The sequence below is a fragment of the Dipodomys merriami genome, unplaced genomic scaffold, assembly GCF_024711535.1.
Source record: "Dipodomys merriami isolate MVZ:Mamm:240054 unplaced genomic scaffold, mDipMer1.0.p SCAF_31, whole genome shotgun sequence".
Classification (NCBI taxonomy): Eukaryota; Metazoa; Chordata; class Mammalia; order Rodentia; family Heteromyidae; genus Dipodomys; species Dipodomys merriami.
In genome coordinates this window covers 3,729,943-3,982,680 of record NW_027204604.1, presented here as the reverse complement: position 1 = coordinate 3,982,680, position 252,738 = coordinate 3,729,943, and the positions used below count along the sequence as shown (strand labels likewise).

General features: G+C 41.3%; 2 protein-coding genes across 4 annotated transcripts; one reads left to right on the top strand and one right to left on the bottom strand.

Moving 5' to 3' along the window:
- Positions 1-11,811: 11,811 nt before the first annotated feature.
- On the bottom strand, positions 11,812-160,931 carry Ptpn14 (protein tyrosine phosphatase non-receptor type 14). 2 transcript variants are annotated; one of them, XM_070041504.1, is made up of 19 exons: positions 160,430-160,927; positions 107,620-107,948; positions 95,387-95,556; positions 68,942-69,039; positions 66,369-66,436; positions 57,647-57,717; positions 56,011-56,098; positions 50,943-51,031; positions 43,580-43,667; positions 42,679-42,761; positions 38,167-38,224; positions 34,588-34,666; positions 31,340-32,814; positions 26,861-27,004; positions 25,607-25,825; positions 21,954-22,082; positions 18,378-18,612; positions 16,037-16,200; positions 11,812-12,167 (listed from the first exon to the last, which is right to left on the bottom strand). In XM_070041504.1, the coding sequence occupies exons 2-19, from the start codon at positions 107,791-107,793 to the stop codon at positions 12,039-12,041; spliced, it is 3,561 nt and encodes a 1,186-aa protein (XP_069897605.1). In that variant the 5' UTR covers positions 107,794-107,948; positions 160,430-160,927; the 3' UTR covers positions 11,812-12,038. The 2 variants fall into 2 exon arrangements, with proteins under 2 accessions (XP_069897605.1, XP_069897606.1); XM_070041505.1 differs by lacking the exons at positions 11,812-12,167; positions 16,037-16,200; positions 18,378-18,612; positions 21,954-22,082 and adding an exon at positions 23,230-24,257 and having other exon boundaries at positions 160,430-160,931.
- Positions 160,932-199,025: 38,094 nt separating this feature from the next.
- On the top strand, positions 199,026-248,365 carry Cenpf (centromere protein F). 2 transcript variants are annotated; one of them, XM_070041503.1, is made up of 18 exons: positions 199,026-199,134; positions 201,835-202,033; positions 203,244-203,440; positions 206,866-206,987; positions 207,638-207,729; positions 210,319-210,604; positions 211,772-211,974; positions 215,576-215,701; positions 216,868-216,996; positions 220,483-220,605; positions 228,086-228,221; positions 229,554-232,939; positions 234,490-237,327; positions 239,254-239,406; positions 240,086-240,245; positions 241,373-241,843; positions 243,174-243,352; positions 247,293-248,365. In XM_070041503.1, exons 2-18 carry the CDS (start codon positions 201,872-201,874, stop codon positions 247,494-247,496), a joined length of 8,967 nt encoding a protein of 2,988 aa, XP_069897604.1. In that variant the 5' UTR covers positions 199,026-199,134; positions 201,835-201,871; the 3' UTR covers positions 247,497-248,365. The 2 variants fall into 2 exon arrangements, with proteins under 2 accessions (XP_069897604.1, XP_069897603.1); XM_070041502.1 differs by having other exon boundaries at positions 199,026-199,142.
- The last annotated feature ends 4,373 nt before the right edge of the window (positions 248,366-252,738 follow it).

Genomic DNA, 252,738 nt, shown 5'->3' with positions numbered 1-252,738 from the left:
CTCAGGGCCAGTAGAAATCCAGCTCTCTGCAGCCCCAGAGCTGATAGCAGAACCTGGGGAAGTGTTGCTGGGCGGAGGACCCAGCACTGCTGAGTTCAGGGGTGTGTTTTAATAAAGTGTCTCATACCCCCTTGGATAGTAAGTAAAGCCTGGTGGAGTTTATACTTCGATGGCCATAATCTGGTACAATTTCCTCCCTGGTCACCCCTCCCTGCCTCCTACACATGGTAAAATTTAGGTGGCAGAATGCATTCTCTGGTCTAATATAGTCTTAATTAGCCATTTATTGAGCACTTACTGTATGCAAAACACTATATATACTTCCCCAGTGTACAGGAAAGCCTCAATCCTCGGTCGGGGAAGCGTGTTTTAAGAATGCAGATTGACAGTTCTGTGGCTGAGCCTCAGATGACCTTACGCTACTTACTCATCTCTAGAGGTTTTACAAAAGCAGTAACTCCTTCAGTGTAATCTAAGAATGCACACCTAAATGAAAGTCATCCGTTCTCACCAGCACTTTAGTGGTGAAGCCACTGTGAATAGTTTTGTCAGACGAGATTCTAGTTTTTTCCATACCTGTTCTGCAAAAGCACCATACCCATGGAGGTGGTCTACTGATTGTAATGTAGCAATGTGGACATGTTTTCATGTTCACATTCAGATATTTTCCTTATTCCCTTTTAGGGGCAGAATATTGCATTCGATACGGAGGTCATAGTTTGCTCACATGTCTCTTTATGGCCATGTTTCTACCCAGGTCGGTGTTATTACAATGCCACAGTGTATTTTTAAACACAATGCTGCTATGTGGTGGTGTAAGGGGGTCGAGGGGGAGGTAAGATGTCTAAAAACGCAATTTCAGAACCAAACTGAATTTTAACCATTTTTAAAATAGTCTTATATCCTTTATTTTCTTCATAGCACTGTATCATTAGATCTCTTTCCCATCAATCCATATATGTAAAATAATGTTTCCTGTGCATTTGTTAGCAAGGTTGAGTGCTTTTACTTACATGAATTCACAGCTGAGGTGTTACTGGGGTGAGGGGGTGAGGGTCTCATTGGCCACTACTCCCACTCCTTGGATACCATGTTGTGTCCTATGTTCAACCCACTCCTCACACTACCCAGAGTTGATGTCCAGCAGTGGGTTTGAGGGCTCTGTCCCACAAGACCTCCCTCGCTGCTTCAGCCAGTCGCCATAACAGAACCGTGTTTCTGTCTGACCATTGTTTCCATTGCCCATCTCCCCCTGTGATTCATCAGTTAGTGGCTCTTAAAACTCCAGGAAGTAACTCGATTTAATACTAGCAGTCTAGAGGAAGAGGAGAGGCGTGCAAGAGTCCTGAGCACAAGTGCTCTGGGCCACATAGAGTTGCATGTGTCACCTTCCCACCAGACCTGTTGTTCTCCTAACCCCATTGCTTGGGAATTCCAGAGGTTACTTACATAACGACGGATTCATCACTGGCAATTGGCAATTAAATCCATCTCCAGCTCTAGAAGTTGGGGTGGGGGGATGAAAGTTCTAAGCTCCTAATACAGGCTTGGCCTTTTAGCCATCCTACAGCTCTCTAGGGGTCTTGCCAAGAGTGGCTTCATTAGAACAAAAGACGTAGAGCAGCTGGTAGAGTTCAGTGGTGGTATGCTTGCTTAGAACAACAGGAGCTCCTCTACCACTTCTATGACTCAGGAGGTTCCAAGGGTTTTAAAAGCTGTGTCCAGGGGACCAAAGACCAAGTATCTTTCCAGGCTACTACAATGGCCATTGCCTGTTCCTGTTTTCCAGAATTTATTAGCTCAGCGTAGAGGGAGGGGTACGTGTGAGGTCTTTATTGAAAATGATTTCTACCCTCGTTTTCCTTTTTACAACATGTGCAAAAGGCAGGCCGTTTCTCACCTTTCAATGAACCAAACTTAAAAATAAGATGATCTATCTACAATTGTTAAATAAGGTTATCACGCTGTTCTTTTTGCAACAACTTGTAATCACTTCTTCTTGAGTTCACATCACTTATTGAATGACTCCTTTTTTCCTGCTGACTCAGAATGGCAACATTGGCATTCCCCTAAGACTTGGCTGGTTTTTGTCCTTCTTCATTCCATCCAGCTATATATTCTGGTGTGGTGAAAATGCTCTTGATTATGATTGTACAGCAAATCATTTAGTATCTGCTTAGGGCTCAACCTTCTGTGTTCTGATTTTTTTTGACAAATCCCTCTTGCTCAACTTTTGTTGTTGTTGTTGTGGGGCTTGAACTCAGGACCTGGGCACTGTCCCTGAGCTTTCTTTTGCTCAAGGCTAGCACTCTACCACTTTTAGCTACAGTGCCACTTCTGGTTTTCTGGTGGTAAATTGGAGAGTGAAATAAGGAGATTGGGTCTAACAGGTGCCATCGTGGCCATGTGGTGGATGATAGGATATTGAGTTTAACTGGTGCCATCTTGTCTTCATGGCAAAGGTAGGGAAATTCCACCCCCAGGTGTTGGGCATGCCTGAATTCCTAGAGGCAAGAGTGGGAACTTGGATGATAGGTTACTGAACCTGACAGTTCTGTGCCTTGAACTCTCGAAACTCTTGAGTTTTCTGTGACTCTGCCCCAATTCTGACCCTAATAGGCCCAGACAAGCTCTGGCGCCATTATGCCATGCCTGGTGCCCTTTGTCTTGTGTGTCGTGGCTCTCCTCCGGTCACCACGGTGTCCTAGTTCAGTTCTCCGTTGGAGTTGATCTGGTTTGTTGGTATCTTTTGGTCTTTCTTTCTCCTGATCTCATGGCTGTTTTCTGACAGTGTTAAGTATATTCTAGGGGCTGCAGGTGTTTGTGACAAGAGTCCACCTGTGGCCACTGGCTCTCCAATACAGACTCCCAATTCAACCTCTCAAAATGTGGCTTCTCTTTCTTGTGGCTGAATTCCAGTACAACACATACTCTTGCTCTAGACCGTGGCCCTTGGTCAGCGCTGAAGGGACTTCACTGTTCACCTAAGGCCAACACAATCATCCTCAGTTCTTGGGCTTTATATTTTCAGTAGCTATTACAAATGAGGTGTGTTCTTTCTTTTGTTATTGTTATTTTGGTTTTTGTGGCTGTTTTTGTTCAGTGTACTTCTAGACTGCTAAGTCTGGTAGGGTTCCATCCCACCCTTTATAAAACAAAATGAAAATCACTTTAGTTAAGGCTGCGTCCTTTTGTCGTTTTATTGAAGGTTGGCACATATGTGTTTCTTGTTGCTATTGCTTACATACATCTTTAGTTTTGGAAGGTTCTTATTTTAAAATTTTCTTTCTTAGCTCTAATAGTCTACTTGGAGACAGTCTGTGACCACTTTTATCTCAATTTTATAAGAACTCTAATTTTTTAGTCAATGAAAGTAAGATTGATCTATTTATACTGCCCAAGAAAAACTTTTTCATTCTACCTCACTGCTTTCCATGCCTGCTGTCATCTTTTTTAAACATTATGTAGCTTTTATTTCAAGGACTACCATTGCTGGCAGGTCCTGATGGCTCATGTCAGTAATCTTAGCTACTCAGGAGGAGTAGATCTGAAGATCACTCTTCAAAGCCAGCCTAGGCAGGAAAGTTCCATGAGACTCTTATCTCCAGTAAAACACAAAAAGCCAAAAGTGAAGCTGTGGCTCAAGTACTAGAGCACTTGGCCTTGAGCAGAAACTTGGGGACAGTGCCCAGGTCCTGGCCTGCAGCATTCTCATGATGTAAAAGGAGCAGGAAGAGCCTCTAGCAGGTGCATGAGCCCTTGGATAGCAATGGGGGTTGCACTGGCTGAAGTCGCATTGCCCTATATAAAGCAAGAGCCCACCCTTAGCCCCGTCTGAGATAGGGCAGCGGCTTTTAATCTGTTGAGCTGTTAGGTCAAAGACAAAAAGAAGAATTTGGGTTTCTTGTAGCAGCCTGGGGACCTACCTTCTCCACATTAGCAACCTGGTGTCTGAATGAATGAATGAGTGGAATGCAGGAGGGTTTCTTTAATTATCAGGGCCCGACACTACATTTGTGAAAAGGCCTATTTCCATATCTTTTCCCCTCCATCCAACTCGTGATGGATCCTTTCAGGTTTCCTCTGACAATGACAACTTCGAAAATTTCAAACTAAATCTTCACTCTGGTCAGGTGAAAAGAAGTGCGTTTTTAAGCAGCAGAAAGCCATTTTTCCTATATACATTTGGCTATGAATATGATTTTAAGAGTAAAGGATCTTTTCGGGATCTAGTCAATGAATAGTCCGTTCAGAAAGTTGGAAGAGTTAGACGACTTATTTTTTTCTCTGAAAAAACCAAAGGTTTATTGCATATGGAAATCAATAGATATCTCTTACAAAAAAAAAAGGTTAGAATAAAGATCTCACATTTGAAAAGGCACATATGAAACATTTTACAGTAATGACGGGGCAGTGAGAACATGAACAGGGAACAATATCTAAGTTAAGACTTTATAAAAACAGACAGGAAACAGTGCAAAAAATACTGTCAAGGTCAGTTTTACACACCTTGTAACGGTGTGTACAACTGCCACGCGTAAGCTTATTTACTGATATAAAAATAGCTCATAGAAAATAGCATGCATAGTTTTATTTAAGGCTTTTAACATCATTTGACTGACTGACAGGGAGCCTGTACCAAAGGCCAGCTCACAGGACTGGATAGCATCACTCCCCCACTGAGGGAATGTCCTATGAACTTCAGTCCCTCCCCACCTTACAAGTGGAGTTTGTGGTAGCCCAGGGTTCCATCTTCCAAAGCAGAAAGTGGCCACTTGAGAATGGGTTCTTGGGATTCCATGTCCCAACATGGAATGCATTTATTTCTCACAACAACTGAATGGGTGTGCTGGTTACATTTCCAGGTCAGCCCTTGAAATCCAACCAGATCTGACACAGTTTTGTAAGTCAGTAGGGCCTAGAAGAAGCCTGTAGTCTTCTGTGGGCTGACCAAAGACCCCTGCTAAAATAAACTGGTTTTGAAGTTGGGGACTTATCTGTACATCACTTCAAAACAAAATTGGTTAGGCATCCATTATTTGGAAGCATACCAAAATTCATGATGTTTTACAAAACAGACCAAAGAAAGCCTCAAAATACTGAATTAAGTAGTAACAATAGTCCAGTGAAACAAACTAGGTTAGGCTAGTATCTGAAGTAACACAAATTACAGAAGATTATACACTTAATAGTCATCTGCATATGTAAAACCTTCTTTATCCCACACTTTTAAGTATCCCCAAGAGGGACAAGACAGTCCAACTATTCAAAGAACAAAGGATACTCACAGGACCCTCCATCTCTGGGCAATGGGTGGGGTGGGGAGGGGGGCGGTGGCACAGAAGCATTTTAGGATTCCCAACAGTGGCAAGAAAAAGTTCAAAGCCAAACTGTAATAACATTTTACAATGTTCAAGTTGAAAAAAAAAAGGCTCTGAATGACAACTTTCACTTTCATGTGAAAGGTTACTCATTAGCTCACCCTGCAGCTGAGGGAGATTGGAGGCCCTGAGAAATGCGGAGAATGCCAGGCACCCCTGCCCTGATCACCTGGCTAACCTCAAAGCAGCATTCCTGAGATTGTAGCAAAAGGTTCCACCCCAAGGCACAGAAAGAAAGTTCCCAATCCAAGTCCCCTCAGCCTCTGGTTAGATGAGATAGCATTTGTATTTCCCTGATGGAAGAGGTTGGGGGAAGAAAGGTTAACTCACAGTTTGGGTGAAGAGCTGACCTCTCCCTCCCTAGAACCTAGTGTTGGTGACAATCAACTTTCAGTGTTGCTGGGCAGCCCCCAGGTGCACCTGTCTCACCAGGAGCCAGTCTGCACAGGGGCAATGATGAAGAGCAACCCAGTACAGCAGGAAGAAGTTAGAAACAAGCTAAGCCATCACGCAACGTCACCACAGCAAAATGGTCACCTCAAATAAGTGGAAGTAGATGATCATTATTGGAAACAGAGCTAGTATCAACCTCCTCTTCTTTCATTTCTCCCAATACTGAATGACAGTTGTCACTAACAAGAAGGCAAAGAAGTAGGCAAGAACAGTTTATTTTGGTTGTTTCATTTGACTTTTTATTCCCTTCCCCCACTCCTCACCCCTCACCCCCATAGTGGCGTTTGAACTCACGGCTCTACCACTTGAGCTATACCTTCAGCCCAGTTTTTTGCTGAGTTGGAAATGGAGTTATTGCAATAGACTTTTCTGCCCCAGCTGACTTCAAACAGTCCTTCTCAGGATCTCAGCCTCTTGAGTAGCTACGATTACAATAGTTCACTTGCCAAATCTTATTCCATGAAACCTTGAAGCTTTTCTAAAAGTGAAACTTAAATTTACTAATTCCTTATTCTGCAGAGATATATAACAGCGATTTTCTGTTACTGGATTTAACTCTTTTGTAGCGGTTACCTGCACAAGGTAAGTAAGAACAAGAAGAGGTGTACTGCTGAAAGGTGATCCCTAAAGCAAAATTTTGAAAGCACAAGAGCAACAGACTCCTAAGTCAATGAAGTCCTCTGGGAATGAAGGTGATGACATCATAAAAATGGTACCCCCTATCCCTGGGTGGTGCTCTGCACATAACATCTTGCTTGCTGTGAGGTAGAAAACACCCAGGATCACAGAACAGAGGGAGCAGGATTAGGACTGCTGACTCTGGGGACCATGTGGCTGAATGGAACCCTTTGTTCACAAGGCTGCAAGAGAAGGAGGGGGCTGCCAGTGATGAGAGGGAGGGTGATCCTGAGCAGCACATCCGGGCACCTGAGAGACAGCAGGAGTGACAGCCCTGACAGCAAACAAGCTCCTCCTCAGCTGTGGACACAGTGAAAGGCACCAAGCTCGGGTGAAATGGATCCCAGGACCACCGTGTTCTCCTTGCAGTGCCACTTCGTAGTTTCCAAAACTGACATCACACAAGCTGAAGCGAGGAGGGGGAGACACACCCCAGGGTTCAAAAAACAAAAACAAAAGTGAATCCTAAACACTGTGATAGAAACTCAGGACCTAAATCCTCCTCCTCTCTTCTTCTCTGCATACCTTAGGGCCTGAAGGCAGATAAGGAACTGACTTTCTACAGTCACTTGTCCTAGTCCCGCTGCCCTGGGTCTCCCTCCCTCCTACCTTGTAACTAAATGTCTTTCTTTCTGAAAAAGGGGAGGCTGAACAAGTCTCTCAGATGTGTATCTGAAATGATACACACGGGGCTATGAAATCTACCGGTGTTATCTCAAATGCCTCATCCATGAACCCATTAATACAGAGCTTTCTAGTTTCATCTTGAGAACGAAATGCTATATTATTTAGCTGGAAAAGATTTGATAAGCAGTACACTGGATAAAAATGCTTATCTGCCAGAGATAAGCAAAAGCTGAGAGCAGAGAGCACAGCACCTCATAAATACCACTGTGTTCCAGGAAACACACTGGGTTTGGCAGAATTCGGTCACCTGCACGCACATTTCTCCCAGGCATGTTGTTGTTTTCTACAAATTTGGTAACTACTGTGTTCTGTCCCTGAATGTTTTAGAAGCTAAGAAGACAAGAACCCTTCTATTTCCTTGCACAGAATACTACCTCATGGACCAGCTGAGAACTATTTCCATCCTATTGCATTCTAATTTGTTGCCCACAAGGTTGTAGGCCATTGGAAGATGTGTATAGTTCTCATCAAAGATCCCATTTCTCTTTTTGAAGCTAGCTGAGTTGTTACTCTGTTCATGAAATTGCTAAATAAGAGTATCTTGGATAGCTAATAAAAAAATCGCTGGCAATAAAAGCAGCAGAAGTATCTTCAGTCAAACGAGGAAGCTGAATCCCCACAAAGGGCCACCTTAAGAGCTCACTGGTGATTATTTGGCACTTCCCAACAGGAAAGAGGAATAAACGGGCACTAGCATGGATCAGAGCCAATCATATTCCTTGAATTTATGCTCTTGGCACACATTCTAGAATGCTTTCATCTCAAGTGGTTGACAGCTTCCTCAAATGAAAATCAGTAACTATATTGGCTGTCCCCATCAACCACAGCATTGGAAATGGGACAGATGAGAAGGCTTTTTGATTGAGGGCATCTCTGGGACTCAAATGAAGATACACCAGTAGAGTTTATATATCAAGGAGGGACCACTGCTGGAAATCCCACAGAGTCTTCTGATGGCCAATCCAGCTTATCAGGATGTGTATCTGAACTGATACACATGGGCCTATGAAATCTCAAATGTCTAGCCCATGAACCCCTTAGCACAGAATTTTCTAGTTTCATCTTGAGAAAGATGTGCTATATTAAACTGCAAAGGATTTAATAGGCAGTACAATGGATGAAAATGCTTATCTACCTGAGGCAAGCAAAAGCTGGGAGCAGAGACAATGGTGAAGTGAATTACTAGCTCTGCAAAGAATGGCTTCTGAGACCCAGGATATGGGCCACTCTTTGGACAGAGCAATTGTCACAGCAGGCTCACAGAGAGCTAGGCGCCCACTGCACATACTTGTGTGCCCACTAGCCCTTCCTGAAGAGGAAAGTACGGTACCGCCTCAGGGAAAGACACAAATATCACTTATTAGGTTAATCCCTTTAAAGTTTCTGTATTCACAAGAGAATGTACTCAATTATTGGGAATCCCATGTGGGTAAACCTATACTAAGCCAGAGAAGATGACAGAAGTAGCTGGCTGGATTAAGATGCTGATCTGATGTGTCCATAGGGGTTTGTTTGTAGCTAAAAGCAAAAGCCATGTTAAGGCAGGATGGGGTTAAAAGAATTGGAGCAGGTAGTCTAGTCCCACAGGCTCACCCCAAGCACAGTCTACAAAAACCATCAATCCAGGCTACTGAGAAGGAAACCAGAGACAGCTTTGTAACTCAGGTTAGATTGTAACAGTCTAGTTATAATCAGAAAGCAGTCCCTCCTCCCCCACTCAATCTACAACCACACAACTTCCAATTCTCAGTGAAAGCTACTTGTCCATGGGGACAGCCTTTTCACCTTCCCTGATCTTACGGCTGACCTCTGTGAGTGAGTAAAAGAGCTGAGTAACCTTCACTCATATACATGAATGAAAGAATGAATGACATCCCTCTCTAAACACGGCAAGGCCCTCCTCTACTCTCTATGCAGAGCAAGCGCTGTGTATAGCTATGAAGGTTACCAGTAAATACTATTCAAGACCCTTACTCAAACACAGTAGGTATCTCTTTAGAACCCTACAAAACCACATTCGGCTCAGCAGGATGCCGAATTTCAGCCCCTAGAACCCAGAGCCCATGGTGAGTAAGGATGAAGAGTTTGAATCTATTAATAGACTCAGATGAATGCAAATGGAAATGGAAGAAACAAAATATTTCCACTGGTAACACAGAGGCTGGAAAATGGGTGAAGGCTTTGTTGTGAGATGGGACTTCATATTTCCTCCATTTTTAATTTTCTCCCTTCAAATCCAAACTACAGCAATAGACCCTGACAGCTCTAGCTTCAGACTTGATACATCATCAGGAAATCATTCCAAATGCTCTAACTAGATAACTAATTTAATATACTTTGCTTCAAGGTTTATTCCTTGGCTTGCTTCCCAGATAGAAAGCATCTCTGGGCAATTATTATGCAGATGTCACTTAAAGGACTTCAAATGGCTGCTGATAATTTAACTGGAGATCTGTTGGCATTGGTTAGGGATGTGAAAAAGAATGCAAAATGTGCTAAAGACTCAAACGCATTTTTTTAAAATGAACTATTTGGAATAGTTTTTAAGTGTTTTCCTTTGGGTTGAATGGCTAGGAAATTGGGTATTAAAGCTAGGAAACCGGACATTTCACTTACTTCTTCTCTGTACCTATGGTGTCACTTATGCAACATCACTAAAGCACAAGGTACATCATTAATTCCTGTAATTAATTCTAGTAGCATAAGGTGGGAACCATGGATGAGGTTAAACAAAGGCCCAAGAGCAATAGGTTCAAAAGACATCACATCTACCTGTCCACATGAGACATTTTTTAACAGTGCCCACGTAGGGTGTAGAGATAAAAGACAAATATTGACATCCTTCATCATACAATACACTAGGAACTGAGTTCAACAGTTAGAATATTCCAAGGATGAAAAATCTCCAAGGAAAAGAAATCAATGAACTTCTCTGTTCACTCAAAGTATACATGATACCACTGGTTTTCTTTTTCAGGATGTGTGCTAAAATTTAGAACTGGCAAAGCTCAGGTGAAGTTAATACTACTCCTTATGATACAAGAGACCAGGGAGGACACGAGAAAGAAAACTCTCCTTCTCCAGATACCCTGAGTCTACATGCGCCTAGCAGAAAATGGAATGGTTCATCTTCCAAAGGAGTGAATGGGAAATCTGCTTTCACGACAGTCTTTTGCTATTTAGTGGCAGTGAGTCACAAGGGCATGCTCTTCCTCAAGGATATGATACCATTCTCCACCTGCCTTCAATGTCTTTTCAGCTCAGGAAGAAAAAGAAAAGAAGACACAATGAGAGGAAGATTTAATTACCACAGCTAATACTAAAAAACAAAACCATTATTAAAAAGTTATGAGCCAGGTGCCGGTGGCTCACGCCTGTAATCGTAGCTACACAGGAGGCTGAGATCTGAGGATCGTGATTCAAAGCCAGCCCCGGCAGGAAAAGTCCATGAGACTTTCAACACCAACAAACCATTCAGAAAACTGGAAGTGCCACTGTGGCTCAAGTGTTAGAGCGCTAGCCTTGAGCTGAAGAGCTGAGGGACAACGCCCAGGCCCAGAGTTCAAGCCTCAGGACCAGAGGTAGGGGGAAAATAGTTATGGGCAGGTGCTGGTGGTTTATCCCTATAATCCTAGCTACTCAGGAGTAGCTGAGATCTAAGGACCTTAGTTCAAAACCAGCCTGTGCAGGAAAGTTTATGAGATTCTGATACCCAATAAATCAAAAAAAAAAAAAATGGCTAGAAGTTTGGAAATAGGGTTGTGGCTCAAGTTGTAGAGTACCAGCCTTGAGCATAAAAAGCTCAGGGATAGTGCCCAGGCCCTGAGTTCAAGCCCCAGGACCACTCCCCCCTCCCCTAAACAGAAGCCTGTTTCCTCAAATGCTTCCTTTTATAATCCTTCTAATGATGTAAGACTTGACAGATGAATGAAGCACACCCCAAACCTCAACTTGAAGCCTCCTATCCAGTATGCAAACAAGATTTAAAAAGAGCAGTGTCAGGGCCAGGCAGGGCCCTATTCCTATTCTGGTCTGTAATCTTCTCTCAGTTAGTCAAGAGACCACGCTGCACAGATAGCCCAGCCCAGGGCCTTAATGCTACCAGATTGGGACAAACGAACAGCAACAGTTAGCCAGGGTGCAGTCACCAGCAGGACAGCAGACTCCAGAGCTGAGAACAAGGAATGGTAAAGAAAGAGACAATACAGAGTTTCTTACTCAGCCTGAAAGATGCTACTACTACCCCGTGAAGGAGGAGGGTGATGTCTAGCAGATCCCACCTGTAACTCAAGCTCAAGAGAACACAAGAAGAGTTGGAAGAAGAGAGGAAAGCACATTCCATCAAGCCTCATGATACCTCAAATAAAAGGCAAACATGCTTCCTCCTTCAGGAAAGGCTCCCGGTCCTTTTTTGTTTACATGTCAAGATGAAATTCTTTTTTTTTTCTTGCTGTCTTTGATTCAGACACAAGCACTTAAGCCAATGCATTTCAGGGTGGATTATGAGTCTGGCTGCCACTGAACTAGAGATGTGTCCTTCTTTTGCCCCTGTTCCCCAAATGCTCCACCCTTCCCTACTGACATATTACAATGCAGATCAGTCAAAATGTGGTTCAAACGAAAAGCACTATATTACGGTGAAAACAGTATAATAATTCACAAAAGTTATTCCAAAGGGGGGGAAATAAATTATCTCGTATAAAATAATACATGATATCTGTGGCGGCCTGCCTGCTGCCTGCTATCTGCCCCTCGCCCAGGGGAGCAGATGTTGTCTGGAAGTGACTGTCCACCTGCAGGACAGAGCTGGTCCATCCTCTAGGAGCTGGGTGTGGGAGATTAAATGAGTCTGGAGTTTTGGAGGAACTGGATGAGCACTTGGTAGACGAACTTGTACTGAGCGATGGTCTGGATCATGAACATCCTTTGCTCCCTGAGGAGCCTCAGCATCATGGGCACTTCCACTTCCTGCAAGAGAAGAGAAAAGCGCTCAGTTCCTCCAACAACGAGTATGCCCTGCTCCCTTCCTCACGCCTCCATCCAGGAAGAGTTCCCCCACTACCCCTGCCCAGGTATAAGAGGAAGAAAAGGACTCTGCCCCTTTAGGTCTCATGAATCAATGAGTCTTTATCAGCACTGGGAAAAAATCTGGTTGCCAGATATCCTTGGTATGGTATTTTAAATAGATACCTATGGCTCGATGTGATTGCAATCACCTAAACCACACAGTATTGTTAGTCAGGCATCAGTGGCTCATGCCTGTAGTTCTAGCTACTCAGGAGGTTGAGATCTGAGAAGTGAGGTTCGAAGCCAGCTCAGCCAGGGAAGTCCATGACTCTTCTCTCCCATTAACTACCAAAAAGCTGGAAGTGCAGATGTGGCTCAAGTGCTAGCGTATAACAGCTTTGAGTGGAAAAGCTAAGGGGCAGGACCCAGGTCCTGAGTTCAAGCCCCAATATCAATGGGATTGAAGACAATGTTGGGTCTTAATTTTCCTCATCTGTAGAATAAGGAGCATAAATACTCTCCTCTACCAAGGGATGATCACTCTTTCAGCAATAAATGATAAGCAGCATCTACCTAATAGAATCAAATGATGAAACACATATAAAACATTTGGGGCCATGTTCAGCCCACAATGAGTTCTTAATAAAAAAACAACTCATGTTATCAACAACAAAATATGTTCTATTCTTTTGAAACTGGGGCTTCAATCTGACCAGCCAGGCCTGAGACAGCATCAGAACAGAGTAGAGAATTTATGTTTCTCCTTTAACCATCTACCAATAGCAATTATGGGAAATGGGGCAGATAAGGCTGGCTATATTTATGCTGCGGGAAAGGAAGTAAAAAATATGAGTCATCTTGCTATCTTTGAATATCAATGGGAACAGTTCTTTTGGGACTGACTATGTACCAACAAAAGAATGTTCTGGCATGCAGTTGGGCATTGAGGAAGAGTGCTATGTTTGGACACACCATAGGGAATTTAGCCTGGGCCTCCACCAAGTCCACAGAATGCTCTGCTGGCTTCATCCCTTACTCCACACCATACTGGCTTTGATATATGTTGTTTGTGTCCCATTGGACCAAAACCATCTGGTAAGCAATGAGCTCTCATGTCAGCCCTTGATGGATTTCCACACTGCTCAGACCAGAGCAATCTTTCATGTCAGACAAAATGGACAAACTAGTTTCTTAAGGTTGAAAGGGGAGGGAAAGGGCCAAAACACAGGAACAGTGAAGAAAGGACTCTGAGGAGAGAAGATGATAACAAAGGTCTCCTCCACCCCTGGAACTCATTGGTACCAGCCCCATGAGTTCAGATTCTCTGAGGGTATGCACATGAATTCTCTATCATCTTATTCTATCTCTTAGCACTAGGTAGATTGGTACTTAGGTGGTGAGGTGTTCAGTGTACTACATTCTTCTAGCTACTTCTAATAGAAATAGGATACTGGAAAACAAACCATCAAATCCTTTGTGAAGCAAAGCAGTAAAAATCTAGAGATGATGATGCAGTTTTTGCCAGGTGATTGACTGCAACAGATTCCATGATAAGCATTGTATTTATTGACAAGTTTCAAGTTTCATAGTTTTGTTTTAGCTTTGTTTGTTTGTTTGCTGGTCCTGAGGCTTGAACTCTGGGCCTGGCCACTGTCCCTGAGCTCCTTTTTTACTCAAGGTTAGCACTCTACCACTTGAGCAACAGTGTCACTTCTGGCTTTTTCTGTGCTTTAATAGGAGATTAGAATCTCACAGACTTTCCTGCTTGGGCTGGCTTTGAACTGTGATCCTCAGATCTCAGCCTCCTGAGTAGCTATGATTATAGGCATGAGCCACCAGTGCCCAGCTTGTTTTAGCTTTTTTAAATCTTAGCTACAGTTGGGAGAGTCCCTCTTCTAAATTTTAGCAGAACAACATTACTACACACAGAATGAAAGTTTCTAAAAATTTAACATTTGCTGCCAAGAGTTTAAAATGTTTTTGAACAAGTTTAAACCTAGCAATGATTACTTTTTCCTAGAAGTTTCAAGGTAACAAGTTTCATGAGTTAATATTGAGGATCTTTAGTAAACATACAAATACATATATATTACACACACACACACACACACACACATGCACATACACACACAAAAACCATTACACAGTTTTCCTTATGTTTTCTAAAAAGTATAATAGGGGAAAAAAACAGAACCAAATGGCGCTTGGTAGGGATATGAGTTTACATGGGAAATAATTGTGGACCAGGAGGTAGAAGAGCTTGCTTTTTACCTCTGTACCACTGCTTATGAGCCACAGAGCAAAAGAGAAGTCACATGACTGTTTTTGGGGCTCAGTTTCCTTACCTAGCCTAGCTCTTCTATGTGGTAAAGATGAAGATGAATGGTGGTGGCGGCGGCGGTGGTGGTGGTGGTGTGTTTGTGTGTGTGTATGTGTGTGCGTGTGTGTGTGTGTGTGTGTGTGTGTGCGCGCGCAAAGTCCCTTAAAAGCCAATGGTTCACCCCTGTAGTCCTAGTTACTCAGGAAGCTGAGATCTGAAAACTGTGGTCTTACGCCAGCCTGAGCAGAAAAGTCTATGCCACTCTAGAAGTGGAGATGTGGCTCATGTGATAGAGTGCCAGCCTTGAGTGAAAAAGCTAAGGGGCAGGACCCAGACCTGGATTTCAAGCCCCAATATCAGCTCCAAAAAACAAGCAAAAAAGAAAAGTCAAAAAACAAAAAACTGTATTGCCTGGAGTTGTGGATGCGATCACAGTGGCACAGTGCTAGGTATGTGCAGAGCTAGATCTCCAACATCTTTACAACCTCATGTAAAAAGAAGCAGAATGCTGGGTGCCAATAGCTCCTGCCTATAATCCTAGTTACTTAGGAGGCTGAGTTCTGAGGATCAGGGTTTGAAGCCAGCCCAGGCAGAAACATCTGTGAGTTCTTATCTCCAATTAAGGACCAAGAAAACATAAAGCCAGAAATGGAGCTGTAGCTTATATTAGTCTTGAGCAAGGACAGTGACCACACTCTGAGTACAAATCCCAGAACTAGCACAACAACAACAACCAAAAGAAGAACTATTCTGGAACTTTTGACTACCGTTTAAGTCTGACAGTGAAACTTCCAAAGCTGACTCCAGGAGGGAATGCCACGCCCCAAAGACACAAGGTCAGCAGCCACTCTGCAGGGAGAAGAACTGGAGGGCTCAGTAGACACAAACACCAGGGATGGCTGCATATGCAGAGTTTTACTCTTTTCTGTTACACTTCACACTAGACAAGAGGAATCAAACCTTCACTCTGACATTTTCCACGTTGGACACATTTCTACACAGAACACATCCAAGCAAGGCAAGATACATCTAAATTATGTGCGACAAAATAACACCATGGCTAACTACCCACTGTAAAACCAGACTGTGTGTGTGCTTCTGGAAGTACCAACTACTGGAAGGTTTTCTGAATGCTTCCTTATCTATATTTAATTTCTTCTATATCACTACCCAGAGCCACAGAGAGAAAGAGAAAGAAAGACAGAGAAAGAGAGAGAGAGAGATAGAGAGAGAGACAGAGAGAGAGAGAGACAGAGAGAGAGAGAGACAGAGAGAGAGAGAGAGATGAGACAGAGACAGAGACAGAGAGAGTGTGTGCATGAGAGAGACCAAAGACAAGGAAGGCTGAAAATGTTCCAAGTGGCAAAGTAGAAGGATGGGTCTGGAAATCTCTGATCAGGAGACAGGACATTAACCTAAGAACAGGAAAGGGTACAGGTGAAGGGGCCACGATGGTGCAGGCCTGTCCCCAGGGTGGAGTGTTCAGAGAGAGAAACCCACGACGACTCACTTCGTTATGCTCCAGGCAGTAGATCATCAGCTCAGAGAGAATGACCACACCGGTCCGGCCCACCCCAGCACTGCAGTGGACAACGATGGGAGGGTGCCGGGTTTTGCTTCCTTCCAACATGCTGTTGGTGTGTCTGCGGACTGACTGGATCTCTTCCAAGTAGGCTGCAGGACAAAATGCAAATCTTGTCATCAAAGCACCCCAGGGCTCTGTACACAAGTGGGGGTGGGGAACAACTGAGGGTGAATTTTTGTTGTTGTTATTTCAGTTCTTACAAGACACTAATCATTTGGCTTAGTATCTGGCTGTACTTCCCTGGATGCAGAAAAGACCAGCTGGGAGTCAATTAAGTCCATGGGGGAATTGGTTCTTTAAAATTAAATAGTTCTCTCTCTAAAAAAAAAAATTAAATTCTGTTTTCCCCTCTGCAAATCCCCAAGTCCCCCAAGCAGATGATTCTAGACATTACTTACAGCAATTCCTACTATTAACAGGCTGGGATGCGAACAACAGCTAAGTACCCTTGAAACGCCCGCCTGCCGGAGCCAAGTCCTGGTGAGGAGAGCGCACCGGCTGACCCCTCCTCCTTCCCCTCACTCACGGATGGAGTCGGTGTCAATGCAGCCTGGACTGCGTTTCAGAGTCTAAAACCGACTTTGTGCAGTTGGTTTGACACCATGGGTTCCACGGGGTTATGTGAACAGATGAGCCAACTTCTAGAGGCAATGTGCATGTGGGGTAGACATTCCCAGTCTCCCTCACCACCACCGCCAGCGCTGCCCGGCCCAGAAGGGCTGCACAGGCTCTATCTACAACTCCAAGTGGGCGCAAAAGAAAAATGACAGCAAGACAAGCTTTCATGATTCCCCGCCCCCATAATTACTGATAAAGGAAAAGAATATAAACTTCAGATAGTCTAAAACTAAAAAAAAAAAATAGTAATTTAGATTTGGGAATGGCTCAAGGAAGAAAGAGGCCTAAAGATTCCCTCCTTCCCTGCCTCCCTCCCTTCCATCCTTCCTCCCTTTGCCCTGTGCTTGCTATCTTGAGACATGGCCCCAAACCCTAAAGGTTCTTGGTAGTCAGAGAACCTCATCCTAATAGTAAGACTATATGAGGAAATCCTCCAGTTGTTGAAAATGATTGTACTGAATCATTCCCATCAATTAAAAGCATCTATTGTCATCTAAGTACTGGGGCTTTCTTTTAACCATACCAAGTTACAAACTATTTTTCCAAATAGACAGACTAGTATGATCACTTTTGTGCTGATGACTGGTGGAGTAGTGACTGTAAGCTGCAGTCCATATAGCACTAGTCGTAGTAACAGAAAATAAAATAGAACTAAAAAAAAAAGAGAGACATCCCTGGATGTACAGGGGGCCCAGCTGTGGAGAACCAACATGCGCTGAACAGTATGCACGGCATCATCTTGGCAACTTTTCTGCAAGGGGGAAAAGATAGCTAGCAACTGACTACTCTGACAAAATGTTCACAAACAAGAGACAAAGAAGAAAAATAAAAGGCATGCTGGGTAACACAACATAAAATGTACTTTTAAAAGGACTATTCACTGTCATTAAATATATTTGTAATACTATGCAGCTACCATCATTATTCATTATTCATTATTCCAGGACTTCCCTATTGTCTTAACAGAAACTTTATGCCCATTAAAGAGAAAGTCTACATTTCCCCTTCCCCAGCCACTGGGACCATGTCTCCTACATTTTGTCTATGGATTTACCTATTCTCAGCATTTGTGCTTTTGTATCTGGCTTATTTTATTTAGCATGATGTCTTTAAATTTCAGCTATGTAGTAGCATGTATCATAATAGTTATTGATTAGCGAGATTCTAAAGGATTAAATCAACGGGGACCAGTTTATTTTTCTCTCTTTCTCTCTCTCTCTCTCTCTCTTTTTTTTTTTTTTTGCCAGTCCTGGAGATTGAACTCAGGGCCTAGGAACTATTCCTGAGCCTCTTAGTGCTCAAGGCTATTGCTCTACCATTAGGACCACAGCCCACTTCTGGCTTTTTCTGAGTAGCTCTTGGGAGGTAAGAGTCTATGAACTTTCCTGCCCAGGCTGGCTTCGAACCAGGATCCTCAGATCTCAGCCACAGGCACCCAGTCTTACCTTCTTTTTATAAAAGGTTTTATATATACATATATACACATATATTTATGATTTTATCCATCCATATGTATATATTATATGTCATAATACTTTTGCTACTTAAGAGACAACATCCACATTCTATTTATCTCTAACTAATAAGTCACTAGTGGAGACAGCTAAAACCAGTTTGGGAAAACACAGAGTGAAAGGAAAACACTTACACAAGAACCCTTGGACATCTTCTGGGCAGCCATGATCTGGCCAGTCAGTATATTGCAAATGCCACACCGTCCTCTCCTGCCCGGACAAAAGGTGCTTGACCTTCAAACCTGTGGTTGCATAGCAGCCAGAATCTGTTCGGAACTTGGTAGTGACCTTGAATTTGCCATAGGTGGCTGAGCTGTGCTTCGACCCCAGTTTGGGCCAGTATCTATGACTTTTGGTCCGTCCGCCCTCCTGTAGCATACACAAAAGCAGAATTGGAAATACGTCAGAGGAAACGTTGACATTTTGTCTTTTCTTTGCTTGCCAGTCCTGGGGCTTGAACTCTGGGGGCTAGGGGCTGTCCCTGAGGTTCTTTTTGCTCAAGGCCAGTGATCTACCATTTGAGCCACAGAGCCAATTCCCACTTTTTTTTTTTTAAGCCGTTTATTGGAGATAAGAGTCTCACAGAGTTTCTTGACAGGACTGGCTTCGAACTGTGAGCCTCAGATTTCAACCTCCTGAGTAGCTAAGATTATAGGCATGAGCCACCGGTGCCCAGCTGAAATTCTTAATCTTCAGTTATGAGAACCAAAGAAAACTTGAGCAGTCTGTATAAGGACTGTGCAGTGTCTGTCACAAGGAAGATTCTCTATATTTTGGCTAAGACTAATGTTTGCAGGATGACTAGACTGTGACAAATAAGGGGGAGGTGACAGAGAAAAGGTAATGGGAGTGATAAAGGGGAAGCAACAGAGAGAGAGCAATGGAGGGGGAGATGGAAGGGGCGATAGAGAATGGGCAACGATGGAGAGGGGGCGTAGAGGGGTAATACAGAGGGACAATGGAGAGCAGGTGGAAAGGTCTCATTTTCAAGGGTAGGATGCTTAGATTTTACTCCATGGACAGTGGGAAGCCATCCTAAGTTCTGTGGGGTTTGTCTGTTTTGATTTTATTCTGTGATAGGTTTAGAGCTTGAACTCAAAGCCTGGGAGCAGTCTCTGTGCTTTTTTGCACAAGACTGACATTCTACTACGCGAGCCATAGTTCTACTTCCAGCTTTTTTTTGGGTGGTGGTGGTGGTGGTAAAATGTACATAAGACATACATAAATAAATAAATAAATAAATAAATAAATAAATAAATAAATAAATAAATAAATAAATAAATGACATAAGAAAGCCTAGGCTGCCTTTTAAGCATGATCCTCAGATCTCAGCCTCCTGAGTAGCAGGGATTATAGGCATAAGCCACTGGTGCCTAGTTCACCCAAAGGTTGAACTAGGTAAGGGAGAAACAGACTACTGATAATTCTAGGCCCTACTTTTCATTCTTTCAGCGTAGAGCCCTTTGTGTTATACCACAGTCACTAGTGGTATTGTCTCTATCAAGTACGGTCCATCTCGTATTTCTTTCAACCTGTCTGGTTTGTTTTAGTTCAACCTACGATAAAAACAGAGACCACTGCTGAGAGTACCCTCCCCTCTCCTTATTTATCACCTTTTCTGAGCCTATGTATTGTGAACCATTTAGTTCATCTGTCCTAGCGTATTTGTATGAAAGGCTAACAAGATGTAAGTAACATTTCAGTTTTAAGGGCTGTACACAGCTTTGAAATCAGTGGCACAGGGTGGGAAGCATGGAGGAGCGGATAGTGAAGGAAGAAATCCAGCAGAGGGACTGAGGGCAGACAAGAAGGCACACAGAACCTAGAGCAGCTACAGGCTCTAGAAGCCCCAATGACAGCTCTAAGGACAGTAATAATAAGTGACAGATCATTGACATAGGGCAGTAGAGTACTAATAATCTCATCGGAGTCCATGAGGTGCAATGGTAAAAGTAGATTTACCTGAGATCATGAATTTACGTTTCTGCTGAGATACCTGCTTCACCTCTGGGTTTAAACAGATAAGCCTTGTATGTTTTCATGACTTTGTTTTGACATTCAGGTCTCAGCAGAAATGCTACCCTGAACAAAAAAGGCTACCATTGCCCCATGACTCTCTTTCCTGTTAACTTTGCTCTGTGTGCAGTGGCACTTGCTACTATCTATGCCTATTTTATCTGCTTACCTTGTATGCTCTGTCCTAGGATGCAAGTTCACATGGCCCTGACAGCACATGTAACAGATTATAGTCATTTGAACAAATTCCTAGCCAATGATGCAATGAATCTCATTCAGAAAATTGAAGGGGAGGGGCTGGGAAGGTGGCTCAGTGGTAGAGCGCTTGCCTTGCATGCCTGAGGCCCTGGGTTCAATTCCTCAGCACCACATAAGCAAAAAGAAAAAAGCTGGAAGTGGCGCTGTGGCTCAAGTGGTAGAGTGCTAGCCTTGAGCTGAAGAGCTGAGGGACAGCGCCCAGGCCCAGAGTTCAGGCCCCACGACTGGACCCCCCAAAAAAAAAATTGAAGGGGAGTTCACTCTTAGTTGGGAAGGTCTGACAAAAGACCAATCCAGAATGTACCAGTAGCTTTAAACAGCCTGAGATCCCCCTCACCACTACCTACCTTCTCATAGATGTTACAAAAAGCTACTACTCAGTCAGTTGAAGAAATATAACTTTTGGAGGTACCTAATTCCCTCCATTACTGGCCTCTGAACAGTATTTGAGAAAGGGTTTGGCAATACCATGACCATGCTAAAAATGACTTGAACTTTAAGATGGAATTTCATAAAGAGTCAAAAGAAGTGGTTAAGGCTCCGGTGAGTCATGCCTGCAACCCTAGCTAATCAGGAGACTTAGATTCAGAGGATCATGGTTCAAGGCCAGCCCAGGAACTAAAAAGCCCAAGAGATTCATCTCCAAAATGAGCAGCAGATAACAGGGCTGAAGGCATGGCTCAAATGGTAGAGCACCAATCAAGTGATTGAGCCAAGCAAATGTGAGGCCGTGAGTTCAAACTCAGGTTAAAAAAAAAAATAAAGGTAGTTTAAAACAAAAATAGAGATTGAGACAAAAGCGGAAACACAAGATTCTTCCCCAAAGACAGCAAGCTCCAAGCCCATGAGATCAGGGGCCAGCGCATGGTGGTTTGTATAACACCACACAGAATTCACCAGTTACAATAGGAAAACTGTGTTTGGCTTGGCAAAGGAAAAAGAGAAGATACATTTTTTCCCCTCTCTCTCTAAAGAATAGAGCCCTTTCCAAGAACAACAGCTTCTGGTTTCTTTCCAGCTGATAAGCAGGATGGCATGCAGAACTGGCTGTACCCTAGATTGAGAATGTGTGTCTCCGTACCCACAGCAGCCAGAGCTCAAATGCTACTGGAAAGATGGCTGCTTCCTTTGGCTGGCTGAACTCAAGTTTGGTCATTTTTAGTTTTGTGTGGCTTTTGTGTCTATCGGGAAGGGCAGTGCAAACAAAAGAAGGAAGAGCCAAATGAAAATGAGGACAGAAAGTGCCACAGCAATAAATTATCTCTGGGGGAAAAACATCTACGAGGAAGCAAGAACGGAAGCGCATGCTAAAAGAAAAAGATCTTCAAGGAAATTGAGCTTCAGGAAGGAGGAGAGGGCAGCAAAGTCACTGGCATCAGGCCCATCTTCTCGCCACTCCTTCCTGGAGTAAGGGGGGGATGGGGAGTTCCTCTTACCTCTTCTGCGGTGACCATAGCAATCACGTTCACTCCCTGCTCCCAAACCATCTGCCAGAAGTCATGGCATGTATGTGGCAAGGGCCCCTGAGTCGCAATGTAGTGCCATTCTGCCCCACCAACCACCACCTGCGGGCCAAGGAAAGCATCAACAAATAAATTGCAAGACAACAGCTACCTACCCATCCCTGGTCCATTTGTTGCATTGGTTCATATTTTCAGGACCAAATGAGTAATACCAATGATCAAAAACCATAAATCGCTAGTGACCTGAAAATAACCTTTCTGTCCATGCAAGTCTACCAAAATAGATTTATCTCATCTATTTTTATTACCCAGAACTCATGTGCAAATGAAGAATATGTAAGTATGTATCAATACCTGTTTCTATTAATTGCACAAGATTTACCACACATTTAATTGTGATTATCATGTGCAGTATACTCAGGTATTTGGCATTCTTTCCTCTATTCCAGTGTACTTCATTAAAACACAAACACAGCTGAGTGCTGGTGGCTCATGCCAGTAATCCTAGCTACTCAGGAGACTGAGATCTGAGCACTGTGGTTAAAAAACAACTCAGGCAGGAAAACTATGAGTTTCTTACCTACAATTAACTATGAAGAAGTCAGAAGCAGAGCTGTGACTCAAGTAGCAGAGCTACTTGTCTTGAGCAAAAAAAGCTCAAGGACAGTAAGTACCCAGGCCCTGAGTTTAAATTTCAATCCTGGTGCTCGCGCACGCACATATGTGCGTGCACACATACACACATGTGTGCATGAACATTCTCTCTCTCTCTGTCTCGCTCTCTCGCTCCCTCTCAATAAACAACATACAAAACAGACTATGACTGCTAAATTAGTTTCCTACCTCTGTATCATGACCCATAGTTCGAAAAATAGTTCCCTGTAGCATCCAATTTTTCTTAAAATATACCAAAAATGTCTCCCATGGAAAGACATCCCTTTTGGAGTAATCATTTTCCTGCTAACCTGTTGTGTTGTAGGGTGCCACTGCTGCTCTGTGGCACTATAGCAACAGCCCATTATATTTTATCAATTACCTTTACCTTGTATATCCAACCCAACTACAGTCATGAGACAATCTGAGATAATAAAATTATTACCCCATGAAGTTCAGATACTGTGATAGGGAAATACTACAACTATAAATATGTTACACAAAATCCAAAATAAGAAATTGTTGGCTGGTGGCATGGTTCAGGAGGTACAGCATTTGCCTACAAAGTGCCAACGCTCTGAGTTCAAGCTCTGGTACCACTAAAAAATCCCCCAAAACAGAAGCTGTGCATAAAGAAGTGAAGGTCATTATGGTGCAGTAAAGGGCTTTGGAGGAATTCTTTCTGTCCCTCCTTCCCTTCCAGCCTTGGTTTCAAAAAGATGACCTCCTTATATATTCACGCAATGCATACCACTAACGAGTTCCAGAAGCATTGATTGACATGATCACTGTTTGAAACTTTTCCCCCTCATTTATTTTATGAAACGATATACTAACTTGAAACAAAAACAATGTCAGTTATTGTCTCATTACACAAGACATGTTTAGGTCAAAGCTGGCAAGAAAACCCCATTTACTGGTGGGAGATAACATTCTTCTATCCACTGGCTAGGCATTTGGTTTGTCTGTGGAGTTGTGATTGTAGACATTCACGTCTCTGGCACCCAACCTATAGGAACCATAAATACTTCCAGAGAATGTTGCTGCCTGGGGCTTTTCAGCTCACTCCAAGCATTGACAGGAGAGTATTAAAAACTGCATTAGAAACACAACAACCAGTGCTACCGGGGTGAATTTCACAGATGTGATTCCACTTCTGGAGCAAATAAATCTCTGTATTGTGTTAACGGCTGCTTGGAACCCAAGGGAGAAAACACTGACAAAATACACAACTCTATTCCAAAACCACGAGGACAAGTTCTTGCAAGCTCCATGGCTCTATTAAATGCACTCATGTCTAGCCCAGTCCACGAGATAAAATGTGGGCCTTGGAGAATGCTGAAGGAGGGAGGGCAGCTAGGGTAACAATACCCAATGGGCACCACGTAGGGGGAGTGTCAGCTGCTCCCGGAGCAGTTAGAAAGTGGTGGAGACTTGGCCGGGGGACAGGGACAGGAGAATATTGCTCTGTAAGATTTCCACAGACGCTCTATCAAGAAGCAGCTGTGTCATTTGCATCTTTGAGTAAATTATTCTGTTCATTATTTCATACTCCAAACTACGACCATCATCAGTTTGCTCTCAAGTGTTTCCTGAGGTTTTTATTGTTTTGAGTTCTCATTCCTGAAAGTAAGAACAAAAATACCAATATAGTTTATGATCTTTCCTCTTTTGCATTTTGCCTTACACATTGTTCATTTTGAGACAGACTGGCCTCATACTCACAACCCTCCTGGCTTTCTGATATGCAAAAAATTATATGCAGTATAATGTACCAAATCTGGTTGGAACTGATACCCAAAGCAGACATGAAACTATAGAGACCCAAACATCCTAGAAATTCTGCCACTGCAAGTCCAATGAGGAAAGGACGTAATTCTAGACAAGGCTGGAAACAGGTTTCTAAGGCTACTGATCACTATTAAGGTCAATTTTGTATTACTTAAAAGCATCTTAGAGGCTGGGTGCTGATGGCTCAAACTTGTAATCCTAGAGACTCAGGAGGCTAAGATCTGAGGATCGCGGTTCAAAGCCAGCCCAGGCAGGAGAGTCCATGAGACTCTTATCCTAATTAACCACTCAAAAACCAGAAGTGGAGGTGTGGCTCAAAGTGGTGGAGCACTAGCCTTGAGTGAAAAAGCTTGGAGCCAGAGCCCAGGCCCTGAGTTCCAGTCTTATGACAACAACAACAAAATCCTAAAATGTCCAAGAACAACTGGTTTAACATGAATATATGAATCAGCTCTCCAAATGCTAGGTTCAGAACAAACACTCAGTTATTCAGGCCACAGGGAAAAGCAAGCTATTTAGGAAATATTTAACTATGTGTATACATATATTCATAGTTCTAAATTCTAATGGGGATCTAGTTAAGCTATGAAATACTGAGGTAGGGAGGTTAGAACTATTTAAAATATTAACAAAGATCTAATAGTACTAATTCATAGACATATGTGGCAAATCTTGCCATGCTTCACATTAACCATACTTTGAGGGTTTACATGTAAACTACTCCAGCTCTTCTATCACATCATGCAAAAATGAGTTACAAAGAAGAAGTAGCACAAGGAAGAAATAGTTTCTGTTACTATTGAACAAGTTAAAAATGTCAGCGACAATAATGCCTATGACTTCCAAAGTCTGGATCACCTGCTAGGGACAATTCCCAATTTCCCAGGAGTTTAGGAAGAGTTAAGAGACCACTGTGGGAACAAGCCCAGTCCTCTGTAATAAGCAGCTGATATAATAATCAGCTGATATAAGGTTTTAGCTGAGGTTGCTGGACATCCTCTACTCAGCAGTGACAAACAACCCCCTTCCAGTTGACAAAGACCAGCACAGGCCCCTAAAGGGCCTGGGGACAAGCCACAAGGCCTGACAAGGCCCAGCTAAAGCCTATGTATTTCTTCCTTGTGTGTTTTTAATGTTGACCAGAAATAGGGAATGGACCATCCTACATTCCCACTTCTCACCTTGATATGGGAGGCGTTGATGTAGCCGGTGTTATTTTCTTTGGTTGGTATCAGCTCCACTCGATTCTCCTCATATGGGACAACTTCTCGGATTCGGCTACGCTCAGCATTTTCTGGCAGAGCTGCAGTGCTGAAAATGCCATTTGCCTTTTTCTTTGGAATCTGCTCGTATTCCGTAAACACCATTCCCTCTTCTAGTTTCTTCTTCAAGGTTCTGAACTACAACAGAAATCAATCTTCAGCTTCCTTGAATTGCCTTGTGTCTAAGACCTCCAAGGAAACAGCTGACTTTCAGTACTTAACAAAGTGTTGAACAATTTCAAGATGTGTAACTAAGATGGTACTTGATAATTTGGTCTCATTATTTATTAACCATTCAGCTAGCTTCTCTTGGCTGATAACCAGGTTATTTTGTACTCCCACTATAAACTGAACTAGGAATGAGTGAGAGCTGAAAAATCAACACTTTTGCTATTTAAAATTGAGAAGATTGGTCACGTTAGCAATCAGAACACTACTTCTTCACACAGACAGCTCTTGTTCATCTAAAACAAGAGTTTAAGTGTCGTCTAGCTTTGATGATTAAATTCTTCTCCCTTTTCCCACCACCCCTCTACCAAATTACTAATTACAATAGCATGGTATTACTTAGATGAACTGATCTCTGTAAAAGTCACCTTTGGTCCTACCCACTGAAAACCTGCTCACAGAAATTTAACATCCTAATGTTACTCACACACTATTAAACTTAGATAACCTGTTTCAAAATGTTTTGAAAGCAATTTCAAGAACCACAAGGCGCCTTTCACCTCCTCTGAAACACATGAAGTTTTTGCTCTGCAAACTTAAAAGTCCTCACATTGCATTAGCCTAATAACTATAGGTTCCCTGTATTGTACACCCATATATGGATGGATATATTTAAAACCCTATTAACACTTGGAGAAAACACTTCCTAGGAAATAGTAGTTATTCACACAAGACAGAAACAGAGATCTCTGGAAATTGCTTAGCTTTCTCATCCAAGGTCATAAAACTTTCTGGCCAAGCATCCACATATTAACTTGGTAAAGGAAGAAGCATCAGATAGAGGGAAGAAATGATTTAAGGCAGCACAGTGAGACTAGATCTTCCTAATCTCAAATTGAAGAATTCATGCAACCAGGAGAGCTGGCATGTCTGGGCAAGGAGAGAGCTGTTGACATCTGGAGACCACAGAGAATGAATCACAGGACTGACAAGCCCGGCACTCACCCTCTCATCCATGGGAACTCGGATGGCAGCGTGAGGACCGTCTTCTCGCCTGGAGACCCGCACCACTGAGAGCCCATTCAATGCTGCCAACATCAGGGGCCGCTTCTGTGCCTCCAGGCCTGCCATCTTCTGCTTCTCTAGATTCTTGAGGCAAGAGAAGGCATGTTCTCATTGTTTGCAATAGCATAGGAAGGTTGGAATGTGTTTTAACCTCCCCCAAAGCTGTAAGTCTACAGCCAAGGAATGCAGACAACCACCACTGGTAGGGCAAATTCAAACACAGCCCTCCCATTATTCCCACTTTGCCTGAGGAAGCCAGTGCCTACAAGACCTCAAGGTTTTATTGTTAATTAATTCATCCATCAGATAGGTAAATAAGAGACATCTTAACAAAACACATCTCATCCCAAGGTTCACAAAGGAAAGTTAGAAGGAGGGGAGGGAGGTTAGAGCAGTACACTTCAGAATGATAAAGTCTGAAGGAAAATAAAGTTTCATGAATAACCCGAGTCAATCACAACAACAGGCCTTTTGCAACGGGCTGACTGGATTGAAACATCTGGTATGTTTCTGACTGTTTAAGAGATCCAGACCCAAATGAGAGGGAAATCCTCCTGAGGAGTTCAGATTAAAGATGGGAGCTTCCTATTTGTATCTGGTCAACCCCCCGCCCCTGCCAAATAAGCGCTGATGTCATTTAGCAAAGACACTAACACTGAAGACTGACTGGAGTCATGTAAGATGATTACTAGCCATTGTTCTTCTCACTCCATCCAGGGTCACCAGCATTGGACCACCATGGTCTCCAGCAGCAACGGAGACGTCCTCACTGGACGTCACTAAATGACGGCAGCGCATGGAGCAGCTCGCATAGGAAAGAGTCTTCATGTGTGGCTTTTCCACACCAAACCATTCTCATGTATACCTGTAGTCTAACCTGAAGCGGTCTGAGCCCTGGCTGCTCCTGAGCTTCCTCTTAGGAATAGATGGAGGCACCATAAACCTCTTTACTCACTTCCCACAGCCCACTAAAAGCTTGTCCTAAAGGTCGTTTGTCTTAGAGAATAAGGGAAGGACAGAAGGACTTCATTTAGCAATAGAAACAAGTATGCTAAGTGTGCTGGGCCCTGAAGTCAGAGCCTGTGCGCCCTCAGAGCTGGCACTATCCCTCTTGAGTCACGCTGCTAGCCTGATGTTTTGTTGATTAATTGGAGATGAAGTTTCACAGATTTTTCTGCCCGAGCTGGCTTTAAACCTTGATCTCCCAGATCACAACTCAGCCTCCTAAGTAGGTAAGATCACAGGCATGAGCTACTTAGAAACAAGTTTGGCAGAGTTGAAGATTTGATGGAAACATTGGTGATACCAAATTTGCAAATTCATCTGGCTATCACAGATGAAGGAGTGACTTAATTCCTGATTTCAAGTCCTTGGAGACTTGATTTCTTAGTCTATCATTGGTAAATAGATTCCTCACAGGTGTCTGGATGGTAGATCCCAGAGAGTGGGCTGACTATTCTATCTGGAGATGACAGAGTCAGCAGTACACAGTTAGTGTCTCACTGTCTGCACAACTTCTTCTATACTCAGCATGAAGCCTTCCTGAGTCATGCTGCCCACAGGACACCTGCTCCAGTGCCCACCAAGGGCAGAGGAGAGTGAATGGTAACAAGAGAAAAAGGGAGCCAGATTTCTGCTGAGAGAAACTACTGCTTTGGTTTCTCAATTCCAGGCATCCCCTAGAGCAAGACTTTGGACTTAATGTTTTGTTGGTTTGTTGGTTTGATTGGTAGTGCAATTGAAGATGCAAGAGCTTTGGGAAAATGGTCTAAGATGCCCTGCTTTCTACCCCTTCACTACAATGTGTCTGCAAACTGACCCTTAAGCAGAAAGGAATGCATGTATCTTTCTTAAGAAAGGACCATTACTTGCCTAGGGACAACTGAAGCCTCAGTGCTCATCAGACCATCTCTTAGTCCCTTCTTTATTCTATTAGCTTTCCATCAGAGACAGAAGTCCAACAATGGAAAGATCTGACCTAGCCTTTTCCTCTGACTTCAGTTACTGCTGAAAGCAAAGCATCTTCAAGGCAGCAGGCCTGAGTCATCCATCAAAGAGGCGAGAAACTCCACAAGGCTACTAAGCACCGCCCCCAGGGCAAATTCTCTCCATACTTGTGCTCCACCTTCCGCATGTCCAAGTGCTTAAAGTCTCACTGTCCTCCTAGGATGACCCAGGCAGCCTTCCATCTTCTACCTTCCTAGCAGAGCTGCTCACGGTGAAGAATAGGGGTGAGATTGTGTATTTAAAAAAAAAAAAAAGATGAAGAATCATCATGAGCAGCCACTGGTATGGTTCCCACCCTGCCTTGCCTCCCAGTTCACCAATGATTCCTAACCATTCTTTCTTGTGTGTGCCAGTATGAGGGTTTGGACCTTATCTTTTTGGCTCCAAATTAGCACTCTACCTACCACTTGAGCCACAGCTGAACTTCTGGCTCTTTACAGATTAACTGAGATAAGAATCTTAAGGATTTTGCTGCCTGAGCTAGCTTAGTTAGAACTGTGATTCTTAGATCTCAGCCTCCTGAGTAGCTAGGATGATAGGCATGAATCACTAGTGCCCAGCTTCTAACCCTCCTTCGAAGTCAGAGAACACTGGCAGAGGGTAGTAGTGCTTGAATGCATAACTGACTAAAACTGGTGGGGTGGGGGGAGGGAGGTTATCATCATTGTGGGTAATGAAAAACCCATGAGGCATTATTGTTAATGAACTAGGCGTTAAAGGATGAAATTTGCTAGTTGTTGTTACCTACATGGCTGGAATGGAATATCCTGTGGGAAAGAATAGAAAAAAAAAAAAAAAAAAAAAAAAAACTCTTGCTCCTTTCTGACAATGTGCTGAGGCTCTACTGGGGACCAGTACCATGGTTCTAACTTAAGGCTATTTATTTAATATGGGTAATGAGAAGATGAACACAGCCAAAATGAGGCTACAAAACCATGTGGACACTATTAAGTATCAACTTGGCAGGAAAAACAGCTTTAGCTGCATGCTTAGACTAATAGATTCTTGATGCTAAATGTTTCTCTTAAAAAGTCTAGGGCCAGAAGTGTTGGAAAAAAATCTCTTTATACCAATGAATTACTTCTTTTCTAAGCTAGGAAAGCTCTCTCCCATAGCAACCACCCCTACACATCACTCCATCCCTAGCCAAAGGCTTTCTTTGCCAGAGGCATAGGTACAAACTTCATAATTTCCCTCTTGCTTTGCAAAAAGTGGAAAAAGTTATGTCAGTACCAATGCAGTACTGATGGCCAAGAGCGTGAGGCCAAGTGGCCTTGGGTTTTTCTAAAGTCACAGAGTTGTCACAGATTCAACTTCTCAACCCAGGAACTTGGCTTCCTTAACACGTTGACACCTGATTATCCTGTTCAAGCTGGCTTCTGAGGATAAGTACGGAGGACTTAGAAATAAGAGTCCAATGGACTCCAGCGAAGCACATTTTAAATGGCAACCCATATGGACTTCCTAAAAGAAGACCTGGCTATCTGCTAGTCCAACTGAGGTGAAGTAGAAGTTTTTGGGGTTGACGAGTTACATAATTAAGAGATTTTCTTTTAAGTAAGTGAAAATTTCCAGGAAAAAACAGACGTGGGAAAATTTGTTTTCTAAGTAGCAACTACCATTCAACAATCATATTAGTAAGAGATCTATACATAAGTTCACCTATTACCTGCACTGTCTTGCTTTGACAATAGTCCTGCCCTTCTAGACTGTTTCAATTCTGAGGAAAGGTTGTGCACATTTACTACAGCTTCAACTATAGTAAGTTTGCATACAACATAAATACATAAATACATACTTAATAAACACATGGAATCAATACACAATAATATATACATAGAATAAATTTAATGGATTGAAACTCAGCAGTCCACTTCCAAGTAATACATCCAGTTAATATAATTCTCTTGAATTTGTGTTAAACATCTATTGAAAGAAAACCTGAAAATAAGGCTAAGATGCATTATTGCTTAGGCAGCAGGGCAAGCTATCCTGACATACAGAACTATACAGAAATCAGTGCTCTGCAGAGATATTATCCTTTGAATATTGAGTGACAAAGACTTATTCCACTTAAAGAAATAAAAAACCTTACGAGGTATGGAGGTAGCTCACACAAATTACAAGTCTGAGCTACACTCAATAGCAAAATGGTGATGTATGTACCGACTACAATAAAACAAAAACAAAAACAAAAAAACTCTATACCAAGTACATTTGCTAGAGGTTACATGCATTTCAAGGTGCAAATTTTTCCAGACCCAAATTTTTGGTCTGAGGTCAAATTCTCCTTGTTTAAATACCCAATGACTCTTGAAAACCCAAACACCTCCTTGGCACCCCACACCGGCTTCCATCCGTAACAGGTGCTTCCCCGTGGAAGGTGGCTGGCCTGGCGTGGGAGGCACTTACCCGAATCATCATCTCTCTTTCTATGATGCTATCCTCCAGGGAGAACATCTCCGACACGGGTCTCTCCTTCACCGGCTCTTTCTTGACCCGCTCCTTCACGCTGGTCAGGTCGGGTTCAGAGATGGAGGGACCAAGAGAAGACCCGTTGATGGCCAACTGGTCAGCTCGGGAGACACTGAGGGCCTTGGCTGGCCCATGCCTCAGCACCCTGGCTCTGGCGATGGCGGGAGGGAGGTTCCCCTGGTCATGCCTCAGGGCCCCATTGCTGACACTCTTCCTTGGTCCAGGGTACTCAGGAGGGGGCTTGTTGGGAATCCGGGCGAGGGCGGCCTGCAGCTGGGCACTGTACTCTATCTTCTCCCGCAGCACAGGGATCTGGGCCACGGTCTCGGGAGCCTCTTCCTCCTCTTCGCTCTCACTGCTGTGGATCAGCATCGTGGCATCGGAGAAGGTCTTTTTGTGGTGATACTGTGGGAGCTGGTGCACGTCGTGGGCCCCGGGCCCCTCCTCCGGCGGCCCCTGCTCCCTGAGCGTGTTGCGGCGTGCCATGGGGATGTGCAGTGACTTGAGAGTCATGGCCTCCATGCCCCGGACCATGCTGCTCATCACTTCCAGGCTGTGGCGCTTGTTCACGGCGCCATGGTGCTTGGTGGCCGTGAGGGGCTCGCTCACCTCCTGCAGAGACTGGTGCACCACGGGGGAGCTGTCTTCCTGGAAAGTCTTCACTGACAGCTGTACCTTCCGGGTCACCAGGTCTGGGCTGCTGCCGCTGACATACTTGTGGCGGTGGCTGGCAAGGTCTGGGGTGCTGGTGGCAGGTCGGGGACGGGGGTAGGGGGGCGGTGGCCTGAAGAGATAGTTTTTGAGCATATGGGCTGCGCTGTAGTTAGGGGTGCCTTGCAGCTGCATGTTGGCCAACTCTGGGGTGCTCACCGTGTGGGAGATGGCACTTGCCCCCGCTTTGCTTGGCACCATGTTATTCTTTGGGTTCATGTGGTCAGAGGGACTGATAAGTTTGTGACTGTATCCCCCCTGTGGCCCATATGGGACAGTGTAGGGATGTCTCTCCCGCATCTCTGGCTGGCTGTACACCAGGTCCTCTGGCTGGTTGTAAGCGTGAGTGTTGATGATGTTGAGGTTCCGCAGAGACTGGCTCTGGCTGTCAGCATGCATCACCCCTCTCTTCATCTGCCTCATGACTGTCTCGTAATCAGGGGTCGGCCTATAAGATGGCACGATGATAGCACTGTGCCGGTGGCTGGGGATGTAGTCCGCACGCATGATGTCGCTCCCCGGGATACTGAGGTTGGAGGACATGGGAGAGGCCTGTACGAAACTCTGCGAGCAGCTAAGGGAATTGATGCTATGAATGCTACACACACTGCCATTGGTGACAGTGCCATTCACGTAATTTAAGTCCAGGCTGTTGTGAGAATTACAATACAAGGCTTCTTCGTTCCCATGGAAGATGCTGTCTAGAAAAGTTAAAACAGGCATGTGAACCTTCACGGCATGCTGATTCAATAAAGTTCATCCCAGGTTTGTGAGATGATTTAAATCTTTAAAAAAAAAGTGAACACCCATGGTCTCTACCACATACTCTAGAGAACTGACATCTTAGATGAGTTGTCACTAAATGGAAGGGACCCCTTAGAACCTACTGAATGAGTGAACCTAAGCAAAGAAGCGTAGGCACATAGTATTGGTATTGCTAAGGTAAGCTCCCCATTTTGCTGTGAGCTTTGAAATCAATCTGTGACAAGAGTCTCGTGCTGGATAGGCCTATCGGTGTGAAGGGCTCAGCATTATAATTAATTATAGTTAATTAATTATGGTTTAAATGTGTACCTGGAGAGATACCAAGGTGGATTTCTAAAGTCAGGCCCATTCTGGATACCCAGTATTATGCATGCATGCTCATATGCACACGCATACGTACACACACACACACACACACACACACACACACACACACACACACACACACACACACACACTGTAAATTTAAGCATGAGCAGAGGAGACAAAATGGCCCAATTCTTACACTGTAAATTTAAGCATGAGCAGAGCAGAGGAGACAAATTAGAGGTGAAAAACTAGAAGGTGACTGAAAGCACTTAACTGTATGAAAAGGAGATGCATTAACACAGAGCCAATCAGATGAGACAGGCATGAAGAAAGGAGAACACAGAAGGCAACAAGCACATTTATCCACCTCCAACAGGATTTAGCACCTTCCCACAGTGCTGGGATAGCTTGTCTGCTTGTACAAAGTCCTGCTGTATTAAACTCATAATTCTTTTAGTTTTCACCCTCAAGCTTTCATATTGCAGAGGATTTAAATTAGCTCGAACTGGTAACAGAGAAACTCATGGTCCATTTTGTACAATGCCAACGTCTGAGGGTTTTCCGCCATCTCCTTTTTTATTTTTTGAGATACAATTAATATAATGATTAAAATGTATCAATTTTCATATCCTAATGCCATCATTAACCTTTTTTTTTTTTTAAAAAATAGCAGTACTGGGGTTTGAACTCAGGACCTTATGTTTATCAGGCAAGTGCTCTTGAACCAAGACTGTAGCCCTTCCATGGACCTCTGAATCCCAGTTTCTCTATCTATAAAATGGAAGTGACAATACCTTGGGTTTAATTTGAGGATTAAATGATACAATATATTGCAAGTACTTAGGATCCTGGCACACCATAATGCTCTATAAATGTTCATTGTTATCCCTGTAATTGTTATTACTAATGGAATGGGTTCATTCATGCATAGTGCATGGGAGATGTTTTGGAAGAAAAGAGGAATAAAGCAGATTTTGTTTACTCTGAGAGGCAATAAATAAGTGCACTAAGAAAAGGGCTGGAGGGAAAGATGAGAGGGAAAAAAAAAGCTAATAGGGCTAGGCAAGCGTTGCTTCCATGAACCTGGGAGCCTGCATTCACCAACACTTGAGAAAGTCACCAAGAGCTAAAGGCTTCAACATGGGTGACAAAGGTGACATGTACTGGGGGGACAAGGCATTCGCTTTCCTTTCTAAGCTCATTTAGAAGGGAAGGAAACAGGACTGTGCCCACTGCCTTGGCCCTTCCAGACTTTAAAGCTGTGGTCTACTGTCCCCTCAAGCAATGGCAAAATTAAAGCAAAAGCATCACTGTCATGTTAAAAACCATTTAACTTATTCTTTGCTTTACTGGTACTCGACTTTTTGTCTTAAGAAAGGGCTAAGGCCAGCCACAGTTACCTTGTGAGGTGTGCGTTTCCGAGTAGTGCTCGCCACACTGGACATGCATGGGAGGCAAGATGTATGGCTGCTGCCTCGGCTGAAACAGAACACAGCAGATTTGGGAAGGCCTTCACAGACTCACCAGAGAACCAAGCCCAACAATGCCCCCCATCCTCCTATCATAGGAAACGCATTGCAGCTCCTTCTCCAGCCACCCCTAGGACTCACCTTCTTCCATTCATCTCATTACAAAGTTTGAGACTAGAGAAACAAAGGCAGATGGAGCTATGCATTATCTATGTTCTCATACACTTGTGAAGTTTTCTATGCCTTCTGTGATGGAACAAGAACAAGAACAGCCTCATGATGACCCAAGTAAGAAATAAAAAAGATGGATGCCTGCTCTGTCCTATCCAAACGACCTCCCTCCTGAAGCCAGAAGCTCCTACATGCCAGCAGAGCTCATGAGCCTGGTTCACAGCTCCACAGCAACCTCAAGCAGGGTCACAGAGTTAGTGTTAAGCTGGCTCCCTGGAAAATCCATATACAAATCTAACATGTGTTTTATACCAATGTATGTGAAGCTCTCAAACCCATTTGCTCACTCCTTCACCCATACCGAACCAAATGGGGAAGGGCTGGGCAAGAAATCTATTCTCACCATGCCTCCTACCCAAATCAGCCTTTTTCCTGTGGACCATGACATAGTCTCTCTCTCTCTCTCTCTCTCTCTCTCTCTCTCTCTCTCTCTCTCTCTCTCTCTCTCTCTCTCTCTCTCTCTCTCTCTCTCTCTCTCTCTCTCGCTCTGCCCCCCCAACCCCCTGCTTCCGTGTGTATGTGTACACATGCGCACATGTGTATGTCAGTTATTTAGCTTGAATTCAAGGCCTAGGCACTGTCCCTTAGCTTTTTTTTCTTCTTTCTTTTTTTTTTTTTCTCACAGCTGGCACTTTACCACTTAAGCCACAACTCTACTTCTGGGATTTTTCTGCTAGTTAATTGGAGATGAGAGTCTCATGCACTTTCTTACATGGGCTGGCTTGGAACAGAGATCTTCAGATCTCAACATCTTGAGTAATTTACAGGTGTGACCTACTGAGGCCCAGATTTTCTCACAGATTCTTAAAAATGTCCATCTTGCCTCAGCAGGAACCACTTCCTACTGCACAGGAGAGTAAAACTTTGAAAAAATATAACTCTACAATTCAATGGATTAAAGATCTGGTGAGCCAACAAAGGGAAATACAAACATTCACCATCACTCTTTAGCCTTTTGGCCAATGTCAAGTATAAATAACAGCAGTATCCTTACTATGATGTAAAGTAAATTATTTGGCCTAGCTAGGTAAAGTTTCCCATCAAGCAAATTCAGGTCCTTCCTCTCCCTACCTCAAATACTATCCACTTTAAAGGTGTATTGAGCTTCTAGTAAGAGTTTGTTTGAAGAAAAGGTTTTGATATGGGGGAAAAATCTTTCTGATTATATGCTACTGAACTGAATGGTCTCTCAAATTTCCATTTGCTGTGCAGATTCTTTCAAGAAACCAAGAGCCAGCAGGGGTCACACTCCCATCCAGTTTCTGAAGGTGTATGTGGGGGGAAGGAAGTAGGGAAAAGGCTCACCTGTCATTTTCTCTGCTACAAAGGGTGCTCACTATCATGAAGACAAACAAAGAAGAAAATGGAGGCAAGGCACTCAACAATGCAAAGGAATCAAGAGAGCAGTTCCAGGAATCAAAAGGAAAGGTTGTCAATGCTCTTAAATATTCCCACCCATCCTTGTGGATGATTTCTAAGTTGCAATCCAAAAATGTATTTTAAAAAATAGCAATACAGTTCAAGTCAGATTATGTCATTTGCTTTCAATAGCTAGGAGGGATTTGTTCAAGGGAATAGAAATTCATGGAAGGTAAATATGGCATACTGCTCCATCCTGCTCTCACATCTAAAACATTTCTAGAATTAACGAACTATATGAACTGGCACAAGTGTACAGGCAAAGGACAATCGTAGCTACTCCTTTAACAGCAAACTCAGGGTTATATTATTTATTTCAATCCTTTCTGTTCTCCTTGCTCCTTTTCTGCCAAGAACTCTTGCATGCCAGCTAAACACTCAAGGGCTGAGCTATATTCCCGAACTTTATCACATTTATTTCTCTCTTCCAATAGATGATTCCATTTCATTCCTGGCCTGCTAATAAAGAAATATATGAAATGCCATAGCATGGGCAGCAGGAAAGGAAAAGAAAATCAGCAATTGGCACTCTTGGTTGTCAGAAAGGAGGCCAAAAGACAATACATGTGTCCTCACTCATGTAAAGAACCATTGGTGAATGGTTTAAACCAAAAGGGCAGGAGAAATGGGGAAACTCAATTCCACTTCATATGGATCATCTTCATGCAAGGAAAAAAAGGTAATAATCCAGATTCTGGATAATCAGAATGAGAACAGATCACAAGATTGTTTTAGGCTTAAAATACTATTTAGGTATTTTGTGGACTTAACTGAGAAATGATCTAATCCAGATATCTTGACTGTAAAAAAAGGGGAGGGCAGGGGAAGAAAATAATATTATCAAAGAAGACAAGAATTAAAAAAAGCCCCAGTTTCTTAAATAAACCTACTAGGGCCGCCAGGGGAAAGCCTAAAGAGCTTTTCATGATCTCTAGGCAAAGGTCACAGGTGAGATAAGATACAGAAAACTGACATTAATAGGAGTCATATAGGCACTCAGGAATTCTCATGTAATGATATAATGACTCAACTCTAGAATTCCAGGAGTCCATTTTTACTCATTTTGCAGGAAACAAAAATTGTCCTCACGACTTTCCTTCTGCAAAACAAGTTACAGATGTGCTAAAGGTAAACACTACATAGGAAGAAAAATTCTATTTGAAGGCTGTTCTAATCTAGCAATATGGAACAAGTGCTCAATCTAGAATAAGTGGTCTTCATTGATTCTGTTCTTCATTGACTGTGTACAAAATATCATAATCTAAAGCCAAGAACTATGATAAAAAGCAGCAAGAAAGGTGAAAGAAAACCAATTCTTCACATCATATTATTCTCAAGTAACTGCAAATATACACATTATTCATACGATGAAGGGAAAAGTGAAAATTGAAAAGGAAGAAGGTAAGATTTACGGTGGAAATGTGGATCCGTCTGATTATTGACCATAGGCTGAAAATCAGAAAATACACAGTCATTCTCTCCCATCAAATACTCTACCTGAGGAGACCATTTAACTAGAGTCACCCAAGTTTTGCTCATTTAAACAAAAGCAGCTTCTGATGAGTTTGTTAAGCTACCTCTGTGGTAGTGAACACAAAAGTGAGCTTGTAACTGAAGATATGTCTCCTTGCAGTGAGCAGAACAGACGAGCAGGAGGAGAAAACTGCAGACTAAAGGTACATACAAAACTCAGAGGTTATATCCTGAGAGGAGCAGGGATAAATACCAGGGGACATAATGGATGTTCACAACTCTTAGATGGCTGAGACCCTTCTGTATTCTCACAACATATCCCTTTATTAGGAAACACTAGTCACATCCTCCCCCAAAGTGTTTACTTACTGAAGATTTTATACCTACCAGGGAGGACCGGCTCCAGGTGGGCTGCCGTCTGATGGGGGGTGGAGAGTTTGATTGTCTTCAAGGAAGGTTGAAAACATAAGGATGACATGATTATTTAGCAGATATAAAAAGGCCATACAGACAAGAAAGAAGAAGAAAAAGAGACAAGATCTTGAAAATTATATCCAAATCTAAACACTGCCCATGTCTGGATACTGATGCTAAGAACAATATTGACTTTTTTTTAATTCTCTTTATTCTCACAATGTTTGCAACATACAATATAAAACATTGGGGGCTGGGAAGGTGGCTCAGTGGTAAAGGGCTTGCCTTGCATGCCTGAGGCCCTGGGTTTGATTCCTCAGCACCACATAGCAAAAAGAAAAAAGCCGGAAGTGGTGCTGTGGCTCAAGTGGTAGAGCACTAGCCTTGAGCTGAAAAGCTGAGGGACAGCGCCCAGACCCAGAGTTCAGGCCCCACGACTGGACCCCCCCCCAAAAAAAAAACTATATAAAAAAAGCAATATAAAACATTGTGATAATATTTACCAACTAATACAACAAGAATGAGGCTGGGCCACTCCATGGGTTTAAAAACTGTTTCCTTTGTACCTTTGAGCAAGTGCAAACTCACGCATAATAAAAAGTATGAAGCAACAAGAAAAAGTATTTGTAAATGTTTCTAGTTAGTCAAATGAAATTCCCAAATAGCTAAAATATTTTTCACTATAAATAAATATTTTTCACATATTACAAATATTTATCTGAATACTTTTTTGGTGGAAGAGGTGCTTGGGATCAAATCCAGAGCCTCATGAATGCTACACAAACACTGTAGCACCAAACCACAACCCCTGAACCAGAGCTCTTACATCTATGCAAATAAGAGTTTAAAAAAAAAAAGTTAGTGAGAACTAGGAGCATTATCAAAACATTGGGAAGTGAACTAAAAAAACGGTTCTTTATTTATTCGTTTATTTAGTTATAAAACTCTGAGCTTTAGTGCCTGCTAGGCAGGCATTCAACCACTTGATCTACATCCGGAAACCTTCTTGTTTTCATTTTTTTGAGAAGGATCTCTCATCTATGTCCTAGGCCCAGCCTGGCCCTCCATCTTCTTATTTCAGTTTCTTTTTTTTCTTCCTCTTCTTTTTTCATTTGCGGTCAGTTATGGGGCTTGAACTCAGGGCCTGGCACTTTTCTTGAGCTCCTTTGCTCAAGGCTAGCGCTCTACCACCTTGAGCCTCAGCACCATTTCCCATTCTCTGGAGGTTAATTGGAGATAAGAGTCTCAAGGATTTTCCTGCCCATGCTGGCTTTGAAACACAATCCTCAGATCTCAGCTTGCTGAGTAGCTAGGAATACAGGCGTGAGCCACCAGTGCCTGGATCCTATTTAACAGTTTCTATGTATCTAAGATGACAGATATGTGCAACCACTTAGCTACTGGTTGAGATGGTCTTACCTAATTTTTTTCTGGGCTGGCTTTGAAGCTCGATCCTCCCAACCTCAGCCTTCTAAGAATAGCTGGGGATATAAATGTGATCCACCAGACCCAGATTCAAAGGTGCCTTTGAGAAATAGGTCTCAAATACCACACAATGTTTTCCTTAGCCCTAACTATTACCATTTAAAAAATAAATTCTTCCATCTAAGGGACTCTCTTTATTCTGGCACTTCACAATTCCTCAGGCTTTTGGTTATAAAAATTTTTTTTCTTATGAAATAATGGAGACAATACAGCAATGTTAGAGTAGCCACATACAGTATTAGCAGACCTATGTCAGACACCTTCCCTTACTTCTCTCTCCCCAGGTGAGAAGTTAAGGAAGCATTCCTTACAAGGAGCTATGCTTACAAGGTCACAAGGAGGAACAGAAAAGCCAATGACAGTCTTTTCTTGAGGTTAGAGAATGGAAAGTTTCGGGAAGGAAGGTGGACATAGCTGCTCCTGTGTACAGAAGGGTCCTGATACTCATTTCTAAACTCTACAGGGATGTCTGGGCCTTCCTATAACCCGTACTGAGCTTCTGGAATTGTATATTGAGTTTAATGTGTTTGTGGGGAAGACTCCCATTTTTTTAATCATAAAGAAGAACATGCCATAATGTGCTATGAAGATATTTGAAAAGGTTATTACTACAGAATTTCTTTTCCTGGTTTTCAGTCTAATATGTGATGTTCGTTAATATTTTTTTATGTTTATTTCTTTTTTTTAAATTTTTTTATTGTAAAGATACTATACAGAGGGTTACAGTTACATGAGTGAGGTAATGAGTACACTTCCACTTCCTCTTGAACATTGTTACCCCCTCCATTGTTTTCCCCCTACCATCCCCTCCCTCCCTCCCTTCCCCAAGGTTCTTTTTTTTTTTTTTTTGATTGTGATTAAGTGATTACTTAATTTCCAGAAATTCACAGTATTGTGGAATAATGATGCTCATTTAAAGTCACAAGTTCATTCTAACTTTTCTGGAGCAAATTGTCTATCACAGTCTATAATATATAACGGTGCTCACATGTTATATACCTATATGTGATCAACAGCATGGGGATATTTGGTAGTGGTTCAACCAGATGAGTGGGAGTTCTTTGTTTCTTAAGTCCTGTTAGTTTTGTCATATCACCTAACATTTTGGATTTATCATCCACTTATCAGGGAGACCATGTACTGTTTGTCTCTTCATTCTTGGCTTACCTCGCTCAACATGATTCCTTCTAGCTCCATCCATTTCCCTGCAAATGCCATTATTTTGTCATTTCTAATGGCTGCATAATATTCCATTGTGTATAGATACCACAATTTTTGGATCCATTCATCTGTGGTGGGGCATCTAGGTTGTTTCCATATCTCGTTAATATATTTTTAAAAGACCACTGATGGTCTTTTTAAAAGGCACTGATGGCTCATGCTCAGGAGACTGAGATCTGAGGATCACAGTTCAAAGTCAGCCCAAGCAGGAAGTCTATGAGACTATCTTTAATTAACCACCAGAAAACCAGAAGTGGTGCTGTGGCTCAAAGTGGTAGCGCACTAGCCTTGAGCAAAAGAGCTGAGGGACAATGCCCTGAGTTCAAGACCTGTGACAGTTCCTCAACCTCCTCCTATAACACCCCCACAAAAAAGACCACAAAAGAAAAATACTGGAAGTGGCACTGTGACTCAACTGGCAGATCACTCGTCTTGAGCTGAAGAGCTGAGGGACAGCACCCAGACCCAGAGTTAAAAGTCCCACAACCAATCAAAAAAAAAAAAAAAAAAAAAGAAGAAGAAGAAAAATACTGAGCAAATACTACAGTAAAGCTACTTGCTGAGAAATAGTTAAACTGAAGACAGCAGCAAATCCCACATTTCTGGATTTTTTAAAACTATCCACTTTATAGAAGTCAACTACTGAATTCCTAGAGACCACCCTCCAAGGTCAAAGTCAGAGCAGAGTGGAATGGTACAGGGAGCCAAAGGAATCTACTCCAGACGAAGGCGTGGTGGGTTGCACGTGAGAACGTGTGTGGAAGAAGATACAGCTGCTTAATTTGCTACATCTCCTCATTTAACCTTTGCAAACCTTGCTGGTGGGCTAAGCCTTTTCAGACATACTTTTAGACCCCAGCAGTATCTGGTTTGAAAAGGCCTCCATCAGATGGAGGGGAAAAAAAGCCTGTATTGACCTGAGGAATCCGTTTCTAAAGCAGCCACGTTCTCCAGCAGCGGCAGCTGTAGGGCAACATTCTGCCACACTTGGATGTGTCCACTGTGGGAGTGGAAAAGGCAGCTCCTCTCTTGCATTTACATCCCTGATACGCTTTGAACCAAAATTAAACCCCTTGGGTACCCAAATGGCAAACTTGGCTGAGGAACTTTTTTTGAAGGCAACCAAAGGTAAAGACGACGCCAGAGTGAGCCCCAGCACGCCATCTCCGAGGTCAAGCCACGTGGAAGTGCCCTCATCAAACTCCCCTTTCTCATCTTTATTTCCAAACTAAATTAAAAAGACACACAGATTTGTGACATCTCTGAGTGCCTTCCAAATCTGCCTCTAATTACCCTGGCCTCTCATTTGCAGTCAGATGACATGACCCAGGAGCGCACGCAGGGTTAGCCAACTGTGTGAGCAGAACGGGGCTGAGGATGACAGGAACACCTGCCCTTTCAAGTTGGCTCATCGCTCTGCTACCCACTTCTGAGAACACTCCACATCTGACACGGAGGGGCACCCCGGCAAATTGGGAACTGCTCGGTTCTTCCGAACTCAGAGCCGAAGGTCGGAAAGGCACTAATGTGGCCCACCCATCCGGGCAGTTAAGAATTCACAGTCAATTTGTGAATTATTTGCTCTCTGCATATGGACTACACATAGACAGTCTTCATCATTAAAGTTCTTTCACTCCTGCCTGGCTTCAGCCTACTTCACTGGCTTCCACAAGGATCAATGGGAAAAGAGCGAATAGAAGGGAGTGGTTTACAACCCCATAAAGTACATGAGTTAATCTGACAAAGCCAGGTAGTGAAAGAGTAAAGAAATTGACTTACTCAGTGCAGATTTTGTTTTGTTTGTAAAACTTGTGCCGTGTTGTAAATAAACGGGAAATATACTTGGCGTTTTCAATGTCATCCTTGGAAGGGACGAAGAAAAAACAAAACAAAACACAATATTTTATTCGATTAAGATATGCATTTCACTAAGATTCTTCTATTCAAAGAGATATCTCTTCTTCCCTCCAGTTCTGGGCCACGAAACAAATCAACCTGCTGGATTTCGGTGCATTGCAGCCATGCCTGCAAAGCTCACCAGAGAATGGTGGAAAATGGTACCCACTATAGAATTCTTCATGTCCAAGGCAGTGGGGAGCTGAACTGATAAACTGGCAGCTCCTCACCTACTTCAGAATGAAGTGCCTTTCAAGTAAGCAACAGAAAATCAAGGCACGGCAGAGTCCACAGTGAACATCATGAAGCTGAAGGCAGTGAGACACAGCCGCAGCACCGGCTGTAGAGCAGGGACTCAAGAAGGTCAGTCACCCAGCTGACTTTGGATAAAGCTTGGGCTATAATGGGACCAAAAAATTTGGGTCAGCCAGCAAAAGAAAATGCAATAATGTCACACAATCGGGGCTTACCCGACGATGGCTGTGACTAGAGTGCCCGAGAATGAAGCCAGCCAGACAAGGAGACACATCACAGATAAGGTGGCCGGCCAGCGGAATCGATATCCTACAGGCCAATGGTCAGCACTCAAACCTGGCATTGTAAGCATGGAAGTTCACCAACACTACCTTGAAATGAGTAACAGTAGCACTGGGCAAGTACTAGAAAAGTATCTGTTCCAATAATGATTCTCTCAAGATACAGAGAACAGGCCAAGGACATGAAGAGGGGAAAGCCACCCCGCAGCTCCTCACCAGGCCCCATCTGTGCTGTCCCTTTTGCTCACCGTGTGGAATAAGGCAGTCTCCTCCTTGTTGATGAGCTCTACCAGTATGGCCGACTTGTTATGCGTGATGCTCCCAATATCGTTCCACCTGGGCCAAAAGAAACACAACTATTTGCCCACAGATGTCTTACGAACTCAGCATCAGGTAGTGTGGCGTCCTGTGCTACTGTCAAAATCCATTTTGCAAATGTGATGGAACTGCTTTATTTTTCAATGTTAAAGGAGAGAAGATGTACCTATTTACGTAAGTAAACATTCTATACATTCTATGTTTCTAGGTATTGATACACATAAAATGAAGTTTATAGATAAAATAAAGCTTACACTCATAAGAGAGTTTCAAGAGACTATTACCGCTTTTACCCTTCATACACATTCTAACCTGACAAAGTATTTTCTAATAATCCAACCTTTTGTTTATGCTAGGCCTTGAGCTTTCTAGGCAAGTGCTCTGTCACTTGAGCCATATTCCCAGTCCTTTTGCTTTTTAACTTATTTTTCAATTCAGGTCTTGTGCTAACGTTGTCCAAATCAGTCTTGGATTGTGATCTTCGGTATGGGCTACCATGTCTAGCTTTTTTTCTTGTTTCGATGTGTAGAAGGGATGGCCCATTAAACATTTTTATTAATACAAATTAATTGTTGCAAGGGATTTCACTGTGGTATTTCCATATATGCATATATGTACTGTGATCAAATTCACTTCCTCTATTATTCTTAATAATTCCTTCCCTTTCTTCCTTCCTCCCTTCACCCTTTTAAAATAGGCTTTCACTGTCACTTTTGTATATATATAATGTATTGAGATTACTACCCTCTCCTTTCTCCTTCTTATTCCCAATTCTCATGTCCCAATAGGCCCTCCTTCTATATGTACACAATCATAAGGATGATTGTGATTTTTTTTTTAGGTCTAGATTCTGCGTATGACATCTGTTATTCTAAGCTTAGCTTATTTACTTTTGAGCCAGCATAACACTACTTTTTGCCCTAGCTGGCCCTGAAACATGGTCCTCCTACCTTTACCTCCCAAACATAACCCATCTATTTTATTACAGAAGAGAACAATATTAAGAATTCATGTGTTTTCCAGAACCTAAAATGAAGAACTCATATAGACTCTATATTGTAATATGTACTACAAATAGACTATTATCACCCAGAAAAAATGTCAGGGCACACATACATATTATGCACCCAGACACACACCCGGACACACACCCAGACACACACACACACACACACACACACACACACACACACACACACACACACACACTTCCCTTCCCTGTCCTATTAGAGATTTAAAAATATATATATATATATATTATTGTAAAAATTCAGTACAGAGGGGTTACAGTTACATAAGTAAGGTAATGAGTACATTTCCTATAGAGCATTGTTACCTCCTCCTTTGTTTTTCCCCTACTATCCCTTCCTTCCACACCTCCCCAACTCCTTCCTCCCCTCACCCAAGTTGTAAAGTTCGTTTTCTTGTATATCTTCTCACAGTTACAATGGGTCAACTAAAGATTTTGTTTAAAAGGATATATCCCCCAAAACACCAAAGGGGGAATAGTTCCCATTCTCCTTGGAGCCCGTTCTCCACCATATGTTACTACTGCCTACCTTTCACTTGGAGCCCCATCCTATAACTCCCTACCCTCTGTAATTCCAGACCCACTCCTTATGCACTACACTGTTGGCTTGTTACCCTTCCACCATCTTCTGCCTGGATAATTCCTTTCGGACTCATCTTGTCTAGGAAGCCTTTCCTCCTTTGTAACCATGCACATGGAGAAGGACTTGCTGGAGTTCTCTACCAGCCCCCACACACTGGAATAAGATTTCACTTCTATGACTAGATCTCTCGTTTGTCCTTGTTAGACCACAAGGCCCCATGCTCCTGTAGACATTCTGCTTCTTCATCTATGCACCCCAAGTCTTAAGCCTACTGCCTCTCACAGAGCACTCAACAAATATTTTTTAAAAGGATGAAAATTAGGGCTGGAGATGTGGCTCAATAGTAGGGTGACTGCCTAGCATTTAAAATGCCTGGGCTTGCTGATCTCCAGCACTGCAAAATATGAAATGAATGAATGAACAAATGAATAGATGAATGAAGGATCGAGTCAATAAAACACAGAGCAATAGTAATAAATAATATCACCTCTCACCTGTACACAATACGATTCCTTACCTCCACATATGTGATTCTCACATTCAATAGGGCAGCTAGTTTTTGCTCCTAGTATAGAGGCAATTTATTTTATTTTTTTATTTTTATTTTTTTGGGGTCCAGTCGTGGGTCCTGAACTCTGGGCCTGGGCGCTGTCCCTCAGCTCTTCAGCTCAAGGCTAGCACTCTAACACTTGAGCCACAGCGCCACTTCTGGCTTTTTTCTTTTTGCTTATGTGGTGCTGAGGAATCGAACCCAAGGCCTCAGGCATGCAAGGCAAGCGCTCTACCACTGAGCCACCTTCCCAGCCCAATAGAGGCAATTTAAATACAAATGAGTGACTCAGCCACAAACCTCTCTATGGTTCGGGGCTGGATGAGTTGTCTACCTGGGGCTTCTAGATTTTTCCCTGGTCATCTGTCCTTTACACATGCAATGTATAAGTTTAATGTTCAGTCTGTCTTCGGAGGTGACACACTGAATGTGTTCAGCCCAGCGTGGGCCCAGCTTCCTTGTCCACCAGTTAACAGCTACCTGGACTCCAGCTCTTTGTGCCTTAGTGAGGGTCTCATGAGATAAGATAACTTGGTTTCCTCTGGCTCTGTTCCTCTGCATCAAAACTACCAAAGCTTTTGGAATGCTTCTCCACCTACCACATGCCTCCTCTGGAGGCACCATGAACATGGCCCCATAGCAAAAGTAAATCTTCTTGTGAAGAATTTCAAAATAAGTGGGAAAAAAAGCCCCAATGTCAATGATAAAGCTTATCCTCATCATACTCGAATAGCTTTTCCTTTTCAGACCCATGGTGAAAAATCTATCATCAATTCAACTTCAGAGAGTTGGTGGGATAAAAATGCCTGGCCAGTTCTGAATGAGCATAAAAATTTACAGACTTTCCTTCATTTATTCTTTGTTGCTGTGACTTCGAGTTGACTCTCAGTTGTGTCCAAAGGTCAAAAAGTTTATTCTAACCCCTAAAGATCTCAGATCTTATTCCAGGCTCAATAATATCCCTATTCAAAGAGCAAGGGAAAAAAAATTATGAAAACAACAGCAGGGTGGGGACCAAGGGAAAGAAAAGCCAGTCAGGAAGCTTTGGGTTGGAAAACTGTTTCAAAATGGCCGGAATTATAAAGGGGATCCAAATAGGGAAAGAAGAAATAAAACTTTCCCTCTTTGCAGATGACATGATCTTGTATTTAAAGAATCCCATAGACTCCACTCCCAAATTACTCAAGCTGATTCAAAACTTTGGCAAAGTAGCAGGTTATAAAATTAACCCCCAAAAATCAATGGCTTTTCTATATGCCAACAATGAGAAAAGTGTGGCTGAAATTAGGAAAGCAACTCCATTTGTAATAGCCCCACAAAAAATAAAATACCTAGGAATTAACTTAACCAAAGAAGTGAAGGACCTCTATGATGAAAACTTTAAAATCTTGAAAAAGGAAATCAACACAGAACTTAAAAAATGGCAAAACCTCCCATGCTCCTGGATTGGCAAGATTAACATCGTGAAAATGGCAATACTTCCCAAGGCTATCTACAAATTCAACGCGATACCTATCAAGATTCCACCCTCATTCTTCAAGGAAATAGAGGAGGCAATCCAAAAATTCATATGGAACAATAAAAGACCCCGAATAGCAAAAACGCTCCTCAACGGAAAGAACACTGCTGGAGGAATATCAATACCAAATTTCAAACTCTACTCTAAAGCCATAGTAATCAAAACAGCTTGGTATTGGCATAAGAACAGACCTCAGGACCAATGGAATAGAATTGAAAACCCAGAAATGAACCTACAGACCTATAGCCATCTAATCTTCGATAAGGAAGCTAAAACAATAGAATGGAAGAAAGACAGCCTCTTCAGTAAATGGTGCTGGCAAAATTGGTTAACTACATGTAGAAAACTAAAGCTAGATCCTTATATATCACCCTGCACCAGAATCAACTCCAAATGGATCAAAGACCTTGAACTCAAAGCAGACACTCTGAAAACATTACAGGATGGAATAGGAGAAACCCTAGGTCTCCTTGGCTCAGGTCGAAATTTTCTGAATAGAGACCCGGAAGCACAACAAATCAAAGAAAGGTTGGACAAATGGGATTGCATAAGATTGCAGAGCTTCTGCAGGGCAAATGACATAGCTGGCAAGATCAATAGAAAGCCCACCGATTGGGAGAAGATCTTTACTAGCCATACAACGGACAAAGGTCTCATATCAAAAATATACTTGGAACTCAAAAAATTAAACCACCCAACAACAAATCCTCAAAGAAACAACTGCCCAATAAATAAGTGGGCGAAAGACTTAAAGAGAAGCTTCTCTGAAGAAGAAAGAAGGATGGCCAATAGACACATGAAGAAATGTTCAACATCCCTAGCCATAAAAGAAATGCAAATCAAAACAACATTGAGATATCACCTCACTCCAATTAGAACAGCAAAAATCAAGAACTCTAATAACAACAGATGCTGGAGGGGATGTGGACAGAAAGGAACCTTACTTCATTGTTGGTGGGAATGTAAACTTGTTCAACCACTTTGGAAAGCAGTATGGAGGTTCCTCAAAAGACTTCACATAGATCTCCCCTATGATCCAGCAATCCCACTTTTGGGCATTTACCCAAATGTTTACAAACAAGACCACACTAAAGCTACCAGCACAACTATGTTTATTGCAGCATTATTTACCATAGCTAAGATATGGAACCAACCCAGATGCCCCTCAGTAGATGAATGGATCAAGAAAATGTGGTATATATACACAATGGAATTCTATGCCTCCATCAGAAAGAATGACATTTCCCCATTTGTTAGGAAATGGAAAGGTTTGGAAAAAATTATATTAAGTGAAGTAAGCCAGGCCCAAAGAAGCATAGGTCCCATGGTTTCCCTTATTTGCAATATCTAGTATAGGTATGAGTCAAGCGGAAAAGGCCAGATCATGTGATGTTAGGAAAATGAACCCTTAAATATGTATTTTAATGTTTTCGTTTCTTTCATGCATGTATTTCTAATGCATTTATAAGATTATTCCTTTATTGCTTTGTATGTCCCTCCCCCACAGTGTAACCCCCGCTTTCACTATATTTGTTATCAGTATATCATGTGGAGGAGATGGGGACAAACAAATCGTTTAAGGATTCAGGTGGACCTGTTGCAACAATGAGAAGTACAAAATGTCATGTCAAAACCAGCTTTACAATTTAGGTGGGGGGGGGGGAGGGGGGTATAATTGGGTGGGGGGAGGGGGGTAAAATTGGGTGGGGGGAGGGGGGAGGCAGGGAAGGGAAGTGAAGGGTAAACAAAGGAGGAGGCTGCAATGCTTGGTAAGAAATGTATGCATTATTCTGCCCATGTAATTGTAGCCCCTCTGTATAGTATGTTCTCAAATAAAATAAAATACAATTAAAAAAAAAAAAAAAAAAAAAAAAATGGCCGGAATTAGCTGCTGACCCAGAAAGCACATGCAAGCCAAGATTCGTTTCCAGAATGTTACTGACACTTTCCTCTGAGAGCTGTTTCTGCTCACCTGCCTTAGAAGCACAGCTCTGCCTATCTGATACCCACACAGGAAAGGTGCTCTTCAAGTAAATTTGGACCATATTGGAACCGATGGACACTGACAAAAACAACCAACTCATGGGCAGAGACTTCTTGTATAGTATACTTGTATTAAGTGAAGAAGAGGGCTAAAATATCCATGCAACAACAATAACAAAAAGTGCCTGTCCTTTAATTTTTTTAATAATGAATTACTTTTCAAATTTATTATTAATTTTTTCATTGGTCATGGGGCTTGAACCCAGGGTCTAGTGGTTGTCCCTGAGCTTTTTCACTCAAGGCTAGCATTCCACCACTCTGGGCCACAGCATCACTTCAGGTTTTCTTTAATTGGAAATAAGAGTCTCATGGATATTTCAGCCTGGGTAGGCTTGGAACCATGATCCTCAGACCTCAGCCTCCTGAGTAACTGGGACTACAGGCACGAGCCACTACACATAGCTAATTAATTATTTTTTTTGGGGGTCGGTCATGGGGCTTGAACTCTGGGCTTGGACGCTGTCCCTACACTCTTCAGCTCAAGGCAAGCGCTCTACCGCTTGAGCCACAGCCCCACTTCCAGTTTTGTAGTGGTTTATTGGAGATAAGAGTCTCACAGACTTTCCTGCCCAGGCTGGCTTTGAACTGTGATCCTCAGATCTCCGCTTCCTGAGTAGCTAGGATTACAGGTGTGAGCCACCGGTGCCCAGCTAATTAATTACTTTTAAAATACATTTTTACAATTAATCTTCGTTTGTTAATATAAAAATTAGTTTACATCTGGGCCTGGTGGGTGAATGCCTATAAAACCAGCAATCTCAGCAATTAAGTGACTGAGGCAGGAAAGAGCTTAAGTTCAAGGTCAGCAAGATCCTATCTCAAAAAAGCAAAAGAAAGCAAAAAATATCACATAATTGAGCAGGAGATGGTGACTCCCATCTGTAGTCCCAGCCACGTGGGAAGTTCATGGAGATCATGATCTGAGATGAACTCAGGAAGAAAGTTAGTGAGATTCCATCTCAGGCAAAAAGCTAGGCATGGTGATGAGTACTTGTAACCCCAGCTATGTGAGAGATATAAGTAGGCCATTGTCTGATGATGGCCTGGGCAAAAAGGAGAGACCTTATTCAAACAAGAAACTAAAAGTACTCTAGTAGGAGAGTGCCTATGTAGTAATCACAAGGTGCTGGGTCCAAACCCCTGTACTGTTTTTAAAAAGTCATTATAATTATCATCATCAAAATAAAAGGAGAAACAATCAACTCAGCTTGCACTCTGTGGGCACCAGTGGTTAAGACAGAGGTTTCAGGACAATGGGAGAGCAGTTGGGACCTCAGGACTGGCCCTAGATGGTCTCAACAAAGCTGAGCCTTAGGAGATCCAGGCCCACTCTCTGAAGAACCCCACTCAGCGGGGTTCTTGGAGTCCAGTGGGAAGAGGGAGTCTCCCCTCCTCAATCAGGCCACTAGGCCTGCAGGCCCCTTATAACTGCTCTAATCTTTCACAGGGCTGATCACACCTGAGTTGAGAAAAGAAAGCTCAATTCTGGATCACTCAATGGGCTAACTTAATGAAGTTATTGCTTAGATTCTCTCTACAAGTTTTGTTTTTTAAAGAGTTACCATTACCTGTGGATTACTGGTTGTCTTCCAATCCTGTTTCTCACAAAAATCCCCATAAAGAAAATGCCAAGGTGCACATTGTTTCCATGGTTGTCCTGCACATGACCAATAAAAGACACTTGTTATGACATGTCTTCATTATTCAGATTCACCGTAGCCAACCTATGGGATCTACGTAAGTGTCTGCAGATGCATGAACAAGCAAAGATAATGTAGTATGATGTGGTATGGTATGGTGTGCTGTGGTGTAGATGCACCTGTAATCCCAGCTCCTCAAGAGGCTGAGATCTAAGAATTGTAGTTCAAAGCCAGCCCAGGCAGGAAAGTCTATAAGACTCTTATCTACTAACCTACCAAAAAAGCTGGGAGTGGAGCATTGGCTAGAGGTAGAGTGCTAGCCTTGAACAAAAACAAAGTCAAGGACAGAGCCCAGGCCCTCAGTTCAAACCCCCAGGACTAACATCCTCCCCCCATAAAAGAAGAAGGCATCCTGTTCTTTGATACAAACACTACAGATGAAAGTGAAACAAACAACTGGGAGACTTCATTCTAAGTAAAGTAAGCCAGGAACAGACAGACACTGCGATTCACTTAGATGTAAAAGTAGAATCTAAAAAACTTGAACTCACTGGAACACAGTAGAACAGTGGTGAGCAGGAGTGTGAGAAGAAATGTTGATCAAAGGATATAAAATTTCCTTTAGATCAAAGGAATAAATTCAAGTGATCTATTGCATGTCATGCTGACCATAGTAATACACAATGGAGTTTATTCCAGAAAATCTACTAAGGGGAGATTTAAAAGTGTACTCGCCACAAAAAGCTGAGTGTTATCATTCATACGTTAATTCATTAACATTGAACATATACACATATAACTTTTATGTCTACTCTCACTTTTATACATCAATTTAAAGAAAAAAATCTATAGGTACTTGCAATGCAAAAGATCACCAACAGTCTTACAGAATTTGTTTGCAGCCATCCATGATACCACAGCCATAGGTAAGTGCTGTGGGGGAGGGGAACATATATAAGGGTATAGGGCTAGAGGGAAGAGTCCTGAGAGAATCAGCCTCACTGCGTATCTTGGTGTTCATATTCATTCTCTCTGTCTCTCTTTCCCTCCCCCAAATAATCTATATATTGTCTATGTTGTTATATAAGATGTAGTATATAATATTATATTATTACTATTTATAATATTATAACAATCCTATAATATTATGTACTATAGCTTATATAATATATATTTGTCACAACATACTTCTGGTTGAAGAGAGAAATTCATGATTTCTCAAACTTGGCAATTTGAACATTTTCTTTCATGAATACCTATTCATTTTTTAAACTTAGTTGTTGTTTTAAAGTCAAAGCTATAGATGAACATACTTGGAAGAGTTGGGACATTCCCCGGGGCTTGTTTACAAGAAGCCTCAGATCGGGGCCCCCCACTTCCTCACCCCATAGGCAAAATCTGCACCTCTGTAAACTTCTGCAGCCATTGTGTTTGATCCCCACCATGGAGAATGCCACTCACTAGGAGGAAATTTTCCCCCAAACCCTCCCTTCTTTTCCCTCTGTTCCCTCTTCTTAGAACTCACATTATTCTACCACTGGACAGCCTGGGTGGTTCTCTAATTCTTTTATCCCCTGTTGTCCACTACTCATTACTTTGAGCTTTTTTTTTTTTTTTTGAGAACTTTTCTCAATTCTATCTTCAAATCTGTCCATTAAGTCTTCTATTTCTTATATATCCTATTTTTAATTTCTATATCCTTTTTATTTTCTACATGTTCTTCCTTTAGGAGCCCTTTTTTTCTTTTGTAAGATTTTGCAATTGGGGGCTGAGAAGGTGGCTCAGTGGTAGAGCGCTTGCCTTGCATGCATGAGGCCCTGGGTTCGATTCCTTAGCACCATATAAGTAGAAAAAGCCAGAAGTAGCACTGTGGCTCAAGTGGTAGAGAGCTAGCCTTGAGCTGAAGAGCTGAAGGACAGTGCCCAAGCCCAAAGTTTTGGTCCCATGACTGACAACAACAACAAAAATGATTTTGCAAGTTTGGGGGCAGCATTTTGGACAGGGAGGTTTCTCTTCTGCAAAGTCAACTCCAGCTAAGTTAATTCTCCCTTCCAGCCTCTTTTGTTCCCATGAGGGTCTCCTGTATATCTGCACTGAGAGTGGGTGCTAAGGGATGGCTATAAGCTTGTGGGCACAGGAGCTTGTGGAGTTCTTAAATGGGACCCTGGATGTCTATTCTTCAGTCTGGTCCAGTCAAATGCTTCCAATCTGTTGCCTTGGAGACTGTAATCCTGGAGTAGGAACAAGCTGATCACTGACTACATAAACTGTCCCTCAGTCCACTGCTTTTTCTGGCAGAGGTCATATTTCAGGAACAAGAGAAAGATCATGCACAACTAGAGCAAAGAAGGGAGGACAGCTGAGTTCCCCTGGTACCTAACACCATTAAGGCTCAGAAGACAGGGTCCTTTCTTGGTGATGTCTTCCCAACCTACTTACCAAAGCTGGCACTAGAATACAGCCAGCAGTGGCTGGTGGCCAAAGCAAAAAGAACTAGAAAAAGAAAAGAGAATGGGCTTGGGGATGATGAGAAACTGAAAAGGTAATTTCTACCACAGACAAAGACATACAGGCAGAAAAGATGTGAGGAATGGGCACGGAAGGAAAGTTCTGTGGAAAGACCTCACTAACACTTTGGTGGTAGGTCCACACCAGTGTCTGGTGGTGATGGGGACTTGGGAAGAGTAGATTTCAGGGCTGGGCAATGGAACAACACAGAAGAGACACTTACACACTTAAGAGTGTAAGTGCCTTTTCCCCCAGGGATCCTGGGTCCATTGCACTGAAACAAGGCTTGAGGGCTCCGCCTCCAATTGAGCAAAGCAGAGAAGCTGCAGCCTCTGGCTTAGGTCAACCCCAAATTACCCTTCCCCATGGTAACACACCCTCACTTCATGGGAGTCACTCAGGCAGCAGCTACCCCAGGGTGTGTAGAGGAGGATGAGGGCTAAACCCATTGGGAGGTGCTTGGAAGCTTCTGGAGGATCCCTTCATGGAATAAGCTCATGCTAAACGGAAATGTCTTCATGAGTTATACACATGAGAAGCTTTGAACTCCATGAAGCCTGAAGGATCTCTATGAAGTAAAGGGGTCTGTAGCACCCCTTCGCTGACTGGCCAGCCATATGGCCTTTGCTCTCTGTTGTTGTGAACTCATTTCAAGGCTGACCACATCACTCCCCTCCCCCGCCCCATCTCTCCTCTCTCGCTTGTCATCTTTAGGTCACCAGGCATCATGTGGCCTCTAGGTGGTCACCTCAGTCATGGGCAGATATGTGTCAGGGGAAACCAGCCATAGAGCTGAGTCACACCCACCTGACAATGAGTCAGAACTATCCATCTGCCAGATCAGAGGAAGACAAAATATCCCCCATGGCCACACTCAAGCACCTACTAGAAGGACCATTAGAATCCAGCACAGTGGATTTCAACACTACCTGAACTACCTACCCTTTCCACAGCTCAACGTCTCAAACAACAAGCAAATGACAGCAACAAACCCCACCCCATCCCCAAATTCCAGGCGGTGAGAAGTCTGTTGTTGTTGTCTTTTTCTGAAGTGGAGGAAAAGTTTACTCATTTTTCCAATGACCCCCACTATCATGACTATATATGGACGGCTTCAGTGTAAGAGTGATACAGATGGCTTCATAAGGCATTATAGCAAAGAAAATGGATTACAGCCCTATGAAGGGCAGTCATTAGAGAAGCAAAAGAAAATTAAACAAATCTAAAAGAGAGCCATTTAAGCCCTTTTTGCAAGCCGTAGCCACCCTGCCTGACTCTACTTGATGCACATGGGCAGTTCTCATTAAGGCAGATTGCAATCGTGCAACCGAGGGGGAACAGAACACTTATAAACCAGCCAGCGGAGCCAGTCTGGAAGTGAAATGTTTGTGCTGAAATTGCAGGCGTCTCCCAAATTGCTGGAATGCGCCAGTTGCTTTAGATTTTTCATAGAACTTCTTTTTTTTTTTAAGTTAGTCCACAGAGAGAAGAAAATTAGCCTAGATTATAGGCTCAGCCCTACACCCCTCGACCACACCTACTGCAGAAGGTGGAGTTGTTGCAATGAACGTGATTGTGCTTTGACAGTTTCCTATGTATAGTTTCCATAAACTCCCAAGAGGCAGCAATATCACAATGTAGAAGTCTGGAGAGGTAGAAAAATAATATAGAACTGCAGACAGGAGATAGATCATTTTACCTCATCGCTGTTTCTATCCAGAGAAGAGAAAAAGAGAGTATGCAGTGGGAAGGAAACTACTGGTGAGAGTCTCTGCAATGCATCATGGTCTGTTGTAAGCCTGCACTTGGTCTTCATCCCTTTGACATGTTGGATGAGCTAGGTGGCCATAGTACTCACTTAGATGGATGTCTTATAAATGAGATATGTTAGCCAAGTGATGATGGCTCATGCCTGAAATCCTAGCTACTAGAGAGCTAAAATCCTAGCTACTCAGAAGGCTGAGATCTGAAGATTATGGTGCCAAGCCAGCCTGGGCAGGTAGGTCTGTAAGACTCTTACCTCCAATTAACCACCACCCCCTCCCCCAAAAAAGGCAGAAGTGGAGCTTGGCTTAAGTGGCAGACTTGAGAGAAAAATCTGAGACAGAGCCCAGGCCCTGAATTTAAACCCCAGTACTAGAACAATGGAAGGAAGGAAGGAAGAAAGGAAGGAAGGAAGGAAGGAAGGAAGGAAGGAAGGAAGGAAGGAAGGAAGGAAGGAAGGGAGGGAGGGAGGGAGGGAGGGAGGGAGGGAGGGAGGGAGGGAGGGAGGAGGGGGGGGTAAGAGAGGAGATATATTGCTGAAGACCACAGAAAACTTTAAAATCTGTGAGCTAAGTGAAAGTACTTTTCGATCAAGGTGTAAGTGTCAACTGATGCTGTGATAGTCCTCATGTTAAACCACCCTGGCCCTCTGTAATCAGGGCTGGCTTTCAAAATGCTGTGTTGTTTGAGAAGACTGAAGAACAGATAGGGCCCAGCATATTACCTTCACAGGGAAGATTTCCTGTCCAAATCCATCCAATCGTTCCACTTCATTGATGTACATTAGCTCAGCTTCTGCTGGCAAGATTCCACTACAACCAAAATAGCATCAAAGGAGAAAATGGTTAAGGGCAAGAAAGCCAGTGGAAGAGCCTACCCTCTTGATGGCAAATTCCAGAGCTGTGGTTTCACTCTAGCTTCTGGGAAAAGCAATCATTAGCCAACTGAGGGTATAACACATTACTAAGTAATTCATTAACACGTTCACTAGTAGCCTTTTACTTAGCATGAAATAATGAGGGGCAGTCAAAGCATCTAATGAAGAGCCACAGTCCTTAAAACACTAAACAATTATTCCAGACATTCCTGTAAATTATGGTGGTGTCTCCTTTATGTTTTGTTTTGTTTCCAACTGGGAAACATTTCCACTATTAAAAAAAATGTAAAGCTGGTGCTGGTGGATCATACCTATACTCTTAGCTACTCAGATGGCTGAGATTTGGAGGATCACAGTTCAAAGTCAGCCCAGAAAGAAAAGTCTGTGATACTCTTATCTCTAATTAACCACCAACGAGCCAAAAGTAGCTCAAGTGGTAGATAATGCCAGCCTTGATCAAAAAAAGCTAAAGAATAGCATCCAGGCCCTGAGTTTTTGGGGTTTTTTTTGTTGTTTTGGGTTTTTTTAAAGTATATTTGGGTATTGAGGATATTTTAAGAGTCAAGTACACAGGATAAAACAACTTGACTGCCCAAGTTCTCTGAGTTTGGAAGGAAAAAAATGCTTGTTGTCTACTGTTCCACAACAGCTCCAAATGTTCCTGATATCCACTTGATGCCTCCTTCAGTTAATATCTTCCTCCTTTTCCCTCTTGATCTTCACCTTCCCACTCAGCCTCACCAGCAGGGTCTTCACACTCAAGTGTGACGCAGCCCTGAGCTCCCAGATACCCCAAGCCTTACAGGGAAGTTCAAAGAATGAAACTGTCCTAACTAACAACTCTACTTTTTTGCGGGCTTTCTGGGACGGAGGAGAAGGAATAAGAAGACAAGGAGAAAGAAAGGAAGGGAAAGTAAAATTGGGATGGAAGGAAAAGCCAAGAAGGAAGGATGGAAGATGAGAAAGAAATGGAAGGAGGTATGGAAAGGAGGGAAGGAAGGGGAAGGAAGAGAGACAGGCAGAGAAGATAGGAGAGAATAAAAGGGTTGTTTTCATATCCCCACGATCCTGCCTCAGAAAGAAATCAGAGTTGGCCAGGCACTGTGACTCACTCCTGTAATCCTAGCTACTCAGAGGGCTGAGATCCAAGTTCAAAACCAATCCATGCAGGAAAATCCTTGAGACTCTTTATCTCCAACGAACTACCAGAAAACTGGATGTGGCGCTGTGGTTCAAAGTGGTAGAGCGCTAGCCTTGAGCAAAAAGAGCTCAGGGAGAGTATACAGGCCCTGAGTTCAAGCCCCATAACTGATAAATAAAAAAAAAGAAGAGAAAAGAAACAAAGTAAGAGTTGTATGTTAGAAGTAACAAAACGATGTTGAGGCCAAGGGTGAGACTGGGCAAACATCCTTGTCTATGCCCTTGGAGCTCCTGCCCCATGGGCAAAGGACCCGTTGGTTACCTTGTCCTCTGCCTGCCTTACCTGTGAGCTTTGTGCTCTTGGGCTACCTTCTGGGTCAGCTCCTCCAGTACAGCCTCTTCCAGGGCCAAATCCTAGAAGAACAGAAATCATTTAGGTCAGAGGGTCTTGTGGCATTTGTGAACTTGCTTGCAAACTGTGTCTTTATTTATGTTTGTGTCAGTACTGAACTCTGGGCCTGGGCATTGTCCCTGAGGGGTTTTTTTGTTGTTTATTTTTTTGTGTTTGTTTGTTTTTTTTAACTCAAAGCTGGGGCTCCACCACTTGAACCATAGCTCTACTTTTGGTGTTTTAGTGGTTAATTGGAGATGAGTCTCACAGACTTTCCTGCCCAGGCTAGCTTCAAACTGTGATCCTCAGATCTCAGGCTCCTGACTAGTAGGATTATAGGTGTGAGAACAGGTGTTAGCCATAAGTACCTGGCTTGCTTGTGAAGTAATTTTACAAGATCCCTCCTTCCTTTCATTCCCCTGCTTGGCCTTACTTCCTGTCTCTCTACCCTGCAGAATCATAAGCTGCAATGTCCAGGACTATCAGTTATGTAAGTCTGCTGTTATACTCTGGTGCTTCACAACACTTTGTTATGTCAACATGCTATTTTGGGTTGCCATTTAAATTCTTCAGGGCCCAAGTACAGCTCTCCCTGCTCCCATTACTTTTTCCCCCCTATCTGCCATGCCTCTCACATGCAGGTTTTTGGTGTTTTTGTTTTTCTTTCGGCTGGTACTAGGATATGAACTCAAGGCCTTGTGCTTGGTAGGCTGATGCTTTACCACTTCAGCCATACTACCGTCTTTTAGCTTTAGTTTTTTGTTGTTGTTGTTGTTAGTTTTGAATAGCGTTGGTCTCACATTTATGCCCTAGCTATCTGAACAGTGATTCTCCTACTTATGTCTCACATATTACTGAAATGACAGGTACACGCCAGTCTTTTATTGGTCAGGGACTCATGATCTTCTTATAAGGACTAACCTTGAAGTACTGCAGCCTCCCAAATAGCTAGAATTATACATATGAACCATGGCATCTGGGTTCAAACGTAGTTTTAACAAAAGAAGTTTTTAGTATGTACGTAGATATTCTTAATGATCAGGGACTGAATTGAGTGAAGGAAGAAATTAAACTGAGTCTTTTGATCCATACCTATCTATTATTTAAATAAACAAACAAAAAACCCACATGTTGGGAGAAGAAGAAACACAAGCAGGAATGAAATTCATTCTCATGTTATTGGGCAGTTGTAGTCATGAAAATGAAAACATCCAAAGGTTTATTTTTAAGACAATAGTGTTCAGCAGTCCAGTTAATGTCTTGGCCAGAGGAACTCAGGACAGGTAAACACAGAGAGCATCTTTTTCCCTGGGCTTTGGAGGGGACAGAAGAAGGGATTCTGAGCTACATCCTGATGAAGACAGCTTATACTATTGTGGGTGCAGGGTAACAGCTGGTTATAAGCTCAGAAATCATAGAGAGCCTCATTGATTTGCTTCTAAAATGCTATTTACATGGAGATATACCTCCAAGGTGACCATTGATCATAAATGAAATGTTATTCCCCTAAAGTGGACACTTCAGATTTGCTAAGAAACATCACATCTTAGAACATTAAAATGAGAAAAACCCACTAGAGCTGAGTACACCCTATGGTTCATGCCTTGTAATCATAGCTACTCAGGAGACTGAGATTTGAGATTCACAGTTCAAAGCCAGCCCAGGCAAGAAAGTCGATGAGGCTCTAATTAACCAGCAAAAAAGCCAGAAGTAGAGTTGTGGCTCAAGTGGTAGAATACCAGTTTGAGCAAACAAGAACTCAGAGACAGTGCCCAAGCCCTGAAATCAAGTCCCGTGTACGTACACACACACACACACACACACACACACACACACACACACACACACACACACACACACACACACACACACACACACACACACACACACACACACACACACACACACACACACACCTAGAAAATGAGGATGTGACTATACCCAAAACATTTTATCTTGCTACAGGGTTCCACTAATTCTACATCTGATAGACCTCTAAGAAGCCAGAGGGAATTAGGAGCTCTTATTTCTGTGGTTTACTGATTCGTTTACAATTTCCTACTAAGCCTTCTGCTGAGTTGCTGGCCATCTATGATGGGAAATAAGGCCAATATTCTCAGCTTTATCTGGTAAAATCACAAAGGCATTCTGAAGTTTAGAAACATATCTGGGTGCATGCCTCTCTACCACATAGGAGTATTAACATGATGCTAATTTTGAAAAGCTAATGAAAGGCATGTGGCAACAGAATAAACTAACATGTAAGTGAAGATCAAAAAGGGCCCCATTAAACCACCACTTCCACCGCTGAAAAGCAAAAGCCCAAGGGTCCCCCTCTGCTATTGTACTCAACCCAACAGCTTCCATATGTGCCTGCGGCCCGAGGTATGGGCCGCACCAGTGAGACGTGCCAGCGTGGCCCTGAATGAGTGACAAATGACAGCGTGTATGCCTGCACACAGCCACACACCTGTGCAGCGCCCTGTGGACTTAACTTTGTTCTTTTCTCTGCTAAAGAAATGCCATTTGACAAATTCAGTTACTTGGTAAGATCAAACACAGCCATTCATCCCCTTGTCCCCTCCTCCCACCAAAGGAATGCATTCTTCCCTTTGAAAGCTCTGGTGGAACCAAGCAGAACCCGTACTTTCCATGGCTCCCCACAGCCTACTCAATTAGGTCAACAGCTGGGCCTGCCATCTGCACCCATCCCTCAGTGTGACTCAGCCTCCCCTTCTACACCTTCTCTCCCAAGGGTTCCAGGCCTTGGATGAACACCTCTGAACACAAACCGCTTTTATGTGTCTATTCATGCTCATGCCTACCCATTCTTGGAAGAAAACACAGCCCTATGACACCACTTTAAGTGTCATGCCAACCTTTAGGTCAGGGCTCAGTGGACTGGTCATCACAGGGTAGGTTTTTCCTGTCCCTTCTCTACATTCTTCCTCCTGCCTTCCTAAGATACTTGTTTGCATACTCACCTTATTTTTTAACCTTGCCTACACTTCTCTATTACAATGCAGGAACCCCAAAGGCAACAATTCCTTTCCATGTTTGTAAGGTTTCAATATGTAGGAAGTGATCCATACATGTTCACTGAGCTGAACTCACTATTCAGCATGTATATTTCACATCATTAACAAGATGCTTTGATTATGCAATGGTAGTTCATAGTTATATCTCTTGCCTGTCCTCTGCTTACATTTACACTTGGAAATGTAGGTAGCATTGTTACCTATACACTGTCACATTTGCATAACACAGGCAGAATACTCAACTCATGCTAATACTTTTTATGTTTTAATTTATTTTTTAAATCATTTTATTGTTACTATTAATACGTGGTATAGAGGGGCTACTATTTTATAAGTTAGGTAATTAAGTACTTTTTGGTGTGTTTGGGGGGGGCGGGGCGGTGAGCAGTCATGGGGCTTGAATTCAGAGCCTGGGCACTGTCCCTGAGCTTTTTTGCTCAAGGCTAGTACTCTACCACTTTGAACCACAGCTCTATTTCTGGTGGTTCACTGGAGATAAGAGTCACACAGACTTTCCTGCCCATGCTGGCTTTGAATTGTGATCCTCAGATCTCAGCCTCTTGAATAGCTAGGATTACAGGCATGAACTACCAGTGCCCAGCTATGTTTCCTTTTTTGTTGTTTTTTTTTTCTTTTTGAACAACGTCATCCCTTCATGTTAATAATAATAAGACAACTGGGTAAACAGTTAATGGGAGTTTACCAGGTTCCAAGTTGGGTACAACACAAGCATTTTCTTCTTGAATGCTCCCCAATAGATGATCTCTGTTATAGTCATCTTAGATGAGAAAACTTAGGCTTAAAAAGGCCAACAATTTTCCCAAGGCTGACACAGCCAGGATGTGGGCACCACACCAATTCAGCAACTATGCTTGAAGTTTCTGACCACAGAGCCCAACACACTCGGGATACAACACAGCAGGGCAGGGTTGGTTGTGTAAGCAGAGATGAGAAAAGAAGGGTATAGCCCACAGCCTGGGAATGTTCTCAGCTCAGACACACACTGAGGGCAACCAGCTCTGCCACCTCATCATCAGTGCTGGCCATTGAGGCTTTGTGGGATGCTGGGAACTTCACATCTGGGCTATTTTAGATCTAAAGTCAGTACTTGCCTACCCAATGGTGAGTTTTATGAGGTTGAGGCTGTGTAAGAAGCTGATCGGCTCAGAGCAAAGAGAGGATCCAGTCTCCTGGGAAATTTGTGATATGGAAAGGACCTCCTTGATTGCCACACTGCTCTTTAACCTGCTACAACCACAGATAAATCTGGCTAATAATCACCTCTGAGTTCTCTGAATAGCACTCAAGCCAGGTCTCATCTGTGCAGGCAATGTGATAAGACTTTTTGAATGAGAGTGGAGTGGAACAAACAAATCCACCCTCCATAATCAACCACTCCATCTGACAAAACTGTGCACACTCTACAATCCTGAGGATGAAGCTCACTCTGAGCATGCAGGCAAACATCCCACAGATAGTGACTCAAGCATATTGACACTAAATCCTGTAAAGAACTTCTGGGCTAAGTAAGATGTTAATGCCTACAAATAGACGTTGCTGGAATTGCAGAGTGAGCAACACGACCGGCAAAAAGAAAAAAAGAAAAATAGCAAACACAGTACATACTACATCATCATAGAGTGATTCTTGAAAAAGATTTGCTCTATTTCTGGATTTATGGAGAACAAAGTAAGTTGTAGATCAATGAAGTTCATCTCCTTTGCTAAAAGGGATAGTAACTCCAAACTTATCTCAGAAACTCAACACTTCCATTTCCAGACTCAAGGAAGGAAGATGGCAGTGACCTTATCTCTGAAGGTCACCTCAGCTGACCAGGGTCTCCATGTACAGGTAGACGTTCTAAGATCATCAGGGCACCAGTGTTCATCTGCTTCTCAGATTGCTCAGTTCACTCAGCACTTCATTTGCACAAAGAGAGGGTCCAAAGCTATCTAGAAACTGTTATGTGTAACCCAGGCAGAGACCAGACTCCCCATATAGGCTGGCTTTTTGCCATCGTGCACATTGATATAGGAAGTAAACTAAACTAAAAATTAATTGGTATTTCATGTGGACCAAAGAATTCAGCTAGAGAGGGTTCTGCTGGTTGGGGTGGGCAGCTTCATTTGGAAATAATTTTTTTTTCCAATTCAAAACCACAGTCATGGAAAGGGCAGAATCACAGCCAAAAGCCAACATGAAATTTAAGAGAAGGATCAACTTCAGGAAGAAAAAAGTTATTGGGACTCAGTGGATGATCCACTTGATGAGCATCCCTGAGGTTTCGTGGTGGCTGTGACTGCTAAGCCAGTATATTCAAAAGTAAAAAAACGACACACATTTTCAAAACATGAAGACCTTAAGCCTTTTGTCATCAAATCCTCCCCTTTCTCCGATGTGCCACGACTGGTGAGATATGAGTGCTCTATGTTACTTCCTGAATAGAGTTTACTTTCCATATTTTTGTCTGACTGCTAGTGCCTGAATTCTATCTCCTGCTCAGATCACCACAACATATTCTCAGCCGAGCTCCTGCTGTAAATGGTCTCACTGCTTCATCTGGGAGTTTTCAAAGTCCAGGGACTGAAAATCCTCAAAAGAATCAAGGGTTCTACCTCTCTCAAGATTTCCATGTTTTACACAACTGCCAGGCAGACAGACTGTCCAGCCGACTCCTTCCCAAACACCTGGCCACATGTGGTTTTTCTGTCTGGCTCATACCTTGTTCCCTCCCTTTCTGCCTCTTACCATCTCCCCACCCTATAAGGCACAGCTTGTGCCCCATTAGTCTTTAAGTCTTCCCTAATCCTCTCCAGTACATGTGTCCCTTCCCCTTGGAAAACCTTGATTGCACTTTATTACACTGGGTTTTGCTTTCCAATTTCGCAAACTTCCTACTTACCCAACCACATGGTAATCTCCTTGAGAACATGCACTATTTCTTGTATAATTTCATCCCCCAGGGTGTTAAGTTACTCAGGTCAGTGTTTTGGGCAAAACAAACGATCACAAAACAGAAGCGTTGAAGGATTTTGATTTCTGATCAGAGCCAGCACCTTCAGTTGGTTTTAGCTCTTTCCTACATAGCTTTCCAGATGTTTTCATTCTTAACTCAGGGTAACTCTTCTCCTTTACCCCAAAGCCACCAACTAAGCCACTAGCAAAAATTCCTTAAAGGTTAAAACCTACTTGTGGGTAGAGAAAGGAGGAAGAAAATGAGGGGAAAATGAAGGGAGGGATGACATTGCTCAAGAAGCACTGCACTCATAACCTTAGTGACTTATAACCCCTTTATACAACTCTTAATAATAACAATTTTTAAAAAATAACCTGCTGGGGCATTGGTGGTTCATGCCTACAATGCTACTTACTCAGGAGGCTAAGATCTGAGGATCATAGTTCAAAGCCAGCTTGCATAGGAAGTCCAATAGACCCATCTCCAATTAATCACCAAAAAAAGCCAAAAGTGGAGCTGTGGCTCAAGGGGTAGACTGCTAGTTTTAAGCAAAAGAGCTCAGGGACAATGCCCAGGCTCTGAGTTCAAGGCCCAGGACTAGCACAAAAACAAAAAATCTAGCTTCACTCCTAATTCAACCCAGAAACAGATTCCTTCCACAAATGTCTGTGAGCACAAACTATGTGTCCAACAATAGTGGACAAAAAGCACAGGATCCCTGACAACCGTAGATAGAGCCGAAATTTCAAACATCAAAAATAAATAATGCCTACCTGACTGAATAATGAGAAGGAATAACTTCATAAACTAAGGGAGCTTCGAAGCACAGAGAGGTACATATGCATGCATGCGCCACATGCACGTGTACACACACACATGTAATTTAACAAGGGGTGGTTGATGGTTAAGGTGTACCAGATAGACAGGCTGGTGAAGAAAAGGAAGACCTCCTTGAGGAACAGATATGTGAACCCAGACTTCAACCATACAAAGGTCAGGAAAGCGCATTTCCAAACAGAAAAACCACACACACAAAGGTTTGGGGTACAAACAACTCAGTATGTTCTAAAAGGAAGAGTCTGCACGCTTCAGGGTGAAGGGGTAAATTTCTCAACATATTCATGAAGTCTAGTGTGATACGTGTATCTGCCGTTGGAATGAGCAAACAGGGGAAGGAGCATGTCCATCTGCTCCCATACTTCCCATAGCTTTGTGGTGAGGACATTTCTTATCTTCCCAGAGCAATTTGTGAATGTATGCAATGGTTACGTGCAGTCATCACACACCGTGCAAGGGGTCACCAGAACCTACTCGTCTAACTGAAACTCTGTTGCCCTCTGCTTGCGTCCTTAGCCTCTGGCAATGTCTACTCCAGTCAGTACTTTCATGAGTTTGCATTTTCAAAGTTCACATATAAGAGATGAGGAAACATCTCTGTCTCTGCCTAGCTTAGTTCCTTAAGCTAACATCCCTTAGATTCTCTCTATGTTGCTGGAAATAATAGCATTTCATTTGGGGGGAGGTGAAATGTGTGGGCCGCAAAAGTGGGGAGGGGGCAGGAGTTGATTCTGAAGACTACACTCGGGGCCCTGTACTTGCTAGGTGGGCACTCTGCCACTTGAGTCATGCCTACTACCACGTTATTTTTTTTAACCTGGTTCGAGGAATTGAACTCAGGACCACATGTTCACTAAAGAGGCACTCTTCCCTTTGAGCCATGTCTCCAGCCCCTTTTGGCACTGGTTTGTTTTTGAGGTAGATTCTTATTTTATGCCTGGACCAGCCTGGGCTTTGCTATTCCTACCTGGGCTTCCCTTCAAATCTGGTAGTGACATTTTTGTACCACTGCACCCAGCCCGACTCTCAAATCTCAAATTCAACACTAGAAGCAAACAATAACTAGGTGGGAGCCATGGTAGAAGAATTGAGACACACACACAAAAAAGAAGACGAAGGCATTGGGTAGAAAAGGAAGAAATAAAATTACTTCTATTTGATTACCACATGATTTGACTTAAAAACAACTAAAGACTTTACCGAAAGACTATGAAAAATGATTAATTCAGTAAAGTTGCAGGTTATAAAGTAAAACTACAAAAATCAGTGGGAATTCCAAACATTGGCAAGAATTTATGTTTTAGAATAAAAAAGTTGGGCCCTGGTGGCTCATTCCTATAATTGAAGCCACTCAGGAGGGATGATTTGAGAATCATGGTTCAAAGCCAGCCTGGGCAGGAAAGTCCATGAGACTCTTCTTATATCCAGTTAATCACCAAAGACTACCACTGTAGCTCAAGTGGTAGAGTACTAGCCTTGAGGGGGAAAACAAAGACACACAGACACAGACACACACAGACACACAGACACAGACACACACAGACACACAGACACAGACACAGACACACACACAGACACACACACACACACACACACACACACACACACACAAACTCAGGCCCTGAGTTCAAGCGCCAGCCCCAGCACAAAAAAAATAAAATCACAAAAAGTGACTTGCAGTGAGAAAAGGCATGTTCACAAAGTCTTTTATAAAATTCATCCCTACTTTATGAATGTGTAGACATTTTTTCTTCCCCAAGGAACATCAAAAATTCTCTGAGATTTTCCAAGGAGACAAATTTCCAAAGAATATAGACAATTAATATATATAAATTATACTTACCATTGGAAATAGCACATATTCTCGGAGGAATTCCTGAGAATCAAACTGATGATAGTCTCCAAAATCAGCTGAGAAGACAAGGAAAAGGAAGGGTAAGAGTTATTTTAAGAAACTAAACATTGAAAGACAAATCAGTCATCCCATTTCTTCTTCTATTACATCCCCTTTCTGCACTACTATTATATAAAAAATAGTGTGTTTGATACAGTCACCATCTTAACCTAGCAACAAAATATCAACAGGTGGTCACCATGACACAATTTTCTTTTTTAAAAGAATGGGGAAATCTGGAAGCAATTTCTAAAGTCTATTGAAAAACAAATCTGTGTTTATCTGGTTGTTGAATGTGTATCAGGTTCCTTTCTTAAGAATACCTGCCAAGGGACTTTTTATCTCAAAAGGTTAATTTGAAGAATTGTTGAGCTAAATCCATCTGTAAAGCTTTTCGCATATCTGCAGCTGGAAATTCCCAATGTAAATCACCTTTGGCAAACAATCTCAAAAATCTTTACACCTCCTAAACAACTTCACATGTTGCAAGATGCCAGAAATTCTGTTCTGTCCTGTTTTTAGCTCACAATGGTATGTTGGAGAACATGGAGAATGAATTCACGAAGGCAATGTGTGTGTGTGTGTGTGTGTGTGTGTGTGTGCGTGCATGCATGCGTGCGTGCGTGCGTGCGTGTGTATGTTATAAAATCTTGCTTCTTAGCTCTAACAGAAAACCCAAACCGCATTGAACCTTGATTTTATAAGATGTAGCACCCACTAGAAATAGGTTCAGCTATTTTGTAAGGTAGCAAGATATACAGAGTAACAGAAAAGACATACAAACAGAGATGGTGAGTGTAAAGAAGTGGTTGAGTGTATAAAGACGGACCAACAAATGCAGCATATAATCAATCACCAACTGGGTGTGGCATTCGACAGCAAAGTGACTCACTGTACCTATTTCCAAGTTCAACCATCAGTCATTGTCTTCCCCTAGAATTTAAAGTTCTGCAGTATCTCTTTCTAATAGCTCAATAAGGTTTCTCAGAAAAAATGATTTATAGCTAGAATCGAGCAAGATGATATAGATCTGTAACCCCACCATTTGGGAGACTAACGGAGAAGGATCACAAGTTTGAGCTCAACTTGTGCTCTATAATGGGACCCTGTCTCAAAAAACAGTTAAGGGGAGGAAGGGAAGAGAGGAAAGAGAGGAAAGGGAGAAAGAGAGGAAAGGAAGGAAAGGGAGAAAAGGGAGAAAGAGAGAAAAGGGAAGAGGAGAAAAGGGAAAAAAGGGAAGGAAGTAGAGAAGATGGAGAAAGGAAAGGAAGAAGGAAAAAGAAAAGGGAAGGGAGGTGAAGGAAGGGAGAGAGGGATGAGAAAAAAAAGCAATTGCAATGCTTGACATTTGCTAGATTTTCCAAAACATAAGGACTGAAAGGGAAACCAGTTTCTTTTAAATTTTATCACTATCTCCTTGCTGCATTATGACTAAAAGCAAGTAAGTGACCATGCAACAAATATGTATATATAAAAAGTACTTAAATATAACAATGTACAGAAAGTTTTAAAATAATAGCTGTCTGATAAATATAAATAGGACAGGACATAAGATACATTTACTCCAGCATATCTTGTTTCACATTATAAACCAGATTTTAAGCGTATCCCTTTGTATTAGAATTATAAAACAATGGTTATAGTTATCGTACATGACAATGTGACAGTTACACAGTAACATCAAGATACAGATGAGGGCTACATTGTGAAGTGGAACAATTTTGAGAAAACAATCCATAAACTCAGAAATGCAGTTTTAGTTAAAAGCAGGAGAGAAAAAAAAGCTGCCATTTCCCACTAAAACTAACAGCCAAAGCAGGTAGTTTGAGAAATCTGCTTTCCAACCAACAAAAATTAGGAAATATCATTCTTTAAATTTTTAATCATTTTCCATACATATTTTAAGATTAGCATCAATGAGTTGCTCTTTCTGACTGCCTATAAAGGACATGTCCATTCAAGCATACATCTATGCATATATATATATATATATATATATATATATATATATATATATATATATATATCTTAATCCATCTTACCTTCTCCAACATGTTCCCTCATCCCCTTTCCCCATTTCCCAAATTAATTTCAACATACTTTATTGTTCTAATTCCACACATGAACATCAAACATATTGACAATATTCACCTTTCTTCACCCTCCATGTTCCTACTCCCAACCCCAGAGACCTATGTTACCCTCTTGCTATTCATTTTTCTAGTGTATAATAACTGATCGTGTAAACTATTCTAATTAGGTGGATCCCATTGTTTACTCTCCATTTCCCCCATCCTCTTCTCCCCTATTATTCAACAGCTTTTAAGTGAGTTTTATTTTGCTAACTTTATTCACGGATGCAGTGTCATTTCAGTACTGTTTACCCTCTAACCTTCTCCCATCTTGATGGATTTTAGGATGCACTGAAATGACAAGGGAGCCCTAGGGAGGGATCAGGTAGGTGAAGCTGGATGCCCAAAGTACCTCAATGAAACAGCATGCCGGTCATGACAACGCCTTACCTTGCACAGCTAACCCCGCCAGCCGGATCACCTGTTCCAGGCTACACCGTAATCGCCCTTCCAGCACATCCTTTTTGACTTGCAGGTAATACTGATATCTGTTCAAGGGAAGAGGGGAACAAACAACCTTAAAAACACAAACTGGGAATCTATTCTCACAACAGAGATATCTCTTAGATGCAAACCCTGGGTATAGCAGGATACACAGGCGATGCTGACAAGGGCCATCTCTATAAAAGATAGAAAGTGACCTCTGCCCATGTTAATCTTTCTTTGATGTAGCAGGTGCCACATCGTGCGCATTCTGAGTTTGAGAGCATTCTCATCAAATTGCTCACTGGTGGCCCAGCAGGATGAATTACTGATAATAATTTTTAAAAAAACAAACCCAAACCAACAACTCATTCTTCATCACAGAGAGAAGAAAACCCTTTTCTACCCCTGGACACCTGCTTTAGTAGGACACCAGCCACCAATCTCTGGAATAAGGTCTAGAAACATATCACCTTTGAAATTAGAAAGCTTTGGAAGGACAAACACATCTTGAAGAGGTCAAGTCATATGAAGTTTTGATAAAGGGTGGGCTGAAGCTAATTAGAGTCAGACTTCCCCCTGACATGTTTACAACTCAAAAACAGCACCGGAGAAGAAGCTCTAAATGGTATCATTTCCTTACAAAACCCAAAACCCACTCATAGAATGACATAAAGTTCAGCCACCTCCTCACCCCAGATGTTTATTCCCCAGGCACCATTTCCTCTGATGACACAGTCACACTTTCCTAGCACTACTTCCTGGCAGACACTGATGACCTGTGTGCTCCTGGTAACTATAACTATATATTTCAGTCTGGGGAATACAGAGGTATGAATCGATGTGCAACTTTCCAAAAAGTAGCTCATCAGTGCTGCAAACTAGCAATGGCCAATTCTACCTGCGATATCATAGCTATTAGGATGTAGTTGCCCAACTCGTACTTGAAGGAAGAACTGAAATCCTCTGCACACCCTAGCCCAGCCTTCCCCTCTTCCTCTTGGGTCTACTGGACAGAATGATGACAATCATGTCAGCCTTTGGTGGGAAAAACCTAGACTCTGATCAGAAGGGCAAACACTGGGAGATAATTTTAAATCTTTCTCATGAAGCTTAATAGAAAAAAAATAGCCTCATCCATATTCTCATCCAGTTCTTCACTTGATAAATTCATAATCATTTGCTGAGTTCATTCTTCAATCAAGAATTTTACTTCCTGTCTACCTAATCTGACCACTCTAATGGATATAAACAAGTGTCTCTACTGATCTTTAGACCAGTCTCTGAGGTATGCAGAAAACCTTTTATTCCTTGTCCAGACTTATTCTGAGCTCAGGAGGCACTGCTGTACTCTTCATGTACCCTCATTACCTTAGACCTATTATCTTGAATCCCAAATCCCAGTAAACAGGAAGAGAGGTTCTACAGAAGAGCTGGTATTATTGAAAGAGCAGTTCCACTATATGAATGTACACAAACTAACATTAGGTAGGAACATTCAAAAAAAACTCTGTGGTGGGGCTGGGAAGGTGGCTCAGTGGTAGAGCGCTTGCCTTACATGCCTGAGGCCCTGGGTTCCATTCCTTAGCACCACATAAGCAAAAAGAAAAAAGCGGGAAGTGGCGCTGTGGCTCAAGTAGTAGAGCGCTAGCCTTGAGCTGAAGAACTGAGGGACAATGCCCAGGCCCAGAGTTCAGGCCCCACGACAGGACCCCCCCCCACCCCTAACCCCCACCAAAAAAATAAAAAACCTCTGTGGAATCAAAGGCATGCCCTATGGAAGAAAGGTTTTTTGTTTTGTTTTGTTTTTGCCAGTGCTGGAGCTTGAACTCACGAGCCTGCACACTCTCCTTAAGCTTCTTTTTTTTGTTCAAGGCTAGCACCCTACCACTTGAGTCACAGTGTCACTTTCGGTTTCTGTGTATATGGTACTGAGGAATCAAATCCAGGGCTTCATGCATACTAGGCAAGCATTCTACCACTAAGCCACATTCCCAGTCCAAGAGGGGGACGATTCTTTTTTTCAGTAGGTCGTGGGGCTTGAACTCTGGGCCTGGATGCTGTCCCTCAGCTTTTCAGCTCAAATCAAGCACTCTACCACTTGAGCCACAGCGCCACTTCTGGTTTTCTGAGTGGTTTATTGGAAGTAAGAGTCTCATGGACTTTTCCTGCCCGGGCTGGCTTTGAACCGCAATCTTCAGATCTCAACCTCCTGAGTAGCTAGGATTACAGGTGTGAGCCACTGGCGCCCAGCTTAAGGGGAGTTTTTTCATAATCATCATCATGACCTGCCCCTTCGTTCTTCACAAAAAGCAGAATGAATGAAAACTCTGAAACAAGAATTTTTACATGAATTTAAAGTAACTTTATAGGTCGAAATACCCAACGCTGTAGCATTCAGAATTGCTTTAGTAGAGCTTGCCTACAAGAAATATCTTTCAGCTTTTTTCCCCTCCTGTTCACCTGCCAAGTCTCCAATGCCTCTCCCAGGCTCCAGCAATGCGTTAACATTACAGACATCCAGGCCCACTCACAGCCATGGTTCAAAGGCCAATCACCTGCTTGCCTATCTTTCCTCCCATATAGTACGCAAGTTTGTCCACAGTCACAATGATAGATCTCATGTTCCTCAGTTTCCCCCACCACACCAGGAATTCCAGCCAAAGTGTTTTACATTAATGTCTTTGCCTTGAAAAGCATGCGCACTGTCAATTACAAGCAAAGCTTGGGGTTTTATCATAGCATTATTTTCAATAAATAGAAGACATGTTTTAAACCTAGTTGATGATACACAGTATTTGGTTCACCTTCTGAGAGGCAGCTCTCAGAAGGCTCTGGAAGGCTGGTTCTCTTCTCACACCAGGTAGCACAGAGGGCTTCCTGTTTGGTCTGTTAGGTGTTTCATACCCTGCTTCTGACACTGTACCTTGAACCTTCTTCCAGCTTCTTCACATTTCCCCAGACTGGGTCCTGTTTCCTGTGTCTCTGGGTCAGTTCTCAAGGGAACTGTCAAAGATGCACTCATTCAGATGAGGTAAGCTTCTCTTCAAGAGACTTTGGGAACTGCCCAGGAGCCTTTTATGAAAGAGCTTTCATGTTTGTAACCTAGTCACTTAGGAGAAACTTCCACAAGTAAGAGGGTCCTTAAGTTATCAAAACCTCTTTTAAGTGCCAAGAGTTCACTGTGAAAGCAGATACATCTTTGAAGATGAGCCACTTAGAATCTGAAGACCCTACTTTCAAAACTCAGAAATAAGAACAGAAGAGTACCAAGGAAGGAAAAGTACTAACTTGATCCTATTGCCAGAGGGTCCTACTGGCCTTTCTTATTAAAGCTAAAAAATACCAAAAACAAAGCAATGGCAACAACAGAACTCTTAATAATCCCAAAGCAAAAATCCTAGGATAGAAAGGAATCCATAATGGTAAAGCTTATGGAAGAAAAGTACAATGGGGTTCTCTAAAGAAAGCAACAAACTATAAAACAAAATCTTACGGTAGGAAAGGAGCATACAAGTTCACCTATTTCTGTTAATTATACACAGTTTGGATCTCCTCTATGGGCTGTTCATTCCTTCCCATCATGAGTGGTTTCCGCTTACTTGTGGCCCTACAAGCCTGAGAAACAGATAGAAATGTATGTTTTAAACACTTTCTTTAAGGATGAGTCTACTACAAGTGCAATCATCCATGAGAGAACTAAAACAGAGTCTCCACTTAGAAGGATGCCATGTTTCTCTCGCACACAAAACATTTGGAAAAGATGATACCCTGGGATAGTGTCTTTTTACATGTCCTACTTTGGAGGTAAAAATGATCACCCAAGCTTATAATGGCAAAGACCACTATCAATGAGCCCATGGGATCCAACAACACAGTAGCTCTAGGTTTCCTGCTCCTAACTTTCATCTAGAATATCTGAGCAAGTTCAGTATGGATCCATCCAATGTTAGGAAACAGGCTCTAGCAAGGAACATTGGGATTTTTCTGGTCACACTGGTTGAGTGCAGACTTGTGCTGGACTGTAAGGAAGGGCTCAGAGCTGCAGCAAGCAATGTTCCCTGCTGGAAGCCATCCACAGCATCTGAGCAGCAGTAATGACAGGGTATCATTACCACATGAGACTGCTACTATGTAAGACTGTAGGGGAAAAAAAAAAAGAACAAAATTCAGCTGGCTTAGGAAATCATTTCACTGGTAACATTTTTGCACAGAAAGCACTTCTGTAAAACAAAATATGGTATTCCACTGGAGGACTTGATTAGAAAATAGGAGCTGAAATTCTATTTTTATATCATTGGGTTCTGCTTACTTTTGATTAGAGAGTCAATTATAACAGCACTAAGACAGTGAGTCTTATTTTAGAAACACGTAATTTCATGGGAGTCACAGTGCTGGGTGGAGGGGAAAGAGGGAAAAGGAAAACATACACACACACACCAATCTATATGCCAGGAAAGTAAGTATGGGCCAACTTTCCAGAGAGATCCTCTTTGAAAAACTAAGCTCACAAGGAAAACTTTTTAAACTTTCTCTTTCTTTTTTTTTTGTTTCCTTCTTTCTTTTCTTTCCTGTCTCTCTCTCTCTCTCTCTTCCTCCTCTCTCTTCTTAACCCTCTCCCCTCCCCTCACGTTCTTTCTTTTGCTTCCTTTGGTGGTATTAGGAATTAAACTGAGGGCCTTATACATGCTAAGAAGTACTCAGCATGCCAGCTATGCCTCCAGCCCCTTTGGGCTTTGATTATTCTCAAGTTAGCCTCTTATTCTCAGGCCAGTCTGGGCCACGTTGCCAAGGATAACAGTCACACAAGACTTCTTTCCAGCCATTGTGCCTCATCTGTAGCTGGGATAATAGGTATGTATCACTGCTCCTAGCCATTGAATGAGATGCAATTTCAAGAACTTTTAGGACCTGACTGACTTCAAACTGTGATTCCCTCAGTCTCCACCTCCAAAACAGCTAGGATTAATATTCTGCATATTCAAAGATCTGGAAATAGCCCATCTGACCACTGAGGTACATAATTGGTTTTAGGACATTTTTTTTCCTTTCTCTTCTAAGAATTGGTAAACATAATTATGATTGTTAAATAATGGTAACATTTATCTTTTTTGTTTTGCTTTTACTCTAAAGAGAAGATTCATTGGCTGGTTAAATGCAGGATTCTACGGCTGAAGCAGAAAAGGGCTCCTGATCATTGTTACCAGACATCACGATTGAGGATAGACAGATAACTCTTGGCTCCCTTCCAGAGGCCTCACCCTTCCTGAATGTTCCTATCTCATGCAACTGACACTTCCAAGTTGCTTTCTCCTCTAAGATTTTGAAAAGAAAGGTTTACTGGATTTGTTTCGGTGGGGGAAAAAAATGCCATCTGGCTCCCATCAATAGAGCATTTGTACTCCTGACAGAAGTATCAAAGAACCCTTTCAAAATGACACCTTATAAGATTTTTTTAAATTGTGATATATTTGATTTTTTCTTTTTTTATATTAATAAGGTCTTTTTATTGTGAAAATACCATACAACATCAAATACATCAAATAAGATTATCCTCAAATTTAGAGATGTACTTCGAAGATCTTTCATCTCTTCTAATTCTCATATGAGAATTATCTAAGCACTAGGTAACTGTGTTTTACCTGCAGGTCTGTTGATTTTTCTTAGCTTAAAAAAAAAATTGCCTATGGCCCTCTGCAAAGTATGAGCCTCACTACCACAGAACCACCAAGGCTCTTGGGGCTCAGAGGCTTGAATACTCTTGTGGCTTTGAAAAGAAGTTTTTCTCACTTCCAAGTTCAGGTCAGCAGAAGGGTCCCCAAAGCCTTAAGATCTGATTTTGGTCACATCTCCACCCAAGGACACGGCATCCTCAGCATACAAGTCACAGGAGGGGCTGATAACCACGGTTGCTCAGAGAACCCCTCTCCCCACCGCAATCTGGTCATGCCTGTCAACCTCATTTCCCTTGTGATTAGCCTTGGGTCAATGAAACAGGAATAGATGTGACTATTGCTGCCAAGGTGAAGGTCTCAGAGGCAGTGCCTGTGCCCAGTTTGTTCCCTTTGTCCTGAGAGCTATAGTGTACCAGCAAGGGGCTCCTGCTCCATTAGCCTGTGTCCTGGACAAACACAACCAGGAGCACAGTGTCATCCTCAGACAGGACAGCTGAGATGTGCAGGAATGAATCTCTGAGTGAAAGCCACAGAATTTTGGAGGCCACCCATTGTTGAAGTATGGTTAAGCCTAAGCTATTTAATAAGGGAGGGGGACTTTTAAAAAAAAATCCAAGTCCAGTTCCTTCACACTTAGAATGGCAAGTTTTTGAATGAGGTAGCCCTGCTTCCTAAAGGCAAAGAGCCAGGGAGCACCAGTACAGTGCCAACCACTAGGTGGGACCTGATCCCCAGCCATTCCAAGCAGGGCCTCAGTTTCACTGAAGTTGAAATGGGAATGAAAGCAGCACTGCCTGTAATGTGTATGTTCTCATGCTTCTGAAAAAGGGGTTAAGAGAACTGAGCGCTCCCCTTCCTCAACTAGACCTTCTATGCCCCAGTTTGAGACCAAACACTTGAAATAATTTCGTAGGCTGGCCACAACTCTTCAGATTTGTTTTCTCCTGGTGGCAGCTCCTCCCCCAGGAGAAAGTGACAAAGATAAAACCAGGCAGTCTAACTAACCACTTTTTTTGGGGGGGGGGTTGGTTTGTCAGCTTAAACTCAGAGCCTGAGCTCTGTCACTTAGCTTTTTCACTCAAGGCTAGCACTCTACCACTTTGAGTCACAGCTCCACTTCTGGTTTTCTGGCAGTTAGTTAACTGGAGTATCACAGACTTTCCTGCCCAGGCTGGCACTGAACCATGATCCTCAGATCTCAGCCTCCTGAGTAGCTAGGATTACAAGTGTGAACCGCCAGCACCCAACAAGTCTAACCACTTCTTGACACACTGAGAAGCAGCAGAGAGGAATACAAGTGAAATCTACAGAGTAGAGTCTCTCATTGCAGGCTTCCTACCTAGGAAGGTCTGCATCTGAGCAGGTAGGATTTAGGGTCTTATGCATTCCTAAATGCAGGTAACTTGTGAAAAATTAGAGCACAGCTCATCATCAACATTACCCACATCTTCACTCTGAATTTCTAAAAAAAAGTGATCCAGACTTGTTTCTGTTGCTCCTCTATCTGAACAAGTGGGACACATAGTATGTGTCACCCGTGCATTACTCATGCTACTGTTACTGGCCAAGGAAAGACAGAAAGTAAGTGTAATTCCATAGTTAAAGCCAAGTGAATGAGGGCTGTAAAGCTGTAACTACAAATCTTCAATATCTTCAGTGCCACACATCACAGGGCTTCTATCTGCTCTTCCTTCCTCTACAGCTACAACTCAGCTAAAGCAACTTATGTCTTTCCATCTGCAAAGCCAGTAGGGATGTGATCATTTGAAGAGATGTACCTTCCTTCCATTCCTCAGTCTTTGGAGCCTTCCGAACAACTATGATGGTTGTTAGTCCAAAGGAAAAAGATTATTTTGTAATTGTTGTTGCAATAATAATATTAGTAATAATAATATATTATTATTTATTATGCTGAGGTTTGAATTCACGGCCACAAATGTGACTGGCTTGCTTGCTCTAGTGGTACTCTACTACTTGAGCCACACCTCTAATCCTGGTGTACACTGGTTATTTTGGAGATGGAGTGTAGTGATCTTAATAGAACATCCTGAAACCTCCATCTCTCAAGTCAGTGCAGAATGTACCCAAACCAAGGACAACATGGATTTCTAACTGGTGCTTATATTATGCCAATAGGAAACAAATGGAAAAGATTCTCTAAATGGCAGGAGGGAAAGTGAGGGCAGAGGACAAGTGGTCTTGGAATTCCAGAACAGAAAGCAGCAAAGAAGAATATTAAATCTTAGATTGAACAAGGATAGCAAGGGGGAGAAAAAGCACATTCCATCCATGCTGTAAGGTTTACAGCTATAAATCCAGGTAATGAAGAGGATGGCCTACACTATGCTGTGTCAGCCTAGACCGAATAAACAGTATGCACAGGCATGCAACCAGATAAACCTGAATGCCTCCCTTCCTCTGTCCCTCCATCCTCAAAACCCTTGGGAAGAATTCTAGTTCCTGACTAGTGAAGTATAATAATGTGTTTGGTACCTGGATCCTTGTACTATCTCAAAGCTTTTATACTTAATGAATGTCCATGTTGACAAATTAAAACCCAGCACTGACAGCCTACAAACCCAACACTCCAGCAATGATTTAAAAAATGGAAATGATCCTAGGGGAGGCAGGGGAAAAAAGAAAAAGAGTAAAGCTAGAAATGACAAAAATCACCATAAAAGGCAAAGTTTTTTTCCAGCCTTTTGCACGAAACAAGCTAATACCACGCATGAAAACAATAACATGCGCACATCCCAAACATATACAGACAAGATTTCCTTGGCAAGATTTCAATTCCACAAGATTTCAACGTTCACTGATCAATAAATCTCACCTTTTGCCAGGGACACCTAACTTCTTACTTAGACTCCTTAAGCTCCAATGAGTCAAGGGATTGCAATTCTTTCCTTAAAAGGATAATGTTTGTTTAAATGCATACAAACACACACTGATCTTAAGTACTCTCACACAAAAAAGATAAAAATGAAATAAATAAATAAAAGGCCAATGATAGCACAGTGTTGCAAAAAGAAAAAGGCATGCCACAACCTGATCCCGGCTTTCTGCTCTTGAACTCTTGCATTAATTATGACAAATTACAGGGAATCCAAGTACAGTTTATAAGTATAATAAATGCCCTAATAATAGCCTATAATTTAATCAAGGGTTCTGTTTAAAAAAAAAAGAAAACTCATTTTTTATACTACATGATACAGGAAGATGGAATGCCCTGACACTGCCGCTTTGTGTTCCATCCTATGCAGATTCCTTTATGATAATTATGTCCACAGAACTTGAAAGAGCCAGACAGATCTCAGGGCTGTGAGGTGTGATGATCTGCACTAAGAAAACATGACAGTAAAAATAGTTAAGTCTAAAAATATAAAAAGCAACTAAAGTGCTTTATGTTTTAAAATATGAGTCTATTCTGATCACTCTTAAAATCTCCAATGACTTGGAAAACAGTCTTACAGTTTCTCAGAAAGTTAAGCAAAGAATTACCCCAGCAATTATACCCTTAGGTATATAATCAAGAAAATTTAAAACATATGTTCCCATAAAAACTTGCACAGGAATAGTAACATTATTCACAATTCCCCAAAAGAGAAAACCACCCAAATGTCAATCAATTAGCAGATTTTTAAAAAGAATCCATACAATACTAGTCAGCTGTTAAAAAAAAAAAATGAACTGGTGCCAGTGGCTCAGGCCTGTAACCTTAGCTACTTGGGAGGCTGAGATCTGAGGATCACAGTTCAAAGCCAGCATGGACCTGAAAGTCTGTGAAATTCTTTTCTCCAATAAGTACATAGAAAAATCTGAAAGTGGCCCTGTGGCTCAAGTGGTAGAGTGCTAGCCGTGAGCAAAAGAAGCTCAAGAACAGCACCTAGGCCCTGAGTTCAAGCCCCAGGACTGGGAAAAAAAAAGTTTTTAAAGAATAAACATGGATGAATTTTGAAACATTATGCTAAGTGAAAAACGCCAGACACAAAAGGCCATACTTTGTATGAATACAATCAGTAAATTCGCAGAGACAGAAAAGTACAATAGTGGTTGCCAGTCTGAGAGAGAGGGGAACATAAAGGAATCACCAATAATGTTCTGAAATCAGACAGTGGAAAAGTTCTACTTGTGAATGGATATATTAGGATCAAATGGATATTATGTATAGTAAAATAGTGGATTTTAGATTATCTGAATTTTATGTTAAAAAAAAACAACTCCAGAATACCCAGCGATTCCAATAAGAAAAAAAAAAAATCTAAATCATGAGTATAGTGCTTCATGACGCAGTCAAAATCACGTTCTTTCTACCCGTACACCTCCCTGTACGCAGCACCCTTGACTTGAGCTTTAATCCCCTTACTGTGCTTCCCATACCATCCATACCACGTTCCTTCTTCCCTTACCCTTTCTTCAGTTGGAGAACATCTCCATTTGCACAATCATCTGCCCCTTCTTCAGGCCACCATTGTTCAAACAGTGAATCCCTTTGTAGTCTAGTACTTCACCCAGCTTCTCCTACACTGCAAGCAGCAAGGCCCCACTCCATGGTGACCTTCCCAGGAGCCATTTACTATCACACATGGGCACTCAGTCAATGCCTCTGAGTGGATACAACACTGACAGACAAATCTATGTGAAAGGAGGGATGCAGGGAGGGAGAGAAATGATTTACTTCACAGTGAAGTTACTGGATAAAAGAAACAATTAAACATTTAGTGGAGCACACCTGTAATCCCAGCACAAAATGAAGCTGAGGCAGGAAGATCATTTAAGGCCAGGAATTCAAGATCCAGCCTGAGCAATGCAACAAGGACTCAACTTGTTCCATAAACAGAACCCATCACAGATCAAGTACAAAAGCTTTACAAACTTTCATCTTGATTAATACTCCTTTTGTGTGGATGGTTCATTGGTGTATGTGCAAATAAGTTAAATTGTTCTCTGAGCTACCAAACAGCAAAGGAAGTATTAAAGAGAAGAGTCAGCCCAGGACCAACCGGAGTGAAGAACACTTTGAGTAAATGAAAGGAGTTCACACCAAGGTAGCAAAGGCCTGGTGCTAGTTAGCCAGCCCAAAAAGATTCTGTAAAGGTAGCTAAGGAACAGGGAGCCTCATCTCTCCTCATGAGCAATAACTATGTCTTGACTCATCGGCTTAAAATACACCACACCTGCCTGCCCTGAAAATCATGTGTCCACAATATTACCTACCAGCCGCTGTGGGAAAGGGAGCTTAAATTACAGCGAGAAGTGGTGAGTCTTTCTGACAAGGAGCCAGCTTCGTGCCCAGAAGTCTGTGTAACAGGCTGAAAATGTGACACGCAGCAGCTGGGGAGAAGTACTAGTTAGCTATGTGCTGGGTCTGCAAAGAACACACACGAGCATCAGCAGAGAAGAGGTGGTGGGAGGACCAGCTCCCTAGATGGCCTGAGATCCACACAGCATCCCTAAGAAAACGCTGAACTTACCCTCTCACTGCTAGAACGTATCCATTCAGTAATATGCCAGATGTGAAGAGGAAATGCTGACCACAGCAAATTGGAAGGCAATGAATTCTATGTCCCGAGAGAGCCTATTGATTAAAAAAGATGGAACAGAAATCCCAACCCATGAAGTCATTATGAAACTGTGAAACTGTGTGCATGGATGTGAATGACAGGACTACTGGGGACAGGCTTTTCTATCTTCGTCCACCCACGAAGGACCAGCCCCCCTTCTTGGTATTTGTAAATGCTGGCCTGCCACCTCTCACACATCTGCTGGACTCAAGAAACAGGTCAAAGGCATGAAGACGTGCTAGCTGTGGGACCTTAATCTAGGTGTTGAGAGAGAATGGTCCCACCTGTCAATTGACTAGATTTTTTTTCCTGTTTGTAGTGATGGATGGAGAATCTTTTCCACCCATAGCTACTTTTAATCAAATCTATCTATCTAATATGATGCTTCAGTACTCTATGTGAGCAATGTCAGCCATGTATCACTCCCTGCAACCACGGCTGTATTCAAAGTTGCCCCTGATTCTGAGCCACTCAAGCCTACTTTTAATACTGGTTTTTTGCCAGTATTGATCAACGATTGATTAACGATTTCTAATGACTTGGCTGCAGACTGTAGCCGTTAAATACTCAGGTGTTCATTTACCCCATGATTTTAGTCACTAGATGCCTATTTTTTAATGCTCAGAGAGAGAAAAAGAGAATGAGAGAGGGGCTGGGAAGGTGGCTCAGTGGTAGAGCGCTTGCTTTGCATGCATGAGGCCCTGGGTTCGATTCCTCAGCACCACATAAGCAAAAAGAAAAAAGCTGGAAGTGGTGCTGTGGCTCAAGTGGTAGAGAGCTAGCCTTGAGCTGCAGAGCTGAGGGACAGTGCCCAGGCCCAGAGTTCAGGCCCCACAACTGGACCCCCCCCAAAAAGAGAGAGAGAGAGAGAGAGAGAGAGGGAGAGAGAGAGAGGGAGAGAGAGAGAGTCAGAAGGTTATTAAAACATCATAACATGAAAAGACTATTTACTGATTTTTTTTTGCCCCAGGTTCTGGGGCTTGAACTCAAGGCCTCCGTGCTGTCCCTGAACTTTAGTGCTCAAGGCTAATGCTCTACCACTTTGAGCTACAGCTCCACTTTTGGCTTCTTTTGCTAGCTAGTTGGAGATAACGAATCTCATAGCCTTTCTTGCCTAGGCTGGCTTTGAACCACGATCCTCAGATCTCAGCCTCCTGAGTAGCTAGGATCACAGGCAGGAGCCACTAGCGCTCAACTACACTTACTGATTTTTTAATGCTAGAAATGAGTAACTTATTCTTACTGAATCTTCAAAAGTAGCCAAGGATATCAAATATGACAACTGCCAAAGATAAAACCTCAAACCAGCAAACATCTCACTGGCCAAGAATCTAGTATCTACTGTAGCTGTTCTGATTTCTGCCAAAAACATACTTGATGTTTTCAAGCAAAGCAATGTTCTCTCCTACTCCTCTTTTCAAATCTCTCCAGAGGTTCCAGGAATAAAGGATGAAGTATTCATTTGTTGAATGTGATTTAAGAACAGTTTTAGTTGTTTTTCCTTCTTTCAGATTTTAAATTTCCTAACTGCATTAGTCTCTACAACAAAATCTTTTATAATCCTCAACACAAAGCAAACTTTATAGCAAGAGAACAAAAATGACCCAAAGGAAAAAAAATAAGACTACATACAGGTAGAGACAAAGTAACTTTTTGAAGGACATGGGTAGGGGGGATTGTTAAGCAGAGAACTCTAATTTCCAAGTCTAAGAAAACTCCTATCTATTTCATGGAAGAAGGTGTTACAGATGTATTCCTCCTTCTAAACCCAGACATAAGAATGTTAAACCATCTCATTAGGAAATAGAATGGAATATATTCTAAGGGACATATCCCCTAGAATGTGGAAGCATTGCTTTGGCTTGGATATGAATGCTCCCCAAAGGTCTATATGTTCACAGCTTATTCCCAGTGTGGCTCTGTTGGGAGGTGGACAAATATTTACGAGGGACTAATGGGAGGTCTTCTGGTAATAGGAATAAAAGTGCCCTTAAAGAGGATAGTGGGAGTCTAGTCACTTCTTCTCCTTTCTCTGTTACCCTAGAAGCAACTCTACCGTAAACTACCATCATGATGTTCTGCTGTAGGCCCCAAACAACAGATCCAATTCATGGTCTGTCTAGGTAGGCACATAATCTTTCAGTGGTACCTGGGAATTAACTCAAGGTTTTGAGTATCCTATCACTTGAGCCATGTCCCCAGCCCTTTTTGCTTTAGCTTGTTTTTCAAAAAGTCTTGTGTTTTTGCTCAGAAATTACTCAAAACAAAAGAGAGTTCTGTGATGAGCTAGGGGGAAAAAAGGAATTTCTTGTCATTAAAATATTGGGAGCTTGGGACGGGGAAGGTGGCTCAGTGGTAGAGCGATTGCTTTGCATGCCTGAGGCCCTGGGTTCAATTCCTCAGCACCACATAAGAAAAAAGAAAAAAGCCGGAAGTGGTGCTGTGGCTCAAGTGGTAGAGCGCTAGCCTTGAGCTGAGCTAAATTGCTGAGGGACAGAGCCCAGGCCCAGAGTTCAGGTCCACGACCGGACCCAAAATAAAATAAAATAAAATATTGGGAGATATAGATTTAGCAGATAGGTTTTCATTAATAACCTCACCAAACTAAAACTTTAAGGAAGAAATTATATAAATTAGTTTCAGGATGCATAGAGATTTCATACTAAGAATCTGTGACCCAACAGTAACAGGAAAACCTTGTTCCAAGAAACTAAAAGTTTACATAAAAAGATCTGACTGTCTTAATATAGCTGTGGTAAAAGGGACTTACTTAACAAGCTAGGAAGTAAGATAAGAGGCTAAGTGGTTTCTCCACCATCTTATGGGAAGTTCCCAGGGGAATAAAAAGCCATGCAAGCAGCCAGCTTCTGGTCTTCCTCCATTGTTGGCTGAAACCACACTGAGTCATTACTAGGCAACAAGGGACTAAGTCTGTGTTGGCTAAAGGGAGTAGTAAACACCAACATCTCTATTTTACAGATGAGGAAACTGGCTCATGGAGGGTTGGTAGTGTATACAAGGTTACACAAAGGCTAGAGCCAAAAACATAGAAATGCAAGGCTCTTTTTGGTACAATTCAGTTGATCTGGATCACATTCTAGCTATCCATGAGGATTTCATGCCTTCCAACCTCCAACTATCAACAGTTGAGCTTAGTAAACATTTGGGAAACACAAGAGGGCTCATAGCTCCAGGTCTGGCTTGTTTTCCTGTCCAACAGTGATGACTGACTTCTCAAAATCAAATGTCTTCTTCATCCTATTTGCCGCTTTTCAACCAACCCTCCCTGGGATGGTCTCTCAGGCCTTTTTGGACTGGTTCCCATCATCTGACGCTGTCAGAAGGAAAGCAATAGCTCTAGCTCAGGGGTGGAGATGTCCTACTATAATCTTCAAGTGGCCAAAGTAGGCAAAATGATGATGGACACCATTTTTCTAAGCACTCAAGAAAGAATGTACATAAACAAAGATGAGGGCAGCAACAGCTAAACAGAAAATAAACACGAAGAATCTCAGGATCTGCCAATATAAAACACCACCTTCAGCTGAGCAGCCATCAGGAGACAGTGCCTTCTATTTAAAACACAGGCTGTGGTTCAGAGTGTCAGAGGAGGGAACAAGAATCCACACTTTACAAAAATGCTACAGGTGACACTGGTAAAGCACGCACACGCCCTAATGTCTTAGTTTTACTTTTTAACAACTGTCACTTAGCAAGAACCCATTATCTCTTTAAGTAATTTCTTATTCAGATCTCTATCTTTTCAGATGAAATTCTCTTCAAGTTACAAGTACCGGGAGATTAGCATCAGGTCAGCCTCACTCATCCAGTCTGGCTCACTGTCCTACACAGCTGCCTGGCCATCTGCAAGCTGCAAAGCAGAGTCCACTATATCCTGTTTCCTCAAACACCCCTGATCATCTTAGCCTGCCCACACACAGCACAGGACACACAACCAGCTGGGCTCTCTGCACTGTGCCTGTGGGCCTGGGCTGAGGTTAAGACCCTCTTGCAAAAAGCATGGTAATGACACAAAATTTGTGCTTAAATTGTTTCTTTGCTATCCCACCTAAGGGAAGTGCCCAAGAAAAATCACAGAGCTGAAGCCGCCTTCATTGAGAGTCCTTTGTTGTTGTTGTTTGGTGGGGATAACTGTGACTTGAGAGACTCTTGACTCAGTACCAGATTTAATCTCAACACAAAGTTTCCAATACAACAGGAGTAGAGTGACATTAGTTATACAATTAACCGGATACCAGCACCATAATGTCTCAATGTGGTTAGGCTGAACTGTTATCTCCCAGCATGCTCTTCCTATCCATTTCCAGTTATATAAGCCATAAAGATTGGCATGGGCTAGAAAATATAGATGGGGACCCCTTGTCTGAAGTGCTTTGGACCAGAAGTGTCTCAGATATTAAATATTTTCAAAAATAGAAATATCTGCATAAACTTTACTGGCTAGTCTGCAAATCCGATTACAAAATTGTGCCGAAGTTAGAATTGCAAATTTGGGGTTTCAGAGCATTTTGGATTTCTGCTTTGTAAAGTTCCAAAGGAGAGATGCTTGATCTGGGTATGAACAGCTGCCCAAGTGATACCGTAGGCTCCTCCTACTTTCTAATATATCAAATCATGTATTACCATATTGGAATATTGCTTAGTGCTAAACACAATGATAGGTACTTTTTGAATTAAACTCTACCCCATTATGTCATCTGATATGTGACTGCACTAATGGTAGGTATGGAGACTTACCAAGAAACAAATACTTGACAGTGAAGGCTCTGACTTCAATTATGTGCTCATTCTATTATAGCAGTTTGGGACCCATACTTCATTATTTTATTTCCAGCTGTTGTCTTCTTGGACATTCAACAAAAATATTAGCTCTTTGTCAATTCCAGCCAGTACTGGAACTATACAATGGAATTCTAGCATAACCCTAACATATATTCAGATCTGCCAACAGTATCTCCTCCTCAGTCTACCTCTTTCCATAGCGGGTCCTTTATTTCAGCTCAGGGATCCTAATGACAAACACCTTCAAAGGTTTCCATAGAATGCTAGATTTCTCACCTTAGTCATCACAGTAAAATACCTTTTCTTCCTTCTTCCTAATGTGACAGCTGGTCAAAAACACTCGTTTCTAACACTGCTTCATCTCCATGGACATTCTATTTAAGTATCAAGTGTCTGGCTTGCATTTCAGTTAAACTTATGTCAAATTTGCTGGGCTTTTGCTCTGAATAGCAGTAATTCATTTTTATGTTGGCAGGAAACAGCAGGCGAAATGTCTACTCACTGTCCCCAGCTGCAAGCGGAAGATTGACGGGTTGACCTTGAAAAGAGTTGGGTTATAAAGTAGAACATGTTGCAACATGCCCAGCTAGGATTCCTCCTCCCCAGCTTTTACAAACGACATCAGAAAGCAGCATCACTATTTCATCGTCACACCTGGGAACATGACACATGCTGACACCACTTTACTATTTATTTCTGGGGTCTCAATTTTCCACTCTTCTAAAGGACTTGGTGTCATCTGAAAGCCTGGCACTTTCACTTTGTGCTCAGGGCTGGAGATGACTGATAGAAATCCATCGTAGCTCCCATCTGTACATAATGCTCACTATTTAAAGGCCTCCATTCAAGAGAAGCCCCATTTCCCCCAGCTTTGTATCTTCTGTCTATACCACTTCCTTTAGCTTTGACAAAACTCATCCCATCCAATTCCACCAATTCCACAGTATGTCTCAGTGGTATGGGGAGGAGAGGACTGACAAAAAGCTCTCTGAGAGCTTAAATAAATCCTCCCCATGGGCTTTCCCATGTCAGCAGGCCTGGTTCACCTAAAAACATCCCAGAGATGGACTAAGAGCCACACTTCTGTCACTAAACAGCTGTGTGACTGCAAAGTCCTATTGTCACTCTGGTTCTGTATTTCTTCATCTTTAAAATGATGTGACCAAGCCCTGTTATCTGTGGGACTTCATGCTTTAATGTAAGACTCGGAGTCTGGCAAAACTATTCCTTCCCAAATAAGCTATGGTTGTTTGTGTGATTTGTTCGGTTCACAAACAATTGGCACTATTACTATGGATGAACCTTTAATGGTTAATTAGAGATGAGGCAGATATTGCAAACAATCAAGTGGAAATCATACAATCAAGCGGAAATCTGAAAAAAAAATACTGGAGCCTTCGCTCCAACAGCAAGTTCAGGGACCTATAATCTAGGACCGGCTTCCTAATGAGTACTCCAAAGAAATGACCTCTCCTACCCAGCTCAGGCATTACAGTCTCGTGGGCAGTTGAAAGTATTAAGACAGCTTGGTGTTAGATGGCATAAATCCACCTGGGCCACTGAGGAAAACTGGTTGATCTGAATCTTTAGAAGGACTGCATATTACGTGATCTGTGCCAAGTATTAGCTACCATAACCTAGGCACCTACAGGGCCAGACAGGTTGCATGAAGACATAAATATTCCCCCCTCAGGGAAACACAGAGTAGTGCAGAACCAGGCCAAGCTAGACTACATCTGTCTATTTGGAAGGCATCTCAATCACTTCTTTCAGAAATGATCCCACTGACAGAATAACAACCTATCAGTACCTGCCCTCTTAGTAAAAACTCTTGATTTTAGTCAGAAACACTTCCCTAGAAACTAAATGCCCTGTTAGCTCTGGTGAATGAATGTTGTCTGGCAAAATAAAAGATACAACTTATTTGATAGCTCAATTTCTACTTGATGGGAATTAAAACCTCCATTTATTTATTTTTTTTTACAAAACACTTTATTTCAGGGACTAAGAGTGACTATTTCACAGGGGCTCCATAACAAACGAAAAGAAAACCACTTAAGATACTAAGCGTACGGCACCTTGTACATGAATGCCAGCCACAATCATTAGCACCATTGGTAGACTTGTATCCAGTGACAGAATGCATGGCACATTCTTCCACAGAAGGCCACTGAATTAGAATACTCCCCATGCTGGGGAGGTTTAGAAGTCTTGAAGTCTGTATTTGACAGCTGCCCAGGCATTGTGAGTCTTCCATATGTGGACCAAGAATATCTCACCTTTCCTTCTTCCCTCCCACCCATCATCCCAGTCTTAACTCCATTCATGTTCTAACACTGGCACTGCAGGCAAAAATTACAGCAAAAGACTCCAAAGCATCTACTCTCTCTCATGCAAAGATACATATTTTAAAAAATCAATTTTGAAGTCAACAAAGCATCCCCAATCCCACCCACTATAATGAAACCCTTCTAATGAAATCCTGTGAAGCCTTTATAAGGAGTGGACGTCTTTAAAAAGTTCACAAAGCATAGCTTGCATGCTTTGACATGACAGAACATCTCTTCCCATAGCTTCTATTTGTTTTTCTCCTCTCCACCCCTTTGTTAAGGGTAAATACTACATCATGGCACCATCATGTTCTATATTTACAATGTTGAATCCATATTCTATTGTAAACCTTTAATACTTCAAGGGTTCACTGCTGAATCTTTCTCAGCTTTACAATGTAAGACAATCATTTGGAACAAGTGAATGAATGTAACTTTGAAAAATCAAGAAGTTCTTAGACTTAATGCTTTTTCTTGAGAAATTATTTTTAATTTTTTTTAACAAAACACATCATTTAGGTTTGCTTTTAAGCAATTCCAAATTACAGATAATTAAACATATATTAGTCAGATAATATTAAAATGTATAATAAAATTACCATCTCAAAGGCAAAAGCTGCTTTGAGTGAGTATACTGAAGATGCTTGGTTTTGTAAACTTTGCTTTACAAAGTCTGATATGCTTTGACACAAAGAACACTTATAAGCCTTTGTATTTTGTAAAGAGTACAGCCCAAATGCAACAGATAAATTAAAGCCAGTACAACATGAAGATTCCTTTTGATATCTGAGTAGGGCCTGATTTATATCCTATTGAAATGAATTTATATCTTCTTCAATAAATAATGAATTATGTCAAGTAGTATTACTAAAAAAATCACTGATTTATTTTGCTATCTTATTGTACCCTGGAGGAAAACATGATCAGAGAAGCCCCTAGTTTAGCACTATGGTTAATGTTATTTACTTCATCTGTACTCCTTCTACTCCTAACTTCCACCATGCCCATCTTGTAAATGATAGCTTTTACCTGGGAGGGAGGAACAGCAAGAGGCAATTCTAAGCATTTGGAAGATTTGAACAATGCAGATTGCATATGATTTACTTTTTAAACAGCTAAACTTCACAATCCTCTTCACAGTAAAACATGGGCAGATCCTAGCTGACGATGGAGACCAGCTAAACAACCTACTGCCCTAAAGGAAACTGCATTGGCTTTATTCCATCTCACTATCCTCTGCAAGGAGTAGGTCCAGAAGCAGAAATGGTGATTTTAAAAAGTCATGTTTCTACTTGCATGTTTGTAAATAGCTAATGAAAATGTTAACTTACTCTCCGGGGATTTCATTTGCAAACTTTTTAATTTGGTCATACTTGTAACAGCAGATTCCGGTCCTAAAAATAAATTGCAGAGCAACAAAGCAGGTAGCAGAAATGAATAGACATGGAGAGACAGAAGTCTTACCCTGGGATGGATATTAAAGATGTAGAGTCTGATGCCAGGTTGAAATTCAGGATCTGTTGTTGGAAATTAAGAATTTCAAGCAAGTTCAGGCCTTTTCTGAGCACGGGGCCATGTGCTACTGACTGCACAGGCTACAGAGCCGTGATACTGGCTTTGTCCTAGGGCTTTCACCATAATAGGAACAGAACCTCCTTCAGTAAGTAAATAGAGTCAGCGATGTTATCAGAAGAAATGTAAATAAAGCTTCCAATAAAACCAAATACATGGAAATGAAATAAAGCTATTTAGAGACACAATTCTTGATGGTGGGGATAGGAAAGTTGAGACCTTCACATCTGTACATGTTTCACTCCCTATTATGATGTCTAACCTGGATTAGGTATTTAATGAAACCTGAAATGCAAAGGGATGCAAATGGCAGCTAACCTTTTCGGTAACATTAAATATTCTGTGAAGGAAAGCAAGTCTTCCCTCCTATCTCAGAACCTGCTACATAAACTCCACAAAATATTTGAGATTAGATACAGTATCAACTGCATCTTAAAATATCTAAAGTATCTGGGCAGAAGCAATGCTGTTCTCAGTAACCAACAGAGGGAAAATTAAGTTCTCATTCACAGCCGGAGACGGAAAGGAGGGTTGGTGGTCTCAAGAGATTGTATTATCCACAGGAAATTCAGGAGGAATCTTAAGTCCCACTGGAAGGGAGTCCCTATTTCCAAACCCATGCATAAACTTTATATATCCGTTAAAATGGCATTTCAAAATAATAAAGAACCAGAGGAACACAATAAAGAGTGCTGTAAAAGGAAATGGAAACATTACAGTAATTAGAGCTTTTAAAATAGGCACTTTGAACACTGACTAGGTTTGTCTGCCGCGGCACCAAGGCGACTCCAAGAATTTAAGGGGAAAGTAGCAGTATACCCAGAAAAGGAACGGTGAGGAGAACTTATATAAGGTCACAGGAACTACCTGCTGAAACCTCACTTACCTGAGGATATGGCTGGGGCTGGAAAAAATGAGGGAGAGAAATGGGAAGAGGTGACACTGATCAAGATACACTCTACTTATTAAACTGATCTGTTTGACTGAAACTCCTTTGTATAAAACTACTTAGAGATAATTTTAAAAACTAAAGTTTAAAACTATACAGGATATATATTAAACCTAGTCTCTCTCTTCTCTCTCTCTCTCTCTCTCATACACCCACACCCGCCCACACCCACACCCCCCTTCCCCTCCTCACCCCCATTTTGTCCCTTACAGTGATATGGGGCTTCATCTAACCTTGCTTTGCCACCAATATGTCACAGGCTTGGATTATATAATTAGAAGAGATGAGGCCCCTCTCAGTCTACAAATCCAATAACCTAACTCCTTTGTCATACACTGTCATTAAAAAACAAAATGCTTGCCTTCTTTTTGGCATATAAACAGGCCAGCTTTAAACACAGGCACTTATTTCTAGTTGGAGGAAGACATGTCCAGTCAGTTCTTCCCAGACAGGGGCTCCCTCCAACACTGCAGAAGGCCCCATGCAAGCTCATACAGAGATTAAGGCTTCAGTGGGTTTTTATTTTTATTTTTATTTTTTTAATCCTTCTGGTAATGACCGCTGGGCAGTGTTACCCAACAGATAAAGAAAGAGACAGCCTTGAAGTTCAGTACTTTGTAAGCACTGACTAGTATACATCCGAAGAGTGACCCTCAGGAGTGGCGGTACATGCCTGTAATCCCAACAGTTGGGAGACTACGACAAAAGGATGTTATGTTTGAGATCAATGTGGGCTACATAAGAAGTTCAAGACCAGCCTGGGCTACATAGACAGATACCCCGTAGGAGGGAAGTAAGGGAGGGAGGGAGGGAGGGAGGGAGGGAGGGAGGGAGGGAGGGAGGGAGGGAGGGAGGGAGGGAGGGAAGATTCAGAAGAGTGATGTTAAGCACACAGAGGCTGAAAATACAGAAAACTCAGGGAGAGCACACAAAGAGAGACAGAGGGAACATTGGAACAGGCCCAATGGTCCTATAGCCTTCTTCAGATTCCAATGGTCTGTTCATAGCCATGGAAGAGACTATGCTGGCTAAGGTAGTAGTGGCACTGATTGCATTCTGAAAAGGGCACATCACTAATAGGGTAGACAGCCCCATCCCAAGTCCTGGAAAATGAAAAATTGCTATCAGTACCATGCAACTATGCCATGTATCAGTGAGTAATACAAGACAAACATTCTGGTAAAAAGCAAAATATCCTAAAGCATTCCAGAGGCTATGCATGTAACTCAGTAAGCAACATTTTGAAGGTGAAATTTGTTCTTCAAACAAACAAACAAACAAATCACTTTTTCTTTTACTAATGTGCTGCTTGAGTACTGGGGCTGAGAGAGGGGAAGAGGTAGAACATAAAGATGGACTTCCTCATTGAGGAAGATTTGGAAAAAAAAAAAACACAGATGTAAAAAGCACTGATTATAGCCAGCAGTTTTCTGGCATAGCCTTTGCCATTATAAAGTATCCTTCTGGTTAAGAATTTCTGCACCTCTCACAAACCATCTTTTTTTTTTAAACTTTGAGTCCAGAAAAATTGGAAAACCATGTGTTGATGATGAGCCTGTTGCTATGCAAATCATTAAAACAAATTACCAAAGTCTTTCCATAGAATGGGGAGGACGGAGTGGGAGGTGTGGGGGTGGGGAGATGACCTGTAGCCAGAGTCCCTTTGCTGAACAGAAAACTGGCAAGAAGGCAGAGGAGATGGGAAGCAATGTGGAAAGAATTGCAGTAGTCCCATCTCTTGAGTCATTCTCACTGAGGGGGGAAAACTAACATTTTCAAAGCTCCAGAGGAACACATCTCATAGCTTAGAGTGAGGTGAACACACTCAGTAGGTCTTAATCTCTTTAATTCCTATGGTTTCATGACTCCTTCCCCATCTGTCCACCAGTATGTGCTCCTCTCAAGAGTTTTTTCACATACTTCTGGAATAAGGTCAAGGGATTTCTTCTTTCTCTCTTATTTGTATTCCTATTTGTATCTCCTTTTGATAGCTATGTCTTCTCATTCAATTATCACCTCAAGGTCAAGCCTGAATTGTCCACTTCCTTCGCCAACACAGTCATAGTATCTTGGCAGGTTTCCTGCATTATGAACAGACTTGTTCCTCAACAAGCCACATTCAGCAGATGAGATATAGAAGGTCGACTTGATGTGAGAGAAACTCTTGCTTCCCAATTTTTGAATTCAAATCTATTTTAGAGTTGATCATTTTAATAAAGTCAATAGTTGGCAACCAAAAAAATTTTCAAATTGTTGTTGTGTTATGAATATCCTATTATTCACATGCAAGTTTCCAAAGGTGAAATTATCTGAGGACAAGAAATAAACACCTCCAAATATATCTGCCTTTTACCAGCATGTGTCTTGAGACTGTGTGTGTATACATGTGTGTGTGTGAGTGTGTGTGTGTACACACAAGCATATACATGTATGTATGGGCTCTGTAATATTCGAACTATCATGAATAACTTCCCATAGCTAAGGTTATGGAAAAGTTTGACTTTCAAAGAGAAATTGTCAGACCCCATATCAGCAGGTGATAGTGAAAACAAGTTGCAAGTTTGGTTGGCTGCAAAAGTTGTTTTGTTTTGTTTTGTTTTGTTTTAAAAAAGCACAGATGGTTTCTCCAAGGGGAAACCTGCAAATGAAAGATCTATTTCCATTTCTAATCTATGCAAACATCTTACTCTGTGGGGCATCACAAAGACTAACTGTTTTGTGTCAGACACTACAGATCCCAGGTGCTCTGGGAGAGACCAAAGCCCATCTCTATCTACCTGAGATGCCCAGTAACTCAGATAACAGGGGATGACTGAAGAGTTAGTCATTAACCCAGCTTCTAATGAATGTTGTTGGGCCTCTGGTGAAACATTCTGCTGGAATCTTGCCCCACCTCCACTTGGCTACTCTGCCTGAAAGGCAGTGGCAATATTCCCTCTGAAACACAGAAGCATTTACAAACCTACCCGCTAAGGCCCAGATTCTCACAAGCTCCCACTCACTCTTCATGTCACCCTTGACCCTGAGTTAATTTCACCTGTTAGTCTCTAACACTAAACTCAGAACAGTAGTTCAAAATAGGATTCTGTTCAAACCAGCTCTCCTTTGTTGCTGCAGTGAATATCCCTCCCATCCGTGGGCACTCTGCCTCCCTGAATCACACACCTGGGTCATTGTTGGTGGTCTTCAACCTTCCCAAGTGTATCTAATTCTCTTGTTCTTTTCTTTCTGCCACTATCAACTTTCCTTTCTTCATTTTCAACACTCTTATTACGCCACCTCCCTAGCTTTAGTCTTTCACTCACTATGACACCCCTTGGCACATTCCAGTTTTAGGGCCGCTTGAGGGCAATGAAAGTTTTTGCGGTGTTAGAAAAACCACATGCACACAACTCCTCATACTTGCCAAGTTCCCAACTTTAAACAGCACTTGCCATCAAAAAGCAGGTTATACCTGAAACCAACAACACAGGTTCATTCCAATGTATGATTTTTTTTGTTGTTGTTTGGGATGGTGGTGGTTTTTCTGCTCCAATGAGAGGAAGAATCCTGCACTGGAAAATAGTTCTTTCCCTCCGTGTTAACTTTTATTTTAAAATGGACCAGGCTAACTGACCAAAAGAAATCTTACAGCAAAAGGAAGTCTTCACTACTTCCAATGGTTCCTACTCTACACCTTACATTTTGAAGTAAACACTTGTTTACAAATTCAAATAATGACAGTTAAGTAATACAGCTTTAAGTTTACTTACCTGAAAAACAAAAAAGTAGCCTTTTAGAGCTTAATCCATTGATTCCCAAGTTTAGAAAAGTACCAGAATCACCTGAGGAGTCCTTTTTAAACAATACCTCATCTCCTGACCTCTAACCTTAGGCATTCCAATTCCAATTCATATTTATAATAAATGGTCCTGGTAAGTGTTATATAGTAGGGCCTGGTCTGAGAACTACTATCCATTCTAAAATGAGAATCTTCCTCTGTAATATACCAAACAGGTATTTCCTCTTTGCTACAATATTCCCAAGAGCTTTCAGCCTTTCACAAATCCTCTTGTACTTTTTTTATTGTAAAAACAGTGTACAGACAGGTTATAGTTACATGAGTAAGGTAACAGTACATTTCCTATCGAGCACTGTTACCTCCTCTGTTTTTCCCCTACCATCCCTTCCTTCCCCCTCTTGTACTTTTTATATGGCTTCAGTTATTAGAAATTGTGTTCTTCTGTTGAGCCAAACAGCCAACATCTTTTAGCTCCTTAAACTTGGCTTACTGTAGTTCTTCATTTTGCTCTCCAGAGTTAAAACAGAATTCTCCCTGACTAGAGTCTTCAGATGTCTAAAAGGCAGCTGCTGTACTTTGAAAGATGGCAGTTTTCAAAGTTTTACTCAAACCTTTTTCTTTAAGTTCATAACATACCATTTCTGAGTCCCTTGTCACTTTAATTGCTCTTTCTCTCAATAACAAGACATTACATCTTAATACTTCCAGCTCTCCACTTTCCTTATACACTTTTTTCAATATTTACTAATTTACAAGTCTGTGTTTTAGCTTTGTCACTTTTGTCTTCCTTTTAATGGTCCAGTAGCTTAGAAATAAGTAGTATAAAGTACCCAAGGAAGACTCAGAAGCCACTGGAATCTTTCCCATTTGGAAGAGTTAATCACTTTTTTATACAGGATAGACTTAGATAAGGGACGTAGCTTGAAAACAGTGTGTCACAGTACATGATAGAGTGCTTCAAATGACTCCTGAGAATGACTGAACCCCACATCTGGTGGTGTTTAGAACTGGGCTATGGGCTAATGCATGTCCTCTATTTTCACATGTACCACATCGTTAACAATAGTTTTATTTAAAAAATAATGATAATAAAGAGAAAACAGAAACTATCAGAGATAATATGTAAAAGTCTCAACTGTACCCTACCCTTATTCCAGAAACTGAAAATCTTAAAAAATCAACACAATGAGCAACCATATGTTACTATATGTTCTTCTAAAGCATGTTTCTTACCTGGCTTCCCAAGAACTCTGAAGATCAAGGTCAGAGAAAAAGGTGGGTTTATGTGATTTCCTCTCCTACTAAAAATATCCATTTTGTGAAGAAGCTTCCCAGGTATTCTCATGGCATATGCCTACTGGCCCTTGGCTTGGGTGATTAACTTTTATTAAGTTACTAGCACACCCATTTTACTCACCGTTCTCCAATAACACTTCTATGCTGTCAGACACAAAATTCTACCTGGCTCAGGGTCACAACTCCCTTACCAATGTTACACAAAATCTACAGATTAGATCTATAGATTCAAACAAAATTCTACAGCCCCAAAGCAACCACCAAACAATCACTAACTCCTCCACCATTTCTGCCAGTACATACACATAGTACGTACACATATACAGAGAGAGAAAGAGAAAGAGGTAGTATACAGCCAGCTCATCTGCTTCTTTAGAAGCCTCACAGTTAGTCCCCACCCTTAAAGGAAACTTAGGGGGAGGGAGGGAGAGAATATTCCTACCTTGTGGCCTCTTGCTGAAGCCATGACACATTTGGCACATAAAACATGACTCCAAAGAAAAGCAGAGGCTCATTAGCAAATTTGTCCAGATGTTTCTTCAGTGGTTTCTCCAACTCCACCCATCTTGCTTGCTGGCTCTTGCTGAGAAACCAAAGGCCGAAGTAGTGGGTCTAGATAAAAGGATAAAATCACCATCAGTTTGCACTTACCACAAGCATCCCAAGACCACACAGCAAGCCAGGCTCCAGACCCTATGTCATTATCCACAGTTCCTCAGACTATACACCAGGACCCAGCTTCTACTTTCTAGATCTGGGTTCAAATGAAAAGAAATTATATCATCAGTGCAATACAGTATTGTACAGAGAGCATCCAGATGCAGTTATTACCCAGTGTTGCTATTTGCACGAATGTTTGATAAGGAGGTTCATGCAGGGTGGAGAGAACTGCAGACATTTTCTTCTAAGTTCTGAAGGCTATGTGCTTTCTCAATGCCTCATGATTTCAAACAGAGAAAACTGTTAGCAAAGGCTAACACAGCTCCCACACCTGCTACAGAAGAATTTAATACCCGATTCTGAAGATAAGACCTTCTGCCAATTTTGCTATAGTATGCACTATAGCAGGGGGAAAAAGCATATAATACCAGATTTTAACAACAAAAAAGTATGCATTGTTTTCAAGCTTTAATGAAGGACTTCAAAAGCAATGGCCCGTATTACTTTATTACACATGAACCTCTTGCCATACCTAGCTTTGAGAAAGTAAGGCTCTCCTCAAGCCCCCAGTGGCTATTCTTGGCAGATCATGGCAGGAATTTGATAGATAAAAGCAAGGTTGTCACCCTTAAACTTGAAGCTGCAACCAGCTTAGTCCTGAACAACATGTGAAATGATTAAAACAGGTACTATCATGCACCCAATCTTGTCTTCATATTAATTCACACTAGAATTTCAGGATTAGCACAATAATGCCCCCCCCAAAAATAGATCAGTGCTTTTGAAGATTTTTTTTAATATTTCAATTACAGCCTAGGATGGTTTACAGCACACCTGGAAATCTGCCTTCAAAAGAATGTTTTCATTACACAGTTTGATTTCCAAAGGTGTTCTTATGTTGACATTCCCACTCCCATTGGCTGCCCCCTTCCGTACCACAGCTCATTCCCTGCCACTACCCCACTGAAATTTCTAATGAAGCTTTGGCTCTGGCTTTTATAGCAAACCAGGTGTGCCCTTGTCTACAGAAAGCTGTAGCCTCCGTGGCTTAAAAGGATCTTTTCTTTCTTTCTTCTTTCTTTTTGTAATGGGTTTCCTTTCTTCCATGGTCTTGTAAAGGGCAAGTTCACAGCAGAAATCCATACATTACTCAAGCTACAAAATGCCAACAAACAAGAGCCCAGATGATAATTTCATCCACACAGACCAACTGAGTGAACTCCGACTCTTACTGTTCATCTCCTAAGCTCCAGTGAGACCGTGAGTTACCCCAATGGGAGTGAAAACATAGAAGAAAAGAAATGTGCTGAAGAGAAAGAAAACACTCTGAAGAAAGTTTATCTCCCAGAATTTGCACTAACATATCTAGGAGCCCACCACTTGACAGCTTTCTCTGCAAAATAAGAACGATGGAAATTCTCACCGGCAGGCTGGAATGATTAGAAACTACCCCTCTCTCATGTGCTAGCAAAAAGTAAATACCTCTTAAATAATGCTTTTTATGATAGCTACGGCTAAGTTGCTACTACTTCTGTTCACATCATCATCATCATCATCATCATCAATCATCATCATCACTAGTAAATGTAGGCAGGCAAACTGCTTTGATTTTTCTCACCTGTATTATTAATAGCCCTATTGCCAAAATTTGGATCTGCAAATCAAAGACTTGTGTTAACAGCTTGGTCCTCAGCTTCACACTACTGAGAGGTGGTGGGATCTTTAAGAGGTGAAGCCTAATGGAAGGTCTTTAGGTAATGGAGGGGGATTTTGTAAAGCCTTCAGTTCTTTTATCAACTCTGTGGCTTTCTGACCACGAGGTGCACGGTTTTATTCTTGCATACACTCCTACCATCACATACTACCTGGCCACAGTCCCAAAGCCACAGGACCAAGTGACTGCAGACTGAAACCAAACCAAAATAATACTTTTTCTTTTACAAACTGGTTATCTCAGGTATGTGTTATAGTGATGGAAAGCTGATTAAATCACCCATAAACCACAGAATCAGCAAACAAACTTGATCTAGAAACAAATTTAAAACAATGTCTTGTTCTTTACAAACTGTTGACCTCGGATATATATTATAGCAATGGAATGTTGACTAATTCATCTATCAACCATAGAATTAGAAAACAGAGGTTATCTAAAAACAGTTTTAAATGAAAGACAGGCAAAAGTAGAAGTCAGATCACCTACAAGGTATAAGAGAAAATTAACACAAAACAATGACTCCCTAAGTGAACACTAAATTTATGACCTGTCTGATGCTATCCTCAGGTGTATGATACAGGCTTAGTGTTAACCTCAAAATGAAATAACCTGGGTTATTTCACTCAGCCAACTTGTCCGAAAAGGGTTGAAAGCCATTCTACAGTATGCATAATTCTCCTTATGGAATTCCTTTATGGAAGACAGAGCCATATAAAGGTTTCAATGCACACTTTGAATGACTAAAAATGTTTGCATATAATAAATGAAGTAATATTCATAAACTGAAACTTGCCATGTAATTATTATAGTTGGAAAAGAGCCTGTTTATAAGCATACGTGGGGAGCACAAGGAAGCACAAGATTCCCAATTGCTTAACAGACTAATCAGCCCAGAGACGGGTTTCACTAAAAGTAGTTCTGTCACTTGGGGGGAGATTTTTGTGATCTCTACTTCATTCTAACTACAATTTTCATTCAAATTTGCAACATCAATATTTATAAAGAGGCCACAGTAACCACACTAACATTTTTGACAATGAATTTTTGGGAAACTAACAAACATTTTTATTGCTCCTAAGTTTTGAAGACTTCTTTTCAAATTCCCTTTTATTCATTTTCACTTCTCTAGAGCATTTAACCAGACCTGACCTCCTGGGAGGAAAAAAAAAAGCCCAGTGAAAGAATATCCCATAGAGTACACACTCCTGTGCACATACTTACATGTGCACATGCAGAAGTAGAGGGTAATGAGGCACAAGAGAGAACTCAGAGTAGGGCAATAACCTTGAGCCATAATTGATATTCTAGAATTCCAAAAAGAAAAGCAAACTACTTCTAATGGAAAACCTTAATTCATGGTATCAGACTTGCCATATAATTTCAGCCAATGAAACAGTTATGTAACTCCTCCAGAAATGGGGTTTCCAGTTGCAGGATAGGATTGGGGGAGGCAGGTTATCAATTAGCAGCCATTTCTATGTCCTACTCATGGCCAGAAAATGCCAAATCCAGTTACCCAGTCATGAAAGCCCACCTTGAAGATTCCCAAGCTCACAGTAGTGCTTGAAGCTATCCTCAAAACAAATTTCACCACCTCAAATCCACGAATCTTCTTCTATTCTGCCATATCTATTTAGTGCCTCACAGGACAGAGAATCAGAGCCATGGGCACCAAACAAGTTTCTGTGTGCTATCCAAGGGACTATTAATCTCATCCACCCCAGCTGATCACACGAGATCAATCAGTACAGGTAACATGCCAATTTAAACTCTAACTTGGGTTTGTTATCTGAGTTTTACAACAAAACGCAGCTGTGTGATTGCAGAAACCATGGTAGATGGTGCCAAATAGAAATAACTTCATCCATGACCAAAGTTCAAGTTCACTGTATTTGCCTAAAATGCCTGATTATGCCGATATACCCAAAGTAAACATCGTCATGATACCTCTGGGCAAAGTATAAAGCCCTTTGCTTCCTTTGTTTTTATTTTTCTTCTTCTGTCTAGTGCTTGGACACAGGTCTGCTGCCATGAGTTCTGAAATGATTTTTAAAAAATATGGTGATACCATCTTCCGGGAAGAGGAACTATATTTCTGAACCAACAACAAAAAGTGCTTTATAATGATATAATGGAGGAACAAGATTGAGATGTTTTTTTCATGCAAGTCATTTCCTGGATTATTTGGTTTGGATTATTATTGGATTATTTGCAATTTAGCAGAGGAAGCATCAACAGATGAATGCACTAACAGCATCTTCAGTGGCACAAGGATGTGTCACTACCTCAGTTGTTAAAAGTGTCCCATCTTCCAGTGGGAAGACTATTGAGAGCAAGGGCCTATAAACGTAGTCTGGGGTTGACAGGGCAATCTCTATACATTCTGCTTCATTTTGCCATGAATAGAAAACTGCTCTTCAAAAAACGTCTAGTAAAATTAGTAGGAAGTGTGGCTGGTTGTTGTTGGGGAACAAATCCAGGGTTGAGCACACTAGGTAAGCCTTGTGCCACTAAGCTACATGGCCAGCCCCAAAGTTGGTTCCTTACCCTCAACCCTGCCTGCCCCACCAGCTCATGGTTTCTAGACTCAAACCCAGGGACCTGTGCATGGTACGTAAGTGCTTCACCACTGAGCTACATTTCCTGCCCTTCATTATTTATTTATAAAGACATCACTTAATTCTTCACATTAAATATTGATAAGAAAGTTGTGTGTGTGCATGTTTGCGTGTGTGCGGGGGACGGGGGGGGGGCAGGTGGAGGTGTTGGTAGTCAGGGCTTAAACTCAGGCACTTTCCCTCAGCATTTTCACTGAAGGTTGACAATTGACCGTTTGAGCCACAGCTCTATTTCCAGCTTTTTGGTGGATAACTGGTGGTAAAAGCCCAGATTGGCTTCAAACCTCGATCCTCAAAGCTCAGCCTCCTGAGTAGCTAAGATTATAGGCACAAGCCACTGGCACCCCAAGGAAAGGGATTTTTTAAGGCTTTTGTTTTTCCAGTTTGAGACCCATAACACAGCCTTAATGCTCTCTGAAAGGGTTATAGATGATCTCAGCAATTACAAGGGATTAAACCCTTGATCTTAATGCAAACATATTTAAGAGCTAATCATCCAAAAGTTTGAAAGATCTTACATTGAGCATTAACAGCTTGCCTGCTTAGCTAGTTAAAAAAATGAGAGTTGGTATGCTTCCACATAAAATACAGAAGGGTTAAATATAAACACTAGAGTTTCACTGGGGCATGAAAAAATACTTTAAAAGGTCACCACACGCCAGCTCTGTAATAGTACATGCCATTACATTCCAGCAGCTGTGGAAAGCAGGTCAGTGTACATCATTATAACTGTAAAGTCCAACTTATCTGCTACCTACCTCTACCCTGGATAGGTTTTCTATAACTGACACATCTCTAATTAACAAAAGTACTGTCTTCCTTTTTCTAGCCACCATCTTAATGAAAATACAGAAAAGGAGGCAGCATAGTAACCCAGATACAAGAGGCCAATGTCCTTCCCACTCCTGAGGTGTGGGACTCCCCCAGAATAGCACAATGATGAAGATTTGCAAGAAGACTGGAGAAGGTATTTCACCTGCAAATCCCTATTTTTAGAAGACATGGGTACCAATTTTCATTATAAGGCTGGCATTAAGCTAGTAACAATTTTACACTGTCATCTTCATATACAAACACCAGAAATCTCCTCCTACCATAGCAGAATACTTTAAAAGGCTTAATCAGGGCTGATCAACAGCTATGTTTGAAAAGGTAGAAAAGAATGAAACAAATTTTAATAAATTTACTTTAAATGCTACATCCAAAATATTACCATTGGAAGCTATAATCACTATCCAAGAAATTATTCGAATGTTTACTTTTCCATTTCAAACTAAGTCTTCAAAGTGATTTACACTCACCACATATCAAACTAACCAACAATCTAAGTCCTCAAGGGTTATTACACACTGGACAGTGTGTAATTGAAAGATGTTGCTCTTCTTTACTCAGTATCAGGTGGCAGTTTCTACTTATTGAAGCTATCTGAGAATGGAACAAGCAGACTTAGAAAAGGGTAAGAACTCAGTCCCTGGGAGTTTTCTGACAGAGGATAGGGAGTCTTTACGGGGTCCGGAAAAGATGGCCACAGCCAACACTCCTGTATGCCAGGCACCGTGCTACTGTGCCAACTTCACACAACTCTGTGACTCCCCCCGATGACTCACAGAGAGCCCCTGTGTCACTATTTCCATTTTACAGAGGAAAAAAAAATATGGAGGCACAGGGTAATTAAGTAACTACGGAAAATTTCATAGCTACAAAATGGTAGAGCCAAGCTCTACCATTACTCCAAGCTCACATGGCTACCCTCCGCTATCTCTTTTCTTAGACATGGGGAGGGTGGGGGGTGAGAAGTGAAACCAAGTTCATGTTTCTGTTTTCTAGAGTGTTTAAATCTCAGAAGATACTGCCCTGACCATTGAAAAGAGGTAAACAGTTGACGGCCCCACTGGCAGCCCATCTAAGTCTCCCCTGTTCTACTCCGTACCAGTGGTTACACCAAGCCCCTACTGGTAAAATTCACTTTGTGCAAACAGTGTCAACTCTGTACATGTTCTAAAGGGACTTCTCACAAACACAGCTATATCCTGCATAAAAGTGCAATAAGCATGCAGGCATCCTTTGTAGTTAGTTCAAGGAGCTCCTCAGAGACTGCATCTACATAGATGTTCAAGGCCCGTGTACAAAATGGCATGGTTCATATACAATCCACATGGCCTCTGGTATAGCCTAAGTCATCCTTAGATCACCTGTAATACTTAATACAACGTAAGTAGCTGCTAGCCTGTATTCAGGACAGATCCAATTTCTTCTGAATATTTTCTATCCACAATTAGTTGAATTCACAGAAGAGCACCCCAGGGATACAGAGGGCCCACAACACTTATTTTTAAATATGTGAATTGGTTTGAAGACAACATTGCAACTACTTCTTTCTTAGTATCAGTGATTTGAAAACTAAAGTGGGGGCTCAGATATAGTCTCCCTCTATAAACACAACAGCCCTGTTTTATATATGCACACCAAAGTTCCTCCTAACACTCCATGTGGGGGAAGGAAAAGCTTCACACCCATGAATCCAGAGTATGTTGAAACTACATTGCCAGGATTCTGGGTTCTAGAGTCCCCGTATCTCTTAAATCCCTTCCATAATAGAGTTTCCAGCCAGAAACACATACCTAATTTTTTTCTGACCTTTAAATAATTGGGGGGGGAAAGTTTTCCCTAACAAGTTACTTTTATTACCTCTTGCCAGGATTTTTTTGTTATGCCCTCCTATTCCTCTGATCCCTCCCTTCCTCCCCATTCTATTCTACTGTTGGGTTCTGTCCCTGAGATGCAAAAGAGATTGTGCCAAGTTCTTTCCCTGGAGTTCCTTCATAAGCAGTCTTTAATTCCCCCCGCAAATGCACAAATGTCTATGACAAGGCTAAGATAACTGTGAGGTGAGACTCCCCCCCCCCTCTCTCTCTCTCACACACACACACACACACACACACACACACACACACACACACACACACACACACACGTTTGGTACTATAGTACCTAAGGATCAAATCCTGGGCCTCAGGCATGCTAGTCAAATGCCATACCACTCAGATACAAACCTAGTCCTAAACTTTTCTCCCCGCCCTCTTTTTAGCTATAAAATGTAGGAGAGTAGTTCCCAAAGCATCTGACTATGACCCTTTCTTCCCCCTACACAACACTGGTTCAAACCAGCCCCACAGCTTGCCAGAAGAGGACTGTGGTAGGGGATCACCCTGAGTTCTCATCTCTCCATCTACATGCACAGACTTGTTATGAGAATTACACGAGCTGGTATATGGAAGTTCTGCTTGACCCAGTAGATGAGACATCAAAAGGGGACAAATGACAAAGCCAGGCACCAGTTGCTTATATCTGAATCCTAGATACTCAGAAAGCTAAGATCAGAATGATCATGGTTCAAGGCTGACCTAGGTGAAAAAGTTCATGAGAACTCCACCTCAACAGTACCTGGGCACAGTGATACATGCGGATCATCCCAGCTGTAGGGGTAGGCCGCCAGGCCAGCCTGGGCAAAACAGAAAGACTTGCAGACCTCCCCCTCAACAGGAAAAGCTAGATATGGAAAAGGGAGGCAAGAAAGACTACCTCAAAAATAACAAGAATAAAAAGGGCTGGGGACCAGGCTCAAGTGGTAGAGTATCTACCTAGCAAGCACAAAAACCCTAAATTCAAACCCTAGTACTTCTCCCCCCCCCCACCAAAGAAGGTGACAATTACTTAATTATTCTTTGTGACAGATTTTAGACTATAGTTAAAACTTGTGTACCTCAGCCTATCGCCTTCACTGCTACTACCATTCCACATGTACAAACAGATCAGAGCAGCCAAAACTACCCTTCTCTGAAAATACCATGTTCTTTCCTGCTTTTAGGCCTGAACTGTCTCCTCTGCTTTGTTTCTTGGTTGTCTTTTTCTCTAAATTCCAGGCATCTTGTTTCACACAGACTTGACTATATTTGCTGCCTATAGGATCCAGACTGGGCCCAGGTGGATGCCATGAAGTTCACCTAACCTGTGAAATACACAGTTCATCAGAGCACTGAAAACAAATGGAGCCCTTATATGGTCCACCACACAGACCATAGAATATCTGTCCATCCCACAGAATGCACAGCTCCAAAAATGACCCCAATGGAAGCTACGGGCGGAAAAATAGCTTATAATGACAAGAAATCACTGGTGGGAGAGGCTGGCTGACAACAGGGGAAACTATTCATGGGAAATCTCCATATCTGTGTCTCAATTTTTTGGTGAACCTAAAATAATTCAAGTCTTTAAAACATAAAGCCTGATTTAAACTAATGAAATCAAATGGCAAATTAATTCATGTGGCTCATAAATTAAACTTTAAAATTTAAGCAGACAATACATCTCTTCTTAATACAAACTTGGGACTCTGTATGCTAGGCAAGTGGTCTCCATTGAGTTAGACTCCCCCAGCTTTTTATCTAAACTTTTTGGGGTTTTTTTGGTTGATCATGGGCTTCAACTCTGGGCTTGGGCGCTGTCCCTGCGCTCTTCAGCTCAAAGCAAGCACTCTACTGCTTGAGCCACAGCACCACTTCCAGAGAGATAAGAGCCTCATGGACTTTCCTGCCTCGGCTGGCTTCTAATCATGATTCTCAGATCCCAGCCTCCTGAGTAGCTAGTATTACAGGCGTGGGAAACCAACACCCAGATACCTAAACTATTTCTAATGGCAAAACCAAATATCACCATCATCTGATTTCCAAGCCTTTGAAGGACAACACATCCTGGTATATTGTAGACTAAGTTCCCCTTCTCCTCTGAGGCACCATCACTTCTATTTAGAAATGACCTAAACGTAAGATCAAAGTGTAAGGATCACAGTCTTGTTCATCCCCAATGTCCCTTCTGCTCTTGAGTAGAGACAGATGTTTGCTTGGGGTATGTATGTACAAAGCATTAGCTTGCTTTATCTTACCCTTTCGTTCAGGATGGACTTCTAAAAGGTCATACTTTCAATGTATCTGGCCCTAAAATGAAAGCCTAAACTATAAAGAGACAGAGGCTTGCTCTGGTGCATGGATGTTCTCATTCAGAACATGCAATGGCCAGCATTCAGTACAAAGGCCACCTGAGCACTGGAACATAAGTCACCTGACAAGACACAGGAGATAGGAGAATGTGACTGCTCTGCTTTATCCTTGGTGACACTGTCCTTGTGGAATAATCTGGAACGGCCCTTGGTGCCTCACTGAAACAATCAGTCAGCTGCAGCGAGTAATTACTGCCATATTCATGCCAGACACTTCTCACCTTTCACCAAGGCCAAGACTGCAAAGCTGGTGCTTAGAGCTAGTTAACCACAGTGCTAAACTATTCCCCAATGCCTAGGAATAATAGTTTATCTCATATGAGTGACCAGACGTAAGAACACTGTATACATTAAGTTGCCTTAATTTTAATTTTTTTTTAAATTGTATTTTATTTTATTTGAGAACATACTGTACAGGGGGGCTACAATTACATGGGCAGGATAATACATACATTTCTTACCAAGCATTGCAGCCTCCTCCTTTGTTTACCCTTCACTTCCCTTCCCCGCCTCCCCCCTTAATTTTAATTTTTTATAAGAATTTGGATGAGCCAAAAAAAATTTTTTAAAAGAATTTAGATGAATCTACTGCACAATCGATCTACAGAATTAGAGTTCTTCCCTTACGCCCATGCATGTAGGAGTATATATCCTAATGAGCTCTCAATAAAGAAGGCAGGCAGCTACGAGTAAGCAAGATCAGAGTATTTCACCTGTCTATTCTATTGTGTCAGCTCCCAGACTACACATATCTGCTCTCAAGGACAGGTTCCCACATAGGAAAATAAAGAACAGCTCAGTTACTCAGAGCGCAAAAACAAAAATCAGCAGGTGAAAGTGTTCAAGTAGAAGTCTCCCAGAAAATATCAGTCAGCTACAGAGAATGCTAAGGGAAAGGAAGATGCTTCATAACAAAAGATCTTCATTTTAAAAGCTCTCTCCGGCTGGGCCTGGAGACCTGTAATCTTACTTAGATGGTGGCAATCAGATCAGTTCCAAGCCAGAGCATGCAAAAGTAAGTGGCTCATGTCTATAATCCTAACTACTTAGGAAGCTGAAATCTAAAGATCACGGTTCAAAACTAGCTTGGGAGGAAAGTGCATTGTGTGTGTTTGTGTGTGTGTGTGTGTGTGTGTGTGTGTGTGTGTGTGTGTGTGTGTGTGTGTGTGTGTGTGTGTGTGTGTGTGTGTGTGTGTTTATTATTGTAAAGATACTGTACAGCGGAGTTACAGTTACATGAGCAGAGTACTGAGTCCATTTCCTATCCAACATTGTTACTAACCCCTCCTTTGTTTTCCCCTACCATCCCTTTCCTCCCCAGCTCCCCAACTCTGGATATAGGATGATGACCCATTGTAACAACAAGATGTACAAGACACTATGTTGAAAACGAACTTCATAACTTTGGGGGAGGGGGAGGAGTTATATTAGACTCATCTCCAAGTGCCCACCAAAAAGCCAGAAGTGGAGCTGTAGCTCAAGTGGTAGGATGCCACTAGTCTTGAGCACAAAAGCTCAGAGACAGTACTCAAGCCCTGAGTTCAAGCCTCAGGACCACCAAAAAAAAAAAATGTTTCATAGACTTCATTTCAATTGAAGGCTGGTGGGAGGGAAGCGGAGTAGAAGGGTACATGCATGCCTTTCACCCCAACTACTGAGGAAACACAATGACTAGGTGCAGTGACGTGCACTTGTCATTCCCCAGGTTACCAGAAATCTCAACTAGGAGGATCATGTCTCAGGTGAACCTAGGTTTAAACCCAGGTTTACTTTCCTATCTTGAAAAAATATCCACTATAAAACAAGGTTGGAGCCATGGCTCCAGTGGTAGAGCCCACCTACTTCCGAAAGAGAGGGAAGGGGAGGGGAGGGGAGGGAAGGGAAGGGAAGGGAAGGGGAGGGGAGGGGAGGGGAAGGGAGAGGAGGGGAAGGGAAGGGAGGGAAAGGGAGGCAGGGAAGGGAAGGGAAGGGAAGGAAGAAAGATCAACAAAAGCTCTCCCCAAAACTCTGACTGGTAATGCTTACTTTAATGCTTTTTCTCTTTTCCTTTTTAATTTTTTTTGAAGAGGAAAATAGAAACAAACAAAAAGCAGCTGCACCCATCCTGGATGTGGGCGTTTTCTCCTTGAGATACAGCCCTAATGCCAAAATGCCAGCTGCCCACTCAATTCTTGTCAAGAGAGAGAATGATTCTGGGGTGCAGAGTCTCACTTTCATCTCTCCCTAAACCTCCCTGCTGCAGGAAGCAAAAGGGAATCCAGCACCCAGGGTGGGGATGTGGGCAACTTCTAGGGAATATCTTCTAGGTAACGTCTCAAAGGGGCTGGGGATGTGGCTTAGTGGTAGAATGCTTGCCAAGCGTCCATGAAGCCCTGGGTTCAATGCCCCAGGAAGTGGCACTGTGGCTCACGTGGTAGAGTACTAGCCTTGGGCCAGAGAGGCTCAGGGACAGTGCCCAGGCCCTGAGTTTAAGCCCCAGGACCAACCCAAAAAAAAAAAGAAGAAAAAAATCACACCAAAAATAAAACTACAGCAGGACCCAAAATACCTACGGCTGGTTCTTTTGGGGTGTTCTTTCCAATTCCCAACCCCCATACTCAGGCAGGTGCACTTGTGCTATCGCTTACCTCGCGTAGCTCCAACCTCTGGGCCACCGCCTCCAGGCACTCTTGCCCTGTACTCTCCACCGACAGTGTGCACTCAATAACATTGCTGTCCAACAGGCGGATCCGGGTGACAAAGCAGTTCTTGCTCAGGACATTGTAGCGCCGGGTCCGGCGGAGCTTCAGGCCGAAAGGCATGGCTCTGTGCCTGGGACACCACCCTTTTATCCTGGCAGCCACGCCCCTGAGATGGCTTTAGCAGCTGGGTGACCGGGCAGTCACACTACCACCTGTGCTCCTGCAGGTAGTAGAGACAAAGGTGTCCATGCCCGATGTGGCTCTCTGGAAGTTACCTGCAAGACAAAGGGAACAAGCTTGAAAGCAGAACAGACGAGAAACTGCTGCTGATGGGTGTACACGTGACACACACTCACACTGTGCACACACACACGTGCACACAGACACATCCTGGCAGTAGTATACAACAACAACAACAACAAAAAGCAGCCTCCTGTGTCTGTGAGCTCTGTAGCTCCTGAGTGTCTTGAGGAGGCCATGTACTTTATAAGGGTAATGACAAAAGCCATTTTACCATACCAGAAGCACAGCAAGATTCATGAACTAACTCACCCACCATGCTCCGAGAAGCATGGCAAAGCCAATACGCAATCTAATGCCTATGCAACCTCAATCATGTGTCCTTTTCATAGTCCAGCACTGTCTCTGCTCAAGAAAACACTAGTATGGAATAACTGAGTATGGTTTTTTTTTTTAACTTCTAGGAATAATTTCTCATTTTGAGTGAATTAAGGCACTAATTTGATAGATAAGTGAGGTGCCCCAAGAATTGAAAATTTAATCTCATTCCTCTTCACTTCTATATTTTTACTCACATTATTAGCTTTGATTTTGTATTTTAACTTCTTAAATGATTTTAAATGGTAGAAATATATATATTTAATATAGTCAGCTACTTCCCATGAGCAACTTTGCACTATTTAAAATAATTTAAAACATATGGGAGATTTTTGGATGTTGAAGACAGAACCTAGGACGTTGAACACATAAAGTATTATGCTCTACCACTGAGCTAAACTTCCGAACCGCTAAAATACAATGCTTCAATTCACTTTTTAAAAGATCAAAAAATGTGTTCTCAGAAAATATTTAAATGGTGCAGAGCCACTCCCAGTCATTTTGTTCCTTTGCCAAAACGCTTCATGCAAAAAAAACCCCATCACCAAATTGCAGAAAATTAACTTAGTAAGAAACGACAAGATTTACCAGCATCCTATAAAAACTATTAGCACAGAGAAAGAAACCAAGCATAAAATAGGCCACCAAAGTAGCTTTAACCAGTTTACCTTTAGACAATAATGCTGTGGCTAGGAGGCTCAGGAAACTTGTCTTTCAAAGAAGCCAGAAATACCAGAAAGCTTTTCATTCTCCATTGAGCTCAAAGGACCATCTCTTGCTCACCTCACTGGTCAACTAGATTCCTCCCTAACTCAAGCAGATCTACATAGGATGAAAGACACCCTCTATTTACCCACCAATTAACTCAGCACTCTGCCTGAGCTTTGAGACACATGGATGGACAAGCAGGAATAACAACTATTTGCAGGAATTCCTCTGTTAATAAATAAGATGGCTTTGATATTTATAAACCACACCCTGCCAGAACCCCAAGCCTTGCAGAGGTTGTCAGGGTATATAACCCTACAACACAGCAAAACACACTCCCAGACTCCCACAGCAGGTCTTTGATACTTGCCCTGGGCACATTCCTTAACATGACAGGTATATGCTTTATGATGGCTTAAAATACATACGCTAGAAACTCTGGCTTGGTAAAATACATTAGCACTTCTAAATCACTTTATGTTGGCAGTGTATCATGTTTACCTTCAACATAGGCCAACCTGATCTCTTGATAGGCACAGAAAAGGGGGAAGGCAGGAGGAAGATGGAAGTCAAATACTTAAGTCTTCATTTATTACTGATGAATTTTCCCCTCAACTTTTTAAAGCCTGAAGCAGAGAGACCAAGATTCAATGCCTATACTAGCCAAGGAGCCGCAAACTGAGAAAAATATTTGTTTTGTGGGCAATGATCCACAATTCTAATCCTGGGCCAGACACTTTACATTTGGGTGTGTCTAACCTTAAACACCTATGAAAAAATGTGGCTGGCTGGTTTGGCGAGCGTTTATCCTAGCCAAAACAATCTCCACTGCATTTTCTACAGTATGACATTCACTCTTCAGAGTTACGAAAACTCAAAGTTCACTCCACCACCATGTGCGCAGCGGTTTTTATAATCAAGAAAATGCACAAAGAGGACAACGTAAGTTTAATAAAATGATCATCCCAGGGCCATTTGGTGATATTAAATATAACGCTAACTTTTATGTTTAATCTATTTCCAAACCACTGGAATGTCTTACAAATGCCTTACGATATTATTTTATACTTGAGGATTATTTTGTAGGAGATAACCTACTGGAAATAGTACAAGAAGAACCATGTCTTTTATTTTCACAGCTAAGGGGAAAATCTGGCCATAAAGCTCCTAGAAAATAAATACTTTCTGTTTTTAAAAAACATGCTGCTGCCTCTGTTCATGAACTCCTCCAAAGCTTTTCCTAACACAGGGAAGCTTCTCTTGAATGTTTCCTGTCATTTGTACTGATTTCACTATACTAATCATACTAGTACACTTTGACTCTATACTCCTCCAGAGCTGGATATACATTTTCCCATCTCTAATACATACATCCTCTTCCCTGATGAAAATCCAATGACATATTCTCCCACAACTGGTATAGCCAGGGAGCTGTGCTTCTGAAAACTATTTTCAGGTACTGGCTTGAGACAACTTTTACCTTTAGGAAAGTACTATACCTAAATTACCCGAGGTAAACAATCTGTATGACACTCGCCTATAATGACAGGGTTTGAGAGCTACTGGTCCTTCTCAGTGTTAACATTTTAATAGTCAATGTGGGCAATTCCTTGAATACTCCATGGCACACATGCCCCATTCTGCCTGTGATTTATCCACACAGGCATGTGGTCCTGCTTCAAGCATAACTCTGCTCCCAGGGAGTAAAATATCCTACATACAGTGGACTTGGTGTGAAATCCACTCCCCTTAGCTCCTTTCCGTTCCACAGCCTCATGCCTGGATCTTACTGCCTTTTCCCAGGTGGCTCTCTGCTCTCCCTCACATCTGCTTTATCAGTCACATGAGCATTATAGACCTGGAACTAAATACCAAAGCAAATGCTCAGAGAAACGTCTCCTATTTAGACACTACATTTTCCTGATGAAAATTTCCAAAGACAAAATTTGCCAGGTGCCAATGACTCACACCTGTAATCCTTAGCTACTCAGGTGGCTGAGATCTAAGCATGGCTATTTGAAGCCACACCAGACAGAAAAAGCCAAGAGATTTATCTCCTACTGACCAGCAAAAAAAAAAAAAAAAAAGCAGGAAGTAGAGGTATGGCTCAAGTGGCAGTATACTAGCCTTGAGCAGAAAAGGCCAAGCAAAAACAGGAGGCTTTGATTTCAAGCCCAGTAGCAGCATGAACTTTCACAAACAGAGGGGGGGGACCTCATTCTAATGTACTTTTAAGGAAACTATAGGTTTTAGGACTCATGACTTATCCACATAAGTTCATCAGTTCTAATAAATGTATCACTCTGGGTGTGGCTGCTGATAGTAGAAAAGGCTACATGTGTGTGAAGTCCAAGAAGGTCCACAGAAATCCTCTGTGCCCTCTGCTCCCTTTTACTAGGAAATTAAATCGGCTCTGAAACACAGTCTGTTAAAAAATAAATAAAAATAGAGTCACTTAAGATATAATGATAAAACTATTAACTCACCCCTGATTTCTTCCAAGTCAAACAGTAATTTACTCTAATTCCAAAACCACCTGCTAATCTCCCCTTCCTCCAGCATCTTAGAAAGAAAAGCAGCATTGCTAAGAGTTAAAATGATATTAGCTCTTTGGTGACTACTGTCATTTGGGATACAATGCAGTGAGGAAAGCTCACATTCCTAAACTTTCTGAACTTCCAGGGCCCTTCTGTTGGTTAAAAAAAAAAAATAGCAGGGCTTTGGGTATAGCACATCTCTAAGGTACTTGCCTAAGCATGTCCAAGGCTCTGAGAAGGAAGGAGGGCAGAAGGGAACAGGAGGAAAGGATTATCAATGGGATGCTTAGGAAGGATGCTGGTCTGACAAAAGGAAGAAGAGCTGGACCTGAGCTGAGCTGAGGGATCCGCTCTAGGAACCAAGATTTAAAAAAAAAGAAAGCAGCAAACTCATCTCTATCTATCTATCTATCTATCTATCTATCTATCTATCTATCTATCTATCTATCTATCTATCAACAGCATCTTCCTCATCAATGGGTGTGAAGTAAAGGAAATGTGTTTCCCCTGACCACCAGCACCCAGTCTGATTCTGGTAGCTATGCTCAAAGGACAGTGAATACAGTTGTGTCGAGGAATATCACTAACTTCCCAGGTGCTGTGCAGAGCCTTTTGAAAAGATGAGAAACAAACCCAAAGAAATACTCAAGTTTAGCATGAAGGAGAACAGTCCCACGGGGATACTGGACCAGGTCAAAGCTGAACCACACATTTTCCAGCCCAAATATTGCCAGGTTATCCCCACTCCTCTGACACCAAAACTTAAGTGGGCCAATTCATCACACTAAATGTCCCTTCAAGGAATTCTCCTGAGGAAGAAGATTCTAGCAACTTCCTATTTTAGTCGATAATATGTACACACGGTCTAGTGTGGATAACTGTGTTGTGTTTTTCAGGAGAAAATCACTTGTGACTCAGCTTTGGTCTTAAAATCTAAAAGCTGTCACTACAGCTTCCAGTGTGGCCACTCTCTCTAAGACACTCACATGTGTCTTAGCTCTTCAATTAGTGTCCTAAAGGGAAAGATCTATGTTGGATTCAGCTATATGTCCTCCTATAATCGTAGGACTTCAGTGATTCTTCAGATCATTGTAGTAATGGGGAGACTTAGGAAAACGAATTTGGTACCCTTAAAGGAAGATTCCAAGGTTGGGCGTGGTATTTTTTCAACCTGCAGTCCCCAGTTACACACAAGATAGAGATAGGGAACATGGTCCAAAGCCAGCTGAAAAACAAACTAAAAGCAAAAGGACTGGAGACATGGCTCAAGTGGTAGAGCTTTTAGCAAGAATAGGCCTTGAGTTTGATTCTCAGTACTAAGGATTTCCCCTGTGAAGACTAGAGATAACAGTAAACTTACTCAGCTTACTGGTACTTTGTGGGGAGGGAGAGACCAAAAAAAGAACTCAGATTGCCAAGAGAAAGGTCCCTCCACCCAAGTTTTCTTCTTCTGGTCCTTGCTGTGTGTTGTATGTTCCAATGGGGATTTGGGGTGTGGGTGTGGAGGTGAGAGAAAGAAAGGGGGGGAGGGAGAGTACGAGCGATTCATACATACATCCCATATAACTTCTTTGCAAAAACAAAAAATAAAAAAGTCCAATGGTACTACAGATGAAATGCAAGTATTTTAGTGTGTCCACAATAGTTAAAAGCAATTTGTCAAGGTATTTGCTGTGTAAACAGTGCACTTTAAAGGCAACAAGCTTCAGTGGGAGAGAATACACAGAGAAGCTTCAAAGTCATTTCTAAAGCCCCTCTCCTGAACAGTCCATCAGCTTCCTGAAAGCTCTATGATCTATCTAAGTTTCCATCTTTAGCTATAAGCTCTGGATTTCCCATATTCTGTGTTCTCATCTTTAATAATAAGCAATATCAACAAAAAAAAAATCTTCAAAGCCCAAAATACAAAGACAGCTTTCTCATACTATGGAAAAAGGTTACCTGGCTGATCAAATAAATCTTTCAACAGGATAGGTAAGAAAAAGAGAGATCTTTCACTAATATCAACCAAATGGGGTTTAATCCTCCTGACTGAATTACCTGCCTGGTCTTTGGAAAACTGAAAGGTAGAAATTAAAAATCCAAATTCTAAACATGGTCAGAATGTTTCTTTCTTTGTATGTCGCATGCTATATTAGGTATATACTGGACTTTTTTCCTTGCTAAATCTAAGTACTGAAATCACCAGAAGAAGTCAGCTCCTCTGTATTTACCAATACCTCTGGAACGTTTCCAGCATTCCATGTTATTACAACTCCCAAGCCAGCACACCTCACAGAACTATGCAACCTCAACCTGGGTGTGAGAAAGGAAAAATCTGATGCAATCAGTCCACAAGTGTGCAAACCTGCACAGGACACAGCTTAGCTTTCCTAGGTACTTTTGTCATTTTCTCCAGAACAGCTGAAAAATAGATGGGGTAGGAGGGACAAGGCAGAAAGTGGCTCTGAAAATGACTTCTGTGATGTCACCTTAAAAAGAGCAGAAAGGAAGTGATGTTTTGGTTTGAATTTGGGGTTCCCCGCCATGTGGAAACTAAGAATTAATTTCTCCAGTTGACTATTATTATTTGGCAGTATTTGTTTATATTTTAGGGTGTGTGTGTATACATGTGTGAGAGAGAAAGACAGAGACAGAGACAGAGACAGAGACAGAGACAGACAAACAGACAGACAGACAGACACCTGGGGTTTGAACTCAGGGCCTGAGATCTGTCCTGGAGCCTTATCTGCTCAAGTCTAACGCTCTATCACATGAGCTTTTCTGACAGTTTAATGGAGATAAGAGCCTCCCAGGTTTTCCTGCTGAGACTTCCTTCAAACCACGTTCTTAGTGCTTAGCCTCTTAAGCAGCCAGGATTACAAGCATGAGCCATCAGAACCTGGCTCATATTGGGGTTTTGAATGTGCTTGTTTGGTTTGCTTTTCAGCTGGTGCTCTACCACTTGAGCTTCACATCCAGCCTGCTTTTTTGCTGGTTATTTTGGAGATAGTCTCATGGGCTTTTGTGTCCCAGCTGATGTTGAACCATGATCCTCTAGATCTTAGCCTCCTGAGTTGATGGGTTTTGGGTTTTTTTTTTTTTTTTGAGAGTTTCACTATGTTGCCTCCAGCTCCTGTGCTCAAATGTTCTGCCCCCCAAAGTAGCAGAGAATATCAACTTTAAAGCTATACAACACTCAAAGCATATGTACACAGCACGCCACTTTCAGCCAAATAAAGCCTTTTTGCAAGGTTTAAAACCCAAGTCTCAACTATGATTGCTAAAGAAAATGAGTCAGCGGCAACAATAGCTTTCAAAAGCAAATTTTACATGTTTCCCAATGTTTCTTTCCTACTGTCAATCACACTCAGAGGTGAGACAGAAATTTACTTATGACCATACCTTCCAACTCTCCTGTCCACTAGGTAAATGCTCTTTTAAAACTTTTCTTTGTGCCAAGAGGTACTGAGGCTTGAACTTAGGGCCTGGGCACTGCTCCACTTCCATCTTTTAATTGAAGGTAAGAGTTTTCCAGGCTTTTCTGCTTGGGCTGGCTTTGAACCACGATCCTCAGATCCTCAGATTTCAGTCCCTTGAGGATCACAGGCACGAATGAGCCACCAGCACATGGCTTCAAAGCTTTTACTTAGACACATTTGAAATGAGATGGTAGAGACTGCTGCGACATTTCTCCCCATTACAGTGATGGCTATGGTGACACCACACAGCAACCTCTCCACTGTAGATGGAGCCGCAGCAGCCTTTCAGCCCCCAGATAACACCAGCGTCATCCACTGTGGTCAGGAAACAGAAACTCAGCCTCACTTCACTTCCTCTCACTTAACACACAGTTCCCTGTGAATTCCTTGACCTGACCTCTGAGCCCTTAGCTTATTTCAGGGAGGTTATTACACACCAACACACTGACAAGGGAAACAAATCGCAATAAAGGAGGTGATAGGTAAGTTAGAAAAATGAGCCCTCTCACACTCAGCAACGTAGACAACAGAGTCCAAAATCTGTTCTACATAACTCGGAACAATTCAATAATATCTACCATAATCTGGGTAAGGAGGCAGGAAATAAAATAATTACGTTTTGAAATATGTCCCATCCACAATGGTCAACATAACAAATTGCTCTTGAGAGTCAAAGGCTCAATTAGTTGGAACCCATACTCCCCCACCCCTGACCCAAGGGTAGTTTTCTCTATCACATATTGTTCTAAGAAGCAAGCCAGCTCTGTAAACTATCAAAGATTGTAATTTTCAACTTGGGTAATATGAGGAGGTTGTAGGAGGTAATCTTCTGGGAGAATAATATTTTGAAAAATTCACCCAGGTTATTTTTTTTTTAATCATTTTCCTACAATCTGCTATGGAGATTTACTGTCCTGAGTTTGCTAGAGACAGGAATTTCCCACAGGATAGAACTAAGTTTTCTGGGGGGTTTTGTTTTTATTTTTTTCCACCTTGCTAAAAGTTTTCTCTTTTAGCATTCAGAGTATGTCTTGAATATTTGTAGATAAAATTATATGCTGCTGCCAGGTGCTAAGGGCTCACACCTGTAATCCTAGCTATTCAAGAGGTTGATGTGAGGATCATGGTTCAAAGCCAGTCTGGGCAGGTAAGTCCATGAGACTCTTATCTCCAATACCATCAGATAACTGGAAGTAGTGCTGTGGCTCAAGTGGTAGAGTGCTAGCCTTGAGCTGAAGAGCTCAGGGATAGGGCCCAGGCCCAGAATTCAAGACCCATGCCTGACAAAATAAAAAATTACATGCTGCCAAGGATTTGCCTTAAAATATTACAGAGGGTGAATTCAACCCTCCAATACCACCAAAAAGAAAAAGAAAGAAAGAGAGAGAGAGAGAAAGAGAGAGGGAAGGAAGGAAGGAAGGAAGGAAGGAAGGAAGGAAGGAAGGAAGGAAGGAAGAAAGGAAGGAAAAAGAAAAAAAGTCACAGTAACACATGTCTTGTAATGTCAGAGCCAATCACATGCAAAAACCAGAACAGGAAGTCTGTGAAGGTGTCAGGGTACTGGAAAGTAGCAAAGTACTGACATTCATTTATCAAGCAGTCACAATGAGGCACTCTGAGAACATCTCCACAGGCCAGGGGATGGGCCTTATTCCTATTACTCCATCTTACAGACAAGGGCACTGAGGCTATAGAGGTTAAAAAAAAAAAAATCTGCTCAAGATCACCCAGAGACAGTCAAGGTCAGATCACAAAACTCTACCTGACCTTGGGCTCTTCCCTAATGAACCACCCTGAGTTTACACAGAAAGTGATTAGAAGCTATGATCCAATGACGGAAAAGCAACAATGCCAAAGCAAGCCTCCACATTCTACCTGGCTGTGGTACACCACGTGCAGTGTATCTTTGCTCACTCACAGCAGACATTATTCAGATATAACAAAGACAGACCCCGAGGCTGGGACCCAAGTTCAGCCCAAGGTCACTCGATCCAGAAGTCCTAAGAAGAAGTGGAATCCCATTCCAGCCACAGCATGCCCAGTCTCTCTCTTACCTCAGTGGCTTTCCATCTCCTGAACTGCTCTGGGAGCTAGCATGGGAAACATCCCAGCCCATCACGTTAAAATCTCTTCTTTAACAAAAAAAAAAAAAGAAAAAAGAAAAAAAGAAACAGCTTCAAAAACACAAACACAAAAGCAACTGGAAAGGCACTGCAGCCTGGGCATATGACTCAAAGCAAAAGAAATTCACTGGAGGCAAACACACCTGGTAAGTCACTTCGCCTTCCTCCAGAAATGTATGCACTGAAGGGCCAGAAGTGGGAAAGAGAGGGGCTCTGGGTGAGAGGCCGTTTGGCTGCCCGTGACCTCTCTCAGCCAAGTTTTCCACACCTCCCTTTCCCGTTTCCTTCCTGCCCATGCCTGATTGTGTTCCCTCAGCTTCCTTCATGGGCCCAGGGCTCTCGGATGGGAGGATTCATCCGTGTCACTTCCTATGCAAACAGTGAGCAGTGACCACAGGACTCTGCCCGCACTGAGCGAGGGTGGGTCAGAATATCAGCCCAGAGCGCCTCTGAACAAGCCACTCACTGACAGGCTGCACAGCCATGGCTCAAAAGCTCGCTCTTTTCCCTCCTAACACAGAGAAAACAGTACATTGAACTTGACAATCATATGAGTATCCTACACTTCAGAATTAGGATTTTTTATTTCAGATTTTGGAAAACACAAGGTATATAACTATCTTGGGGGACTGTACCCAAGTCTAAGCACAAAATTCACTTACGTTTCCTATGCAATTTATTATAGACACAGCCTGAAGCTCATTTTATATCACACTGAATAATTTCATGCATGATATAAAGTTTCTTGGTATGCAATTATTCATGTGTTGCATTACACAAGTGCTTCCAAGCTTGGGATTTTTTGGAACCAATGCTGATCCCCTGTATAAATCCCTGGCGCTCAGTGTTATTTTGGTAGTGGTGCTGTTATTCTGTGTGTTATTTCACTGAATCTCACAGGAAACACGTGAATTTCTAAGCACCACCACCCCACATGACTTTCAACAAGCCAATAGTTATGCAGTACAGAATTTTTTTAAGATGAAAAAAGATATCCATCATAAGGAGACAAAAACACGAGAGGCAAACAAGTAGCTACAGGTCTGGGAGAGTTGGCACTGTGACAGGGTGGGTTTCAGACGTGTGGCCACTCAGGTGAGTCAGGAAGAAAAGCAAGCAGGTTCTGCCATGAAATCATGCAATCGCTACTCCAGAGCCAAGACGCTGGATCATGCAGAGAAAGAACAAAACAGGTATGAACTAGTGTCCGCTGTTAAAGAACCGCATAATCCCAACTGATAGAACTCAAGGTTAATTACGAATGAGGAAAATGAAGCTTCTCAACAGAGATGGTCAAGCTACTCCCCCTCACCCCCAGGGAGACAACATGCATGCACATGCATGGCAGTCCCACCACAAATGGCCTTTCTTTCCTCTGTCCCCAACCTTGTAAAGACACGCACTCCACACTTCTTGAGTGAGCACTTGGAAGAACTTAAGTTCTACAAATAGCACTTGGTGACCTTGAAGAGGACAGCCTGGGTACCTATAGCAGAATACCTATAGTGTTGTCAAGTCAGTCTATTAGCATACTATCAGCGCTGTGTGGCCATTGAAGACCTCAAAACAAAGACTGCCCAAATGAGTACTGAGCCAGTCTAGGACACTGGAGATGACAAACGAGGTGTGGAGACCTCCCTGGAGCCTTCTGCATCCCTGTGGGGTGTGAGCACGTGGGGAAAAGAGCAAATGTCAAATGCTCTGGTTTTCAAGTGGGGCTCTTGAGCACTGAAAAACTTCAGTAGGCGCCATCTGAAGCAGTTCTATCTAATAAATACAGCAAATAGGACACAGAGTAAACCCAACTCAAGAGGGTCACTCCTCTGTTTGATTGTGATAAGGAATTCAAACTTCCAGGGAAACAAATTCTATTTACTACATTCTCTCAACATAAGCAAAGAACTCCCTGGGAAAATAAAAATGTGTGCCTGTTTTCCACTTGGATGGTAAGAGTGGGCAGGAGCCAACAAATCTTTCACACTGATTTTGGAATCTGAAACCTCAGTGCGCCAAAATTCACGTGTACTCTGCTCAGCAACAGTTCGGGAAATTTTCATTGGAAATAAATGCGACGAATCGTCAGGATTACCCTCATGGTAGAGGGTAAGGAATGCTGACAGCTTCAGCATCCAGAGCAGACTGTGTCTTAGGTCTCACCATGTCATACAGGCATGGGCCACCAGCACCCAGCAAAGACCACATTTTTAAAGCCTCCTTAACACATGCTCCTTCTAAATATTATATATAAGCTGGGCACCCATGGCCCATACTTACCTATAATCCTAGCTACTCAGGAGGCTGAGATTTGAGGATTGCAGTTCAAAGCCAGCCTGGGCAGGAAAGTCTAAGAGACTCTTACCTCCAATAAACTACTCAGAAAAAGTTGGAAGTGGCGCTGTGGTTCAAGTGGTAGAGAGCTACCTTGAGCAAAAGCAGCTCAGGACAGAAACTCAGAGTCAGCACCTAAGCACAGTATTTAAGGCCCGCAACTGGGGAAAAATTATATTTAAGAAAACATGGAGAAATTATTTCTTAGTCCTATCAATGTAACAGTTATTATGTCATTTTATAGAATTTTAGTAATTATTACATGCCGAGAATGGTGCTAATGACTTATCCACGCATTATCTCATCAAATCCTTGCAATCCTAACTTACAGATGTGCTAACGAGGTGATACTATCTGGCCAGATTTACAGGATGGGAGATGGTACACTGGCTCCCAAACTCAGTCACGCCAGGTTCTATGGCATTGTAAGATGGACAGTTACCACATATACTCCTCATAGTAACAGGATTTACCACATTCTCCCATTATCCAATGGCTTTCAGCACCAACACACATTGACCAGAAGAAAAAGAAAAACGTAAAACTGGGCATCAAGCATCCTTCTCAGTATCAGAATGGATGGAAACTACTTGCATCAGTTTTCATTCTTTTGAATTATCAGGGCTAGGAATGTCCAATTTTTCTACTTTTACCAGAAAATTCAAATAACATTTAATATTTTCTAATTATAAATTCACTGTTTAAAAAAAGCCTAGAAATTTATTGGAAACTAAGAGGAAAATAAAACTAAAATTATCCCTATGTTACCAGCCACAGATCAATGTTAAAATTCTGGCACATTTTGTCCACGTTTTTACTTAAGCATATGTTTACTTCATCTGTATAAGACTGTAGCAATTGGTGTATTTTCACTAATTGTGATTACATATTATTTACCATACAAATGAAAAAAAATTAATAATCATTTTAAGTAGGCATATAATATTCTACTACATAAATTACCATTAATTTAACTATTTTCTACTGGTGAAATGTTAAGTCCACTTTTATTTTTACTAATGTTCAAAAAAGTTGGCCACACTTCCTGTTTTACAGATTGAACCTGTTGCCCTAGGCATGCTAGGCAAGGCCTTTACTATCAGCTCTGATTTCCTCTGGAGTAGACTCTTAAGAACACTTGCCAAATCAAAAGCTATGGATTTACAAGTGTCTTATTGCATGTCTCTAACTATCTTGCCAATTCCTGTCAAGTGTTCAGTTATGACTTTCATTTCTTGCTCTGTAAAATAAAAGGTGATAAGACAAAAGAAAAAGAAAGCACAGAATGGGTCCTAAAGATTTAATAGGTTTATTGAATCCTTATCTTTTACTTTCATCCAGTCAATAATTAGAAATTTGGAGCTACAAGCTCATAGATAACTGAATTTAAGGGGTAAGATGAAGATTTTTTTTCACCCTTTTTTCTAGTTGAAAAACCATTTCAAATCAATAAGCAAAGCCAAACACGGATGCTAAAAGCTCCATGTTTGATGAGATAAGGATTTCAGAAACCCAACACCGCAAAATAAAATCAATTTTAAAGATACAAAATAGTAGGAATTTGTTTTGGAGGGAAGTGGTAAGGTATGTTGTAGGCAGGGAAGGACCTGAGAATATGGGAACTGTTTGAATGTCTTTATTAGGAAGTATTATTCCTCCCAGTGAAGGTGAGAACAGGAAGTCACAGGGCCCCAAGGGTCTATCTTCAGGGGCATCCAGGGTAGGGGAGCTGAAATTATCTGCTAAGGCTGGATCATGTGAAAGGGTTACATGCGAGACAATTCCAGTTACAGCTGGAGGGGTATGGGAAGAGTTGGATGTTCAAGGAAAATCAAGAAAATGAAAGGTAAGGTATTTACTAACTCAAGGAAAGGGGGCGGAGGGGGAGCCAGAAATGTGCTCAAAAAGGAAAACATCTAAATGCCACACTTGGCTTAGCAGTAAATAGTACTTACATATTCATGCTGAATAGAAAGCATAGATTGGAGTCTAACCAGAATTTTCATTCTGCCAATTACACCAGAGGGATAGTGGAGGGAAAGATGGAGCACAAATATGCTTAAACTAGGTCTCACCTACCATCACCACCATTGCCACCCTAGCGAGCGCTGGTGTTTCCTAGTTATATTCAGAAAACAGTAAGTAGACCTCCTGTCTCTGCAAGGGTCGGGGGCTGCCACAAGACAAGGCATCATGAAGAATCCCTGAACAAGGATGGCTCTCAGGATACAAAGACTCTTCTTCCAGGCCTCCAAGGAAATGTGCTGTGGAATTCTTGCAGCAAGGAAAAGGGGAAGAGCACCTGGTTCAAGTTCAGGTATTCTGTGATAACCTCCTGGGGCAAGGCTTCATTGAACATAAAACTCTTCATGGGATTGCTGAAAATAGTTGAACGAAGAGCCAATGGATACTGAGCTGGGAGAAGCTGGACCCAGAGAAAAACTAAAACTGTAACTGATGTAGACCTACAATTACCTACCTCCACCACCCTCATGATACAGATAAGGCTAGTAACACTGTCAAGATGGAAAGCTGGTGCTCTAAGCCTAACCCATGAAGAGGAACAACCTGGAGGCTGAAGACAGCCACCTAGCCTTTTAGACTTCAGTGGAGATTCCCTGAGCACAGACATCTTACACAGGCTGTCATCGTAATGGTCAGTATTATAATGGGCAGGGACTGTCAATGAGTACAATTAGTAAATGTTCATATCCCAAGCCATGCCATACCCTAACTTACCAGTGACCTTAGTTCCCATTTCTGGAGCATCTGACCCATACTTTCTAATTTGTTGACTCACTCTCACTGTCTCTGTCTTACACTGTCTCCACTGTCTCCTCTCTCTCTCTCTCTCTCTCTCTCTCTCTCTCTCTCTCTCTCTCTCTCTCTCTCTCTCTCTCTCTCTCTCTCTCTCTCACACACACACACACACACACACATACACACACACACACGTACATATACACTAGCAGCAATCACAAGGCCCATTTTGATACTATACTAGAAAAAAATAAACCAAAGCACACTGAAGTGCTTAGAAGTTTAGATAATGAACTGGCTATCCCAATTTTTATATCTGGTCATCTGGGAAAGCTGACCCAGTTTGAGCTAGGTCCACCAACTTATACACTTTGATCAATCTCCAAAGTAGCTTTAGCTTCACTTTACTAGCAGAATAACAAACTCCAGAAAAAAATTCTATATGCTTTTAAATTTTCATGAATAAGTACAGAAATGAACATCAACTGCCCGATCCCTGCTTTTCATAAGCCAACTCAAGTATTAAGCACAACATGTGTTGGTTACCAGTGGCTCATGTCTATAATCCCAGCTACTCAGGAGGCTGAGATCTATAAGACCTAAAGAGCAGGCCCAAGAAGACAAGTCTGTAATACTCTTATCTCTAATTAACCAGGAAAAAGATGAAACTGAAAGTGTGGCTAAAGTGGTAGGGTGCCAGTTTTGTCTGTTTTTTTTTTTGTTGTTGGTTGTAGGGCCTGAACTCTGGGCTTAGGTGCTGTCACTCAGCTCTTCAGCTCAAGGCTAGCACTCTACCACTTGAACCACAGTGCCACTTCTGGCTTTTTCTGCTTATATGGTGCTGAGGAATCGAGCCCAGGGCCTCATGCATGCCAGGCAAGCACTCTACCACTGAGCCACCTTCCCAGCCTCTAGAGTGCCAGTTTTAAGTGAAAAAGCTGATGGGAGTACAAGGCATTGAGTTAAAGTCCCAATACTGATATCAAAAAAAAAGAAAGAAAACTTGGTTAAAGTGTGTTTAGTTTCCAATATCCAACCTAATTTACAGGAAGCTCACTTATAATTACAGAAAAAAAGAGGATAGGGATATCCAAAAGAAAATGAAAGGGAAAAGGAAAGTGAAAAGTCTCACTGTGTCTCAAAAACTTCCAGAAGATGAAACAAAGGCTAAATTTCAACTAGAAAACCAACTGGATTTTCATCCTACCTGCTGCATATAACATAAGAAAACAGTTGCAAAGTACTGTGTGGAGAGATAATATGTTGAACTGAACTTCTGGAGAAAGCCATTCTACCTACCTCCAATAGTTCAGCTATCTGAAGAACAACAGATACGGAACAGAGCTGAGATGCTGCTCCCATTCAGTCCATACTCCTCACCCTTGAACAGTGACTGTGATGAATGACACAGGAAAGCAAGCCAGTGATCTACCTATGCCACACAGCATGTAAACCAACCTGTAAACACAAGAACATCTCCTCTGAAGACATGGCAATCCCTAGGCCGTCGCTGAGCCTGGGCCTACGCTGAATGATGTCTGGTGATATCAGAAAGCCCTTTATGATCTATTCCAGCCCAATCTAAATACTTGATGAGGAAGGAGAATAGCAAGAATAAGGATGGAGGTCAAGGTTGCAGTTTCAACACACTGAGTGCTTTACTGTATCAAGCACTGTGCTAAACTGTCATACCTTAAAACACTCAGAAGAGTTCTCTGAGATGTTATTATTTATCCTCCTATTATAGATAAAGCTGAGGCTTTACTCAGGGACATAAAGTATCAGAACCAAGCCCAAAAGAATAGCCATTGTGCCACATACATCACCACTACCATAACCACCACCACCACACATGCCTGCCCTTCGCCCATCTGCACAAAGGACAGAGACTTACCATACTACCTCTGTTCCCCAAGCCTTTGGGTATTAGTGCTTTGGGAAGGTCCTACTTTCCCATCCTTATCCAGCCAGTCCTAACTTGCCTTGCAGAACTCATCAGGTCACTGTACAGGGACTATTTTAGACTGCCTCTCTCAAAGATTTGGTGCCTCTTCTGGTTGGCTTAGCCCTGGGAATGGACACCCTTCTTCTCACTGCACTTCACCAATCAGTTATGAAGAACATGGACTACTTTGTATCCAATTCTAGTCTCTAAAGCTTAGATGGGTGCTAAATTCATAGCTGGTATAAAATCCCCATATAGGGTAGTTGAGCAAATGAATGAGAAATGGAAACTGAAACTACAGGCTTATTCCAAGAGTCTCAGGGACCAGAAATGTCTGAATACCAGTCCTGAGCTCATCTCTTATCAACCATGAACAATTTATTTAAACCTCACCAAGCAATGGAGAGTATTTCATCTATGAAACAAAAGCTAACACTGGTAGCCATCTCTCTCTTGACAGTATAGGTTTAGCACCTTTGCTCATCAGAAGCACAAAGTAGGCACAAATAAATGTTAGCTACTGGTCACAATGTATAGGTCAAACACCAAGCATCTAATCAAGGACTTTGCCTTTGGTACCCAGCTCCTCTCTCACATATGAGCTCAAGGGCAGAGCAAATGTGTTCCTTTTTCCTATATGTAGCTATGGGGTAGGGAAATTACCTTGACAACCAATCCAAGTTTCTTCCAGAGGTAAATATTTAAAGATACCTTAGGTTTTTCTATAAAGCTAGGAGGGGAAAATTGATTGTCACATAAACTTGAATTTAACTTTTAAGCAGGCATTTCCCTGGAAACAAATAATGGAGCTCAGATATTTGCCTTTGAGAAAGCACTACCATTAACTGTATTGTATCACTTTACCTACTGAATCTCAGTAAAACTAGAATGTTCAGAAACTTTTTGTCATGTCACATTCATCCGAATACTTTTGACTATAAATAAGAAAATACAGCATTGTTTACTGTGTATATGCAAGTAAGAATAAACGAAAGATTATCAGATAGAAACTGGGCATGGCAGTATATACCTGTAATCCCAGCTACTTAGGAAGCAGCGACAGAAGACCCAAGCCAAATACACACACACACACACACACACACACACACACACACACACACACACACACACACACACACACACACACACACACACACACACACACACACACAGAAAGAGAGACAACTTATCTTAAAAAAAAAATGGGCAGGGCACCAGTGCTAACACCCCTGTAATTGAAGCTACTAAGGAGGTTGAGAACTAAAGATTGTGATTGGAAGCCAGCCAGGTTAGAAAAGCCCGTGAGACTCTTATCTCCAATTAACCACCAAAAAACCAGAAGTGGAGCAGTGGCTCAGTGGTAGAGTGCTAGCCTGGAGAAAAAAAGCTCAAGGACAACACTTAGTCTATGAGTTCAAGCTCCAGTACTGGCACCAAAAGAAAAAAGAAAAAGAATTGAAGACATGAGTCAAGCAGGAGAGCATCTGCCTTGGAAGCATGAGGCTCTGAGTTCAACCCCGGCACCACCAAAAAAAAAAAAAGAGTCTCTTCTGACATTTCTAAAATGAAAAGTCACTACTGCACTACTGGGTGGAAGAATGGAAGAGAGCAGGTTATGCTTTCGCTATGAAGCCGGAATTCCCCGCAAAGGCTCGTGTGTCAGAAGCTTGGTCCTCGGCTGGTGGATCCAATCTCTGAGGTGATTGAGTCATGAGGATCAATCCAGCTCCTTGATGGTGTTACTGGGAGACCATGGGAACTTCCTGAGGCTATGGAAACTTCCTGAGGTCTGGTTGAAGGAAGTGGTCACTGGTGAGGGGGCCTGGCCTTGGTGGGGATATGTCTCCCCCTGGGCTCATCTCTGTTTATCACTGTCTCCTGGCTACCATGATTTGAGCAGCTTTGTTCCAAAATACCCTTCTGCCATGATGCTCTGCCTCACTACAGGCCAGAAAAGACAGAGCCACGCAACAGTGGATTGAAACCTCTGAAATGATGGATCCAAATAAGCCTTCAGGAATTGTGTTACAGCAATAGGAAAGTCCTTCTATACCTCGATGAGATTCAATATAAAAGAGGAGTGAAGCATAACCAAAATGGTTAACTGCAACTCATCTTCACCCCAAGTAAACTGAAGAAAATTGGAACCTCTGGAATCCTTTTGCTAGACTCAAGTAAGCAGGGCTTAGAGATTACTTAATAGTCAAACTGCTTTGGATTTAAACACATTGTCTGAGAATCCTGAGCCAGCATGAATGAAAGATGATTTTTCTGTTTTTAGCCCCCTCTCCTAAGGAGATAGACAGTTATGGATTACAGTGGCAGAAAAAAAAAATCTAAAGACATTACAATGGTTAAGAGTGTGGGCTGTGAAGGAAAACAGTCATGAATCTGAGTATTAATTTTGACTTCCAAATAACTATAAAATCTCCTCAAACTTCCTTAGTCTCAATTTCCTCCTCTGTAAAATGAAAACTGTAGTAATACAGTCACAGGGCTACTAAAAGGATTAGTGAATGTAGGTAAAGCAGCCATTAGAGTATCTGGCCCACAAATAATGCCTCATGAAATTAGCTGCTAATTACAGCTATTACAATTAGGTGAAAAGTGGTTTTAAAAGGCAACACTCAAGGAATAAAAAGGAGATGTGAAAGGTGATTCTAAGAACCAATTTCTTTGAAAAAAATGCCACTGAGGTGGAGAATCACAACAGGGCGGGAATATCTACAGCTGAGCAATTGCTTCTAAATAAGAAATAAGGTAGCTTTAATTCAGATAGGGCTTCAAGTTAAAATGGACAAGAAACAAGCTGTTGTATGTAGTTATGTGCTAGCTCAATGTATTTTTTTTGTATTTTTCTCACGCCAACCAATAAACATCACTTCATATTTCTTAGATTCTAAACACAAAAATAAAACTCTCCTGGCACTCCTGGACCTAGGCTTACAACATGCTCAGTAATTTTCCATTTCAGTCTTGTGCTCGAAGATTTAGAAATGCACTTCAGTTCTTAACCAAAATATTTATGCTCTGCAGTATTTATTGCTCCTGCGTAATGAAACGCCAGCAAACAGAAGAGAAAGGTATCCAAGAGGAAATGTGCACAGTGTCCCAGAGCAGAAGGTCAAGGTCAACCTGTGGAACACATCTCAGAATTCTAACAGGATAGCACTGTTAATAGAGTCCACTCAGCCCCACCCTGCCACCAAAGCCCAGGTCATCACCAGGGCAGAGAATTCCAGTGCCACACGCAGAACACATGAACAACTCACACTGATCCCAACCACCCCTCCAGGAAATGGGTTATTACCTGTCCACTCTCCAAACTTCAAGTAGATTTGCAACTTGTGCATTTTCTGTCTTTTTATAAGGCAAAGCTTTCTTGCTCATGGATGGTTCTCTACCATTTGAACCATGCCTTCAATCTGGCTTTTGGATGGCTAACTGGAGGCAGTGACTCAGATTTTACTGCCCTAGCTGGCCTCTAACCTCAAACCTCAGATCTTAGCCTCTTGAGGAGCTAGGATTATAGGCATGAGCCCTGGCTTTGCCAAGCTACTACCATTTTTTTAAGTTAAGCTGTCATACTGCTCAAAAGTTGTTCTACTTGTTTCTAATTTAAGTACACATTTTTTAAAAAGTGCCTATGAGACAACTTCTAAGAAGAAAATACTCCTCAGGTTTATGCTTCAAATATGGAAAAGCTGTTCACATGACAGGAAACTCAACTTCAAAAGCAACTGCATTTCCTACAGGAACTTGGACCTTGGCAATACAGCTATCCTGGTAACATGGTTGTCCCAGGCACCCAGGAGGGGAAAAGCAAGCAGTTCTACCTGCCAGTGTGTATACAGCACCTTCTGTGTGGCACTTTCTCATTCTTCACAACAAATCACAAGTCCAATTTATTTATTTTACATCTGTTCTAAAGCACACATGAGGATGGCTCAAGACAGAAAGCTCCTGGCGGAGCATTTCCTCAAATATCCCTATCCCCTGGTCTGTATTGTTGACATGTTAGAGCCAATTATCAAAGACACTGGAAAAATAACCGTAGCAACCTAGGAAAAAGTAGACTCATGCGACAGATTCCCACTTAGAGCAGAGCCGGAGGTGTACCTGTCCTAGCCAATGCTCTCAACTTCTCTATACTAGCCCCATGTCAATTCAAACTTGGTTTAAATGCCCTCCTTTCCTGCTCATTCACAGCGCATAGATTCAACCCCCTACTTGAGAGGTCTTAAGATCTATGGCATCCTTTTCACAACAAAGAAGACAACCACTGACACCCTCCTCCTCCAACACCACTCAGTAAAAGACCATTCTTAGGGTTTCCAATACAACTAGTTTATCAAGTACGGACGGAAACCATGAATAAGTACAACATGCTCTGCTTTCAGAATCACTGAAAGGCAGACAGAAGAAATCAATTGACCACAGCTCTCACCAGATGTTAATGTCTAGAAGGAACTTGGCTATTACATATGGGGTAAAGAGCATAATTTGTTACACTCAATCTTCCTCAAATATACATGAAATCTTCCCTAGCCTGGAAGCATTTGTGGGGCATATGGAGGCTCGGTTCCTTCATCATTTCTACAAAGAAAAGGCAGCTGGATTCAGAAGGATGGCTGTGAGCATTAAAGGAAAGATTTTAAAACAGCTGGTCCTTGGCAATTATTCCCCACTGTTAGAAACTATGTACAATCTTGACAATAAAAAAATTTACCCATGCTCCATAAGAGCTCCAGGAAGCTAAATATGGTGAAGACAAAATGCATTCTAAATGGAAGGGCTCTGCAGTTCTAAGTCAACACAAAAGTTCAAGAAACAATGGGACCAATAAATTCATCAAGTGGATTTGGCTAAAACTGTTAAACATGCCTCTCCACATTTGTAGAATAGCATAGCCTGACAGAGATTAAGCCATGGAGGAAAAGCTGGTTAAACAGAGAACACTCAATCAACAAAAGTGTTACAGGAATTCCATGAATACGTCTATCAGTGTTGTTAGAGACAACCCCATATCTATCTGCCTTTTACCTGTTGAGTTCCCTCCTCATCTTGTGACTAAACATATCAGGAGCTCAATAAACACTTGTTAAGCAAATGAATTGGGATAACCAGGTGTCCTAGAGACAAAAAATTAACCGAAAACCATTTTTCCATGACATAAGCACAGTTATTTACAAGAGTTCTCTTATAAACCATTTTATGAAGTATGATTGACACATTTACATGTTTAGTGTGTAGGCCTAGACTCCAGAGCTCTCTAAATATCCTTTTCCTCCACAGGTAACCATAAAGTTGGTGCTTTTCTGCAAAAGGAAGGGAATGGGATCATCTTGCTGGTGCCAGGAAGAGTCATTTTGAACAAGCCTGGCCTGGGATTTAGAGGAACAGCAAACTGTTTTCAACCCAGTGATACCCTTCGCTAGCCCAAAAAATTGTTCATGTTTTTATCAAGCTGTTTTTTTACATGGGCCAAACAAGTCCCAATGTCCTATAGTAAAGTTCAGAGTAGTAAAGATAACATTAAAAAAAATACAAATAGTGTCTGAACAGTAGTAGGCCTTGGAAAGTAACAGTAATAGTAAACTAAGCATTTTCATTATTGAGGGAAATTAAATTAAGGAGAAGAGTTGGGTATGACCACACGTGCCTCTAATTTTGGCACTCTGTGGGCAGAAAGAGGTGAATTAGAGGATTGTGACTTCAAGGCTAGCCCTAGCTATATAGTGAGATTCTGCATCTCCTTAAAAAACAAACAAACAAAAAAAAGTTGGCCTAGAAAGGTGGCTCAGTGGTAGAGCGCTTGCCTTGCATGCCTGAGGCCCTGGGTTTGATTCCTCAGCACCACATAAGCAAAAAGAAAAAAGCCAGAAGTGGTGCTGTGGCTCAAGTGGTAGAACGCTAGCCTTGAGCTGAAGAGCTGAGGGATAGCGCCCAGGCCCAGAGTTCAGGCCCCATGACCAGACCCAAAAAAAAAAAGTTAAGGACAAGGACACGTGCACCTCCATGTTTAATGCAGCACTGTTCGCAATAGCTAGGATATGGAAACAACCTAGATGCCCCACCACAGATGAATGGATCCAAAAATTGTGGTATCTATACACAATGGAATATTATGCAGCCATTAGAAATGACAAAATAATGGCATTTGCAGGGAAATGGATGGAGCTAGAAGGAATCATGTTGAGCGAGGTAAGCCAAGAACGAAGAGACAAACAGTACATGGTCTCCCTGATAAGTGGATGATGAATCCAAAATGTTAGGTGATATGACAAAACTAACAGGACTTAAGAAACAAAGAACTCCCACTCATCTGGTTGAACCACTACTAAATATCCCCATGCTGCTGATCACATATATGGTATATAACATATGAGTACCGTTATATATTACAGACTGTGATAGACAATTTGCTCCAGGAAAGTTAGAATGAACTTGTGACTTTAAATGAGCATCATTATTCCACAATACTGTGAATTTCCGGAAATTAAGTAATCACTTAATCACAATCAAAAAAAAAAAAAAAAAAAAAAAAAAAGAACCTTGGGGAAGGGAGGGAGGGAGGGGATGGTAGGGGGAAAACAATGGAGGGGGTAACAATGTTCAAGAGGAAGTGGAAGTGTACTCATTACCTCACTCATGTAACTGTAACCCTCTGTATAGTATCTTTACAATAAAAAAAAAAAAGAAAAAGAAAAAGAAAATTTAGTCTGGGCATGGATGGTGGTCCAGGCCTATAATCCCAGCATTCAGAAAAAAAAAAAAAAAAAGTTAAGGAGAAATAATAGAGATCTTAATTTAAGCTATGAAAGGAAAGTTGAAATTTTGAAAGAAACAGGCAGATTATTCAATTATACAAAAAAAAAAAATGTTCTAAGCCAGATGCTGGTAGCTCTTGCTGTAATCCTAGCTACTCAGGAGGCTGAGATCTGAGAATCACGATTCGAAGCCAGCCCTGGCAGAAAAGTCTATGAGACTCTTATCTCTAATTAGCCCCCAGAAAACCAGAAGTGGTGCTGTGGCTGAAGGTGATAGAGCGCTAGCCTTGAGGCCCGTTCAAGCCCTACAACCAACAAAAAAAAAAGTTCTATAATAAAGCACAATTAACATTAAAAATATTATAGAAAGCATTATACATAGAAAAGGGAAATAAAATGTCATGTCAATAATTAGCATAGGATATAACCAGATTCCCCCCATTTTTTTAGATAAATTAAATAAAGCTACTCAACATTATATTTTCAAGAAAACTACTGATTTTAATTATAAACATTTGCATAAATGAATGAAAAAGCAGGCAAAGCATCTCATAAGAAAATTTCAACCAAAAGGACAAAATCCAACAAATAGAAACATTTCAATTTTAAATTTCAAAACATATTTCATGTCCTTGAAAAAAATTTATCACTGAATGTAAATTCAAATACAATTTTAGAAAAACCTATCACAAAATGTGAATGAATGCAATTTTGTTTAAAAGAAACAATATTGTTAATTGCAAAAAACAAAAAGCAGTAACACAGATTGTAAATGGCTAGCTTATTTAGTGACTGTTTGCACAGACACTAAGTACTTCATATGAACTCATTAACTTTTCAAGAGTAGCTATCTAATGGTATACAAAAAGTAATTGGATGGAGATCTGTGTTGAGAAATGAAGTCGGTGTGAGAAGAGGCACTGACTGTATTAGACAACGTGAGCTAGTCAGCTCTCCTTTGCTATGACAAGATAAACAGTTGTAAGCAAGAGACATACTTTGTTTTTGACTTGTGGTTTCAGAGCTTTTAGCCCTTGATCAGCTAGCTGGTTTTATTGTTTTTAGAGTCAGAGCATCTTGGGAGGCTCTGCCCGTAGTGGCAGCTGGGAAGCCAGGAGGAGAGGAGAGGTGGGGCCTGCATGTCCCATTCAAGGGCACATCTGGATGACCTCACTTCCTGCCACCAGGCTCCACTTCCTACAGTCTCCACCCCCTCCCAATAGTACCAGGGGGTATAGTTAAAGCTGTGTATGTGTGTGCGTGCATATACATGTATATGCTCACCAGTACTGGGGCTTAAACATAGGGCCTGGGCACTGTCTTGTATTTTTTGAGCTCAAGGTTGGTGCTCTACCACCTGAGTCACAGCTCTACTTCTAAATTTTGAGTGGTTAATTAAAAGATAACAGTCTTGTAGGCTTTCTTGCCTGGGCAAGAACTCCTCAGATCTCAGCCTCCTGTGTAGCTAGGATGACAGGTGTCAGCCAGTAGCGACTGGCCACCAATGTGAATTTGTTAAGCAAGTTTGTAGTAAGCAAGAAATACTGTCATGGGAACTAGTCTGTGTGGTATAGCTTTATAATGAACTTCGAGGGGGTTCAATGGAAGCCAGGAGGGGAGTAGAAGAGATAGAGATGAGAGTGAGAGTCTGAGAGACAGACAGACAGGCCACATACACTCTGCTTGGACCATAGACAGTGACAATCATGAAGGGAAACTAAGGCTTACTAGATGAGTTATTAAGAGAAAGGCAACTAGATACTTAGAAGAAGGTGAAATCCTGAACATCATTTAAATCAGACACTTCTCAGAATTGGCAAGAACTGACTTTCAGCCAAGGGTTTTTTTCCTCTTAAATAAATACAAAGATAATGTTTATACAATGCTTTTTATTTTTTCAGTAGTCAAGAGCACCAAAGGCTTTAGTCAAATTCAATAAATGGTCAACTTGAAGCTGCATCTTCTCGGTGGTGGCAGCCTGCCAGGTGACCATCGCTTCTAAGCCAGAGATGCAGTCTAGGAGTCAGTCCTGGGGTCACAGACCACTGTGCCAAGCCCCAAGCAGGCCCCTACAATCTCTTGACTCCCTTCATTTACTTTGTACTTTTTGTCTTTTCTCCATTCCAGATGATGAGTTCCTCCAACCCAAGAATGTCACACTGTCACATGCAGCACAGCACTTTTTAAAAGGACACATCTGCTAACAAGAGCATTATTTCTGTGTTTCAAAAAAGTCTCATTTTGTATGAGTTTCAAAATACACAGCTGCATTCAGGTTTAATAACAATTCAGTCCCAATCACATTCTACTAGTATCTCAAAGATGGCAAACTATTCATGGATATCACCAGTTTTCTTAGCAAGAAATGAATCATAAAACTTCCATGCTCCACAAATTTTATTTGCAAAAGAAAAAAGAAGGCTTCCTGGTCCCACATATTTGAAAGAATAAGCTAGAGAAGGTAAATAGGCTTAGTAAAACGGTAAGGAATGGAAAGGAATGGTTAACCATTATTCACTCAGAACAGTAGGTTTCACAGAAGATTAGATGCATGTCTGGCACATTGCAGGGATTAACCATTAACTGACTGCTAACAATGCCCTACATTTCTTCCCAGACTTTCCCTACAAACCAGAAAGGTAAGAATGCCTTGCTGGAGTTTCTAAGGCTGAGGGTGGGACTAAACTTGCCTTGGTGCCTGAAAGAAGGGCATCCGTGAGCCCAGAACTCCATTAACCTACCTTTTCCATTAACCTTCAGTTGGTAGGGAATTCTCTTTAAGAATACAATCCTTAAGAGATATGCACAACACCTTGTAACCCTGAAACTAAAAATTAGCCATCACAGAGTTAAAAGTTATACTGTCTTCTAGCACTGGGGGATTTGATTCTTTGATTGCTTGATTGATTTGCAGTGTGTTGAGGCAAACTCAGGAATTCGAGCCCCCAGATTTGATGATTTTTGGATACACCTGTTATTTTCATCAGGGATCTGAACTACTTTTAACTCCAGTTAATACCACCTCATGATACACTACTGACATAAAAAGGTATGGAAGAGGGCTGGGAATGTCGCTTAGTGGTAGAGTGCTTGCCTAGCATGTAGGAAGCCCTGGGTTCCATTTCTCAGTACCACATAAACAGAAAAAGCCAGAAGTAGCCCTGTGGCTAAAGTGGTAGAGTGCTAGCCTTGAGCAAAAGAAGCTCAGGGACAGGGCACAAACCCTGAGTTCAAGCCCCAGGACTGGATTTATATATATATATATATATATATATATATATATATATATATATATATATATATATATATATATATTTGAATGGTCACTTATATTCCTAAGTGATCACTTTAGTTTATCAATCCGAAAAAATGCTACCAGTTGGTACGGTTTCTAAATAGAAACTCACCATCTTCAACTTCTCTTTACTTTTCCTGCTCTATATAACATCATCACTGAAAGCTGAGTGGGCTTTTCACACAAAGGTGTGCTCTCCAGATGTATGTTCTGAATGAACAGCCAGAGACTCTATAGTGTTGGTACTTAGATGTATCTAAACTGTGGCCAGCACATAGTAGGTCCACTTTAGCAGGGAGAGCTAAAGAAAAGGGCTCCCTTCTTCAGTTTTTGATCCTCCAATTAGGCTAGCTGGATAAATTCTTACATCTCTGAACAAGAATATATTCACTTTAAAAGATACACACATATAAGGTAATAAAAATATACATTTTTACAGCTCATAAAAACAGATTGAGAGCTATTATATTGTATTTGTTTGTTTATTTATGTCGGTCATGGGGCTTGAACTCTGGGCCTGGGAGCTTTCCCTGGGCTCTTCAGCTCAAGGCATGGGTTCTACCCTTTGAGCCACAGCTTCACTTCCAGTTTTCTGGTGGTTAATTGGAGATAAGAGTCTCCTTGCCTGGGTTGGCTTTGGACCATGATCCTCAGATCTCAACCTCGTGAGTAGCTAGGATTATAAGCATAAGCCACCAGCACCCAGCTGAGCTACAAGATTGTAAAGAATAAGACAATGGCCTATAAACCTGCACATGAAAAGACACACGGCACAAAAAAAATCAAGGAAATAGAACTTGAAACCACAATGAGATACCACTCTAAAAACACAAAATATATGCTGGTGAGAATATGGAGAAACTGGAACTCTTGAGGGAGGGGCTAACAATGTTTGACAAGAATTGTACTCATTTCCTTATGTAACTGTAACCCCTCTGTACATCACCCTTACAATTTAAAAAATGCCATGATTTTAACAATAATGTTGAAACAACAACAGCAACAATAAAACAGTATGGCACTGCCTGAACATATTAAAAACAGAATTACTTTAGGACCTAGACATTCCCCATCTGATTATCCAAAAGAATTGAAAACAAGGTCTCAAAAGATATTTGGGCACTGGGTGCCAGTGGCTTATGGCTGTGAGTTGAGTCAGGAACTCAGGGTGGCCTCTAACCATCTGCATTTCCCAGGCTACAAATTCTAAGGCAACAGTTAATATATAGCCCCAGGGGGCAAATAGAACAGTGTGAGGTTGTATTCAGACAGCATAAAGCACCCCCCTTGGAAAAGCCAATAAACCCAAGTGTTCCAAGCCCTCAAGTTTCCTGCAGACACAGGCTGAAGTGACCTGCCTCAATATGCCTCGCACTGCCCTTGACAATCATAAGAACTGCTCTGGACCACTCACTCTCCATCCACAGAACATCATCTGAAAAGAGATTGGTTTTTTTAATTGTCAAAGGGACTTGAATCACATATGGACAGGAAGGAACCAACCAGTGGTTTTCCACCTAAGGCTTCAAGGCTACACCCAGGGAGTTTATTCCCTGAATCTAGTCTCTCAGAGGACCCTTAACTTTAATATAGTCCCAGATGGTGGAACTGACTCTGACACACCTGATGATAGTTAAGGCCCATGTGCCCCAATTTTTCCTCCCTCAGATCAAGTCTTCACCCTACGACTTCAACTCAAAGCACTTTGTAAACACCCACAGAACCAAAGACTTCATGGGAGTGAAAAGGCCTATGTTGAAAGGGTTGAGTGAAGCAGAGGGGGTGTGGACCAGAGTGAGGGCTCCAGGCTTGAGTACAGGCCACAAGGTAAGCAGAGGTCCTTCTAACCCTGCCCAGTCTTCAGGAAGCTCCTGTCCTCCAGCTAGCAAACCTCCAGCTCTTCATTACCCAGCAGTAACTGAGAACAAGCTTCCTCCATATTTCTTCTAACTTAATAATGCAGCAACACAACCCAGAGCATGACATCCCTTCCATGTTTTGTGAGTGGTCAACTCTCCGAAGTTCAGCAGAAAGATCTACAGGTATGTGCACATGCACATGCACACACATGTGTACACACATGCACACACACCTCTCCTTTCATGGATGAGAAGGGAATACAGAGCTTATGTACCCTTTAATGAGTTTTTCAAAACTGACCTCAAAGCACTGTTAATCTCCTCAATGTATTTCCCTTTTTCAATCCCAATCTCTCTCTAGAGCAATCTCACTGCCCTTGACAAAGCTACCTTGGGTGAAATACAACATTTCCTGGCCAAACTGCAATGGAGTGGATACTATCACTACCTCCATGTTTATCTCAGGAGGAGCTGGTGTGTAACTTCTCAAAGCAGCTTTTACTATCTTGGAATAAGTCTCCTAAACCCTTTTTCCAGAAACATAAAAGCAGGAAGTTCACCTCCATCCTACCATGTGGGAGCTAGATCTGTCCCAACTGTGTCAACCCAGTTCCTCCAATTCCTCAAGCAACCTCCCTGTGTGACTGCTGTGCAGAGCTGATGGGAGCCCAGGCCCCAAGTAAGAACAGCATTTGCTCTCTCATTTACACACACACACACACACACACACACACACACACACACTCATGCATGCACACACATTCACACACATCACCACTGAAGCCATAGTAGGAACCATTTTCATCTGATGTCTTCTATTTTGTTTTTACTACAGATGGTGAAGGAGGACAGGTATGCACATACATCTCTGAAAAGCAATTCACACCTTTTTTTTAGTACACAAACCATTGCAAGGATGGCAGTGGCCAGCAAAATATACTGCTGTCCACTAGAACTTGCTTGAAAAAGCCATCACTGAATATGTAACCAGGCAGGTACGACATCTGCCATGAAGCTGGCATTCCAGGGACACAGATGGTTTATGAAGATAGGCTGACAGTTTCTGCAGGAAGTCATTCTTGTCAGATTAGCAACAGAGCAAAACAAATACAAAGTGTGGTCTGGTAAACTGTGTTTGAAGTTACCTATTCCTGAAAGTTTGCCCAAGCAATATAGAGATATTACTACTGGCACTGTAAATATTTATTTTTCTTGGGAACAGATTCAAAGGAAATGGAAAGGGCAGCTGATAGTTGAAAACAAGTTCTAACTTTGCTACAAGAGAGAACAAAAAACAAACCAATGCTAGGGGACAGGTAGGTGACTAAGTGTCACACCGGGAAAAGTCTCATCTTTCTGAACAGAGAAGTCACACACATTCACATCCGGGCTGGACGACCCTTCCCATTTTCCACCTCGCCCTCCTCACCTTAACCCTAGATTCCTGAATATATGGTGAACCTCTGACAGCATCCCTTCCCCCGTTTCCTTTTGACTCCTTTCCCTCTTCCCTCCTGGACACACTGTTTCTCACTTTCCCACCAAGTCCTAGTCACCCTTCCCACCCTACCTCTGACTCCTGCCAGGCAGGCAAATGCCATTGGTCCCAGAGCCTCACAACACTGTGTTCATATCATTAATACAGCACTCCCCTATTCTACCTGTTCACTACTTTTGCCTCAAGAGCACAGTGCCTTGCTCCCTCCATTCATCTGCGAGCATCACAAGTACAAGAAGGAAAAAAAAAAACCTCCAAGTATATTAAGATGTGTGGTTCTACCGCACACAGAGACTGCAAGCCTGACAATCTGCTTATTTCAAAGATAACTCTTTGGATAGTCCCGTAAAATTGTGTGATTTGGGATTTGCTAAAACTGATCAAGGTGACTTGATGACACCCCAGTTCACCCCTTATTATGTAGCACCTCAGGTACTGGAGGTACAGAGAAGGCATCAGAAGGAGAAGTCTGGAATCATGCCTTCCTCGCCAACACCTTACACTTACAATAAGACCTGTGTCTTAAGGCCCCTAGGGGTGATTATCTACGTGATACTATGTGGATACCCTCCTTTTTGCTCCAAACATCACAGCCCAACCATCCCAAAGGATATGAGGGAAAAGACCATGACAGGCAGTTTTGAATTCCCAGAAGAGATGCGGAGCCACATCTCAGAGCTGGCCAAAGATATTGTGAGGAAGCTCCTAAAAGTCAAATCAGACTCACCACCCAGGGAGTTTTGAACCACCCCTGGATCAACTCAGCTAAAAGAACAAACACAGCAAATGCAAGTTCACACCCAGTATCAGCCCCCTGCATCCAAAAAAAAAAAAAAAATCCTTCCAGAATCCAGGGGAAAGCATGTTCATACAGCAGCACTAATTCCATTATGGTCTCAAAGCCCTCACTGCTCTTACAATGCTCTCAGTTTATGTCCATCCACTGTAACCTTATCTGGGAGTATCTGATTCCTTGCCACAGTACCCAGCCCATACCCGCAACACTACAAGTTCTCAAAGATCTCCTTGGTCCCTAATAGACAGGCATAACTTCCACATATACTGATCTATTCCAGAGACAGTTTGGACAAAGAAATCCCCAAATAATGCCAAAAATCTCATTTGATATCCAAGCACTCTTGTTTGTATAATAGGCTAAGTTCTTCTCTACTCATTAAACTAATCCTGCCTGGACTTCCGTGGCATGATAGAGATCACCGCTAATATAAATTGTTTTTCTAGCAGCCTATTAAGTGAAAGCTCTTCCAAATTAATCAGGATTGTTAATATTCACAAAACATTTAACTCTTCTACTTCCATGGAACCTTTTACTCAAAACATAAAGAAGCAGAGCCATGGAAACGAATAAAAACCCTATGAGCACTGAGGGTATACTCCCTGGAAGAGCACATACCAAGTATGAACAAGGCCTTAGGTTCAATCTCTCATACTGCAAAAAGCAAATGAATAAGGCTGGTGCTTGTGTCTCATATCTGCAATCCAAGTTACTTAGGAGGCTGAGATCCAAAGGATAGCAACTGGAAGCCAGTCTAGGCAGAAAAGTTCATGAGACTCCATCTCCTAAACAACCAACCAAAAGCCAAGATAATGGCATGGCTCATAGAACACCAGCCAAGTAGGTGTGAGACCCTGAGTTCAAATCCCAGTATTGATAAAGCAGTCAATCAATATGTACGTGCGCATGTATGTATGTATGTATGAATATATTTAAAAAGGAGATAGGATGAGCTGGCTATGGTAGGCACATGAGTAATCAATAAGGAGGATGAGGCCGGAGGATCACAAATTGGAGACCAGCCAGGCACTAGTGGCTCAAGCCTGTAATCCTAGCTACTCAGGAAGCTAGGACCTGAGGATCACAGGTCAAAGCCAGCCCAGGCAGGAAAGTCCGTGAGACTCTTACTTTCAATTAACCACTAAAAAAGATGGAAGTGGAGCTGTGGCTCAAGTAGTAAAGTGTTAGCCTTGAGCACAGGTATAACAACCCCAGAGCTACTAGCTTAGGTAGCAAAGTTTCCATCAGAAAAAAATGTAATGAACTGACTAGTTACAGCTAAAGACCACAGTGGTCCTGTTTTGTGGTGGTTGTTCTCTACAAACTACATCTAAAGAAATAAAAATATGGTAATAATAAAAATGATGAAACAGAGCTTTTTAAAATATTTTTGTTTTAAATCAACCACAATAACCAATGAAATTGGCTTTTTTCAACTCCAATGTAACATAAGATACCAAATGTTACCTGTTGGGAAATGGCAGATGGGAAATCTAAAGAGAAAGAATGAAGTATAGACAACAAGACAGTGCAAATACAGTTGGATGACTGGAATCTAAAAGCAAAATGTCACGTTTCCACAGCAGGTGGGAACAGAAGGGACCTAATTACATTCCTCATCATTCCAACCCATGACCACTTCTCTGACAATCACCCTTCTTCAGTAGAGAACAGGGGATTATATGCCATCCACAGACCCTCCCAGACCCCCACTTTTACTGTTCTGAATGCCTCATATACTTCCCTCCACCACTGTGACTTGTTGAGTTTATTGGGATCAGTCTTGCGATTAAGTGCCTTGTAAATAAATAGAAAACATTTCACCAGTTCACTCAAATGTTTTACTGCCTGACCTCCTGCTTAGAGGTCACACAGGCCGCTGAGGGAGGAATGTCACCAGCATTCTTTTCTATCCACCTGGACTAAATGGTTACTTACCCCAGGCTAGTGCCTCTTCAAAGGTGCTAAAATGCCTTCCTTGCTTTCCCTAACACAGGAGAAACTACAACAGTTTCACAACTGGCTGCTGGATCCTTCTATTGATTCCCAGAAGGAATCTGGGTCATCTGTTTCTATAATACAAAATGAAGTTTTTCTCTAGAAATGACAACTTTTTCAACGCTATTATAGATATAGATATAGACAGACACCTATAAAAATAGATAGATGATAGATAGATCATCTGTTTCTCTAATACAAAGTGAAGTTTTCTCTACTAGTATGTATATATATGTGTATATATTTATATATATATGTGTGTGTATGTATTTTTATATACATATAATACTATACACTATAATATAGTAATATAATATATATTAAAAACCCTCCAGTGAAAGATCATTGACACATGTGTATGTTAATAGCCCAAATAAAAACACCTCTCACATCAAATGCATACATATGTACATTATTTTCATAAAATGTATGGCCATCCCTAAGTGGCAAAAAGGATGCACCCACCTATTGGAGCCCAGAAACAGAAATGAGTTTTCTGACAAAACCATAACAATTAAAACTGCTGATCTTTGCCTTGGGAGAAAAATGATGCACAAATACTAAGCAAAAGATCATGTAAACAAACAGAAATGAGAAACAGCAACAAGAATGCAGTAAGAAGATCTATTAAAGGTAAGAAAATTAGTGGGAAAATTATGGACATCACCGCTCCAGCATTTGTCCACAAGTGGTCATCAAAAACATATAAAACCATCTTTCATAGGGTTTTGTTTTATCTGCACTTAATCTGTAAGAAAGTACAAACAAGAAGCTTATTAGATCATTTTTCTTCTCTAAATGAGAGATTTCATATCAGCAATATAACATCTTAAGCGATGACACAGTACCTTCCATTGAATACGTGGCCTTCCCTACTCTGAAAATTCAAAATTCAATTGAATACATGGTCATCCCAACTCTGAGAATTCAAAATCCAAAATGTTTCAGATTTTAGCTGATGGGATTTTATAATTAGGAATGCTCAACCACTAAAGTCTACATAAATATCCCAACATCTAAAAAAAATCAAAACCTAAATCACGTCTGGTCCCAAGAATTTTGGTAAATGATACTCAGTATGAATCTCTTTCAAAAAAAATAACTTGCAAACTAAATGACCAACAAATAATTTTCATCAACTCCAATAACTCTCAATGATTGGAAAAAGAACACAGAGAATCCAAGCACCCAGGCCTGGAGAAAACGTATGCAATACATGTTTTATATCAGGTTCTGAAACAAGCCGGCTGGCCTAATTGCATCTCGCTTAAACCAGCATAAAAAAATAGCTTACATTCCTTGAGTCTAAACCAAATGGTGGTAAGTGGAGGAGGCTGCTTGGAAGCACACTTAGCTGACTCCAGGCTATTTTAAGTACAGGATGAGAAAAGTGTAAACCAGAGAAGCAAATAATAAAAGCTTCACTTGTAAACAGAAGACGATCAATTGGGAAAATGAGTACCATGATGTTTCTAATGATTCAGTGTGCAACTCACATTTAAAGCTTCAAAACATTGCTGGTGATATAAATTACACAGAAAATGCTGGGGGGCGGGGGAGAATAGGAGAGAGAAAGGAAGGGCAAAGCAGAACACCACCATCTCTTAAAAACTACAATCATGATCAGGAGTTGATTATGGACTAAAATAACGATCATATTCAGGGAGGTGCCTGAACTGTGGGAAACTGATGCACTCTTAATCCTTGGGTATCATTATCTTGCCAACATTAAGGATCTACAGCACACAGAACAGGCCTGACCCACAGAAGCAGTGTCCCAGAACTTGGCTTCCAACACATCTCTTATAGGAGGAACACATACATCTTTCTCCCTCTCCTATTTTCCACTGTCCTTGCACATCGCCTATTGGAAATCCTTCCTAATCATGAATGAAACTACTTGGACTAGCTCCATGGAATTGACATCTTGAGCAGGGGCAAGAGACAAGGAACTGAGAGCATTTGCAAAGAGGTTTGGGGTGGGGAGAAGCTTGACCCAACAATATAGCTGGGTGCAGGAACTCTGCCACCTCTACAAAACCTCCAGCCCTACCTACTGCTGGGCCTGACTGGAGCCTCCAGCTTATATCATTGAGCACTAGCCTAGGAATCTACTTTCTGTAACCAAATAGTACTTCCCGAGATGGCTATATTCGACAGTATGCTACACAGAGGCAAAGAAAGCTTTAACCAAAGAGCAGGGAACCTAAGCACCAATTTTAGCAATGCTCTACAGAAAATTTCTAATTTAAATTTTAAATGGATTGATGAATTCTGCAACCACTCCTTTATAAAGTGGCCATAGACAAGACACAACAGCATAAGTCAAAGGGAAAAAAAACTACATCTGTAGTCCTAGCTACTCTGGAGGCTGATATCTGGAGGATTGTGGTTTGAGATCACATCCAAGTAGACAAGTTTACTGCACTTCATTTCCAAAACAACTCCCAAAATGCAGGAATGGAGACGTGGCTCAAGTCTAGCAAGCACAAGTTCAAAACACAGAACTATCCAAATGCATGTGTGTAGATGTGTATATTCATAAACACACACATACGTAATAAGTGAGCTCTTTCTATAAGTGGCTGGACATGACCTGTGAAAATGGTTCGCTACTCTCCTCGTCCCTAGAACCATGTAAATCAAGCAACTCTGATCTTTGTGACCACTTTAAGAATATCCTTCTTAAAGCCACCAAAAGGCCACCTAGCCTAAAAGCCACCAAGTATTTGAAAAATGTCACTTTCAGAATCCATGCATCATTCTGGCAGCACAATGATAGAGTCAGTAGATATATTCAGCCAAACAGTAGAGCTAGACACAGGGTTAGTGGCCCAAAAGGGCTGCTATGTTTTTGGTCACATGCTTAAGAATGGAGACAGGAGGGGCCAAGTACAATGTCTCACAACTGAAATACCTGCTGCTCAGATGGCAGATAGAAAAATGTCAGTTTGAGCCCGTCTCAAAAATAAGTGAGGTGTGGTGAGGTATACCTACAATCCCAGCTACATGGAGGGTCTAGGGAAGAGAATTACAGCCCCAGTCATGGCTAGGAAGCCAGGCATGGGTGGCTCACATCTAAAGCCATCCCGGGCAGGAAATGCCATGAGATCCTCATTTCCAATTAACTATCAAAAAAAAACAGAAGTAGAGCTGTGGCTTGAATTGGTAAAGCACTAGCCTTGACCATCGCGCTACACACACACACACACACACACACACTCTCTCTCTCTCTCTCTCTCTCTCTCTCTCTCTCTCACACACACACACACACACACACACACACACACACACACACACAAGCTCAGGAACAGTACCCATACCCTGAGTTCAGGCCCCAGGCCCAACAAAAAAGGGCTAGAAGCATGGCTCAAGTGGTAGAGCACTTGACTAATCAAGTTTGAGGCCCTGAGTTCAAACCCCAATACCACCCAAGGGGGAAAAAATGCAGAAGGAACAGCTGGAACTTTAGGGTTTGTAGTTTAATAAACATATTCTGATGACAATTACCCAAAATGCACCGCTCATTGTCAGATTAACCAATAGCTGAGTTTCCCCTGCCACATCAAGGTGGTCCTTATTGCAAAGGAACAAACTGTCCACAGACCAAAAGAGGCAGTTGCACAAAATACATATTATATCTTTAAAGAAACTGAAGACGCCAAATCTTAGGGCAGGGGAATAGTTTGGCATAAAATACATCAAAATAAAAGTAAAATATAATATATATACACACATATATATGTGTATGTATATATATAGGACATATATATATATATATATATATATATATATATGTCACACATGGAAAGATTCAAAATACAGATTAAGCATCCCAAACCTGAAATGTTATGAAATCTAAAACTTTTTGGGCAGTGAAATGATGCAACACGATATTCAAAAAATTTTGGCTTTTGGCCGGGCACTGGTGGCTCACGCATGTAATCCTAGCTACTCAGGAGGCTGAGATCTGAGGATCGCAGTTCAAAGCCAGCCCGGGCAGGAGAGACCGTGAGACTCCTATCTCCAATAAACCACCAGAAAACCGGAAGTGGCGCTGTAGCTCAAGTGGTAGAACGCTCACCTTGAGCTGAAGAGCTGAGGGACGCCCAGGCCCAGAGTTCAAGCCCCACGACCGACAAAAAAAAAAAAAAAAATTTGGCTTTTGAAGCACTTTGATTTTTAGATTTTCATGTGAGGGATATTCGAGCAGGGAAAGTCCACCATACAAGTATTCCAAGTATTCCAAAAAAAACCCCAAAACTAAAACACAACTCTGACATCTGAAACGTTGCTGGCAGGAGGCATTTCAGATAAGAGATAACAACCTGTACAACACACTTGAAGGACAGACACCAGGTGTGCTGCAAACCTTTCTTCAGAACTACTTCTCTCCAGCAACCCCTCACCTATCTGCCAAGACTTCCTTTGGGGAAGGAATTCAGTTCCCTTCCAATCATCCCTCTCTCTCTATCACATTCTGCTCTCTAGGCTGTAGGTTTCTAGATTAGAACTTGAAACACCCCCATGTCTCAATTATTTCCAAGTTATGAAATTCTCAAAACAAATTAATGTAATATGTGCATCCTATAAAGAAATCTGTCACATAGTGGGTAAGGAAACTTAAAACCCTGGAGAAGATGTTGCAATTCCCAAAAGGAAATAAATCTTGGCTCTGGAGAAGCCCTAGGGGCACATGTGTGCCACAGAACAACATCACAGTTTAAAGAGCTACAGGGCAGGGGCTGGGAAGGTGGCTCAGTGGTAGAGCGCTTGCCTTGCATGCTCGAGGCCCTGGGTTCGATTCCTCAGCACCACATAAGCAAAAAGAAAAAAGCCGGAAGTGGCACTGTGGCTCAAGTGGTAGAGCGCTAGCCTTGAGCTGAAGAGCTGAGGGACAGCGCCCAGGCCCAGAGTTCAGGCCCCACGACCGGACCCAAAAAAAAAAAATAAATAAATAAATAAATAAAAAAAAGAGCTACAGGGCATCGGCAGGATTCCACTCAGAGCCACTGCCCATTCCGCCTCTGCAAAGACCAGGAAGTCTAGGTCTCAGCTGCAATGAGCAGCCATGTTTTGCTGCAATGGATGACCATGTTTTGCAGGTATCTTTTTCCACAATACTAGAGATATCTGCTAAATTCCACTCCTCTCACTCAGGCGGCTGAGATCTGAGGATCATAGTTCCAACCCCAGGTAGGGAAGTCCAAGAGATTCTTTTTCTTTCTTTTTTTTTTTTTGTTGGTCATGGGGCCTGAACTCAGCCTGGGCACTGTCCCTCAGCTCAAGGCAAGCACTCTAGCACTTAAGCCACAGCGCCACTTCCGGTTTTTTCTGCTTATGTGGTGCTGAGGAATAGAACCCAGGGCCTCATGCATGCTAGGCAAGCACTCGACCACTGAGCCACCTTCCCAGTCTCCGAAAGACTCATCTCCTATCAACCAACCAAAAGCCATTAGTGGCTCAAGTGGTAGAGCATGAGACTTAAGCAGAAAAAGCTAACAGATGACACCAAGGCTCTGAGTTCAAGTCTCTTCAAGCCCCAAGTATGTATGTATGTACTACACATACACACACACACACACACACACACACACACACACACACACAGAGTACAGAAACTATGAAAGCATTATCTATGCAAATTAATTTAAATGAATGCAGAAACCAGAACACTGCATAGAGGATTGCTCTGATTTTTCAAAGCTTGAATTTACTATTTAAACTTGCTACTTGAATCTTGTTTGTATGTTTTTTCCTGGAAAAAATACATACATATCTGAAAACTAGTTTCTTCTAAGAAGAAGACAATAAGGAGGTTTCTTCATTCTTTACTTTGACCACAAATTCAACAGTAGAGTTAAGAACAGCAAATTTTCAGAGGCACAACTAAGAACCTGAGGAATCATATTTGAAAAGAACAACTGCCTCAACTTAAAGACCAGGAAACTGAGTCTTCAGTAGCTCACCTAAAACTAAAATCACTCAGTAGTGGCAGATTAGGACTGGAGTTCTGCAGTTTCACAGGAGGTCACTTTCACTAGACCATGGGCCATTGCTTTATCCATCTGCAAGAGTGGTTTCATCTTACAGGACCTACAACACTATGCAGCAAGCTAGAGAGGCTTCCAATGATGCCTAATGGATATCGAACCGATTAAAATGAAGCTGAAGTTAGACAAAGTATATGTGTGTGTGAGAGAGAGAGACAGACAGATGATTCAAAACACAATTTCAAAAGTCCCAAGTTGATTTTCTGACGGCCTCAAAATTCAAGGGAAAGTATCATTCGAGTTTCTCCCTTTATCAGTAGGTATATTTTATAAAGAGACTATCTTAAGCATTCAGTAAGTCCCCAGTTTTTGGCTGAAGTTGGAGCTGTGTGGAAGAAATGTTAGGAGGCAGAAAACGGCACACGAGTAGCACAGCAGTGGAGCGGAAATGACATAGGAAGAGGTGAAGAGAGCAGGTGTTGTACACAAAGCTGGATGCCCAAGTGGCCTAGACAGGGCAGCAGTGCAAGTCACTCACTGCCCAACGGAGAACTCTAGCCAACGTGCACAAGGAAACCAGGTGTTCCGGCATATCTATAGTGTTTTACCTACAGCCAGGGATTTCTAAGTAACCAGCAAAAAAAAAATCAGGACTGGGGGCATGGCACAAGTGCTAGAGTGCCAGCTCTGAGCAAGAAAACAGAGTATGATGGTGAGGCTCAGGGTTGGCTCAAAAATAAAGAAGAATTTACACTGAGAAGCCTAATTGTCAGCAGCATTTTCCAACCAGAAGAAGAACTAGAGTCTGGCCTTGAACTTCAATCCTCTCACTAACTCCCTCTCAAAGTGCTAGGATTACAAGCATAAGACCCTGGTTGGTACCCAACTTCAGTTCACTTACACTCTTGAGAAAAGAACTGTTGAACCCTACCTATGCTATAGAGGTTCAAACAGTTTATCACCTCACGTCCCACTGGCCAATATACACATACACCAAATGTTCAAGCCCACAGTCACTAATTCTATAAGATTTCCATGTAAGTTGCAAGGAAACAGAAACAGGGGAGAGGAGCAAAGTTAAAGATCTATATTTCCATTTTTATTATATCATAATTATTCCCTTTAATTATTTTGATGTTTGGATTAGTCCTAATTCTAACAATTTGTAAATAACATCACCATATATATAGTTGTACAAGATACCATAAAGTTTGTTGTACAAGATATATTTCTTTTATCTGGAGGGAATTTCCTCAGTGTATAGTTTGCATGGTATGCTCTGTGGTCAGAGGACAAGACTGCTGGTAGATCTTGTTACATATGGCCAGATTGCCCTCCAGAAGGACTATCAGTTTATGGTGCCATCATTAATATTTAAGAGAGTTTTCTTCATGCTCTCCTAATGCTGGGTTTTGCAATTCTCTTTTTGCTATTTTTATAATTACATGCAGTTTTGCAACTACTAGTGTGGTATTTTAAACCCAATAACAAATAAAATAGCCATTTTTGTCTTGTCTTTGTTTCCTTTGTCCCCTATTTTTCTCAGTAACTATTAAATGCTGTTATTCTTAGAATAAAACAAAGAGATCAGAGCTACTTCAGAGATTGACTGAAGTGTATATAAGGTAGAAGGTTAGATCACACCGGATCCGCTTTCCCAGATGTGCCAAATGTAAAACTTGGGACAGCTGGGCACTGGTGGCTCAAACCTGTAATCCTAGCTACTCAGAAGGTTGAGATCAAAGCCAGCATGGGCAGTGGAGCTATGACTCAAATGGTAGAGCACTAGCCTTGAGCAAAATGGCTCAGGGACAGTGCCCAGGCCCTGAGTGCAAGCTCCAAGACTGGCAATAACATTTGGAAGTCAGAACTTCAGCATGCTTTGGTTATTTTTCTCTAGTACAATAAAAGACTGCCCTGTGGTCACTGTTCTGTGTGTGTGCACACTCACACTTCAGGAGGTTGTATTTGCTGTTGGATAAGAGACTTTATAATGTTTATCTGTAACATAGCATTGTAATTATCCTTACAGAACTGTGACAAACCTACTCAGATTTCTGAAATCTGTTGTATATTTTTAAAGTCTAAAGAGAGGAGATTTTTTTTTACTGTTCTCTTGAGTCGCCCTAAGTGGCTTTAATTCTATGGTTTTCAGAGTTGCCTGTTGCTCTATGGTTTATGTAGCAGAAAATAGCACACTGAAACCTAAGAAGGGGTCTTATTACAGCATTCTCCCCCAAACTGTAAGTGAAACTTTTTATTACCAACTGTGTCCCTCAGTTGGCTTACTCTACGAGTGTCATAGTGCCTGCTGCCACGCTATCTTTGGCTTCTGCTTAAAAACACTAGTGTCTAGACATACCTATAAACATCATTGGTTATATATTGTCTCATGTAAGGCTCTGAGACTTCACAGCAGCAGCAAGCCAGAGTCCACAGTGCACTGGCAGAACTGCACTCACTCGCACGTGCATGAGCTCTTGCCTGCATGTGTGTGTATGTTGTGTGTGTGTGTGTGTGTTAGGAAGTTGAGATGTTTGGGAATGGCAGTTGGGTCCTGCAAGCTGCTATTGGAGTGCAAACGCCTCTCACCTCATTTAACAAAGGAATGTCAAAAATCCTCAGAAGCCAGCATTCTATTCTCTATGTCTTAGGACACCAGCAGCTGGTAAAGCTCTTGTAAGAAATATTGCAGCACTGTGAGAAGCAAGTGTAAGGGAGGAGGGGCGGGGCAGGGGAGGAGTTGGAGATTTCACTGACTTGTGACCCAGACAACAGTGTGTGAACCAGTTTATTTCAAAAGTAGGAATTATTAAAGGCTGCAGAATTAACAGCTTGGCTGTCAGGATGTGGATCCGTGTTGAAAAACTACAAATGTGCACAGCTTTACCATGAGACTTTTGGATTTTTGTTCCTGGATGTTTATTTCTGTTTCAGTTCATTTTGTGTAAGTATTTGTGGGACTCATTCATTGCAAATTTCTTCGAAAGTTTATAAAGTCTTGGTTTTAGGCTAATCTGTGTACCAAGACTCAGAATAAATGGGAGTGAGCTTGCTTTATGTCCATGTAGAAGAAACAAAGTAATCACAGGATAAAAGCTTTTGCCCAGTGCTGGTGGCTCACACCTGTAATCCTCATTACTCAGGAGACTGAGACCTAAGGATCGAGGTTGGAATCCAGCCCAAACAGTAAACTCTATTAAGATTCTTATCTCCAATTAACCACTAAAAACAAAAAGCCAGAAGTGGAGCTGAGACCAAAAACTAAGAAACAGCACCCAGACCCTGAGTTCAAGCCCCAGTACTAGCATTCCCTGCCCTACAAAAAATGCGGGGGGAAGGAGGGGGAAAGAGGAATATCTGTAAAATGGTGATTATTCATATTGAATTGTTACATATCTGAATTTATAAAAAGGCTACTACTGAACTCTTCTAATGAGTTCTTATGCATATCATAAATGTTTTGAGCTGCTAATAGTTTTGTCAATAAAAGGCATGTGTGTCTTTGTAATGGGCTCCACTGTGTTCTTTATTTGAGAAGTGAGGCTAAAGGCATGAAATGTTTTATGTGTATGAGCTTTGTGGTTGGTCACCTATGTGACCTAGACTGTGTTGCCCAAACCTGTTAGTATCCAATCCCTAAGGCTCTTGATATTTTCTTGCCTTCTTAGCTATATAGCTATATATTATCATATTATCATATATTATACTAATTTAAAGTCCACTTACATTTCTGATTTCACTTAATTTCTTATTATTTCAGAGGGTTTTGTTGTTGTTGTTGTTGTTGTTGTTTTGTCTGCTTGTCTGTGCCAGCACTAAGGCTTGAACTCAGGGTCTGGCTGCTGCCCCTTAGCACTTTCGCTCAAGACAGATGTTCTACCAGTTGAGTCACACTTCCACTTGCAGCTTTTTGCTGATTAAGTGGAGAAAAGAGTCTCATGGACTTTCCTGCCTAGGCTAGCTTAAAACCACGATCCTCAGGTCACAGCCTCCTGAATAGCAAGGATTATAGATATAAACTACTAGTCCTCAGCTTCTGTTGGTGTTTTAATTCATTTCATATCATTTCCAATCTTTCCCCTCACGTAACACATCATTATGCAGCATTCCATATCAGATCCCCTTTGACCAAAAGAATCTGTATGATCTTTTAAAAAATATATGGCCTTAAAAAGTAGAACATATACAGAATGTCAGTGGCATACTACACGGATTTAAACATGAGTATTCTCAAAGCAGGCCCTCTGCCCCAAAAGATCAATTAGATACTTACTTAAGCCTTGAAAAAAACGTGTGCACTCACCATGTAAAGATGAGTTAACAAAGTATCCAATGAAGAATCCTTATGGATCTCCGTTTTCTGCTGGGAAAAGGGTATACCAGTTGCCACCTAGGGCCTTTCCATGATAACTAATTGCTGCCTTGAGCTATTATCACTAACCTGGTAACAGAGAAGGGACACCCTTCTGACATTTATGACAGCTCTGCAGGAAGAGACATCCACTACCCAAAACCTGCAGCCTTTCCTCAGACATGTCGCTTCTCCACTCAAGAGCAAGGAGCTCATACAGCAACAGTTTACTCTTACAAGTGATACCGTTTTTTAGCCAGGGTCTACCTACAAATATAGACTCATAAACATGATGTAGGGGAAATACAATGGCTATTTTAAAAAGCAATTTGAACTCACTACCAAAAAGAGGAAAGAATGGGGAAGGGGAATAGTTTGGAAGCTGACTGCGGTTGCTGTTTTGAAGCTGACTGCGGTTGCTTACCCTTGTCATCCCAGCTACTCAGGAAGCAGAGATCTGGAGGATCACAGTTTAGGTCCAGCCAGGGCAGAGTCAGGAGCCTCCCATCTTACTCAATATCTCAGTTAAGGATATATTTATGCTTGTCATCCAAGCTCCATGAGAAACATAAATAGGAAAATCTCTGTCCAGGCTCCTTTCTGTCTGCAAAAATGTGAGCCACTATCCTAAAAAGCAAAAAGGGTTGGAAGTGTAACTCAAATGACAAAGTACCTATCTGGCAAGTTGTGAGACCCCGAGTTCAAATCCTAGTACCACCAAAAGACTTCTTAAGTTTCTAAAACTTAAAATCATGGGTTTAGATGAAGAATTCCATGTGCAAATCCATTGAAATTAGAATCAAAACATATAGCAAGATTGAGTCCAAAGGTATTCTTCAATTTCCTTGTGGAGATTTTTTTGACACACTATTATTACTTCAATTAAAAACATTTATCATATATCTACTATCCATCAATTGCTCAAACATGCTTTAATAAGTATCTCCTGGGCATCAGGTGCCAAGATCCCAAAGAAAAGTAAGTTACAAGACCTGTCCTCTAAGAGCTCACAATTTAGAAGAGAGAGCGGAGCAAACAATTTTAATAATTATTATATACCATGATACATACCATAGTAAAGGGTGCGTAGAGTGCCAAAGAACAACAAAAGTGACAATTCTATGAAAAGGACAGGTAAAACATCTAAAAAGACATAAAAATCTCCAGGCAATGGTGGCTTATGCTTATAACCCTAGCTACTCAGGAAGCTAAGATCTAGAGGACTGTGGTTCTAAGATAGCCTGGGCAGAAAAGCCCATAAAAATCTATCTCCAAAATAACTAGCAAAAAGCTGGACTAGAGACATGATTCAAGTGGCTGAGCAAATAAGCCAATTTACTTGCTTTAATTGAATTCAAGCCTCAATGCTTTAAAAAAGAAAAAAAGACAAGAAAAGGAAAACATTTGAAATTTTAAAATGCATGGAAGGTTATTACGTGATCAGGTATGAAAAGGAATTCACAGAAGAAGTAACAATAGTATCACTAGTCAAAGCACTAAGACTTCAGCCATGGGAAATGTTTGGAGGAGGATGACCTAGAGCCACGTGAGGCTTGGGGGAAGAGGCCCAGCCAGCCAAAGCTGGCAAGTGGGGTGGGATCCAGAGCTATGGAGAAGCCAGGCACCAGTGGCTCATGCCTATAATCCTAGCTACTCAGAAGACTGAGATCTAAGGATTAGAGTTCCAAGCCAGCCCAGACAGGAAATTACTGAGAAGCAAAGTTGTGGCACAAGTAGTAGAGCACCAGCCTTAGAGAAAAAGCTAAAAGACAGTGCCCAGGCCAAATTCAAGCCCCAGTACCAGCATAAGAAAAATAAATAACTAAAAAGTGCTATGTAGAGTCCGAAACACTCTGCTAGCAAATATACACTTAAACACAGGCCACTAGGTGTACCTTTAAAATTAAACAGTTTAGATTAAAGGTACAATATAATAAATATATAACTTCCTATGCTCAGCTTAGGAAACAAAACAATACCATATTTCTGTTCTCACCTCCAGTACTAACTACCCCTTATGGCATCATTTAATGCTCATACTTCTTGCTTTCTCTTAACCCTTTGCCATAAATCTAATTATAAAATGTATTATATATTATATATTAATTATAATGCTACATATATCTTAATATACTTATGTTTGTTATATTATATTATATATTATATGTTTTATAGATAGCCAAAAACAACATAAAATGGGCAAGAAAGATCCTAAGCAGGGGAATGAAAACATCAGCTCTGCCTCAGGAAAGAATCTGGAGTGTAGACCAGGGATTGGTCCAGCAGTGGACCTGTGAGCCAGCAGCCTAGACCACGTGGTGCTGGGACAGTCACCCTCACTGAAGAACTGTTTAATGAAGAGGCCAAGGTCAATGAGAGCCAACTGACTAGTTCCAGATGACCAACAGCAGAAGAGAAGCAGTAATATGGAAGAATGAGACGGGCCATGTTTCCCAGGCAGCTGACAGCCTCATGATGGGGAGAAAGGAGGAAAACACAAAGTACCAGGACACAAAGTAAATGGCCAGAGCAAAATGGCAAGAGGACCTGACCTAGAGAGACTAGATGAGTATTAAAGTACCTGAGCAAGGAAATAGCGTGACCATGACCACGACCAAGGCCATAGGTGGGAGTTCCTGGGCCCAGTCAGAAATGTCTATAGCTCTGGAGAACCTTGCCAACAGTGAGACATCAATCTGAAGACACTGGAGGTCTACTGGGCTTTACATGTGGGGAACGCCAAATCCCAAACTGAAGTATGTCTGCAACTCATGACAAGTTGCCTTTCATGACCATACAAGCAGCCTCCCAATCCTTTGAGGATGAAAGTAATGACAATAAGAAGTCTTGTGTTTTGGAGAGACCTCAGTGATTTCACTGCCACATGCTACAGTTCTGTCACAATGCTATTTTGGCTATGGGCATGTAAAGGAAACTATCACTGACACTGGGCCACAGAGCCATCTCCCTCTTAGCAACCTTAGCATCTACTGTCTTAGACAAAATAAAAACAGCAAGGTACTGATGGCTCCCACCTGTAAGCCTAACTACTTAGGGGGCTGAGATCTGAGGATCGCAGTTCAAAGCCAGTCCACGCAGGAAAGTCATGAGACTCTTATCTCCAATTAACTACGAGAAAACCAGAAGTGACGCTGTGGTTCAAAGTGGTAGAGTGCTAGCCTTGAACAAAAGAACTCAGGCCCCGAGTTCAAGCCTCACAATGGACAAAACAAAAAAGCAAGAGATTCTGCCTTTTCCTCTTTTACATAAGATACCATAAAAGACAATGCATAGAAAGGAAACTAAACATATTCTAATCAAAAGATGTAAACTTGTAAAAATAATTTCGTTTTAGTGACCAAGTAGTAGAACACTTGCTCCACCTCAAGTGTGAGGCCCTGAGCTCATTCCCCAGGATTGCAAAAAAATATACACAGATAAATAGGTAGGTAGAAGCTGGGCGCTGGTGGCTCACACCTGTAATCCTAGCTACTTAGGAGGCTGAAATCTGAGGGTCGCAGTTGAAAGCCAGCCTGGGCAACAAAGTCCATGAGACTTTTACCTCTCATTATACAACAGAAAACCAAAAGTGGAGCTGTGGCACAAAGTGGTAGAGCACTACCTTTGTTCAAAAGCTGTGATAGAGCCCAGGCCCTGAGTTCAAGCCCTAAAAATAGATAAACAGATAACTAGACAGGTAAGTAATTAGGTAGACAGACAGAGATCGACAAGCTAGAGACATCCTTTAATGCTCTTCCACTAATCCTAGCAGCAGTGAAGATGGAAAGAAGAGCACAAATTAAATATTTTACATAATCAATATATTGACTCAAAAGACCTAATTAATGAGTAATAGGATTTGCTATTGGAGTCCGAGTTAAGTGAGGAAAAGAATTCCTTAGCTTGAGTAGCTAACTCAAAAGAAGGCAATGTCACACCAAGATAGGAAAAAAGGAAGTAGAGAATTCAAGAAACTGGAGAACTCCACTTAGCCAGGTGGGCTTCTCCAGGTAGATCAGTTATTCCTAGGCTAAGCCACACAGAACAAGAATTTGATGTTGCTGTTTTAGTTTCTAAAGTCTGCCTGGTTATCATTTCCAATCCAGATTTCTCCACTTACTACTGAACACTTTGGCTTGACTGTCAGTAATATGTGTGTGGGTCAGTCTAGGAATAAGTCACCGCGGAGTGGTACCCAGCTTCTCCGTGGCTCTATAGAAACCAGACAAGAGTCATTTAAACCTATGCAGTTAAAAAAAGTTAAGATTGCCATCTTATCAAGCCTGAGGATCAAGGATGGGTGAACTAAAACAAACTTTCCAATTCAATGCTTCTCAGATACAGTGTGGACCAGCAGCAGCACCTGGGAGGTGCCTGAGAAGTGGAAATTCTCAGGTCCACACCAAAACTCCTGGACAGAGCCTGAGGCAAATCTGCGATGAAACAATCTATGTTTTAAAGAAGCCTTCCAGAGTACTGACATACTCTGGAGTTTAAGCTCTGCACTATATCCACAGTCCTAGCTCATGTCCCTGCCAAAAAAAGGAAAAAAAAAAAAAAAAAGAAATACAAGAGACAAACTTCTAATGACACAAGGAAATTTAGTATATATACATAAAGCACATGCTTCATACAAACATAAGTAACTAAGTATTTCTACCAATTTTCAACAATGAATCCTTCCCCCCGCCCCCCCCCCCCCCGAGCTAAAAATGTAAAACAGATCAAATCCATGGCCATGATAATGCTTCCTAACTTAGTAATGCACCTCAACCCTAAAATCTCAAACATTACAAATGAGAAGACTGTCTACTACTTAGATAAGGGATCCCTTCTCATTTTCTCACCAGACTCCTCCCTGATCACCAACATCAAGCATTTATGGGATGGCCAGCTAGGGTTACAGGATCTCTGGCTATGTAACAGACCTCTGGGTCAAGCTCATTGACCGGGCTCAGGATGTAACTCTTGACCTGGGCCTAATTTAGCCCCCTGAGGAACTAAGCTAAATCATCCACATCTCAAATTCTACATGTAAGCTTGATCTAAGAAAGAGTGAAGTATGTTTCTTCTAATAGCAAAGACCATGAAGCAAGTCAAACAAAAGCTCCACAGGAAAGGAAAAGCAAAGAACACAGAATCACAAAGAAAAGAAAGGAAAAGAATGTCAATACGCCATTTATAATCCAACTCAAAACCATAACCACCCTGATCACACAAAAAGCTACTTAACCACTAGTACCCTCTACCCTCAGATACTCTAAATCCTTCGTGCAAAAAGCATTGCATCATATCCTTTAATTCAAAATTATAAATAACTCCTAGATTATTTATTTTCATACTCTGTGTACATGCAATGTATGGCAAAGACATTGCTGGTCTGGAGCAAAATGAATTTCCTCTCCTGTCCCGCTAGAAAATCCTTAGCCAAACTTGCATTTTTCTAGGCTTTCTCCTTCTGATACCTCAAAGGGAAAATTTACCCTCTTCTTTAACCTCCAGGCCTGAATGCAATTCTGCATGTGACAGACTTAACTCATTCCTTGCAAACCATTCCACCCCCAGAACACACAGTACACACCTCTCCATTACATTCTTTCCTTTCTTCTAACACTCCCTCCTGCTGGGGAGATGATATGAAGATCAAGGAGTTAATGTTTGTCAAATACTTCAGGTTTCTGAGATAAAAAGACACCATCAAAATTCAAGGGACTGGTACTAGTTGGCATTTCTCTAGAGGTGTGTAGTTGACTCTGTACTGGGGCTTCAAAGAAGGGAATCCAGGCTGCCAAGAAAGGCCTGGGCGAAGATCAGCTAGCTTTTGCACTCTTGCTAAAGCAGGCAGTTATTCTAACATTCTTTAATTAACTGGATTTCAACATTAGAAATGCAAAAGCCCCTTACATAATACACTGGGCCCTTGTTATAGTAAGGAGTATACAGGCAAAAGAGTCTTTTTCTGTGCCCTTCTTCCCTAAATGGCTTTCCTTCCCCCAAACTTCGCTACTGCCTGGTCTTCTAAGAAGCTCCTCTAGGAGTGAAAGGCCACATGGCAGCTGCCAGCCAACACGTTTGCTTTCAGCCAATAGACTTAAAAAAAAAAAAACTCAAAGACAAAGCTTTATGTGTATGTTGGCACACATGTGAAGTCAAGCTGCTGAATAAAAACAAAGAACACATTCATGGCCACATACAACTCCCTGAACACATAAATAGCCATTCTTGACCTAGTCTGTCTCAGGCATTATGTTATACAGCATTGCATTCGATTCTCATAAATACCCTAGCAAGCTTAGCTGCTACTGCCTCCATCTTGCAGATGAATAAACTGAGATTTGGGAACACTATGAAGTTTGTTGAACATCACACCGCTAAAAAGTGGCAAAACTGGAACTCACACCTAGCTGGATTTCAACCTAGCAAACGTGGACATGCCACACGTTCCTAGGACCACTCAGTTAAGTCCTCCCTAGAAGGCAGACTGGGCAATGGTAAATTAATTTAAATCACGAAGTGCAGATCAAAAGGCTTGTTTTAGACATTAACTTTCTCCCTACCATAGCTTTTGTGTTGGCTTTCCCTCATTGCTTAATTAACTAATTAAGCATTTCATCTTAGCTCCTTCGGTGCCTTATCTCTAACAAAGTAAGGTACAGAATTCCAAGAATTAGAATGAAATTTACAAATTTATAGAACTTACGGACAGGTAATGAAGTCCAAATTGCAAGAATGTGATCAAATTCTTGTTCAAAAGTATAAGAATTTGGAACCCAGAGGAGATATAATTTGCCATCAAAAGGGTGATATGTGCATCCATGGAGCAAACTTAAATCATTAACATTAAAAATAGTGAACAATTAAAATCAGCATAGTTCCTGATTCTAGCTTTACCCATTCAAGGCAAATAAGAATTCTCCTAAAAATTCTAATTTCCTCTGAATTCTTTAGGTTTAAAATAGTCTCCCTAACTAACTACTCTATTACAGTTGTCTACTCAACATAGTACCCACATGCAGAGTAGAGTGTTAATTATGTGGATATGGATAAGCAAATGCTGGAATCAGGTCAGAAACGTGGGATGGGCAGGAAAAGATTTATTGACCACTTCTCTGTGGCAGGTCCTACACCAAGGGGAAAATTTCTGTCAAGGGGCTGTTCTTAGGATAAGAGAAGGAGCTAGAAGGGCTTAGATAAGCATCCAAAGTTGCAGGAAGCCAGGGAAGTGATAGGAAGTCAGTATGCTCTTCCCACTCCAATGAATTAGCCTGAGGCCATAGAAAGCTGGACGTACACCACCTAAGCCAGGACTCAGCCACTATAATTAATACTACGACCCCATTTCATCCCAGTGAAGAGGCACCTTAGAAGGACAAATCTTGGACAAATTTACAGTAAGGAGCAAGATGATGAGTCCTGAGCTATTAGGCTACATAAACATAAAAATGTTCAATTTTCATAAAGTTTCAGAGAAAGGAGCAGTAGTCCTTCAGAACTCTGCTAAAGCAATCATGACAATCCCCACCACACACACACACACACACACACATACACACACACACACACACACACACACACATACACACACACACACACACACACACACAGTTGCTTGAACTTAGGACCTCTCTCATTTTTTTTTCAATCATGGCTGTCTCTACCACTTCAGCTACTCCAGTGATTCCAGCTTTTTGCTGGTTAATTGGAGATAAAAGGTTCTTGGATTTGTTTGCACTGGCTAGCTTCAAACTGGGATTCTCAGCTTCCAGAGTAGCTAGGATTACAGGTGTGAGCCAATGGTACTGGTTAATAACAAGTTTTAAAAAGCAGAAGTCGTAGGACATACATAGTGCCACATTATGGCCGCTCATGCAGATTAGGGGAAGAGGACATAGTGCCATTAAGCACCCACTCAAGAAATCTGTCATTTCTATGGCACAGTCACTAACCTCCACCTCTACCCCCACTGATAAGGTAACTTTGAATACAAGCTTCTGCAGCACTCAGGTACTGTCATGTCCTATTGTTGTCAAGCAGCTCCGTACAGAGAATCCACACCATCTGAATGCAACTGAGCATGGTTCAATCAGTAGCAATAAAATGTAGCTGGTCATACAACAGGGGCATGTGGGGCGGAAGTGTCAGGAATGGGGATGTGTCCGAAGAGGAAGACACAACATACAGTTCCTGCAAGTGGGTAACAGATGCTAGCAAAACTGCACTAACTTGTCCAGTGTGTGTGTGTGTGTGTGTGTGTGTGTGTGTGTGTGTGTGTGTGTGTGTGTGTGTGTGTGTGTGTGTGTGTGTGTGTGTGTGTGTGTGTGTGTGTGTGTGTGTGTGTGTGTGTGTGTGTGTGTGTGTGTGTGTGTTGCTAGCAAAACTGCACTAACTTGTCCAGAAATGTCTCTCCAGCCACCAGGTAGTTAGCTAGCAATGACTTTTCTGTCCCTTTGCACAAACCATTTCCTCTGGGCAGAATGCACTTCCCCAGCCACTACCCAGGTAAGCACACCTGGACCCAGTAGGCACACCTTCCCTCCAGGAGGTCCAAGCCTTTTCCAGACTCTCCCTTGTACCCCTCTCCCAAGGGACTTGCTGTCTCTCCACATCAGCCTGAGGGCTTCTTCTGGTTCTAGCAGAGTACAAGCTCACTATGGGAGTTTGTTGAATGAATGAACAAATGAATCCGTTTTAAGAACTTACTTGACACAGGGGTAGAAACTCGAAACCATAGATGCAGCCGGCAGTCTAGAGATTGAGATTCCTCACTTCCACCAACAGCCTGTATGTAACAGCAGTCAGTCCCTCACCCTACAATCACCTCAAATTGTAGGTGGAGATGGGGGGGGGGGGTTGAGAGTTGGGACGGGAGGGTGACAGGTACCCAAGAAACAGTGGTGAGTAGGCAAAAGGACGGCGTTACCTGATTGCTCCCTCCAAAAATAAAAGGCAGAAACTCAACTCCCCTTGCAAGTATTCAAAACCAGGTCCAGGCGGGCCACGTGGGGAAGGGGGTGGAGGAGGATAGCAACAGGCCAAATGGTGAAAGTTTAAAATAGAGACCTTGCCTGAGACGAGGTGGCCACAGGTTGGTTTTTTCCCCTGTGGGCCTGCCTGCCCGACCACCCAAGTTGGATCCAGGACTCTTGGGGAATATGGCAAAGGTTTGGGGCCTGTGATTGGAAGAACAGAGAAGACCTGAAAACACCTCTCCTTCCCAAATCCCGTCCCAATGTGTGTGTATGTGGGGGGGGGGGGTCATAAAGGGCGACCTGTGAGTTGCATTCCCTGTCCTCTAGAGCAACGTCGACGACTTCCATCCTCCTGCCCCCCACGGCCTAGGTACCTCGGGCCGCTCAGCCCGGCCCTCCCCTTCCCAAGTCGCAGAAGGGAAGTGGGGTGAAAGGGAGCGAGGGTCGGCGTGTAGTCACCATCGCCCCCAGACAGCGCTGGTCTTCCAGCTCAACCCTCCCCCCCACACACACACACACCCCATCCCTTGAGCCGTGCGCCTCCGGCCCGGCAGCCCCCCCCAACACGGAATCACACCGCCCCGTGGCCGGGCCACTTTGCGCCCCTGCTGCCCTGCCAGGCGTCCCGGGCCAGCGATCGCCAAGTTGGCGCTGCCAGCGTTGGCCCGAGTCGTCGGCCAGGCCCCGGAGCGAGCGGCGAGACGCCCCCCACACGCTCGGCCCGCCGCCCCGCGCCGGACTTACCTGCTTACATGGCCCGCGCCGCGCCCCGCGTCGCGCGCCCCCCGCGCGGCTGCGCCCGGCCGCGGCGGCGTGAGCCCCGCTTCCCCACCGAGGTGATTCCAGAGGCGGCGACGAGGAGCCGGGGGAGGAGGAGGAGGAGGGGAAGCGGCCAAAGACCAGCGAGGTTTCCGTCGCGATCCCCGCGCCGCCAGAGCCGGGGCGCCCCGAGGAGGGAGAGGAGGGGCACAGGACCCGAGCACCGGGGTGTCCCACCCGCGGAGGCCGAGGAAGCGGAGGTGGAGGACGCCAGGGGCGCCAGCCCCGCCAGCGGCTGCTCCCCGAGGACCTGCCCGGGAGCGGAGGCCACTGAACCGCACCCCCCACCCCTCCGAGAGGGCAGCAACCTGCGCCCCGACTCCGCGCCCGCGGCGCCCGCAGAGCGGAGGGAAAGTTGGGAAGAACTTTGAGGGGCCGGGAGAGCCCGAGCGCCAGGAAATGCGAGCGGCCAAGAGCGGAGGGAGGAAGGGCCCGTGCGAGTGGGAGGGGACGGAGCAGGCGCCGGCTGCCGCGGCTCCCCCCCCCCCGGGGGGCCGGGTTCGGCGGCGGCGGCGGCGGCGCTGGGGGCCGGGAGGGGAGGGGGAGGGGGAGGCGGCGGGAGCGCGGGGCTAGCGCGCGCGCGCGCCCGGCCGGGGGCGGGGAGGAATGTGGTCCGGGAGGGCGCACGCGTCGAGGGCGCGCGTCGGGGGCGCGCGGCTGCGGTGGGAGGTGGGGGGGTGGGAGGACTGTGGTCCAGGAGGGCGCGCGTGCTCGGGGGTGGAAGTGGGAGGAAGGGGTGGGGGTGGAGTTGGGAGGGGGGGTCACGGATGCGCGGGCGCGCGTGGAGCGCGGAAACGTGGAGCCCCAGCTTTGGAGTTGGAGGCGCGCGGTCCGGAGGGGGACGTCACAACGCTGGAATCCCAGGAATGCCGGGCTGCCCGAGCTCCTTCGGCCGGGCCCGGGCAGAGTCGGCCACTTCTAATGGGCCAGCTTTGGAAAATGATCTCCAAGGTGCGGGACGGGGGGAGAGCTGAGGATGGGATGAAACTCCTTGTCCATACAAGATGTGGGATTAGAAAAGGTGACCACCCGTCTGGTCCAAGGCTGAGACACTCCAGGAGTCCGGGATGGGGCGGGGAAGCGGGAAGAAAGGAAGATCCCATCTAGAATTTCTGTAGGTGGCAGAAAGGTGCACACTCACCCAGAGCCAAGACATGCCTGCCACCGTATGGGGGGGGGGCGGTGGAGAGGGACACACCAAGCAGGATGTCCCCCGCCCCGGCCTAGGGCAGGACAGCCTGGGAGAGTTAAGGTGGCCTCACTGAGCAGGCAATCTCAGACCTTTCCCCAGAACATTGGAGCCTCCAGGTAAGCGAGCTGGTCTCAGCTCCCTTCCTGCCTCCCACTCCTAACCCCCTTGGCAAAAGCAGCTTTTGTATACTGGGAGTTGGAATATGTCGTTTTCCCGGTTTGTTCCCTGGCACAGAAGAGCCCCACCCTGCCCGGGTAGGCACTGGGAGGGAACTTCCTTAGCACTTTCGGAGGTGGGGTTAATGAGGCACAGCTGGTTAGATGGAAAAATTACTGAGCCAGGCTAGGGAACCTTGTTGGTCTCTGCGCAGCTGTTGACCCCTTAGATAACTCGGGCGTGTTCCGAGACCCCCCAGAATCCTTGGTTTCCTCCGTAGCTGTAAAATGAAAAGGGTCATCCACATATCAGGGGTCCTTTGCAGTTACTACAAAAAAAAAAATCCGTCTTGGCATCTGTTATCTCTCCAGGACTAAGTCTTTCAACCTTCAACGACCTTGAAGTGGTTGTCACAGAAGATACTTTCACAAATTACTTCAATGTCCCAACAACTTGTACAAAAATTTCAGCCCTCTTACAAAGATTCCAGGCCTCCTGGGGGAGAGAACTGAAAACCCAAAAGCAAAGCTTTCTTGTGCCCACCATGCGTAATTGTATAATGACTGATTTCTCTGAGCCTCTGCCAATCTCCAGAACTCTAAAGAATTCCAGAAGACCTAGAGAGCAATACAGAAAGGAATGGAAAGAAAAGATGAAGGGAAATCAGGTCAGTCTCCATTTTTTTCAAGGAAATAGCTGTATAGATTGTTGAATTTCCAAAGAAAACCTTAGGGAGTGGCTTACAGTGTTGTCAAAAAAAAGTGTGAAAACACACACTACACACCCCTACATAATTACTTTCATTTCCTAGATGAGGAAGGCAGGAAGAGACTACCTGTGTCACCGCTCAGTAGTGTTGTGTGATTATGGACCCCAGTCTGTCTAGCCCAATGTTGACTGCTCTTAATCTCTTCCATTTGACCAAAACAGGATACTGATTAAAGATAAGGAAATGCCCACAAGCTCCTCAAATGTAAAAAGCAAGTACTACTCCTCCCTGGAAGATGAGAGGCTTCTTGGCATCTTTCAGTGTGGAAAGGAAGTGACATATATATGTTATGACTCTAAATTCACTGTGATACTACAGTGAGCCCAACCCCCCTGCAAGCTGCTGTGGTCTACAAGAAAGAGCAAAGGATTTACACACAGATGCAAGAATTTGGTTCAGCCTTTGACCAGCCATGTGACTGTGAACAAGCCACTTCCGTTGAGCCTTGACTTCATTTTTTAAACCCAAGTGTGACATAGAGGACAGGGCTGGTTGGATTAGTTCATCTCTGAGGTCTCTCCCAGGTCTGAACTTGTATGAGTGTATAACTCCTCCAGACAGATGGCATGCCCAGGGAAGAAGCTAAGCAATAAAGCCATGCCAGAGCAGAGCAAACTGTTTGCACATCACTTTCAGATCAAAATAAATGTTGAGAACCCAACAAATGTTGCTGAGTTCAATCATGAGTACAGCTAAGATTTAGTGCTCACCCTGTGAACTCATTTTTTTAACTTAAATAAATTTACTCATAAAAGTAAAAAAGGCAAGGGTTGGAGAAATTTAGCTCAGAGGAAGAATGCTTGCCTAGCAAGTACAAGACCCTTGTTCAATCCTCAGCTCTTGGGGGGAAAACAAAAGTTTAAAAATGCATTACTAATTTTAAAGTCAATAAAGTAAATCTGACCAGCTATTTCTTTTGTCTTTAGAAGGGGTCACAGAAAGTCAATGCAAATAAGAATTTTTGGTTAGTTATATTTATCGACAGAATGAACATTTGTGTCCCACTTCAAAAGTAATACTTCTGGGGCAGGAACCCAAAGCCTCATGCATAGGTAACCACTTTACCATTGAGCTGGTGGCCCTTTTTAAAAATAGAAAGTACGGCTTGAGGCTGAGGATGTAGCTCAGTACCACAGCACTTACATCTTTCATTCTCTCTATAACTAGTCATAGCTTCTTTTGAAAAGAAAAATGCAGCCCATTGCATAAGTCTGCATCACAAGCAAGTCTCTCCTAGTATTCATCAGGATAAACAGGAGTTATGAGATAAGCTCTGAACACATTTCTACACGTCTACTCTAAAGCCTTACAATTTTAAGAATTTATGGACCTTAAACTTCCCCAAACAATGTTCCTACCTATTCCAAGCTATGCAGAATCTCAGGATCCTTCATGATCCCTCCTACCTCCAGTATGTTTGTGTGTGTGTGCCAGTCCTGGAGTTTGAACTCAGGACTGGGAACTGACTCTGAGTGTTTTTGCCCAAAGCTAGCACTGTACCACCGGAGCCACCACTCTATTTCTAGTGTTTTTGTTGTTAATTGGAGACAACAGTCTCACAGACTTTCTTGCCTAAGCTGGATTCAAACGGATTCTCAGATCTCATCCTTCTAAGTAGCTAGGATTACAGGTGTGAGTCACTGGTACTCAGCTCTAATGTATTAATTTTATATTTTTAAAGACATTGAAGGCCCTGAGAGACGAATAGGTTCCAGAATCATAGCAAACTGAAAAGCAAATGAGCTTTGTGAGACAAATTCTGATGATTTCTAGGGGCCTTCTACAAATTACATACACATATACCAGCATGTACATTATGTGTAAGAAGAAAAAGGAGAAGCTTTTTCAAAATACCCTTTCTTGATATTATAGATATAGGATGGAGATGGGTGGGGGTGTAAACCTATTTTTGTGTACGGGATATTTTGGCTATTTTACTGAGATGTAATTTGCATTCAATACAAAGCATAAATCTTAAGTGTACATACAATTTAAACATTTCACTTGTAGACATGCATGTAATCACTACCCAGGTCAAGACATAGAAAATGTGACTTTGTAATCAACACAGCACCTCTGGCTTCTACTACCATAGACTTGTTTTGCTAGTTCTTAGATTCACTTAAATGACATCATTTAAATGAAGTTCTTACATATCATGTATGTTATGCTTTCATATAATATTGTATAGCACATGTAGCGCTTTAATATAGTGTGTATTTGGGGGATCTGGGCCAGTTTCTGAGACTTATGTATGTTATGGAATGGACCAATTGTATGTTCTCCTTTATTATGGAACAAATCCCAAAATAAGAACAATAACATAATTGGCTTGTCCCTTCTCTTGTTAACATATCGGTCAGGTACATACTGGAAATACTTTTCAAGTAATTCTGTTTTACCTGCCCTCCTTGCAATTCAAAAGCCCTGGCTTAAGGCATAACATGACAAAAATCAGGCTAGATTATGAACACCTTTAAAAAGAACATTTTGAGAACAGGTATCTTTAAGAATGCCACAATGGTAGCATGTAAGTTCGGAACATGAGTTTATAATCTAATGAGTTTTAAAAAGCTGTATGAGTGTTCACAGCTGACATATACAACCACACACACAGTACAAAATGCAACTTCAGAAGCTAGACTACAATAAGAATGACACCTCCAGGAGCTGGGCAGTGTGTAGCGGTGACAAGTTCCTCTTGTCCTCTTCTGGTGATTTGTTCTTAGAGAACTATTTCTGACACTAAGACTGGGCCCTTCTCTCCTGGCCACACCTTTGAAGTCTTTTAGCGTAAGGCGGAGGAAAAACCATGTACATCATGGCCTTCAGTACGCTGAATAGGCTAGGAAATCAGTATTCTCAAATCTTGGTAAGGTGAGATAATGGAGGATGTTTATGGAGGAATCGAACAGACAAAATTGTAAAATGTTTGGGATTTGCTCTCTAGTCTCTTCGGGAAGGGCTCCCTTTTAAGTCACATATTGTCTCCCGTTCTACTTTTCCTCCTGTCTCCCTCTCCAGATCCCTGTCTACACCCACCCCCATCCCTGGCCACCTCTCCATTTCACTTCTTTTTCCTTTTCCTTTCCCCATCTCTCAAGATTCCTTGTTTTCCAAAAAGCTTGCTTCCTGAGTCATTGTAGAGAAGGCCTCATTCTGTGCCTACCAAGTAGACCACAAATAAACTATTTCCCTATTAATTCATTCTGGAAAGAATGTCAGGGTTATAGATTTTCAAGCTGGGGAGGGGAAATACGAAGCTCTGGGGCACCGCCAGCTCAGTGGTATGCCATGTGGTTGATGATGTCAGTCACTACAGTCAAGAGGGCAGATTCACAATAGGCAGGATCAAGATTCAGCCAATTATTTACTTTTTAAAAATTCCATATAACTAGAACTCAGATGCCCCTCAGTAGATGTTATACAACACACACACACACAAACACACACACAAACATACACACACACACATGGAATTCTATGCTGCTATCAGAAAGAATGACACTGCCCCATTTGCTAGGAAATGGAAAGACTTAGAAAAAGTGAAGTAAGCCAGACCCAAAGAAACATAGGTCCCATGGTTTCCCTTATTTGCAATAATTAGTATACGTCTAGGATAATCTTAGCAGATGAGCAGAATAGCTAGCTATGTACATATGACCATGTGAGATGATGCTAAGCAAAATGAACTCCAAGACATGGACACAAGGTTTTTGTTGTTGTTGTTGTTGTTGTTTTTAATGTACTATGTGATTTTTTGTTTCTTTTGTATGTTCTTCCCCCTGTTGTCATTGTATTTGATTTTGGCACCTTGGTATTGTATATATGTTTATTTGATTTAGGGACGGGAAAGGGAACGACAGAATGGTGAGACAAAGGACAAAGGGGGAACCAATGCAACAGCGACATACACAAGACAATATGTTAGAAATGATCTGTACAATTGGGGGGGGCATTGGGGGAGGGAAAGTGGGAGAAAAATGAGGGAGGGGTAACAAGTTTACAAGGAATGTACTTATTACCTTACTTATGTTACTCTAACCCCTCAGTACATCACCTTGACAATAAAAAAATTCCATATAACAAAAATGCACGCCATAAAGAGCATAGTTCCCACACATTATTAGCAAGATTAAAAAGAAATAAAACTGTGCCAGGTGCTGATGGCTCACACCAGTAATCCTATCTACTCAGGAGTTTGAGATCTGAGAAATGTAGTTCAAAGCTAGGCTGGGCAGGAAAGTCTGTGAGACTCTTATCTCCAGTTAACTACCAGAAGTGGTGCTGTGGCTAAAAGTGGTAGTGCACTAGCCTTGAGCAAAAAAGAGCTCGAGGACAGCACCTAAGCCCTGAGTTCAAACCCCACAACTAATTAACTAAATAAATAAATAAAATCTAGACAAAATTCAGTAGTATATTCTATGAATTTCTATGCATAGGTTATCATTCTCTATTTTCCTTTAAGTCACAGTATTTGAATCATGTCTTGCTGACATTTTTCCCCTTCCCTCAATCCAACTTTATTTTCCAGGTTTCTCAAGCTTTATAGAAATAGACTGTATATCATCCCTCCCCCATATATGTGTATGTATATGTATATAAGGATCCATTCATTACCACGTTCTCTCTGGAGCATATTTGCCAATGAAGACTTTACCCATCCCTACCCATTGCCTGAGATTCATCTACTATACAGAAAAATGAGTTTATACTTTCCTTCAGATCGCTTCTCCCTGAGCTTTATTTGGCATTGTAATGAAAAAGAGTCATTTAAAAAATTATCTACAATCATGTATATATGACATATATTGATATATATATATAGAGAGAGAGATAACTGGATAGATAGATAGATAGATAGATAATAGGTAGATAGATTGATAAATTCAAAGCCTGTACTCTAATGTTATGTGTGACAGCTCTGTAGGCATGGCAAAGGATTTTAGTAAAAAGATTCCCTGGTTTAGTAGATAAAATTCTCCTTCTAATTGTACTAGCAAAAAAGCACACACCATCATGAACACTGGGATATGTCCTGGGATCCATATTAAAGAAGAGGGGACAGAGACTCAGAGGACCTTGTTTTTCTGCCTCTGGCTGAGAGTGCAACCTTGACTATATCCAGGCTGATAGCTGTGTGAGCCTGACAAAATACTAAACCACTCATACCAGAATTTCCTCACTTCTACAAGGGGAATACAGAAGTGTCTACCTCACAGTGTGGTCATAACTCAGTGAGTCAATATGTGAAAATCTTAGGACTGTACCTGGTACACATTGAATTCTTACCACATAACCTGATGTTATCATTAACCTACTTCTACCGTTGCAGACGGAATCACTCTCTTTTGGTGGGGACCAAATCTCAAATTCCCAAGATAAAAAATCTGGCTTGAGTCATTAAGCTAGGGTTTTAGAGAAGGAAAAGGTTGCTGGCCTAAGCCTTGGAGAGGAATAAAGATGCTCAAAGAGGAGCCCAGGGCACATTTGAAACCAAACCAATAAGGGAACAGAGACGTGTTTTAGCAAAGAGAAGACTTGGGAATCCCTTAGTTCATTTAGCTGATTACACCAATGAAAAGGCTAGACATGACTTGTTATGTGCATAAGAGGCTACTCACGAGGGTAGAAAGTGATACAGGGATAGGAGTAAAAGCACCAGTGTCCACTGCGCACTCTATACTTCTATATATGATCTGGACAATCCTTCACAACAGTGCTTAAATTCTGTAAGAGTGCATTGTGTTCCTTTCAAATGCCTGTGTTGAAGCCCTTACTCCCTGTATGACTATGTTTAGAGATAGGGTCTTTAAGGAGCTAATTAAATTTAAATAAAATATCAAAATCTCTTAGGACTCTTGTCCCTATAAAAAGATACATTAGCTCTGTTTCTCTATCCAGCCCTAAAGGAAGCCATGTGAACACAAGAAGAAGGCACCATTTTCAAGCCAAGGAAAGAGGACACACAAGAAACCAACTCTGATGATATCTCAGTCTTCAAGCCTCCAGAGCTATGAGAAAATGAATTGCTGATCTTTAAGCCATACAGTCTTGGGTATTTTGTCATCAAAGCAAACCAGACTAAGACATGGAAGCTGATGTGTGTACATGCATATGTGTTTAACACGGAAATAAACTGAGATTACTTTGTATTTGTACGTATACCGTAGTGTTAAATCCCTAAGTACACAATGAAATCAAAATTCAACTCTGAATCCTTTGAATTCCAAAGTTCATGTCCTTTCTAATCTGCCATGTTGCAACACAATGTTATAGGAGGTAGCAGAAAATACGTGGTTAACAAAACAAAACAAAAAAAAGCAGGATAGAAGAGGGATTCAGAATTTTCTGAGGAACACTTCTATTTGGATGATACTATTCCGGGTTAATAAGAAGGCATGTATCCAGAATATGTAAATGAAATTGTGGTTTTTGGGGGTTTTTTTGTTTTGCAGTTTTGAGGATTGAACCTAAATCCTCATGCATGCTAGGTGAGCACTCTGCCCTGTGCTATACCTCCAAAACCTTCCTCAGTTGTTCAAAATCCTTCTTTACCTGTGTTTATCTAAGTGCACCTAATACAACAGGGACTAGACACTATTGATCAAAGAACAAATCCTTACAAAGGATTTTAATACCTATGTACTATTTATTCCTTGGCTTTCAAGGTTCCAATGAGTTGGAATTATTAGCTATTTGAAAGCTGTAAAGTAACAATCTGGGCTAACAGTCTTTCTGGTGGACAGGAGGTTGCCTTAGATTGGTGTGAAGTCACACTTCTTTGGACTGTGGAGTAGTTTTTGTTCATAATCTTAAAATGTCAAAAAATACCCTAGCTTCAACAAACAGTTATGAATCTCTTATCCCTCAACTGTTCATCATCTTGCTTATGCCCCTCTCTGAACCAGCTCTGAAGGGGGTCCACAGCTATACAATTTCATATATTTAGTTAAGGAACTATCAGTGCCTTCAGAGTTACATGTGGTGAGGTAAATGGTATCCAGAATTACCCTCATGTAATACTCTCCAAAATATCTGCTTGCTGCCATTTTGGGATATTGTGGGTTGGCCTTGAATGGTGAGACCTGCCCCCTCCCAGATGCACCTCCCATATTATTGGGAGTACAGGTATGCCCTACCATGCCTGGCCACAGGCTAACAATAATAATAATAATAATAATAATAATAATAATAATAATAATAATAATAATAATAATAATAATTTTAAACACCTAGATGAAGTTGTCAACAAATAATAATGCAAACCTAATTTATGGAAGTGAAAACCGGATAGGCTTCTAGACCAATGACAAATTCTAAGATGACCAGAAAGTAAAATAAGAACAAAGTTGCATTTGTTTCTAACCTCAGGAGCGGTAGCCATAACAACCCTCTGAGAAGTTATGAGACGTGAAAGGAATCTGTTGTGATTAGCAGCCAGGAACAACCTTTACTGGGGGAGTGAGGAATCAGGTCGTGTTTGGGATGCCATTCCAAAGAACATGGGCACCCTATCCTGGAGGGGTGAGATAGGGTGACCCATGGGATGGGCCAGGCTGTGTAAGAAAATCCCTCAGCACTAAATCAAAATCTCCCTCAAGACCTGGCTGCTTCCTGGCCGCCTCCCCTAGAATGAAGGAGGTGACTCAGAGTGTGGCTGGGTCTGGTATTTCAAATGCATCTGAGTAATGTACATGGACTGGGACAAGGGCAATTAGAGGACTGGTTTGGACTGACCATGGAAAGCCACTTCCTGTGGTCAGCAGGGAGAAGGCAAATCCCATAAGAAACGCCAACTCGAGGAGCCTTCTGCTACAACTGTGAGGCAGAGGTAACATCTGACAGAGGCTAGAAGGAGGTTCATAACAAAAGTAGGTAATGGGTGGTTTTCACTCTGAAATGGGCACCTCTCATGGCAAGGGGTGAGATACGAATGAAAATTTTCAGACAGGGAAAGAGAACTTTTTTTAGTGGCAGATGAACCATCCTATCTTGCTATGAGCTAGTTCTCTGATTTGACTTCCATCCACTCTTCCTGCTTCTCTCTGCCCCCACAATACGGGCATTCTGCCATTCCTTGAAAATGCCAAGTACATTCCCTCCCACCTCGGGACCCATGGACTCCATGTTCCTTCCACCAAGAACTGTGTTGTTCCAGATGTTTCCTGACCTATTCACTCACCTCATTCCTTCTGTAGACCTTTCCCTATCACCCTATCCAAACCCCCGCCTCACACCCTATCTGTACTCCTTTACTCCTGCGGTTTCCTTACTAGTACTTCACAGTGTCATTCTATCATCTAGTTATATGTTTATTAGTTATATTTATAAGTTACTGTTTTTCTCCCTCACTGGGAGCTCTACCTTGGTTGAGATTAATAGCTTCCATAAATCTTTATCAAAAGTTTGGATAAATCCATTTTGAGATTACCCTTATGTAAGCATAAAAATTACTTTATGAGCAGCTTATTTTTCTGTGTCCAGAATTCCACGTTATTTAATCTTTATAACGACCCTATGAGGTAGGTGTTAAAGTCACCCATTTATACATCTAGAAATCAAGAATTAGAGAGCGAATGTGTCTGTTCTTGTTGCTATTTCTAGATTGGAAGTTTCTGTGTGTGTGTGTGTGTGTGTGTGTGTGTGTGTGTGTGTGTGTGTGTGTGTGTGTGTGTGTGTGTGTGTGTTTTAAGTCCCCTAGTCACAGAGTGTTGTGACACTCAGATTGATCTCTACTTCAGACACAATCACCCATTACATTGCCATTCTTTGTTTATTTTATAATCTCCCTCCCCTGCCTTGAAACTCTATTCCTAATGTAATTCTCCTTCTCCAGACTGGCTTTAGATGTGCCACATCTCAGAAAGTAAATAACAGTTAAGAACATAGACTGGAGCCGCATTGCTGGGCTGGCCGCCAGACCTTGCCATTTACTAGCTGTGTGACCTCAGGAAATTCTTGGTCATTACGGTCTCAGTGATTTGCTTCCCTCCACTTCCTTTTTCTTCAGGGATCACCAATAAATATATTTTCAAACTGAATTCAGTCTGTCCTTTCTTTCTCTTCCTTTCTTTCTTCCTTTCTTCCTTTCTTTCTTCCTTTCTTCCTTCCTTTCTTTCTTTCTTTCTTTCTTTCTTTCTTTCTTTCTTTCTTTCTTTCTTTCTTTCTTTCCTTCTTTCTTTCTTTCCTTCCTTCCTTCCCTCCTTCCTTCTTTCTTTCTCTCTTTTTTCTTCCATTTCTAAACCTTTATCCTTTCCTGATGCCTACCAGGAGAACTCACAACTTTATCTTTCCAGCTCATTTATTTACCAGATACTTTCACTATTAAACCAATTCTAATTCTTTATTCCATCATAACAGCATTGGGCTGGAATATAGCTCAGTAAGAGAGAGCTTGTCCCACATATATGAGCTCCTGGGTTCAATCCCCAGCAGTGAAAATAATAGTAATAACAATAATAATTCTTAATAATAAAAAACTATCAATGTTTATTCCTAATATTTTACTTCATTCACTGCATTGCTTATCGTGACTTCATAAGCCCAATATCTTTTCTCTTCTTCAATCATGTTTATTATTTTTATTATTCCTCTTCTGTTTTGCATTAGTTCCTAAGAAATATTTTCCATTGTCCAATTTGTTGCTCGTCAAACTTTCACTTCTCAGAATTCACCTTTTGAGGTCATGCTTCTTCTCTACGGACCCTTCTCTGCCTAGAGTAGCCAAAGGCATCTCCGGAGAAGGGAGCCATCTAGCCAAACCAGTGCTTCTCTTCTCCCTGGGAATGAGTGTGTTTGCTGTTGTGTTGGAGAAAGGGGACCTCTCAAGATATATTGTATGAATTAAACTGCTTTGTTAAATGGTAACTCTTTTGTACAACTAAAGATAATAATTTTAAAAAATTGGTCTTGCATTGAAAAGCAGCAATTCTGTATCATAAGGGCCGGCCCACTCAGTGGTAAAAGGAGAGGCATGCCCCACTTCTGCGTGTGGGTGCCTCAGTGTATGTGTGTGTGTGTGTGTGTGTGTGTGTGTGTGTGTGTGTGCATGTGTGCACGTGCGTGCGTGTGTGCATGTGTGTATGTGTGTGCGTGCGTGCGTGCGTGCATGCATGTGTGTGTGCACGTGTGTGCGTGCCTGTGCATGCGTGTGTGTGTGTGTGTGTGTGTGTGTGTAGGGCAATCCTCCAGGGTTGCCTCCAGACGAAAAGCTCATTGTCATCTTCCCCTAGGCATACCAGATTATAGCATTGCCTAAGATTATAGATTATAGATTATAGCATTGCCTAAGGGCTGGTCATTGCTTCTGACTTTTCTGCTGTTAGCCCCTGAAGTACAAAAAAAAAGATAAAATTAAAAATTCATGCTTTACGAGGTAAGCCAAGAGCAAAGAGACAAACGGTACATGGTCTCCCTGACAAGTGGATGTTAAATCCAAAATGTTAGGTGATACCACAAAATTAACAGGACTTAAGAAACAAAGGACTTCCACTCATCTGGTCAAATCACTACTAAATAATCCCATGATGCTGATCACATGTACGGTATATATGTGTACACCAGAGGGGATCCAGGAAGATGACACAGAACTAGAAGGAATCAGGGAAAAACATATAACAGCAGGACCCATCAGCTGCACTGAACATTGACCAAAATGAACTAAGCAACTCTTTGGCAGCGATGGGAGGGAGAGAAAAAGTGGGAAAGAGGGAACACCTGATTCTATGCAAAACAAAAGAAATGTACATACCACCCAATGTGGAAGAAATAACTGTATCGCAAAAGCTCATAGAACTCATAAATGTTATAGACCATGATAGACAATTTGCTCCAGGAAAGTTAGAATGTGTGACTTTAACTGAGCATCACTATCCCACAATACTGTGAAATTTGGGAAATTATGTAACCACTTAATCACAATAAAAAATTTGAAAAAAAAATTCATGCTTTAAGCTTTTCTACCACTGGCCAGCTTTCCCCCCTCCTTCCCCCCAGTGGACCAAGGATGTCTGCTGCTTGTTACTGGGCTTGGACCTGATCACATCGTCTGCCTTCCTGTATCATTTCCAGAAAAGAATGTTTTGTGTGTGCTACTCTACTACCTTATCTCAAACTTGAAGCCTTGCAAGTTTTCTGAAGTCACTGAGTTAAGTTAGAGAGCTGGAATTCAAACTATTCAAAAGTTGTATTTTTGTTATCTTTCCACTACTCTCAGAACTTTCTGGGATTATAAAAATGATAAAGTTAAATTAGCCATTCTACTAAAAACATTATTTAATTCCCATATTTCCCACTAAAGGAAATCTGGGTGCATTGACAAATGGCAGTCTCCTGATCTGAGGGAAGGAAAGAAACTAACCAAAGAATACTAAGATCATCATGTGATTCCTGTCCTTTCTTCTGTTAACGTGGTTCATCAGATTAATTGATTTGGTATTTTCAACTATCCTTGTATCCAAGGGATAAATTCCACTTGATCATGATATATCATCCTTTAATGGTTGTGTTGCTGGGACTCTCTCTCTCTCTCTCTCTCTCTCTCTCTCTCTCTCTCTCTCTCTTTCTCTGTCTTTGAAGTAAGGTCTTATTGGATAAGCCAGGCTGGCTTTGGACTCTCAGTCCTGCTTTGAGCCTCCTGATTACAAGAGTGCATCACCATCTCAATGACCATGTTTTGTTGAAGATTTTTGTATCAATATTCATCAGGGATATTGGTAATTTTGAAATATATCACAAAGCTACAGTCATTAAAGCAGTTTGGTAGTGACATACATGCAGATATATAGGTCAATGAAACATAACCAATAGAAATAAATCCATGTGGATATGGTCAACTGGGCTTTAAGAATGCCAAGATTGGGCTGGGAAGGTGGCTCAGTGGTAGAGTGCTTGCCTTGCATGCATGAGGCCCTGGGTTCGATTCCTCAGCACCACATATGCAGAAAAAAAAGCTGGAAGTGGTGCTGTGGCTCAAGTGGTAGATCACTAGCCTTGAGGTAAAGAGCTGAGGGACAGTGCCCAGGTCCAGAATTCAGACCCACGACTGGACCAAAAAAAAGAATGCCAAGATTACACACAATGAAAAGGTAGTCTCTTCAACAGAAGAACATGTGGGGAAAGCTGGATATGTACATGCGAAAGAAAGAAAAGAAAGAAATCAAGCCTTTATTTTACAGCATTCAAAAATAATTAATTCAACATGGATGTAAAGAAACCCCTAGAAGAAAATCTATGGGGCAAATTTCATGAAATTAGCCTTGGCAATGATTTACACCAGTGACACTGAAACACGGGCAACAAAAGCCAAGGAAGAGCAGTGGGGTCAGACAAAACTAAAAGGCTTCCTCGCAGTCAAGGAAACTACCAATAGTGTGAAAGGCAGCCTAGAGCTGGAGAAAGAATTTTCAAACCACATTTAACAAAGGGTAATTTGTTAATTTGTAAAAGGTATAAGGAACTCAATATCAAAATTTTCAACAATCTAATTAATCTGACTGTTTAGATTTGCATTTCTCTAAAGAAGATATGCCAATGGCAATGGCATACAGAAAGATGCCCATCACTAGGTACATTCAAATAATAATTACAAAAAGACATCATTTCACACCTGTTGAGATGCTATAATCAAAAATCAAAAGGCAATAAGAGCTGGCTATGCATGAATGGAAATAGCACAATGAATCTTCTTTGTATAGTTAATTAACAGTAATAGGAATTCATTAAATAATGAAAATGTGCAGAAAAGGAAAATTGTGTAGTGGTAGGGAGAATACAAAATTTTCCAGTCTTGAATTGGGCACTGTTGACTCATGTCTTTAGGCCTAGCTACTCAGGAGGGTGAGATCTGGAGGAATGAGTTTCAAAGTCAACTCCAGGGAAACATCCCAACAAATACCGGGGCAAAAGCATTGCTCAAGTGGTAGAACATCAGCCAAGCAAGTTCGAGGCCCTGAATTCAAACTCCATAGTGCCAAAAAAATTGTAGATCCAGTATAGAAAGCAGTTTAAAGTTTACACTGAACTGAGCCAATTATATTAAAATAGAATTCCAATATGCTTTAACAATTCCACTTCTTGATATTTACCTCAAAAGTACTTGAATTAAAGTTTCAAAGAGATATTCACTATAATATTATTCAAAGAGCAAAAATTTGGAAATAAATTTTTATTAACAGATAAATGGATGAAGTAAATGTGAAAGGTGGGTATAGTGGCAAACATCTGTAATCTCAGCTACAGAGAGGCTGAGACTAAAAGTTTGAGAAGTTTGATCCCAGCTGGGAAACTATACCAAGACCCCATCTCAGAAGAAAAAAAAAGTCAGCTGTGATGGCTCATACCTATAAATCTAGCTATTTGGGAGTGGAGAACAGAAAGATCATAATTCAAGGGCAGTCTGGACAAAAATTTATTAAGATGACATCTCAACTCATAAGTTGATCATGGTGACTTCATACTTGTGACCCTAGCTACTGTTGTAAGTTGGAGGATCACAGTCTAGTCTGGCCCCTGGAAAAACATGAAACCTTATCCAAAACTCTAAGCAAAAAAGTGGTAGGATGTGACCTAAATGGTAAAAATACCTGCTAGCAAATGTGAATCCCTGAGTTCAAATCCTAGTACCACAAAAAACAAAGAAACAAGAGAGGATTAAATCACTTATCTTTTCTTTTTAAAAAACAACCACCACCACTTTTAATTGTATAGTAGACAATGTTGAATTGTTCACTATGAGCATGTTCTAGATAATAAAAGGACTATGAAATTAGAATATCACCATTATATGACCTGTGACATAGTAGGAGATCCAGACTTGTACATAAGTGATAGTGAGAACAGCAGAGGTAATCAGATATTAGACTATCAAGACTTGTCTTGAGCAAGATAACTTATACTTGACTGAGCCCCTGGAATGGACTCAGATAACCAATTTGCCAAAGATCCAAAAACTGGGGAACATGTTCAAACAGACTCAAGAGATATGATTGGCAGAATCTAGGCTGTGAAAAATTAGGAAGACTTTTTTTTTTTTGGTAACAAATACTTTTCAATGAAAGGGGAAAGAAGTAAGTAGAATCTGCAGTGGCATTATAGCTCATTGTTAGAGTTCATGCTTAGCAATTAAGAGATCCTGGATTCAATTGCTACCATAGAGAGAGGGACAGTAAGAGTGAGAGGAGGGGCAGGGGGAGGGGGAAACAAGGGAGGGGGAGAAGGAGGAGAAAGGGAGGGGGAGAAGGAGGAGATAGAGAGGGACCAACATGTGACCTTATTTGTAGACTAATTCAAATAAATTCTAAAATAAAAAGGCCTTCATGCTATTTCTTAAAAATTTTTTTGAACACTGAGTAGATATTAAGAAAACATTACAAAACATTTTAGATGTGATCATTTGTCTTGTGTTAAAGAATCCCTGTTTACAATGGAATTCTATGCCTCCATCAGAAAGAATGGCATTGCCCCATTTGTTAGGAAATGGAAAAACTTGGAAAAAATTATATTAAGTGAAGTAAGCCAGGCCCAAAGAAACATAGGTCCTATGGTTTCCCTTATTTGTAATATCTAGTATATGTATGAGTCAAGCGGAAAAGGTCAGATAATGTGATGTCAGGAAAATGAACCCTTAGATGTGTATTTTAATGTTTTTTTCTTTCATGCATGTGTTTCTAACGCATTTATAAGATTATCTCTTTGTTGCTTTGTATGTCCCTCCCCCACAGTATAACCCCTGCTTTCACTATATTTGATGTCAGTATAACTTGTGGAGGAGATGGGGAAAAACCAGTTGTTTAAGGATACTGGTGGACCTGTTGCAACAATGAGAAGTACAAGTTGTCATGTAGAAAACGAACTTTACAACTTTGGTGGGGGGGGAGGGGGGGAAGGAGAAGGATTGGGATTGGGGGGCAGGGGGGAGGCTGGGAAGGGATGTGAAGGGTAAACAAAGGAGGAGGCTGCAATGCTTGGTAAGAAATGTACGCATTATCCTGCCCATGTAATTGTAACTCCTCTGTACAGTATGTTCACAAATAAAATTAAATTAAATTAAAAAAAAAAGAATCCCTGTTTAGAGATATGAGTTGAAATAGTTATGATTGAAATGTCATGTACTTGAGTTTTGCTTCCAAATAATATAATAGTTGATAAATGGATAGAACTGTAGATAAAGAAAGATGGGCCATGAACAAGTGATTTCTGAAGCTGGGTGAAGGGGCTGGGGAGTGAGTTCATTATACTCTTGCTTAATTTTCTATAGGGTTGAAACAATGAAGGCAAAAACAATAATGAAGAGCTTTTAAAGTATAATTTTTGTTATTATTAAGGTGTTATACAGAGGAGTTACCATTTCCTAAGTCAGGTAAAAAGAAAAATCCATAACAAAAATAATATGTTCATCTTTCAGACAATATTGAAGTATATCAAAAGGTTAGATGTCTATTCATATCTCATCAACCTCAACATTCCCTCAAGGCAATCATTTTAATTCCATTTTGTACTGATGGAGATGTAATAATGTGATATGATATGTACATGGTAATGAATGTAAGAAAAGTAGAGATGAAATATTAGCTGTTAAGATGACTGTAGTCCTCTTACATTTTGGTTGCTGAGTACATGAGATTTATTTTTTTTTAATTCTGGGAATATATATACATGAAACTATTAACAATGTGGGGAGAAGTTGGCATTACTGTTCATACCAGCTTTACCATTTGAACTTCAAGGTGCTTCATTGGAAAGAAGATATATATTAAAGAAAAAAGCCAAGTTTGAGAATCAAATTTGCATTGGAGCATAGCAAGAATTTTCAGTAAAAGTGACATCATTTTCAAGTTCATGCATATGCCCATATGGGATAGTCCATGGTCTAGATTTGAAGTCAAGAATCTTTGTATAATAAGCTTTGTAGAGGGTATGAAAATAACTGGTTAATCCCATTGGTTCAGTTTTAGCTAATCACAGTAGACTTTTCCAGAAAAGAGAAAGATGAAACAAAACTTAATAAGCATAAAAATATAAATAGCAACTAAATATCTTACCTACATGAACCTTATTTAAAAACAGAGAGAAACACTTAGGGTACATTGATTCTTACTCTCCCTCTTCTGAGGAGAAGCAGGGAGATGGATTTATAAGGGTCTTTCTGCCAGTCTGGAACCACCTACTTCCCCCATCTGTCAAGCCAGCTCCATATGTTGTATAAAATCAACATACTCTTGTAAAACTTTTTCCAACTAAGGCAAGCATGCTTTCTATCCAAGTTTTCTACAAGTTCTTTATACATATTTACATGACTATATTTGTCACAATGTAATCAATAAATACTACATATAGATTAATGTTGACTAATGCTATTGTTTTTATGTATATAATGAATGGCAACATTAGTCCATACATTTCAACTATTTGCTGAAAGTGATGATATTTCTGCTGAAGCAGGTCTCTGTCATTATCTTGTGAAAAATTTGCTATACATATGTAGTGAATACTTGGTTTTTAATAAAGGCAAAAGTGGTGCTTTTGTTGTTTTGTTTTTGTTTTTATTTTAAATAACAAGATGGGGCCAGCAATATGGCTTACTTGCAGAGTGCCAGCCTTGCATGCATGAAGCCTTGGGTTGTATTCCTCAGTACCACATTAACAGAAAAAGCCAGAAGTAGCGCTGTGGCTTAAGTGGTAGAATGTTAGCCTTAAGCAATAGAAGCTCAGGGGCAGTGCCTAGGCCCTGAGTTCAAGCCCCAGGACTGACAAAAAATAAATAAAATAAAATAAAAATAACAGGATGTAGGATATATGCTCAATATCTACTTTTCTCAAAATAATATCATTAGCACATTTTTCTGTATTCTTTAAAAAACAATTACTCAAATCAAATGATCTATGACATCAAACTTTAGCAAATCTTTTTTTAAATGTAAGCATAGGAATTTTAATATCAATGTATCAGTGACCCCTCCATGAATACATGGCTACAGTCTCACTTTATACTACACAGTGAGCTTCCACAGTGTCTCAGTAAGTGCTCCTAAGGAGAGAAAGTGACATTTCCACTTGTACTAAAATGAAGATTTCATCCCGAGTAGCCCAGTGTTGCCTCTCTTCAGAAAACACCTAATACAAAAATTATAGTTCTGGGCTAGCTATGTAATTCAGTGATAGAGCACTTGCTTAGCTGCTCAGAGCTCTTTCTCCCTCTCAATCTCTATCTCCCCCCCCCCACTCCTTCTTTCTCTCTTTGTCTTTCTTGCTTTCTTCTTCTTTCCCTTGCCCTCTCCCTCCCTTCCTCCTTCCTTTCCTCCTTTCCTCCTTTCCTCCTTCCTGGCCTCCATGAGATGAGCAACTCGGCTCTGCCATGCTCTTCTGCTATTCTGCCCAATGTGTCCATTCTGCACATGACATTATTATCATCTGTATCAACACACACGTACAGTCCTTTATTTCCCAAACTATATAATAAGGGGACTTGACTTACAGACTCCACTCTGAAACTGTATGATTGGCTGATCTCACTAAACTCTCTGCTGCCTTGAGGCATTAAAGGTTTGCTCACACCTGTAATCCTAGCTACTCAGGAGGCTGAGATCTGAGGATCATGGTTCAAAGCCAGCCGGGGCAGAAAAATCCGTGAGACTCTGATCTCCAATAAACCACTAGAAAACAGGAAGTGGCGCTGTAGCTCAAGAGGTAGAGCACTCGCCTTGAGCTGAAGAGCGCAAGGACAGTGCCCAGGCCCAGAGTTCAAGCCCCATGACTGCCAAAAGAAAAAAAAAAGGTTCATCATAGTTACATGTTCTGTCATGCCACGGTTCTGGCCAACGTCATAGGAGCTATATTAGTAGTGGATTTCCCATAGCATCTAGACTTCCCATTGAATCTGGATTTTCAGCACATGTCAAAAAAAAAAAAAAAAAGAAAGAAAGAAAAAAAACAACAACCAAGACCTTTCAATATCCAAACACCAACATCAAACTCGCCATAAGTACCGGGGTATTTTATATCTCACATATAATGAGAGTTGTCTCATTTAACAAAGTAAGTTAGCATATAACATGTTCTCAATTACTCATTTCTTCCATATAATTTCTTGAATTTCCAATTCCTATCAGCACATGGTGGGTGGTAGAGGAAGGTAGTATAAACAACTAGAAGTTCACATATGCAGAAAACCAGAAGGTCATTGACTTTTACTGATTTATTTATGCCTACATACTTCTGGCTATAGAATTCCCTTTCTTTTTCTTTTTAAAATCTTAACTTATTTTTTGCAGTAATTGGGACTGAACACTGGGCCTCATGCTTCTACCACTTGAGTCATACCCCAGTCCTTAGCTTTCAGTTTGTTTTTTTAGCTAGTTTATGATCTGAAAACTTTGGGCTGTTCTTGAAACCATTATTCTCCTACCTCTGCCTCCCAAGCTGAGATTATATGTATGTTCCATCCTGCCTATTTCTGTATATAGTTTTCTATTGTGACAAGTGTTTTTGTAATTTATTACCTTGACAACTATGTCTGTCTCTCTTTATCTCTCTCTGTGTCTCTTTCTTTCTCTCTTTCCTTTTTGAGACAGGCTCTTGCTTTTCTAGTCCAGGCTGGCATGGAACTCACACTCTTCCTGCCTCAGTCCCCTGCGTATTGGGATTAAACATGTGCCACACCATTCCTAGGTCAATGACTATAGACTGAACTCTTACCAAGTACCAGACTTTGTACTACTGAGCCCTAGTTACACACTGTAGGCAACTTAAAATTTCAGGACAAACAGTTGGCTGGCAATTTGGGGGTAGGAGCTGATGCTATGTTTCTGAGACAAAAATCTTACTCTTCCTTGTCTAAATTTTAATGTTTCCATTAAGGCTTTTCAACTGATAGAAGGAGGCTCGCTTATATTATCCATGATAACTTCTTTTTCCTAACCTCACTGTTAGAGGATGTTAGCCACATTTCCAAAATACCTCCATGGAAACACACAGATGAGAGCTTAGTGGAATAACTTGGTGATGTAGCTTTGCCAAGTTGAATCATAAAACTAAGCAAACACAACCTGCTGGAAAGACTGGGCTCATTCAGTCTTCATTTTTATATGGTTGGCATATACATCTTATTTCCTCATACCAGTATCCAGATAAGGGCCTATAATATTTTCCTTGTTAGTCTTTCCAGGCCTGGATTAAGACACTATTGATATGCAACAGTATTTCTGGGCTAGAGAATTGTTTCCATAAATGCACTGCCAGCTGTATTTTTCTAGTCCAAAATGTAAGTATCAAACACTATCAAACTGTAAATAGCACTACTAGTAGTAATATTTGTCCTGGTATTGTGAATTCTGAGAAGGTCTTTGTAAGGAAAGGGAAAGGGGTAGTGGATGAAGTTGGTCTAGCTCTAGTTTTTGAGCAGGGCTCCCCTCAACTCACAGAAAAGGATCTTCTCCAACTTCCTTTCTTTTTCATCTTACTGTTTATATCTGTTCTTTAATTTCCCCTTCTCTCTTTACCATGGGTTCCCAAGGCTCTGAATAACATTTTCCCCCTTTTGGAATCTCAGGTTGATAATTCCCATATACTTAATGTCTGATGTTCACTGCAATTAGTATCTAGATGAGTTACTTAAGTTTTCTAAATCCTGAAGTTTTTCTTGCAACCTATAATTTCTTTATAGTGAAAAAAAGTGACACATACTCCCTATTAAGAAAAGTAGAGTCATGGCATGGTGACTGGGACTAGTAGCCCCGGCTTTTTAGTAAGATGAACCTGGGAAATAGCTTGAGTTCAGGAATTTAGGGCCAGTCTGGCCAACATAGTGAGACCTCATCTCTTAAAAGAGAGCACATATTGTAAAATGTCAGAGGAAAATATTATTTGGGGGAGAGAGAAAGAGAGAGAGAGAACCTCAATCACTTTCCAGTGTAGGCAATAATTAATAGGCACATCCTATAAACAAGGCAAAATTCTCCTTGTCAAAGAGCAGAAAGCCACAGATAGTAGAAAAGTTCATTAACTGTAATCAGATGACTCATGTGGCTATAATTATACTGTTTCCCTAACTTAGCCAAATGTAGAGCACTGACAAATTGGTAGAAGACCAAGAATAGGTGTGATTTTCCTCTTACTTCTAATCAATAGCAAATGGGCACTATGGCAGCCTTTGTACAAGTAAGAGATGGTGGAACCGCTAGGCTGTGAACCACGTGGTTCACTTGCTTTGACAAAAAGACTGAGCACCTCAGAGTCAAGGAGGGTGGGAGCAGGCATAGGATATTATCTTCAAATTGGTCTGCTTTGTTTTTCTTTGGAAGTACCAATAGAAGGGGGCAGAGGCTAAAATTAACGAGGTGGAAATGGGATTTCTGAATTATCAGTGCATTTCAATTATCTCTGCTCACCCTTGCAGGTTGACTGCACTCAATTTCCTTTTAGGTAGAAAAGTCTAGATTCATAAAAAAGAATTACTTCTCTTTCCATGAAAGCCCTAGGCTCTGTGTCCACCTCTGATTATTTTAAAATGAGCTTTTAAAACTTAAGGATGCCTGGGAGACAACATTTCTACTTTTTGTTTGTTTGTTTCTTATAGAAGCCATGATAGAGAGAGATCTTTCTAGTATCTGACAGCATATTTCTGGAAAGTTCTTCCAGGTCATTATATCATATGTCACTAAAATACTGGTTAATGAGTGATATAATATACCTTTTATGTACTAATTTCTTCCTTGGTTCATCTTGTTCTTGTTGGAGGAATAACTTCCATTCCTTGAATTGCTTTTAAATTCTAATGTGGGAGCACTTGTGCAGAAACCAAATATGGGCTTGTGTGGTGCACAGAGGGTCAAGAAATTGAAATCACACATTGATTGGTGCAACGGCTCTGAAAAGAAGTCACTATATTCTACCTCTATGGGTATATAAACAATGGTACAAGGCAGGTAGACACTGGGAAGCTATTCTATTTTTTTAAGGGAAAGAAATGTACAAGAAGAAAAAGTGAAGGGATTTGTCTCTAGTTTATCAACTAGCTCAAAGTTTCTACTATAAATAGGGATAATTCAACAGTAACAGGAAGGGAGCATCAGATGAGTTCATGTCTTTTACAGAGTAAAACTTTTTAGAGGACATGGACATGGAAGGAAGTAAGAGTTAAGTTTAAAAAAAAAAGTGGGAACAGATAAATCCAAGCAGTGTGAGAAGAAGGTAACGGTGCAAGGAATACGATGGTGGTAGTAGAGTTGGTGGTGGTGGTAGTGGTCTGAGGAAAGTTGCCTTCCCTGTCCAGGAGAGAACTACCACAAGGAACCTCCTTTCTCTGAAGGAGGCTCGGACAGGCCTCTGCATGACTGGGCCATGGCCTGTGCTGGTTCTCCTTGGCAGAAAGCCTTCATTAAGAACTTTTGAACTGCTAAGGAAATGAGTCCTCTGGCCAAGTTAACATTCGGCTCTCTCTGCCTCTCCTCCCTCACTGTCCTTGATTCAAGATTCTGTCCCTTTGTCTTAATATTATGGGGAAAATGAACCAGAAAAATACTTATTAGCTCTTCCTAAGCACTTGAGTATGTTCTAGTATTCTCTTAATTCATTGTTTTTGCTTAAAATTCAGAGCAGATTCATAGCTACTCCATATACAGACAAGTTCTGGAATTCTCTCCTCTCTCTCTCTCTCTCTCATGCATACATACACACACACACACACACACACACACACACACACACACACACACACACACACACACACACACACACAGGAACATGCACACAACTTTCAAGTTATAACTTCCCTCTCTTACCTAATTTCTACTATTTGGTTCTGATCTGAGGTTCATTTAACATGATACTGCTGTTGAAGGAAGTGGAGCAAACCTCAGCTAATAATAAACATATGATTGCATATATATATATATATATATATATATGTTGAATAAGAACACACAGGATTTTCCTAAGACTTGACCAACATCTTCTATCCACTCCCTAGGGTGAGGTGAGTGAGGGTCCAAGAATCTTTGTCAGTTTCTCCTTCCCTTTCTGTTCTCCTTCTATACTTTGCTCGTTCCCGAAATCTACCAAGAATATCCCAGGGAATTTTTTTTTTTTTTTTTTTTTTTTTTTTTTTTGTCGGTCGTGGGGCTTGAACTCTGGGCCTGGGCGCTGTCCCTCAGCTCTTCAGCTCAAGGCGAGCGCTCTACCACTTGAGCTACAGCGCCACTTCCGGTTTTCTGGTGGTTTTTATTGGAGATAGGAGTCTCACGGTCTCTCCTGCCCGGGCTGGCTTTGAACCGCGATCCTCAGATCTCAGCCTCCTGAGTAGCTAGGATTACAGGCGTGAGCCACCAGCGCCCGGCTATCCCAGGGAATTTTTAGAGCTTGCACATTTGTCTTTTGATTTATTCTGAAACCATTCTTTTTTGGGGGGGTCAGGGGTTACATATGGTGGGTATGTGTGTCTTTCTTACATATAATCTTTGCCTAAATGCCTCAGTCAGTCTTGTGTTCCACCTGCTCTGTTATCTTCAAATAAAACCCAAACCCCTGAGAAAAATGTTTTGTTTTCTAAATAACACCTGGTCTGGCACCCAGAACCTTAAGAGATAGAAGCCACTGCAGATTCTCCAAATATAAGAATCAAATGGCTCATTGTCTAGCCCTTGGGTCTGCCAGCCAAGAAGGAACAGGAAGTTTGTCTATGAGTGGCAGGAATAAGGAATGCAAGAGTCCAAGAGGTTACTTGCTTGTTGTTTTGAGCTTTAGGAACAGTATGAACTTCTCTTGTAAATAGCATTCTAGTCAATAAATACTTGCCCCAAACCTGAAGTCCTGGAACCCAGGCTAATGTGTACCTGTTACATACTATTTAAATACTGTTCATTTTTTTAAAGCAAATTATATATAGTACTAGGGTACAAATTTCCTAGATGGCTTAGCATACACATTGCCTAGAGGTTGCTGTCATGGAGTGACTAGATCACGTATTTCTTCTAAAAAGTCCTTATAGGCATTTTTATGCTTCATGCAAACCCCAGCCAGCTATCAAACAATATTTCTCATGGGTCCTATTGATTTCTAGTTTCCCATTTGGCATACGGATGGGTGGGGTGACAGTTTAAGAGAAAGGGACTGGGTTTGCCATAGTTAAAACATATGTGCTTTCAGACTATACGCTTGCTGGCAATCCAGTTTTAATAGCTCATGCTCGAATCCTTTCTTGGAAAAGGAATTCAGGTTACATAATCATGAAAAACAAACCCGTTGCCACCCAGCATGAGCCAACATGTTATAGTATTTGATGGCATGAGGCTGTCAAACCAGCACCCAGTCTCAGGCACCAGAGGGAAGACTGAGAAAATGAAAATCTTCCACTTTTGTTAATGTGATGACACTTACTCATAATGACAATGGATAATTCATCTTTCTGGATTTAGCTCAGGATGCCTTCGGACTTTGGTTTAGCTAAATAGATGTTCATTTATGGCTAATTAGGGAAGAATGATCACCAGCAACCCAGAAGCAATTGTTTAGATTAGATCTCTGAAGGAATTTCACCTTAGCTATTCCTAGCCATGCCCAAGATACTCCTAAACTTGTATCCTCACTGCCAGCTCTTCCGGCTCCTGCCCCATGATTGAATGAAGTAATTAACACTGTCTGGTAGAGCTAGCTGTCTACAAGCACAAATTCAACTGAGGAATCTTCATCTTCTGGGGTTTTAAATGTTTCATTTCAGGTGACTTAATGGATAAGAGACTGTTGTTTTTTTATCTATCCTGCCAGGTATAAAGCTGTATAGAGACTGTCCTGAGACCCTTGTTGTAGTTCCTAAAGGGAATCTGTGAACATCAGCTATGGGGCTGCATAGGTGGCCAGATGTTCGGAGAGGTCATTTTTTTTTTCCATGTCAGATAACTAAGTAAGAGGGCTTTTCTGCCTCAGGCAAATTATTGACCTAAATTTCTATTTTCACCACATAAGTGGAAAAAAAGAAAACAATCTGACTCATCAAATTAAGCAACAACCAACTCAGTGTATAACCTTTCCTGTGATTAATATACCTTATAAACTTACTATGAGGCATTAAAAACCACCCTAACCTTTCCAGTAGAAATTATAGGTGATTAGATGACATAGTCTATCTAAAACTGTACCAATAGCTATCTTTTGAGTATTCACCACAGGCTTGGTACTCTGAGCTTTGCACAGATTATTTCACATAATCCTTATAACAACCCCTATATTAGGTGGATAAAGGTAGAGAGAGGTTGGGTAATTTGCCAAACACCTCATAGCTGCTCTGAACAGACCAGGTCTGTTCTTTGGTCCAATATCTATACTACTGAACAGTGTTCATTCCTGAATATCAGACTACATGGGATCTAGAAGGTAAGAAAAGCACATCATCATCATCATCATCATTATTTGGTGGTACTAGGGTTTCAGGACCCCATTGTTATTCAGCTTGCTTGCTTGGCTGGTGCTCTGCCTCTTGAGTCACATCTTTAGTCTGGTCTTTTTCTCTGGTTATTTTAAAGATGGACTCCCAAAGACTTTTCTGACCAGGCTGTCTTCAAACCATGCTCCGCCAGATCCTCCTGAATAATTTGTATTATAAGTATGTGCCACTGGTGTCCAGCAAAAGCACTTCTTCATTGTAGTGGTCATCATGTTAATCTTTGTATATCCCAAATACATATTCTGTCACATTTGACTTATTTATGAGATATTATCTCTTCTTTCAGATTTTAACCAATTAAAACCTCCAAAGAGTTAGTTCATTATCTTAAACATACTAAAATACACCTGTTTTCTGGTTCTAGGATCTCAGAAGCAGATTCTCTTGGGAGGAAATACAAAGAAAAAAATGTTTGTCCTTGATTTGGCTAGCCAATACCACCAAGGAAAAAGAAAAGCCAGGTCCTTTAACTATTACTTCCTTTTCCAACCTCCAAGAGGCAAAGAAAACAGGGATGAAGTTTTTTCCATTTACATATGGCTCCTCTGCACTTCACTTTACTAAGATTTTGGGTGGGGCAAAAGAGGGAAGTCATCGTTACTCAACTTTTTCTTTTTCCTTGTCTCCTGAGTAACTTTCTTTCATCCCATAACTGAGTGATGCCTTATAATGTTCCACTCTTTGGTCTTTGGTTCACAAATTACACATATATTTATTGCAAACATAAACACTGAGGTTGGCAGTAAGGTTTGATGCGTAGTCCTTGTGCTGGCCACTCTGGTAGCCATATTTATCTGAGGCTGGGCCAGTCCCTGATGCGGCTCAGGAAGGTATAATTGTTAGGACTGGGATAACAAAGAAGCTGAAGATAAGACTACCCTAGAGAGAAAGAGAAAGAAAGTAACCGATCACAACGCACTTATCTAATGTTAGAAGTATGAGAGGCACTAAAGTTGTCTATTTTATGATACACTGAAACCCTAACACAGAGGCTCAATAGTTAATGATATTTCTTCTCTAGACCTCTTCTGAACAATGGAAGTCTGAATTTCAACCAGTAGCCAAGAATCTATTATCCCTGGATTGCATGGGATTACCTCAACTGGAGTGATTCAAGTCCCACAAATGGGAAATACTGTCAGATCACTTCTCTTAACTGCTTCATGAAATTCAGTAAGCTATACATATGCAGTTTTCATATGCAGATTAAATTTTGTTTAGGGTCAACTGGGACTATTTCAAAATGTTGCATTTTCTCACCTTCCCCCCATCCCCTATATCTTGTACTCTAAATAACAACAAAAGAACCTTGTTCCAAATCTGCTTGGAAATATTCCAAACTATTAGCAATTTAGGAGGGCATGAGTGATATAATGATTTCTCAACTATAAGCTTACAAATAGGGTGACCATGAAATGTAGCTACCAAAACAAGACACTTTGAGAATAAAAGTTAAGACTACACTTACTAAGAGGTTCTATTTCATAACATTTATTTGCAACACTTTTTATATTGTTGGATCTCTATAATTCCATTAGAAACCATTTTCACTGTAGATGTTTGGGCCAAAATAATGGAGTAGGACCTTCTTCAGTTTGACTCCATCAATGAGAAGAGTCAGTAACAAATGAGAGACTATATTCTGAAGAGAGGAAAAGAGGAAGAACACTGAAAACAATAAAAGACCTGTCAGGAAAGATAAAAGTCATGTCGAAACAGAAAGGTAAACGTGAAAATCCTTGATAAGAAATGTACTCATTACTTTGCTCATGTGATTGTTATCCCTCTGTACAGTATTTTCACAATAAAAACTTATTTAAAAAAAAGATAACCTGAAACCCATCAAAAGACCAAACTTATGAATAAAGAGTAGAAAAAGAGAAGAAATGCAATCTATTCAATAAAATAGAAATGTCCTCAACTATTGAGAAAGAGAGTAATTTAGGCAAAAGCGAGTTTGGGGAAACCAATAGGATAAAACCAGAAAAAAAATCTCTTCATGTCATATTATAGTCAAAACATTCAGTAACATATAGAACCAGGAATAAATATTAAAAACTCTGAAAGAAAAGTGTCAGTCACAAGTTGGGTGCCTGTGGCTCATGCCTGTAATCCTAACTACTCAAGAGGCTGAGATCTGAGGATTTTGGTTCAAAGCCAGCCGGGGCAGGAACGTCTGTGAGACTTTTATCACCAATTAACCACCTGAAAACCAGAAGTGGCTCAAATGGTAGAGCACTTGCCTTGAGCTGAAGAGCTCAGGGACAGCGCCCAGATCCAGAGTTCAAGCTCCATAACCAACCAAAAAAAAAAAAAAAAGTGTCAAGTCACAAAAAGGCAAACCCTTTAGTGTAACAGATTTCTCAACAGAAACTCTAACCCATCAAAGTAATAGATTTCTCCCAACAAAAACTCTGAAACCAAGGGGAGCATGAAGTGATGTATTTCAAACCCTGAAAGAAAAATAACTTCCAATTCAAGAAAGGATCTGTATCCAGAAAGGATATACTTCACAATTAAAGGAAATAAAAACCTTCCATGATAAAGAAAAACTTAAACACTGTACACTCTGACAGATTATATAAGAAATCCTAAGATGTCATGCCTCTTACATTTTGTTATTTATTTAGTGTATGTCACCACAATATGATTATTTTCCTTTGTCCACTGATATGCTTCATCTTGGATTTGGAACATATCCAATCTTTGAGTCACACTCGTGAAGTTTTGTCTGTGTACTGTAATTTCTTTAATCTTCATCTTAAATTCACCTTTGCACTGTTGATCATAGATATGTGAACAAGGGGTAAAGTTAGTTTTCTTTGAGGATAAAGAAGTTGACGACAACATCACTGTCAATCACTGCAGGCAAGGTCATCAATATGTCAAGGAATCATTGCATCCTTGCATCGCCACAGTTCCACTAGTGTGTTAACACTTTCACAACATGTTTACTCCCAGCCTGCCTGTTACTGACAGTCATCTGAGTCACTGCAACACAGAGACAGATGGGCCGTGGGCTGTTGACAAAAAGCATTCATGTCTTCCCATCACATCCTTGCATGTATCCTCTCTATCCTATAACAGATGTTCCTTGCTGGTCCCTTAAAGTTTACTTTATGATGATTCACTAAATATAAATACATGTTGCTATGGAAAATGCTCCTTGGTTTATTGAATTTCAAGTCCCACCTGTGGTTCTTAGCAGGACCAGACTAGATGATTTCATAGGCTTTCTGTGGCTCGCAGACCAGATGTTCCTCATTCCTGTACCAAAGCTTGATTGAAGTGAGGGCACTGGTGGCTCACACCTGTAATTCTCTACTTAGGAGGTAGAGATTTGCAAAACTCTTCCAACAAAAAGCCACACTGGAGGTGTGGCTCAAGTGGTAGAGTACAAATAAAGGAAACAAATCTGAGCAATTGCAAAACCCTGATTTCAAACCCCAGTACTAACACAATAGCAAACAACAAAATAACTTCATTGAACATTTCTGCTGTATTGGTTTCTAATTTGGCAAGAAATTTGTTGACAAAAAATGCAGTGTATGCAGCATCAGAATTTGTATTTGCACAAATCCTTATGAACACAGTGTTTTATCTTCAGTATTAAACTATTCCTACTTGCAATTTACAGTCAAATAAGGTCTGAGGAACTTTCAAATGCTTTGACTACATGAATTTCATTAAAAAATTGAACAATTAATAGAATTAGTTTTTAATTTGAAGCATCTGGACATAATACAGGAATCACTATGCTCTTTGTAAAGTTCTTCTAATTAAACCAAACATATTAACAGCTATTGCTTCATAGTTCATGGCTGTCCAAGAAAACCTTAAAATAACATCTAAGGTTAAAAGTAACTTGTATTTCTTCTTTAGCATATTCATGTCTGACCATTTTCATTACTACAAGCTTTCAGATGGAGAATGGAGAATATTAGCCAACATATTGCACATTCATCAACTTAGAAATGAAAATCCTATACTTAAAATTCCATGTATTTTTATTTTGTGTTGTTTCTTGACTTCTTTACAGCTCAGAGGTTCACTATAACTGAATTTCTGACAACGGTTACTGAAAAATAAGGTACATAGCTAGAGATCTATGTTACTGAAGAAAATAGTGGAGCCACTTTAGCAGGATTGTTCATGTTACTCTTAGACAATTCAGGTCTAACCATTTTCCACCTCTACTTTTCCTTCATTGAATTTCTAGTTCCCCACATTTGGCATTGATACCATTCATCAGCATGCTGGCCATCTTTGACAGAAGCAAGACATAGCTCATTGATACAAACCATTGCCACCCGTGGCAGCAATGGCCAACACTTGAGCGGCATTATTTAGGGCGGAAGTTATTTGTTCCAAGCCACCTGAAGGCAGTACTATTAAAAAAAATCAGCTAGCATGCTATATGCTCTCCCTGAAATGTGCAAGTTAGGTACCTGTGTCAAGAAAGGTTTGAGATGAGTGAAAGCAGTAATCAGTGATAGTTCAGATATAACCACTTATATGGAACTTTATTAACTATACCTGTATCTGAAATCTGCTTCAGAAGGATACAGAATACAATATAGAATGTATAGAATATAGAAATAAAGTGTCCTCCCTGGCTTGTTTGATTGGAATGAATGCTAATAACAGGTTATTAGAACAACTCTGGTTCACACGTTGGACAAGAGAGGTGACAGGGAATTTGAAGGAAATCAGGAAATATGTGCAGCTTTTGTTATTGATTGCCAAGGTGCTTCATGATACAGATTTTAGTATTCTATAACCCATACGTATTTAGCCAGAGTGAGCAGTAACCACCAAATAAGTATTTAAATGCATTTAAATGTCATTCTTGGGGCTGGGAAGGTGGCTCAGTGGTAGAGCGCTTGCCTTGCATGCCTGAGGCCCTGGGTTCGATTCCTCAGCACCACATAAGCAAAAAGAAAAAAGCCAGAAGTGGCGCTGTGGCTCAAGTGGTAGAGCGGTAGCCTTGAGCTGAAGAGCTGAGGGACAGCGCCCAGGCCCAGAGTTTAGGCCCCACAACTGGACCCCCCCCCCTCCAAAAAAATGTCATTCTTTTGGACACTAAGGTTTATTACTGGTTTAGGGAAATTATTTGCCTTTTATTGCAAGGTGACAAACCACACAGCCTTAGTGCTCAGTAAAGCAATGTGCTTTACTCCATGGTTAACCTAACATCCAGGTCAAAAATATTTCAAAGAGTAAGATCTTTAACTCAGTCATTTCATGGTCAAACTCTGAGTACTTTCTCTCTTTCTTTCTTTCTTTCTTTCTTTCTCTCTTTCTTTCTTCCTTTCTTTTTTGCTAGTCCTGGAACTTGAACTCAGGGCCTGGGAACTGTCCCTGAACTTCTGTTGCTCAAGACTAGCACTCTATCACTTGAGTCACAGCACCAGTCCTGGTTTTGTCTGTTCATGTGGTCTGAGGAACCCAACCCAGGGCTTCATGCATGCAAGGCAACACTCTACCACTAAGTCACGTAACATCCCTGGAAGTTTTCTTTTTATTATGTCATTGTCTTTTCTGAATTGGACTTAACATAAACCACTTTCTTTGAGGATGACATTTCTAAACAAAAAAATTTTGGTAAATTTTAAAAAATTAGCCAGGATGTGTGGTGGTACATATCTGTAATCCTAGCTACTCAGGAGGTAGGTGCAGGAGGATCACAAGTCGGAGACCAGCCCTGGAAACATTAGCAACACTCTATCTATAAAACCCCAAAATGAACAATAACAAAAGAGCAACAACAAGGACACAGTGGTTCACAATGTAATCCTTGCTACTTAGCAGGTGCTATCAGGAGGATTATGGTTTGAGGATAGCCTGAGCAAAAAGTTCTGTGAGACTTCTCCCTCCCATCTCAACAATAAAAAGCAGGATACAATGCTGGGTACTTGTTATCTCAGCTTCATATAAAGTGTGCATAGGAAAATTGTAGTATAGGCTTGCCCATGCAAAAGTGAGAGCCTATTTGAAGAATAACAAAAGCAAAAAGGGTCAGAGGCATGGCTTATGTAGGAGAGAGCTTGCTCAGTAAATGCAAGGCCCAGAGTTCAAATCCCGGTAGCTTTCCCCAACAATCTTGTTTTAAATAATTTAAACATCCTGGATAGGATAGACACAGGGCAAGTATTTTTTTCTTCCTAAGAAATGCTATTGAATTTTTCAGTAGGAGATTTTTTTGTTATGTGTTATCAGGGATGAATTTAGGATGTTGTGTATATTAAATGCATGCTGTACCACTGAGTATCCAGCCAAGTCACTATTTTATGAACATGAAGTATTTCATATACATATATGAAAATAGGATAGGGAAGGGAAAATTTGATGACAAAACATTACATACATGTATATAAACATCACAATGTGCTGGGCATTGGTGGTTCACACCTGTAATCTTAGCTGCTCAGGAGGCTGAGATCTGAGGATTGTGGTTCAAAGCTAGCCTGGGTAGGAAAGTCCATGAGACTTCTATCCAATTAACCACCAGAAAATCAGAAGTGGCACTGTGGCTCACTAGCCTTGAGCAAAAAGAGCTCAGAGACAGCACCCACACCCTGAGTTTAAGCTCCATGACTATCAACACCCAAAATATATTACAATGTAATCATTAATATGGTTAATTAATGAGCTAATCAAAAACTTACTATCATGAGAATGTGTTCTGAGTTTCTGTAAATTAATTGATTCTAGAATGCTGAGTTTTGTTTGTCTGTATTTTTCCTGGTACTAGAGTTTGAATTAAAGACTCCATGTTTGCTTGACTTGTTTACTTAACTTGCTTGCTTGGCTGAATCATGTCTCTGGACCAACTTTCTGCAGGTGAGTCTGCCCAGACTGGGTTCAAATTGTGAGTTTTCACATCTCAGCTTCCTAAGTCACTAGGATTGCAGGTGTGAGCCACAGCACTTGGCTAAAAAATTGTTAGTGTCTGTTTAAACTATCTTCTCTGTCTCTGTCTCTGTCTCTCTCTCTGTGTTGGTACTTGGGCTTAAACTCAGGACCTGAGCACTGTCCTTTAGCGTTTTTGTTCAAGACTACTACTCTCCCCCCTGAGGCACACCTCCATTTACATTTTTGTTTTTTAATTGTACGTAAGAGTCTCATGAGCTTTCCTGTACAGACTGGTTTCAAATCATGATCCTCAGATCTCAACCTCCTGAGTAGCTAGGATGATGGACGTGAGCTACCAGCACTGGGCTCTTTTTCTCCTTCCTTCCTTCCTTCCTTCCTTCCTTCCTTCCTTCCTTCCTTCCTTCCTTCCTTCCTTCCTTCCTTCCTTCCTTTCCTTCCTTCCTTCCCTCTCTCTCTTTCTTTCTTTCTCTCTCTTTCTCTCTTCCTCCCTCCTTCCCTCTCTCCGTCCCTCCCTCTCTCCCTCCCCTTCTTTCTTTCTGCCAGTAGCAGGTCATATGAATTATATGAGTGATATGAGAAGGAGGTTTTGACTTAGTGTTCTAAGTTACCCAAATTTATCTGTTATCTTTCTTTTGAATGTTTGGATTTTCTTATTTTGTGATATTATAAATAAGCAATAGGATCATGAGCCTTTTTATCTTCTTGTTTTCTTTGCTTTAAACAAGCAATTATTTTTAGAAAAAGAGCCAACGAGAAGGATAAATTGGGTCGAGGGAGAGAGAAGGAATAATGAAGTGTGTGAAACTAGGAAGGTTATTCCCAAAGCCTTTCTTAGGTGTAGAGAATCACCTAGTGGTGAGAACAGAAAACGCTTTCTAAAAGTTTCACATCTTTCACATCCATTTTCTTCTGCTTTAGAAGAAAAAAGGTAGACTACAAACAGTATACCTAGTAGGGTTTGTAGTCAACTTCCTTAAAACATTCTTAGCTGTTCAGTATTTATTTTTGCAATCAGTTTTATAAATTATATTCACCTGGTCAATATTTAATATTCATCCTCAAGCCTTTCCTAAAAGTACTCAAAAGGCAACATTCTCTTAGGCTTTCTTAGTGAAAACATCCAATTTAACTTTCCTAATTCCTTAATTTGGTTCTCAATGCTCTTAGATATGGTGTGTGTGTGTGTGTGTGTGTGTGTGTGTGTGTGTGTGTGTGTGTGTGTGTGTGTGTGTGTGTGTGTGTGTGTGTGTGTGTGTGCGTGAGCACGCGTGAGCATATGTGTTTCTGGGCTTAGGACTTGAACTCAAGGCTTGGAAATTGTCTCTGAGCTTTTTTTGCTCAAGTTTAGGGTTCTACCACTTGAACCACAGCTCCACTTGTGGCTTTATGATGGTTAATCGGACAGTTTCCTGCCTGAGCTGGCTTTGAACTACAATCTTCAGATGTCAGCCTTCTCAGTAGAGAGGATTACAAATATGAGCCACTGGTACCAGCGCTTAAATATTGCTTTAATTTCTCCATCTTACTTGCTAAGGATTATCATAACCTTCAAGCTTCAGAAAACCATCCCAGTAGTAGCGGCTCCAGGTGTCTCAGAGCTATACTGCTCAAAATAAAGCAAAAAAGCTATGGCTAAGCCAGGTGCTGATGGCTCATGCCTGCAACCTTAACTACTCAGGAGGCTGAGATCTGAGGATCGAGGTTCCAAGTCAGCCCAGGCAGGAAAGTCTGTGAGACTCTTATCTCCAATAAACCACCAGAAAACTGGAAGTGGTGCTGTGGCTCAAGTGGTAGAATGCTAGCCTTGAGCTAAAGAGCTGAGGGACAGTGCTCAGGCCCATAGTTCAAGCACCACAACCCACCAAAAACCAAACAAACAAAAAGCTATGGCTAATAATCTAATATTAGATATAAAAAGATATACAATTATTATTACTTAAAAAATAATCTAGAAGAAAAAGAAAAGGAAACAATTAATGAGGTTAGGGCAACACATACACAAAACCCCAAATAAGATTTAAAATAACCATACTAAAGTTTAAATGCAAATAATATTCTAAAGGTTTCAATCAATAAAAGAGAATGCAACTGTTCTGCCTACACAAACCATACTTTAATTATACAGACAGAGATGGGTTAAAAGAATGGGCAAGAGGGGCTGGGAAGGTGGCTCAGTGGTAGAGCGCTTGCCTTGCATGCATGAGGCCCTGGCTTCGATTCCTCAGCACCACATAAGCAAAAAGAAAAAAGCTGGTAGTGGCGCTGTGGCTCAAGTGGTAGAGCGCTAGCCTTGAGCTGAAGAGCTGAGGGACAGCACCCAAGCCCAGAGTTCAGGCCCCACGACCGGACCCCCCCCCCAAAAAAAAAAAAAAAGAATGGGCAAGATATACCACTGAAACAACAAACTAAAGAAAGTTAGAGTGGCTATAGCAATGTCAGAGAAATAAAACTTTAGAACTTTAGAGTTTAAGGATGAAAGGTTATTTCATAATAATAAAAGGCATAATTCATTGAGAATAACAAAATTACATGAAACAAAAATCTAAAATTGAAAGGAGAAAGAGGAAAACCCACAATAGTAGTTGAAGATTTTAATATCATCCTTTCAACAATTAAATAACAGTGAGAAAATCTATAATGAGAGACAAGGCAAAATTGACTTATTGATATTTATTAAACACTTTTTGCACACCATGTGAAACATTCTTTTTTGGTTGGTCATGGGGCTTGAACTCAGGGGCTAGGCGCTGTCCCTGATCTCTTTTTGCTCAAGGCTTGCACTCTATCACTTTGAGCCATAGTACCACTGTTTTTTGAGTGATTAATTGGAGCTAAGTAGCTCATGGGACTTTCCTGGCAAGCTGGCTTTGAACTATGATCCTCAGCCACCTGAATAACTAGGATTACTGGCATGAGCCACCTGTGACCAGCTGAAACTTCCTTTTTTTTTTTTTTTTAAGGTAGAGAAAGAGAAAGCTGTGTTTAGAGGAGCCAAGGACAAGCCAAGATTGAAATATCTATTCTTTGTTTACTGTTAACATAGTATTTCCCAAATGTCTGAGGTGTTTCCTATGTCACCAGGATGATTCTTACCACACCTTTATACAACCACTCTCTTGCTCTCTTATTTACACAATATTAAAAGACAAATCATTATCTACTTAATTGGTTTTCTTTGTATTTTTGTTTCTTTGTTGGTCGTGGAGCTTGAACTCTGGGCTTTGGCACTGTCCCTCAGCTCTTCAGCTCAAGGCTAGCGCTCTATTGCTGGAGCCACAGTGCCACTTCCGGTTTTCTAGTGGTTTATTGGAGATAAAAAGTCTCAGAGACTTTCCTGCCTGGGCTGGCTTTGAACCGGGATCCTCAGATCTCAGCCTCCCGAGTAGCTAGGATTACAGGCATGAGCCACCGGTGCCTGGCTACTTTACTTAATTGTCTAGTGGTACAATAAATTAGGTTTGACCAATGTGCTTAAACTTATTTAAGTCTCACTGAATTTGCAATGATTGAAGTCATACAAAATATGTTCCCCAATTACAACAGAATTAAATTAAAACTTTGACAGAAAAGTATATAGAAAGGCTACACATATTTGGCCATTAATCAATATACTCCTAAATAATCCACAGGTTAAATAAAAAAATTACAAGGAAAAACAAAATATTTAGAAATCACCCACAATAGGTATGAAAGAGAGTGCACAATCCCATAATATAGGCCATTAAAAGGATAATAATGTAGACTTTTGAAACTCTGTACCAATAATTTTGATGACCTATGTAAAAAGAAAAAAAGATAAAATTCTTTTAAAGATAAAAATGATCAAAACTAGCTTTTATTATTAAGTTTTAAAATTATTTTTATTCTTCTTATTAATTTCTCATTTCAAAATCCTTCAACTCTAGGCCATAGCATTAAAAAAATAAATGGTATTAATTCTACACAAACTCTTCCAGAAAAGAAATGCATGAGAAGGAAACTGTCTGGGTTATATTTATAACCCATTTATAAAAACGTATAATTTATAAAAAATCTATTTATAACCCATTTATAAAAACCTATAACTGGGTGCTAGTGGCTCACGCCTGTAATCATAGCTACTCAGGAGGCTGAGATTTGACATGGTTCAAAGCCAGCCAAAGCAGGAAAGTCTGTGACACTTTTATCTCCAATTAACCACCAGAAAACTGCAAGTGGTGCTGTGGCTCGAGTGGAAAAGTACTTGCCTTGAGCTGAAGAGCTGAGGGACGGTGCCAAGGTCCAGAGTTCAAGACCCATGACTGACAACAATAACAACAACAACAAAAACCTACAGAAACTGCGTTCATAAAGGTTCCAAGTCATCAATCACACAAACACCTATCAACAGGTCAATAGGTGGTTCAGTCGTACATGCGTGAGAAGAAACATTACAAACAAAACCCTCAGTTTCACGTTTTGAAAATATATTGTTTCAGGAACTGTGAAAGAATCAGGCCCCAAAGAGTGTAAGATTATGTTGCCTTCATGACTCAGAGCTGAAGACAGCTTTCATCCATGGAAATTACAGGTGTGAGCCCCTGGTGGCCAGCTTTTGCTGGTTATTTTTGAGAGCAGGGCTGAACTTTTCTGTTTAGGCTGTCTTTGAACCCTGCTCCTTCAGCTCTCAGCCTCCCAAGGAGTGACGTTGCAGCTCCTAACTTATCAATAAAACCAGGGCAATGCTTTCCTCCAAGTGCTGCACAAAGAATACACAGCACTATCCACTTATAGAAGTAGATATGAGGAATATCCACGTTGTCACCAAACAGCACAGTCCCCGGGCAGTAGCCGATAGGCCGCACCTTCTTAAGGAGCCAGCTCACGCCTTTGCAGAAATCGCGATTCAAAACCCCCCAAAAGCTGGCCCGCCTCAGCCAGACCACGTGGTCCGCGTCTCCAAGCAACCAGATGAAAGCCGCAGGCTGGGTCAATCACCTCCAGCAGCGAAGGCTTGTTTTTAAAATCCATCCAAAACAGCCAATCAGAAGCGGCCAACAGAGGACTCGGGAGGTGATTGGTCCATCGCTACCGTTAGTGACCAATGGGCGTGGGGTTAGGATTGGCCCGGGACCGGAAGCGAGCGGGTGCAAGCCGAGTGGCGGCCGCGGGCAGTTTGAGTTGGTTTCGGCACCGGCTCACACTGCTCGGGAGGACTCCGTTTCCTTTGTCCGGTTAAGCAGGTGGGGAGGTGAGCGTCCTGCCGGGGCCTCACCGTGGAGGCCGGGCCTCGGCACCTCTGGGTTCTGCCCGGGACAGCGGGGCGGGACGCCCGGGGTCGCGCTCCCGGGCCGGTGGGTGCCGTGGGGCGCCCCGGGTGGGCGAGTGGCGGAGCACGGCCCGGGGCGAGCGTGCGGTGGTGCGAGCCGACCTGCGCGGGCGGAGCGGCCACTCCTGCCCGCCCAACACTGGAGGCGACCAGGGGGTTCCAGGCAGCGTTGCTAAGTTGGGGAACTGGGGCTCCGCTTGGGAAGTCGAGGGCCCCGTCCTGGGCTGCTTGGATTTGGATGAGGCTAACCATGGCCTGTCAGCGGTTAGGGGCTTATTGCTCTTTCTCCCCGCTCCTTCTTCCCCTCCTCCCTTCCCTGCTCCCTTCCCTCCTCCCTTCCCTTCCTCCTTCCCCTCCTCCTTCCCCTCCTCCTTCCCCTCCTCCCTTCCCCTCCTCCTTCCCCTCCTCCCTTCCCCTCCTCCTTCCCCTTCTCCCTTCCCTCCTCCCTTCCCTCCTCCCTTCCCCTCCTCCCTCCTCCCTCTTCCCTTCCTTCCTCCCTTCCCCCCTTCCCCTCCTCCTTCCCTCCTCCCTTCCCTCCTCCTTCCCCTCCTCCCTCCTCCCTTCCCTCCTCCTTCCCCTCCTCCCTCCTCCCTTCCCTCCTCCCTTCCCCTCCTCCCTCCTCCCTCTTCCCTTCCTTCCTCCCTTCCCCCTTCCCCTCCTCCTTCCCTCCTCCCTTCCCTCCTCCTTCCCCTCCTCCCTCCTCCCTTCTTTCCTCCCTTCCCTCCTCTCTCCTCCCTTCTTTCCTCCCTTCCCTCCTCCCTCCTCCCTTCTTTCCTCCCTTTCTCTCTCCCTCCCTCCCTTCTCTGGATGTGCCTGGCAGCTGTGATATGCTGGGGACCCTTAATGAGAGGACCCAAGTCAGGCCCATGAGGAGCCTGGCTTCAGCAGTGGACCAGGGGGACAGGGGGTGTGTGGTCTGGTGTGGTGGAGCGCGCGCGCGCGCGCGCGCGCGCGTGTGTGTGTGTGTGTGTGTGTGTGTGTGTGTGTGTGTGTGTGTGTGTGTGTGTGTGTGTGTGTGTGTGTGTGTGTGTGTGTGTGTGTGTGTGTGTGTGTGTGTGTGTGTGTGTGTGTGTGTGTGTGGATGGGGGTGGGGATTCTGATAAAGGGCAACGTATGAACTAAGAAAATGCGCCTGCTTACAGGAGAACTTACCGAATTCCCTTTCGGCTCCATTAGAGTTGGTGATTTCTGCATGAAGAATTCGGTCCTTATTATACTGGAACAAATGCTAGCCTTGCAGATAAATCCTCTTTTCTAGGACCTTCACATCCAAAGCTTTTCATTCCTTTTCTTTTACCCAGTCCCTGCCCCTGAAAACTCACTTTATAGGTTTCTGTTCTTTCTTTTGCCTTAGTGGCTTAATTTAGAGCTTGATGCCCTCACGTGTCAACATCTGTAGTCGTAATTAGCTTGGGTCTTTTGTATTTATATGTTAATCACTGCAAGTATATGAAGAACAAGTGTATGACTATACTTAAGGATATTTTTATAGTTACACCTATTTATATGGCAATATATATTTAAATATAAACAAATGGATCACTGTAACTCCTAAGCTCTAATACATATTTATGTTATATATCATATAATACATGCCATTATATTTATATCTTACATTTATTTATATACTTGTTATATAGTTATTATATATTATATATTTTAATAGACATGTATTTACATATAGTATGTATAGTCTTTGAAATGGAAAAATATTCAGCTTGCCTGTTTTCCTTGTTTATTCCCTTCATTTTCGTTATCTTTCTAGGTTGATGCTCCTTTTGTGGGGTGTTGGTACTGAAGCTTGAACTCAGGTCCTTTTGTTTGCTAGTCAGTGCTTTCTTTATTGTTTATTTTTAATGGCTTTGATTTTTTTAGTCACTTCTGCATACTTCTGGTATACAGCATTTGCATTCCTAAGTTGGTGTGGTTTCTTGGAACAATCTGAATGAAATTTCTTTTACTAGTTTTTGGGCAGGTGAGAGTGGAGTTTAAGATGGCTACTCAGAACTGAGATCTGGGGGAAAAGAATAAACTGGAAGTGAAAACAAAGCTTCCCATAGCTTGACATCTAACATATATTGTCCAAATCCCTTATTTTCCTTAAGTTTTGAAAATCTTTACCATCATTCTTACTAAAAAAGGAATTATTCACCCTGAGGTCCTGGGCACTGTCCCTGAGCATTTTTGCTCAAGGCTAGTACTGTGCCACTTTTCATAGCTCCACTTCTGGCTTTTTGGTGGAAATAAGAGTTTCAGGGATTTTCTCACCCAGCCTAGTTTTGAACTGTGATCTTCAGATTTTAGCCTCCTGGGTAGCTAGGATCCTGTGATATTCCTGTTTTGTATAATGTAAACAAAGTGAGCCAAAAGAAGCAAGTAAGGATGTAAGAAGTCAAAACAAAAAGCAAAGAGAAACAAGTGTATTCTGTACTTTCTTAGTTATTGGTACTCATATTTCAGAGGATGGAGAAGATAAATTTATATACTGTATTGTCTTTTGAAATGGGGTATTTTAAAAGTTGATTTTTTTTTTTTTTTACAGTTAGGTGGACCCATTCATTAGTCTCTAAGTTTCCTTTTGCCATGAGACCAACAGTTTGGTTTTGCTTTTCAGGTTACGTATATATGCTTGAAAAATAAAGGAGAATAAAATGAGCTGGGCACTGGAAGAATGGAAGGAAGGCCTTCCTACCAGAGCCTTGCAGAAAGTTCAAGAGCTTGAAGGACAGCTGGACAAACTGAAGAAAGAGAAGCAGCAAAGGCAGTTTCAGCTTGATACTCTAGAGGCGGCATTGCAGAAGCAGAAACAGAAGGTATCTCTGTATTCTGGGATTGTGAACTGGTCACTTATTTTGGGGTTATTATTAGAATAAAGTGATCTTGCTATCTTCAGATGGCCATCCCTCCTCCTCTTTTTAATTGCCTTTAACTTTGTAACTTTCTCCATCTCCGATCTCTGGCTTATTATCATATCTCTTGATATTTATGGCTGCTGAGGTTTCCTCCTTGTTCTGATACTAGGGCTTGGAGTCAGGGCCTGAGCACTGTCCCTTAGCTTTTTTGCTGAAGGCTGGCACTCTACCTGAGCCACAGCTTCACTTACGGGTTTTGCTGGTGAAATTGCAGATGACTTTCAGGGACTTAACCTGGCCAGGCTGGCTTAGAACTGTGGTCCTCAGATTTCAGCCTCCTGATAGCTAGGATTACAGACATTATGCAGCAACCTGGAGACAGTGGCAAATGCTTTACAGAGGTAGTTTTCTAAGAATGATTGTGGTTGTGGTTGTGTGTGTATGCGTGTGTGTATGCACGTGCACACACACGTGCACACACACGTGCACACACATGTACACACATACACACACACACACACACACACACACACACACACACACGCCGGTACTGGGGCTTGAACTCAGGCCCTGGACACTATTCCTTATCTTTTTTTGCTCAATGCTGGTGTTCTCTTACTTGACTCACATCTTCACTTCTGATTTCTTGCTGACTAATTGGAGATAAGGGTTTCAGGGATTTTTCTACCTGGGCTGGCATTTTTACCTTAGTATTTCTTAACCGCATCTCTTCAGATCTAGTAAATAACATGTAAAACTTCTTTACACCTTTATAAAAACTAACAAAGTAGTGGTACAGTTGCTTCTAATAGGTGTTTGTATTTGACAAAAATTTATGATTTCTTATAGCTTCTCCAGGGAAACATGAAAATGAGTTGCTTAGAGAGTTGTAAGGTTGTAAGGTTTATTTTTTATTTTTAATGAATGTTAAAATGCTCCTCTCTGGGATGTGTAAGTGTAGTGTTGATCAAAGACAATATTACACATAACTTTGTAGAACTTTTCTCTCTGTAGGATTCGGATTTTGGTCATCTCAGATGTCTGATCAGTGATACCAGGCCTATTCCAGTTATATATCAGAAAATTAATAGTTGATGTGAGACTCAGATCTGGTAATTGGTAAAAAGACACAAAATGAGGAATCTATTTTCTTTTCAACTATTCCCATTAGGTTGAAAATGAAAAAAATGAGGGCACAAATCTGAAAAGGGAAAATCAAAGATTAATGGAAATATGTGAAAATCTGGAGAAAACGAAGCAGAAGATTTCTCATGAACTTCAAGTTAAGGAATCACAATTGAATTTCCAGGAAGGACAACTGAACTCAGGCAAAAAACAAATAGAAAAACTGGAACAGGAGCTTAAAAGGTAACTATTTGACATTGGAGTGAATATTGTTGGTATATATTCATGAGATGCATTTACTGTTTTCCTTAATGATAGAATTACACATTGGTGGAGTAAGTAGTGATTCAGTTCTGTCATTATAGAGCTCAGTGTAAATTCATTAATAGGTAGCTATTCACTCATTTGTTTATTTAATACGTGGCCATTGTTTAGTATATGGACCAGCATCTGGTCCATATCCCATGGGCCACTGGTCACTGAATGATACAGTAAAATACAAAAGAGGGAAGTTAAATCATGGCTCAGACTGGTGGCTCATAGTTTCTCTGTATGAGAAAGCTACTATAGAGAATGAAAAAGAGAATGAAAGAACGAAGGCCTAGGGTTGGACAAGGCATCTACAGCAGGACCAGTCTGTCAAGTGTGTGGGTATGTTTTCCTGTAGCATGAAGGATAAAATGCTGAGAAGGGAGACAGGCAGGTTGATTTCAGATTTTTGAGGGCCAGGATACCTGGATCACACAGAGTATTTGAAGTAGCTTGCCGTGGGTTCTAAGCGGGAGAAGGAGGAAACCTGAAAAGGTACCTTCTCAATGACATCTTTGTCTTAGATCCCCAGCTTCCATTTTAAGCATCACAAAATCAATTTCTTATTTCTTTGCCAAATTTAATAAATAAAGCAGTTTATTATACTTTTCATTTAAAAAAAAAACCCCAATTAGAGGTGTTAATGAAAATAAATTTTATAGATTCTAAACATGCTTCTTCTTATGGTGACATTTTGTATATTAAAAAGGTGAGATAACAAGTAAGTGAGACTTTAGTAAATTGTTCCATTGTGGAGTCTACAAATTGTAGAGTCCATAAACTTAAAGATAGACAGCTTTATTTTGAAATGACTTTGAAGTTACAGATGAAGTACATAGTACCATTCTTCTGTGTTCTTCACCTAGAATCTCCTGTTGTTAATTTCTCACATAACCAGAGTATTATTGCTAAGTCACTGACACATTAGTTTGGTACTCCCAATTTTTGACTTTATTACATTTCATATACTTCTTGCAGTAATGTCCTTTTTCTGGGCCAGATTCAGATACAGGATTCCACACTGAATTTAGTTCAGGTTTTCTTTAAACTTGTATCTTTTTTGTTGTTTTTGGTGGGGCTTGAACTCTGGGCCTGGGCGCTGTCCCTTAGCTCTTCAGCTCAAGGCAGCGCTCTACCACTTGAGCTACCACACCACTTACAGTTTTCTGAGTGGTTTATTGGAAATAAGAGTCTCATAGACTTTCCTGCCTGGGCTGGCTTTGAACCTCGATCCTCAGATCTCAGCCTCCTGAGTAGCTAGGATTACAGATGTGAGCCACTGGTGCCCGGCTAAACTTGTTTCTTGTTTTTTTGTGACCTTGATAGTTTTGGAAAGTAGTTTTGCCCCTTAGTTTGGGTTTGTCTGGTTTTATTTTTTTGGTTGTTTGTGCCTGCCCTGGGACTTAGAACTCAGAGCTTTTGTGCTCAAGGCTAGCATTCTATCACTTGAACCACAGCTCTACTTTTGGTTTTTTAGTGACAAGAGTTTCACGGATTTTCCTTAATGGGCTGGTTTCAAACCTTGATCCCCAGATCTCAGCCTCCTGAATAGATAGAACTAAGTACATACACCTCTGTAGAGCCACTGTGGGTTTAAAAAAAAAATGATTAGAGCAGGTTGCTCAAACACAGCATTACTGACATTTTGGACTGGGTTACTTTTTGTCATGAGGGTGGGCTTGGGTGTTAAAAGATTCTTAATAACATTCTTGGCTATAACCACTAGATGCCAGTAGTATCCACATGTCCTGTAAGTAGAGACAATTAAAAATGTGAAGAACCACTGGATTGGATTGGGGTTTTAATACTGCAGAAGGATTTGATAGGGTTTTCTCATTGCATCATAGCAGAGGATACTTGATTTACTGTAACTTATCATCTTGGCCACTTAGTTAAGGTTCTATTGCTATAACTTCTACTGTGAAGTTGTGAGTGCCTCCACTATAATATCAGTTTTTCACTTTGTAATAAATACCTTTGTACCATGAAGTTTTCCTAGTATAGCTGCAATACATCTAATATATCAAGGATATATCAAGTTAAGAGGCTGGGAAGGTGGCTCAGTGATAGTGTGCTTGCCTACCATGCATGAGGCCCTGGGTTCGATTCCTCAGCACCACATAAACAGAAAAAGCTGGAAGTGAAGCTATGGCTCAAGTGGTAGAGCACTAGCCTTGAGGTAAAGAGCTGAGGGACAGCACCCAGGCCCAGAGTTCAGGCCCCATGACCAACAACAACAACAACAACAAAGAATATATCAAGTTAAAACATTTAAAATAATTGTCTTTCTGTGAATTTTCGTGAACAGAAATCTTTTTCCTTCCCTCCTTCTCTCCCTCTCTCCTTCCGTCCCTCCATCCCTCTCTCCCTCCTTCCTTTCTTTTCTTCCTTCCTTCCTTCTTTCCTTCCTTGTACCTGGGTTTGTTGTGCTTGGTTGGCTGGTGTTCTACCATTTGAGCCATGCTTCTAGCTCACGTTTTCCTGGTTATTTTGGAGATGGGTTTTTGTGGACATTTCTGTCTAAGTTGGCTTTGAACCTTGATCATTTGGATCTTAGCCTCCTGAGTTGCTAGCATTATCAGTGTGAGCCACTAGTGGCTGGGCAGAGATATCTTTTTATTTCCTATCATGAAAGGAGGTAGTTTTAAGTTATATGTTAAAATGATACTTTTTTTCTCTTTGAGTTTTTTCTTGTTTGGCCACTATTCCAAAATGTATTGAACAGAGGCCTTGTCTGCCTTGTTTATTACTGTATTTGAAGTCCCTGACGATTGTAGCCTCCCCACAAAAAAATATTTGTTAGATGAATGTTCAAGAGACATTAGTTTTGGAAAGCAGTTAGGAAAGTTGGAAGCTCACCTCACTATGCTGGCAAAATCACTTCTTTGGAAACACATTTTAGTTATTGATTTTAATAATTTAGGCAGGTGCTAGCTAGGCTTCAGTGGCTCACACCTGTAATCGCTAGCTACTCAGAAGACTGGGATCTGAGGATTGAGATTTGAAGCCAGCCTGGGCAGAAAAGATCATAAGACTCTGATCTCCAGTTAATCACCAGAAGTCACTGAAAGTGACTCAAGTGGTAGAGTGCCAGCCTCGAGTGAAAAAGCAAAGGGAGAGCATGAGGCCCTGAATGCAAGTCCTAGTACTATGCAATATATGATCAGTTTACCAAGACAGGATAATTTCACTTCTGGCCTGTCAGTTCTTACTTAAATATCTATTGGGCAAGTGGAGTGTTTAAAAATTCTTAGAAGATGGAATGGCTGTGTACATTTTTTTTGTACTCTGGCAATGTATGCCATTGGTATTCTATAAACCTAGTTCTAACCTGATTACTTTGTATCTTTTTCTAATAGGTGTAAATCTGAACTTGAACGAAGCCAACAAACTGTGCAGTCGGCAGATGTCTCCCTGAATTCATGCAACACACCACAGAAAATTTTTGCAACTCCACTAACACCAAGTCAATATTACAGTGGTAAAGTTTTTTTTTTTTTCCTTTAACATAGACAGCTCTTTAGTTGAGATTTTAAATCTATGAAGAAAATGAGTGATTTAAACTTTGGGTTCAGTTCTTCTCCATTCTATTGTTTCAAAAATGCTTCTACCGGGCTGGGAAGGTGGCTCAGTGGTAGAGCGCTGCCTTGCATGCCTGAGGCCCTGGGTTCGATTCCTCAGCACCACATAAGCAAAAAGAAAAAAGCCAGAAGTGGTGCTGTGGCTCAATTGGTAGAACGCTAGCCTTTTGCTGAAGAGCTGAGGGACAGCGACCAGGCCCAGAGTTCAGGCCCCACAACCGGACCGCCCCCCCCCCAAAAAAAAAATGCTTCCACTTACTACACATTCATTTGCATGTCTGTCAAATTATGTTGAGCAGTGGGGTAAATATTAACTTTCACTTTATCCTTTCTTAGTTTCTGAAACTCAGTTTCAGAATACTCAGAATACCTGTGTTGCCATGTATTTTGATATTTGAATAATTTGACTGGTGTTTTGACCTGTAGCTCTAAATGCATATTCTTTCTACCTGATTTACTAAGGTACTCATTTCTAAAATCATTGTCAATCTGTGGATTCCTTCCTAAAGTCAAAATAGGCATAACACCAAATTTCATTGTCTCTGTTTAGTTTCCAAGTATGAAGATCTAAAAGACAAATATAATAAGGAAGTTGAAGAACGAAAAAGATTAGAAGCAGAGGTTAAAGCTTTACAGACTAAGGTAAGTTAACTCTGGGCTCTTTGGTGGAACTTGGAGTAAGAAAAACCTTTGCTGTAGCATAGAGCAAAGGAAGAAAGAAATGCCTTCCATAGGATGAATATGTTTTCTTATACTGCAAACCTTTGTGAGTCATTGCTGGTGACTAGTTTTTAGTTTTAAAAATAATGAGAGGTATAGAGTGGGGAGGCTAGCTTATTGCCAATATTGAATGTTTGTGGGACTTGAAAAATAAAGGAGTACATTGGGAGAGGTCTGGCCAGAGAATTGTTGATGTTCACTGGCAGCTTGTTACCTGGAGGAACAAACAAGTCCCCTGGTGGGCCTGGAATATGGCGTTTGAGGATTGTTATTGGTGGAAAGTTCATTTCAGAGGAGACAGTTGCTGACACATTGTACATAGTGCTTTTAATAGTGCTTTTAAATAAGCTGCTGACAAGGATTTTAATCCCTGTTTTGATCAGGGTAAGTAAGTACGGGTAGTTAAAGATGTTTGTTTAATGTCATCCAAGTTGAATATTTCTAAAGTGCAGTGCAGTTTTCAAAAACTCATCCTTCTAGTTTGGGGCCAACCCTGACCTAATACTGTCAAATTCACATACAGCATTTTTGTTAATAAGACACCAGTTTCTAAAAATAAGGGAAAAACGTCCTCTTTTGGCATTTATTGATACATTTCTGCTAAATATAGGAGCTAAGTGATATGGCATAATTCAAGAAACCATTTAAGGCTGAATTTAAAATAAGTTTCTTTAAGTAATGAGGATCAGAAAGATACTTGTTTTTTTTTTTGTTTTTTTTTTTGCCAGTCCTGGGACTTGAACTCAGGGCATGGGCCCTATTCCTGAGCTGCTTTCACTCAAGGCTAGCACTCTACCACTTGAGCCCCATTAACAGCCCAGATACAAAGCATTAACAGCTTGTTCTTTGGTGCTGCTAGCCTTTGTTTTGAGATTATCAGGATTCCGATATATAGCAAACACATTGCTCCCAAGACAAATAAAAATTAAGAATGTTCTAGTTTGTGCTAGAAACCACCTTATGCTCTGTCATGGTACCAGTTCTGCACCTGATACTGATTCCAGAGTTACTTTTATGTAGATTGAGCCTCATAAACCTTAAACCTCTACCTATAGTAGCCTCTACCTAAAACATTTATTAAAATATTAACTATTAAAATACTTAATGCACTCTCTACAGCCAAGTCTTTTTTTTTTTTGTCGGTCGTGGGGCTTGAACTCTGGGCCTGGGCGCTGTCCCTCAGCTCAAGGCAAGCGCTCTACCACTTGAGCCACAGCGCCACTTAGGAATAGGAGTCTCACGGTCTTTCCTGCCCGGGCTGGCTTTGAACCGCGATCCTCAGATCTCAGCCTCCTGAGTAGCTAGGATTACAGGCATGAGCCACCAGCACCTGGCCCGGCTTTTTTCTTTTTGCTTATATGGTGCTGAGGAATTGAACCTAGGGCCTCAGGCATGCAAGGCAAGCGCTCTACCACTGACCACCTTCCCAGCCCCAGCCAAGTCTTGATGTATGCAAGAAGGTAAGAAGAACAAATAGTTCAAAGCAGTAGATCATCCACAAGTGTGTAATATGTAATTAAAAAAACACTGTAAATGGCATTTTTTAGGAGAGGCATATTTTTGATAGAAATAAGATTATTTTATTTTATTTTTTTGTTGGTCATGGGCTTGAACTCAAGGCCTGGGCATTGTCCCTGTGTTTTTCTGCTCAAGGCTAGTGCTCTACCACTTTGAGCTACAGTGCTTCTTCCGAAAGTCAGATTCTTAAAAGAGTCCTTTATGTTTGATGATCTTTGTGTAGAGCTCTAGGAGGAGGTAACCAAAGGAGAGCCAGTTTAGGAATTTAGTGGAATGTTTGGGGGATACAGAAGAAATCCTAAGAACTTGACCATTTATAAGTGGGTTGAGTCTCAGATGTTAGTGACTTACTCTTTGAATGCTGAGAAGTGGCTTTTAGAACGTTTCATTACTGATATTTGAAGTACACAGTTTTCTCATTTTACTGAATGTTCTCTCCGTATGCTGTGGAATTGTCAACTTGATAGAATTAGACTTTTCTTGTATGCTGGTGCTGGGCCTTGAACTCAGGGCCCAGGCACTGTCCCTGAGCTTTTTTCCTCTACCACTTGAGCCACAGCTCCAATTCTGGCTCTTTTAGTGGTTAATTGGAAATGAGTCTCACGGATTTTCCTGCCCCAGTTAGCTTTGAACTGTGATCCTCAGATCTCTGCCTCATGAGTAGCAAGGATTACAAGTGTGAGTTATCGGCACCCAGTAGGGTTTTACTTTTTTTTTTTTTTTTTTTTTGGGTCCGGTCATGGGGCCTGAACTCTGGGCCTGGGCACTGTCCCTCAGCTCTTCAGCTCAAGGCTAGTGCTCTACCCCTTGAGCCACAGCGCCACTTCCGGCTTTTTTCTTTTTGCTTATGTGGTGCTGAGGAATCGAACCCAGGACCTCATGCATGCAAGGCAAGCGCTCTACCACTGAGCCACCTTCCCAGCCCGCTTTTTAAAAATAAGTAATCATGTTCACTGAGATGTCCGTTGGTTTAAAGAGTCTTTATTTTTACAGAAGGTAAGCCAGGCCACTCCGCAGACCACCATGAATTACCGAGATATTGCTCGCCATCAGGCTTCCTCTTCCGTGTTCTCATGGCAGCAGGAGACCACACCTAGTCGGCTTTCTTCTGCTTCTCTAAAAACTCCAAAGAGGAGAGATGTGTCTGTGTCTTGCTTTTTTGGGGAAGAAGAGATGACTCCGAGTGCATCAACTCTGAATGTAGGAAAAAGAGATTCAAATAGCAGTTTTGGTGATAATTCTACTTTCCTTCTGGATCAACTCAAAGCCCAAAATCAAGGTAAACTTCTTTGTGCTACGTAAAATTTACATTTTCCTATGAGAGTTTTAGAGGAGCATCCCGACATTTTTAGACATGGATTATACTTAGCTGTTTAGATACATTGTATGGTCGTCTTCCCAGATGCTTAGGATATGAAATAATTGCATTTTTGGTAATGACAAAACGACATCACAATTTTGGAAGGTACTTTTGTTTGTGTTGAAAACCTGGTCCCCTGAGCCTTTTAAAGTGCACTGGACAGCTTTGATTTATTTTTCCAGAAGTAGAGCGAGTTAGATTGGTTATAGCCTGCACTCTTCACACCTCTCCTCTGGCTCCCCTTGTGGCCCATGAACCAAGCTTGTGGTCTGACCAGCTTTGGCCAGAGGTGTGGCACGTGTGCGTGCGTGCATGTGTGTGTGTGCGCGTGAGTGTTTATATCTCTGCGCCTGCATGTGCGGGTGCGTGTGCGGAACAGCTTTGCCCTGCACTGCCAGGCTGTCCATATGGGAGCAAACCTGTAACCTTGGTTGCTGGGCCACACTGCAGCTGGCAGCCAAGCGTACCAGGTGGTGTTTTGGAATCTGCTCTGTAGATGATGATAATTTCCAGTGCTGTGATATATTGAAAGTCATCGTCAGTGTTTGCTAGGGAGAACTGTCCCTCTGCCAATACCATTGGAATCAATATTGTGTGTATGTAGGAAAAAAAAATGGTTGTTAATTTTGGCAGTGTAGGGCCCTCCCACTGTCTTGATCTTCACTGGGGGTAGCTACCAGAGAATAGAGGAGGGTGGGCTTTTTGCTGCTCAGCACTAATTTACATTGATACAGGCACAAAACAAATACTAGCTTGCCAGAGGATAAAAACAAGCAGTACTTTTAAGAAAGGGCCTGATGTACTTTTTGCAGTTTCTGTAAGAAGCTGGTTATAATTTTAGAAAAGCATTCCTTTTCTATACTTTTCTGCTATTTTATCATGCATTTGAGTGCAAATGGCAGTAGATAGTATTTCATTATAGTTGTTTATGGGTTCAATGTAAATTGTATTCTTCTCATCAAAGATTATAGAGCACATGATTCAAAGATTGCAAAGCAAAAGGATAAATTCTGAACATATTGTGTGTGTGTATACATATATATATATATATATATGAATCAGACTGATTTTTGTTTGTGGTTTAAGATTTGAAAAGCAAGATTAATGAATTGGAGCTACGTCTGCAAGGACAAGAGAAGGAAATGAAAGGTCAAGTGAATAAATTTCAAGAGCTGCAACTTCAGCTGGAAAAAGCAAAAATGGAATTAATTGAAAAAGACAAAGTTTTGAACAAAAATAAGGATGAACTAGTGAGAACTACTGCACAGTATGACCAGGCAGCGAACAAGGTAATGGACTTTTCATAAATGAGAAAGGTTTATTCATATAGTTCTTTAGAAAGAGTTGTTTTATGGTTTTTTTTTTTTAAATCACCTTACTTTAGTTATATTGGAGAGTGGGGAGAGGGAAAGGATAGATTTGTTACATTTCCACACATTTATAATATATTTCAATTTTTCCCTCTTTATCCCTCTTCCTTCCCTCCCTTCTGGAAAGAGTACTTTATATTTAAGTTCATAAAATGAATATTAGTAAATAATCTTTGTTAGTATATACTTGGTAGTGTTGATGCTACTAAACTAGTAAGTTGCTCCAGAGTTGAGTGGATCTGGGATTGATCCTGGTCATGTGTTTCCCATTTGTACTTTCGGGGGTGACAGTATATAGCACATGGAACAGACTTAGATTAATGGAGCTTTAAAAAGAAAGAATTTAATGAGTCTACTCTTGGGATGTAGTCAGTATACATCTGCCTTAGAATCTTCTTTAGACTCAATTAAGGCCAAACTTCTTTATTTAACCAGTTATTTAAAGAACTTCCTGTTCCATTCTTTTAGGATAGCTTTGTTGGCCACAGGTTCTTTTAAGTCACCATCACTTGGAGGTTTTTTTTTTTTTTTTTTTAAGTTTTCTCTTCATTCCTGAGGATATTTCTGCTGTGTATAGGTTTCTGGGCTGACAGTTGTGTTTTTTTTCCTGTGGTGTAGTGTTTATCATCTGGTCCTGAGCTTCCTTCTGCTACCTTCTCTCTCCTGTTATGTTTGTTCCAATTTTGTTCATAGTTTTCCATGTTCTTGTTGGAGGAACAGGTAAAATTATGTCCACAGTCAGATTCTCTTTTCCATGTCCTATAGTACCTTACGTAGGAAACCGGAAACACTGATGAGATGTGTGAAGAAGTGGCCGTGGATGCGTGGGCCTGGAACCTCCTTGGCAGCACGTACTTACTCTCCATGCAGCCTGGGTGGGTTGTGTAGTGTTTTGGTCTTTTCAATTAGAAGGACTTGGCTTTGAGCCCTGGCTCTGCCACATGCCAATTCTGTTGCTCTTAGAGCTGTTTAATTAACTTCTGTGCCTCAGTTGCCCAACTGATAAATTTGTGTTAATAATAATGCCTTTGTGTCCAAGGTTGTTGTAAAGCTTGAGATGAGATTTAGAAAGGCTTTAGTTTTGTGCCTAGTACATGGTATATGTATAATGATACTATTTGTTATCACAATCTACTATTGAGTTCTTATGTAAGGTAATTTTCAGTTTAATTTTCTACATAGCCAGGACTTCCTGTAACAATTACTTTAACACTTTATTTTGTACTTTGCTGTTTCGGTGAGACAAGAACACTAATTCCTCGCTGTATCTAGTGATGAAGTCTCTTGTCAGATCTTCAATCACAGTTTTTCTTTTTTTTTAGGGTGGTGCTGAGACTACAACTCTAGTATGCTATCACTTAGGGTTCCTTCCAGGTTCATTTGTGCAGTGCTTTGTGATTTTTTTTCCTCCCATCAGCCATAAACCTACCTAATTGCAAATTGAGTTCACCTGTCTCCATTTTGTTCTTAACTCTGTCAGTTATTTTGATAACACCAAATTATGCTATGTTTATTCTGTTTCTTGACCTGTTATCATTAGAACTGCTTATTAAATAATATGGTGCTGGGGCTGGGAAGGTGGCTCAGTGGTAGAGCGCTTGCCTTGCATGCCTGAGGCCCTGGGTTCGATTCCTCAGCACCACATAAGCAAAAAAAAAAAGCCGGAAGTTGCACTGTTGCTCAAGTGGTAGAGCGCTATCCTTTAGCTGAAAAGCTGAGGGACAGTGCCCAGGCCCAGAGTTCAGGCCCCATGACTGGACCCCCCCCCCAAAAAAAAATTAAATAAATAATATGGTGCTAATGTCTTATGGTGTTCCTACAGTATGAGTCTTTTCTAAGTATTTAGAGCAATGTTTGGGGTAAGGCTGCAGTTCACATGGAGAAACATTGTTCTGTCTGCAGACCTGGAGTCTGGCACCTACATTTCAAGACCCACACTCATATAGTACATATTTGTACTGAGTTAGCTCTGGATCCTTTATTTACAGAACATTCCTGGCATCTGTTGGTGCATTGTTGATCTCAGAATATCAGTTAGAAAAATCTGAATAAGTACGTTCTAAAGATCATTTTAAATCTATCCTGTCCTGTAGGAAATGATTGTTAATTTTAGTAGATTGTTTTGCACTGTGAAGAAATGCCAGTTGGGGGCACCAAGGGTTCATTCATTTACTCTGGTGAATGTTTGATTTTCCCTGAGATTTTTATCAACCAGCAAAACATTGGTCCATCATTTATATTGGTCCATCATTTAGGTAGTGGTTTTTGTTGTTCAGTACTCTTATCACTAGTGCCTAGAATAGTTCATGATATATGGTAGGCTCTTAATAACTATTTGTTGAATTCATACTGTTGTTATAAGTAATCTTTGTAATAGTCTTCCTTGGGTATTTACAAACGCAAGAGCAATAAAGGCATAAATGCCTTAATATTCAAAGCAGTGGATTAATTTGAACCACTAGTTCAAGTTTTTATCCTTTTAATTTTGTATTTTTATAGTTCTGGTATTTCTAAAATCATTGGTCATTATTGACTAGCTTGTTACTGTTCATGTTTGGTTAGTTAATAATGGATATCTGACTGGTTTTCCAATAGTTCCTTATGTAGTGCTTTTCTTTTCTCGAGTTCTTTTTATTTTTGTCAGTTTTTGTCAGTTGTAGGGCTTGAGCTGTGGGCCTGGGTGCTGTCCCTGAGCTCTTCAGCTCAAGGCTAGTGTTGTACATACCACTTGAGCCACAGCACCACTTCTGGCTTTTTCTGTGTATGTGGTACTGAGGAATCAAACCCAGGGTTTCATGCATGCTAGGCAAGCGCTCTACAGGCCACTTTCCCAGACCTTCTTCTGAATTCTTAAATTTCTTTTAAAAAATATTCCCAGCTTTCTATTTCATTAGTTGAGCATTTGTTTTTAATTATCTTTAAGTAGTTGTATTTGATATCTTTAAACTAGGCGATGAAGAATCTCTTAGAATTATTTTAACAGCTACAATTGCTCAGGGCTTCTTTCTTTTGGGGTAGGGAATTTTCTCCTACCAATATGAAGTTTCCTTATTACTCTTTGGGCTTCTAGAATTGTTTTAGAAGGTTAGATTAAGCATTTGAGCCCAAGGGATGGTTTAATTTTCCTATAGAAATTAATTATTCTTGAACCTATTATTGGAAGGTAAGGGGCATCTTCTGATTGTCTTATGTCCCCTAAGTTACTCACTCAACACTACTGCCTTAACTGCCTTATAATCTGTCCTGGCTATACAACAGTGTTGAATCAGTCATTAGACTTTGTGTATCTTTTTTCAGAACACACATTATGAAGCGCCTATTTAAATGGACTAATCCTTACCATCCTTGGTAATATTTCCTGAATGTGAATTTTCTATGTGTTAAAATAATGATAGTGGTTTTAGTCTCTGGTTAGCAGATTTAAACTTAAGATAAGTTGGGACTAAGATTTTTCTGATACATAAAATGTTTGCAGCTTTCCTCATTGTATTTTATGTGGAATATTTTTATATATTGCTAGTGTACTGTGTTGGAACAAAAGCTGAAGAAACTGACTGAGGATCTGAGTTGTCAGCGACAAAATGCAGAAAGTATGAGATGCTCTCTGGAACAGAAAATCAAGGAGAAAGAAAAGGAGTTGCGAGAGGTAAGGCAGATGGGTTTGTCTGAAAAAGGCTATTGTGGACCTGGCATTTTGAAAAAGTTTGATCGTTTGGAAAAAAATCTTTTCTTTTGAATCAATTTGGGATATTATTGGAAGAAGATGCTTAGTGAGCACAAGTCACTTTATGTTCTCTTTCACACACCTGCATTGTTACCTTGCAGGTCTGATCAGAGAGGGGCCTTTTAGAGTTTCTCTTTTCATCCATGTTTCCTTTTGTGCCTTGATTTGATCCTGAGTAGGACCAGATCCTGTTTCATCTTTCAGACCCTTTTCTCTGCAGTGAGGGAAACTGGCTAACATTCTCCAGCTGTCCCTGTATCCCTAGAGTGAGTTAGTAGTGAACTACGAAGGTAATGGGTATGGCAAGGAAAAAAGGTGTGAAGTCAGGGTAGAAGGTGGGCTATTGGGCATTGTCAGGATGGTCCTTCTAGATGTGGTAACTTGAGCTATTTTCAGATATCCAGTAACTACAGCCAGGAATGTTATTGGTATCCTGGGGCAATCAAAAATTAACTGGTGGCATTTGCTTCTTATTCTTTTCAACTTAAAGACTATTGGAGGCCTGGGAAGGTGGGTCAGTGGTAGAGTGAGTGCTTGCCTTGCTTGCATGAGGCCCTAGGTTTGATTCCTCAGCACCATATAAACAAAAAAAGCTGGAAATGGTGCTGTGGCTCAAGTGGTTAGCCTTGAGCTGAAGAGCTGAGGGACAGTGCCCAGGCCTAAAGTTCAAGCCCCACGACGGGGGGTGGGGGGTGGGGGGGGGAGGGGGAGGCACGGGGAAGACTATTATCTGATTGTTTTAACACTATTTTGGGGTGTTTGATTTCTCAGGTACATTGTGGTCATTGTAGCTCAATTCTTTGATCCTCAACTCCTCAGACTAAAGATGATAAATTTAAGATTGGAGATGAGGTGAAAATAGGCTGAGTTTTCCACATGGCCAGTTGGCTGACTCCTTTGCCTTCCCTTCTGGGACATGGATTTGATTACCAGGAGTAATGCTCTGGTTGATTGTGTTTGTCAGTCAGTGCATGGCCAGCTTGGCTCCCTATTGTCTCTTGCTCTTTCCACGTTGCCCTGCTACTTGTGTCTGGTTTTAGGTTCTGCCTGTTAACCATTCTTTGATACGTGTGACCTTTGCTTTTCAGGAGCTGTCCCATCAGCAACGATCTTTCCAAACCTTGGACCAAGAGTGCACTCAGATGAAAGCCAGACTAACCCAGGAGTTGCAGCAAGCCAAGAACACACTCAACGTTCTTCAGGCAGAACTGGATAAAGTAGGGTGCCAACTTAACTTCCTCCCAGTCCTCCCTTTATCATTGCATTAAATTGGACATATTAACGGGATGCCATGCCCAATTCATGTATACATCGTATGGTATTTAAATCAGCTTAAGCGTGATTATCACCTTAATCATTTAACATTTCTTTATAGTGAACACTTTTCAAATTTAGCACATTGTTATTTGTAGTCATCATACTTGCTCACTAGCTCATCAGCTTTTGCTCCTTGCTGGCTCTAAGTTAGGATGTACTGGTTGTTCTTTATCTTTATTCTCCTAGGCTCTGCTATTATCATTCTGCTCTGAGTGTCTGTATGCCTCTTTTTAGGTTATACACATGAATCAAAATGCATCTAGATAAAAAGTGTTATATACTCACTTCCATATCAAAATGGAGAGCAAACAGAACTTTCTGGCTCAGTTTTCTTGTTCAGAGAACAGGGTGTGGGGTGAATTAGGGTTTCACATCTCATTGTCTGGATATCTCTTGATATTTTGTTGGTTCTGGGTCATGCAACTGGGTGGAAACTTCGCCAAGTAATTTATGCCCCTAAATAGTTAAAGCTCTGATGATTATAATGCATTTGCTTATGAAGACTCCAGAAGTGATCTCACTCAGGTTTGTTGGCTTTGCATGTCAGTTTTCATCATGACAGTTCTTGTTCTGTGACTCCCGCTTGGAGTCTTGTGAGCAGCACACTTACACGGTCCTGAGAACTGTGCTGGCCCCTGATCTCCATACAGCAAAGTTTTCAGCCAGTACCCAGAGGGAGCCTTTTATCATGCACATCAGGAGGTGTCACTTCTCAGATCAAAGTCAGGTCTTGCTGAGGTTGGCCTGACTCTGGGTGGCTTCCTGCTGCTTCATGCATAGTGTTCATCTCTCTCCTCCTGCACGCTGTTCTGGCTGCACCAAGCACATGCCCACTCCAGATTGCTTGCTGCGTCCACTTCCAGAGGCTCTTCCCGCAGTGGATTTGAGGCTGTGTTCCTTCGTGTCCTGGAGCTTTCTGCTCAAGGTCGCCTTATCCTCCCCTGCCCTCCCCCATGGCATGTGTCTCCGACCTCAAGTGCTTTGTCTTCTCTTTAGCTTACTTTGTCTCCATAGTACAAAAATGCCTGATATCTAAATGTTAATATTTTATCATTGGATCATATATGTATGTATACATATATATTGACATATGTATGTATACATATATGATCCTATATACATGCATATATGTATATGTATATATAGGATCATATATATGTATATGTATGTATCTTATACCAAAGGATCTCACTGTGATATGTTCATATATGTGTATAATGTCCTCTGACCAAATTCATCCCCTCTATTACTCTTAATCATCATTCTCTTTACAATTTTAATGAGTTTCATGTTTTTTTTCATAACATTCATATAAAGTACTTTGATCACCTTTAATTCCCTGCTGTCTTCTTCTCTTTTTGTCCTTCGACTGCTTATCTCTTCCCCCACCTCTGCCCTCTCTGCCTTTTACATTCATGTTCTGCTAGTTTTTAATTATTTATACCTAGATTTCACCTATGAGAAAAATAATGTACTATTTGTCTTTTTGGCTAATTGCATTTGATGACCTCCAGTTCTACCTGTTTTCCATAATTTCATTCTTGTTCATGGATGTCTAATATTCCATTGTGTATTTGTGCAACAGGTTTCTTTTATCTATTTATTGGTTGATGTGCACTGAGGCTGATGTCCCAGCTTGGCTATGTGAGCGGTGCTGATATAAACATGGAGTGCCACTGGAATCTTTCTGTTTACTGCTCCATCCTCAGCATGTCAGTACTGAACACCTATAGCTTTAAAGTGGCAAAGCAGTCATTTACTCTGTTTTTTGGCTGTTGAATAAAGTAGTCTGTTTCAGAGTTTACCTTGATAGTACAGATACTCACTTGTTGCTTCCATTTACTTTCTTAGTGTTTTCTAAAATGAAGAATTTTCCATTTCAGTAGATTTTATTATGAACAATACAGATTAGAACCTAGTTGTCATGGAGTGGACTATGTTGCTTTCTCTGAAATGGAGAGCGAGCATCTATATCTGGTATACATGGTAAACTCTCTGAAGTGGTTAGGGCTATGTCTGTCTTTCCATCTGTCCAAGTTTGGTTAAAAATATCCCCTTCTTGGGGAAAAAATATCAACAATCTTTCTTCCAAAGCCTTTAAAAGAATACATTCACACATGTAAGATTGGAGTTGATGCAGCTCAGTGGCAGAGTGCTTTCCTAGCGAGCACATGGTCCTGGGTTTGGTTCCCAGCAACACACAGCAGTATCATTGCAGTTTTTTGTTAATGTTTTAAATATAAGGAGTTTTTCTTTTGATATTCTCTGAGCTTTCATTTTACTGAATGCTTTGTCATTTTTGCAGTCATTCTTTTGCTGATGTTCTTGCTCACTGTAACATGCATGGTTTGTTCCACTGGGCAGGTGTGTGTGTGTGTATGTGTGTATGCATGCATGCACATGCACTGATATTTCTTTTTTTTTTTTTTTTTTTGTTGGTTGTGGGGCTTGAACTCTGGGCCCTCAGCTCTTCAGCTCAAGGCTAGTGTTCTACCACTTGCCACAGTGCCACTTTTGGTTTTCTGGTGATTTATTGGAGATAAGAGTTTCATGGACTTTCCTGCCTGGGCTAGCTTTGAACTTCGATCCTCAGATCTCAGCCTTCTGAGTAGCTAGGATTACGGGTGTGAGTCACCCACTGGTATTTCTGTGGGGTGGATTTCTGGTGTCAAATCAATGTCTTACAGGTCATCTGTATTCTAACATCTGGTAGACATTGCCAGGTTGCCTTGAACAAAAGCTGTTAACACTTTTCTACCAGCTAGAAGAGAGGATTTTTTCCTATCCTTGCTAACTAGAAGTACTCCTGAGTTTTCAAATTTCAACAAAGGAGTAAAATATGCCATTTTATCATTGTGTTCATTCACACTTCCTTGATTGCTAGTGATTTTTCTCAGTAGCCATTTGCATCATTTGTCTCAAATGTTGTGGTTCTATTTCTTGACCCCCCTGCACTTTTTTTATTGTGTATGGTTATATGTTGCCTGTAATATACCATACACATAAAAACTCATTGTCATAGCTCCTCCCTCAATACACTTTGATAGCTATTTCCACATTATGTACATTATGTTAGACACGGGCTATTAGTATTTCGATGCTGCAGGATATTCAATATTGAATATAGTGTTGCAGTACTATACCTGTACTGCAACATTCTGTGTCAGGGTTGTCAGGATGTGGGTTTCTTTGGGCATCCTGGAAGCAGTTCCCTGTTGGTCTCCTGTGTGGGAAAGAGATCCTGAAGGATAGTGACTGTGCTCTCCCAGTCTTTTTTAAAAATCTCAGCTTGTTCATGATTACTGTCTAGTTGTGTTTTTAAAAAAATAGAAGATTATTTGTAAAGAACGTAAACATGAAATGTTGCTCTTAACTCCTCATTGTAGGTCTCATCGGTCAAGCTACAGTTAGAAAAGAATTTGGAAGAGTTTAAGCAGAAGTTCAGCAAGACCGAACAGGCCCTCCAGGCGCGTCAGATCACAGAGGATGAGCTGAGGAAAAGCAGCGAGGTGAGGAAGGAGGAGAGCTGAGCAATTCTCAGCACACGCAGGACTGAGTTTTGCAGTTGTGTATCATGACCACCATGTATTTTTCTTCCTTATTTTCCAGGAGTCAGTGTTACAGTATCTTCTGTTTATGGCTTCTGTTACAGAATATGTGTTTTATTTTTCTACTTTGTTTTATTATTTATGCAATTGATAATTATAGGAAAATACGCTGTATATAAAGAATATCTAATCAATTTTATTTTCCTGGCAGTTCTGGGGTTTGAACTCTGAGCTACCTGGCAATTTTTCTATGACTTTAACAATGCCCATAACCCTTTTTGCTTTATTTGTCTTTCAAATATGGTATTATTATTCTTTTAGTGCTAACCCTGAGGCTTGAAACTCTGGGCACTGTCCATGAGTTTGTTTGTTTGTTTTTTTTCTCAAGAATAGAACTTTACCATTTAAGCCACAGCTTTACTTCCAGTCTCACAAACTTTCCTGCCAAGGCTGGCTTCTAATTGTGATCCTCAGATCTCATCCTTCAGAGTAGCTAGAATTTTAGACATGAGCCAGTGGCATTGACTTGGACTCTTTCCCTGGGTTGGTCTGGATGATTATTCTTCTCTTTACACTGTCTGTAGAGTTGGGTATGTGTCGCCATGCTTGGCTTTTTAGTTGAGATGGAATCTTGCCAACCCTTTTTCCTGGCTGGCCTTGAACCTAGATCCTCCTAGTCTCCACCTTCCAAGTAGTGGTATATATAACCACTTTTTAAAGATTATTTTAGGCTACCTGGGTTGTGAAAGTATAGAAGAAAGGAAGGAAGGGTTTTTCTGGATAGAAGGAAAGAAAGAAAACTGTTGAAATGAATTCTAGACTCCTGTGAGCCAAGATTTAAATTCCTTTTATAAGGATTGGCTTTTGAATTATGCAGTATGTGGAAGCCAGGCACTGGTGGTACATGCTTATAATGGTATCTATTCAAGGGGCTAAGATCTGAGAATTGTGGTTCAAGACCAGCCTTGGCAGGAAAGTCTATGAGACTCTTACCTCCAGTTAACCACTTGGAAAAGGAAATGGAGCTATGGCTCAAAGTAGTAGAATACTAGCCTTGAGCCAAAAAGCTCAGGGACAGTGCCTAGGCTCCAAGTTCATGTCTCATGATCAACCAAAAAAAACCCCCAAAACCTTGTGGAAAATCATAGACTTAAAAATAATGATGGATGAAGAATTTATAGATTTAAATTTTTAAATTTGAAGAGCTTAGTGGTAGAATGTGTGCTTAGCATTGAGGTGTACTGGGCTCAATACTCAGCACTGAAAACAATGCCCATTCCCACTCTCCTCCCTGCCAGGTAACTAGAATGTGTTACTCTGACTTCAGAAGTATGCACTGTCCTTTGAAGAGTCATGTTCACTCTCCACAATGGTGGATAAGAGTTTGGGAGGGGTGTCTGAGGAGTAACTCATATTCCTACTGATATTTAATCCCTACAGACTTGGATTTGGCTTCTCTCTGAATTTGTTAGTGGCCTAGATTTTATTTTAAACAGCTTAATTAAGAACTACTTAGGAATAACTAATAGACCGAAGCAGCACGAACAGAGCCATAGTCAACATTGTAATTTTGGAAGAGGAATAACAAGATGAGTGGAAGACTCTTAACATTTTTCCACTTACTCTTTAAACATTCTGCTATCACTTTTTAGACTGTTCAAGAAGAAAGAGAAAAAAATAAACCCTATAATAAATCATTCCTTACCTAGATGACAAAAGTCTAGCTGAATTTATTACTATCACTTTAAACCATGTATTACACTTGTAAAAATTACAAGTCATAGCTGTCATAGCAAAGAGATAGTTACTGGAGCAGCTGGCCAGCTGCAAAGGGGCACTGCCGTGGGAGGTGGAGGTCGACTCCTGTAAACCGTGTGGAAGAACCTTCACATCCGGTGATGGTTTCATCCATAAATGTTTTCCATTGGAAATGTGTGTTGCAGCAAAAACAAATGTTTGCCTTTTGGCCAGTGGGGACCAACCAACAGATGCTTCTGCTAACATTTTCACAGGCAGACTGGCATGGAACTCTTCCCTCTGTGAGCGTCCCTTTTAGCCAGGAACTCTCCTGCGACTCCACTGGCTGCCTGGTGGAAACATTTTGTAAAGCAATCATCTGGTTAGGAGAGTCCAAACACCTTTACAGTGGCTGGCGGGGCAGACTCATCATAGTGGGTTGGACTTTGTTGTGCAGGTGTTTTTGAAGACATGTTCATTCCCACACAATCTGACTTGGTTACTGTACGGCTGTCTTCAGTTAACTCCAGTCTATCCTGAGTTCCAAATGTATCATGTTTCACTTAGATTTCATTGGTCTCTGTGTCTCATGAGGGCAGTTGTGTAGAAAGTGGCTAGCACAGGGCCTGAGATTTGCCCTGATGTTTGTCATGTTTGTGTCTTATTTGATAATAAGAGTGAAAATGTAAGCCAGGTACCAGTGGCTCATGTCTTAATCCTAGCTACTCAGGAGGCTGAGATCTGAGGATCATGATTCAAAGTCGGCCTTGGCAGGAAGGTCTCCACGTACAGAAAAAAACTGGAAGTGGAACTGTGGCTCAGGTGGTAGAGTGTTAGCCTTGGACAAAAGGACCTCAGGGACAGCACCGAAGCCCAGAGTTCAAGCCTCAGGATTTGCAAAAAAAATAAGAAAGAAAGAAAGAAAGAAAGAAAGAAAGAAAGAAAAAAAGTGAAAATGTTTAGCTGCCTCTTCTTGAACTTTTTTTTTTTTTTTTTTTTTTGGGTCCGGTCATGGGGCCTGAACTCTGGGCCTGGGCGCTGTCCCTCAACTCTTCAGCTCGAGGCTAGCGCTCTACCACTTGAGCCATAGCGCCACTTCCGGCTTTTTTCTTTTTGCTTATGTGGTGCTAAGGAATAGAACCCAGGGTCTCATGCATGCAAGGCAAGCGCTCTACCACTGAGCCACCTTCCCAGCCCCTCTTCTTGAACTTTGAATTGGGGTTGGGACCAGAGAAGTGTATCTTAGATACAAAGATGCTGACTTTACAGAGAGGTAAATCTGAATTTTGTATTACTTTTCTGCCACCTATGTCCTATGTGACTTTGAGACCATGACTTAAACCTTTCTGCATCTGCATAGGGACAAATAATACTCCTTCTTTGAAGGAAGGAGTATATTTATAAGTCACTAGGCCTGGAGTCTAGCATGTACATGCTCAGTAAATTATTGAAGTCCACATGCTTGCTGTTTTTTGTTGTTGTTGTTGTTTGTCATCACAACTTTAAGGCCTCTTGATAACTTTTGTTGTTAGCTATCACTTGCAGATATATAAGATCATGACCAGAACACAGTGCATTTGAGATTTTTCCTGTTTAAAATTTTGCCTGTTATACCACCAATCTGGGTGTCTTTCTGTGTCTAATTATGAGTAAGTAAAAGCAAGTTTAGCACGCTTATAGGTTTTGGATGCTGAAATAATATGACATTTGTACTGAAATTTTCCTTGACCGTGTTTAGTAAACTAACATGCTGCTCACAATGAGAAATTATCAGTGTTGAAATGTGATTTAATGGCCCAATCAGGGATAAAGTAACATTTCGTATCAATGTGTATGGAGAGTTTAGATAAGCTGCTCACCCACCTCTGTAGTGCCAGCTTCCATTGAACTAGGGTTTGGCAATAAAATGCCACCATTTGACAGGCAGGATGAGGGAACACTTGCTTAGGGTCCTTTACCAAGCATAGGGATCTGTATTACACCAGGTTCTCCAAGGAGCTCAGTCTGGCAGGCAAGAATGATGAAGTGGAAGGGGGAAAAACACATCTTTTGCTTCCATTCTATAGTCACATATGTAGCCTTCACCCGAGCAGGGGACATATTAAGCTATGCTTACGGATGGGATCACAAAATACTATGCACTAGCTGGAATTTGTTTTGTCTGGCCCTAGGAAATGATGCTTCCCCTGCTGCTCTTAAACCGAAGTTGATCTGGGTGGAATTGCTTGCTAAGCTCTAGTGCTGGCTGTGGTTATAGGGATTTTTGTTGTGTTTTTCCAGGGTAGTGCCCAATTTTGCAAATCATGTGAAGTTGCAAATCATGTGAGGTTGCGAGAGATGCCTAGGAGAATATATCCTTGTATGCTTAACTCATTGTTGCTTAATGAGCTACCCAATCAAGTCTTAAGTGGCTGGAGCCTCATGGAAAACTAATTGCTGATGGATGGCAGCCTGTACATCCATTTTCAGATGTTCATTTTCTAAATTCTGGCCTTTAAAAATTCTTGGGTTGGTTGTAGCTATAGTATTATAAGCCTGCTGGGTCTCAGGATTGGCTGAACATTTCTTCATTAGAAACGAATATTTATGGAGCTATTGCCAGAAAAGAGAAGGGCTAATCTTTCCATTGAGCTTACTATTCATTTAAATGTCTCCAGTTACGGAGAGAGATCGAGACCAACAGACACATAAACATATATTATATTCCTGCTTTCTTAATGCCCCCGTCCACCCTTTAACCTTCCATCATGTTGGGATGTGACCATGCTTGCATGCACTGTTTTCTGGCCTTGTTTGGCCAACCTGCAGATGTAGGTGGAGTTTCATGAGTTTTATAGGCTAAAAATATTTTAAAAGTTATGAAACAAAAATGCAAAGTCAACATAGGTGGTTACATTTCTAGTTTCTCACTCATCAATGGCTGTGATCTTGCAGTTGCTAATGTGGGGAAGAAACACTAATCCTAATATTTCATTACCTTTGTCAAAGTGCTTTAAGGTATGCTATCTTTCCCATCTATAACCTTATTAAATGGGTGATTATTTTGAGCCTGATTTCATGATGCTGACTAAATCAGCGACATTGCTTCACCTTCACAGTCTTTCTTTGCACATTTGACTACTTCTCATTCTTCCAATCTATTGGAGCTGCCCTTGAATTCTGATTGATACCTTGATTTGATATGGCATCATTTACCTAGTGGAAGGGCAGGATCAGAACACGGGAGACAGGAGTATAATACTGACAACAGGTCCTGTCTCATTTTAATGATGAAGTGAATGTATATACATGAACAGAGCAGCTGCTAGCAAGTTTTCAAGTACTTTCTACTAGCCAGATTCCCCCTCTTCTTGAATTTGGCTTTGCTACATCGATACCCATCTGCTGGTAGTAACCAGACTGATAATTGAAGGCAGCCTTCCAACACAGCTTTGCCAGGGCCATCTGTTTTCTAACAGTACAGCAGGGTTTTGGAGGATGGGTCTTAATTGTTTCTCTAAGATTCAAAAAATGTCCTTCTACTTCTCAGAAGGGTATATTTGGTGTTTTTTGAAATGCAGAAAAAAAATAGCTTTCTGAATCTCTTTTCTTCTCAAGGGTATAAGATCCCTGGTTTTGTCAGTTTGTATGTGACAGAGGATGGTGCATCATTTCGGTTGAGGTACTTAGCAATTATTAAAATTACTACATGTTTACAGCATAGTATATATATAAAATATATTGTTTGAGTCTCAGGTGTTTAGGAAGCAATAATATTTCTATTTGACACGTTAAGTATTGGTTGGTCCTAAGATTAGGGGTCTTCCAAAATATGAGAATGGAACTGCATATATGTTTATCTCTACTAGTATTTATTGCGTATTAGTGCACTGATACTTATAAAAAATGCAAAACCAGGCCCAGGTGGCTTTTTTTCCTAGGTACTCGAGAGGCTGAGATCTGAGGACTGAAGTTTGAAGCTACCATGTGCAAACAAATCCAGGAGACATTTATCTTCAATTACCAGTGTGACTTAAGTACTTTGTCCATATTAGCATGTATTCCCTTGCTGGAGGAAGATGTCTTATTTGGATTTTCATTTTTCATAATGCCGAATCTAGTGTCAAACCTTGTAGGTTTTCTTGATGAAAGCATTTATTGAAGGTAATTTTACCCATAAAGACATTCCTCTGACAGTGAACTTTAAGATGACTTGGAAGTGATGTCAGTGAATATTGGTTTTTTTTTTATGTTTAGTCTTTTTTTAAATGTTTTTATTGTGAAAATACCGTACAGAGGGGTTATAATTACATGAGCAAGGTAATGAGTACATTTCTTATCAAGCATTGTTGCTTCCTTCTTTGTTTTTCCCCTACCATCCCTGCTCTCCCATCTCCACGACTACCCTCACCCCCACCAAAATTGTAAAGTTTGTTTTTTGATATAGCATCTTGTATATCTCATTGTTGCAATGGGTCCACCTGTATCTCTATTTAAACAATTTGTTTTTCCCCCTTCCCCTCCCCAAATTATACCAACATCAAATACAGTGAAAACAGGGGTTATACCGTGGGAGAGAGACATACAAAGCAACAAAACAATCACCTTATAAATATGTTAGAAACAATAGCAGGAAAGAAAAAAAACCACTTTATCTTGGGGTTCATTTCGCCTAACACCAACTTATCTGACCCTTTCTGCTTGTCTCAGACATATACTAGTTATTGCAAATAAGGGAAACCATGGGACCTATGTTTCTGTGGGCCTGGCTTACTTCACTTAATATAATTTTTTCCCAAGTCTTTACATTTCCTAACAAATGGGGCAATGTCATTCTTTCTGATGGAGGCATAGAATTCCATTGTGTATATATACCACATTTTCTTGATCCATTCATCTACTGAGGGGCATCTTGGTTACGGTAAATAATGCTGCAATAAACATAGTTGTGTTGGTAGCTTTAGTGTAATCTTGTTTGTGATCATTTGGGTAAATGCCCAAAAGTGGGATTGCTGGGTCATAGGGGAGCTCTATGTGGAGTCTTTTGAGGAACCTCCATACTGCTTTCCAAAGTGGTTGAACAAGTTTACACTCCCACCAACAATGCAGTAGGGTTCCCTTCTGGCCCCATCCCCTCCAGCATCTGTTGTTATTAGATTTCTTGATTATAGCCATTCTAACTGGGGTGAGGTAATATCTCAATGTTGTTTTGATTTGCATTTCTTTTATGGCTAGAGAGGTTGAGCATTTCTTCATGCATCTATTGGCCATCCTTCTTTCCTCTTCAGAAAACTTTCTCTTTAAGTCTTAAGCCCTCTTATTTATTGGGCAGTTGTTTCTTTGAGGATTTGTTGTTGGGGAAATATTCTGGTTTTTTAAACATATCAACTCTTTGCAAAGATATCTTTGATCTTTGATAAGACTTTGGAGCTTTTGTCTTTGAGGGTCTTATAAATAGACTTTTCCTATGAGACTGATTCTTTAATAGACATACATACAACCAGCAGTTCAAAGAAATGTTTCTTGAAGGAAAAAAAGATTGCTTTGTTTTGACTCTACACAGGCCAATATTTGATTCAAGTAAGAACGCCTAACTTCACTGGGCACTTAAAGGGAAAATGTGATTCTTCTCTGACAGAAACTCTGCTGAGGATTCCTATTAACTCAGGTATTGTAACTCTTTGAACATTTGTTTTGATTATAACCAGCAAAATATGTATTCCAGGAAATGAAGAAGGAAAATGGTCTCCTTAGGAGTCAGTCTGAGCAGAGGGCCAGAGAAGTCTGCCACCTGGAGGAAGAACTCAGGAAAGTCAAGCTGTGTTTAAACCAGAGCCAGAATTTTGCAGAGGAAATGAAAGGTGAGTGAACTTAGGGTGTGAAAATTAGTTCTCTAGAGTGTGAGGGCAGATGGATGGCTTAGGACATTGAATTTTTTTTTCACATGTTTACCCAAAGAGATGCCTATAGTTGCTGTGGAGGAAGTTTTTTCTCTCCCACTGTTGAGTTTCTCCAATGATGATTGAACTTCTAAACATTGGAACAAATTGAATCCGAAATGAATGTCTCTTACTACTTTGAAACAGAAGGGTAAATATTTCCCACACAAAGCTATATCAAGAGTGCTGAGTCTCACCCCAGACTGCTGTTCTTTGGGTTTCAGTGCTGTTCATAGCATCCACACAGTTCTCACTCATTGCTGTTTCCACTAAAATGGAAAAACCTGATTAAAGACATGTTTTCCAAGACCATTGCATTTTGATGACTGACTTTACTGAATGACTTTAATTTCCTGATTTTAAAGTAAAAAAAAAAATGTACCAGTAAATCCAACATTTGTTTTAAAATTGTTTATGTCATATGTGTTTTATATATATATATATATATATATATATATATATATATATATATCTGGGTGTACATATACATATATATGTATGTATTTTTATAAATATAAATTTATGTATGTATGTAATATATACACACACATAAACTTTTTCTCCCCATTGTGTTAGTGTTTGCACATCTAGGATTTCTTTCTAACTCTGAAACATATGACCCATGAATATATGTCCTGCTTCTTTATGACCAATTTCCTTATTTTTAGAGGATCTTCCTATGTTGCCCAGGATGGTCTACATGATCCTCTTGCTTAGCCTCCTAAGCAGATGAGACAGAATCTCCCCAAACTGGGATTATAGGCATATGCCACCAAATCTAACTCATGTCACTTTTTTTTTTTTTATTTTGGTGCCAGTCCTGAACTTGACCTTGGCCTGGGGTACTATCTTTGAGCTTCTTTTCTTCAAGGCTAGTGCTCTACCACTTGAGCCGCAGTTACACTTCTGGCTTTTTCTGAGTAGTTTATTGGAAATGAGATTCTCATGGATTTTCCTTCCCTGGGCTGGCTTCAAACTGCGATCATCAGATCTCAGCCTCCTGAGTAGCTAGGAATACAGAGGTGAGCCACCAGTGCCTGGCATCATGTCAGTTTATTAGTTTGTTCTTAATTTTTTCCCTTTATTTTTGTAGTGCTAGGAAGGGAACCTAGGGCCTTATGCCTACAAGGCAACTACTGTGCAATTGAGCTACACTGAAAGCTCTAGTATTTAGAATTCTTATAGAACAGATATTTATTAAAAACGACTATATATATATATATATATACATATATACCTTTTTAATTTTTATAGCTAAGAATGCCTCTCAAGAAATCATGTTAAGAGATCTTCAAGAAAAAATAAATCAGCAAGAAAACTCCTTGATGTTAGAGAAACTGAAGGTTGCTGTGGCCGATCTAGAAAAGCAGCGAGATTGTTCACAAGATCTTTTGAAGAAAAGGGAGCATCACATTGAACAACTGAATGATAAGTTAAGCAAGATAGAGAATGAGTTCAAAGCTTTACAAAGCGCTTTGGAGTTAAAAGGGAAAGAATATGAAGAGTTGAAAGAAGAGAAAACTCAATATTCTCATTGGAAAAGTGAAAGTGAAAAACTTATCAGTCAGATGGAATCTGAAAAAGAAAATTTACAGAGTAAAGTTAATCACCTGGAAACCTGCCTCAAGACACAACAAATAAAAAGTCATGAATACAATGAGAGAGTTAAAACACTAGAAATGGAAAGAGACAACCTAAGTGTGGAGATCAGAAACCTTCACAATATTCTGGATAGCAAGACGGCAGAGGTAGAGACTCAGAAACAAGCATACATAGATCTGCAGCAGAAAGCTGAGTTCTCAGATCAGAAACATCAGAAGGAAATAGAAAATATGTGTCTGAAAATATGTCAGCTTACTGAACAAATTGAAGGTCTAGAACAGAAGCTTCAGTTCCTGTCAAGTGAAATAGTGACCAAGGACCAACATTACTTGGACTTGCATGCTGAATATGAGAGCCTCACGGGTCTGCTCACATCCAGAGATTCTTCTGTAGAGACAAATGAGGACCTGCAGAGAAGGTGCTTGGCACTGGGGCAGCAGTCTCTGATGAATAACTCCTTTGTAAATCAAATGGGAGAACAAAGAAGCACGTTTTCAGAAAGGAGTGAATGCCACATTGCTTTAGACCAGAGTCCAAAAAATTCAGCTGCCTTACAAAATAGAGTTGATTCTCTTGAATTTTCTTTAGAGTCTCAAAAACAGATGAACTCAGATCTGCAAAAGCAGTGTGAGGAGTTGGTTCAAATCAAAGGAGAAATAGAAGAAAATCTCACTAAAGCAGAACACATGCATGAGAGCTTTGTGGCTGAAACAAGTCAGCGTATTACTAAGTTGCAGGAAGATGCTTCCGTTCATCAGAATGCTGTCACTGAAACTTTAGTTGCCTTTGAGAACAAGGAAAAAGAATTGCAACTGCTGAAAGAAAAATTAGAAGCTGAGCAAGCAGAGACTCGGGAATTAAAGAAAAGCAACCATTTACTTGAAGACTCTTTGAAAGAGCTACAACTTTTATCTGAAACCCTGAACTCAGAGAAAAAGGAAATGAGTTCCATCATTTCGCTAAGTAAAAAAGAAATCGAAGAGCTGGCCCGAGAGAATGGTACTCTTAAAGAAATGAATGAAACCTTAAGTCAAGATAGAATGAACTTACTCCAAAAGAGTGAGGATTTCTCAAACTGTATAAAGGAACGAGAGAAAAGCATTTCAGAATTATCTAATCAGTATGAGCAAGAAAGACTTCTTTTACTACAGAGATGGGAAGAAATGGGTCATGCCTTAGAGGATCTTAATGAAAAATACCAAGCAGCAAAGGAGAAGAACACTACATTGGAATGCTTGCTAAATGAATCCACAAGTGTTTGTGAAAATAGAAAAAAAGAATTGGAACAGCTGAAGGAAACATTTGCAAAAGAACACCAAGAATTTGTCACAAAATTAGCTTTCTCTGAGGAAAGAAATGAGAAACTAATATTAGAGTTGGGGACTGTTCAGCAAGCCCTGAAATTGGAGATTACAGACATCAAAAATAGCTCCAAGAATGAGGCTGATAGCTTAAAGCAAGAAATCATCACATTAAAGACAGAACAAAATAAGATGCAACAGGAAGTTAGTGACTTATTACAAGAGAATGAACGACTAATGCAGTTAACAGCTAGTAAACGTGAACATCAGCTTTTAGAATTAGAACCAATTAGGGACTCTGTAGAAGATGCACAGAATGAGATGGATAAAAGCAGTCCCCAGTATCAGATGGATTTGGATGTTAAAGACATCTCTCCAGACAGTTATAATGCCCAGTTGGTTGACTTAGAAGCTTTGCTTAGAAATATGGAATTAAAGCTCAAGGAAAGCAAGAAGGAGAAAGAAAGCCTACAGCAGGAATTACAGTCAATTAGAAGAGAACTAGGAACTAGAGACTTAGAAGGCAGTCAGTTGCAGGACACAAGTGTCCTTAAAGATGGTGAAGTAGTAGATGCAGAAGTAAAATACTTTTCAGTGCTTCAAGACTTGTCAACAAGTCAAAGTGACAATGCTAACCTGCAGTGTTCTCTACAGGCAGCAATGAATAAGCTGAGTGAGCTAGAAAAAATGTGTGAGATTCTGCAAGTTGAAAAGATAGAACTTGCATCTGAGCTGAACGATTCAAGATCAGAGTGTATCACAGCGACTAGTAAGATGGCAAAAGAGGTAGAGAAACTAGTAAATGAAGTGAAGGTATTAAATGATGAAAATGGCCACCTTCAAAGTGAGTTAGTGAAAGAAGGGTCAGGTGGTGAGTTTAGCAGTCAGCATGAAGGGCAGACATGTGAGTTCATGACTCCTCCAGAAGATAGTAATTTGTCTGAGCAGTTGACCTTGTCACACAAAGAAGTTCAAGAGCACTTTGCTGAATTACAGGAGAAGTTCTCATGTTTACAAAGTGAACACAAGATCTTACAAGATCAGCACTGTCAGATAAGCTCCAAGATGTTAGAGCTGCAGTCTTATGTTGATACATTGAAGGCTGAAAACTCAGCTTTGTCACTGAATCTGAAAAATTTGCAGAGTGACGTGGTACAGCCGGGACCAGAGGAGGGGCATATTCCATTTCTGTCATTCTCTAGCCCCAGGCTGGCAAATTCTGGAGAATCTTCTTTTTACAAAGATGCTTTAGATCAGACTGGAGACATTTCTCTTCTGTGTAATTTAGAAGAGAATGTTTGTGCAGACCATTCTACCGTAGATGAAGTGTCATGTACTAGTCTAGGGGAGGAGAGTCTGACGGAGAAGGAAATTCCCTCTGCCCCCATGAAGAGTGTTGAAGAACTCGAGGTGCTCTGTCAGCTATACTTGCAGTCTCTCAAGAACCTGGAACAGAAAATGGAAAGTCAAGGCAGCATGAAAAATAAGGAGATTGAAGAGCTTGAGCAGTTACTGAGTTCTGAAAGGAATGAGCTTGAATGCCTTAGGAAACAGTATTTGTCAGAAAACGAGCAGTGGCAACAGAAGCTGACAAGTGTAACTCTGGAGATGGAGTCCAGGTTGGCGGCAGAAAAGAAGCAGACAGAACACCTATCCCATGAACTTGAAGTAGCACGACTCCAGCTGCAAGGCCTGGACTTGAGCTCTCGGTCTTTCCTTGGTACCGATGTAGACGATGTAAGTATCTAGATTTTTTTCTTCTTTTCTTTCTTTCTTTTGTCGGTTGTGGGGTTTGAACTCTAGGCCTGGGTGCTGTCCCTGAGCTCTTCAGCTCAAGGCTAGTGTTCTAACACTTGAGCCACAGTGCCACTAGTGGCCTTCTCTGTTTATGTGGTGCTAAGGGATCAAACTCAGGGCCTCATGTATGTGAGACAAGCACTCTACCGCTGAGCCACCTTCCCAGCCCCTTGCATGCCTTTTCTCTGTAGGACTACTAGGGTTTTAATAGATGTAGGTCAGATTGAATTCAAAATTGGAATATTGTGAGGAGGCAGGGGAGTTAAGGAAATAAAAAGACAAACATTTCAAGCAATCAGAATGAATAGATGTTAAGAAATACATTTCTCTAATGATTGAAACACTTTCTGGAAAATTACTAAAGATGCATCTCAGGTCTGGAAAAAATAATCATGGAGTCAAATCTTTAGAATTTGTGTTTTCATTGTAAGTTAATAAGACTTAAACAATGATGTAAACGGTGATAAAGCATTTTTAACCTCTTGCATGTTTCAGACCATTTTTAAACAGTATAAATCTGTGATTTGGTGTCAATAATTAAAAAAAAATTACCTAGTACATACTTTTTTATTTACTTTATGACCTTGTCTTTTCTAGATGACTGGCATAACTAATAATGTGCAATATTGACTCTTATTCTGTCTACCTCTCTGAGGTTGAGGGGGTATGAATTATGACATAACAGTAAGCATGGTGAGAAGAACAGCTCCCCATTTTATAGATGAGAGGAAAGTAAGGCACCCTGATAGAACTTATCCAAGAATAGTCAAGTAAATACTGGGCCAGTATGAAGTAATTGGGCTTCAGATCTGGTCATGAAATCTCACTGTCTTTTCCTATTTAAAAATATCATTAGTAAGCTGGGTGCTGTTGGCTCATGCCTGTAATCCTAGCTACTCAGGAAGCTGAGATCTGAGGATCATAGTTCAAAGCCTGCGTGGGCAGAAAAGTACCCATGAGACTTATCTCCAATTAACCACTCAAAAACCAAAAGTGGTGTTGTGGCTCAAAGTGTTAGAGCCTTGAGCAAAAGAGTTCAGAGACAGTGCCTAGGCTCTGAATTCAAGCCCCATGACTGACTCCCTATACCGCCAAAAAATCATAAATATTAAAGATGAAAGCTGAACATTTTATATGGAATTTGTTAGCCTCTTATTTGTAGATCACAAATTTTGTATTCAGAACTATTTAGAATATTTGTAGCAAGTAAATAAAAGGTGAAATTTCAGTGTTAAGACCTAGTTGATAAAATAACTCAGGTTATGACCTTGCTTGGTGCTTTGCATGTAGGTGGGACTTAGAGAATGTTTATGTTAAGTATTTGATCAGAGAGAGAAGGCTAGAGGACGCGGTGGAAAATAAATCATTTAGACAGCTGTGCATTGCAGAGGCCAGGTGCCATTTTCTATAAAGTAATAAGGTTATTGATTCTCTTTTGATTGTTCCCGAACCACAAAATAATGTATTCTTGTTATATACTATGGTTATAGGCTATTCGGGGCCAACACGATAACTGTGACATAATAGAATCAGAAGGAAGTACTTCAGAAACTACAGAAACAATACCAAAGGAGGACACTGATCAGATTTGTGATAAAGATACTCAACAATCCCTTAGTCTAGAGACTGGACAAATCATTGAGACTGATGTAGTCCACCTTACTGGAGAGCGTTCTGGTGAGCAGTCCTCAAAGATGACTTACGGGACTGAAGTGGAAGACAAAACTCAGTGCCATTCAGAATGCAGTTCTGAGTTTTCATTTTCTGCTCCAAATGCCTTGGTACCCATGGATTTTCTGGAGAATCAGGTATTCATCGAGAATCTCCAACTACAGGTCAAAGAAACATCAAATGAGAATTTGAGATTACTTCATACAATAGAGGACCGGGACAAAAAAGTTGAAAGTTTGCTGAGTGAAATAAAAGAATTAGACTCAAAACTTGATTTACAAGAAGGACAACTGAAGTCCAAGATTGAAACATGCATACAACTGGAAAAATTAGTGGAAGAACTCACGAAAGAAAAATCTAGTTTAGATGAAAAAGTAGAATCCTTCCCCTATGATAACCAGGCACTCTGCCAGAGACTAGAAAGTTCAGAAGTTCTTGGTTCTAATGTAGAAATGGGCTCAGATGAATTGTCTTATGAAAATATGAAAGACATTGCAGCCAAGGGAAATGGTAGTTGGAGGGATAGATTTGTTGATTTGGAGGATGAGCTGAACAAGATCAAGTCTGAGAAAGCTACTGTTGAACATCATGCAATCTGTGTGGAAGCTGACTTAGACAGAGTTCAAGCAGAGAAGCTGTGTTTAGAAAAAGATAATGAAAATAAGCAGAAAGTTATCACTAGTCTTGAAGAAGAACTGTCTGCCATCACAAGTGAGAGAAACCGGCTTCATGAAGCATTAGATAGCACATCCAAAGAACATGAAGCACTGGATCAGGTATCTGAAAAGATGAAGGAGAAAATACAAGAGCTGGAGTCTCTTCAAGCTGAGAGTCTCCATCACATTCAGGTGGTGGAGGCCGAGGTCAAGGACAAGACAGAACTCCTTCAGACTCTGTCCTCTGAGGTAAGCAAGCTGTCGGAAGACAAAGCTCATCTCCAGGAGCAGCTGCAGAGTGGGCAAAAGGCCTCAGAAGCATTGTCATTGGCAGCTTGTGAGCTGGAGAGCCAAATCAGACAACTGAATCAAGAGAAGGAATCACTCACCAGGGAATCAGAAAGCCTGAAGGCAAGACTGAGTGAGTCAGAATGTGAAAAGCTAACCACCTCCAAGGCCTTAGAGGTCGCACTGATGGAGAAAGGAGAGTTTGCAGTGAGATTGGGCTCAACCCAGGAGGAGATTCATCAGCTCAGAAGAGGCATTGAGAAACTGAGGGTCCGCATTGAAGGTGATGAAAAGAAGCACCTCCAGGTGACAGAGGAGCTGAAAGCCAGTCATCGAGAAAATGATTCACTGAAGGACAAAGTGGAGAATCTGGAGAAGGAATTGCAGATGTCAGAAGAAAACCAAGAGCTGGTGATTCTTGATGCTGAGAATGCCAAAGCAGAGATGGAGACTCTAAAAGCACAAATAGAAGCAATGACTGAAAGCCTAAGAGTTTTTGAAGTAGACCTTGTCAAAGTTAGGTCAGAGAAAGAAAATCTTACAAAGCAGCTGCAAGAAAAGCACAATCAAGTGGCAGAACTAGATGGATTGCTTTCTTCATTTAAAGGTCTTTTGGAAGAAAAGGAGCAGGCAAGAATACAGATGAAAGAAGAATCTAAAGCTGAAGTGGAGATGCTTCAAACACAATTGAAAGAGTTCGCCGAGGAAGTAGCAGCCTTGTGTGATGACCAAGAAATGGGGAAGAACATGGAGCAAAGTTTAGACCTGCAAGGGGAGGAAATGCCTCAGCTGAGAAGTAGCATTGAAAAGCTGAAAGCGCGCATAGAAGCTGATAAAAATAAACAAGACCACGTCTTAGAACAACTTAAGGGAAATCAGCGTCATGTAGATCTGCTTCAAGATAGAGTTGGGAACCTTGAAAGAGAACTGGAGTTAGCCGCAGAAAAACAAGAGCATGCGATTATTGAGGCTGAGAATTCCAAAGCAGAGGTAGAGACTCTGAAAGCAGAAATACAACAGAGGGCCCAAACCCTGCGAGCTTTGGAATTAGAGATTCTTAATGCGAAATCTGAGAAAGAAAAGCTCACCAAAGAATTAGAGAAAGAGCAAGAGCGAGTATCTGAATTAGAAACACTGAGTTCTTCCTTTGAAAACCTTTTGCAGGAAAAAGAGCAAGAAAAAGTCCAGATGAAAGAAAATGCTGAGAGACTTCAAATGCAATTGGTAGAGCTCAATGAGAAAATGGTAGCTTTGTGCAATGATCAAGCCACATATAAGACTAAAGAACAGAATCTGAGTGCTCAACTCGATTCTCTTGAACTTGAGAAGACACAGTTGCTACGGGACCTCGATGAAGCCAAAAATAAGTGTATGACTTTGCAGTCTTCTGTGAATGGCCTCATTCAAGAGGTAGAAGATGGCAAACAGAAACTAGAGAAGGAGGAGGAAGAGTTCAGGAGGCTAAAAGACCAATTTTGCACCCAGGAGCAGCTGATCTCTAAACTATCCCAGGTGGAAGAAGAGCAAAGACTTTGGCAGAAGCAGAAGCTGGACCTGGGAAGTCTGACCATGAAGCTGGAGCAGAAGGTCCAAGGGCTCCAATCCAAAAATGACACTTTGCAGGACACCTTCAATGCACTGCAGAATTCCTACAAGGATCTAGAGAATGAACTCGAATCGATGAAAATGGACAAAATAGCCTTGGTTGAACAAGTAAGTGTCTTTCTGTGTTTGCATTTACTTATGTCAGATGTGGAGGACATCGCTTTTTGAATTGTAATTCTTTCCAGACAGTGTCTGCTGCTCTCTGGAAAGGTGCTCTGCCACTTGAGCCACACACCCAGTCCTTTTTTTTTTTTTTTACTTTGTATTTTTCAGGTGAGATCTTGGAGCCAGGTTCCTGTAATTTTATCTTCTCAGGAGGCTGAAATCTGAGGATTGCAGTTTGAAGCCAGCCTGGGTAGAAAAGTCTTTGAGACTCTCATCTCCAATTAACTACCCAGAAAAGACTGGAAATGGCGCTGTGGCTTAAGTGATAGAATACTAGCCTTGAGCACAAAGAAGCTCAGGGACGGTGCCCAAGCCCTTAGTTCAAGCCCCAGTACTGGCAAAAAAAAAAAGTCTTGGTTTTTGTATGGGGTGGGCTTCAGATTCCTACCTACCACTTTCCTACATAGTAGCCATGGTACATGTGCCTATGCCTGGTTTACTGCTTGAAACAAGGTTTCACTAACTTTTTGCTCCAGAGTTGTCCTCACGCCATCTCTCCCTGACAATTAGTTTGGATTACAGTTATAAGCTACTGATCTAGTCTCTTTATATGGTTGTGGAATGCTGGAACATATGTTGGCCCAGACAGTAGTGATGGCTTTGATACTTTCCTGTGAGACATTTTTTTTTTTTTTTTTGTCGGTCGTGGGGCTTGAACTCTGGGCCTGGGCGCTGTCCCTCAGCTCTTCAGCTCAAGGCGAGCGCTCTACCACTTGAGCTACAGCGCCACTTCCGGTTTTCTGGTGGTTTATTGGAGATAGGAGTCTCACGGTCTCTCCTGCCCGGGCTGGCTTTGAACCGCGATCCTCAGATCTCAGCCTCCTGAGTAGCTAGGATTACAGGCGTGAGCCACCAGCGCCCGGCCTGTGAGACATTTTTATTGTTTGGATTAAGTTAGTAATGTCACAGCTCCACATAGGAGAAGTTTCATATAGGAACCAAGCTTCCTGGTCATTATGGTTGCTTTATAGTATATCAAAGTGGAACTGCTGTCTACCAGCTGAGAAGCACTGCTTGCCACAATCTTAACAGATACTAGGTAGGATCAGAAGAGATCCCCTGACTTACCCTGCCCTTGTCATCTTTAGGAGAAAGAACTTGTAAAGATACAGACATATTTATAGAGCACTCATGCCCCTGGGCATCTTGGGGGCTTCTGCTTTGAGCTTCCTTCTTCGCTATACAGTCTCTTGTTTTGCTAGCTGATGATTTAAGGGACAATCTGCCATCAAAAGGCACAATATTAGAGAAGACATTACATTGTGGCCCACTCTGTTTACTTAGTGATCTAGGAAAGGGATTTCTGTGTTTACTGAACAGATTAAACAAAAGAGTCTTGAAAATGCAGTCCATCAGAAGGTTGTATTTTCTAAGATTTTTTTTAGGTTTATGGACATCTTGCAAGAGGTGAGATAACATAGACACCTATGCAGCATCATCTTTTGGGAGCATGTGCAAATAGTAGGTCATTCACTGGTTTTTAACTAATTGTAGCATGTTCTTGCAGATTAGGATGGCCTGTGGGGATTACTAAAGATCCAAAAACTGATAAAATCCTAAACCATTTGGCACAGAATTGTCTCTGATGTTTAATTCAAAAGAATACCTTTCTAAAGGATTTTAAGATTTAACACTATTTGTCTTTGATTTTCTTCATTCCTCTTTTTTGTTAAAATTTTGCTGAGAAGAGAAAGCAAGCTTACTAGTAGGTTCTGGGGATACTATTTACTCCATAGTGAATTAGTGAATATTTAGGTTCCATTTTATTATTGGATGCTAAAGTTAATGTCATGAAGATGTTGGGTTGGAGTAGATAATTTGAATAAAGTAAACCATCCAAAACAGATGCTAATAAAGGTTAAATTTCAGGTTAACACAATGGCTGTAAAGGAAACTGAACTGCAGAGGGAAATGCAGGAGATGGTTCGGAAAACAACTGAGTTGAAAGAAGAACTGAGTGGTGAGAAAAAGAGGCTAACTGAAGAATTAAAAGTGCTCGCAGAAGAATTACAGAGCAGCAAAGTAAGTTGCCCCTGACAGATTTATTACTCTGTTATTATCAGTGTCCATGAACTGTCATTCCATAGCAATAATTATCATTGCTCTGATAATTTGTTATACACACACCTTATGGTTTTTGTATCAGACTGGTTTATTGGCTTTTGAAAATAACACAAGCTTATATCATGTTCAGATTTGTAGTAATCTCTGCCATCTCACACTAACAAGAGCTTCAAAGGTGCCACGAGACACCTTGTTAGGAGCTATGTGCATATAATGCTAACCAAGTGAATGGATGTGGTGGCTCAAGACTGTAATTCCATTTCCTGCAGAGGCAGGAGAATCTTGAGTTCAAAGCCAGCCTGGGCAAAGTTATTGAGACCCTGTCTCAAAACGAAAGTGAAAACAAAAGTCTAAAAGTATAGCTCAAATAAATGCTAAAGGACCTGGCTAGCCAGTGTGAGGCCCTGGGTTCAAACACAACTCTGCACAAAAAAAGATACTGGCAAAACCATGTGGTCTGTTGGGAAGACTTAGGAAACTGGGTGAAGAGGGAGCATTGTTCTGATGTTCTGTTTTGAACATAACTCCTAAATTTACAATATGAGATTCTTCACTGTGTCTCAGAATTGTTTTTCCATATGCTTAACAAAAAGAAATAATCTTTAAGGTTTTAAATGGAATTACTTCTGTTTTATAGCTGAACCATCTTGAATATGTAAATCAGCTGAAGAAGGAGCGGGACCGTGCTCAGGGGAAAATAAAGTTGTTGCTGAAATCCTGTAAGCTGCTGGAAGAAGAAAAGAAAACCTTGCAGAAGGAGGTCTCTCAGCTTGAGGCTGCGCAGAAGCAGAAAACAGGTGGGTGTTTGCTGGAGGCACATCCTCCTGTAGCGACGTGCTCACTTAGGCTGGGCACCCAGGAGAGGGTGGTGGTGGTTGTTATTGTTGTTTAATGTTCTCTTTGGAGTGCTGATTTCCAACTGTTTCTTGTTTTCAAATTTCTGCATTTTGTCATGATTTTGGGGTCGTCGTAGTATTCAGAATGCAGCCTGCATTTTGAAATAAAGTTCTTTTCATCATCTCTTACATAATATATGCCAAAAAAAATCTCCTGATGGTACTTTTCTAAGAACTTCATTAATGTGCATTTAAACACATTATTCCTCAAAAGACCAGTGAGCATCTGCATTTCTACATTGTCCTTGGTAATTTTAAGTAGCTGATTCTGGTTGACCTAGGCCCAGTCTCTTAGGTCAACTAAAATGAAAATATAGGGAGCTACCTCTTGGGTGTGTAGAAAGAATGAAAAGTAAGGGGATGATGAATTCTTTGTCACTTGTCTGTACTTAATGCTCAGGTTGGGATGTGCTTGTTATGTGCCTAGATGATGGCATAGTGTGAGATGGAGCTTGGCAGGGCAGGTTGATGGTTTTCCTTGCTGGGTTGACCACTTGGAGTAAGCTTGAAGTATCAGGGAGTTTTGCTATTGGATTGAATGCCATGCATGGAAACTCTAAGTTAACTGTGGTTCCTACCTTTATATAGGTTCCCTAAATCCTTCCCCATCAGCTCCTCCATTTGGTTTCACCTTTCTCAAAGCCATGCAACAGAAACTGCTTGAACTTAAAGGAATTCTATTGTTCATTCACTTACGTTGGAAATAATAGAAAGGGGAAGGAGGCTATGTGAAATTAATTCATTTGATTCCATTCAACTAGCTCTACAAGGAAGTTTAATGAGTTGGTTGAGAGAGTTTTGTTGGTTTTTATATTTAAGCCATTCCAATAAAAGCATTTAATCTACTAGAGTATGTACCTTGTCATTACTCCTTAACAAGAGTTAATGAACTAAAGAATGTTAAGCTGGTAAACATATTCTTAGCCCTTCTATGAAATTTAAAGGAAAGTTCCAAGATTATTTGCTTTGCAATGCCCTGAGTTCACTGGAGCAGAATCAAGTGATTGTGGGTCATTTTATTTTGGCAGGTACTTCTGTGGATGCTAATGTAGATGAATTAATGACTGAGATCAAAGAGCTGAAAGAAACACTTGATGACAAAACCAAGGAGGCAGAAGAATACCTGGAGAAGTACTGTTCCCTGCTTATAAGCCACGAAAAGTTAGAGAACGAAAAAGAAATGTTAGAAACACAGGTTGCTTTTCTGAATTCAAAACAATCTAGACATAATCTCCGCAGCTCTCCTTTACTCAATGCAGCTGTCCAGGGGCCGTCTCCAGTCCCTGCTGTTATGGAGAAAAAGCTATCAGGCAGTGAAAGCAAAGCTTCTGGCAAGAGGCAAAGGTCAAGTGGGATTTTGGAGAATGGTGAAGAATCAGTCCCTTCCACCCCAGAGACATTTTGTAAAAAAAGTAGGAAAGCGGTCAAAGGTGGAATTTGCTCTGCTGAGGATGAAGATGCATTTGAGCCAGAAGGACTTCCAGAAGTTGTAAAGAAAGGTATGCATAATTTAAAATGAAATTACGGGGTGGAAGATATAGCTTAGATTCTAGGTTTCAATCCCCATCATCAAAGCCAAACTGGCTGTGATAATTGGAAATTCCATACTAAAACTTACATATGAAAAGATAGAAGTATTTTTACTTTGTTTAGGTTTTTAGATTATTATGTTATAGTCCTAACTGGCCTTCTGCATTTCTTTAAAACAGAAACGGTATTAAACAATTTTAAAATTGGTAAGGTTTTGAGAGAGTAGGATTAATTACTCATGACAAACTACAAAAAGAGCTGTAAATTTTAAAAATGACTTACGAACACTTGTTTAGAATTGGGTATTTTTTTGCTGAAAAAAATCTCTGAATCAAAAAAAAAATCTCTTGAATCAAGGACTTCAGGTTTATTATTATTATTTTTTGACGTTTAAACTCAAGGCCTCATACTTGGTAGGCTGGCAGTCTACCACTTGAGCCAATCCTCTAGCCTTGCTTTTGGCCTGTTATTTTGGAGATGGGATATAGTAAACTTTTCTGCACTGGCTAGCCTTTGAACTGTGTGATCCTCCAAGTCTCAGGCTCCTGAGTACTAGCATTTGAGGTATGAGCCACCCACACTTCCTTTTTTGAGTTGTGTCTGACACTAATGTCAGACAAGCTGGACAATGGGCCTGGTAACTTGTATGTCATCGGTTTCTCTCCAATCACCAGATCAGAGCCTATGACTTTGTTTGTTTGTTGTTTTTGTTTTGTTTTATAAACCTCAGTGTTAACTCTTAAGTGTGACCCAGGGCTCCAAGGCTAGTCTTTGTATTGCTTATTACTGATTCATGATTAAATAGTCAGAAATTGAGATACTGAGAGTTTAGAAAATTTTATAGCAGTTTGATTTTGTTGCATCCTCTAGGCACACAGGCTGACTTGTTTCTTTGTTTGTTTTCTTCCTAGTGATCCAATCTTACTTTAAATATCATTCTACAGCAGATTGCAAAATCTTTGCTGTAGATGGTTAATGAAACACTGTTCTTAGTAACCATAACTCTCAAACTGTATGCTGTCTCTTTCTGATGGGTGAATTATCAGTGAAGCCTTAAGGGCTTACCTTTGGTTAGCCATGATGCTGTGAAGAGTGTAGTGCCGTGCTGTCTTCCAGTATCCTTGAGACTGGCCTGTTCTCATGAGGCTGGTTCCTTCTTGGGAAGGAAGTTAAGTTCTAATGTTATCCTCAGGCCTGCTGGTGTCTTAATCAGCTTTTAAACATCCACATAGAAGCAGCAGAACACTTGATGATTTTCCCTTGTGTATGGAAGTGAACAGTGAGCTTTTTTGCCCTTAGGGTTTGCTGACATCCCAACAGGCAAGACCAGCCCCTATGTCTTGCGGAGAACAACCATGGCCACAAGGACCAGCCCCCGCCTTGCTGCGCAGAGGTTAGCCCTGTCCCCACTAAGTCTGGGCAAAGAGAATCCTGTGGAGTCCTTCAAACCAACAGCTGGTGGCAGCAAATCACAAAAGGTAAAACTGTCAACAGCCAGTTTCTATCTGAGATCCCAGAAATCACAGCATTTTGGGGATAGTGTTGGACACTATGCCATGTCACTCCACTCAAGAGGCCCTTATCAAGCCTGACCTTCCTAATGACAAAGAGTGAGCAAGCTGGAAGATGAGCATGCAGGGTCCTGTGGCCCGATCTCCTCTTCCAACAACAGGTCATTTTTAAATAGTCTGCTAGTAAATGACATTATTTTGTAAAAACAAATAAGATGAAGGGTAAAACAGTGGATTTGTAAGGAAGTTTCAAGCTTGACTGTTGAAGAATTCCAAAAAGTGTTTTTGCTTGTGGCCATGGGCATTTGCTATAATTACTTGTTTTTAAATTTTTATTCTCATCTCCCAGCTCCAGATTCTATATGGCCTTTATTCATCCCTTTCTGTGTAAAGTACTGTTTCATTAGATAGCTAAAGAGGTACTCTGATTATGGATACTCCCTCCCGTTGGGATTGTTAAGGGTGGGGCAGGATCTTCACTACCACTATGCTCCTTACTGTAGTCCAGAAAATGTGATTTAAAGAAAGCATAGAGATCTTTATCATTAGAAATGCTCAAGGCTAAACCAGCAGCAATTGCAATCCATATGCAGAGCATATGCATGCTATTTAACTCCAGGTTTATTTCCTTATTGTATTGATCTCATATAGCAAGTGATATTATAAAAGAATAGAGACTCATAAAGATTCTACCTCCCATGGTTTCCCCCTCCAGTCTCCCATCTAATTCCACACTCGTCATTCTTGCCACAATGCCAGTGTTCTCCAAATGGGACCCTGGGAATACTGTTGGAAATTGCTAGAGTAGTTTGAAGATGTTTTGAATTTCTGTGATATTACTCTGTTCCCTGATAGTCGTGAGCTAGAACAAGAAGCTTGTTTAATGTAATTTTATTTTATTTTATTTTTGTGCCAGTACTGGAGCTTGAACCCAAGACCTTGTGTTCTTGCTCTGCTTTTTTTGCTTACTTGAGCCAGTTCTGGCCTTTTACTGGTAAGTGGAGATAGGAGTCACAGATTTTTCTGCCCAATTGGCTTCTAACCTTGGTCTTCAGATCTCAGTCTGTTGAGTAGCTAGTACTATGGATGTGAGCTCCTGCAGCCTGGCTTGTTTAATGTAATAATTCCTAAGTGAGCAAGGATGCTCCTCAGTAGGATTTCAGAGGCCAAAAAACCTTTGGCTGCATTAAAACAGGGACATATATGCAAATTGGCTTGATCTTATTCATGTATAAGAGCTATATGCAAATTATACCTAGTAATAAGTTTATAATTTATAATAAAGTTAGTTCAAAGGTGAGGAAGGGTCTTAAGATTTTCTTTGGTTCATTGAAAGGAAGCAGTCCATTTCTTATACGAGACATAATCCTTTTTGTGCACACTTTCTTCTCTCTTCACAAGGAATAATTCATCTCTCTCTCTCTCTTTCCCTCTTCCTCTCCTTTCCTTTCTTTTCTACTACCTTTTCCTCCTCCTCTTTCTACACCTCCTCCTCTATCATCTTAATTTAACTTTTAGATGTGGTAAAAATGACAGTATTGACTAATAGGTTCATCATTTGGGCCCTGGCTTTTCAACGATAATAAAATCTTCTACTTAGTGCAGAGAGTATAGCTAAGACCCTGGATTCCAAACCCTAGTACTGCTCAAAAGAAGAAAGAAGAAAAAAAAAGTACCTTTTTAACTAAGCCAATTACCCATACAGTGTGAAATTATGAAGCTTCACCAAGGATTTAGCCACAGGGAAGTAGCCACTGGGCCAGCAAGCCTGAGCAGTCATATTTAGGTTCCAGATATAGTGTGTGCCATCTCCTGTGATTGACGGGGAGCCACCCTTAGTAAAGGCTCTTATCAATTCTCATCTGTCTGACACACAGAGAGCACAAATGAAGCATGGGCTTCTTGAAACAGAAACCATACCTTTCAGTAATCTCAAGGCAGGCCTCTTGTTATTATTTGTTTGAATATCTCACGATTTGTAGAATGAGTAGGCAGCTGGTTTAAGTGTGTGGCTCACCTATGTTTTCATTGTCTAATGAAGTCTGACACTTAGCAAATACTTGTGGTGTGAATGGAGCTGTGGACACCGTCTTGAAATGATCGTAGTAATGCTTGATTATGAAGATACATTAGGAAATGGTTGTATGAAATCACCACCTGGATCATGGTTTTTTTGCTTCTTTGATGAGGAATTGATGGTAAACGCAGTTTGTGTTCAGGTTTATTGTCTAGAAAAAAGAGCTGTGCACACTAGGGGGCTTGCTTTCCACACTGCTGGCGCAGAGCAGTAACCATGGTCTCCTGCAGATGTGCATTCTTTGCATTAGCTCCATGTGGTCCAGGAAGCACAGGCAGTGTGGATTGCTGAGCAGTTTTGTGGGCTTGGAACAAAATGGTGGGGGTCCTCTTGAGGTAGAGGTGTAGGGGACTTTATGATTAGATGCAAACTGTTCAAACCTAGCCTCGTAATTTTCAGTTTAACTCAGCATTTTCTGGGTTTGCCCTGTGAAATGTTTGCCTCATCTGTTAAGCATGTTTCATCATGTAGTACTGTAAAGCAAGGTGGTTATTTTCTGAAGCAGCAGCTTTGACCCTTAGGATGGCAAGCTACCTCTTAAAGTGCCTGGCTGAGTTTTGAGAGTTCTTAGGTTACTTCCTTGACATCTGAAGACTTCAAAGGAGTGACTAGGAAAGGGGCTTTTCTCTGTTTATGATGCCACTGTGATAAGCAGCCCAAGAGCCCCTCATTTGCTGAGGATAAGAGACCAGGTAATTATGCACTTGATCTTCTGGACATGGGCTTGGTGACAGTGTCAGAAACCAGCTACTCAAGAGTAAAAACCATCAGGAATGGCCACGGTGATGTCAATATAGCATCAGTCAGCAGTGCATTTTTTTTTTTCTGTCAGTGGTGTTCACTGATCCCCTTACCATCTCCCCCGTACTTTCTTCCTTCTCCTTATGACCATAGGCATCACTATCCTGCTGATTAAATACCGTGATTTGGTGCATTTGACCTCATGTGGTTATGGACTGATGATCTATATCTTAAGTTTCGATCACAGAGTACAATTTCCTCAATTTTGTAACCAGAGAAATTGAGTCTTGAAGGAGAAGCTGAGGAGTGAATATACTTTAGGCATTTAATTGGAATTAAGTCTTCATGGATGAGTTTTGGATGCAGTACTTGTAAGCTCTCTATCTTGTTCCTCCCCCTCCTCCCCTTCTGTCTTCCTTGCTCTCCCTTTCCCTCACTTTTTTCTTCCCCTTCTCTCTCATCCTTTCTTTCCCTCCTTCCCTCTCCCTTTTTTTTTTCCCTCTCTCCTTCTGCCTCTCTCTTCCTTTCTCCTCTCCTTCTCCCTTCTCTCCCTAAAGACATGGCATTTGACATGCTTGCATTTGATACTCTGGTCTAAATGGGACATGAATACAACAAGGAAAGTATAAGGAGAATGATTACATAAAATACCTTTATATCAGGAGCAGATCCTAGTTGTACATGCTATAAATAAAACTACCCAGGTAGAATAGCTCATTTGGCTCATACTTATTCTGAACGACAGTCAGGGTTTGGTTAGAACATGTACAGGTAAGTTTTTGGTACTTACTTGGGACTCTTGAATACTTACTATGAAGTCAAGCCTTTTGTGGGCATCAGGGATGCACTGGGAAAGAAAACATAAATCTTTCTGTAGAGCATCTTCCACACTTACCTGGCAAGCAAGTCTGGCCATTAGTGGTGTCAGAGAAAGTTTGGCAGTTTATGTGAGGCTTGTTTTCAGAGGAGAAAATATTGCTGTTGTATAACCACCTGCAGAAGAACTTACCTCCTCACACAGGGCTCCATTTTTCAAGCTGGGGAAGTGAATGTGATTTAAGCCTCTAACAAAAGATGTATGTGTTGCAGGTGAAGGTTGCTCATCATCACCCAAGGGATTCAGGCACCAGTCCTCAAGAACCCACCATGAAGTGTCTCTCACTCAACAGTCTTCCTGAGAGAAGTTTGAAAGACAGCCCTGGAGAGGGCCAGAGAGCCAAGTGGGACTGCCTTGCTCCCATCCCAGAGGCTCAGTCCAAGCTCCAAGGCAACGAGAACTGTCGTGTCCAATGAGACCCCTGTGTGGCAGGAATGATGGCAGTTGTCAGCGTTGACCGTCTGCCCATGGGGACTTTGCAGCTAGCACTTTATCAGTGGGGAGAACCCTGGCTTATGTCCTAAGTATATTAAGGTCTTTAGACTTCCCATGTGTAAGTATTAGAAGAGTTTGGAAGCACTGATCATCCCGTCATCACTCACGCCCACCTCCACTATAATGTAAATAGGGCTGTGTGGAGCTTTGTGGTAATAGGTTGTAACTCAGCAGCAATGCTGTAACAACTTGTGTGTGTGTGTGTGTGTGTGTGTGTGTGTGTGGATTCTACACTTCAAAAAAAAGAAAAGCAGAACACGTTATACTTCGAATTGACAACTTCTAGGAAAATGTTAACTTACAGTCTTTCTAATGTATCGTGTTAGGCATTGATAGTTTTAGGTAAAACATTTATTTTGAGCTGAATAAAATGAAGGGTCACCCCATTATATGTTTCTAAGAAAAACATTTACACATATATATGTTCCCCCCTCTCTCTATTTCTCTCTCTCTCTGTCTCTCTGTCTCTCTGTCTCTCTGTCTCTCTGTCTCTCTGTCTCTCTGTCTCTCTGTCTCTCTGTCTCTCTCTCTCTCTCTCTCTCTCTCTCTCTTGCCCCCTGTGTCTTACAGATCGTTGCTCATATAAGCTGTACAGACATATGATAGGTGTATGGGGTGTGTTTATTTCTTGTTAGTCTGGATCTAAGCTCCTTGGATGTAATATATCATGTCTACTGTCATCTTGCTTTTTTCTTTTTTATGACTATTATTGATCTTTGGTATGCATTTCTGGTGAAGGTGTATTAAAATGTGTGGCATTGTTCTAATAAAAAAATCACCTTTTGATTTTGTAAAAGCTGTTTCTAATTATGAACCTGTTATTGGCACCCTTTCTTGCTAACAAAGCATTTTATCAAAGTAAAAATGTTTGATCAAATGATACAGACATTTGAACACGTGATACTAGTGAACATCTACTAGACATAAGGCACAGTTTAATAAGTTGAATAAGAATGTAACATGTCCAGCCCATGGGCAGGATGCTGTATATACCCATTAAATCACATCAGCAAGGTGTAAGTATGAGGTATTTTCCATCTCCATTTATCAATGACAGAACTTGGAAAACATGAAAGGCATTATGAGCTATATCAAATTAGAAAAAATTCTGAACAAGCCCTTGCGTCATTGAATCAGGGTAAAAAAGTTTTTCAGGACATGAGATTATTTGTTCTTGGCTCTCAGTTCAGATTGATGCTCCAACTTTGACAAACATCATTGCTTTTATATTTTGCAATTGTCCTTTGCAGAGTGGCCTCTGTTAGATAATACTGGAGTAAAACTAAGTGACTTAGTATTCATCTACTGAAAGCGATATCCTACTTTCTTCTTGTTTCTGGAGTTCTCAGGGCTGTGGTCTAGTACAAAATCATAAGTCATCCCAAGGCTGTCATGTGCTCAAGTCAAGGGCATGGCCTGGAGCAGACCCTGTTTTCCGGCTTCCTCCAGTGACTGGAAGATTCCACTTGGTGGGTTATTGCTGGGTTCCTTTCTAAGTCTTGGAAGCATCTTCATATCCTAGGTGTGCTCTAGCTCTGGCTTTGGCTAAGTGGAATACCTCTGTAACCAAAATGCTATTATAATAAGGAGTTACCCGATGGGGAGTACAAAGATAATAAGGACAACCAGAAAAGGTTAAAGAGCAAACATTGAGAATAATTCTGCTTGGGTAAGGACCTTTTATTGGCAAAATATGCATATTTATATGCTAAACATTAGTTATAAGTAGATGTGTATATTTCTGTGTATACTCAGTTTTGAAGTTCACTTCATATATCGCCTATTAAAAAAATAGTGGGTTGAAATGCCTCAGGTGGAAAATTTAGGAGATGATAGTGAGCAAAGTATTTAGGTCACCGAAGAGGGGCTGGGTGGCTTTGGCTAATTTATGTCAGTTTCTTGTCACTACTGATATATCTGAAACCAAAGAAGAGCTTCAAAGGTTAAGTGTTATTTAAAGAAAAAGTACCCCTATCCAAGAAAGTTCCTGCCTAGGGCTAGGGCTAGCACTTTTATTATCGAGAATAGTTCAAGACTTTAACATGGTCAGCCATATCATCATTGTTTTCTTCAAGTTGGAAGAACTTGTTATATTGTGAGCTCAACTGGGTATGGGATGAGAAAAACAAATATGTCATAGTTCTAGCTCTCAAGTGTTGTCTTAATAGGCTGGTTACGTCAAAAATAAGATCCAAGCCGACAACTCATGGAGAAATGAACCAAGTCCAGAGATCTGAGATTCAAGATTCTCATCTATATAGTAAGGGGTTGCTTGGAAGCCATCTTCATTCCACAGCACCCTTTTATGTTACTGGGAGACAGGAGGAGTCCAAAGAACTTCCTTCTACCCTCTGGCCCCATTCACTTGTTTTGCTATTTAGAATTTTTTTCTCATTTGACTTCAATGTTTTATTTGAGCTTGCACATTTGCAGGTGTTTGAATCTGGGAAGAAGTCAGGGCAACTTTGCTTATAAGTCTGGGATTCCCATATTTTTGTTCCTACTGGTTTTGAGTCTGCTAAGTTCTTCTAATTATTTTGTAGAACTCAGAGCATTAATCATTGTACATTGTAGAATTTGCAGCTTCTTCCAAAATCGTCTGGACAATGTCAACATGTCCTAAAAGAAATTTTAAGTGAAATTGAAGCTGTGTATTGGTGGCTTAATACTTGTAAACCTAGTGATGTTTTAGGTTCAGAGTTGGAGGACTTTGGTTCTAGGCCAACCTAGGAGAAGGGTTTCTAGCTCCAAAATAAGCAAAAAGCCAGGCCTGGAGGTGTAGTGTAAGTGGTAGCATACTAGTTGAGCAAGCAAACAAAACAAGGAAATTTGAATGGAAGGCAAACTGATCACATTCTATAACTCATAGGTGTCTTGCACTATAGTGAAGCTGAGCTGGTCGCTGACGTTTCTTCTCTTTATTCTCTTGAGTCAGGAGGGAGATGGAGATGGAATCATTGCTTGGAGAGGGTGGTAAGTACTGGAAATTGGTAACTACCTGTTGGTAGTTGAGGGCAGTTTGAAGTATGCACTCTCCCACTTTTGCTCAGATGGTGGAAAGGGGTTCAGACTAGGTTCATAGACTAGAAACCTGAGCGCCTCTGAAGAACCTGAACACTCAAAATCCAGAGGACCTGAAAGTCATCCCCATCTCCCTGCTCCAGAACTTGACTATGTATGGCCCAGCAGTGTGGGAAGCCACATACTTTTCTCAAGGCCATCTCACATACTTGGCTCAAATCTTACACCTTCTGAAGGTGGACATTCGAACCTTCATTTTGTTGGCTGGAATTAACTGACTTGAAGACATTGTTTAATAACATTGATAATGCGTTTCACAGCAGCCTGGCAAAACAAGGATTATTCTGGTGAGTTAAAAGGTGAAATGTGAAGTGTTCACCCAGGTAGTAGTACAGGTGAGTTTCAACCTCTCTGATCCTTCTACCTCTCTGGAAGCAGGCTGTTTCCGAATAATGCTGATAGTTAGGTATTCAGATGAAGTTAATAACTTTTCCACCTTCTTTTCGTTTTTTTTCTTTTTGGGATGTTTTGGATTTTTTGAAGGACTTTTTAAAATTAAAATTGTAAAGGTGATGTACAGCAGAGTTATAGTGGCATAAGCCAGGTAATGAGTACATTTTTTTTTATTGTGAAAATATAGAGGGGTTACAATTACATGGGCAAGATAATGAGTACATTTCTTACAAAGCATTGTAGCCTCCTCCTTTGTTTCCCCTTCCTATCCCTTCCCATCCTCCCCCCCACCAAAGTTGTAAAGTTCATTTTCAACATAACGACTTGATGAGTACATTTTAAAAAAATTTAGTTTCATTGTCAAGGTGATGTACAGAGGGACTACAGTTACATACTTAAGGTAGTGTCGAACTTGTTACCCCCTCCCTCTTTTTTCCCACTTTCCCTCTCCCCCAACCTCCCCCCAACCCCCCCACAAGTTGTAAAGTTAATTTCCAACATATTGTATTGCTGTTGCATTGATTTGCCAGTTGTCCTTTGTCTCACTATTTTGTTGTTCCCCTTCCCTTCCTTAATTCAAATAAATGTATATACAATATCCAGGTACCAAAATCAAATACAGTGACAACAGGGTACAAACCATAGGAAAAAAAGCACACGCAAAGAAATCACGTAGTACATTAAAAACAAGAACAACAAAGAAAAACCTCTTGTCTCTGAACAGTGTTACCCCTCCCTCATTTTCCCCCAGTCTTCCCCCACCCAGCCCTCCTCCCTCTCAAGTTGTATAGTTCATTTCTAATATAGTGTCTAGTGAGTATCACTGATAGATTAGCTCACCCTCTGTCCCACTGTTTCTGTGCTTCCCCCCTTTATTAAAAATTATCTTTAAGTAGTTGTATAAAGGAGATGCCATTCACCAGAACAGTTTGTGAATACAGTGCATCTTTTTTTAATTTTTTATTTTATTTGTGAACATACTGTACAGAGGGGTTACAATTACATGGGCAGGATAATGCATACATTTCTTACCAAGCATTGCAGCCTCCTCCTTTGTTTACCCTTCACCTCCCTTCCCAGCCTCCCCCCTCCCCCCCACCCAATCCTTCCCCCTCCCCCCCACCGACATTTTGACATGACAATTTAATACAGTGCATCTTGATCAGTGTCACCCCTTTCAACATTCTCACCCACCCCTCCCAACCTACCCCTTCCCTCACTCTTCTTAATTTTTAGGTTATGTATTGATTTTTTTTGCCATTTAGCAAAAAGCATTTTATGTATACAAATGCGTCTTGATCTGTGTTATAACCTCAATATCTTTATTCCCCCTTTGACCCATCCCTTCCCTTATATTTCTCAAATCTGTGGTATACCCAATGAATTCATGTTGGATTCTCCTTCCTTCTGCTCTTCATTCTTTTCCCCTTCTCCCCTTTGCCCCACCCTTCCCTCTTAGAATTTTTCCAAAGTTTTTCCATTTCCTTATGAATGATACAATTCCTTCCTTTCCTTTCCTTTCTTCCTCCCTCCCTCTCTCTTTCTTTCTCTCTTTCTTCTCTTTCTTTCTCTCTTCTCTTTCTTTCTTTTCCTTCCTTCCTTCCTTCCTTCCTTCCTTCCTTCCTTCCTTCCTTCCTTCCTTCCTTCCTTCCTTCCTTCCTTCCTTCCTTCCTTCCTTCCTTCCTTTCT

Bases quoted from the DNA above. Each gene is read 5' to 3' on its own strand.
- Ptpn14 (XM_070041504.1), bottom strand. From the start codon at position 107,793: ATGCCTTTCGGCCTGAAGCTCCGCCGGACCCGGCGCTACAATGTCCTG. The intron at 66,437-68,941 runs GTAAGGCGTTGT...TTGTCTTCTCAG, and splicing joins GGCGGGGTTAGCTGTGCAAG to CTGATTTTGGAGACTATCAT. The intron at 25,826-26,860 runs GTGAGTGCCGGG...TTTCTGTTGTAG, and splicing joins GAGTTCCCATGGATGAGAGG to TTCAGAACCTTGAAGAAGAA.
- Cenpf (XM_070041503.1), top strand. From the start codon at position 201,872: ATGAGCTGGGCACTGGAAGAATGGAAGGAAGGCCTTCCTACCAGAGCC. The intron at 202,034-203,243 runs GTATCTCTGTAT...TATTCCCATTAG, and splicing joins TGCAGAAGCAGAAACAGAAG to GTTGAAAATGAAAAAAATGA. The intron at 232,940-234,489 runs GTAAGTATCTAG...CTATGGTTATAG, and splicing joins TTGGTACCGATGTAGACGAT to GCTATTCGGGGCCAACACGA.